General features: G+C 41.4%; 3 protein-coding genes and 1 pseudogene across 4 annotated transcripts in view; 2 read left to right on the forward strand and 2 right to left on the reverse strand.

Annotated features, from left to right (window-relative positions):
• Positions 1-13,772: 13,772 nt before the first annotated feature.
• On the reverse strand, positions 13,773-23,974 carry LOC140211438 (protein FAM200C-like; annotated as a pseudogene).
• On the forward strand, positions 23,661-220,508 carry dapk1 (death-associated protein kinase 1). 2 transcript variants are annotated; one of them, XM_072281626.1, is made up of 26 exons: positions 23,661-23,958; positions 24,766-24,940; positions 103,623-103,844; positions 113,312-113,450; positions 118,166-118,295; positions 125,156-125,204; positions 125,304-125,330; positions 126,344-126,496; positions 127,318-127,363; positions 133,922-134,011; positions 135,505-135,597; positions 136,512-136,631; positions 140,272-140,370; positions 140,662-140,760; positions 145,520-145,618; positions 148,307-148,504; positions 151,787-151,984; positions 158,549-158,647; positions 174,162-174,239; positions 180,172-180,394; positions 184,170-184,358; positions 184,722-184,919; positions 198,070-198,208; positions 199,588-199,708; positions 205,764-205,952; positions 218,373-220,508. In XM_072281626.1, the coding sequence occupies exons 2-26, from the start codon at positions 24,879-24,881 to the stop codon at positions 219,609-219,611; spliced, it is 4,299 nt and encodes a 1,432-aa protein (XP_072137727.1). In that variant the 5' UTR covers positions 23,661-23,958; positions 24,766-24,878; the 3' UTR covers positions 219,612-220,508. The 2 variants fall into 2 exon arrangements, with proteins under 2 accessions (XP_072137727.1, XP_072137728.1); XM_072281627.1 differs by lacking the exon at positions 23,661-23,958 and adding an exon at positions 24,018-24,134.
• A 31,661-nt stretch (positions 220,509-252,169) lies between these two features.
• Positions 252,170-266,851, forward strand: ctsla (cathepsin La). Its single transcript, XM_072281628.1, has 8 exons — positions 252,170-252,300; positions 252,920-253,043; positions 253,125-253,247; positions 253,637-253,792; positions 253,877-254,101; positions 259,453-259,621; positions 266,088-266,205; positions 266,307-266,851. Exons 1-8 carry the CDS (start codon positions 252,251-252,253, stop codon positions 266,404-266,406), a joined length of 1,065 nt encoding a protein of 354 aa, XP_072137729.1. The 5' UTR covers positions 252,170-252,250; the 3' UTR covers positions 266,407-266,851.
• Positions 266,852-280,176: 13,325 nt separating this feature from the next.
• The window catches only part of LOC140211648 (fructose-1,6-bisphosphatase isozyme 2-like), a 77,751-nt gene continuing 69,569 nt past the window's right edge, over positions 280,177-288,358 (reverse strand). The window contains exons 6-7 of the mRNA XM_072281629.1: positions 287,120-287,239; positions 280,177-280,454 (exon numbers count right to left, since the gene is read on the reverse strand). Coding sequence (XP_072137730.1) covers positions 280,260-280,454; positions 287,120-287,239 — 315 coding nt within the window. The 3' untranslated portion in view covers positions 280,177-280,259. The remainder of the gene's footprint in view (positions 280,455-287,119; positions 287,240-288,358) is intronic.

The following is a 288,358-nucleotide window of genomic DNA, read 5'->3' on the forward strand; positions in this document are numbered from 1 at the left end:
ACATCGAGCTGAAGGGAATGAAAATATTCAGGATATTATTTTAAATTAAATCACAAGGTCAGGCTTGAAATAACTGAAGATGAATGAAGATATCAGGAAACTGTTCTTCACAAAGTAGTCAGTGAATGAATAAATTAGAATACTTGACAGATGGAGAAATAAGTGAATGCTTCAACAGGAGCATTTAGGATTTTTCCAGATGGATGAACTTGGTTTGATCAAATGGCCTTCCTTGTCTACAACAATCTTCTCCCATTTTGTAACCTAAGGTAGGTCTCTGCCTCTTTATATTATTTGACATGCAAATAAGTAAAAAACCCTTCATTTAATCTGTCCACATTTGGAATAATTTATAGTGGGATTTGCATATATTCTGCAATTAAAAACTGTAAGTAACTATTGTCTATTTACTAAATTACAGGCACAGTGTATAAACCACAGGTCATGGTGGGTAAATAATTCCCATTCATAAAATACTTTGTCTGTTTATTAATTTTCCTGACTGAATGTAGAAACTAGTGCTAAAAAAAACACCTAAGTTTTGCAATTGAATTAACAAGTCTGACTCTAATACACTCTCATTTTTGTTCCAGCCTCCCTCAAAGAATTTCAATAATTTGGCACGATAGATGTTGGTTAGTGATTGAGTAACAGCAGAAGGAGACAGACTGGATTTGAATATAAAATACAACCTTCACAATTTAAAAGCCTCATTCTGAAAGGCCTCAATGGAAATATGAAGCAAAAAGTAGTTCCATGTCCATGGGGGCTGAATCTCCTTGAGGAGAATGATCTCCTGCTCTCTTGGAAGACTCTGCTCAATTCCCATCCCCATCCACACTCCTGCACTTTCATTTCAGTGCCAGGAAATTAGCTAAATCATCAGTACAAAGTGCACGATGATCACTTGGCATTTCAAATAAATATGCTAGTTTTTAAGCCACTATCTTTGGCAAAATTTTAATATTGTTTGGCCATGGCTTGACAATGCCAGTCAAGTATCTCCATTGTATCAAAGATTTTTCTGTTGATGAGTAACAAATATTGTATAAAATGAACCTATTATACTCGTGTAAGCTGTTAAAGTAGTGGGGAAAGGTTATTGGCTCTGGTGAAGCTGCGATTGTAAACCATGGACAAGATGCCTACCAGGAAATGAGTAAAAATGGAAATTTTAATTCAGTGTTGTTGGGATCTGGGGTGCTCAGTCTGAGAATGGGCATCAGGAAATTGATTTCACAAAGCTAAAAGAATAGCTATTTATTTGATGAAGGTCTTAAAGATTTCATTCAAAAAGCAATGACTTGTCTGAAGATTGTTGAATGTATTGGTTCAACTTAGAATAAAGTGAATAATCAAAAACTTCATTGAAGAACAGCTACAGGAACACAGAGGTTTGTATCATTTAATGAAAAGGAGAACTAACATATCTTCTATAGTTTGGGGATGGATTGCAAACATTCTTTACTCATGTAATGTTAATTCTAATGCCCACCTTGGCCTGTCTGATCCATGTTAATAATTACATTAGCAGTACAAAGTTTAAATCAAACCAACACAAGTGCAAAATTCATGAAAATATACACTTGCCATCTGAAGATAACTTAATGACAGGATCTCTCGGATATAAATCTACTTCGATATGGTCTCATCAATTAAAGTCACAAACATAAGGAAATCATTAATTAAAATATCTTTTAATTTTCCAAGTTCTTATTTATTCTTGACTGATCTACATTCCTTTATATTAACCTTTGTACCATGAAATGGAAAGTATTACAGTATACTTTGTCTATAAAAGAATGTAAAATGTTCCAGTTATGGAGATATTATAGTAAATTTCCCTGTTAACAGCTCCCCTAAGTTTAACTGACATATACATTAAGAAGCAGATACATTTGATTTTTCCTATCTTCCATAAACTGTGCTATGGTTTGCAGGAACTTCAGGCACAAGGAAAATTCAAGAAGGAGGCATGAATACAGGTGGTGCCCCTTGCAAAGGAGGACCTTGTCTCCAAGATCAACATGGCTTGGAGTGTGTAAGTAGTAGCTGATAGTAATAGCCCAAATTGTCTAGGAAGTTTCATAAAAGAAACTTCTGTTTGGACATTTCAAGTGAAGTATTAAACTGGTCCTCTGAAACTGTCACTGCTTCTCTATCCCTACAGAACTTCCAGTACTTTGGAGATCATTGGTATACATGTGTGGGAACACCCAATCGCAAAAAAATTACAGCATGGAATAAGGCCATTCAATCCTCTGAGCCCGTGCTGGCTCCATGCTGGAGAAATCCTTCTAGTTCATCCTCCCTACATTTCCACAGTGCCCTGCAACACTCCTTCTCTTTTGAATGTCATAACTGACTTTGCCCGCACTACTCAACCAACCATAGCAGAGTTGTGCAGACAGAGTCGTAACTACTCCAGACCTTAACCACGTACTGTGCAAAGAACCACTCTTTCAAATCAGTTTGGTTTCATTTACCAATCATTTTCATTGTTTTTTACTCATGACACTCTGACATCAGAACCAGTTTCCATCCACTCTGTCTGGACCATGATTTTAAATATAAGAATTTTACCTGCAAAACCTGGTCAATGAGAGGATTGTTCCTAAAAAGCCAGAAAGAGATTGATGAAGGGAAGACAAAAAACTATTGTATCTACTTCTTCCTTGTCAGTTGACCTGAGGACTGCCCACTTCACTTTGCCCACTGATCCTCTCACAACCAGCCTGTTTCATGGAAAACAATTTTAGCCTGTCACATAACTAAAATCTCTTTTCTGCACATTCAGTGGACAGGGCCATGTTCAAGGACTCATCAGAGGACCTGAATGAATACGCCACAGTTGTCGCGGCATTTATCAAGACACTAGTGGACAAGTGTGTTCCCACAAACCCTTTCAGAGACTTCTTCCTCAGCCAGAATCCCAAGATGAACTAAGATTTGAAATCTGCTGAGGGCTAGGTTGGTGGCGTTCAGGACTGGCAATCCATGGAAGTACAAGAGGTCAGGGTATGATCTCTGGGAGGCCATCCCAGATGCAAAGGGGCAATTCTGGACAGAAAAAAAATACTGAGAACATGAGTTGCAAAGCATCCCAGAAAGTAAGTCTGTGAATGCAATTATGTACAGTTGTCAAGCATCCTTTTACGATTCAAGTTCAGTCCAGAAATACAATAGAATTTACAAAAAAACTGTATAGTTTCTTTTGTAAATTCTATTGTATTTCTTTATTTTCCTGTAAATGCCTGCAAGAAAATGAATCTCAAGGTAGTATATGGTGATATATATAGTCCATAAGACCATAAGATACAGGAGCAGAAGTAGGCCATTCTGCCCATCAAGTCTGCTCCGCCATTCAATCATGGACTGATCCAATTTTTCCAATCATCCCCACTCCCTGCCTTCATCCCATACCCTTTGATACCCTGCATAATCAAGAACCTATCTATCTCTGCCTTAAATACACCCAATGACTTGGCCTCCACAGCCGCTCATGGCAACAAATTGCACAGATTTACCACCTTCTGACTAAAGTAATTTCTCCGCATCTCTGTTCTAAATGGACATCCTTCAATCCTGAAGTCATGCACTCTTGTTCTAGAATCCCCTACCATGGGAAATAACTTTGCCATTTAAATCTGTTCAGGTCTTTTAACATTCAGAATGTTTCTATGAGATCCCCCCTCATTCTCCTCAACTCCAGGGAATACAGCCCAAGAGCTACGTGACATTCCTCATATGGTAACCCCTTCATTCCTGGAATTACTCTTGTGAATCTTCTCTGAACCCTCTCCAATGTCAGTATATCATTTCTAAAATAAGGAGGACATCATAGGAGGGAGGAAATGCCACATGGAACAAACCTCTGCCCAACTTTTTCCAAATGTGGAGAAAAGAAATACCTTCCCACTGCCTATTTCCTTGTCTAACTGATGATAGTTAGTTTAGCAGTTAAAAAGAAGCTATCTGTTTGGCGATTAGTAATATGCTTGAATTCCATAAATTGTTGTGGTGGATGTAGCCTAACCTCAAGCATAACCCTATCCTAAGTTGTCAGCAAGTGTCTGAGAGGTTTCTACACTTAAACTATGAGTATTAATAAATTATAGACTGGTAACATTTGACCCTTCTCATCTACATGATGATTTTCCTCCTAGGTCATGTAATCAATTACTATCTCAGCTCATTCCCTTTATCCTTTCATACATACTTCTTGTTTCAATTTGCTTTTTCGATATTTATATGCTCCAATCTAATGATGGCATGTAACAAAGCCTTACATTTTAATCATCATCAGTATAATGACATCTTTCAGACCTCACAAACTATTTTTGTAATTATTTTATCTCCTGCTATCATCATTCTGCCATCCAATAAAAAACAATGCATCTCTCCTCACTGTTCTGTAACTACAGATGTTGATATAACTACCATCCAACATCCCCTTCAATCTTCTCAGTTATACCGAAAAACACCTGACTATATCAAACCTTTTCTCACAACAGTAATCCTATTAACCTGGACTATAGTTCAGTGAACCTGCCCTTCACTTTTTCCATGCCTTTCATATTACATCCTGCCATGAGGTGTTCAAAATTATGCATAGTATTCAAATGAAGCCAGAGTTACGTAGAGTTTGTACAATTTCAAAATTACCTCTTTGCCACCCAGCCTTGTTAAACCAAAAGTTAAGCACATAGATGTTTCAGTTTAGTCCCACTCCCAAAGTGCTTCTCAATCATCTACAGTGAGTTGAGTCTGTCCTACGTGCTGGTTTATCTCATGGCTTTCAAGTGTTAGAAACTCAGCTCCTGCCTAAGCAAGGGCCTGGACCTGCTGCAATTTGCCTGTCACCACATGGGTCTACAGTGGATTTATCTCACTGGTTCTCCACGCAGCCTTTGATCACCCGGACAATAGGCTGCTGCATATTGACGACAGCTCTGCGTTCAATACAATCATTCCCTCAGTGCTAATCAACCTGGGCCTCTGTAACTCCCTCTGCAACTGGATCCTGTGGTGTGGTGATTCAAAATAACATTCTCCTCACTGACAATCAACATTGATGCTCCTCAAGAAAGCATGCTTCGCTCACTGGTCCACTCTTTACCCATGAATGTGTGTCTGAGCACAGCTCAAATGCCGTCCATAAATTTGCTGATGGCGCAACTGTTGATGGCAGAATTTCAGATAGCGACAAGGAGCAAGATAGATCATCTAGTTGAGTGACGTCACAGCAACAACCTCGCACTCAACGTCAGTAAGACCGAGGAATTGATTGTGGACTTTAGGAAGGGAAAGATGAGGGAACACACAGCAGTCCTCATCGAGGGATCAGAAGCGGAAAGAGTGAGCAGTTTCAAGTTCCTGGGTGTCAACGTTTCTGTGGGTTTATCCTGGGCCCAACATATTGATGCAATTACGTCAAAGGCACGATAGCAGTTATATTTCATTAGGAGTCTGATGAGATTTGGTATGTCATAAAAGACACTTGCAAATTTCTACATATGTACTGAGAAGAGCATTCTAACTGGTTGCATCACCATCTAGTCTGGAGGGGCCACTGCACAGGATAGAAAAAGCTGCGAAAAGTTGTGAACTCAGCCAGCTCCATCATGGGCACCAGCCTCCCCAGCATCGAGGACATCATCAAAAGGCAATGCCTCAAAGAAGTAGCATCCATCATTACAGACCCCCATCACCCAGGACAGGCCCTCATCTCATTGCTACCATCAAAGAGGAGGTACAGGAGCCTGAAGACACACACCCAATATTTCAGGAACAGCTTCTTCCCTTCCTGCATCAGAATTCTGAATGGACAATGAACACTACCTCAGTTTTTTTCCATCTCTTTTTGCACTACACATTAATTTATATGTGTGTGTATATATATATATACACTTAGTGTAATTTATAGTTTTTATGATTATACATTGCAAAGTACTGCTGCTGCAAAACAACAAATTCCATGATATATTCCAGTGATATTAAACCCAATTCTGAATCTGAAATGAAAACAGAAAATGCTGAAAATACACAGCAGTTTTCTATTCCTGCTATTTGATGCCATAACCGTATTTCAGTTTAGATCTCTCAAGTCCTAAAGCTACAGGATGTATGCACAGAGTAAGGACTGCAACTTCAACACAAAGCAATGCAGAATACTATTCACCGTATCTTTCTAGTTCACAAACTTCCGTTTAGTCCAGTGATAATCCAGCCATCCTCTGTCCTCGTGACAATGTTGCCCCTTGGTTCTATGTGACACAGTCTCTGCCTCATGCTTCACACATCAAAGTTGCTGGTGAACGCAGCAGGCCAGGCAGCATCTGTAGGAAGAGGTGCAGTCGACGTTTCAGGCCGAGACCCTTCGTCGACTGCACCTCTTCCTACAGATGCTGCCTGGCCTGCTGCGTTCACCAGCAACTTTGATGTGTGTTGCTTGAATTTCCAGCATCTGCAGAATTCCTGTTGTTTGCCTTATGTTTGTTACTTTGTCAAATACTTCCTGAAAATTCATTGAATTACATCCATTACACTTACCATAAAATGGATTAAGTAAAAATTATGATTAGATTTATCGAAAGTAACATAATTGAAAATTGTTTGTCAAGCCACAGATTCATTTACTGCCGAGGTCTGAACATCACTGGCAAGGCCAACTTTTCTTGTCCATTTTCAATTGCCCACGAGGTGCTAACTGGAATTACTGGTGAAAGTACTCTCACAGTAATGTAGGAAGGGAGTGTCAGAATTTAAAACCAGCAATGATGAAGGACCAGCAATATTTGTCAAATTAGGGTGATGTGTGGCTTGGAGGGTGACCCGCAGATGGTGGTATTCCAGTGCTTACGCTGCCTTTTTCCTGTTTAGTGAGTTTGGACAGTGCTATCCAAGTAGTCTTAGTGAACAGAGTCATAGAGTACTACAGCAAGGAAAAGGGCCCTTCGGCCCATCTACTCCAAGCCAAACTATTACTCTGCCTAGTTCTATTGATCCCCACTGGACCATTGCCTTTCATACCCTCCCATCCATGTACTTAGCCAAGCTTCTCTGAAAAATTGCAGTCGAACCCACATCCTCCACTGCCACTGGCAGCTCATTCCACACTCTCACCTCCTTCTCAGTGAAGAGGTTCCCCTTAAATATTTCACCTTTCACCCTTAACCAATGACCTCTAGTCCTAGTTTCACCCAAGCTCAGTGGAATAAGCCTGCTTGCATTCACCCTATCTGTACTCCTGAGGAAACCGACACGAGGACTGGCGTGAAGATGTCATCTCACTCGATCCTAGTCTGCACTGACATTCTGTCTGTGGTGGTCTTATGAGCATTGCATAGCATCACGCATTGGACGTAGGATGGTATCAAAGTTCTGAGGAGTGCTGAATTAGAACACTTGAAAATTGTAAAATTGCTTTTATAATGCAAAGTAATGAATAATGCAGTATAACTCCTCCAGACCACGCTGTACTATAGTGTCCTTGAAATGGTCCTGCCCTGAGGTTTCATCCTTGGAAGAGTGAATTCACTGACTTGTTCTGTCTGTTAGATAGCCAAGAGCATGCTTGCTTATCAAATGTGCAGTGTAAGCAATAATCACTGTGCCATAATATGTTGTTTTAATTCCTTATCCATATTTCATTCCATTGTTCAGACAGGTTTTCCTGAAAGAAGCTTCAAAGACTGGATTACTGTTTCCACATGTATTTTGCTTCTGTGGTAGGGCAGACAAAATGCTGGAGGAACTCAACAGGTCTGACAGCATCTGTGGAAAGGAACAAACGGTTGAAGTTTCAGGCTGAGACCCTTCATCGGGACTCGACGGTTTATTCCTTTCCATAAATGCTGCCTGACCTGCTGAGTTCATCCAGCATTTTGTGTGCGTTGCCTTGAACTTCCAGAATCTGCAGATTTTCTCGTGTTGTTGTTACTTCTGTGGTGTTCTTTTAGCCTGTACAGGTACTGCACTAATGTAATGTAAGCCTCTGGATTTCTGTTGTTTCTGTGCCTTTGGTGCCTCAACCATGACTATTAGGATATGAGCCTGGAGCACTGTTCCCTCCAAGATGTGAAGGTGCACGTCTGCACAGCAGCTGAAATGCTTCCACACACATACCCTTCGTTGCCATGCAGCTGGAATCTTTTTTTATATAATGTGAATAGAAAGTGCCACACAGCTTTCAGTCTGCGTAAAAATTTCAAGCTCAGAGCAATGGTTGGTCTGCAGAGCTGTTAAAAAATTAGAGGGAATGTTGGCCTGGAGGCTACTGTGACATTAACATTTAAGTCAGTTCCTGGCAAGCCAAGTTTAGGAATACATTCAGAGGTTGAAAATACATAAATAATCCATCCCCACCCAGTTTATCTCTCCTTAGCATATAAGTATTATGAGAACGTGGTTTCACTGGAAACTGACAGGTTTGTTGCACCTTACCCAATCCATTGTCCTACCTATTTGAACTTTGGCAGTAATGTCATATTATTCCACCATGGAGGGAGAGATAGCAGACTATATTTTATCCTGCCTTCAGTCTTCAGTTAGCATCATTACATAGACACCTTCTGGCACAGATTAGTGAACTGAGAGTAAAAGTATGATGCATTCCTTCATTTTCCTGTGTCCTCCCACTCCCTGACATGGTCACATTTAGCACAGATGCTGTGAGAAACCACTCCAAATCCTCTTCTTCCTATCCCCTGCTGCTTCCCCGCTGTGTCAGCACAGGCTGAAGGTGCATGGTTTTCACAAGGGTTATTTAAAACTGGATTAATTAATATGGCATAACCAACTCTGGCATGACTAACTGAAGAGGAAACATGAGTCTGCTTTATGATTGCCTTTGCCGAAAGTTAATGCTTCCACAGCAACAGTATGTTCTTAGTGTTTACACTTGTCTTATGTAAATTTACTGAAGATTTTAATCCTCCTAAGTAGTGGCCTACCCAGGAATTATGAAGTTTGTCAGCAAATAGTGCCTGAAGTTTAGATTCTTCACTGGAGTTCAGAGCAGTAGCTACATGAGGCAGTTACTTACATGTTGAAGTAACAATTATTATCCTAGTTCCCTTTTATAAACTAAACTAAGTTGGATTTGATGAGGTGCCAACTCAGCAAAGCTGTAACACTGGGCATGTGCAAGCTATCATGCAGAACAGGTATGCCCGTTCATAAAAATCAGGCTGACCACGTAATCAGCACTCTCTCAGTCTTCAGCAACATTTTGGAAGTTGTCATCAACAGTAGTATTACTTACTGTTCATGAATGTCCAGTTTGCACTTTGCCAGGAACACCTTGCTGCACACTTCACCGCTGTTCTTGATTTCAAAAATAATGTAGACTTAATTCATTATTAAAAAAATACAAAAGAAGGAACAGTGCAAAATGTCGACAATTTCCAAGTTTGATCCATCCTCTGATGAGAAGAGGTTGCTAGTGCCTGTCCATTGCAATGCTCTTTTTCTTCCCATTACTTTTAGTCTCAGAAGCCCACTGTCTCCAGAATGGTGTCTTCTGAGTCTTCCTTTTCACCACTTGCCATTCCCCTTCTTGTCCATCTGCCATTCTCTCTTCTATTGATTCCTCCTTTTGGGGAAGGGCTTGGCACTTCAGAGCTCAAGATGATGGTCTTTCCTCAGTCCTGCTCTCAGACTCAGTTTCAGTCTCTGCTAGGGCCTCTCTAAGGGTTGGGGATGCGTCAGCATTTCTCCGAGCATTATTGTTGTCAGCGACCTCTGTTGCTGCCTAAGCGTAGGTACAGGCACATTTAGAGTAGGCCTTGTAGCAACTTTTGTTTTATCTCCAGTCCTTGGGCTGGTGACCTTCCTGCTTTCAATTCTTGCAGATGACTGTAATGTATTGGGCAGCCACGTATCCAGGTTTGTTGCAGTTACGACACAGTGTGGATTGTCCTGCACATACTCCGTCATATAACCACAGTTCCTTCCAGTGGCAAACACTGAGGGTGAGAGGATAATCCTCCACTGACATGCACTCTTAGCTTGATTTCACCAGGAACTTGTTGGTCTAGGTCCCAAAGAGGTCATTGATATCCACACAACCTCCTGCTCCCTCAATGTAATGGGACAGGAAGGGGAGGACATCCTCAGTGGGCACATATGGGCTGAATATGTGCATTGTTATTACATGCTCCTCCTGGGAGGGGAAGGTAAAGAGTGGATGCACCTTTAGAAGTGAGGAGGGACATCATACCCCTTCTCTCAAAAGTCCTGTAGCATCTTCTGTCATCCCATCAGGCAGTTGAAAGCATTGTCAAAGTACCCATCACCTGGGAAGTTCTGGAGGCAGTAGATGTTTTTCATCTCACCACAGCCTTTGTTGAAACGTGTCAACGAGGCACACTGCAGAGATGAGGTGAGAGTGACAGCTCTTCACATCAAGTCAGCATTTGACAGAGGGTGATATGAAGGATAAAACGGAAGAAAAAGAACATCAAAAGAAAAATACTGCAACGTCTGGAGTCACACTACTCACAAAGGAAAATGGATTTGGTTGTTGGAAATCATGGCAGTTCCAGAACATCAGGGCAAAAAATCCTGCGGGCAGTGTCCTTGGCCCAGTCATCTTTGGTTACTTCACCTATGATTTTTCTCCCATCATGAGGTCAGATATTTGCATAATGTTCAACTTCTCATCACATTTTTTTCACAGAAGTATCAGACAGAGGCCAACTATGATATCTACCTCTGATCTTCAAATAAATTGCCATTGCTGTGTCCCTTCCCTCAACATCCTGAGGTCACCGCTAACCAGAAATTCAACTTGATCAGCACATTAATACCCAGGCTACAAGAGCAGGTCAGCTGCTTGACTCTGTCTGCACGTGACTCCCCTCCACATACACCAAGGCTTTTCAGGGACCTAAAAGGTACATGCCAGGATGATAACAGAATACTCTCTCGATCAGTGGTTCCCAAACTTTATCGCGTTATCACCACCTTGGGTCCGAGACCACATCTCCATTTCCAGCCATTACATAAAAACTAAAAAAATATTGATTTACAATGCACAGTGAAAGAAAAATAGGAACTGCAAATTCAAAGTAGTGACAAATAATTGCAGAAATTATTCAAATCTATTTAAAGATACAAATAAAATTCCATCTTTAATTACAAAAGAACAATTTTAATCAATAATTTTAGAATGCACATTAGTAGTCCAACTACTCACTACTTCATAGTTTTTTCACTTTTCAATGAGATGGATGGGCTTGGTGCAATAATATCAGTTTCTCAACATCAGGCTGAATGTCACTTCCAAGCAGTCTCCGATCCCCATATTCAGTAATTTACAGCCTGTTTAAAATGCTTCGAAAGAAGTTGGGCGATTGCACTGAAACTCTACTCCACTAAATACGACGTTGGAAAGGAAATAGATAACATCTTGACCTTTTTCCAAAGTGCAGGATAGGGTTCAGAGATTTCTTTCTGCAACCAGAAGTCTTGATATGATTTTTTGAACCTTGGCTTCCGCTCAGTCATTTTGGAGCAAGATCAGTTCTTCCTCCATCCTTCCTGTTTCCTCATCACAAGCGTTCAGGAAAGGATTTATTACCCAATCTAGAATTCGGATTAGAGAAAATCCTGAAATTGCTCTGACGTGTTTTTATGCAGCTCACCAGGTGGGCACACTATACTTGAAGATCATTATCTAGTATTCTCTTCAAACTCAAAGAGGCTCAAAAATTGGAAAAGTCTGTAATAGCTAATTTTGCACTTAAATAGGGTTAATGGACAGAAATGTGAAGACAACTGACTTCACTTTGATAAGATTCACATCATTTCCTTCCAATTGAAGACTGATTTCATTAAACTTCGCAAATAATTCTGACAAATACAGTGCCTATAAAAAGTATTCACCACCCCGCCCCCCCCCCGGAAGTTTTCATGTTTCATTGCTTTACAACATTGAATCATAATGAATTTAATTTGGCTTTTTTGACACTGATCAACAGAAAAAGATTTTTTCATGTCAAAGTGAAAACAGATCTCTACAAAATAATCTAATTACAAATATAAAACACAGATTAATTGATTGCATAAGTATTCACTCCCTTCAAGTCGGTATTTAGTAGATGCACCTTTGGCAGCAATTACAGCCTTGAGTCTGTGTGGATAGGTCTCTATCAGTTTTGCACATCTGGACACTGCAATTTTTCCCCATTCTTCTTTACAAAACTGCTCAAACTCTGTCAGATTGCATGGGGAGTCTGAATAAGTAGCTCTTTTCAAGTCCAGCCACAAATTTTCAATTGGATTGAGGTCTGGATTCTGATTTGGCCACTCCAGGACATTAACTGTGTTGTTTTTAAGTCACTCCTGTGTGGTTTTGACGTTAGGTTTGTGGTCATTGTATTATTGGAAAACAAATCTTCTCCCAAGTCACAGTTCTCTTGCAGACTGCATCAGGTTTTTCTCCAGGATTTCCCTGTATTTGGCTCCATTCATTTTACCGTCTACCTTCATAAGCCCTCCAGAGCCTGCTGCAGTGAAGCATCCTCACAGCTTGATGCAGCCACCACCATGGTAGGGATGATGTGCTTTCAATAATGTGCGGTGTTCGGCTTGCGCCAAATATGGCATTTAGTCTGATGGCCAAAAAGCTGAATTTTGGTTTCTTCAGACCATAAAACCTTCTTCCAGATGACTCCCGAATGCCTTCTGGCAAACTCTAGCCAAGATTTCATGGGATTTTTTTTGCAACAGTGGCCTTCCCTTTGCTGCTCTCCCATAAATCTATGACTGGTGAAGCACAAGAGCAACAGTTGTATGCGCCACTCAGCCACTGGAGCTTGTAACTCCTCCAGAGTTCTCACAGCTCACTCAGTGGCTCCCTCACTAGTCCCCTTCTTGCACCGTCACTCTGTTTTTGAGGACAGTCTGCCCCAGCAGGTTTACAGCTGTGTTATGTTCTTTCCATTTCTTGGTGATTGATTTAACTGTACTCCAAGGAATATTCAGTAACTTAGAAATGTTCTTGTATCCCTTTCCTGACTTGCTTGTGCTTTTCAATAACCTTTTCACGGGGTTGCTTAGAGCGTTGTTTTGTCTTCACTGTGTCATTTTTGTCAGGATACTGACTCACCAGCAGTTGGACCTTCCAGATGTGGATGTATTTTTACTACAAACAGTTGAAAACACCTTGACTGCACATAGGTCTCCAAAAACAGATCTCCATTTAACTAATTACAGTATGTGACTTCTAAAACCAATTGGCTGCACCAGTGATGGTTTGGTTAGTCATATCAAAGAGGGTGAAAACAATCAATTATTTTGTATTTTATTTTTATAATTAATTTAGATCACTTTGCAGCGATTTGTTTTCACTTTGACACAGAAGTATCTTACTCTGCTGATCAGTGTCAAAAAAAGCTAAACTAAATCCATCCTGATTCAACATTGTAATACTATAAACATGAAAACTTCCGGTGGTGGGGGGGGGGGGGTTTAATACTTTTTATAGGCACTGTAAGCAACACCATGCCTGATATTCTTGAGCTGATTACTAAATGAAACATTTAAGTCATCAAAGAATTTTATCACAGTTTCAAAAAATGCATGGAAGTATTTCAGCCGTCTGACCTCTATGTGTAAGAGCTAGCATTCAAACTGTTCATCATTCTCGATGTAGAGCTCTCAAAATAGTTGAGAATTGAAAGCATGAGACTTGATCTTATTTACCACTATGATAACAGTAATGATTTGTGCAGCTGATCACCTAGGTTTTTTGTGACAAGATGTTTTCAGTGAATTACACAGTTAATATCAGATAAAGTCTTTTTCAAGGAAGTAAAAACCCCACTTTGGCATCCTGTCATTGGCGGTGCCCCATCTGTTGGACAAGCAGGAATGTTGGTGAGCAGAATATCTTTCTCTTTGGAAAATCACTCAACAACCTGAAACACTGACTCCCCCTTCGTATGTGCTTCTAGTCCCCTTGCAAATAACAACTCTTGAACTATGCTTTCATCTTTTATGAAGCAAACAGAACCAAGAAGTGAAGATTCATTGCTTGTCAAAGTTGACTCATCCAACTGCAGAACAAATTCTGTTGTCTTAATTATGTTGCACTAAGTGCCTTCCACATTCTCAGACATTTCATCTGTTCGTCTTTGAACAGAGCTGTCGCTGAGCAGAATGACATTAATTATTTGTTCTGGTGACTTATGCAAAACTGTACTCAGGACCTTCCTTACTGGTGGCGGAATCAGTTCTTCGGCGACTGTATGGGGCTTTCCAGATTTAGCAATGAGCAACAAAGTGGTATATGAAGCACGCAAACCATCACTGTTCTGTTGTGAAGTGCTGGCAAACATGTTTTAAGGTATTTTCCTTTTCTGAAAGTTGTCACAAATAAAGTTGTGACTAGAAATAAACCAAGATCTTATTTGCTTTATCAGAGTGTATTCTCTTCAAATGTTCAAGGTGCCTGGATGGTTTCATTGTCATATTTGAAAAAACTATAAGCACAACAGACACATTGGCAGCTGTTGGTTGCTTGTTACTGGTGTAAGTCATTTTATATACAGAGAGTCTTGTGCCTAGCATCAATTCATGGACGTACAGTCAATCTATGTATGTAGGCTATCTTACATATTTATACTTATTGTGTTTCGCTTTATTATTATTGTGTTCTTTACCTTGTGGTTTTTATGTTGCATCAGATCCAGAGTAACAATTATTTTGTTACCCTTTACACTTGTGTACTGCAAATGGCATTAAAGAATCTCTCTCTCTCTCTCTCTCTCTCTCGCTTGAATGATGGAACTGGCTGAGATTACAACCTTCTTCAGCTTATTCCGATCCTGTGCATTGCTGCCTCCACACCAGACGGTGAAACAATCAGTCAGAATGCTCCTGAGGGACAGTGACAAACTTCCGTTTGCACCCCTTCCAGACAGAACATTCCAGTAAGGAACTGTGTAATCCAAGGCAAGATCCTCTCAGGAATGTCCTGGGACCTGTACAAAACCATACTCAGAATCTCCCCTACTGCTGGCAGAATCAGTTCTCCTACAATTGCATGGGGCTTTCCAGGTTTAGCAAGGAGCAACAAAATTGTGTATGGCCTGTTTCTTCCATTTTTGTTGTTACTAAGCCACCCCCCCCCACTGCCCCCTTTATTTTTATCACTCCCTTAGAAGCTCTCACCACTCCCGGGGGGGGGGGGGGGGAAGAGGAGGAGGATGTTGCTCACTTTGGGAATCACTGCTTTAGATGCCTGTATTAGTGCAGCTTCGACAAATTTTGAGATGCTTGCAGCAGCTTAGTTAATACTTCATCCGTATCCTGAAATATTCATTCTCTCCGAAACAGTGGTGTCTGCATGCATAATCACCAAGATTTACTGTATTTATTCCCTGTAGCACAGGAGACTGGAGAATGAGAGGAGATTTGATAGAGGTACACAAAATTATGAGGTATAGATAGGGTAAATGCAAGAATCCATGGCTGCACCCTGGAAAAGATGGGTCACTTCCCAAATCTTAGCAGACAGCTCTCGCCAAAGGCAGATGCACTGGTAATATTCATCATACCTTCAACTGACTAAGGAGAAAGTGCGCAAAAATTCAGAACTTCAGACGAAAGCCAAAGTCGATTTTATTACCATATTCACGTGCACAGATGCAATGAGAGACTTACTTGTGGCAGTATCACAGGCACATGACATCAGAGACTGTACATTCACATGAAAAACAGCCTAAATATGAATTATACATAATTTTACAAGAAAGAACACAATTAGAACAAAAATGTTCACTGTAATGGAAAGTTGTCATAGTCTTGCTATACTAAAGTAGTGTTTAGGGTGGTGCAGGTTGGTCAAGAACTGATTGGTTGAAGGAAAGTAGCTGTTCTCGCATATGGTGGTGTGGGACATCTGACTTCAGTACATCCTACTCATTGGTAGCTGCAAGAAAATGGTATGGCCACGATGGTGGGGATCTTTGATAACAGACATTGCCTCCAGAGGCAATGCCTCATGTAGATACATCCAATGGTGAGGCGGGATGTGCCAGTGATTTATTGAACTAAGAACTCTACCCAATGCAGCTTCTTATGTTCAAGCACATTTAAATTACCAAGCCAGTAAAAGGCACATGGTCTACCAGGAAACAGTGATCCTCAGCTTCCTGTAGACTTAACAGTAATGAATGATCTTTGGAGGCAACTGAAGGCATTGAAGAAATAACATTAGTGCTGTTTCTGTAAAATTCTCTGCATTCATTGTTGGGAGAGACAAATCAAGATCAGCATCCTCTCCTCCCGGACTTTCCCAGCTTCAGGGTTTCGACGACAATCCAGTGGGCGGGCCATATTGTTTACATGCCTATCACCAGTTTTCCAAATGAAGCATTTTACTCTAAGCTCTGTCTTAACAAGAAATTCCCAGAAACTCAAGGAATATACTTCATGGATATTCACAAAACCTCCTTGAAAAGGTGTAACATCTCCACTAACTCATGATTATGATTAACAGGTTCATGATCACTCAAAAAGGAGAAGAACCATCTGAGGAGGTACTGAGCAAGTGCAGGTAATGAAAGGGGTGGACAAGATCACAAATGGCCTGCTCAACTGCTGCAAAAAACACCATCTTCTTCACCCTTAACCGAGTTTGCAGATCCCACTTTGGATTCTTCACAGAACAGAACTAGAGTGAATCAAGTCATCCCAAGAGACATCCCAGGAGAAACTCTCGAGTTTTTTTCACTACATGCTATGAAATATTGACTTTGTTTTTTTTTAAATTTTAATCATTGAAATAAATGCAACATTACATGCTGACAAATAAACAGAGATAAAGGCATATCCATCCAGATGGAATGCACTGTCAATAACTCACAAATCAAACCTGTGAATGTCAACAAAATTTTAACGGTTTATGACAGTGGAATATTCCTGTCTAGATCCTCTGCAGTGGCAGTCTGCCAGCATACAAATTACACATTCATATTATGGATGTGAGTCTAAGCTTATCCAGGTGAGAGAAATTAAACAAGATTCACCTCTCCAAACAAAAAGATCTAAAATACCCTAATGATCTTGTGGCTGGATTACTGGGTGCGGTGAGGGGCATATTTTAATGGCCTGAAATCACAGAATTCTAAAGACATGAACATTGACCTACAGTTCTATATTAATGATTCATAAAACAGATGTTTTAAGCTTCTCAGTGGAGGTGTCTCAAGAAAGCATCAAGGATACAAATGATTAGTTTGCAACTTCCACTAATAATTTCGTAATTGGAAGAAAGAGACCCAAAAAGGAGACATTATATTAGATACATAAAGTAGATATTTAAAACAAGCATGAATAAAGTCTACAGATGCTGGGAATTCAGAGCAACACACACAAAATGCTGGAGGAACTAAGCAGATCAGGCAGCAACTACAGAAAAGAGTTAATCAGTTCTCGGCCTGAAACGTTGACTGTTTACTCTTTTCCGTAAGTACTGCCTGGCCTGCTGAGTTCCACCAGCATTTTGTGTGTGTTATTTAAATCAAGCTTCTATTAATTTTTTTGATTATCGGAATGAAAATGTCTTCAATTTTTCTTCCTCCATGATGACAAAGCTTAGATGTTAACTTGCTCTTAACCTCCCATAAAAAGTTGTATTTTAAATGAATACTAACTTAGTTGATTGCTTGACTTCCTCGAACACTCTGCTTCAAATCTATAAAATAGAGAATTTAGAGCAACTGACATGAGCAATGGTTGCTCATATAGAATCCAAACACAGCCTTCATTCATTCATGATTATTCTCCCATTCTAAGATTTCAGTACACTGCCTTTAGAAGCAACACACATAAGTTTTCATGTCATGAAATCATTGACTGAGGCAGAAGTAAGAGAATAATTTCAACTATTTGTAAATGTGCCAGATCTTTGAAACAGCTATATAATTATCTTCATCCTCCTGTTCTTTAGGCATCAACCTAAAAGTTAATTATTTGATTCACTTTTTACATTTGGAATCTGCAGTCCTCTGGCACCAGTGTCCTATCTAAAAAGATAGGAATTATATAACCAAAACATCTAGAATTTCCACTGTTATGAATGAATACTTTCACTATCATATCAAGCAATGAATTCCCAGTCATAATAAATCACTTATGTAAAACAGATTTTCCTCATGTCTGGGTGCCTTATTTAAATTCTGGCATTATGAAAATTGCTGACCCCTTAAGTCACATCGTTACTGCAATGGACTTTAACATCTGAGCAGCTGACCCTGAACTTTAAAAACTCCCTGGTTATGCTGCTTATCTTCCAGTCACTGTTGCTGTCACTGGGCTCACTCTGGCTGTACATGAGGTTTATGGTTTTCTTTTCTGCTGAGTATTATAAATTACCACAAGTAAAAGAAACCAAATATTAATTTTCTGCACGCAAATTCTATCTCTTGTGTGCAAATTGGCAGCAATTTTTTGCCGTTCCTACAATTTAGGTTGATTCTTGCTCACGTTGCTTCATGATCTACTGTTAATTACCTTCAATCTATTTCCTTTCATTCCATGAGGATATTTATCCATATAACCCTTCATAACTTTACACAACTTTGCTGGGTTTTGTGGCTGTAAGGTGAAAAACCCTTCTATTCCAAGTCATAAAACTAGAATTTATTTTCTGATCTTGTAACAGAAGGTTTTTAATCATTGGTTAATTTCAATTAAACTATTTCTGCACTTTCCTAAGATGTGGATCATATCATGTGATATTGGAGAGCTGTGATATTTTGCAGCCAGTTCCCAAGATGACAATAAGCTTAAATCTGAATCCTTTATTGAAAAGTGTGTCTACTATAGGCCACAATATGCTAATTACTGGCTAAATAGTGTTTCATAAAGATTTAGAATACATGTAATTTTCTTGTAATCTACGTATAGCTCTATTTCTCTTATTTCTTTTTATTAGTCTTCTCAACCTCTCCAGCGACTTTCACAGACTGGAGAGCATATCATCCAACCTCAGAAGGCAGTAGAGGCCAATTCTCTGGATTCTTTCAAGAAAGAGTTCGATAGAGCTCTTAAAGATAACAGAGTGAAGGGATATGGGGAGAAGGCGGGAAAAGGGTACTGATTGTGGATGATCAGCCATGATCACAGTGAATGGTGGTGCTGGCTCGAAGGGCTGAATGGCCTATTCCTGCACCTATTGTCTATTGTCTCAACACTCCACTTATCAAATGAACTCCGCTTATCCTTGCACACTTTTAAACTATTCTAACAATGAATAAATATTGCCTCCTTTTGTTCTTTCTAAATAAAGAATTGCTACAAACATCCCTGTATTAAATTCAGATATCTGTGTGCCATCTATTATAACAGCAGGTCTTCTTCTGTTACCTCTCTCTGTCGTTCGTGTTGTTTAATTTTGAGTCTGTTTCAGGTTGTCTATAATCTTTGAAATTATGCTAATTCCAAGTCATTTATACTATATATATCAAAAAGGCTGACAGTTTCATTTCAGGGTCATGACTGCACACAACATGCTTCAGATGAAAACACAATTTATCAACATGACATATGGAGAAATGTATATTCACACCGTCAGTGTCCCTTTAATCTGCCTAGGAATTCTCTTATTTGGTGCTTTATCAAATGCTTTTTGAAACTGTGTGCACAACATCAATTACATAGCAATTACCTATCCTCTCCATCACTCTTCCAAAAACTTAATCAAATAAAGAAAGCATAATTAATTATCTTTAACAAACTCTTGTTGGCTTTCATTTAGTGACCCATTTTTTAAAATGCACTATTAATTAAGTTTTAGATTAATATCTCTAAAGAATCCCCAACTCCACTGTTGAACTAACAAGCTGGTTTTTCCCTCTGTCCTTTATGAACCGGTGCATAAACTTGCAAAATTCCAATCTTCTGATATCTTTACCATATCTAAACATGTAGGCAGAGCATCTATAATTTTCACTTTCATTCTCCTGGAAACCCAGGATGCATCACAATTATGCAAATTGAGCTTCGTTCTTTTCCCAGGTAGACACAAACCAAATTTCCTCTAAATATTTTCTTTACCTGTTGTGTCCTATTCCTATCATTATATCCTTTATCATATGGTATCTTTGTACCTCCACCTACATCCACAGCTCCCCTCAGTCACTTTATATTTCTCACCTACCAGCTGCTTTTAGGCAGCAATCAATAAATATAGCTTTGTTTTCAAACAGCCACTTAGTTGTATCTCACAACCATGTTTCTTGACTCATCACTATCTTACTCAAAGTGTTTGTCCATATCCAGTGTTAGATGAACAGATATTTTCTCCAGCTGTAAAGACTGAAACCATTGTCTTCAAAAACAACAGTGGCTCCATTCCCTGGTCAACATTATCCATCTTCCTGTGAATATTTGAAAATGAATCAGACTGTTTGTGACATTGATGTCATTGTTGAGACAAGATTTTTGAAGACTATGCGGTACCTCCCCACCATCCTGATTTAAAGTTGTAAGGGTTTAGGCAAACAAAAGATGGAATCATGACAACACCCATTGCTACATTGGGTGGTTTATAGGAGCCACAGTAATTCTAACTGTAGGATGGATGTGAAGCATGTAAAAGTCTCAAAAGGCCAAACAATCTCCTATAGCAATGGACATTTATGACATGCAATTAAATAAATGAAAGTGAGAGATAGAAAACATAATGTGGGATCTGCCAGTTACCCATTTTTGAAACCTGATTATAATTTGAAAGCACTACAGTCATTAAATTGTGGGCTATTGTATACAGAGGCAAACACGAAAGGCGGGCCATAAAGTTGAACATATTTCCTCACTACCGAGGTTCAAAAAAACACTGTGCATGACCAAGCTTACATTTTGTCAATAAGAGGTGTAAAATTTTGCGGCAAGGTCGTGGCAAGGATGGCAATTCCAAGAATCTTCCAAACTGCTATGTATGCCCATACCAGCTCCTGAAACAATTCTTTGAAACTGCACCTAGGACCAGCAAGTGCCCTCTATCCCTACCTTATCCAATGACAAACTTGTGTCCATCACCGTTCCACCTCAGCATTACAATGACAGACCTCATCACTGCCGTGTATATGTTACAGGGGGACAAAAGCACCAGTATTAAGCAATGACAAACGTATGGGCTAGGGTTGAACTTCAATATAGTAGTGCAAAACCTACATTACCATTATATCCCTCAGGTCTCAAGAGATTGCAGATGCTGGAATCTGGAGAAACAAATAATTTCTAAAGGAAGTCAGCAAGTTGAGCAGCTTCTGTCAAGTGGAAAAGAACTGACAACACTTTGGACTGAGGCCTTGCATCAAGGACTGAGAGTAGAGAGGGTAGATAACTAATATAAAAAGGAGAGAGGGAGGAATGAGGCAGAGTCTCAGCAGGTGATCGATGGAACATGATGGAAAGATAAACCAGGTGGGGGGGAGGGGGTGTCAAGGGGATTTCACAGTTGGGAGAGAAAGCCAGGTGGATAGCAAAGGGAAGCAGACCAAAACAAAATGGAGCCAGTTGAGGGGAGGAGTGGGGAGGGTAAAGGTGGGGACACAAAGAAATGTGATAAGTAAGGAAGATGATACTGGGAACCATCAGTGGGGAGATGAGGGGCAGAAGCAGCCGGACAGGGGAGGGGACCTGCTGAGTGAAATTTGTGGGTCGAAGGTGGATGGAACAAAGTCTGGGAGTGGAATAAAAATAGATGATAGGGGTTGGAGGGTCAAGGAGCATCAAAAAAAGGGAGAACTGGAGGTGGACGATAGGGAAGAGGAAACAGGAGGCAAGTGATACCTGAAATTAGAAAATTCACCGTTCATACAAGATCCACAGATAGAATGCAAAATATTTGTGCTGGGCTTCACCCTGGAAGTGCAGAAGGTGAATCTAGATAAGTCAGTGTGGAAATAGGAAGGGGAATTGAAGTGACATGCATCTGGGAGATCAGGATGACCATCACGGACAGAATACAGCAGGTCTCCAGATTGATCAGCCAGGATATATCTCTGAGTCTAGAGCTGGAATGGGACAGGCCCTGAAAATTAAAATGGAGTTAACATGGCTGTTTTTTGATTCCTGACCCATGCCTATTGTCTTCACAGACATCTTTCCATGTTGGCACTGGTGGGCCCATAGGCCATGGATGGACACTGAGTGAGTCATGAGAAGCCAGCTCAACCCTGAAATTAACACTGGATGGTTCCTGAATCCAGTGGGGCCTGAGGTCTAATAAATAGCAGAGAGAGAGCTGAATCCTGCCTCCAGTCTACAACATTCTTTCCTGTAACCATACTCACATTCTATGAAGTTATGACTCTAGCTTCTCTTTAAGTTAGGGCTTGCTTAGCATTCTGGAAAATTAAAATTCAGGGCTATGTGGGCCTTTGCCAACTTTATAGTTTCAGCAGCTCCACCATTTTCTCAGGGGCACAGATTGCCAGGAACACCAGCACTATCCACCCCTGCATCAGTCACTGTGATATTCCACCAATCTCCTACCAGGTCCTGTCTCATTATTCCACCTCTGCTTTGTTACTGGCTGCATCCTCTCTCCACCCTCTAACCTTTTCTTGTTTCTGGCCTGTTCCAACATATTTCTGACTGGCCCCTCTCACTCTACCCTGCATAGACATGAAATCATGCAAACCTCAGTTGCCCAAATGCTAACTTGTGTCATGATACAAATATCATCCAACAATCTGATCTGGTTATCTACACTACATGCTTCTGGTTAAGAATAATTTGCTTTCGCATTAAATTTCATATTTCTCAATGGTCTTTCCTTTGTTCCCTCCCCTGCAACTCCCTAAGGAATCTTCAGTCTCCAGATTCTAGTCTTCTAATCAAAGAATTTCATCAGTGGGCCACGACCAGAGGTGTATTCAGAACCAAAAGGGCTCTTCACTGCTTCCTGAGTAGATACCTTGTCTCTCGAGACTCCATCAAATGGAGTCGTGATGAAGGGTCTCAGCCTGAAACATCCATTATTATTCCCCTCCATAGATGCTGCCTAACTTGCCGAGTTCCTCCAGCACTTTGTGTGGGTCACACCATAAAACCTACCCCTTCACCTATTTTCCGTCACCTGCCCTAATAACTTCTTAGGTGTGTCGGCAATATCAAATTTTATTTATAGCACTCCAATTGAATCCTTGATACAACTTATTATGTTAAAGGAGCTGTCACGGAAAGCCAAAAGTCAGAAGATGGCTAATTTCTCTTTAACTGGGACTGCAAACATTTGCACATAACATGAAAGTCAAGAAGTGTACGTTCTGTAAATCTGAAATAACAACATAAATCGCTGAGAACACTCCATGGGCAGGCGATAGCTGTGGCAGAAGAAACGAAATTAATGTTTCTCTTGGACTGAAAACATTTAACTCTGTTTCTCTCTCCACCGATGTTACCTGACCTGCTAAGTGTCAACACGCTCTTAGTATATTTGCATATAATAGCAGTGTTAGTAACTTCATCCCTCAAGTTCTAAGATTTCAACTGCAGTAAACAGAATTCTACCTCCCAGTTGACGGGATTATTTCACATAAATTCCCCCCTCCCCTTCGGCGAGTGTATGACTTATGATGGATTTGATAATATACGCCGCAGACCAACTCAAAGATACACTCCTTGGCTGTGAAGCAAAGGCAGAAACTAAGGGAATAAACGATACCGAAAGATCCCATCTTGAGGAAGGAAACGTGTAGACGCCACAGCGATAGGGAAGTGGCGAGCTCTTTGCTGTAACTTCCATTCCGTCGCTGGCACCTAGGGAGAACACACCTTTTATTTTCCCACCGGTTGCAACCGTGAGTTGAAGGGAGAAGAGGCCGCCTGGTGAACGCGGAGTGGTTTTATGCACGAAAATAAACACAAAGCCGGGCGTGGGAGCTGGATATCTTCCCCCAGACGCCAACGAGCGAGCCGTGAGTGGCGAGCGGAGTGAGTATGCTGTCATTGGCTGGGCCGCCGTGCTGGGCTCCGGGAGTCGCGGCAGCTGACGCCCGGCCCGAACTGCCGGCGCTGGCTGGGGTACGAGCACAGCGGGGGACTGCTCGGGGGTGATGGGCGTGCTGCATTTCTCCGCTCCTGGTCCAGCAGCTTCTGCGAGTGGGCCGGTATTGCCTCCTTTAATCGCTTTTTATTTCGGGATGGGTTGCTTGGGCACAAGGCCGAGGCTGGCGCTGTGTGCACGGTGGTTACCGGCGACGAATCCGTCCAGCAGTCTGCCGAAAACCTCCGAAACTCACATCGGATGTGGAACTCCCGTGTTTTTAAAGGTTTTAATTGACCAAGTGCGAAATGCCGATAATTTAAAATGCGGCTCGATTTCGAGAGTGTTCGTACAAGAAACTGGAATGATTGGTGGTTAGAAAACAATTAATTTTCTTCTGTATTTTTGTGTTACTTGAACATTATGTACGCTGAGAGCTCTGGGTTTCTAGCCCCGTGTAGCTGAACTACAGTGAACCAGCTAACGCCATCCAGCCCTTTTCAAAGACTGGGTGTTGCTGGCTGTACGTTGGGGTTACGATAAGCGTTATATTTTAAATATTGTTTTTAACATAACACAATATATTCGTTGGGAACTATGAGCAAAGCTGACGTTTGCTTTATTTGTACGTAGCGCAGCTGAAACAACGAAATGCAATTTTTTTTACGTGCCGAGGAACGCCCATCGAGTTCATTGTTATTTTATAACGAATACAATTTAGCGCAGGAGTATCATTTTCAACTTCTTTTACACAGGCAGAATGCGCTTAAAACTGAGGATGCAAGTGAGGGAGTGTCGCCCTACTGGATGCTAAAATCGGTTACCTTTGTACGGTTGGTTGTACAGCGGGATGAAGTAACCAGTTACCATGAGCGTGTTTAAGCAAGAAAATGTGGAAGATTATTACCAAATCGGCGAAGAGCTGGGCAGGTGAGTGCTTAGAATTTCAGAAGCTGAGTGTACCGATACAGATTTCGTAAATGTGGAACAATGGATGACAAGCTTTTGACACCGTCTTCTTGACAGGTAAATTTTGGCAGGAGGGGTTGGACAGAAATTATGCCTGGTTCTAATTTCACCCACCCTCCACCGTTTCCCTTCATTGACAGCTATGCTCGTGAAAACCATATGCATAGTTTTCAATTTAGTTGTCAATAATCTGCCTGTCCAGAATTTAGTATATACAGTATTCCATTAAATGGAAGGTGTCAACAGTTTGAGAATGGGCCTATAAGGTGTGCTGTGTATGGTTTTTTTTTTGCTGTCTTCAATCCTCACTCAGTTCACTTATTGTTTATCACGATAATCCGGTGGAGATGATGTTTTACTATGGTCTAATTTAGTTGTTGTTAAGTTTTCCTGGGAAGGAGCTGGGGGGGGGGGGTGGTTTGGCAAAATTTAAGGTAAACTGTTGTGGAAGATTGCATTAATTTGAGAACTCTATTAGTGTTCGGAAGCTTTATTGCATTTGCCGATATCGTGGTTACCAAGGAAGTACAGTACTGATAAACTGAAAATTAGCACGCATGGATGTGCGATAGCGAGTAAATTGCACTTGTGAACACTGAAGCTGTACCACATGTTGTTAAATAGAAAACTGTCAAGGGATTCGCTGGTTTGAAATGGACAACAAAATGAAGCATTGTAACCTGTTGTAGACATCAGAAAATGGGTTGTAGCAGGCTGTGGCACAGGTTCGCTGGAACAGCACTCTATTTAAAATCATCTGTTTGTACACCTGGCAGCATTCTATTTAAATTAGATGTATGTGCACCGGATAAATTAAACAGAATGCTGGAGCTTGTCAACATATTAATTTAGTCCATTGCAATTTACTTGGACAGATATTCACATTACTCCTGATGCATTAGGTGTTTTGTACCGGTTTGACTTTGTAATGATGATTCTGTGTATTGTTCTGGTCATTTTAGCTAATAGAGAATGACTGCAATTAGAAAAATACCTTTGTAAAATGCAATAATCTCAGTCTTTTGAGGAATCAGCAAACATTGCATGTAATATATCTACCTTATTAAACAGCCATGCTTTTTTTTGCACTGTGCCCAATTACTTCAAATTGAAATCTGTTGAAATGATTGGGTCGTGAAACTACTGTGTTATGGGTTTTTTTTCTGTAAAAGGAACTTTAAGTGTTTTCAGACAAATTATTTTGTTCCTAATGGTTTGATTTCTAAAATGTTTGTGGCATAGGAGGCAACCGTTTGGCCTGCAAAGGCACTTCCACCTCTGTAGAGAAATCTAGACTGTTCCACTTCCCCTAACTAATTCCCTCCAGAATCCATGAAATTGTTTTGCCTTTTGACTGTCCAATTCCCTTTTGACAGTTCCCAATTGACAATGTGGACTGTGGCATCAAAAGTATAACCAAAATGTTGAAGGTTTCTCTGAAATGCCCGGGCATCTTTTTCCATCACTTGGAATGTGTCCCCTACTCCCTAAACTATCTGTAAAAGGGTGCAGTTTCTCTGTACTTACATCAAGAATCCTATCAAATATCTCTACACATTTGTGGCTTCCTCGCCTTCTCCAGTCTAATCTAGCAAGTGAGAGAGTTCCTCCAGCATTTAGTGTGTGTTGCATACATTTCCATGGAGTCACTTAGTGAAAGATTTACTGTGCTCTTGCTACCACCCTAACATTCTTTCTAAGAAGTGCAGATCAGAATTGGCTGCAGTAACATTCAACATTTTGGTTATTAGTTTCCCCTCCCCCTCCTGTCTTCTCCTATCATTTTGGATCTCCCCCTCCCACTTTCAAATCTCTTACTAGCTCTTCTTTCAGTTAGTCCTGATGAAGGGTCTTGGCCCGAAACGTCGACTGTACCTCTTCCTAGAGATGCTGCCTGGCCTGCTGCGTTCACCAGCAACTTTGATGTGTGTGGCTGCAGTACAGTTGTGTTCTTTTTTTAAAAAAAAAGTGTCACTGAACTTCACTAAATGTAGTATGAAATTGAATCTTTTCTGTAACCTGACGTTTTCTTTATTAGTTTTAAACCACCTGTGTGTATGTAGATGTGGTATTTATGATTGCCCTTGCAAAATTTTCCTTCCTGTTCTCTGTTCATAAAATGTAGAAAATTACAATGCAGACCCTTCAGATGATGATCTTGTGTCAACATTTAATCTACTCTGAAATCATAATCTAACCCTTCCTTCCCACATTGCTCTCCATTGCTGTCTGTTTTCACTGTACAGTATATGCAATCAAAGGTACAGTTATTTTATGAGAATAATTGGTTGCCAAAGCATTACATCTATAATCGCAAGTCAGATATTAATTGTCAACAAGTAAGCAGAAAAAATACATCTTTGGCTGGCTTTTTACACCTGTTTAGTTCACATTCATTTTGACAATACTTAGAGAAAAGGTTTTACACATGCTCACGTACTGCATAACAAATTTCCAGAGACTGAACTAGAAAGACCTGGTACAACAGTACAACATCATTAACATTAAGACAACATTAAGTTTAACACAATCTCCCTCCATGATTTCCTTGTCAATTTGCCCCTCCCCAGTACTCTCCCTCCTAGCACATAACCCTGTAAGCAACAGAAATGCTACACCTGCCCATTCACCTCCTCCCTCACCTCCATTCAGGGCCCAAGCAGTCCTTCCAGGTGAGGCAACACTTTACCTGCGAAACTGTTGGGATTGTCTACTGTATCTGGTGATCCTGATGCAGCTCCCTCTACACTGGTGAGATCCAATGTAAGTTGGGGGGCTTCTTTGTCAAGCACTTCTGCTCTGTCCACAAAAAGAAGGTCTTCCCGGTGGCCAACCATTTTAATGCCCATCCCCATACCAGTTCTGACATTTCGGTCTGTGGCCTCCTCTTCTGCCATGATGAGGTCACTCTCAGGATGGAGGAGCAACACCTCATATTTTGTCTAGGTAACCTCCAATCTGATGGCAGGAACATCAATTTCTGATTTTTAAAAATTTTTTTTTCTTTTCTCCTCACCCTCCCCTCTTCTTCTAATCCCCACTCAAAGGTTTCGAAGGTACATTTAATGTCAGAGAAATGTATACAATATACATCCTGAAATGCTTTTTCTTCGCAACTATCCACAAACAGAGGAGTGCCCCAAAGAGTGAATGACAGTTAAATGTTAGAACCCCAAAGACCCCCCCCCAGCTCCCCTCCTCCTACGTGTAAGCTGCAGTGAGCAATGATCCCCCCTCCCCCCACCGGCAAAAAAAAAGCATTGGCACCCACCACTGAGCACTCAAATGTGCAGAAAAGACACAGACTTGCAGTACTCCAAAGACTACACATTCACCTGGTATTTGTCATACCACAGGCTCTCTCTCCCTAATAAGGGAGAAAGAGATGTCTCTGTTTCACAGCAGGAGGGGAGACATAACAAACAACTTGCTGGCTTATGATGTTAAAAGTCCGTTGTGTTGCTTTTTCTGAGCTCTGTGCCCAAAGATCTCAGGTCTCTCGCCACACAGCCAAAGATCTTCCAGCTCCCATGACACACCGGTCCAGGACATCGACCTTCAATCTGCCCGTCCCCAGAGCCCTGAGATCCTAGGCCTCCAAAGGCAAGCCGAACTCTTAGGCCACACCCTTGGCATGTTGGATAACGGCCAGTCGTGACACCCCAAGGGCAGGTCCCATTCCCGCAAACAACTGAAGTCAGCATGCAACTCCAGGTCAGAGTCTTCAAAAGAACCCTGAAAGGGAAAAATAGGGATATTAAAGATGGAAATGGAACTGGTTCCAAAGACTCAAATAAAGGAGACACCGTTTAGCGCCATCTTGACTAAGCTCTGCCCCACTCTAGCCTTGTACCTCCTCTTCTCACCTGCTTATCACCTCCCCCTGTTGCACCTCCTCCTCTTTCTCCCATGGTGTACTCTTCCCGCCTATAAGATTCCTTCTTCAGCCCTTTGCCTTTCCCACCAATCACCTCCCAGCTTCTTGCTTCATCCTTCTCCCCCACCTACCTGGCTTAACCTATCACCTTCTAGATTATCCTCCTTTCCCTCCCCCACCCCCACCACTTCCCCCTTCATTTCCAGTCCTAATGAAGGGTCTCAGCCCGAAACGTCCACTGTTTATTAATATCCACAGATGCTACCTGACCTGCTGAGTTCCTCCAGCATTTTGTGTGTGTTGTTAATGCAACAAATCTGTTTCTTACAGTTTTCATAAATCCACAAACGATGACTTTAAAAGCAACATGCACAAAATGCCGGAGGAACTCAGCAGGCCAGGCAGCATCCATGGAAAAGAATATCGTCGATATTGCAGGCCGAGATCCTTCATCAGGACTGGGGGGAAAAAAGATGAGGAGTCAGAGTAAGAAAGTGGGGAGAGGGGAGGAAGAACCACAAGGAGATAGGTGAAACTGGGGGGAGGGGAGGGGTGAAGTAAGGAGCTGAGAAGTTGATTGGTGAAAGTTATTCCCCATTCCCATTTCCCTCTCTTGCCTCATCTCCTTATCTGCCTATCATCTCCCTCTGATGCTCCCCTTTTTTTCTTCCATGGCCTTCTGTCCTCTCCTATAGATTCCTCCTTCTCCTGCCCTGTATCTCTTTCGCCAAACAACTTCCCAGCTTTTTACTTCACTCCTCCCCCTCCCCCTCCCAGTTTCACCCATCACCTTGTGCTTCTTTCCCTCCCACCCCCCCCCCCCAACTCTGACTCCTCATCATTTTTCCTCCGGTCCTGATGAAGGGTCTCAGCCGAAACCACAACTGTACTCATTTCCCTAGATGCTGCCTGGTCTGCTGAGCTCCTCTAGCATTTTGTGTGTTACTTGGATTTCCAGCATCTGTAGATTTTCTCTTGTTTTGTGATGTGACTTTAAAAGTATCTTTTCAAAATATTACTGCGGACTTGAAAGGTCATTTTCAGGTTATGTGTGAGTTTGCAATAATTTGTCAGGTACTTTGCCATGATGTTAATTAAAAATTTGGTGCACTTTTCAAGTACCTCATTCCATCCATGTTCATGAATATTTTTCTAGAATGAAGGATCAGTCTTTCCTTTTAAGGAGGAAGAGTTGGGTGTGCTTTGGAATAGGTAATACAACAATTGAAACTTGGAAACCAGTTATCTCCTTCCCTTTGTCAGGGAAGATGCAGAAAAAGACGCAGAGCAAAACTGAAAAACGGATGTAAAGCAATGCAGATGCTGGAAGCCTCAAACAAGTGTCAGAAAAATCATCAACGTGTGTGAAAGAACAGAAACCAACAGAGATTGGGAGACAAATGAGGGCAAAATACAGGTCTCTGGTTATTATAAATAGGAGGGGTAGAGTCACCTGAAATTACCAAAAGAAAAAACATTGATTACTGGAAATTTGATTTTTAAAATGCTGATCATATAACATAAAGGTTTTCTCTCGGCTGCAAATGCCCAAGGTGGTTACAGCACATACATACAAGCAAATGTTTGAGAAACTCGTGGGATGGATTTGCCAGTTTCAGGCATCATCTGCTGTGTGGAAATTTGGTTTGTGGCAATATCATTGCATCTTGCAGAGAAATCTGGTTAAGTTTTATGCCTTCATTTAAGTGCACATTATCCTTGATTGACCTGTGTTTTTACTGAACTATTTTGATGGGTGGTCATGTTTCTGCCTTGCGAACTGTTCAGCTAACGAGCAGTTAATCACAACAGAACCCTACCATAACCTGCAGAGAATCTGTAGTGGAATGACACTAGGTTTGTAAGCTTGTTTTTGTTGAGGAAGAAGAGAAGTTGCTTTTCCATGAGCTTGTGATGAACTATTTGAAGGCCTTCTGTTCATTGAGGTCAACCATGGATGTTGTCTCCTAGGTGTCTATGTGATATGCCAGCCAGGGCAGTACGATATGGAGAGCAAGCTGTTGCCCAGGCAGCTGGCTCCCCCTCACCAAGCAGCTGATGAACCCAAAGGAATGGCAGAGACCGATGTAGTTTGGTATCAGTGACATCGCAGGGGTTGCCAGTCAGCGCTGAACTCAATGTAGGACTGCCTTAGAGACTCCCAACTCTGGAATTTTCATTGGTGTTTTCTCCTGAAGCCTTACCCAAGAGTAGGTATAGTGGCAAGGCAGCAGAGATTTGAGATCAGTTTTTCCTCTCCTAAGTGAGCTGCCAGTCACAGCTAATGAGTCCCATCTGTCCAACACGGCTGGTTTTAGTGCACCCGTAACCCGCCTTTGTCCCTTCTCCTGTCAGTTGAAATGGTTCTGATGGGCTTTGTAACTGAGCCACACGTGAAGACCAGGAGGTGGACTTGGTTGTAAGGGGCTATTTGAGGTGCATACTGTTGGGAACATTTCAAAGTATTTAAAGTACATTTATTATTAAAGAATGTACAAATTATACAAACTTGAGATTTGTTTGGTTACAGGCAGACGCAAAGCGGGGAACCCAAAACAACCCAATTTTTTAAAAAAGACCAGCCCCCAATGCACACAGAGAAGGAGGGAAGAAACAAATCATGCTAACAATAGTGGTGAGCAACAACAATAGCATTCTGAACCAAATTGAGTACTTAGACCCAAACCCCCAGAATAGGCCCAAAGCATCAGTATTCAGTTCATCATATAAGTGGAGCAAATCGCCACAAAATTGGTAGACACGAAGCATAGCAGTCAGGATTAATCTTACAGCCTTAGCATCGTGGAGAGAGGAGCTCTCAGTCTGTCTGAGCCAGCAATTAAATTGTTTGAATAGTGGATTGCACCTCGCACTAGGACCTAGCCCCAGGCCCACCACGACAAATTGTTCCGGGCTTGGATTTCACTGCCAAAGAAGCCCTTCTCGACTTCTCCAAACTAGCTTGGCACCCAGAGCAATCCAACCTCACCCGACTCTCGACACCTTGCCCTTCCGTTCTACATGGGCTGGCGCTTAGATTATTCAAACAGCGGATTGTACCTTGCATTAGGATCCAGGATCCGGGCTCCGCTGCGGCAAATTGCTGCAGGCCTAGAACATGCCCCCCAGCAATTCACTTAGAACTTAGATTTCCCATCTCCCATATCACATCCACCAGCTATAACAACCTTAAGGAATCTTTTGAAGTATACTAGAAATGATTGAGGCGGAATTCAGAATGAAAGTAGGAATGAGATGGAGAAGCAAAGTGACAGGTGGTGGAAACTTTAGAGTCTTCTCTGCAGACTGAATGGAGGTCCTCTACAAAGCTACTGTTTGATCTGTTTCCAACATTGGAGTGAATACACTATCCAAAATACAAGGAAACTGCAACTACTTCTGGAAGCTGCATTTGGGTCCTTGAGTAATGGGAGACAGAGCAGGTGTTGCACAGGAAGGTGCCATTAGAAGGATAGTGGTGATTGGTCAGAGTGGAGGCTAAACCAGAGCAACCTAAAGGAACCTGTTTTGTTCTTGGATGGCGGGAGTCATGTTGCAAAGAGAGGCATAAGGGGTAGTCAGAGTTGTCACTCAGCTTGTAAATATTGGAGTTGGCATGCAGTGTTAGAAAGGTAGAGACCAGTTTAGTGAACAGCTGTGCTCTCATTACTTTAAAAAATCAGAGAAGCATGTGTGGTTTATGCTGGTATTAGTGACCAATTTTGTGGCTTTTTTTTCTGTAGCAAAATTCTTGATTTCAGTTCCCCTGTAAAGAAAATTGATAGCAATGCAGATCTAGACACAACCTAATACAGAGAGTAATGTCTCTATTTCAGCATTTGTTCTGGGCCACATTGGAAAGCTATGCCTATTAATTCATGTCCTCATAAGTGGGACTCTTTCAGCAGATTAAAGCAGTAAAGATTAAGTTGACAGAGAGTAAAAAATGTTGCATTAAGTCTGAATAAATAGGTGCACAAAGTTGAATAAAAGCAGTAACCTTAAGTGGGTACCTTTAAAGAATGCTTTAGGTCAGACAATCTGATTCTTTTAAACTAATGAATGAATTGAGTTAATGCCTGATAATTACACTTCCTCCCAACTGATCAACTTCTATGGTTCACGTTTACTGTCTGCTAGAGATTATCCTTCCCAACTTTGATTATAAGGAAGGCTTTAATGAAAGATTTTAGCGAGAGATTGGTGTTGGATTTTGTTTGAGGCCATTTTAGTGAATTGGATGGGTGAAGTGTAGCTTGTAAGAAAACTTACAAAATATTCTTTTATTCTTTGCTGAAGAGTGAATATGCATTGTGGCCAGGCCTAAGACCCGAACGTTTTATACTTGGGTGCATTATGTTTGAATGCAATGTTTAAATATGTAGTTTGTTTACATCAGCCTCCTATTTTTACACATATAACAAGCTTTTAATTTCAAAGCTTAATTGAACTCTAGACAAGAACATACTGATGGAAATCCAAACTTTTGTTGCTTATTTTGATAGAACACATTGGAAATCAATATTTGCTTTAAAGGCCAGCTCATTCCAATTGTTTTTATCCTTTAATGAAAGTGAAATTATGGGCATACTTTGAAACTCATTAAGGATCTCAAATAACCATGCAGTGAAATCAGGTGGTGTAACATTGTTATGACCTTTTAACTTCTGACTTCTGCCTGTGATGTTGATGAGCAATAAAATAGTTATGAGCTTACAAATTATTTTTTGGTTTGTAATGCAAATGATTTCCTTGAACAGAATATTGCAGTTGCTTTCAGCCATGAAACATAACAATGTATTGGCATGAATCTGATTTTATTTATTATTTGATTCTTATTGAATATTAATCTGTCCAACATCCCTATATTTGCTTGCACCTTCAGTTTCCGGGCCACTATCCTGAGGCTCTGTCAGTCGTCTTGTATAGATATAAAATCTATGGTACTAATTGAAGAGGAATAGTTGAGGTCTCTGAACCTTGCTTCATATGTAATCCGTAAACATCACTGTAAAAGATTATCTGATCCTTTATTATTGATAGGTTGGCTGCTGTATTTCTCTGTGTCATAGCATTGACCACATTTCAAATTGGCTGTGATAAAAGTTTAAGCAACACACAAAAAAATGCTGGAGGAAGAACTCAGCAGGCCAGGCGGCATCTGTAGCAAAAAGTACAGTCGACATTTTGGGCCGGGACCCTTCGGCAGCAAACCAGGAGGGGGATGGATGAAATAAAGAGCTGGGAAGTTGATTGGTGAAAGGAATGCAGGGCTGGAGAATGGGGAGTCCAATAGGAGAGAACAGGAGGCCATGGAAGTAAGAAAAGGTGGGGGGAGGAGCACCAGAGGGAGGAGGTGAACAGGCGAGGAGATGAGGTGAGCGAGGGAAAAGGGGAATGGTGAAGTGGGGGGGGGCATTACCAGAAATTGATATTCAAGCCATCAGGTTGAGAGCTACCCCACGTGGAATACAAGATGTTGTTCCTCCAACCTGAGTGTGACCTCATCAAGACAGTAGAGATTAAGTTTTATCCTTTACAAATGTGAGTTTATTTATTTTTCACTACTTAACTGTGCATAGGCCGCATAATGTGTTTCCTGTATTCAAATTTTTTCAAAGCTCAAGAACCCAATAAGAAATGTTCTGCTTTTTCAGATTGTATAACTGAAAGACAGGAAGCTTCAGTGCAGGATTAACATCTCCAGCATACTTGGGTGTAAATTAGCTGGCTCGTTTCCTATATGAGTAAGCAGCACATTTGCTTTTTTGGCTATGAAGTTCTGTGGGATGAAACGTGAAAATTTGATGTCTTCTGCTGAGGCAATTGAGGACATGTTGTTTCCACTCCAGCTGGGAAGTGACCGAGGACATTGTGGGGAAACTCCACAGGTTTTTGCCATAGGAGGGTCAGCAAGTGTTTGGCCTGGTGAGCGTCTAGGTTATTTTGGAGGCAGTGTGCTCGTTCACTATTCTTTATGCACTTGTGTGCGATCCTGATACCTGGACTTAAGATTCCTGTTGCCATCCTAAATGCTCCCTTTCCACTTTGAGCAGTCAAGGGCCAGGAATTTCTTGTGGCTGATGGGGATATTGTATTTTTCAAAGACTTGCTCGAATCTTTTTCTTTCGCTGCCTGGTAATTTGTTCTCACAACCTAGTTTAGAATAGAGCCTGTGTTTCGGGAAGCTAGTATAAGGCATGGGACTGGCAGAGTTTGTTCACCCACCAGAGCTAACTTAATGGAAGTAGGGCCTTAGTGCTGGAGATGTTGGCCAAAAAAAAAACTGATGTTAGTGTGCTCATCTTGATCTTGCCTCGATCTTCAAGCATATTTTTGTTTTCCTTCAGACAATGTATTGTTGCACTTGAGAATGGGAATTCCATCGTGAGTGCCTGCCTACACTAAGAGTTGGCTGCCATCAATTGGGAAGTGGTCCATGTCTTGTGTGGATGTGTAATAGCAGAACGTGACGTTGTACAGTAGGGACAAGGTGGTTGAGGCATATTGGTTTATTTTGTGAATGTAGGACCCAGTCCCCTCGTATGCTTTGGTGAACAGGCTGATGGCTTGGAACTCAGCCTCCAAACATACATAAGCAGTAGCATTGATTGCATGTAGCCACTCAACCACTGAGGTTGAAGTGACCTTGGTTCTGATGTGCAGGTGATTCAAGCTGAAACTTTCCATTAGCATTATGGATTAGTTATACTCCACTGGGCAACATGTACAACGTAGCTGTAAGTAATTTTTAACCATTGAATTACAGTAACAGCTTCAAGGGACTTTTCTACGTGGGAGTGACTTTTCAAACATTATCACTTCTCTTTCTGCCATATTGATGGCAGTCAGGTAGTTTTTCTTGGACGGTAGGGGGAGGAAACGTGAGCAAGTTCAGATAGAGCTCCTTTGTTTTTTTTTAACTACCTCCTGCTCCTGCTATTCATCTTCAGCCAGATTATATAAGACCATTATTTTGGCTCTGTTTTCAGTCTGGTGTTTAAAGCAGCAGTGAACAGGAATTAAAATTGGAAAATGTGGAAATGCTCAACAGATCATGCAGCATCTGTGGAGACAGACGCAGTTGATGCTCCAGAATGTTCTCTGAGTTCCTGAGTATGTCCACCACTTTCACTTGTACTTCAGCTTTGTGGTTTCAGTGTGTTTTGTCTTTGGATTAAAACTGGGAAGTAGTGCACTGACTCACTATTGGATCACCTCACCCTCAATATGGTTCTTATAAGGAAAAGGTCACTATGGATGCATTGGCAGAGTTAAGAGAGAGAAGACAGCTGAAACGTCTCAACCCAAGCAAGGCTGCAGGACCGGATGGTGTCAGCACCAGGGTGCTCAAAGCCTGTGCCCCTCAGCTACGTGGAGTACTTCGCCATGTCTTTAACCTGAGCCTGAGGCTCCGGAGGGTTCCTGTGCTGTGGAAGATGTCCTGCCTCATCCCTGTGCCAAAGACGCTGCGCCCCAGCGGCCTCAATGACTACAGACCAGTGGCATTGACCTCCCACATCATGAAGACCCTGGAGAGACTTGTTCTGGAGCTGCTCCGGCCTATGGTCAGGCCACACTTAGATCCCCTCCAGTTCGCCTACCAGCCCCGACTAGGAGTTGAGGATGCCATCGTCTACCTGCTGAACCGTGTCTACGCCCACCTGGACAAGCCAGCGAGCACTGTGAGGGTCATGTTTTTTGACTTCTCCAGTGCGTTCAACACCATCCGCCCTGCTCTGCTGGGGAAGAAGCTGACAGCGATGGAGGTGGATGCTTTCCTGGTGTCATGGATTCTTGATTACCTGACTGGCAGACCACAGTACATGTGCTTGCAACACTGTGTGTCCGACAGAGTGATCAGCAGCACTGGGGCTCCACAGGGGACTGTCTTGTCTCCCTTTCTCTTCACCATTTACACCTCGGACTTCAACTACGGCACAGAGTCTTGTCATCTTCAGAAATTTTCTGATGACTCTGCCATAGTTGAATGCATCAGCAACGGAGATGAGGCTGAGTACGGGGCTACAGTAGGAAACTTGGTCACATGGTGTGAGCAGAATTATCTGCAGCTTAATGTGAAAAAGATTAATGAGCTGGTGGTAGACCTGAGGAGAGCTAAGGGTACCAGTGACCCCTGTTTCCATCCAGGGGGTCAGTGTGGACATGGTGGAGGATTACAAATACCTGGGGATACGAATTGACAATAAACTGGACTGGTCAAAGAACACTGAGGCTATCTACAAGAAGGGTCAGAGCCGTCTCTATTTCCTGAGGAGACTGAGGTCCTTTAACATCTGCCGGACGATGCTGAGGATGTTCTACGAGTCTGTGGTGGCCAGTGCTATCATGTTTGCTGTTGTGTGCTGGGGCAGCAGGCTGAGGGTAGCAGACACCAACAGAATCAACAAACTCATTCGTAAGGCTGGTGATGTTCTGGGGATGGAACTGGACTCTCTGACGGTGGTGTCTGAAAAGAGGATGCTGTCCAAGTTGCATGCCATCTTGGGCAATGTCTCCCATCCACTGCATAATGTACTGCTTGGGCACAGGAGTACATTCAGCCAGAGACTCATTCCACCGAGATGCAACACATAGGAAGTCATTCCTGCCTGTGGTCATCAAACTTTACAACTCCTTCCTTGGAGGGTCAGACACCCTGAGCCAATAGGCCGGTCCTGGACTTATTTCATAATTTACAGGCATAATTTACATATTACTATTTATGGTTTTATTACTATTTATTATTTATGGTGCAACTGTAACGAAAACCAATTTCCCCCAGGATCAATAAAGTATCACTTAATGGGATATGCAGCACAGAACTGAGGCACCTGCTTTCAGAAACTCCTCATACTTACTACCATCCTTTGTTTCCAGATCTATCAGAGTAGCTATTTTGCTTCTTCAGAAGATGTTTGTTCAGTTTTTGTTAAGTGTATTTATAGAATTCACTAAAAGCATTTCCTTTGGTATGGTGATTCTCTTGTATCAACAGCCTCTAGTTATATTCTTTCTGTTAGGTGGGAGCAGTTTCTCCATATACCCAACATCAATACAATCTTATAATTTCATGTATATACTATAGGTCACCTCTGGATAATCTTTTCTCAAGAGGAGTGATCTGTTGAAAGATATAAAATTCTTAAAATGCTAGTTAGGTAGCTTAAGGAAGGATATTTATACTGGCTGGTGTGCCTAAAACCAGTGATCTTAGATTCAAAATAAGTTGTTGGTTATTCAGGACTGAACTGACAGGAGATTTCTTCACCCAGAGGGCAGCAAATGTACATAATTCTTTGGCCAAGCAGGAGGTGGAGGCTCATTCTCTGACTATGTTCAAGGCAAGGATTAATAGATTTTTGACTTTGATTATTCACAGATACAGGATAAGTACAGGCAAGTTCAATTTTGCAGGAGCACCATTGAGTGTGTCCTGTCCAGATTGCTGAGAAGATCATCAGATCTTCCATCAATTAAAGATATTTAGCAGGAGTGCTGTGTACGCCTTGTCAGTTATCCCTCCCATCCAGCTAGCAACCTCTTTGACCCCCTACCATCAAGTAGGGAGTGCTGTAGCATTAGGACAAGAACAGAATGGGAAATAACTACTTCCCTGTTCTTGCCAGGCTGTGAGACTACTGAACTCCCTGCTACTACCCAGATCCCATCATGCATGAAGGCCCAGTAGCTTTATACTGTTTGCTTTTAACTTGTGCCGCAAAAGCACCTTATTATTTGTTAATTTACCAGTGGTAGTATTACTTTGTGTTGCATACATGTACTGTGTTGTGCATTTTGGTCTGGAGGAACATTATTTTGTTTGGCAGTATCGATGTGTACATTTGAGTGTAAACTTGCACTGGAAGTCACGCTGAGGCAAAGGGTGAGCAATGATGCTATTGAATGCCAGAGCGTGCTTGAGGAGCCAAGAACCAGAAATTTGTTTCTGCTCCTTATGTCCATGGTGTGACTGAGTCATTGTAAAAATAATCTAAATATGGGACATATTGATTGGAGGATGTTGTCTGCAAATGCTAATTACATTTCACATTGAGGTCTCCAATTTATAATTTAGCTTTTTCTCGTTTAAATAAAGTGCTGGTAGCATGTAGAATACCATTTGTGGAGAGAAAACACAAAATTATCCATTTCCTTAACCTAAAACATTAAACCTGTTTCTTTCTTCACACATGCTGTCTGATTTGTTGCATATTTTGTTATTTGTTTGTTGCATAGTTCCATCACTTTCTGCTTTTATTGCAAGCTTCCAGCAATGTTTTGCTTAGCTTAACTCTTTCAAGGATGCTATCTTTATTGAATAGAAGTTTTGCCGTCCAGATAAATATTTGGCTCAACATTCTCAATTCTGTAAAGCTAGGTCATGAAACACTAAATCCTGATTTCTATGAAAATTTATAATAAAAACTAGAGATAATTGAAATTTAAGAATTTTGAAATGTCTTATCTTGTATGCCTAAATTATTTTCAGTGCTGATGTTGAGAAAATATTTCTGTAAATCACCTAGTTATTTTAAAATACTAGTAATCTGAACTCATGTGAAGAGCCAAATAGGCAGAATTCCCAGTACAGTATAGTACAGAACCAGTCCTGGTCTACATCACATTAACTGATCAGTCCTCAGACGCCAACATTGGTTTCAGCATTTCTTAGTCAAAGAGGGGAAAACCCACAAATCTTTTAAGATATGATGCAGCTTATGTGCAGATTTAAGGTGAGATTTGGGGCTTGCTTGTCTATGATGTATCCTTTAACTGAGAAGCTTAGCTGAATATGCCTTTTGAGGAAAACTCAGTTAGTATCCTTCCATCTATTTACTTAATATTCATAAAAACAATTCATAAGGTGTTCATTGAGAAACATAGAGAGCAGAAGCTCTGCCAGTAGGTTGTTTTTTCAAGAATGTATGTTAAGTTCCTTCTGGATGGTTTGTTCAATCTAATTTAAATTACTTAGCTCTATCTTCAATACTGAAGACGAGGGCAATGTCATGTGGTTACATTTTCAGACTTCATCCTGAATTAAAGAACAGGAAATATGTTCACAGTCACCATGTAAACTGGACAACTTCAGTTTAGTTAACTTAGTGACTGTAATAAACATCTGGCATTATAACTGGTGACTAAACTATTAAATTATTATTGCAACTCATCTGGCTCATTCTAGGAAAGGGAATGTGTCATTGTTTGCTTTGGCATTGTGATGGCTCTTAGCTCAGGAATGATTAGACTTGAGATTTGATGTTGCAAGGAACCTGGTTGGGGAGATGATGGCACACCAGAACTTTGTCAAAAATAATTGGAAATGGGTGTGAAATGCTGGGCTTGTCATGAAAGTCCACATCCTGTGAAGGAATTTAAAAACTGCTTATGTTGCCAGAAACATAACATGAATAATCACTATTAAATATCTTCATTTCCCGTTTTTGTGACTGACTCAACTGAGCCATATTAGACACCTGTAACTGGGAGATATAGAAGCCTTTATTCATACAGCTGGTCTTCTGGAGGATCAGAATCAGGTTTATTATGACATGAAATTTGTGTGCAGCCATGAAGCAGTGGTACAGTGCAAAGACATAAAATCGCTATAAATAGTGCAAAACAAAAAGAAATAATGATGGACTGTTCAGAAATCTGATAGCAGAGGGGACAAAGCCATTCAAGAATCATTGAGTTTGGGTCTTCAGGCTCTTGTGTCTCTTCTCTGATAGTAGCAAATGGTGAGGGTCCTTCGTGAGGGATGCTGCCTTCATGAGTTACCACCTTTTGAATATTTCCTTGACAGTAGGGAGACTGAAACTGACAGAGTCAAGAACCTTCTGCAGCCTTTTGCAATGTTGTGCATTGGAGCCTCCAGTCAGAATGCCCTCCTCCTGTGCAACTATGGAATCTGCAAGAGTCTTTGGTGACATAGCAAATCTCTTCAAACTCCTAATGAATTAGGGGTGCTGTCACATCTTTCTTCATGATTAATTCAATGTGCTGGGGCCAAGATAGGTCCTCTCTGAGATGTTGACACCCAGAACCCTCAACTTTCCGCTGCTGAGGATTAGTGCCTGTTCCTCTCACTAACCCTTTCTGAACTCGGTTCCTGACATTGGGTTTTTGTTGCAACACCACTGTTCGTGTTGAGAGATGGCTTTCTGAATGTACAACTACCCTCAATATTGGTGACAAAACAGACCTGACCTGAAGTGTGGCAGGGATGTGCCTTACATGCCTTTAACAATATGCTCCCACAGGAGGTAGCCACTTCAAGCCTGCCTTCATCTCATTCTGAAGTTTTCAATGATCGTCCCTTAACAAGAACATTCATCTCAACACACACACAATGCTGGATGTGAATGTGTCAGGCAGCATCTATGGAGGAACATTTCTGGCTGAGATTCTTCTCAGGACTCATCTATTCATTCATCTGTTGCTTTCCCTTCGAGTTTCAATGAGACAGAATCTGAATGTTCCCCGTCACTCGCCTTTAAGGATCAGTTGAAGTTAAATTGTGAACAGGTTTTATTTCCTGAACACTGGTTCTCATTTTAATTAATCCATAATTATGCTATCCATAATTTCATTATTCCTAAATAATCCTTAATAACCCATAACCTAATATTTTATGATATATTTGACAAAAATGAATGAATTTACAGTTAATGCAGCCAATAAATTTGAAGGTTGCTAACTGAAGTTATTTAATCTAATAAAGCGGTTTTGTGTGAAGCAAATAGCAGTGCGTTAAGTGCCATTTAAGCTCTTGCAGTTGAGTAATAAATTGTTGGTTGAGATGCTTAGAGAGTTCCTAAGCTCAGTATCATATTAGAATCATTCATTTCCATCTGTACATGTAAACGGTCTGGATTTTTATCTGTAAGATAACTCCCAGACCAGGGGTTGAAAACCTTTTTGTGACTGTGAGCCCAAATTGGCGATTAAATTTCTAAAAAAAAATCTGTTGCATGCCATGGTAATTTTGAGCAGAGGTGACCATTGATTTATGAATTAGTAACAATAATTATGGACTTTTTAAAAGAAGAAAAACAAGTCCTGTTGCTTATCATTGTTATACTATTAATACAATCATAACAGAGGCAGGTTGAAATAAATGTAACATTTTACAAATGTGTTCAAAAATGATCAATTTTTTAAAAATTCCTAAATAGTAATTGTTATTGTACCACATACTATATAACATAAGAAATGTAAATGTAAAATTTGTAAGCTTTGGTCTATATTAATAAAAGATCAAAGAAATGAACATTTAAAAAAAATTACTCAGTGAGATTTTTGTTGCTGCACTAATGATGACAAATATTTTATATCCAAGCTAGTATTTTTTGGTTGATTTAAGAGCATTGCGCATAAACACTAGTTTCATCAGTATGTGTACTCGTATGATTAGTTAGACTTGACCAAGTTCGTTGCTTTGGAAATGATTGAACAAAAGTCACCATATAAAAACAGCCACTGTCTTTCTTTTACTGCTTGATTTTCATTTCTACAAGAAATAAGTGTTATTTTTAGAAGATAAGTATTTTTCCTGTACCTGTGCTTTTATTTTACTGGCTTCACCAGATACTTTTATAGAACTGGTGCATTCCTGACCAGTTAAATCCATTAATGTTGGGCAGTTGGTGCTGATTACTTGCCAGTTGCATCGGGGTCAGTTACAGCTCCACTTGACAGGTCCTTTGTCTCAGCTCGTCCATTCTTAGCAAGTTACCTAGTCCCATTTGCCTGTGCTTAGCTAATATCCCTCTAAACTTTTCCTTTCTATGTAACTGCCCAAATGCCTTTTAAGCATCATAATTGTATGCCTGTATTGCTACTTCAACCAATTCTTTCCATATACGACTACCCGTTGCTTGGGGGACAACCTGCCCCCCAGGTCCTTTTTAAATCTTTCGCCTCTCCCTTTAAATCTCTGCCCGCAAGTTTTGGATACCAGCTCCCAGGGAAATTACTTCTTTTGATTTACTCTATTCAAAGTATAAACTGATTTTACTTTATACTTTATTCAAAGTATAAGTGATTTACTTTATTTATGGCTTTATCAACCTCTAAAAGATCACCCCTCGACCTCCAGGGAATAAAGTCTTAGCTTATTCTAGCTTCTCGTTATAACCCAAGTCCTTGTAAATCTGTTTTGCAATGCCCCCACCCCCAGTTCAATGGAATCTTCCCTGTAGCAGGGTGTTCTGAACTGTATGCAGTACTCCAAACATGGTCTTGCCTCCATCATGTACCGCCACATGATGTCCCAACTCCTGCACTCAGTGCCCTTTCACTGTCTTGTCTACCAGTGTATTCGCTTTAGGGAACCAGGTATGTGTATCACAGGGTCTCTGTTCCACACATTCTCCAGGGCCTTACCATTAACCTTGCAAGTCCCGCCCCTTGCTAAAGTACAACACATTGCTCTTGTTAAATTCTATCTGCCATTGTTTCCCCCATTTCCAATTGACCTAGGTCCCATTTGTAATAGTCATAGTCATTCTTTATTGATCCCGGGGGAAATTGGTTTTCGTTACAGTTGCACCATAAATAATTAAATAGTAATAAAACCATAATAGTTAAATAGTAATATGTAAATCATGCCAGGAAATAAGTCCAGGACCAGCCTATTGGCTCAGGGTGTCTGACCCTCCAAGGGAGTAGTTGTAAAGTTTGATGGCCACAGGCAGGAATGACTTCCTATGACGCTCTGTGTTGCATCTCGGTAGAATGAGTCTCTGGCTGAATGTACTCCTGTGCCCAACCAGTACATTATGTAGTGGATGGGAGATATTGTCCAAGATGGCATGCAACTTGGACAGCATCCTGTTTTCAGACACCACCGTCAGAGAGTCCAGTTCCATCCCCACAACATCACTGGCCTTACGAATGAGTTTGTTGATTCTGTTGGTGTCTGCTACCCTCAGCCTGCTGCCCCAGCACACAACAGCAAACATGATAGCACTGGCCACCACAGACTTGGGTAATGTTAGGTAATGCACTCTCTCTCACCTATATCTTCAAACATTTTTTTAATTCTTTGTAATGATTGAATTAAAAGTTTGTGTTGATTGTTCTGCTGGCTGATTCAGGCAGTTGTTCACACCCCACTCAAACATAATTACTACAATAAAGAGATGGTAACTGCCAATGAGCTGAATTGTTAAATGAGCATTGCCTGGTTTTGAAAGACATCCATGTTGGTTATGTCTGTGCACCCAGCCCACCATTCCTTGACATTTTCGACGAGCTACATTATGATCCCGCCATCAGTTACATCTTCCCCTTCCCACCCCGCTCTGCTTTCTGCAGTCATCTCTCATGATTTCATCATCCCTCCTCCTCCCTTGCAACTGGAGTAGCTGTAACTGCTATCTCTCCCACCCTCATCATCATCGTCCCTAAACATCCCTTCCAGATGAGGAAAGTATTCACATGCACCTCTTCCAATCTTGTTTATTCAATTCCGGCGGGAGGAGAAGATGGCAGCGCGCCTGCGTGTGCACAGCTCTCCGGTGAAAAATGATGTCGTATCTGTTAAATAGGGGCCGTGGACGATTCTGATTTGATGGAGAATGGACATGAAATCACAGAGGAACATCTGGAGAAATTTCTGAAAGGCCCGTTTGCTGCTGTCGTTACTGTGCGGTCGGGAATCTTTCGGAGGGAAGGCCTCAAAATCCCCGGCCTTGCCTGCTTTTGGCGACCGAGAAGGAGGTTGAATCTTTCGGCAGAGATGCCGCTCAGTACTCGGTGTCGGAGAGCTGATCAGAGCTCGAAGTTTTCAGATGACTCCGAGTCGGATTGTGGTCGGCATGGCGGGGAGAGTTTTTCTTCCTTCTCCCGTCTGTGTGAGATGTGGGACATTTGAGAAACTTTGAACTTTACTGTGCTCACGGACTTTCTTCATCAAGTTATGGTACTGTGCACTGTTGTAACTATATGTATAATTATGTGGTTTTGTCAGTTTTGCAGTCTTGGTTTGTCCTGTGTTTTGTGATATCACACCAGAGGAAATGATGTATCATTTCTTAATGCATGCATTACTAAATGACAATAAAAGGGGAGTACATGTCTTCATAATCTAACGTGACCTCCTCTACACCGGTGGTCCCCAACCACCGGGCCGCGGACCGGTACTGGGCCGCAAAGCATGTGCGACCGGGCCGTGGGCTGCGAGGAAACAATATGATTTGGTGATATGAAACGATATGAGTCAGCTGCACCTTTCCTCATTCCCTGTCATGCACTGTTGAACTTTAATGCATGCGAGGTCGTCAGTGACCCAAGACGTGCAAAGGAGTGAGTCCGTGACCCGTTTGTGAACGTTTCCGGTGAATCATCCATGTCAGCGCGGGAAGAAGATCAACTCCTCGAGCTTGCAAATAACAGTGGGCTGAAAAGTATGTTTGACATAACATCTCTGCCGGCATTCTGGATCAAAGTCAAGGCTGAATATCCTGAGATAGCCACAAAAGCACTGAAAACATTGCTTCCATTTCCAACATCATATCTCTGTGAAGCGGAGTTTTCTACAATGAATGCAACGAAAACTCAATTGCGGAATAGACTGGACATAAGGAACCCCCTTCGACTATCGCTATCTCCCATCACCCCTCGATGGCACCGTCTTGTTCCAGGAAAACAAGCCCAGGGATCCCACTGATTCAGCGATATCAGTGTGTTGCAATGATTTTACATGTTCATACAAGGAAAATATGTGCTGTGTGTTTAATATCCAAATGTTACTTAAAATGTTATGATGCTATTGACTTATAAGTGACTTATAATTCAGTGGTCCCCAACCTCCGGGTTGCAAAGAATACAGCGGTAGTCGGAACACACCCAGCACATCTTTAAGAAAAAAGCCGAAATAAACAAGCTAATTAATTAGGTGCCGCCCGGCATGTAAATGTCGGCCCAGATCAGAGGCGATTGCCGATTGCGTCTCCTGTGATCTGGGCCGACATTTACGTGCCGGGTGGCACCTAATCAATTAGCTTGTTTATTTCAGCTTTTTTCCTTAAAGATGTGCTGAGTGTCTTCCGGCCACCACTGCATTCTTCACGAATCAGTATTGGTCTGTGGCCCGGAGGTTTGGAATCACTATTATAATTGACTTATCACTACATTCATGCGAGGAAAATGTGCGCTGTGTGTTTAATATTAAATTTGTTAGATAAACCCCTTTAGAAATGAAATTGAGTGTATTAGCCACTGATAAGTGACTTATAGTTGACTTATCACCTATATTCCAGTCGTGATTAACACCCCCTCTCCCCCCACCGGTCGGCCAGTCCGCGAGAATATCATCAATATTAAACCGGTCCATGGTGCCAAAAAGGTTGGGGACCCCTGCTCTATACCAGTGATGTCATGCACTGACTGGGTGACTTCTTTAGCAATGCACCCGAAATGCTGGAGGAGCTCAACAAATCAGGCAGCATCTATGAAGGGAATTAAACAGCCAACATTTCAGGCTGATCATTTTCGATTTTGTCTTTTCTTTAGAAGTCCCATGTTTTGGAATATCTAATTTGTGATCTTGGTGACTTTGCAACTTTGACATTTTAATGGTTATTTGGCTTTTCAATCTGCTTGAATTCACTGACACTGCAGAGGTTGGAAATCAAGAGCAATACACAAGGTGTGTAGGAGGAGCTCAGCAGGTCAGGCAGCATCTGTGGACGGGAATAAACAGTCGAGTCCTGTGTGCTTTAAGATGCAGCTCCTTCAGCTTCTAACTTCTGACTTTCCTGTATGACTTTGCAATCTGCCTTTGAAAGCTTGGCCTTGTTTAGCTGAGCATCTGTCGTGGTTTTCTGGATTCCCCAGCTCCTTGCCATTTTAATCCCCTTCCCCATTCTCACATCAAACTGTCTGTTAAACACAAAGCACCTTGTATTCCGGTTGGATAGTCAACAATCTGACAGCATGACTATCGAATTCTCCAATTTCACGTAACCTGCTCCCCATCTGTCCCTTTCTCTCTGCTCCTGATCCTCCTGCTAGGTCCTCCCATCAATCAGTTTGGTTGCCCTGTTCTACCTCCTCTATCTGTCCATCACCAACACTCATCCCACTGTTCTGCTCTGTCCATTCCATCTCCTTTATTTGCTTCCACGCGCCACCTTCCTTTCCTATCAATTCTGGGAACTGAAGCCCTGTGCTTCCACTTATCGCCTCACACCAATTGGCTCCTTCTACCGTTGTCACCCCACCTAACTCCATGTGCTTAACATCCCTGCTGTTGGATGCACCTAGTGCATGTCAGCTCCTGCCCCACCCGACTCCCTCACCTCTTATACTGATTATCTTGCCTCCTACTCTTTTAGTCCAGATGAAAGGCCTTGTTCCCAGATGTTGACTGTCCACTTCTTTCTACAGATCTGCCTGATCCATTGAGTTCCTTGTGATTTTGTTGTTTGCGTGTTGGCTACTCAGTTTTATCGTGCAGCTTGTACGATGGTTGTGTGAAAATGTAGTGACCTGACTGTACCAAAGATAGTGGTGGTGAAAGCTTGGCAGTCGTATTAGTTTTGGATTTTCAGAATTAGAATTCTCAAATGCCCTAAAAAAAGTAGAAAGCTAACAGAAAATTTTGGAGATAGTTAAAGCAAAGGACAGGAAGGAATCGAATTAATTATCAAAGACTTATTGAGTTTTAATCAGAATTCATGATGATTCAGGAAAGGCTTTCAATCTGAAATGCAGGTTGAGTAGCCCCCATCTGAAATGCTGGGGCTGGAAGCGTTTCGGATTTTGGAATATATAATGAGGTAGCTTGGGATCGCCATCGTTTTCAGCTCTGAATTTATGTGCTATCGTTTAGCAGTCTGTATCTTACACTTGTTCATCACATGTATGCACTAACATTACAAGTTATTACATAGCATTACTATAATGTGTGCAGGGTAACAAAAGCAGCACAACAGCATCAGGAGAGAATACCTGAATCAGCTGTTAATAACAACTGACAACGGCAGGCTTTCAGTCGCCACCTACAATGCCATGTTTTGATGAAAAGGTTACAGTGCACTGTATTTGTATTTTACTTTGATTTTATACCTTACATAAAACCTAAAAAAAAATCAGCCTTGTAGACTCATCAGCAGCAACCTTCACAAACTTGCCAATGAATTTCTCTGCTGCTTTGTGATCAGTGCATGCTTTCTTTAAAATCTTTTTAAAAGATTAGTACCATGTCTTTTCTTAAATTTCTGCAACCAGCCTGCTGAATATTCACAATTACTTTAAATTTTCAGTTCATCGTGATAGATCTTTGCTTGTTTCCTGATCAGCGTACCATTAGATTAGATTATTTTAGATTATGAGGACATGCAGTCCTCTTTTATTGTCATTTAGTAATGCATGCATTAAGAAATGATACAATGTTTTTCCAGAATGATATCACAGAAACACATGACAAACCGACTTAAAAGCTGACAAAAACCACATAATTATAACATATAGTTACAACAGTGCAAAGCAATATCGTAATTTGATAAGAATAGACCGTGGCACGGTAAAAAGTCTCAAAGTCTTTCAAAAGTCCCAACATCTCACGCAGACGGTGAACCTCCAGCACCGCAAACTTGCCGATGCAGCATCCTGGAAGCATCCGACCACAGTCCGACTCCGAGCCCATCCGAAAACTCCGAGCCTCCAACCAGCTCTCCGACACCGAGCACCAAGCACCATCTCTGCCGAGCGCTTCGACCCCGGCCCCGGCAACAGGCAGTAGGCAAAGCCGAGGATTTGGGGCCTTCCCCTCCAGAGATTCTCGATCACACAGTAGCAGCGGCAGCGAAGCAGGCATTTCAGAAGTTTCTCCAGGTGTTCCTCCGTGCTTCTCACGACTGACTCCATAAAATCCCGATTGTGCACGGCATCCTAGTTAACACATACGATATCATTTGGAACGGCCGCACGTGTTGCGTTGCGTCGCCATCTTCTCCTCCCTCCTCTCATATGTTAACTCCAACACTGAAAAATCTGTCGAGATCTTCATTTTTCACTTTATGCGGTATTTTCCTATTCTTCATTACGTTTGTGAGGTCGCTTCTCAGAACCGCCTGTGGCCTGCCGAGAACGGCACACCACCTGGGAACCTTCCCAGCGTCTGGTGAAATTTTCTATTTGTGATGTCGTGTCAGCGCTGAAAAAATTTTGGCTTTCGGAGATTTTCAGATTTCTGCAATTTGGGCTAAAGGGTATTCAAATTATTTGCTGAATTTCTCTTCCCACAAATTTTATTTAGTATTTTTTTAAGGGAGAGTGTGGAATAGACCCTTCCAGCTGTTCAAGCTATACCGCGCAGCAACCTCCAATTTAACCCTAGCCTAATCACGGAACAATTTACAATGACCAATTAACCCACTAACTGGTACATCTTTGGATTGTGGAAGGATACAGGAGCACCCAGAGAAAACTTATACATTGCACAGGTTGGACAAACAGACTGCTTACAGATGATGCTGGAATTGAACTTTGAACTCTGATGCCCCGAGCTGTAACTACTGCACTACTGTTGATTAATTAAGAATTTTTAGTATCGAGTCACAGAAAACTACAGTGGAGGAACGGCCTCTTCATCCCATCGAGTCCATGCCGAACCATTAATCTGTCTAGTCTCATCAACCTGCACCCAGACTATAGCCCTCCATACCTATCGAATCCAGATACCTGATCAACTTTCTGTTCAATGTTAAAATTTAACCCACATTCATCATTCTTCGAGTGAAGAAATTCCCCCTCATGTTTCCCTGTAATATTTCCCCTTTTACCTTTAACCGATGACCTTTAGGTCTGGTCTTACCCAACCTCAGTGGGAAAAGCCTGCTTGCAGTTACCCTATCTAAACCCCTCAATTTTTATACCCCTATCCAGATCTCCCCTCATTCTCCTGCACTCTAGGAAATAATGTCCTAACCCAGTCAACCTTTCCCTGTAACTCAGGTCTTCAAGTCCAGGTGACATCCTTGTAACTTTTCTCTGCATTCTTTCAATCTTATTTACATCTTTCCTGTAGGTAGGTGATGAGAACTGCTCACAATACTCCAAATTAGGCCTCACCAATACCTAGTACAACTTCAACATAACATCCCATCTCCTTGTACTCCTTGATTTATGAAGGGCAATGTGCGGAAAGACCCTATATACCTGTGACACTATTTTCAAGGGATTATGAATCTGTATTCCCTGATCCCTCTGTTGCATGCCTCAGTACACCACCACTCACTGTGCAAGTCCTACCTCGGTTGCTCCTCCCAAAGTTAAACACCTTACACTTGCCTGCATTAAATTCCATCCACCATTTATCAGCCCATTTTTCCAGCTGGTCGTGATTTCGCTGCAAGCTTTGATAGTCTCCCTTGCTGTCCTCTACACCCCCCATCTTAGTGTCATCTGCAAATTTGCTGATCCAGTTTACAATATTATCATCCAGACCATCGACATAGAGGACAAACAACAACAGACCCAGCACCAACCCACTGATCAGTATTGTTTCTGCCTCAGTGTTATAGCATCTGCAGAATTTTGTTGCATTGAACTTATTGATCTTTTTACATTTCACTTTTTTTGGGGGGACCTGGATGTCACTGATGAGGTCAGCATTTATAGTCCTTGGTTAATTTCCATTGTTCATTGAGTAGCTTCAAAAGTTCAAAGTACATTTATTATCAAAGTGTGTATATGTCATCACGTACAACCCTGAAATTCTTCTTCTTGCAGACATTCACAAATGAACAAAAAACACAATAGTCAATGAAAAATTACACACAAAGCCTGACAAACAACCAATGTGCAAAAGAAGACAAATACAAACAAAACAAATAATAATACTGAATAAATATGTAAATAAATACTGAGAACATAAATTGTAGAATCCTTCATAGTGAGTCCAGAGGTTTTGGAATCAGTTCAGTGTTGAGGGGAGTGAAGTTGTCCTCACCTGCTGTACTATTCTGTTTAAACAATCCATGCAATTCACCCATTGAAATAAGTCATAGATTATTCATGTGTGTCAAGTCTAAACTGCTGAAACAAATATACTCTTCACTTCTGTTTGTTGCATTTATATAAGCAGAGAAATTGGACCTTTGGCATACTGCATTGCTGATTATTTTGCCTCCCTACACTAATCCCATTTGCCTGTATTAAGCCAATTTTCTTCTGTTCCTTGTCTATTTAAGTGCCTGTACAAGTGCCTTTAAATATAGTAATTGTATCGTATTCTTCCACTGCCTCTGGTAGCCAGTATCAACCACCCTCTATGTAACAAAGAAACACTCCCTTCAAATCTCTCTTAAAATTCCATCTCATCTCAAAATTACGTTCCTTTGTTTCTGATACACTATCCTATCTATGCCTTTCAAAATCTTATATAGTTCTACAAGATAACTTCTCAGTCTCATTTGCTTGAGGAGAAACAAGCCCAGTCTATTGAATCATTACCCATGATTTAAATACTCCAATCCAGGAAACATCTTGGTAAAACTTGTCCACCTAAGAAGGAAGGGCAGATAGATATCTTGCTTGGTGATGAGTTGCTGGAGATAATGGGAGAATAATGGGAGGTGTGGTAGAAAGAATAATGATAATATGCTGAGTTGTTGATTGAAGAAAATAGGATTAAACTGCATTAACCAGGAAAGGCCCATAACCTCTTGGAAATGGGGTTTCATTTATTAAAGGTATTTCATAAGATGTGCAATAAGCAGCCAAGTTTTTAATTTAACCTATCTCAGATTTTTAATCTTATCTCCTTATCTGAAAAACTGTTTGAAATCTTACTGCCTAGGTACATAGGTTCAAATGTTAACTGTAAAAGGTTGCAATCACTTTTTCCATTTTTTACTGCATCTTTGTATTTGTAGACCTAATTCCATTGCAAATAAATAAACTAAATTGGAATCCTGGCTATTTTTGTTTTATAACATGGCATCTAAGCAGGTACGTTTTGGGATTTTAAGTTTTCAAATGGCAAATTGCTGAAATGATTGCTTTTTTGTAATCTAGAACTGATTAAACTGTCAAGCGCAGTCACGTGCTTTCTTAACTGATTAGATCAAAGGGCTGTGAAATTAAAAATTGAAAAGGAAAAATAATGCCTTACTAGTTCCATATTAACTGAAAAGCAGAAAAGGAAGAAAATTAGATTAAGAATGACAAAATATACATCATAAATTAAAATATTTTTGCTATCAGATATTTGAAAGAATATCTGGACTGAAATGGGCAAGGTTTATCTGTGTTAAGTTAATTTTCTAACTTATGTGACTTCCATATGTTTCAGTGGTGAGGCAGACATTGAGATACTAAGGACAGCAGCTTTAGAATATGTGAATTTTAATTGCTTACCTGAAGTTGTTATAGCATTTGTACAAGAATAATGAGACGCACAATTGGCCTTGTGATTATTTAAATGCAATACATTCAATGTAGACTTCAGGAGAGGGTAAACAGAGGTCTATGAGCCATTGGAGGATCAGTAACTTTAAATTCCTGGGTGTCACTATCTCAGAGAACCGGTCCTGAACCCATCATAAAAATGTCATTGTAAAAAAAGCACAATAACGCCTCTACTTCCTCAGGAGTCTGCAGGGGTTCAGCATCTTGTCGAAAATCTTATAGTTGCACTTCCAACAGTTTGTGGTCTTCTGTGCTCTTGCTCTTTCATTGATCCTGTTTACAGTTACTATTCGATAAATTTGCTGAGTATGCCAAGGTTGTATGTGGTGACATGTATGTACTCTGATAATAAATTTTACTTTGAAATTTGAATACATGGGTTCTGGTTAATTGGGACACATGAGGAGCTGTACATCTTGACCCAATTAAGCAGCTGCCCCAATTAGCCAAACTTTTGATAGAAATAGTTAAAGGGTATTTAATAAAAAGACTAAATTACCATTCAACTGAGTAACAATTTATGCACTTAAATGAAATACAAAACAAATTAGAGCACTACCAATACCTCTACAGTACCATAAAACTGTACTCGCTCTTAAAAGTTACTTTTGGAGGAATTCATCTGCCATGTTCTTTCGATTGACCATAATAAGCAAAATCAGCGCGGACATCTTGTGTAGATAATGCCTTTAGCTGACTGCATCCTCCAAATATTCATTTTCATTGTAGCATTCAAGATGATTGTCAATACCTTCATAATTCCTAACTTGTTGAAGTAGTGAAATCATTTTATTTTCCCTCCCGGTGTTTCTGGCATCTCATAGTCTTAATTCTTGAAACTACAATGAGCAAAACAGTGCTGAATTGTCTTGCAGCCTATTTTGTGCCAACTACCAGTGACAAAAAACAGCTGCTTTTTGAACATAAACACACACAACTGACAATATTTAAAAACTCACTCTAACAGTGATGTAGTGTCTTAACAACTGATCACTCTAAGAGCCATATAGTGTCTACCTGTCATGCAACTGCATGCAACTGTCGCTGGTTAGAAACTGTTTGGCAGCAGTCTTCTGCTGGGATTAATGTCCCAAATAAATAAAAAGAATCCCAGCTCTTTTCTCAGTTTAGTTTTGTTCTTTAAGAGTTGCCCCAAATAAACGGCTGCCTCAATTAACCGATGGTCCAATTAACCAGAATCTACTGTATTGGGAATGTACAGTGGGAAGCTGTACAGCTGGCATATAGAGATTTTTAAAAAAGGATTTGCATCCCTTATATTTAATGGGTGTATCAGGTTTTAAACAAGTTAAACTTTGATCTCCCATTAGCTAATATCAAACAGCACTCTATGTTCTTGATCACTGTTAGATTAAATGTGGGTGAAGTTTCCTGTTGGTGCATGTTTTTTTTAAAAAGGTGATCATTATCAGCGATTGATCAAACTGTCTCAAAATATCAAAATATCTGCAAGAAACACGGGCTTGTAACATGATCCATCTTTCTCTCTCTCTCTCCTTTTTCTCCCTCTGTCCCTCTGACTATACCCCTTGCCCATCCTCTGGGTCCCCCCCCCCGGTCTTTCTCCCCGGACCTCCTGTCCCATGATCCTCTCATATCCCCTTTGTCAATCACCTGTCCAGCTCTTGGCTCCATCCCTCCCCCTTCTGTCTTCTCCTATCATTTTGGATCTCCCCCTCCCCCTCCCACTTTCAAATCTCTTACTAGCTCTTCCTTCAGTTAGTCCTGACGAAGGGTCTCGGCCTGAAACGTCGACTATACCTCTTCCTAGAGATGCTGCCTGGCCTGCTGCGTTCACCAGCAACTTTGATGTGTGCTGCTTGAACTTCCAGTATCTGCAGAATTCCTGTTGTTTCCATTTTCAGAGTGGTTACTTTGGCAAATTCTGATCTAAAAGTAATTTAAAGAAACAAGCAATACACATCAAAGTTGCTGGTGAACACAGCAGGCCAGGCAGCATCTCTAGGAAGAGGTACAGTCGACGTTTCAGGCCGAGACCCTTCGTCAGGACTAACTGAAGGAAGAGCTAGTAAGAGATTTGAAAGTGGGAGGGGGAGGGGGAGATCCAAAATGATAGGAGAAGACAGGAGAGGGAGGGATGGAGCCAAGAGCTGGACAGGTGATTGGCAAAAGGGATATGAGAGGCGTTCCAAGAAAGGATATATGTCTGTGATAGCGAGCCTGAGTCAAAATGTGGTCGAAAAGTTGAAGAGCCAAAGAAATTACAGATGGGGAGCAGTGAGAGATGGTTTCACTGAACTCCCGTCGAAGAGAAGATTTAAACGTATTCAGTGTAGGCATCACCAGAAGAGGCTTCGCAGTAGTGAATTTAAAAACGCAAACACGAGGAATTCCCCCTCCTGTCTGCTCCTATCATTTTGGATCTCCCCCTTCCCCTCCCACTTTCAAATCTCTTACTAGCTCTTCCATTAGTTAGTCCTGACGAAGGGCCTCGGCCTGAAACGTCGACTGTACCTCTTCCTACAGATGCTGCCTGGCCTGCTGCGTTCACCAGCAACTTTGATGTGTGTGGCTTGAATTTCCAGCATCTGCAGAATTCCTCGTGTTTGCGTTTTTAAATTCACTACTGCGAAGCTTCTTCCGGTGATGCCTACACTGAAGAAGTTTAAATCTTCTCTTCGACGGGTGTTCAGTGAAACCATCTCTCACTGCTCCCCATCTGTAATTTCTTCGGCTCTTCAACTTTTCAACCACATTCTAACTCAGACTCGCTATCACAGCCATATATCCTTTCTTGGAACGCCTCTCATATCCCTTTTGCCAATCACCTGTCCAGCTCTTGGCTCCATCCCTCCCACTCCTGTCTTCTCCTATCATTTTGGATCTCCCCCTCCCCCTCCCACTTTCAAATCTCTTACTAGCTCTTCCTTCAGTTAGTCCTGACGAAGGGTCTCGGCCCGAAACGTCGACAGTACCTCTTCCTAGAGATGCTGCCTGGCCTGCTGAGCTCACCAGCAACTTTGATGTGTGTTGCTTGAATTTCCAGCATTTAAAGAAACAATACTTTTTAAGGGATTTGTAGATGAATTAAATCTATGTTGTCTAATTTTGCATTTGGTCTGAAGATTAATAAGTAAATTTTATCATGAATAAGATTAGCTTGAAGTATTTCCATGAGGCTAAAAGCTGATATACTTGGGCTTCAGATAGGTATAACTGAGAAGCAGTGCATTTGTCTTTACAGTTAATTGATCTCAGTTGTGCCAGCAGTAATTGTTCTGCATCTGTCTTCAGGGAGGGACGCAACAATCAATACTTGCGCTCTGATTGCCCAGTGAAATGGGATTGCATGGTTGTCTAGCTAGCACTGGTGTAAATCAGGCTGTGGCCCCATTACATGTGAATTGGTCAAATAACTTGTCAGCATCTCTGTTCAACCCGACCAGGAAAGGATGTCATTTAGATTCTGATTGAAAGGATAACCAGTAACCCATGTTACCATGTCTCAGCAGGATTCCATGCCTTCGGGGGAGGAGAATAGTATTCATCTGATTTGCTGTTAATTTATCTGTGATCTACACATGAATGGAAAGATGGTTACTTTGCGCTTCTTAATCTGTGTGAATTGCATGTTTTTATTGATTGAGCTGACAGATCACTGAGTTGCACGGTAATAATAAACTGCCTGGGTTCAGAAAGCTGCAACAGACTGGTTGATGTATGTCAGCATTTTTAAAAAAAACAAATTATACTCCTAAACTAAATTAGATCACCTTGCTGTAAAATTGGGAGGTTTTCCAAGTTCTTGGAACTTTGTTGCAATGAATCCTGGGACTTAAAACGTCTTGGCCTGGCAAGTGCTTGGGAAAATGCATTAAATGTACAGGTGCCAATTGGATTAAGCACACTGCTCAAAGATCTCACCTCTCATTTCACAGTTAGATTTTAAAAAAGTTTGCGTAACTGGGGAGGAAGGCAGTGCATAGCATAGGAGACTCGTGGGAGGGTTGAGGGAAAATCAAACTTCCTGGAGCCAGGCAGGCCTCATATCTGACCGTTAGTTGAGCATGTAGACATGAGTTAGGAATGTGGCGGTTTCAGCCAGTGATGAGATTTAGGGGAAGAGCTGTCTTGAATCTGTTTTTATACTTCTATCTGAAGCTGGCTTCCAGCACAGGACACTTCAGATTTGGTCCTACTTGGGAAGATCCTGCATTGAACCAGGCCTTGTATGACTACTCATCAATTAAATTTATTTGTACTCAGATATGTGCTGTGCATCGGAGTGCATATCTGAATACCTCTGTGAATTAGCAGTGTGTTTTTGTGGAAGAGAAGTGAGTTTTTAGCAGAACCTGCTGTAGTTGCCCGATTGGGCCTTGCACATGGGTTTCCCAAAGATATTTTGTTGTATTAGAATTTCTTGCAAATGCAAGTACCTATGTCAGAATGCTTTGTTGACTATAGCTCAGCATTTAACACCATCGTTCCTACAGTCCTAATCAGAAAGTTACAGAACCTGAGCCTCTGTACCTCCCTCTGCAAAATGGATCCACGACTTCCTACCCAGAAGACCACAACCTGTGCATATTGGAAATAACATCTCCACCTCTCTGACAGTCAGCACTTGCGCACCACGGGGGGGGGGGGTGTTTAGCCCACTGCTGTACTCTCTCTACACCCATGACTGTGTGGCTAGGCACAGCTCAATTGCCATCTATAAATTTGCTGATGATACACCATTGTTGGCAGAATTTCAGATGGTGTCAAAAGGGCATACAGGAGCAAGATATACCAGTTATTTGAGTGGTGCACTCAACATAAGCAAGACCAAAGAGCTGATTGTGGACTTCAGAAAGGCTAAGATGGGGGAACACAAACCAATCCTCATAGAGGCATCAGAAGTGGAGAGGGTGAGCAGTTTCAAGGTCCTGTGTGTCAATATCTCTGAGGACCAAACCCGGACGCCACGTATTAATAGGCATCCGTTAGTCTCGTGAGACCATGGATTTGCGCCTTGGAAGGTTTCCAGGGCAAGGTTGTATGGAAGACTGGCAGTTGCCCATGCTGCAAATCTCCCCTCTCTATGCCACCGATGTTGTTCAAGGGAAGGGCACTGGGGCCGATATAGCTTGGCACCGGTGTCGTTGCAAAGCAATGTGTGGTTAAGTGCCTTGCTCAAGGTCATAACACGTTGCCTCAGCTGAAGCTCGAACTAGCGACCTTCAGATCACTAGACCAACGCCTTAACCACTTGGCCACGCGCCGACATATTGATGCAACTATAAAGTAGGCAAAGCCCGCTGGTGGCATAGTGGCATCAGCGCTGGACTTCGGGGTGGAAGGTCCGGAGTTCGAATCCAGCTGGCTCCCGTACACACTTTCCATCCGTGCTGGGTTGAGCATTGAGCTAGCAACTCGACCTCATAAAAAAGAAATTGCCTGCTACAGAAACATCGACAGCAAAAAGTTGATGGCTTATGCTCTCTCGTGAGTTTAAAGGCAATTTCTCTTTCTCTCGCTCTCATAAAGAAGGCAAAATAGTGGCTATATTTCATTCAAAGATGATTTTTTTTGTCAACTAAAAAGCTCGAAAACTTCTACAAATGTACCCTGGAGAGCGTTACGGCTGGTTTCATCAGTCGTTTATATAAGTTGTACAAAGCATTGATCTCTCTGGTGCAGCATTCATTAGAATGGAAAATGACTCATACTGTACCTAATCTTTGTTCCTTCTACCCACACCAATATGTTACTTCCGATGCCATGAGCTTTTATTTGCTACCATATCTTTTGCAGCACTTTAACAGGATGCATACCATTTTCCCTCTTATTCACACCGCATGTTAAAGAGCTCAATTAAATTGGTGAAATGTGATTGCTGTTGATACAAATCCATGCTGACTTTACCTTTCCTCAAGGCTGTAGCTGGACTCATTGGACTCTAGCTTTCTGCATTAATTAAACTTCTTTTAAAAATAAGAGTTACATTTGCTATTTTCCAATCTAATGGGGCCCACCCACTAAATTGTAAAATAGTAAACTTGACTCCTAGGGAATTTGAAATATTTAAAAACCAACACATCAACTATTCTAATAGTCACTTTTTTTCAGACTCGAGTCATCAGCTGACTTGTTAGTCCTTTGCTGCTACAATCGGCCACTTCAAGGATAGTGAGATTTTCCCCAAGTTCCTCTATTCCTTTCATTTTCTGCATTGTAAATTCATGGCAGATACTTGTAATTCAGCTGCTACAGTGTTGTTTGCATTATTAATTTCCCAGGCTCACTTTAAACACTTCTTGAATTATCTACAAAGACTCTAGAGACATTTGAGGGGTGGCTGGAGTTGAAGGTACACCCAAGATCATAGACGTTATAGTCTTAGAAATGTTGTCAGAGATTTGGGCAGGTTACCTTCTGTGTGTGCACAGCAGTAGAGAGTTATGATGATGAATAGATAGCAATTATGCAGACTTAATTTGTCTTGGTGCTAATTGCCTTGAATACTGTTGCAGATGTGTCCGTCCAAACAATTGAGTATTTCAGTCCACCCATTACACATGGTGGAGTGTATTTGGACTTCTGGGAGATGCATTTTTAGCTGCTGAATAATCAGCTCCTGACTTTTGCGGCATTTATGGAGCTGTTCAGTTAATTTGCAGTCCACGTTATCCCAGTGTGTAGATAATATGGATTTGACATGACCAACGTGTATCAAAGGTAAATACTCACATCTTCTCGTGGTTAATACTCACATTTTCTCATGGCTAAGGTAGACATTGTGCGGCCCAAATATTGCTTTCCACTGATTAGCCCAAACCACCATGTTATGCTCTATGATGGCTTCGTGCCTGAAGAAAAGCAAATAGAATTTCGAGCAAGTATGTACAGCAGTCTTGATCCCTCAAAGCTATAATTACAGCCAGTCTTCTTTGTCTTTAAGCTTTTAATGAGATTACCAGTGGATAAGGTTTCTTCACTCAGCTTTCATTGTTTGGATAAGTCTTACAAAAGTGAAAACTACCAGCCCGTTTACTGTGATGTCTTAGGATGGAACAGCAGAAATTTATTTAGTTATTTTAATATTATTGCTGCTTCCAAATCCCTGAAACTTATGGGTTCTGGTACCTTTTCTGAAAGATTAATTTAAAGCACTTAGTGACAGAAGAACTGCTAAAATATATGATGGCTTGTGGCACTGTGTGCAAATTAGGTGCACTAATGATAGTGGATACACATTTTTTTCTGACACGGAGCTGATTTGTGGGGTTGCTCAGGAGTTTACTTTGGATAAATTATTTCTTTAAATTTTTGTTCAGAATTGTGTGTCACAGCAGAATTACTAAGTTTGTGAGTGATAGGAAATTTGGCAGCATTGTGATGACTACAGTTAACTACCTCCCGGCAGCATATTAACATTGGTAGGAACAAGTTAGATGGAGTTCTTTGTGGAGTAGTGCCAAATGGTGTACTTTGTGAGAGCTTCCATGGAACAGAAATTGGGTGACGGGGCCACAGATTGAACGCAGAGATGCAAGGCGCTGGAATTTGGAGCAACAAGCAACAAACGATCTGCTGGAGGAACCGGGGGTTTAATCTGAAGTGTCAGCAATTCTTTTCTTCCCACAAGTGCTTCTCGACTCGGTGGGTTCCTCCAGCAGGTTGGAAACGTTTGCCGGAAAATTAGAGAGGTGCTGAAAATACTTTACGTCTAGAGGTTGTCAGAGGTCTGGAACTTATTACCCCCAAGGGGCCTAAAAGTGGACGAAGCAGACATTTGAAGTGCATACTGTACTGAGTACGTGTGAAGCTCTGTGAGCAGCAGGGCCGTGGACCTAGTGTTGCAGATGCCTGGTCAGCTGCTTTTTGAAACTACCCAGTGAGGGTTGGCAGAATGGCCTCCTGTGTCATCAGGTTCGTTCGATTCTACAAAAAAATGTATGCATTTAAATGATAACATTTATAAGAAAATGTCAATATGCATGCAGATCCTTCAAATGTGATGAGTAAATTTATAAGACGTTTGGAAACAATTGCTTGGGTTATTAACAAAGAACGAAATAGAATGTCTCTTCCATCCCCATCTTCACTTGGTTTGTTCTGTGCAGCTCACAGATCACAAGGACTATGCCGTCATCTTTGAGAATTTTCTAGTCAAGCAATTGAAAATTTTGAGGCAAACAACAGGAATTCTGCAGATGCTGGAAATTCAAGCAACACACATAAAAGTTGCTGGTGAATGCAGCAGGCCAAGCAGCATCTGTAGGAAGAGGTGCAGTCGACGTTTCAGGCCGAGACCCTTCGTCAGGACTAACTGAAGGAAGAGTGAGTAAGAGATTTGAAAGTTGGAGGGGGAGGGGGAGAGGGAGATCCAAAATGATAGGAGAAGACAGGAGGGGGAGGGATAGAGCCAAGAGCTGGACAGGTGATAGGCAAAAAGGGATACGAGAGGATCATGGGACAGGAGGTCCGGGAAGAAAGATGGGGGGGGGGTACCCAGAGGATGGGCAAGAGGTATATTCAGAGGGACAGAGGGAGAAAAAGGAGAGTGAGAGAAAGAATGTGTGCATAAAAATGAGTAACAGATGGGGTACGAGGGGGAGGTGGGGCCTTAGCGGAAGTTAGAGAAGTCAATGTTCATGCCATCAGGTTGGAGGCTACCCAGACGGAATATAAGGGGTTGTTCCTCCAACCTGAGTGTGGCTTCATCTTTACAGTAGAGGAGGCCGTGGATAGACATGTCAGAATGGGAATGGGATGTGGAATTAAAATGTGTGGCCACTGGGAGATCCTGCTTTCTCTGGCGGACAGAGCATAGATGTTCAGCAAAGCAGTCTCCCAGTCTGCGTCGGGTCTCGTCAATATATAAAAGGCCACATCGGGAGCACCGGACGCAGTATATCACCCCAGTCGACTCATAGGTGAAGTGTTGCCTCACCTGGAAGGACTGTTTGGGGCCCTGAATGGTGGTAAGGGAGGAAGTGTAAGGGCATGTGTAGCACTTGTTCCGCTTACACGGTTGGAGGTGGCGGAAGTTACAGAGAATAATATGTTGGACCCAGCTTGACGGGAGAAGCGGCGAGAGGCAGAGTCAATAATATGTGAGCACCTGGGATCCTCAGAAGGTCCAAATTGAGAGGCTTGGAAACGAATCCTAAACGGGTCCAACATATTATTCTCCGTAACTTCCGCCACCTCCAACGGGATCCCACCACTAAGCACATCTTTCCCTCCCCGCCTCTCTCTGCATTCCGCAGGGATCGCTCCCTACACAACTCCCTTGTCCATTCGTCCCCCCCCCCCATCCCTCCCCACTAATCTCCCTCCTGGCTCTTATCCGTGTAAGTGGAACAAGTGCTACACATGCCCTTACACTTCCTCCCTTACCACCATTCAGGGCCCCAAACAGTCCTTCCAGGTGAGGCAACACTTCACCTATGAGTCGACTGGGGTGATATACTGCGTCCGGTGCTCCCGATGTGGCCTTTTATATATTGACGAGACCCGACGCAGACTGGGAGACTGCTTTGCTGAACATCTACGCTCTGTCCGCCAGAGAAAGCAGGATCTCCCAGTGGCCACACATTTTAATTCCACATCCCATTCCCATTCTGACATGTCTATCCACGGCCTCCTCTACTGTAAAGATGAAGCCACACTCAGGTTGGAGGAACAACACCTTATATTCCGTCTGGGTAGCCTCCAACCTGATGGCATGAACATCGACTTCTCTAACTTCCACTAAGGCCCCACCTCCCCCCTCGTACCCCATCTGTTACTCATTTTTATGCACACATTCTTTCTCTCACTCTCCTTTATCTCCCTCTGTCCCTCTGAATATACCTCTTGCCCATCCTCTGGGTCGCCCCCCCCCTTGTCTTTCTTCCCGGGCCTCCTGTCCCATGATCCTCTCGTATCCTCTTTTGCCTATCACCTGTCCAGCTCTTGGCTCTATCCCTCCCCCTCCTGTCTTCTCCTATCATTTTGGATCTCCCCCTCCTCCTCCCACTTTCAAATCTCTCACTAACTCTTCCTTCAGTTAGTCCTGACGAAGGGTCTCAGCCTGAAACGTCGACTGCACCTCTTCCTACAGATGCTGCCCGGCCTGCTGAGTTCACCAGCAACTTTGATGTGTGTTGCTTGAAAATTTTGAGCTTTATTTTGTTCTGTTTGCTCGATTTGTCTTGCACATTTTTTCTTCCACCTTCCAGTCCCACAGGGCTGTTACTGGTTTAACTTGTAAAATTAAATACTTATCCAGTGCAGTGGTAGCCTTTCCACTAAGGGGGACCGACTACCTATTTGGTCACCTGCAGCCATGTTGGAAGGTCAGGAAGAAATGTGAAATGATTAGCCAGCCCCGTCGCTCTTCAGGAACTTCAGGAGAGCCAGAAAGAGATCGAGGTTTAATACTGTAGAAAAGCTGATGCAATGATACCGATTTTAAAAAATTAGACCTTTCATATATATACAAAGATTCCAGTTTTTACAAGTATTTCTTTAAAGAACATACATTTGGGAGGAAGTTTTCTTTGCATAGTTGGATCTATGTCTTATTCCAATAGAATTTATCTTATGAATTTGTAATTAAACTTTTTAAATTGTTTTCATTATAAAAATCAATTGTGTGCCACTGCCTCCTTGCATTCTGCCTGCTAAAATTTCAGCTTTCAACTTTTGAAAACCTTACATGAGCCACCTTGCTGCCACTGCCTTTGTGTAGTCGATTTTAAAAAAGTCTTTCAAAAGTGCTTTTCACAGTAGCAGTACATGATATCCAAAAACACTTAGCAGCCAGCCAGAGAAGTACTTCGGAATAATTATCATTGTAATGTGGGAATTACCGTGGTCAATTTGTTTACAGCCAGTTCCAGTGAACTGCCATATGATATCTAAATAAGTTTTAGTTTTGTTAGTTGAAGGTTAAATGTTGGTGGGTCTTCAGTGATTTCTCTGCTGTGTTTCCTACTGAATTTATTACGTTCGCCAAGCAGTTCGAGGAAGAGTGATTTTGGTCTCTTCTGGAATAGGCAATCTCTGACAGCTGGTTCCCGTTACTGTTTTTATCTTCTGTTGAGTGATTTTTATTTTCTGTACTTTCCCTTTGTTCAGAACCACCTTAGCAGGAAAACTACAAGTGATAGTTTGTTGTTCAAAGTGATAAAATCATCGAGAGTAATTTTGGGGGCAGGGTCCAATTTTTCCATTGGACTTTGGTAGAAGGAATGGTCCTTGATGTGACATCCAAAAGACACACTATATATTTTTAAACTCATCCATAAATTCGAAGCCAAATTGTATATGATTAATTTCAGTGATCTGAAATGTCCTCTTGTAGGATGTACAGTGTATTGTAGGCTCTAGTACTAAATTATGTTGTGTAATGTTGAAAACGAATAATCGTATCCACTGAGAGAGAACAAAGGGAGAATCAGATTCTGTGGTTGGTTTCAGATTTATTTTGCAGAGTGAAACATATGAGAAAGTATACCAAAATCTGGCAGCAGAGTATCGATCTAATTGTTGACTTGTAACTGATCTGTTGGCTAAGGAGCAAGAAAAGAAGGTACTGGAGCTTGGTGCAGTCACCACAAACCATCTTCCCCACCCTGGGATGTGTGTGCGCGTTTTAAGTAACTTATCTTTCATCAGACACATTGCAACCTTCCAGACTCAATATCAAATTCTCCAACTCTAGGTAACTCACCTTTTCTTACTGATTGAGATCTTGCCATTTCTGCATTCACTTATCTGAGATTTTGACTCCGTTTCTTCCTCTCCATTAGGGAGGGTGGTGGGCAGGAAGCTGAGGCTGGGACAAGCAAGAGATCAACAGGCTGGATGGATGGAAGCAGTGAGTAAATCAGTAATGAAAGTTGAATGTAGAAGCAGAAGAAGTAGAAGCTTTGTTCTCTCTAGAAACGCTGCTGAGTGTTTCCAGAATCCTGATGAAGCGTCTCGGGCCAAACCATCGACTGCTTATTCCTGTCCATAGATGCTGTTTGATCTGTTAAGTTCCTCCAGCATTTTGGGTGTGTTACTCTGGACTTCCAGCATCTGCAGAATCTCTTGTGTTTATGCTTCCAGAATTTTCTGCTTTAACCAACATTGACTCAAATCCTTCATTACAATGGCCTAAAGAGCATTGTGTTGTCCTTAAGGTGGTGAGCAGGTATTTTTAGATAAAATAAGCTTAACACAATATCAGTAATTACTGCAATTAATACATAATTTTGAAATAGGGGAAAAAAACCCTCTTCAATCCCTTTTCCACCAGACTTAGTGGGAGGAATAGCATAATATTTATCTCAGCAGGCCAGACTCCAGGGTTTTTGTGTGTTCCTCCACACACTTGAGTTCCTCCAATGTTTTGTGTCTGTTGCTTGGATTTCCCAGCATCTTGCAGATTTTCTCTTGTTCAGTATTTATCTCTGGTGCTTGCCAGTTTATAGCATTAATGTTCAGTTTAGCTCTTGTTCTTTTCCTCTTTTTCTTTGCTGTTCAGTAGGTAAAACTTTTTTTTCTCTTTGCTGCTCCATTTCTCTTTGCTGTTCTGCAAACAAAGCTTCTGTGAACTACCTATTCCTGCCATTACTCTCCACTTCTTTCCATCCAGTCTTTCCCTATGCACAACCTCAATCAGTAACCCCCACAACTACCTTTTACAGATTCTACTATTCTGCTTCTGTTTAAAAGTTGTTCATCCTGTCTGACCAGTTAAGGGTTTATCAGTTTTTGTTTTTTTTTGTTTCCAGTTTCAGCATCCAAGGTATTTCTTTTATTTCTTTGGGTAATGAAACTGAGCAAAAGCTGCTTTCACTTTGTGATTTGAAATATTGTATATAGAGCTCTTAAAATTACAATTAAACTTATCAGATTTAATGCTGAGTACACAAAAACATGTTTTTCAGTGCAAGTGATGCAGTATTTTCCCTTTTTCCAAGTTTTGAATTTTCCTGAGGCTTTATCGTTTCTGTGTCCAATGAACATGCTGTCAACCTACTATCAGAGCAACATACGCAGAAAGCCAGAGGAACTCTGCAGGTCAGGCAGCATCGATGGCGAAGAATAGATGGTAGGTACTTCAGGCCAAGACCCTTCATCAGGACTGGAAAGGAACAGCAAAGAAGCCAGAATAAATAGGTGGAGGAGTGGAAGGAGTACACGTTGGCAGTCTTGTGATTGCTGCTTTAAGCTGATTGAAATCTTTGAAAATATCATCTTATGAGTTTTCTAAATTCAATTGTTTAGAATAAAATGATTTCTCCATAATATACTTGAATCTACATTTTAATAATTGCAACATGACTATAACTTAAATGTGGACATGAAAGCAGGTGTAATTAGTCATATGATCAATTATCACTGAGAATCCCTGACTCTGTTTAGGAATCAAGTATTGCAAAAAAAAATCAAGACTATTGCACCTTTCGTGAATAAATCTTGTGGGTTGACTTAGTGGAGCCTTAAAAGCACATGTCTATGAAGGAGATTGTATGTGACTGTGTATAATTGCATATAGTATGAAGTTTTCCAACGTTAAGTGTTGTTAAAGGAAAAGGGGCAATTGCGTAGATTTTTTTGGCCAGTTCCTCTGTTTTGTATTTAATTCGGATGCAAGCACGTGCATCATGCTGGCACTAAACCAGCTTGCATCGACAGTAGTAGACTCAGGTACAGAAATACCCCAACTTGTATCATTCGTAACTACCGCCAGTATCCAGAAGAGGTGCGTATTTAAAATAAAAGCTGACGACAAAAGTGAAAATGAAATTTTTGTTGATCCCTGGACTGAGTTCAAAGAATTTTAATTTTCTTTGTTTTAAGGTTTAAACCAAACTTAGCATGAAGCTTGTATTCAAGATAATAAGATAAGATCTGTGCTGTACTTTGGAAAATTTTGTTTGTAATATTCATGACTGACATGGGTTGAAAATACCTGATTTTATTACAGTTAACTTTCAAAGCTTTGGACCTGAATGACATTATTTTGCTATTTTGTCCTCAAGCCATTTTTTGTACAGCAATTGTAACATATTTACTTAAATAATCAGTACATTATTGAAATCTGTTGTTTTTAATATAATGTCATGGTTTCATATATATTTTCAACAGCATCTTTGAACAGCCAACATACAGTGTCACAGATTGGAGAAGCGCTACACTTTATTTGTGGAATTTTATGAACTTCAAAATCGCGGAAATAGTATTTCAGTTTTGCAAAAGGAATCCGAGTTAGCATTTCTCTGTGATGTATGCATGGAATGTTTTCACCTTCATTATCGGTTAGATGCTGGATTTAGTCTTGAATCTAACTCACCTCTGCAACACAGGTTATTGCCATTGCAAATATGCCATAAAGTGACTGGGAGCAGTGGCAAGGTTTTGGGATCTGACTGCACTCCAGTTGTAGTACTGTGGACGTGCTCCGGAACTAGCCGTGTCTCAAGCCAAACTGTTTCAGTAGAGCTACAATATTGGCATTTGCTTGACAATGTGGAAAACTGCCCAAACATGTTCTGCTTTTAAAAAGCGGAGCAAGCACAATTCAGCCAATTATCACTCCATCCGCGTGCCCTGAATTATTATCAATGTAATAGATGATGTCATTGACATTGCCAACAAGTAGCACTTGTGAGCAACCTGTTTGGATCCAGAATCAGAGTTATCACTGACTCAGATGAGGTGATATTTGTTTTGTGGCAGCATTGAAGAGCAAAGACATAAACTGACCGTAAATTAGAAAAATAATTAGTGCAAATGTTTTTTTTAAAAAGCAAGGCAGTGTTCATGGACTGTTTAGAAATATGATGGCAGAGTGGACGAAACGAGGAAAATCTGCAGATGCTGGAAGTCCAAGCAACACACACAAAATGCTGAAGGAACTCAGCAGGCCAGGCAGCATCTATGGAAAAGAGTAAACAGTTGATGTTTTGGGCCGAGATCCTTTGGCAGGTCCTGTACGTGGGCCTGACTCGTCGATTATACTCTTTTCCGTAGAAGCTGCCTGGCCTGCTGAGTTCTTCCAGCATTTTGTGTGTGTTGAGCAGAGCAAAAGAAGCTGCCTCTGAATCATTGAGTGTGGGTCTTCAGGCTCCTGTACCTCCTCGCCAATGGTAGTAACAAGAAGGCTTGTCCCAGATGGCAGGGGTTCTTAATGATGGGTGTCATCTTGAGGCACTCAATTCCTCAGTCTTGCCGACATGTCCCTTATTGATAGTCAATAAGGGTTCTGCTGAAATCACTTTGCACCCAATCTCATTGCCTTGACGTGAGTGTAAGGGTGAGTAGGCAATAAGGTGGCTCTGCAGCAGGGGTTCTCTCATTTTCCTCTGTGGTGATTGATGGGTTGCTTAGATGTTGCAAGTTACCACTTGTGTAGGCGGTGGGTGATGGGAGTTTACTAGGAAAATGGGATTGCTCCAAGACCTGGATTAGTTTTAAGCTGAATGGCCTCTTACTTTGTGATAAATGTGAACTATAAGTGGGAGAAAAAAAGAACAAAGCTGGCCTTTCAGATCCTTCAGAATAAGCATGATTAAGATCTATGTGTTTTTACATGGATGCAGCCTGACGTGAGTATTTCCAGCATTTTCTGCTCTTATTTGGATCTCAAGCATCAGAGGTCATTGGCTGTTTTGCAAATCTGTGGTCTCAGACCCTTGTTTAGTGTACCTTTGTCTTGGCACTGTCATGCTTCTCTGCATGTGGCCTTTTTTCTCTCAAGGTATTATTTGACTGGACCACAGCACTTTGTCATTCTTTTTGGCCTTATTGTTAACTGATAGAGGTGGATAACAGTCCAGAGCAGGGGTGCACAACCAGGGGCCCACGGACCTCTTGCTTAACGGTATTGGTCCATGGCATAAAAAGGATGGGAACCCCTGGTTTAGAGTGAGAATTGTCTTGAAGGAAATAATTACTGGGTCTTGTTCCATTACTGTTGCTTGCTGATCTCACCTGGAAGCAAAAGTATAGTTGACCTTTGCACTTCCTTTAATATTTTCACTGAATTAAAACCTCTTGGGTTTTTTTGCATCAGCTTAGTCCATTCCTATCCATTCTCTTTCTAAATGTTTGATTTCCTGATTTTTTTTTTCTATGTCCATCAATTTTCCTTTGTGTTTAAAATTATTCTGTAGTGGTTGTCTTTTTTTTCAATTATGTTGATTTAGTATTGTATAGATCATTGTCATTTGGCTTGTATCCAGGGATACAAGCACTGACCAGGCTTATTCTGTTTATCCCTGGCAATTGAGTTAGAGTGAATTCTATTCTATTTGTGCAATATGTTAAACAGAAAAGCTTAAAAGCCACTGTAGTTTTAGTATGGTGAATTATTTTCATTTTAGCCACCATTGAATGGCATAGTTCAATTTTTAATAGGTAACAGGCGAGAAGGGTTACCATCCCTGTAAGAAACCCTTTGTGATGGGGAGGGGTTGTGCATGGAGGGTCATACTGTAATAAGCTAATTTGGAGTTGATCAGGAAAAATACTATTTCTTGAAAGAAAATGATGATACATCCATCGCGACCTCAAACATATCGTTCTCCTTTTAGATGGTCCCTTGAGATCAAGGATGACATGCTTCCACACTTGTAACTGTTGAGGTTCCCACATCAGCCTCTTCATTTTGAATTCCAGAGATTCCTTAATTCCATGCAGGCTTTAAACATATCCTTGAATATTTTCCTCTGTCCACTCTTCCCCATTGACGAGCTCGTACTAATGGCAGTTTTCAGTTGCAGCTAGTCTAAATACTTGTCACTGAAGAAAGCATAGCCATGTGTTGTGTATAGTTACGGAGGCAATTTGTAAACTCTACACAGTAGTAGGCAGCCGTCGATCCCAGGGGATCATGGGTTTGCGCCTCTGGTGGACTGTATCCTCTCCAGGGCGCAAGCCTGGGCGGGAAGATCTGAAGAACCGGCTGTTGCCCCTGCAGTGGGTTCCCCCTCTCCACGTCACTGATGTCGTCTGAGGGAAGGGCAAGCGCCGATACAGCTTGGCACCAGTGTCGTCGCAGAGGTTGCCAGAGTGAAGTTGTAAACAACATCAAACTGCCTTAGGGACCCTGGCTGCAGATTACATCCTCGTGGTTTATTCCTGAAGCCTTTCCCGCGGGTGGGTATGGCCGCGTGGCAGCGGTGGTTAAAATCAGGGTTTTCCTTCTCCACAGACAGCTCCTGAATCCAGGATTAAACCTGGGTCCATTGAGCTGTGAGGCAGCAGCAACGATGCAGGGCACTGTGCCATTTGGAACTGTCTTCTGTAGAGAGTGATGGATACAGAGATAAGTAGATTCTTGATAAGTAAGCGAGTGAAAGATGGCTATGGTAGACAAGAATGCAGAGTTGAGGTTACAATCAAATCAGCTACAATCTTATCGAATGGGGAGCAAGCTTGAAGATCTAAGTGGCCTTTATTTGGTATTTGATAAATCCATTTTGTAACATGTAGTACATTTTTGGCCTGAGTATCACATGCTGATTCACAATGCTACAACAAGTGGATTCCTTCATGCCCAAGAGTTGGGTAGTTTGAGGTGGGCTTTGTCATTAAAATATAGACAGGCCCCCCACCATGTGCAGTTTCAAGTTGCATTGGTTTTGTGTAGACATGCATTGCATCATGTGACTAATTACATCTGGTGTAGTAGCTTCACATCTATGCTAGAATGAGGGCCTACTCTTGCCTCTGCTGCACTCTGCCACAAAGGAACCTGGGTGTTGGGGAATTGGCATAAATGTCTGCCCTCCTACTGGTGTACACAAGCCTAGCACAAACTCTTGACTCTCCACAGGCACTCTTGCAGCAATGTATCTCCCACCACCCCCTCACCCATGGTTCCATGCAGAAAAGCTGTCTGGGAGGGCTGGGATTTGCAGTGTGACCATTCGGCACTGAGGTATGGTTCCGCTTGGCAACTCTCGTCAGCTCTGCCTGTGCAACTCGCTGCCAATTGGGAGATTTCACTGTAGAATCAAAGTCAATAGCCAGCAACCAAAGTTGGGTATAAAGATTTTAATAGACTATTAATCCTGTTATTTTCTGCTTAAATACTCTTTTTTTTAAAAGAAATAAGAACATCAGATCTTGACACCAAATCCTTGGCCTTTTATTTTCTGTAGACTTGATGTCTCAAGTTACATGGTTTCAATTTACAGAGTGTTTCAAGAACATGTTCCCATGAGATTTGACCTAACTGAAATTTAAATAACTACACAAGCAGGAGAAAATCTGCAGATGCTGGAAATTCAAGCAACACACACAAAGTGCTGGTGGAATGCAGCAGGCCAGGTAGCATCTATAGGAAAAAGTACAGTTGATGTTTCAGGTCGTGACCCTTCGCCAGGACTAACGGAAAAATAACTACAGTCCAGTTCCAAAACCTTCATCTTTAGTTTTGATGGTATCTGTTTTGTTGCTTCGGAGACCTTAATGAAGGCAGGCTGGTTGTAATTACAGTATTTAATGCCCTAAAGAGAAGTCGATGGTGTGCTTTTCTTACATTAAGCTTTGTTTGATATTGTAATAAATTTCCCACTGTTGAGGAAACTGACCTGCAAAGTGGGAGTGAATTGATCTTTTTGGGTATTTAATACTGAATTATTTGATTATTAAAGCTCACTTGAAGCAATTGGTGACTTTGTTCCTCCTGGCAATCCATGCTTCCATAGATACATTTCATTTTCTTCTTAAACTTGAGCATTTCAATTGACAAAACCAAGAAAAAAAGTTTATTCATACTTGGGCAATTTGAAGAAGAAAACCAATCCTGATGGAGCTAGAAAAACCTGGCTTAATCCCATTTTGTCTCTAAGATCAAGAAAAAAAACAGTTTTTTCTCTAAGATCAAGAAAAAAAGAAGCCTCAGACTTCAGCTGGACTTGGCCTGTATGTGATGTCAGGTTTTCAACTCTCTACCCAAGTAGAGCTCCAAGCCACTGTGGTGGGATCAGTACACCTGCAGAACAGGTAGAAGTGCCGAGGTGATATTAGCCATGCCACAGGATTTCCAAATTGAAGTTCAGCAGCTTTAATCTTTTGTAAAAAGCAACTCTTCCACCAGCTGTGGTAGTCTTGCCAGCAGTTTGGAATTTAAGATAAAAACAGAAATGGCTAGAAATACTCAGTAGGTCAGGCCATGCCAATGAGAAGAAGCAGAGATTTGGGTTGAAGACCTTTGCCACTTTTGCCCCAACGTTTTCAGCAATCATCTACAGCTTTTCACAGCCTCATTGCTGCACCTGGCACACATATGGCAATTAAAGGCATTGCTGGCAGCAATCACTTTACCTTTAGTTCCTCCAAATGAGCTACAGAAAAGATCTTAAGCACGTCACAGTGGAATGAATACACTGAAGCCTATTGAGGGGTGGATTTGGAGTTAGCTGAACTTTACATTTTTACATCAGCTAGACAGAGTTGGCCCTGGTTTTTATCTCCTGCTAGATTCCCACAGGTCTGGGAACTGTCACTAATTGCACACGAGGCAGTCACACACTGGTTAGGCAACCTGGAGTTGTTTTTTGGTCAACTACAAGGGACTTCATTTCATCATTATGCAGCTAACATGCTACCACACGAGGTGGTTGTTTCTAGTGGGCTCAAGATTCCTTGGTGTTTGCTGGTATCACGATGCTTTCATACTGTGGCGCTCTAATAATTTTGAATATATTTGGTAGATCTAAGGGCCAACTGTCAGTGATGAGGCTGCCTTTTTCAAAACATCCTACAGTTCCGTAGCCGGTGCTCTGTGATCATCAGAACCCTCCTTAAAAATGGTGAGGATGCATTTCAGGTTCCCAGATAGGTTTTGAAGTGTTTGTCAGGAATCGCTGGCTACATTATCCAGAATGGTGGTTGTACAATGTGCAGTAGCAGGATAATGAGGAAGACAAAAGCACTTGTCCTCCCTTGAGTATAACAGTTCTACAGTCATACAGCATGGAAACAAGCCCCTCGGCCCTTGCTTGCCATGGTGCCCTTCAAGCTAGTCCCAATTGCTCATGTTTGGCCAATATCCCTCCTATCTACGGACTGATCCAAATGTCTTTTCAAAGTTGTAATTGTACCTGCCTCAACTGCTTCCCTTGGGAGGCAAATCTTCTGTTTAATGATGTCTTTCCCATTACAAGGTGACCAGAACTGTCATTGTCATCATCATCATCATCATCATCATCAGTTGCCATGCCCAGTATGAGCTTTGACTGCCATGGCCCACACACTCCTGTTCCAGGTCAAGTGGATCAATTCATTGGTATTCAATTCCAGTTCTCTGGCTGCTGTCTCCCTCATCACTTGTCTTTGCCTTCCTTTTGCTTTCTTCCCTTCAATCTTTCCCATAATTACCATGCATTCTAACTCCTCTTTCCTAATCACATGTCCAATGAGGTTACGTTACCTTTTCATGATCTCGTACATTATTTCTCTTTTTGTGCTTGCTCTGTTCATGACATCCTCGTTAGATATTCATTTCGTCCATGATATTCTTTGCATCCTCCTCTAAAACCACATCGCTGCTGCTACAATTCGACTCCTTATGTTACTAGATATTGTCCAACAGTCTGATCCATATAACGTAACTGGATAAACATAACATTTCAGTGCTCTGAGGCGGGTTGTCATGCCTAGTTTAGTGTTGGTCAGTATATTCTTCATTCTCGTAAAGGTGTCTTTTGCCATCCCTATTCTTCTTTTGATGTCCTTGTCACACCTGCCATCTGATGTCACCCAGCTTCCTAAGTAGCAAAAATTCTGTACTTGTTTTATGTCTTACCCATTTATTTTCAGCCTGCATATAGGATTCCCCTTCTTTTTGGATATCACCATACATTCTGTCTTTTTGCAATTGATAGACCCATTTTTGCACTTTATTCAACAATTATATCAATTAAGTTTTGTAGTTCTTCCTCCGTGCTTGCATTTAACACAGTGTCATCCGCATATCTGAAATTATTGATGTTTTCACTGCCAACTTTGATTCCCAAGATCTCTTATTTTTTTGTAATATTGTTTGTGAATATTTGTAAATTTGTAATACTGTACCAAAACTGTACAGGACTTTTTACACCTTGCATTGGTTCCAAATGTAGTGTTGACTTCTGGCTGACCATGAAATTGTACCACCTGCTGCTTAGAGCTTGCCCTCAGATTATTTTATACACACACGTTATTTATTTTATAGTGCCTGATGTTGCACAAGGTGTATTTTGCTTCTCAGTAGCCAACTTTCTCTTCAGTGTGCCCTCAGCAGCACGTATGATACTCTAATATACAGGGAAGAATAAAGTGGCCCCTATGCAATGATGACAAGTACATTAGTGAAGGGTTTTTTGGAAGTAAGTTTGACTGTCCTGAGCTATTCTTAATGGCTGTAGAAAGAAATTGTCAAATAGTTCTGGCTGCAATAGACATTTTGAAAAAAAAAGCAAGGTGAACATAGGTTTGTATAAGTTTGACCAGGATGGAATGCTTCCATTTTGTGTTCATTTAAAATGATGAAGTTGAATAAACACACGTTTGTAAATCAAAGTTCAAAGTAAATTTATTATCAAAGTATGTATACGTCACCATATAAAACCCTGAGATCCATTTTCTTGTGAACATTCTCAACAAGTCAAAAGAATGATGACCAGAACAGAATCAGTGAAAGACCTCCCAAGAAGGGTGTTCAACTAGAGTGCAGAAGACAACAGACTATGCAAATACAAAAAGAAGAAATAATAAATAAATGAATAAGCAATAAATATCGAGAATATGAGATGAAGAGTCCATGAAAATGAGTCCATTGGTCGGAACTTCAGTGATGGGGCAAATGAAGTTGTGTGAAATTATCCCCTTTGGTTCAGGAGCCTAATGGTTGAGGGGTAGTAACTTTACCTGAACCTGGTGGTGAGAGTCCTGAGGCTCCTGTACCTTCCTGGTGACCACAATGAGAAAGAGCATGTCCTGGGTGGTGGGGGTCCCTGATGATGGATGCTGCTTTCTTGTGACAGTGTTTCATGTAGATGTGCTCAGTGGTTGGGAGGGCTCTACAAGTGATGAACTGGGCCATATCCACTACTTTTTGTAGGATTTTCCATTGGTATGTTGCAGGCAAGTCTACAATTTGAGTGTTAAAATGAGCCTAACTTCTATGCTAACAATAAACTGCCTAGAATGAGAATTATAGATACAAGGTAAGTGATTAACTGCAAATAAGCAGCTGAAACAAGGAATTGGGGAATAAAAAAATATTACCTTTGGTATAGTTTATTTCTTGACCTCAGGACATCACAAACAAGAGCGGTCAGGATGAGAAACAATTTCTTCTCCATGCCATTAGACTTCTGAACTCCTGGCCGCATTGTTTGCGAAATGTCACTGACTAATCTGTTTTGTACCTTCCAATATTTGATATTGATACACTTTAGTTTGTTATTTATGTGTGATTCATCTGTAGATTTTATCCTTACCTTCATAAGTTATCATGTGTTATATGTACTACCGTGCTTTACACCCTGGTTCGAAGAAACAGTGTCTCGTTTCTATTTACATTATGTGACGAAAAACCAAGTTATCAGAATTGATGCTAATGAGAGAGAGATAAGGGAGACAATGGAGAAACATTCAAAATGCTAATAAGAGAGAAGAGAGAGATTAACGAGGAAGAAACACGATTCAGATATTGACAGACCGTTTCCTTTGAACCTGAACTGTTTGAAGTTTGATGGACAGGCGATACCCCAGCAGGGGGATAAAAAGAACAGGTTCGCTAAGGCACGACACACACCACGAGATCACGAGATAACAAGACCCCTGGAAAGAGCGGTGTGCCCCCACAAGTGGTGGGAGTTTGGAGGTCCGGTTCACGGGAACCGACCATAGGCTCACAGGGTGTAAAGGTCCGATCGGTGGGAATCTGGTGTGTGTGTCCGCCCTTGCCTGTCTGTCTCCCTCTCCCCTCTCCCCTCTCCCCTCTCCCCTCTCCCCTCTCCCCTCTCCCCTCTCCCCTCTCCCCTCTCCCCTCTCCCCTCTCCCCTCTCCCCCCTCCCCCCAACAGCACAACAGCAATTACTGCGAACTGTACTAAGCTGAACTGAACTCTGCGTCACTTGAGACTGATCATTTTACCCCTAGACTGCGATAGAGCTTGGTTGATTCCTATTACTCTAGTTCTGTGTACATGTGTGTTTTATCATTGCTAACCTGTTGCATTTATATCCTTATGATTAGAGTACTGTGTTACTTATTTCTTTAATAAAACTTTATTAGTTTCTAGTAAACCAGACTCCCAACTAGTGGTCCATTTCTGCTGGTTTGGCAACCCAGTTACAGGGTACATAACAATTGTATGATTATATACATTGTACACATGTATATAGTTAAATGACAATACTCTTGACTTGGAGGGAATCATGTAGAGAGCAACCCTTGTGGAGAGTGGGAGAAAGGGAAAGGTGCTTAGCGGGAAGATCCCATTGAAGATCAGGGAAGTTGGGGAGAAACCTTAGAAGCCATTTGTTGCAGCAAGCTTATAATGACCAGATCATCTTAAAAACTAAATAACACTCAAATCAACATTTCAGTAACATCATGCTTAACATTACTTCATGTTAACTTGTCCGTTATCATGGATTAACAATCTAAAAAGCAAATAATTCTAGTGGTTTTGATATAAGATGTTTACAGTGGCAGGAGAGACTAAAAGTATGATCCCTTTCAGTGGCTGCACCCAGCTTCAGCACGTTCCTCGGACACGAGATAATTTATTCCCTTCTAAATTTTGCAGGAAAAGACACATAAAATTTAGATTAAGCATGTCTGTATGCAGACATGATGCTGGATAAATGATTCACTGAAAGGATTTTACTTCATTAATCATTGGAGTGAGACTTGAAGAACTTACAATCTGAATTGAAAATTATTTAAATTGGAAGTGCAGTTAACTTAGAGCAATAATACATGTTACAAAATGTTTTTCTGTTAAGAAACTTACTGAGATGCTGAAGTTTAACAGATACAGTTCTTCCATCATGATAACACAGCCAATAATGGTAAAAAAAAATGATAACTAACCCAATTCTGTGGATAAAGATTTTCCTTGATGTGTTTTCAGTAGAGTTTCTCAAGGATCTGAGGATACACTGTCAGGCCACTTATTCCAGTCAGGCTGAAAAGAGATTCTTCTATTCCACATGTTTCAAACCAATGGAACAATTCTTCATTAGTTTGAAAGGATAAATCTAGGAACTTGGGAAAGCACTGTCTTGTTTCTCCTCTCCTTCTGTGGTTCAGACAATAATTCCCTGTCCTTGATGGCAAATTTTTCGTCAGGAAGCCAATTCTCTTCAAGAAATTCAAAAGAAAATATTTTGCACTTTTGGGCTATACTACATATTTGACCTACTTTCAGATTATTAAATGCAAGCTCGGCTTCTGGACTTTAATGTACACAAAATACATCCACGAAGTGTCTACTTTTAAATGAAAATTGTTACATGTCTCACTTTTAATGAGAAGACACTATGAATATGCTATTTGCTGCAGGAATTTGTCTTGGGTTCGTGCTGAGTAGGTCAATTTCAGCCAAGTCTGCTGTGAGGTCACTGCAGATATCTTCAGTATTCCTGAGGTAGAACATGAAAAATTAATCATGTTTACTTAGTGATTAAAGCTATGATCTTGGCTAGAGGGTGCAAATTGCAGAATGGTCAATCAGTAGTCCCTGGACTTTTTAATGAGAAGAATACTTATTTTATTAAGTTGGAAGATTACAGGCATCTTTTCAGTATTTTATTAAATTCTTGACCCCCACATTGGTGTACCAGAAATGCAGAGTCTTGTGTATTATCACACAGGCTGAAAGGAACTTGAATAGTGTGTTCACCCTAGGCTACATACGGTCATGTTTCTCATCAACCAATGAAGAATTGATTGATAACTTAATTTAGGTTCTAACGTTATGGACGTACAGCCAGAGCAGTTGCATGTTATTTAGATTATCTTGAGATCTCTTAAGGGTGAATAATATTCAAAGGCAGCATTGACATCCTACATTAAAGGAAATTGTTCTGCTTGGACAGTGGCAATACCCAAGTCAGGTTGTTGTTTATTGATTACAGCTCAATGTTCAATGCCAGCATCCCCTCAGTACTAATCAACAAGCTTCAGAACCTGGGTTTCTGTACCTCCCTCTGAAAAATGAGCAATATCTGGTTAATGGTGTATTGGATATAAAAACCTGCTTTCAATCTGGTCATTTGCTTGGTGTTATTACCAGTTTCATAAAATGTGGGGTTCATATAACTTATCTATCTTTACCCTGCAAGAATAAGTAATTTTTTTCTTAAATTGAAATAGAGTTTCCTCCTGTTGAACTCAGTGGCAAGTTTCAACTTGAGACTTAAAGGAACCAACATAAGACCATAAGACAGGAGCAGAAGTAGGGCATTCGGCCCATTGAGTCTGCTGTGCCATTCAATCATGGGCTGATTCAATTCTTCCAGTCATCCCCACCCCATTCCCCTGCCTTCTCCCCAAACCCTTTGGTGCCCCGAACATTCTGTATGTACGTGCACCCACTTTTCAGAAGTTCTATTGATCAAAATCAGAAATTGGTTCTGGCAATGGTGTTGAATCCTCCAGTCAGTTTAAGAGTAGGCTACAGAAAGAAATATCCCAATTTAGAACTCAAAACAATTCATTACATCATGTGCAATCTTTATAAACTATTATTGGTCTCGTAATAATTACTGACGTTTGTATAATTGATTGGCTGAACCATAAATTTGAATCTAATTGGAATCTGGCTTGATATCATTAACCTAAATATTGTTTCTTTCAACCTTTCATCCAGTAGTCAGTGCTAAATTCCAATACTGGTATTATAGAATAATGTTGGAGAATAATGGTTGATAAAAACTACATGCCTGTGCCTGACTGTGATTGACTACTATTTTTCAGAGTGATGTTAGCATAAACTACTGTTTTAAATTTTATTGGAAACAGAAATCAAATCCGGAGAATAGAACTAGAAACTGGAATTTAATTTTCCAGAAAAAAAAGTCCATGATACCAAACGTAAGCTCTCCTCTTTCAATATGGAAATAGGGTGGGACAATTGCATCTCTCAACCAACAATGAAAATGTTGACAGATGTATACCTTCCTTTTGACTTTCAGTGGATTAAACATGTCAAAAATAAAATCTAACTGTTTTCATAGTCTGCCTTCAAAATTTAGTTCATTAATTTTCTCATGCATAGAAGCTGTTTTAGTCAGGCAAGAGGCAAGGAGAGTTCAACTATGTTGACTGCTTGTCGTTACTTATCCGCCTATAACAGGGGTTAACTACAGTTCAATACAGCGCTGGGTGTTTTTTCTTTCCTCCTTTAGTAACAGCTGCAAACAATGTGCATATCAATTGACACTAACAGATAATGGCATTGCCGAGCCAAATTCAAGTACAATTCCCTTTTGATAAAAGTCAGTATCTTACATTGTAAACCGCTTTTTCGTGCTGTTCCATGGTTTTTATGCACAAGAGAAAATAGTAAATGTTATCATCACTTCCACTGATATAGACTATTCTGAATACATTTTGTAATATGATACAATGCAATAGTAAAAAGAGAGAGAGAAACACACCTCCAAAACTGGCTTATTTATTTGGGAATACAGTACACTGGACTTTGAAAGTTTGTAATTTTTTTTTGTCCCAGGGCAGGAAATAAATGTTAAGAGCTCAGATGAAGGTAAGTTTTCATTTCCGCCATCTCCAACAGGATCTCACCACCAGCCACGTTTCCATCCCCCGTTCCCCCCCCCCCACATTCTGCAGTAATCGCTCCCTACGCACCCCCCTTGTCCATTCATCTTCGCCACTGATCTCCCTCCTGGTATTTATCTTTGCAAGTGGAACAAGTGCCACACCTGTCCCTACACCTGCTCCCTCACTACCATTCAGGGCCCTGAACAGTCCTTCCAGGTGAGGCCTCGTTTCTCCTGTGAGTCTGTTGGTTTCGTCTACTATATCTGCTGCGCCTGGTGTGGCTTCCTGTGTATCAGTGAGACCCACCGTACAGTGGGAGACCGCTTCGCTGAGCACCTAAAAAGTGGGATCTCCCAGTGACCACCCATTTCAATTCTACTTCCCATTCCCATTCCATCATGACAGTTCATGGCCTTCTCTACGGATTCGATGAGACCACATTCATCTTGGATAAGCAATACCTTGTATTCCGTCGAGGTAGGCTCCAACCTGATGGCATGAATATCTATTTCTCAAACTTCTGGTAATGCCCTGAGCCCCCACTCAATCACCATTCCCCATTCCCATTTCCCTCTCCCACCTTATCTGCTTACTTGCCCATCACTTCCCTCTGGTGCTCCTCTCCTACCTTCTCCCATCAGATTTCCCCTTCTCCCATCAGATTCCCCCTTCTCCAACCCTTCACCTCTTTCACTAATCAACTTCCCAGCTCTTTTCTTCATCCTTCCCCCTCTCCCAGTTTCACCTATCACCTACCACCTTGTACTACTTTGTCTCTCTCCCTCACCACCCTCTTCTTCTGACTTGTCATCTTATTTTCCAGTCCTGATGAAGGGTCTTGGCTGAAAGTGTCAACTGCATACTCCTCCATAGATGCTGCCTGACCTGCTGAGTTCCTCCAGCATTTTGTGTGTGTTGCCTGGATTTCCAGCTTCTGCAGATTGTCTTGCGTTAGCTTTCATTTACTGTTCTTCATCATATTTGTAATAAGGAGAGTAGAGGTTCAATATATTGTGTAATATGAGTGTGTAAAATTGCTCGTGATGTGATTTTCACTGTTTCTGTGTACTTGCACATTTAACGTCATATGTATCCCCAAATTGGAATGAAATGCAGACATCCCACCTCTCCCGGAAGTTCCGGGAGTCTCCCATATTTTAATAGTGGCTCCCTGATATCCGTAAATTATATACAATATCGTGGAAATCAATCTTTTTGAGAGAGAGCCCGTGCAAGAGCAAGAAAGCAAGCGCGAGTGAGAGCAACCACGAGAGAGAGAGAGCGCAAGAGTGAGAAAGCAAGCGTGAGAGAGAGCGAGAGAGAGAGAGCGCGACCGAGAGAGAGAGTGCGAGAAAGGAGAGAGAGAGATAGATCCAAAAAAAGTCAGAGTGACAGATTGGAATGAAATGATTAACTTGCTGTATGAGAAGTGCTTGGCTCTGGTCTTGCACTCACTGGAGTTTAGAATAATGGGGGGTTGGGTGGAATCTCACTGAAGTCTGCATGCAGAATATATAGACAGAGTGAACTTGGAGAGAATACTTCCAATAGTTGGAGAGTCTTGGACTGAAGGGCACAGACTCAGAATAGACTGGTGTTCCCTGAGAACAGAGATGAAAAGGAATTTCTTCAGCTAGAGGGCGGTGAATCTGAGGAATCCATTGCCACAGACTGCTACTGGGTATATTTAAACTGGAAGTTGATAGGTTCTTGATTCATAAGTGGGTCAAAGGGAAAGGCAGGAAAACGGGGTTGAGGGAAAATAAATCAGCCATGATTGAATTGTGGAGCAGTCTCAATGGGCTGAACGACCAAATTCTGCTCCTATGTCTTATTGTCTCAAATCTTAGTCAAATTCTTCAAGCCTTTGCTCAAAAATAAAGCCAAAAGCAAAATGAATGTGCTGATTTCACAGATTGTTCCAATTCACTATCAATTGAGCTGGACAATTTGGGAAAGTTCCCTGCTTCAGCCATTACATTGGTGATGCCCTGTTAGCCTCAGAATTACCTCGGTGATTTCAGGAAAGGGAATAGAAGCTTTGTGCTCATCACTATCGCTTATCACTGCTCGATGTTAAGTGTGCATGGTATTGGGATGATTATTAAACTGATTTGAAAGCAGGCACTTACAAGGTCATTGTGAAAAGTGGAAGGGAGCCAGCAGTTATTCAACCATAGAAGCAGGGAGGTAAGTGGGGGCAAAATATGGGAACTGAAGTGCTTCTTTAAACGGCTTCACGTAGACTCATTGAAGTATTGTGTTATAGCCTCACGTATATTCTTTATATTTCAGCTTATAACAGCAACTAACATTCTACTTTTTGTACTATAGTAGCAGTCCTTAATTATTTCTACACATCTTAAATACTGTATTTCAAAAGAAAATTAAGGGCTTCTACTGTGGTAGAAAAAGTAGAGAGGTGGAGTAGTTTTAAAATGGTCAGAGTTTGAAAACCGTAGACATTCAGAGGAGCTATGTTTCCTTGTATGCAATTCATTCATAGTTAATATATAACACGTGGCCAAGTGGTTAAGGCATTGGACTAGCTACCTGAAGGTCGTGAGTTCAAGCCCCAGCCGAGGCAACGTGTTCTGTCCTTGAGCAAGGCACTTACTCACACATTGCTCTGCGACGACACTGGTGCCAAGCTGTATAGGTCCTAATGCCCTTCCCTTGGACAACATTGGTGTCATGGAGAGGGGAGACTTGCAGCATGGGCAACTGCTGGTCTTCCATACAACCTTGCCCAGGCCTGCGCCCTGGAGAATGAAGCCTTTCCAGGCGCAGATCCATGGTCTCACAAGACTAACGGATGCCTTTTTTTAAATATATAGGCACGGCAAAGATTTAAAAAGCAAGCTGGTATGTGTGTACAAAGGCACAGGCATTCAAATATATAGAGCCCTTGTGAGGCCACATCTTAAGTAAAGTTATACTTGCACTGGAGGGATTGCAGTGGAGATATACCATATTAGGTATATTAAGAGGAATAGATAGAGTGGACAGCCAGCGCCTCTTCCCCAGGGCACCACTGCTCAATACAAGAGGACATGGCTTTAAGGTAAGGGGTGGGAAGTTCAAGGGGGATATTAGAGGAAGGTTTTTTACTCAGAGAGTGGTTGGTGCGTGGCATGCACTGCCTGAGTCAGTGGTGGAGGCAGATACACTAGTGAAGTTTAAGAGACTACTAGACAGGTATATGGAGGAATTTAAGGTGTGGGGTTATATGGGAGGCAGGGTTTAAGGGTCAGCACAACATTGTGGGCCAAATGGCCTGTACTGTGCTGTACTATTCTATGTTTTATGTTCTATTAGGTCTTGAAATGGCAGGTTTGCAACACAAAGAGGTATTAAGCAGACTGGGCCTATATCTTCCTGAGTAGAGAAGAGCAAAAGGCACTCTTTTTTGAAACATACACACATCTTAGGGACATGACTAGAGTAATGTAGAATTGATACTTCATCTGACAGGTATGTCTAGATTCAATCTTAATGGTACCTTTCAGGACAGAAATGAGGAGAAATTTCCACACCCAAAGGATACTGAATCTTGGAAATTTTCTGCCAAAAAAGAACGTGGAGTCTCAGTCATCGAGTATATTTGAGTGGGAAACTGATTGATAGCACTTTAAATATTAAGGAGTACAGGAATGTGACCCAGTGATGTAAGATCAGCTGTAATCTTACTGAATGGCAAAGCAAGTACTAGGAGCCAAATTACCTTTTGTATTCTTCTGTTCCTTATGTTATTTATACAAGTGAACAAAAACTTCCATTCTTTATCTGTAAAATGAAAAGTATAATAATACATTTTTTAAGTTGCACATTGAAGAGATTATGAGCAAGTTCCCTTAACCATTTAACCCCATCTCCACCATTAATCCCTGTACAAAATAGGAAATCGGTTTCAATATTCTCCTATCTTCCTAACCTTTCCTTCTCTTCCTCTTTACCAGTTAACAATTCCAAAGGGACATAGAAAAGGGTTGCCCAGTGAAAGATTGCAACCATTAGAGGGACATGAACATTTTGAAATGGATATTCATTTAGTGCTCTCTGCCAACCACCATTTACAGATTATACTTCATAAAACTAGTGACAAGGAAAGCGACTGTGTAGAATTAACAACTAATGTAGATTAATCTTAGCCTAAAATAATTATGTACAATGAAGTGTTGCACATGAATTTGGAAACTAATTGAGTTGATAAAACTATATCCATTATAAATCAAAGGACAACCAAAGTTAAGCATAGTTTTGTTTTCAATCTCTTTTTTTTCTTCCTTCATCTGTATTTTAAGAGGCATACAGTTAGTGGAAAGGGAAAATATAGGAGGTTGTGGTCATTTGCCATGCTTAAGAAAGTGAAGCTTTTGTTTAAAGAGTCATTATGAGTAAAGGTGATTAATTTCACCTTCTGTTAACTTTTATTATAGCTGTGCTGGGGGATGGTAGGAACCATTCAGGTTTGGCTGTTATCTAATTTTATGGTGATTGTTGGATAACAGAACTGATGCTGGGTTTTTCTGACTGACTTCCCATGGTGAGGTGTAGAAATGCAGAGTGTTGCACTCACTCATTTGAGTCGGAGAGTTTAATCATTGGGGATTTAGAAAGTTACATCTGAAGAGCTTTGTTTTGTTCTCATGGATTTATTCAGTGTATTCGCTTTGCACAGCACTTCCTTCATTCCCACTTTCTCAAGAACTTTGATTCTCAGCTGGGTTACCTGCCCATCACAAACCAGTGCCTCATGCAGGTGCCTAGTTGTCAATCAACAATTTGCAGAGATCCAACTGAAATGAGGTAATTCAACAAAACCTTCCAGTCTTTGCCTAACTTATTTAGCAAAAGTCATTAAAGGGGGGAGAACCTCCTTCACCTCTGATCATTCATGTCCCCTACACAGATATGGAATGTGGCATGAGTTATTGATGAGAATAACTTTCATGTTATTCCCCAACACTAGAATTAAATTTGTATGATGGCTCTATGAAATCTATGTGAAGATAAATTACAATTTTGTCATCAGAAATGAAGATACAAGGTTTTATTTTGGGCTATATTTGAATAATATTCTGTACTTGCATCTAGTTTTTGGACATGGAGATTCTAAGCTGGTTGAAAGATGATGGAATATGGCTAACAGTGACTGGGAATAAGGCCTCTCTTAAGGTGGAACTAACAAGAAATAAGGAAAGAGACTTTGTTTACATGCAGATTGCATTCATGGAAAATGAATGTTTTAGTCCTCTGTACATAGAAGTTTAAGTGTTTCTGCTCTTGTATTTCATCTGAAGTTATTAATGTAACATCAATATTGGCAGAACAGCATCTTCCAGATTTATGCATGATTATTTTCAGCCAGCCATTGTTTTAACATGACTTTAGTGATTAATTAGTGGGTGTTATATTGAGCAAACTACAGAAAGATAGGTCACTCCTTAAAGAGCCTGGATATTAGTTACAATTTTTCAATGAACAGACCAGTTTTCTCTCCTTTCTATTAAAAGGGAGCGTGGAAATATGTTCAGCTATTTGTGAAATTTGAATAATGGATGCAGCTCCATGTGCAAAGACTTTCTGTTGTAGTATCAGTTATCTTTAACAATAATCTTGGATATGGGTTCAGAATTATAAACTTAATGTGTTTGCCAATTGTTTCATTGGTTGTAACATTTGTCAAATGCATTTTCCTTCTGCGCCAAAGAAGTACAGTGGATTCCGGCTAACTGGGACACATTAGGCCCATTATGTTTTGGTCCATTTAAAGCAGTTGCCCCAATTAGCTGAAGTTTCATGGTAATAATTTTTAAAAACAGACATACTACTATTTATCTGAGTAACAAATTACATAGTTAAATGAAGTACAGAACAAATTAGAGCACTGCCAACACTATTACAGTGCTATAGAACTGTGTGATTGTGGTAAACCATGTATATATGTTGTAACTCGGTTACCTGTCCGGACACACCCCTCTGCTGACTGCCCCTGTGGCTCCTCCCACAGAGTCCTGTATAAAGGTGTTCGCCTTGCCCCTCCCCCTCAGTCCAGGGGCAGACACTCACTGTGGAGGTCGTATTGTACAGCGAATAAAAGCCTTTCCGTATTTTACCAAAATTGAAGCACCTTCAATTACTCCAAAAGACTGAGGTTTGGTAAAATACTGAAAGGCTTTTATTCGCTGTACAATACGACCTCCACAGTGAGTGTCTGCCCCCGGACTGAGGGGGAGGGGCAAGGCGAACACCTTTATACAGGACTCTGTAGGAGGAGCCACAGGGGCAGTCAGCAGAGGGGTGTGTCCGGACAGGTAACCGAGTTACAACATATATACATGGTTTACCACAGTGATAATTCATAATATTTATTTATGGAGGAATTAGTCTAGTGTACACTGCCATGATCTCTTGATTGACTGTAAAGGAACAAAATCATTGCACATAATGGACTGCCCTCATTCAATGCTTTCAACGATTGCATCCGTCTAATCTTAATTGTCATTGCAAGGTGATTGACAATAACTTCAAGTTAGGTCCTAACTTGTTGAAGTGGTGAAATTGTTTTATTTTCACTCCTGGCTGGTTCTGGCATCTGCGAGCCTGTATAGTTGAAACTGCAATGAGCAAGGCAGCACTGCGTTGTCTTGCAGCTTATTTCTCACCAACTATCTGTGACAGAAATCGTCGCCTTTTGAACACAAACACACATAACTGATTTACAATTTACAATGGCCAATTAACCGACCCGCTGGTAGGGCTTTGGACTGTGGGAGGAAGCTGGAACACCAGGAGGAAACCCACATGGTCTTGGGAGAACATGCATACTCCGTACAGGAAATGAGCCTGGGTCACAGGTACTGTAAAGCGTTGTGCTAACCACTACGCTACCACACAGCCCCCATTAACTTTAGGCGATTGGATTAATTTGTGGGAAGAAAATGAGCAGTACAGGGTTTTGAGTCATTCTAATTGAATGAAGAATTGAAATTCACCATCATCACTGAATTCAGTAATAAATAAACCCCAACTTTGTTACCTAGCAATTTCCCCATAAGTAGTTACAGCAGGGTAGTTGAGTTATGCACAGGACTTCCTGAGATTTGACTATATATAAAATTATTTTACACTTTCGGTTTTTTTTCTGCTCCCAGTTTATCTAGATGGCATAGTCAATGACCTTTTTTTTCTTGAATGCTGAACTAGCTGCTTAAGAAACTAATGGCCTTCAACATCCAATTGATTTGCATACTGTTAACCCAAAGTATTTATTCAGAATACAATTTGACCTTGGAGAGGTAGCTTTGTAAGATACTGGAGAAATCATAATTGTTCTTTATATAATGCTATTTTAAGTTGAGGTGATGATATTGAACATTCAGAATAATTAGGAAAATCACTTGCACAAGCAGTGCAGTGTTCCTCTGATGCATACTCACTGGGTGGAAAATTTCTACTTGGAAGCTAGTTTGAACAGATATTGTCATAAAATGTACCCTGTGGTGTTCACTGATGCATGATTTAGGATAGTCTTCAACAAATTAAACTTGACTACAGTCAGCTAGATAAAAGCTAAACAATAGCAGAATTAAACATGTTGACTGGCTGCAATGCTTGATAAGCAGTCCTGTACATTTGTAACAAATCTGATAGATCTGCAAGCTCAAAAGAACATCTAAAAATCCCTGAAGCAGTTGTGCTACTTTCATTCCCCCCCTCCTCCAGTGTGATAGAGCACCAGGAGTTTTGTGATAATACACCAGATGTATTTATTCAGTTATGAATTATTTTAAACCAAATTAACAATGGTTTATACCCATTGGCATTAATTATTGTAGATTTTATTTTGCTGCAGAAAATGGAAGCTCCTTTGATCTCTCTGTAATCTCTGTTAAATCATCTGCAAACGTTTGTAGTTCCTGGAGTATAGTTGAATCTGATATACAATTCCAAGATAGCCTCAGCACCCAGGATTTAAGAAGGACAAAAAAAGACAGTATTAAGAACATTTTTTTTCTCTCTTGCCAATTGCTCCTGTTGACTGTTTGATTCCAACAATCCACAGCCATCTTGTACATTATATTGTGTATTCATGTTCTGAAATGTAAGTTATCAGCAGGCTGTTGAGCAATTGGGTGAAAGTGAACCACAATAAAATATATGATAAGCTTTAATGGTGCAGTATGTGTTCATTTTGTCCATCACGCCAATGTCGTGTGACAAAAAACTGAGGAATAATCCAGTCTTGGGCCTGTTGTCTTGCATATTCTATCAGATAATCCTCCAATTTTTTTTTTGGGTGATTTCTTAAGTTGATTACTTTGAGCTTCAGCCAAGCAGAGGAAACATTGGTAACAGTTTATCAAGATGCAACATTAACCTATTGATAGTTCAAGGCACTGCGTCTTTACTTTAATATTAGACATTTGCTCTTCTTTTCCAAGTAAACATTGCTACAAACCAAGCAACGCATGCTACCTGGCCTGCAGAGTTCCTCCAGCATTGTGTGGGTGTTGCTTGGATTTCCAGCATCTGTAGATTTTTTGGTCATTGTTATAAACCATACTATTTTGGAATCTATATTTTCAACAGAATTCGTTTTGCTTTTCTGATGTAGCCTAAAATTTTCAGATTATGAATTTGCCATATGAAACAGTGATGTAGTTTTGTCAGAATTAATGGGAAGTGAGTGGGACATCATACTTCATTTGATTCAAGGCTCCTTATTAAAATGATGTGAGTATTTTTGAGGGTTAATATTATCACAAGGGAATGATACTGCACTGGTAACACCTCCCTAGGCATTTTGTCCCATATTAATTTTAAAATGTATGACTTATTTTCCAAGATGTCTTGGGCCCAGTTCTTTCTGCTGCAGGCAGCAATGGATTTTTGAATGTTGCGACTCTCCTGACAAAGTAGGTTACTATAGGGCCTGAGGCAAGGCCTGCAGCTTGTTATCTCTCCTCCGTGCAGCTGCATTTTACAATTTTAATAACTGCATTTGTTAAAATTTCTTTCGGTTATGCTTAAGGATCAGTGTAAGCATACCTTCAATACTTATAATTTAATTTTTTTTCAGTCAGGTGTATTATCACTGATCTATGTGGTGAAATTTGTCATTTTGTGGCAGCGGTGCATAAAATAAGTTACAATAAAAAATATAAAAATAATAAATATGTAGTGCAGAAAGAGCAAAAAGGGAGGACAAGGTATTCATGGATTGCTCAGAAATCTGATGGCGGAGGGGAAGGAGCTGTTCCTAAAATTTTGAGTATGTGTCTTCAGGCTGCTGTATCTCCTCCCTGGTGGTAGCACTGAGAAGAGGACTTGACCTAGATTGTGAGGGTGCTTAATGATGCTGCATTCTTGAGGCATCGTCAATTGAAGGTGTTCTCGGCGGTGGGGAGGCTAGTGTCCATGATGGGGCTGGATATACTTTCAATGCTCTGCTTTGCCCGATCCTGTACATCGGAGCCTCCAACCAGTGAATGTTCTCCACAGGACTTCTGTAAAAAACTTGCTAGAGTCTTTGATGACAATCCAAATCTCTCAGACTCCTAAAGAAATACAGCCACTGCATGCCACCTTCATATGTTGGCACCCAGGAACTTGAAGCTGCTGCAGTTCCCACCACTGACTCCTCATTGAGAACTGGTGTGAGTTCCCTTGACTTCCCCTTCCTGAAGTCCACAGTCAATTCCTTGGTTTTACTGATGTTGAGTGCAAGATTGTTGTTGCGACATCACTCTATCAGATGATCTATCTCACTTCTCTAGGCCTCCTCTCACTATCTGAAATTCTACCACCAGCAGTTGTGTTGTCAGCAATATCATAGATGGCATTTGAGCTGTGCCTAGCCACACAGTCATGAGTGTAGAGACAGTGGAGCAGTAGGATAACTGTGCACCTGTGTTGTCAGTACAAGGGGAATTGAGTATAGGAGCAAAGAGGTCGTTTTGCAGCTGTACAGGGCCCTGGTGAGACCACACCTGGAGTATTGTGTGCGGTTTTGTTCTCCAAATTTGAGGAGGGACATACTTACTATTGAGGGAGTGCAGCGTAGGTTCACAAGGTTAATTCCCGGGATGGTGGGACTGTCATATGTTGAAAGATTGGAGCAACTGGGCTTGTATACACTGGAATTTAGAAGGATGAGAGGGGATCTGATTGAAACATATGAGATTATTAAGGGATTGGACATATTGGAGGCAGGAAGCATGTTCCCGCTGATGGGTGAGTCCAGAACCAGAGGCCATAGTTTAAGAATAAGGGGTAGGCCATTTAGAACAGAGTTGAGGAAAAACTTTTTCACCCAGAGAGTGGTGGATATGTGGAATGCTCTGCCCCAGAAGGCTGTGGAGGCCAAGTCTCTGGATGCTTTCAAGAAAGAGATGGATAGAGCTCTTAAAGATAGCGGAATCAAAGGTTATGAGGATGAGGCAGGAACTGGATACTGATTGTGGATGATCAGCCATGATCACAGTGAACGGCAGTGCTGGTTCAAAGGGCCGAATGGCCTACTCCTGCACCTATTGTCTATTGTCATTGAGGAGGAGATCTTATTCTGTATCCCAATGAGGAAGTCAACAATCCAGTTGCAGACGGAGGTACAGAGAACCAGGTTTTGAAGTGTGTTGATAAAGGTTGATGGTGGTGAATGCTGAGCTGTAATCAATAACAACAGCCTGTTGTCCAGCTGGTCCGAGACTGAGTGGAAAGCCACTAAAGTTTTGATTTGGCTGAAGGTGGTGACAAATCGATGTATAGGAGGGAGATTGAAAATCTGATTGAACGGTGTTGCAACAGCAACCTCTTGCTCAATGTCAGGAAAACCAAAGAGCTGATTATTGACCGTAGGAGGGGGGGAAATGGAGGGCCATGAGCTAGTCCTCATTGGATCAGGGGTGGAGAGGGTCAGTAACTTTAAATTCTTTGGCATTGTTGTTTTGGAGAATCTTTCCTGGGACCATCACATGTGCCATTACAGAGAAGGCACAGCAATGCCTCTACTTCCTTAAAAGTTTGCACATATTTGGCATGTCGTCTACACGTTTAACAAACTTCTTTAGATGCACAGTGGTTGACCAGTTGCATCGTGGTCTGGTATGGAAACACCAATGCACAGGCATGAGAAAGCCTACAAATAGTAATGGATACCACCCAGACTATCGTGGGAAATGCTCTCTCCACCATAAAGCACATCTACAAGGAGTGCTGCCGCTGGAATCAGAATCAGGTTTATTATCACCAGCATGTGTCGTGAAATTTGTTAACTCAGCAGCAGTAGCAGCAGTTCAATGCAATACATAATATCGAAGAGGAAAAAATAAATAAGTAAATCAATTATGGTATACATATATTGAATAGATTTAAAATCATGCAAAAAACAGAAATAATATATATTTAAAAAGTGAGGTTGTTCAAGGATTCAATGTCCATTTAGGAATCGGATGGCAGAGGGGAAGAAGCTATTCCTGAATCACTGAGCGTGTGCCTTCAGGCTTCTGTACCTCCTACCTGATGGTAACAGTGAGAAAAGGGCATGCCCTGGGTGCTGGAGGTCCTTAATAATGGACGCTGCCTTTCTGAGACACCACTCCTTGAAAATGTTCTGGGTACTTTGTAGGCTAGTACCCAAGATGGAGCCCACTAAATTTACAACCCTCTGCAGCTTCTTTCGGTCCTGTGCAGTAGCAGCACCGCCCCCCCATACCTGTCTGTGATGCAACCTGTCAGAATGCTCTCCATGGTACATCTATAGAAGTTTTTGAGTGTATTTGTTGACATACCAAATCTCTTCAAACTACTCATGAAATATAGTCGCTGTCTTGCCTTCTTTATAACTACATCAATGTGTTGGAACCAGGTTAGGTCCTCAGAGATCTTGACACCCAGGATCTTGAAACTGCTCACTCCTGTCCATCGTCACAGACCCCACCTTCAAAGCCATGCTGTCCTCCAGCTGCTGCCATTGGGATGAAGGTTCAGAAGCCTTGGGTCTACACCACCAGGTTCAGGAATCGTTGTTGCCCTTTAATCATTAGACTCCTGAACCAGTGTAGATAACTTGACTCGCCTCAACACTGAACTGATTCCACAATCCATGCACTCGTTTTCAAGGACTGTATAGCTCATATTCTCAGTATTATTGATTGATTCATAGATTTTGTATTTGCACAATTTGTCTTTTGCAAATTGGTTGTTTGTCAGTTTTTTTTTCCTTTTTTATTGATTGTACTATATTTCTTCTGTGAATGGCTGCAACAGGTGAATCTCACATACATTGTATATATGGCGACACACACGCACACTTTGATGATAAATTTACCTTGAATTTTAGATTGCTTCCACTGTAGACCTATTGAGGCAATCGACAAATTGCTGCAGGTCCTGGAATTTAATTATCTGTGGACAAATGTTACATTAAAACATAATTTATAAAATAAAATGCAATTAAGCTAAGTATTCAAACTCATTAATGATTTCCTGCTAATTGGAAACCAGTGACAGTTGCACAAGGATTATTTTTCAAAGTCAAAGTTGGGTGAAGTCAAGGTCCTTGTGTTTATTTTGTGGCCTTGTAAATTTGCATGTTTGCATATTTATTGATTTCCATGCAGCCACTTAACATTTGCATGTAAACAGTGCAAAGGTTGTCTATGCAATAAAACCATGAAAGCAAAATGGCAGTAAATTAATATTGTAAAGCAAAAAAAAATGCTGCAAGTATGAAGTATTTTAAGGTTTTTTTTTCCAGATTTCCAGCATGTCTTTTTAGGATTTTTTTTTTATTTTTGCTATTTATTTTTCAATTCCTGTCAGGCACAGATTTTTGGGAAATTATTGATGGAACATGTTTTTTGAAATACCGTTTTAAATTTAAAACAACAGGCCCAATGTCTGTAGGCATGTGCTGTGCTTGATTTACAATTAGTTCCTTTTCAGTAAAAAATCTGTTGATGTTCAGAGTATGCAGCATTGAGTATTCTTATGTGTGTCTATTGACCTTGAATCAGAGAACATGATGTTTCATCAAGGCATTTGCAGAAACAGCACTTGTAGTGTATGGTGGTGGTTGAGCTGCAACAAGGAACTTTCTAATGCCGCCAGCAGATATCCTTTTAACTCAAGGTTTCAAGATAATTTTGCTTGATACTTGCATCTTGCCAACTTTTTAAAGAAATGTGTATGTGGACACTGAGATAATTAACACTTCCTAGATCCTAGAAATATTAGTTTTCTGAATCAACTTGATCAAAACGTTCTTTGTATTTCATAGAACTGTGTAATGAATATTCTATTGTAAGCTCTTTTCAATTTAAGAATAAACATACTCCCACAGTAATAAAGCTTTCAGCCCACAGCAGCTTTTCAGTAGTTTCATGGCAGGCTCTTGTTATTTCAACTTCTCAGCCTGTCAGACCTTGATGTCTACGAGGCGGTAGCTGCACTACAAGCCTCCACTGCACTGAAGTGAAAATTCCTCGTTCCTGAGCTATGTGCACTGCTGGACAGAAGCATCTTGGGCTCGACTTTCATGACAGAGCCTTTGGCCAACAAACATTTTGGCATTCAACTATCTTGACTGCTCATCTATGTTCAAAACAGTGACTTGTATTTGTGCAGCATTTTTTCCACATCTTCTCTGTCATTTGTACTCCAGAATTAATCAGGTAATTTTTAGGTCCTCACGATAGATTTTTTTTGGTTTTATACTAAAAACTGAGAGAGCACATAAAAAAATTTTGAGAAAAGGCCAATCTAATTTAATTTGGTCGTACAAGTTCTTGAATCCAGTCTAATTTTATATAAACTGCACAGTTGATGGATACATTTCATTGTTTTTATTCCTTGTTCAATCACTAGCCCATATTCTGTAGTTTCTTTGTACTCTCTAAAGGCCTAATTCAAGGCAGCTTCCTTTCATTTTTTTAATGAAATCTGTTTTAGTCATAGTCATACTTTATTGATCCCGGGGGAAATTGGTTTTCATTACAGTTGCACCATAAATAATAAATAGTAATAGAACCATAAATAGTTAAATAGTAATATGTAAATTATGCCAGTAGATTATGAAATAAGTCCAGGACCAGCCTATTGGCTCAGGGTGTCTGACCCTCCAAGGGAGGAGTTGTAAAGTTTGATGGCCACAGGCAGGAATGACTTCCTATGACGCTCTGTGCTGCATCTCGGTGGAATGAGTCTCTGGCTGAATGTACTCCTGTGCCCACCCAGTACATTATGTAGTGGATGGGAAACATTGACCAAGATGGCATGTAAATTAGACAGCATCCTCTTTTCAGACACCACCGTGAGAGAGTCCAGTTCCATCCCCACAACATCACTGGCCTTACGAATGAGTTTGTTGACTCTGTTGGTGTCTGCTACCCTCAGCCTGCTGCCCCAGCACACAACAGCAAACATGATAGCACTGGCCACCACAGACTCGTAGAACATCCTCAGCATCGTCCGGCGGATGTTAAAGGACCTCAGTCTCCTTAGGAAATAGAGACGGCTCTGACCCTTTGTAGAGCCTCGGTGTTCTTTGACAGTCCAGTTTATTGTCAATTCTTATCCCCAGGTATTTGTAATCCTCCACCATGTCCACACTGACCCCCTGGATGGAAACAGGGGTCACCAGTACCTTAGCTGTCCTCAGGTCTACCACCAGAAATTGAGCAGAAATTGAGATATGCGAATGATAAATTCCATCTGGAGAGATCTTTATGACTGCAATCCTTAGTTCATTGCTACTTGCAGACACATAACTGCTGAACAACCCAGTTCATATTTGCAACATCCTTATTCGTTCTTCACCTTAAGACTGTGCATTTGGTCAGGTACATGAATACAGGACTCTGGTTTAATGTTAATCAGCACTTTGATTCTGAAATTAGTATAAGCTTCTGATTTCACCAAGCCCTAATCCCACTGCCCGCTCATACTATTAAATGTTAGGAGAATATTGGAGGTAATCCCTCCTGTCTGCTCCTATCTTGGGACCCTGCTCCTCTTGCCAACATCTGGATGTTGCTCACTTCCGCAAAAGAGATTAGGATCCAGCTGCTGCTTCATTGAGTAGCTGGAGGGAAATGCAGGACTTGAAGCTGTGAGATGAAAGATGCCTTGCAGCCAGGGATTGTCCTTGTAACATAGTGTGGTATGGACACCCATTGAATGCAGGTGGCCAACCAAAATTATTTAAGTGAAGAATTTTAAGCAACTTTTTGGTTTGATGCAGAGTGTATAGATATACTTTTGATGTGTAACTAATAGTCTAGTTTTACTACTTTGAAGCATTTGGGCTGTCTCCATTAATTTACTTTCAATTAGAACAATTGAATTGTAAAAATAGTTTAAAATAAGCAGCAGTGCAAAGTTTGAAATATTCATGTGAAAGCTAGGCCAAAAAGGCACCAGTCATCTGCAGTTGTGAATCAGTAGATATATTGAAAAAATATGAACTGGAACTTGCATGTTTTTTCACAAGAATAATCCAAAATCTAGTGTATGCTGTTGGAAATTACAAAAATAAAGCTGTAGTTTCAGATCTAGTCTTATTTGCTCATTGTAATATTGTCTCAAACTACAAAGTTCAGTTCATGTAACAGAATCAGAATCAGGTTTAATATCACTGGCATATGTTGTGAAATTTGTTAACAGCAGCAGCTGTACAATGCAATACATAATATAGAAAAAAATAAATGAATTACAGTAAGTATATATGTATATCAAATAGTTAAAATTAAAAAGAGTGCAAAAATATAAATAAGAAAAGAAAGTGAGGTAGTGTTCATGGGTTCAATGTCCGTTTAGGAATCATATGGCAGAGCGGAAGAAGCTGTTCCTGAATCACTGAGAATGTGCCTTCAGCCTTCCTGATGGTAACAATAAGAAGAGGGCATGTCCTGTGGGATGGGATCCTTAATACTAAAACATGCCTGACAATTTCCCCCACCTCTCCCTTCTGCCCCCCGCAATATTGGAGCAATTGGATTTTTGATTTTCTTTGTCTACACTGTTTTCCTTTTTATAATACGATGAATTGACAAGATGAATCTTTTATTAATCAGTCATGTGGATGAAAAACAAGTTCTCAGATTTCAGACTTTAGCAATGTAAAGAGACAGTACACTGTACACTGTTACCCCTAACAGTGTGGATGAGTAAAGGGATCTTGGGGTCCAAGTTCATAGCTCCCTGAAAGTGACTACACAGGCTGACAGGGTGGTTAAGAAGGCATATGGCATTCTTGCCTTTATTAGTCGAGGCATTGAGTTCAAAATTCAGGAAGTTATGTTTCAGTTTTATAAAATTCTAGCCGGCATCTGGAGTATTGCATACGATTCTGGTTGCCCCGGTGCAGGGTGTCGAGGCTTTGGAGAGGGTGCAGAAGAGGTTTACCATGATGCTGCATCGATTAGAGAGCATGCAAAGTCGGACAAACTTGGGTTGTTTTCTCCGGAGCAGTAGAGGCTGAGGGGAGATCTGATAGAGGTTGATAAGATTCTGAAAGGCGCAGATAGAGTACACAAACTGTGTTGCTCGTTGCACATTGGAAATGTCTAATATCAGAGGCATGCAGTTAAGATGCGAGGGGGTAATTTCAAAGGAGATGTGAGGGCTAAGTTTTGCATTACAGAGTGGTGGGTGACTGGAATGTGCTGCCTGGGGTGGTGGTGAAATAGATACATTAGAGACTTTGAAGAGACATTTGCATAGGCTAGTGAATGTAAGGAAAATGGAAGGATGTGACATTGTGTAGGCACTGTGTTGCTGCAGAACAACAAATATCACGACATATGTTGGTGATATTAAACCTGATTCTGATTCATAAGGAGTTAGTTTAGTTGGCTATTTGATTACTAATTTAATGATTTCAGGACAACTTTGTGGGTCAAAGGGCCTTTTCTTGTGTACTGTTCTATGTTTCTTTGAAGATATGGTTACAGGGTAACCTCTGAGCAAAGGATAATTTAATTGTATCAATCACATCATTCATAGGACCATACAACCTAGGCATAAATTGGGCTGTTCGGCCCAAAAATGGCCTGGTCTGCCATTAGATCATAGCTGCTTTATTTTCCCTTTCAACCCCTTTCTTCTCCCTGTAATCTTTGATGCCTAATGAAGACCCATCAATGACCATTTTAAGTATACTCATCAAATGGTCTCCACAGCCATCTGTAGCAATGAATTCCACAGATTCATCTTGAATAATTCATGGAAGTTTTTTTTGTGTAGGTTTCTTTTTCCATTTAAAACAATTACAGATCAAAAGGGATAATGTAATTTTCAAGAGGGAATGAAGAGTTTTTTTTCAATTAACTGTACAGGATGGATTAAGTTTCAGACAGCTGAGTTCTCAAAGGCATTTACCTTTGAGAGTGCCCACTGTTTTTAAATAACGTTGATGGTAGTTATTACTTTATTCGCTGTGAGACTCTGTGGAATAGCTGAGCTGTAAAAACTATCAATGATAAAATTTCAAATCATAGTTGTTGCTGAATTTGTTGAGTTCAGCTAGGACACCATGGCAACCAGCTTCCTTGAGTTCAGAGGCTGATATTTCAGCCAGGGCTGCCAGTGCTGACACACTTGCGTTTGATACATATGTACAGATGTCTTTTGAGGACTGTAGGCAGCAGAACGTACTAGCTATGGAAGTATAAGCCAGGAATTTTTTAAAAATTTATTCCAGTTTCAGAGTTTCTAGACCAGTTCAGAGGAGACAATGTAGTCAACGCAACCAGTTGATTCACACTGAGGCCAGTCTGAGTAAGCAGAACTTGTTTCAAATTTCTAAGTAAATTTATGGTCAAAGTACACATATGTCACCATATACAACCTGGAGATTCATTTTCTTTTGGGCATACTCAATAAATCTATAGAATAATAACTATAACAGAATCGATGAAAGACCGCACAACTAGGGTGTTCAACCAGAAGACAAAATCAGTGCAAATGCAAAAAGAGGTAATAATGATAAATAAATAAGCAATAAATATTGAGAACAAGAGATAAAGAGTCTTTGCAAGTAAAGTTATCCCCTTTGTTCAAGAGCCTGATGGTTGAGGGGTAATAACCGTTCCTGAATCAGGTGGTGTGAGTCCTGAGGCTCCTGTACTACCATCCTGATAGCAGCAGTGAGAAGAGAGCATGACTTGGGTGTGGGGGTCCCTGATGACGGATGCTGCTTTTCTGCAACAGTGTTGCACGTTGATGTGCTCAATGGTGGGGAGGGCTTTACCCGTGACAGACGGGGCTGTATCCATTACTTTTTGTAGGATTTTTCATGTAAGGGCATTTGTATTTCTACACCAGGCAGTGATGCAGCCAGTTAATATACTCTCCACTATAGTGTAGGGAGCCTCTGTACATCCTCCCCATGGAATGCATGGGTCTTCTCTGGGTGCTGCTGCTTCCTCCCACAGTCCAACGATGTTCCAGGTAGGTTCATTGGTCCTTGGAAGTTGCCCCACCATTAAATCAGGGTTAAATCACCATTAAATAGGGTTAAATCAGGGTTGTTGGGGCAGCATGGCTCAAAGGGCCAGAAGGGCCTGTTACGTGCTGTATCTCTAAATAAATAAATAAGAACATTAAGTTACTATAAAAGTGTAGCTTTGTAGCAAATAATGACCTAGTTTTTAAAATTAAAAATCGTTTCACTAGATTGAAGTATCACTGCAGCTTTAATTTACTGAGCATATCACCACCTTATACCCAGTCATGCTTTGAGCTATAAATTGTGTTGCCCTTTAGTCCTGTGCCCAGGAGATTTCAAATTCTCATAGCCTTTATTTTTGCCCAGTTAGCAGTACTCGTTACGCTGTTAGTGTGGCTAATTCCTTAATTAGCTGTCCTGGTGCAGAATCCCAACAATTTAGCTGGAAGATGCAAAAGGATTCTTTAAGTAGGTAAGGCACATTGAAAAGAAAGCTGGAGGAGTTATGAAAGGCCAGGAATTTGTTAGAATAGGAGAAGCGAGCAGTTGTAATGGCGTTTGTCTAGTTCAGACTCCATGAGACTGCAAGGCAAAATCATGTTCTTTTTACTGGTGCACTGAACTGCAGGCTGTCACAATTATTATATCAATGTCACTGTCGAGATGGGGAATAGCACTCTATGCTATAAAGTTATGGTGCTAGTTCATAGATATCACCAAATTCATTCTGAAAGGAGTGGGAGTAATGTTAGATTATCGCAATTGAGATTGTAAGCACAAAGCACAATCCAGTGGGGTCAGGTTATAGGAATTTTTATTGACTTTGTGTTTGAATTTAAAATAAAACAGAATTGGTTTTAAAAGTAAATAATTGCCACGAGTGGATGCTACTAAACCTATTGTAAATACTGAAATATTCCTCTTCGTTTCATGTTCTTGTTTGAAAATAGTAGGCCAGAATTAAAGACTTGTAGCATTTTTCAGAGGCTTGTGATACCTGAAAACACATAGTAGCCAGAGAGCTGCTTCCACATGGTGTTCATTTTTAGCTGGAAATACGGCGCAGAGAAACTTAAAGATCCTGCCGTTGCAGGGATGGTTTTGTGAAGTTAGGGGACAGGTTGGGATTTAAGGACAGGGATGAGGGTAAGTTGGAGATCAGGGGCAGTAAATAAGGAATCGGGGCAGGGCTGATGGTCAGAGTCTGGATTGGAGCACTCTGTGGTCAAAGACCAGTGATTGGCTGGGGTCGTGTTGGCAGGCACCGAGGATGAATTCCAGTGATCCCCAAGGTTGGCAGGCCCCAAGGATGAAGGGCTGGTGATCGCCTAGGTCAGAGAGTCCCAGTTTTGGAGATCCATGCAAGTCAAGACCTGGAGTTCAAAGTCCCTTGATTGGTGAGTCCCAGATTCGATACTGGAGGTCAAAGACCGAAGTTGGTGAGTTTGGAAGCTGTGGTCTTGTAAAGTTCTAGATCACCTGTCTTGAAAGCTGTAGATCTAGCCCTCAGTAAGCTGTTCGTCTATGGATTCTGGTTTGGGTATCTCTGGTATGTTCTTGAAGGCACATGCTCATCCATGCAGGTCTTACTGAAGTTGATGACAACTGTGACATACTCATTCAGATCTAACGATGAATCCCTGAATATGGTTCAGTTCAACAATTGAAAGCACTCCCCTGCCTTTCTTGACCATACCTTCAGATGGTCTATAATATCCATTTTCCCTCCCACCCCACCCCCAAATCCCACCAGGGTATGGCTTATGCCTTGCTTTCTAACGTTTTTTTTTACTGCCAATAAGATTTTTGGAGGCATTTATAATATTAAGAGGTTCTGTTTGAAGAGGTTCTAAAAAGGACCTTATCATTTCTTGTTCAGTAGACAGAATTGACCACCGGCAGTATATATTTGCATAGCAGCTGATGACTTTGATCTGATATTAAGTTATAGGGTACAATGTGCACTGCTTATCATAAATATATCAACTACGGTTTGTACTTCCCTTTTTTTGTTGAAGAAGTGTGAAAAGACCGGTTTCTTGGCTATAGTTTTGGTGTTTTTAAAAATGGGTGTCTTTTCACACAGAATGTTTCTGAAATGAGGAAATTGTCCAGACTACCAGAAAATCTGTGAATTTAATGTCTGAGATATAATTATGGTGCACGTATTGATCAAAGCCTTGCTGCTTCCAGTAGTAGGGATTTTTTTTTGTTCAAACTATACTCATAAGGGTCCCTCTGTATGTACCAAAAATTGAAGCTTATATGTTGGTCCCTTCATGAAATTATAATGTCTCCCTATAAAACATTTAAATGCTAATCTTAACCTGAATTTTTAAACCAATCACAAATAATTATGTGCAGGATTACAGGATGACTGTTCTGATTTCAGGATTTTGACAAGTGTTCTAAAATGGCATTCCATAATTCAGTCAGTTTTTCCTCTGAGAAAAGAAGCTCACTGGATAGATTTCCAGCCTGAACCTTTAATTTTACTCAATCGCTCGGGAGTTGCCTTCGTAGAAGGAAAGAATGAAAAGCATGAGCAATGCGTCTTATTTTAAGCATGCAAAAACGGATTCTGATATCTTTAGTCGTGTTAAAAAACACAGGCCATAGTTATCACTGCCTACCCTCCCACTACATGTTGAGTCCTCTTTTCCACCTTGCCAGATTTGTGCCCACTCAGTCAATTAAAATGACAGACTTGTACCTGCCAATGATGTGCCCCAGTGTTACTCAACACAGACTTGCAACCACTAGTATTAAACCCGTTTTATAGTGATAGACCATGCCAACCAGTTGAGGGCATCTGGGTAAAGCAATGATGTGAATTCGATCTTAATTAAAGTCAGAACATTTGACCAGGACGGATGTGACACCTACAGTAAGTGATCTGCCTCTTGGTCCTGAGCCCAAGATTGTGAAAGCCACGGGTACCCAAAGCTGCAACAGGGTGAGCTCCAACAACACTTGAGTACGGGCGGGGTGGGCATACCCAATTGTCCAAGTGTGGTCCAGAGTCTGTATGTTGTGCACAATGAAAGAGTTGGTTGTTGTTTCCGACTGCACACTAGAGAAGTAACACTCTGCTCTACTCTACTTTGAGAGCTTTCCGTGGATATTTCTGTGCCCAGCCATGATTTAAGAGCGGGTTTTCTGATTTTTTTTCTCATTATTTGTAATAGTACATCATTTTGACATCTGAATTAATTTTAATAGTTAAGCATCTCCCCTTAGACAATTTCTCAAATATTTGGTTTCATATCCTTTGTTTTTTTTAATTTTCTGAGTATTGAAACTTTATTTCCTCTTTCTCATTTCCCTTTTGTAGAATGTTTGGGGCCAAACTATCAGGTTGTTTGGGCCTTTTTCTAAACAGGGTCTGGTCAACCCTGCTGAGTGTCTCCAGGCCTCTGGTACGATGCAATTCCCAGCACCTGTTGCACTTTGCTTATGTTTCTTCATTGGATACCTGCAATCACACTGTGAAGACAATGCAGAAGAGATTTGATTACAAACAAGAGAAAATCTGCAGATGTTGGAAATCTGAGCAACACACACAAAATGCTGAAGGAACTCAGCAGGCCAGGCAGCATCTATGGGAAAAAGTACAGTCGAAGGATTTCAGCCCGAAACGTCGACTGCACTTTTTTTTCCATAGGTGCTGCCTGGCCTGCTGAGTTCCTCCAGCATTTTGTGTGTGTGTTGCAAAGATTTGATTACTCTCTGAACGGAGTTCAAATGTATTTTAGGCTTCACGGGTAAGGAATCCCTTCCCTGCGTGCTTTATTGACGAATTGTGGCATGTCATTTGAGGTAAAATAAGCACCCTGTTTTAACAAAATCATTTCAGCACAATCAGAGAAGAGGTGGAAGTAAAGTGAATTAAGTTTGTCCCTTTATGGAAGGGACAGAATAGATTTTTTAAAATTTTTCTTCCTTAATTATACGGTGAATTCTCAGAAGCTTGTTTAATTTGAGCCATTTTGAGATGAGTTGAATTGTTTTAAAAAAACACTTTTTGCACATTTTTATTTGAAGATAGAGCACAGCAACAGGTCCTTCTGGCCTCAAAAGCCCGTGCTGCCCAACTACACCTTTTGACCAATTAACCTACTAACCCTTCATCTTTGGAAGGTGAGGAAATTGGAGCACCTGGAGAAACCCACACAGGTGCGGGGAGAATGTACAGACCCTTGACAGACAGCAGTGAGGAATGAGCCCGGGTTGCTGGCTCTGTAAGAGCGTTACTCTTAACTGCTACACTACTGTGCATGTGATGGTTAAGATGCTACACTCAAATATTCCTGTAGCCTCACTGCTGTCATGTAGGATTTAGTTCAGTGCTCTTCGCTAATTGGGGAAATGTTGAGGTTCAGAAGTAAAATTTTGTAATTTGATGTTCTTTATTGCCACTTATCTTGTAAGATAGGTTTTCCAATCAATCTTTGACTTTAGTGTGTTCTCAATCCCTGGAAGGATGGGCTGGCAACAAACTGCCCTAGGACATCATGATTTGGGTAGAAACATGTTCTATTCACTTCACCACAGTTTGCTCATGACACTTGTACAGTGCAACTCTTGAAAAGGACTTGCTTGTCATCTATTCTACTCTTTTCAAAGATCTGCTTGACCTGATAATTTATAAAGATATTTTTAATTGCTTCAATTTAATTACACACATTTTATTTCAGCTGCTGCACACCACCAGCAATACAGCAATCTTTGCTGGACGATTGAATCAGTTGGATCAATGAGTACCCAGATTTATGCATGTCGCGCACAAGCAATTTAGCATTAATAATAATTTCTATTTTGAAATTGTGGCCAGCTAGAATTTGGACCATACACCATTCACCTTGATAAATCTGATTTTTTTTTTTCCTGACATTAGTCACCAGCACATACTTCCACCATTAACAGAAGAAATTGTAATTTTCTGGATGCAACCAACATCTTAAAACAATTGCACTAGAACTGAGAGTATTTCTGTCTTGCTTAAAGGGTTTGTGGCTTTTTGAAAGAATTTTGGTGTCCTTGTCCTCTACCTGTAGCCTCTCAAACCTCAGTAATATCATTAGTACATGTAGTTAATTGCTAGCTAACAATGTGGCTATAACGGATTGGTATACTGGAATTGGATGACACCCTTCTGGCAGTGTTGCCAGCAAAAAATTAGAATAATGCCAGATATTGTGTGGTCCAGTTCTAAATTGCACCAGATCCTACCTAATCATGATTTTTCAATGAAAACCATCAAATCTATGCTTCTAACATATATTGACTCAATTTTGTTCCATTTTGCAGTGGACCTATTGTGGTGTTAGCGTTAGATGCAAACCCCAAAAAGGACGTAATGTAACTGCTGGGGATTGGTGCTTTGTATTGCACTGCCACTCAAGTGCTGAGGAAAAGCTAAGTTTGTACTTGGCACTTGAGTCAGATTCTGAAGTTGACTGGCCCCTATGGGCATTCTACCCTGGCAGGTAAATACGTACAGGAAGGCAGAAAAGAAACCCTAAGACACAAGAAGAGAAGTGAGCCATTCAGCCCATCGAGTCTACTCCATCATTTGATCATGGCTGATTTATTGCCCCTCTCAACCCTATTCGCCCCATAATCTTTGACGCCCTTACTAATCAAGAACCTAGCAAACTCCGCTTTAAGTATACCCAAAGGCTTGCCCTCCACAGCTGTCTGTGGGAATGAATTGCACAGATTCACCACCCTCTGGTTAAAGAAGTTCCTCTTCATCTCTGTTCCAAAGGGGCATTGTTGTATTCAGAGGCTGTGCACTCTGTTTGTTGACTTTCCCACTATTGGAAGCACCCTCCCCAATTCCACTCCATCTAGGCCTTTCAATATTCTGTAGGTTTCAGTGTGATCCCCCTCATTCTTCTAAACTCCAGCAAGTGCATGCTCAGAACGAACAAACACTCCTCATATGCTAGCTCCTTCATGCCTAGAATCATTTTTCTGGACCCTCTCCAATGTCAGCAAATCCACCCAGAAATAGTGTTGTAAAAATTATTATAGCAATACTCGGTGCCCCATCATGTTTACAATGGCTAATACATTTTTAGTCGCACACATGAAATATTTATTTCGACATTATAGTTCTGCCTTTTGTCTTGCAGCGGGCAGTTTGCAATAGTGAAAAAATGCACAGAGAAAAGTTCTGGAATGGGGTATGCAGCCAAGTTTATCAAAAAGCGGCGCTCAAAGTCAAGCCGGCGGGGAGTGAGCCGTGAGGACATTGAACGAGAAGTCAACATCTTAAAGGACATACAGCACCCAAATATCATCACTCTGCATGATGTTTATGAGAGTAAAACTGATGTGATCCTTATTCTTGAACTGTAAGTAAATCTTTAAATTATTTTGCCTTCATCATATAGATGCGTAGAAAAATCATCTTTTATCTGAGGGGGTGATTTTGTTTTCTACACACTATTGAAAAGAGAAGAAAATGTAAAATTCAAAATTAAATTATTCTGTAATATATAATTTTTGATTTTGATTCCAAAGGCTGAATTCTTATTGTGAGGTTGTTAAACTATGATCTGATCTTTGTAGGATTCTACTTCCAAAACTGCTGCTAATCTGAAAAGCTGCCTTCATCCATTCACCCCTGTTTTCTCCTTTCTGTCCCTCAACTAGTAGCTTCTCATTGTGCAAGTTATCCCCTAACTCAGCATGCATTAACCTTATTCAACCAGACTATAGATAATTTCATTAAGGTACTTTGAACACCTTAAATCGACTACATCTATATGTCTTGTCACCCAAGCCCCCACCTCCCCCCCCCAAAGAAAACATGGTTGGTTAATTAAGGCTTTCCCTTTGAAATCCTCATTAATAATTTGTTATGTTATTGGATTCTATTTAGTTTTCCTTCTCCTTTAAAAGAGATTCTATTATCATTCATTGTTCATGCTGAACAGTTTGTATATTTGAAAAAGGTGAACTTTAGCCCAAATCTCTGCAACATCACAACGAACATCTACTTCCGTCTCTGTATTACCTGGCATGGCTGAACACACTCCTGGAGATCCTATTCATCCTTTGTATTTATGGAGTTGCTTTCTTTATTTGTGATGTTGATTAACTAGTTCAGTTTTAGTAGACTTTTCTTCTTTCTGCAGCCCCCTCAAATCTTGGTTTAAACAGAAAATGCTGCTTTTGTGTATGGAAATACCAATGCCTTCAAAAGGAAAATCCTACAAAAGATAATGGATTTATCTCAGTAAATCACAGTAAAGCCCTCCCAACCATTGAGCACACCTACATGAAACGCTGCTGTAGGAAAGCAACATCCATCATCAGAGATTCCCACCACCCAGGTCATGCACTCTTCTCGCTGCTGCCATGAGGTTGAAGGTACAGGAGTCTCAAGACTTGCACCAACAGGTTCAAATACAGTTACTATCCTCAACCATGGCCCTTGAATGAAAGGAGTAGCTACACACACTTGTGCCATCCTTGAAATGTTCCCACAACCAACGATCTCATTTTAAGGACTCTTTACCGCATTACCTCATGTTCTCATCATTTATTGCTATTTATTTATATTCGGATTTGCACAGTTTGCTGTCTTCTGTACTGTGGTCAATCTTTCATTGATCCTGTTATAATTACTATTCTATAGATTTGCTGAGTGTGTGACAAGAAAATGAGCCTCAGGTTGTATATGGTGGTATACATGTACATTGATAATAAACTTACTTTGAACTCTTCCAATGCATTAGGTTCCAGCAGGCCTACACTACTGACTACATTGATTTTCAATTATACAATGCTACTTTTTTATAGAAAGAAAATCTCCAACCTTATTTTCAAATTCTTTCATGGTTTTATATCTCCCTATTGCCTTTGGAGAAACCTGTGGTCCTCCCAATTCTGCACTGTTGATCATTCTCAAATCTAATTGCTCTACATGGAGAGCCATGTCTTCAAGAGGTGAAGGCCTAGAAGTGTGGATTTCTCTGGTTAAAGCGGTATTGCTTTCTGCTACCTTTCCTCCATTAAGATGTTCCTTAAATCCTATACCTTTGATCGGCTTTGGTCACTTGCACGAATATTTTCTTCCATGTCCTAGACCAGATGTTAACAGGAGCAGGAGTAGGCCATCTGGCCCAACGAGCCTGCTCCGCCATTCAATAATGTCCCGGGCCATCAGAGAGGCAAAGCATGCGCACGCCCAGCAAATCCACAGCCACTTCCAGGACAGCGGCGACATGCGGCGCATGTGGAAGGGCATTCAGGACATCACCAACAACAAGACAACACCACCTGCCTGTGCTGGTGACGCCTCCCTCCCAGATGTGTTGAACAACTTCTACACTCGTTTTGAGGCGGAAAATGACATGGCGGCGAGGAAGACCACCCCTCCTCCAAATGACCAGGTGCTGTGTCTTACCGTGGCCAATGTGAGGAGAACCCTGTGCAGGGTCAACCCATGGAAGGCTGCTGGACCAGACAATATTCCTGGCAGAGTGCTTAGAGGATGTGCAGACAGCTAGCAGAGATTTTCACTGATATCTTCAACATCTCCCTGAACAGTGTCGTCATTCCTACATGCTTCAAAGTTGCCACCATTGTCCCTGTGCCGAAGAAGTCTTTAGTGTCGAAGAAGTCTTTAGTGTCCTGCCTCAATGACTACGGTCCCGTTGCACTCACATCCACCATCATGAAGTGTTTCGAGAGGCTCATTATGAGGCACATCAAGACCCTGCTGCCCTCCTCACTGGACCCCCTGCAGTTTGCATATCGTCCCAACCGTTCAACAGACAATGCCATTGCCATCACCCTCCACCTGGCCGTAACCCACCTGGACAAAAAAAAACACGTACGTTCGAATGCTGTTCATAGACTTCAGTTCAGCATTCAACACAATCATTCCTCAGAAACTGATTGGAAAGCGGAGCCTATTGGGCCTGAACACCTCCCACTGCAACTGGATCCTAGACTTCCTGACTGGGAGACCTCAGTCAGTCCGGATTGGAAGCAGCATCTCCAACACCATCACACTGAGCACGGGGGCCCCCCAGGGCTGTGTGCTCAGTCCACTGCTGTTCACTCTGCTGACCCACGACTGTGCTGCAACACACAACTGGAACCATATCATCAAGTTCACCGATGACACGGCCGTGGTGGGTCGCATCAGCAAGAACGATGAGTCAGCATACAGAGAGGAGGTGCAGCGGCTAACAGACTGGTGCAGAGCCAACAACCTGTCTCTGAATGTGAACAAAACAAAAGAGATGATTGTTGACTTCAGGAGGACATGGAGCGACCACTCTCCGCTGAACATCAACGACTCCTCCACAGAGATCGTTAAGAGCACCAAATTTCTTGGTGTTCACCTGGTGGAGAATCTCACCTGGTCCCTCAACACCAGCTCCATAGCAAAGAAAGGCCAGCAGCGTCTCTACTTTCTGCGAAGGCTGAGAAAAGTCTATCTCCCACCCACCCCCGCCCCCATCCTCACTACATTCTACAGAGGTTGTATTGAGAGCATCCTGAGCAGCTGCATCATGGCCTGGTTTGGAAATTGCACCATCTCGGATCACAAGACCCTGCAGCGGATAGTGAGGTCAGCTGAGAAGATCATCAGGGTCTCTCTTCCCGCCATTACAGACATTTACACCACACACTGCATCCGTAAAGCAAACAGCATTATGAAGGACCCCACTCACTCCTCATACAGACTCTTCTCCCTCCTGCCATCTGGCAAAAGACACCGAAGCATTCGGGCTCTCACGACCAGACTATGTAACAGTGTTTTTTCCCCAAGCCATCAGACTCCTCAACGCCCAGAGCCTGGACTGACACCAACCTACTATACCCTCTACTGTGCCTACTGTCTTGTTTATTATTTGTTGTAATGCCTGCACTGTTTTGTGCACCTTATGCAGTCCTGGGTAGGTCTGTAGTCTAGTGTAGTTTTTGTGTTGTTTTACGTAGTTCAGTGTAGTTTTTGTATTGTTTCATGTAGCACCATGGTCCTGAAAAACGTTGTCTGGTTTTTACTGTGTACTGTACCAGCAGCTATGGTCAAAATGACAATAAAAAGTGACTTGACTTGAATAAGATTATGGCTGATCTGGCCATGGACTTATGTCCACCTACCTCCATTTTTCGCATAACCTTAATTCCCGTACTATGCAAAAATATTTTAATTCAGCTGTCCTTAAATATATTTACGTGAGCTTTCTCTTGTGGTGTGCCACATTTCAAACACTTGGTGAAGAAGTGAACTCCCCATTGGATTTAATAGTGGATGTTTTGAATATGCACGCTGAACTTTTGAACTTAGAATTGTGGTCAGCCCGTGGTGATATTTCAAATGGGGTGGTGCTTTTGAGCCATACTTAAATGATTTTATACGTTATCCATACATTTCCAGGTATATGGGTACCATAGTGTCAACTTTAAATGGAAGATTTATGTGTGGTCTCCTTAGGAAATCATTGTATATAAAATTACTTCTAAATCACAAAGGGAATGAACATTCTGCGCTGTGCTGTACCTCAAGTTGGAATCTGCTTGCACAGATACTTTTTCAACTTGTTATTTGTTCAACAGAAGTGGTAAAATATCCTTATACAGAACTTGATATTTTTGCATGCAAACACATCATAAGCAAGCACATTCAACAGTTCAAAATGCTGATTTGTCTATTAATCATTTCAAATTTAGCAGAATTCAAAATTATATTTGAATGATTAAGAAGGAAATGGACTTGCCATGACACATTGAAAATTCAGAAAGATTGGCAGTGAGTTAATCTGTTTTGTCTTCTAAGGTGTGTGTTCTGCTTGAAACCAGAAAGAAGTTATTGTCCAGTGTCATTAAGCAGTGTTATTTGTAACCTCATTTTTGCCATCCAGACAAGCACAAACATACTTCATATTACCATTTGAACCTTGAAAATTTTGATTAAATAATAAATAATTTTAAAAGCTAAATTGAATGAAACTATTAATTTAAATGATCTATTTTTTTTTAAAAAACTTAATACTTCAGGACAATTCTGGGCCATAATACAAAGGTTCTTATTTGGTTTGTCAGTTAATCGCAATGAATGCATAAAATCATGCATGATAATGAGTTTAAATAACCCCGTCTTTCGCAACAGCTTTGCAGACTGCTTAATGCAAATGGGCATCAGATAGCAACACTTTCATCCCTCCCTTCCTGCTGCCTCAGCAGCTCTGTCACCTTAAGAGATCTTTGTACCTGCACTCCAAAGTTCTTGTTGCCTGCATAGCTTAGTATCATTTATCACTGACTGCAACTGAATTAACACTGGCAAGTATCTGAGTACAATAAGTGATCACTCCAAACTTTTTAATTCGAGCTAATGTCACCATAATCCTTCCCGTTATTACTTGTGAGGCATCTGTCCTGTTTTAAAATACCTTTTCCTATCTCAGCATAGAACACTGTCATCATCAAATTTATATTAAACTAGTATAGGTTCTGTATTTCTCACCTCTGCCTACACGAAGGTAAGAAGAGTTCTTCTACAGAAGATAGTGTTAAATGCTGCCTTTTAGGCAAATATTAGCAAGCATTAAGGCTCGAAAATTCCAATTAAGACAAAAAATGCCTTGCTTTATATTGTGATAAGACTGATCTATTACAAACAATTCTTTTTCGACTTCCACATTTGAGTAAATGCAGTAGTTTACTGGCCACGTTATCAGATCAATATTCAAAGGTCAAGTCTAATGATCAAAAATTTCCATTCTACCTTTGTAGCCAGCGAATTAACGTTCAGTTAAGTAAAACTGGAAAAGAAAATTAATATCACCAATTGTGACTGTGAAACAATTGGCTCTGCGATTAAAACCTACGTAGTTCCTTTAGAGGAGAAATCTGCTCCTCTGGCAGCATCCCAAGCTCACAGCACTGTAGTTGACTCTGTAAACAGTCTTTTGAATTTGCCTAGCAAGCATCTCAGTTCAGAAGCAATTAGGAATGGGCAGCAAATGCTAGTCTTGCCAGAGCTATCTGTATCTACTGAGTGAGTAAACTTTCCACTTTTTCCCGAGCTCTCCGTGGCCCAATAAAACCATAATAACCTCTGATGCTTTGGAGTAATGCCAGGGGAAATCTTCCGAGGTATTTTATTTACAACAAAATCGCAATCTTGTCGTTTGGAAATGATGGTTTGACATCTGGCCCGCTGGATGGTGGTCCTTTTAAACTGGGACCTCCATTGTCTGCGATCCTTTTAAATGTATAGGCTCTGTTTCTGTAGTTTGGCTTAAAGTCACCGGGACCGGCTTCCTGCGTTTCCCTAAAGCTGATTGGGTCCGTGATGCCTCAGCTTGCTTGAAGCCATCCAGTGGTTCACTGCTATGCAACACACATCAAAGTTGCTGGTGAACGCAGCAAGCCAGGCAGCATCTGTAGGAAGAGGTGCAGTCGACGTTTCAGGCCTAGACCCTTCGTCAGGACTAACTGAAGGAAGAGTTAGTAAGAGATTTGAAAGTTGGAGAGGGAGGGGGAGATCCAAAATGATAGGAGAAGACAGGAGGGAGAGGGATAGAGCCAAGAGCTGGACAGGTGATAGACAAAAGAGATACGAGAGGATCATGGGACAGGAGGTCCAGGAAGAAAGACAAGGGGGGGGGGGACCCAGAGGATGGGCAAGAGGTATATTCAGAGGGACAGAGGGAGAAAAAGGAGAGTGAGAGAAAGATTGTGTGCATAAAAAAAAAGTAACAGATGGGGTACGAGGGGGAGGTGGGGCCTTAGCGGAAGTTAGAGAAGTCGTTGTTCATGCCATCAGGTTGGAGGCTACCCAGACGGAATATAAGGTGTTGTTCCTCCAACCTGAGTGTGGCTTCATCTTTACAGTAGAGGAGGCCGTGGGTGGACACGCCAGAATGGGAATGGGATGTGGAATTAAAATGTGTGGCCACTGGGAGATCCTGCTTTCTCTGGCGGACAGAGCGTAGATGTTCAGCAAAGCGGTCTCCCAGTCTGCGTCAGGTCTCGCCAATATATAAAAGGCCCCATCGGGAGCACACATTCTTTCTCTCACGCTCCTTTTTCTCCCTCTGTCCCTCTGAATATACCTCTTGCCCATCCTCTGGGTTTCCCCCCCCTTGTCTTTCTTCCCAGACCTCCTGTCCCATGATCCTCTTGTATCTCTTTTGCCAATCACCTGTCCAGCTCTTGGCTCTATCCTTCCCCATCCTGTCTTCTCCTATCATTTTGGATCGCCCCTTCCCCCTCCAACTTTCAAATCCCTTACTCACTCTTCCCTCAGTTAGTCCTGACGAAGGGTCTCTGCCTGAAACGTCGACTGCACCTCTTCCTACAGATGCTGCTTGGCCTGCTGCGTTCACCAGCAACTTTGATGTGTGTTGCTTGAATTTCCAACATCTGCAGAATTCCTGTTGTTCACTGCTATGCATGTTGGTTTAATAGCATTTTATTGAGTAGTGTTACACATGGTAAATCAGATTATGCATTTATTTTCTGAGAGTTTTACTGCTTCATTTTTAGGATGATAAGGAGCTTTCATTTGATCTCATTGCTCTCCTTGTTACCTACTAGTTTCTTTTCAAATTCCAGTAGTGTAATGTGGAATTAAGTTTGTCAAACTTTTTATAAATAATTAAGAGTATTTAAATTGTATAATTACAGAGATTAGAAATCTAAAGGGTTAAAATATTAAACTACAGGGAGAATGAACCTTATGAAGGAGCAAATTCAGATCTTAAAATTTGGCCATATTGTTGAGAGTAATGAGGAAAATGTCAGATTGTAGGAAGAATTGGAAGGCCTGGCTATTTGGACAGAAATTACCAAATGGAATTTAATCCAGAAAACTGAAGTAACGCATTTGGGAATTCCAGTGCCATAAAGGAATATACAATAAACAAATGGGAATTTGGAGTGTATGTGAATGAATGAATTGACTTTATTTCTTACATCCTTCACATAGGTTATGTCTCAGTCTAAATGGGCGATATGCAAATTATAGTAATTTGTAATAAGTAGTATGTACAGTCAGATATACAACAGGTCAGTCAATATAACATAGAAATACAATTGTGTCAGTGTGAATTAATCAGTCTGAGGGCCTGGGTGGAAGAAGCTGTCCCGGAGCCTGTTGGTCCAGACTTTAATGCTGCTGTACCGTTTCCCGGATGGCAGCAGCTGTCCACATATCTTTGAGGTGTCAGGACAGATCATTAAGATATTTAAAATGGGACGAGCGTAAGAACACGTGAATTGGATGACTTACCTTTAATTTGCTGAGGTATAGTATATGAGAGCAATTCAATTGAGGTATCTAAACTATGAGAGGTCTGGAAAGAGTAAGGATCCATTTCCTTTTGATCAAAAGCTAAGGGATATAGATTTAAAATTAGTGATATAAGCGTTACAGATGAGGAAGAAAATCCACTTAAAAGATTGTTAGGATCTGCACCTCAAACATCAAAGTCAGGTTTATTGTCATATGCACGAGTACATGTATGCACAGATGCAATTAAATGATTGCAGCAGCATCACTGCAATATAACATTCACAAGAGGACATATGAGCATAAATTATACGCAAAGATAGCAATTAGAACAGATAAAATAAAGTACTTTTTTGGTAGAGTATTTCTTTTGGTAGTCGATGATGAAACGATCATTATTTAAATAAAAAGAACTTGGGTCTGTGCTCATGCAATAAATCTATTAGGCCAGGTATGATGGCTGTAAATGCTTTCCTGTGTGCTGTAAAAGAAATGATTCTAAGTACAGGAAGGACATAAAACAAATTTGGTTTAGTAAGAGAATAAAAGCAGTAATGACAATTTGGTTTCTCTTATGTAAAAATTATACTTTCTGAAATTCAGTTTGTTGTCGTGTTAAGCTGAAGCGGCAGTGCGGAGAAGCCGATTATTGAGTAGGAAGCGGGGAGAGCAGAGATGAAGTCAGAATGCAGACCCACTTAAGTGTGGGAATATAGGTGCTGGGAATTACCAAGTGGGTCTATGAGATGGACTGGATAAAATGGAAAGATGTATAAAATTTGAATGAAACCTTAAGTAGATGTGAGTTTTTCTATGATGCTCTACTTGAAGAACTGGAACATTTAGACCCCTTAAATATTTGAATTAATTTACTGTATATATTAGTGTCGTTTGGTTTGAAAATATGTATTGGTTCGTCCTGAAGAACTCCAAGTACAGTCAGTGAGGCAAAATGTTTAACAGTATGATGCTTTTAATGTATAAATAGGACTTAAAAGCTAAATCTACCCCTCAGCTTTTTTTCTCCAGTCCTGCCGAAGGGTTTCAACCCAAAACATTGACTGTACTTTTTTTTCCATTGATGCGCCTGGCCTGCTGAGTTCCTGCAGCATTTTGTGTGTGTTGCTCAGATTTCCAGCATCTGCAGATTTTCTCTTGTTTTTAAAAGGGTTCTGTAGGTTTCAGTTAATTTTAATGTTGTACAGGTCAAGAAGTGTCAACTTTATAGTGTTCATTTTTCTCATATGTAAAAAGTGCATATTGCTTGGGTTAATCAGCTATTAACCTCTGTTGATACAATTCTTAAAAATGGGCTTGAATCTTCTAACCAGATCAAAGTAATCCCGTATCAAAGTTCTAAGGGCTAATAAGAGCTTGTTTTTGGAACAAGTTCCTTTAGCTATCAACCAATGGCATTATCACTTCCAAAATCACTCAGGGCAAGTAGCTGTAACTGTGCAGTCTTAAATGGGATATTTTATTTGGGGGGTTTTAAGACTGGTATGTTTGAGCAATGGAAACATACCTCTGATATTACTTTTCTTTGATTAATTTCAGTGTGTCTGGGGGAGAACTGTTCGATTTTCTGGCTGAGAAAGAGTCCTTGACAGAAGAGGAGGCAACAGAATTTCTGAAGCAGATTCTTAATGGTGTCCAATATCTCCATTCCAAGTGTATTGCACATTTTGACCTTAAGGTAAGTCCAGAGTGAGTTTTTCAGCTTTTTTTTAATGCATCAAGTGAAAAATACTCATATTTGATCATGCTTAAACCACAAAATAACTTTTATACGTTCTTGAACTTGAGATACATTAGCCATGGCATGGAAGAGTGAATGGTTAAATTGATACACTGAAAATTGTTATGCACTTCTCTTCCCAATAACTAAAAGCTGATGCTAATTATTTTCCTGTCCTTATTTACTCCCTCTCATTTTAAAAGTTAGGAAGGTAAATAGGTCATAATTTTACCTAGTTGGACTTTCCTCCTTGCAGCTCTCAAAGTAGGGAGCTGTGGTTTCTCATGACTTTAAGCTAATGTTACCATACTAGAGTGGTTGTAAAAGTCCTTGATTGATAAAGGGATTAAAGGCTGTGGCCAGAAGATAGGAGAATGGAGTTGGGTTAAAAAAAAGTGACAGAACACTTTTGAATGACCAAATGGCCTAATTCTAATCCTGTCCCTAGATCTTAAAGAGATCAGATCATTAAATATTGAATTATTTGAATGAAACCATAGTGAAATTTCTTTCGATACCTTTTCTCAAGTAATTTGTATTATTTTCTGAGCTGATGTTTCTGTTATAACTTTGAGGAAAAAGAGTGTTTCAATGTAAGCACAAAATAATTGTTTTATTTGTTGCAAGTGGATAAATATTAGATTTTTTTTCTTTTATAGTTTTCTTGATTTGGCCACAACATTAAGAGTTTAGTCCTATCCTTTACAATTTGTTGCCTCTTCCAGGCTCTACCTAATATCTGACTGGAAGTTGAGTGATTGGAAATGAAAATAGAATCGAGATCTTGGGTATGAATGCTGCATTCATTACATACTAATGGGATGGAATTTACAACTGTGGTTGTGAGCAACCCACTCAGGCTCTCCGTAGTGGTTTTGACAGTTTTTCTTGGATATACAGTAGATTCACCGTACAAATCTTTCCCCAAAAAAAAACCTCAGTAAAATTTTCAAAATAATCGTTGTCATAATATGAAATGATACTGTCGATGGCTCTGGCACCTAATTTTGCTAAATGGAGTTGGGAAGCAGATTAGCTCTGACCTAACTGAAGGGCCTAACAAACAAACGAATGATAGAATGGACAAATTCCTCATGAAATAGATGTTACATGTTCAGGCTTCCCAGACTATGTCCGACAAGGAATGGCATTAGCACTATGTGCTACTTCTGCATCGTATTTGTCGGTGTGTCTGGAGGTGTTGACCTTCTACACCTGTTCTCGTTGTTGATCACTTCGATTTTCAAATCCATTATTTGCTAAATTGATGAACTACCCTTCCCTCAACTTCAGTTTTGAACCAAATCTCACTCCTAAGAGGCATTTGCACTGAATCCATAATATTAGTAGTGACAGTTCAAAATCCATTCTACTTTCATACTGTTGATTCTATACATCCCACCCATAATAAAAAATGACAAATAATGATCATCTTTACTGCCAAGTGAAGCAGCAAATGATTTTTTTTTACAACCTGAGAATAGTGAGATGTTTTCACAGGAAACATCTCACAGTGGCTTCACACCAGCTCGATGATTGCAAGAACACACTGTGTTGGATGATGAGTTTTGAAATCCCTGCATACTCGATGTACTCATCAGTATTTGGATAGTAAATGGTTGCAATAACAATAGATTTTAGAAATGATGTTATTTTTCAATTGCCTGTTTAAAAGGATATTGTTACCATCAAGAAGGGGGTACAGAAACCTGAAGGCACACACTTAGTGATTCAGGAACAGCTTCCTCTCTCTCACCACCCCCGCCACCATCTGATTTCTGAATGGACATTGAATCCATGAACACTACCTCACTTTTTAAAATTATTTCTGTTTTGCACTATGATGTTTAATTTAACTATTCAATATACATACTTAACCATAATTCATTTATATGTTTTTCATGTATTGCATTGTACTGTTGCTGCTAAGTTAACAAGTTTCATGACATGTGCTCATGATAATAGATCTGATTCCAATTTCGTTCTACCTCTGTTCTACTTTTATTAATAGTAAAAAACAATAAATAAGCAGCAACACTCATCCTTTTATGTTAAGGGCCATTATTATAGGTACTAATTCATTATACCATGGCACACAATAGAATTTTTTAAGAAGATTATGGCCAATTTGGTTCACCACCCCTGTTCTAATGTATTTGTTCAGTCATTAGGTTGAGTCCAACTGTTTGTGATCTCATGGACCATAAGGCCCAAAAGTAGATTGCCAGGCCTTTCCTCCACGCAGATACTGCTGCTGCCCAGGTTGGGACCCGGCTGGGTTTGAACTCAGCACCATCTGCCTCGAAGTCCAGTTCTGATGCCACTACACCACTGGCCGGCCCAGTGTTCCAGGGTATAATAGCTGGAAAAGCACAGTGGTGTAGATGTGACCTGGCCTTGTACAAATCTTGGACAATTTAAGAAAGGTGCCCCTATGTAAGTTAAAATGTTCTATTTTTAAAAATAAATAAATACCTGCCCCACTATTCACAATATTCACTTTCATTCTGACTCTGGTTTATGGTTTTAGTTCCACCTGAACCTGTCACTGTAAGTTGGCCTGTGAAACCTATGGTCTGACAGCCTTTTCAACGTGTACAAGAAAGCTGCATAATGTTCTTTACATTTTATTTGATTTTTTTTTGTTTTGCAAATTGAATTGTACAGTAAGGACAGAATTGAAAAGTACAGCAATCTGACTTGTCTCATGTTTCAGGATATGTGTTAGCTGCTCACTTAGGTGGGAAATGTATATTTGGAATATCTGCCAGTTTGCAAAAATGTTGCTTATATGAGAAAAGCAATCTCAGAGAGAAAAATGTCACGAGTGCAGGAATATAATAGCAGTTGATTGAGCAATGCATATCATTGACTCTGTTTTCAGCTAGATTAATTAGGAATAATGTGCATGCATTGGAAGACTTATGTATGTAAAAGAAAACTGCACAGATTTGTTTGTGTATTCTGAACTGCAGCCAAATCTCATAAATCAATAGGGAACTATAGTGCTAGAAATGTTTGTTTCTCCAATAGTCAGTTGAGTCCGGACATTAAGTACCTAGGGATTGGAAACGGTGTGTTATAACTTCTGCTTTATTTGTACCATACAACTTGTTTCAAAGGAGAAGTGGTCAGTTTAACAGCTGACACCTCCCCTGAAATGTTGAGAAATCTTATGCAACCAATGCAGCAAAGCAATTATTAAGCACAAACATAGCTCCTACAAAATACTGATAACTTATTAATACTTTTTGCATTTACTTAAAATAAGCCTGTTCTGTGGTGGTAAATGGATCCTTGTTGCAGCTAGTTCCGTTTCTGAAGACCAGAAGCTGTATATGCAGTAACAATCAAAATGATTAATATGGGCAATTCAGTAGCATCTATGGGATATTCTTTATCAACGATGTGTAAACATGTATTTGATCTGTCAAATAAACGTATTCAATAGAAAATCTCAAACTTAAGTTCAATAAAGACTGAAAAGAAAGCAACACGGTGCTGAAAATAGGAAACAAAATACTCGATGATAGAGACGTGGTTACTGACAAGCAGCACAGATTTAACAGATGTTTCCTGTTCAGTGTTTGCCGTTGACTAGTCGAAAGGTTGAAGAGATAAAATAGGTTCATCAGGTTGTAATTTTTCCTCGGGTTGTTTAATCCTCCAGTGTTAAGTGAAAGTGAATTGTTGGGTCCTGGTTATTTATTTATTGAGATACAACATGGAACAGGCCCTTCTGGTCCTTTGAGCCTGGCCACCCAGCAACCCCCTGATTTAATCCTAGCCTAATCACGGGACAATTTATAATGACCAATTAACCTGCCAACTGGTACATGTTTGGACTGTGGGAGGAAGCTGGAGCACCCGAAGGAAACCCACGCAGTCACGGTGAAACCGTACAAGCTCCTTACAGACAGTGGCAGAAATTGAACCTGGGTCGCTGGTACTGTGGAACGTTGTGCTAATCACTACACTACTTGGCAGCCCTGTTGTACCAGAAGTCAACAATACTTGGGAGATTCGTATTGACTCTACATTTGGTTAGGTTTAAATCAGAGTTTGATTTGTCATTAGAGTTGAGAAGAATGTGGAAAGGCCAGAGTTTTTCTCCCTTAGTATACAGTGACCAGTACTGGGGTGTATGATGTAGATGCTGATTTAAAAACTCAATTGGACATTGCAAAGGCACAGTGAAATGGTGAGATGATAAACTTTAACAATTTGTTCACGAAAGGTTAATAGTTCAGATGAGGGAATATAGAGCTACCATTCACTGGAGCCTTATCTTTGCTGTAGTTATCATCTTCAGTGTAGGTGAAGCCAAAGGAAGTGTCGGTGAGGCAAAAGTGCTAAGCATGCTTTATATATGGTAATCACTCAGATTTTGTAACTGAACAAATATAGTAACAGCATTGAGAGATGTACAGATTCTACCTTGTACCTATAGACATCATCTTAGAACAACAGAGAAGTGTATTACAAAGCAATAACTAAAACTAAATCTTCCTGTTTATTTGAATGTACTGTTACTTTTTTGAAGTTGTTTTTATGCAAAATGACAAGTTTTCACAGTGAATTAATTTAAATCGTACATGCTGTTTTTGTTCTGCTTCATTAGAGGAAACAAACTGATACTTGAATTCCTTCCATGACCTTTTGCTTTTCTGCAGCCTGAAAACATTATGTTGCTAGATAAAAAATCGCCCAGCCCTCGGATTAAACTCATTGACTTTGGTTTGGCACATGAAATTGATTTTGGGCATGAATTTAAAAACATCTTTGGAACTCCAGAGTTTGTTGGTAAGTATCTTGAAAGATATCTCTGAAACCGGCATAGAAATCCCGATTTTTTTTTTTTTCCCTCTCTGTTCATGGGCTGATGAAATTTCGTTTTCTATTATTTGAGATGTAGGCGCTTTGTGAAGGTGTTATATAGTTGTGCCATGTTCTGTTTGTAACAAGTGGGAACTGGACAAGTGGGTCACAAGCTGCAGTGGAGTTGATGATATCACTATGTGCATGCTGAACACTACCCAATATGTTATGGCGTGAAACAATAACAGCCTGGGGGTCAATAAATTAAAATGTTAACAAAACTGACAGTTGTATAAGTAGACCAGTGGAGCAGTTATGGTTGTGTCTGTTTCACATTTGGTAATGAAAGTTGCACTAGACCTCAAGTTTTAAAGGTCTGGGCTCTGCATTTCCTCACTCCTAACTAGAATGCACATATAAAACTGGAGCCTTCAGTGTGGTTTATTCTGGCATGCAGTGGAATTTATCTACCAGTTCTGGAATGCACGGTTTCTCTATTTGTTATTCTGATTTTGTCCCCGCACACTCCGCTGAAAGGTTAATTGTAACAGACCACCTGACCACTTTTGCATCCTGTTTTCTGGTGACTCCTCCATGCTTATTACATTCTTATTCAGAAATAATGTGAGCTTTTAGTCATCCTATAGAAGATTAAAATTGCAAAATAATCTGCCCTTGGAGTTGGTTGCCTTGTATCATTGCTGACAGGGGCCGAAGAACCTCCTGCCATCATGCGTCCAATGTCATTGGCATTTGCAAGGAACCAACACAAAAAGATTATTGAGATTTTCAACAGTGGGAGAAAATAAGAAAGGGAGCAGTGAATTTTTAAGTGTCTCTTTTCCCAGTTATTTGATCTTAGGCTGTGATTAGTCCGAAGTTAGAGTAATGAAACAGCTGATGCACAAATTTAAAAACACCCACATTTAGAAACATAGAAACATGGAAAACCTACAGCACAATACAGGCCCTTCGGTCCACAGAGTTGTGCCGAACATGTCCCTACCTTAGAAATTACTAGGCTTACCTATAGCCCTCTATTTTACTAAGCTCCATGTACCTATCTAAAAGTCTCTTAAAAGACCCTATCATATCCGCCTCCACCACCGTTGCTGGCAGCCCATTCCACACACTCACCACTCTCTGAATAAAAAACTTACCCCTGACATCTCCTCTGTACCTACTCCCCAGCACCTTAAACCTGGGAAAAAGCCTCTGACTATCCACATGATCAGTGCCTCTTATCATCTTATTCACCTCTGTCAGGTCACTTCTCATCCTCCATTGCTCCAAGGAGAAAAGGCCGAGTTCACTCAACCTATTCTCATAAGGCATGCTCCCCAATCCAGGCAACATCCTTGTAAATCTCCTCTGCACCCTTTCTATGGCTTCCACATCCTTCCTGTAGTGAGGCGACCAGAACTGACCACAGTAGTTCAAGTGTGGTCTGACCAGGGTCCTATATAGCTGTAACATTACCTCTCGGCTCCTAAATTCAATTCCACGATTGATGAAGTCCAATGCACTGTATGCCTTCTTAACTGCAGTGTCAACCTGCGCAGCTGCTTTGAGCGTCCTATGGACTCGGACCCCAAGATCCCTCTGATCCTCCACACTGCCAAGAGCCTTACCATTAATACTATATTCTGCCATCATATTTGACCTACCAAAATGAGCCACTTCACACTTATCTGGGTTGAAATCCATCTGCCACTTCTCAGCCCAGTTTTGCATCCTATCAATGTCCCGCTGTAACCTCTGACAGCCCTCCACACTATCCACAACATCTCCAACCTTTGTATCAGCAGCAAATTTACTAACCCATCCTTCCACTTCCTCATCCAGGTCATTTATAAAAATCACAAAGAGTAAGGGTCCAAGAACAGATCCCTGAGGCACACCACTGGTCACAGACCTCCATGCAGAATATGACCTATCTACAACCACTCTTTGCCTTCTGTGGGCAAGCCAGTTCTGGATCCACAAAGCAATGTCCCCTTGGATCCCATGCCTCCTTACTTTCTCAGTAAGCCTTGCATGGCGTACCTTATCAAATGCCTTGCTGAAATCCATATACGCTACATCTACAGCTCTTCCTTCATCAATGTGTTTAGTCACATCCTCCGAAAATTCAATCAGACTCATAAGGCACGACCTGCCCTTGACAAAGCCATGCTGTCTACTCCTAGTCATATTATACCTCTACATGCTCAGGCTTTTCGGTCTGCTGCAAGTCATCACTACAATCACCAAGATCCTTTTCCATAGTGAATACTGAAGTAAAGTATTCATTAAGTACCTCTGCTATTTCCTCCGGTTCCATACACACTTTCCTATTGTCACACTTGATAGGTGCTATTCTTTCACGTCTTATCCTCTTGCTCTTCACATGCTTGTAGAATGCCTTGAGGTTTTCCTTATTCCTGCCAGCCAAGGCCTTCTCGTGACCCCTTCTGTCTCTCCTAATTTCCTTCTTAAGCTCCTTCCTTATAATCTTCTAGATCTCTAACATTACCTAGCTCTCTGAACCTTTTGTAAGCTTTTCTTTTCTTCTTGACTAGATTTATTATAGCCTTTGTACACCACGGTTCCTGTACCCTACCATAACTTCCCTGTCTCATTGGAACGTACCTATGCAGAACTCCACACAAATATACCCTGAATATTTGCCACATTTCTTCCGTACTTTTCCCTGAGAACATCCGTTTCCAATTTAAGCCTCCAATTTCCTGCCTGATAGCCTCATAATTCCCCTTACTCCAATTAAACGCTTTACCAACTTGTCTGTGCCTATCTCTCTCCAATGCTATGGTAAAGGAGATGGAATTGTGATCACTATCTCCAGAATGCTCTCCCGCTGAGAGATCTGACACCTGACCAGGTTCATTTCCCTATACCAAATCAAGTACAGTCTCTCCTCTTGTAGGCTTGTCTACATATTGTGTCAAGAAACCTTCCTGAACACACCTAACAAACTCCACCCCATCTAAAACCCTTGCTCTAGGGAGATGCCAGTCGATAGTGGGAAATTAAAATCTCCCATCACGACAACTCTGTTATTATTACACCTTTCCAGGATCTGTTTCGCTATCTGCTCCTTGATATCCCTCTTACTATTGGGCGGCCTTTAAAAAACACCCAGTAATGTTATTGACCCCTACCTGTTCCTTACCTCCCCCCACAGAGACTCCATAGACAATCTGTCCAAGGCGTCCACCTTTTCTGCAGGCGTGACACTATCTCTGATCAACAGTGCCACACCCCCACCTCTTTTGCCTCCCTCCCTGTCCTTTCTGAAACATCTAAAACCCAGCACTTGAAGTAACCATTCCTGTCCCTGAGCCATCCAAGTCTCTGTAATGGCCAGCACATCATATGTCCAAGTACTGATCCATGCTCTAAGCTCATCCGCTTTGTCCACAACTTGTGTTAAAATAGACACATCCCAAACCTTCGGTCTGAGTGCGTCCCTTCTTTATCACCTGCCTATCCTCTCTCTCGCACTGTCTATAAGCTTTTTCTATTTGTAAGCCAACCTCCTCTTCCCCAGTCTCTTCAGTTCAGTTCCCATCCCCCAACAATTCTAGTTTAAACTCTCCCAGTAGCCTTTGCAAACCTCCCCGCCAGGATACTGGTCCCCCGGGATTCAAGTGCAACCCATCCTTTTTGTACAGATCACACCTGTCCCAAAAGAGGTTCCAATGATCCAGAAATCTGAATCCCTGCCCACTGCTCCAATCCCTCAGCCACGCATTTATGCTCTACCTCATTCTATTCCTATATTCACTGCCGCGTGGCACAGGCAGTAATCCTGAGATTACTACCTTTGTGGTCCTGCTTCTCAACTTCCTTCCTAACTCCCTGTAGTCTTTTTTCAGGACCTCTTCCCCTTTCCTTCCTATGTCATTGGCACCAATATGTACCACGACCTCTGGCGGTTCTCCCTTCCACTGCAGGATATCGTGGACGCGATCTGAAACATCACGGACCCTGGCACTTGGGAGGCAAACTACCATCCGACTTTCTTTCCTGCATCCACAGAATCGCTTGTCTGACCCCCTAACTATAGAGTCCCCTATCACTGCTGCCATCCTCTTCCTTTCCCTACCCTTCTGAGCCACAGGGCCAGAATCTGTGCCAGAGGCACGGCCACTGTTGCTTCCCCTAGGTAAGCTGCCCCCCCCCCACAACAGTACTCAAACAGGAGTACTTATTGTCAAGGGGTACAGCCACAGGGATACTCTCTAGTACCTGACTCTTCCCCATCCCCCTCCTGACTGTGACCTACTTGTCTGTCTCCTGTGGCCCTGGTGTGACCACCTGCCTATAACTCCTTTCTATCACCTCCTCGCTCTCCCTGACCAGACGAAGGTCATCGAGCTGCATCTCCATTTACCTAACTCGGTCCCTTAGGAGCTGCAGCTCGACACACTGGGTGCAAATATGGCCATTCGGGAGGCTGGGAGATTCCAGGACCTCCCACATCTGACACCGAGCACAGAAAACTCGCCTCACACAGATACTACTACTTTTCCGCAAATAACACTGGTAAACCTACCTCACCTCGTCCCATTACCGCCTAAGCCCGTTGAGCCAAAACCCTCTCACTGCACTGGATATGGTGGTATTCTTTTTAAACCTTTCGCGCTCTACTGGCTCACGTCACGCGCCTGCGCAGTCTCGCCTCTCTTTTACCCTGAGCTGGAATGTTTGTAAAGTCTTACATCTTCAAGAGTTTAACTTTTAATATTTCCACTTGTCATGCTTTTCATAACAATATATTTGAAATAAGGAGTATTCATGTTTCAAACTGTTGACCTTCTCTAATTGTGTGGTTGAAAAATTTAATGCACAATGTAGAAGTGGTTTAGGAGAATCCCGATTTTGTCCTTGACAGGGGTGCAGTGCTAGCTGGAGCACACCGGAGCGCATCCGGCACATCTTTAAGAAAAAAGCCGAGATAAACAAGCTAATTAATTAGGTGCCGCCGCCGAGTGGATTTAACAAGATGATTTTGCTCACAGAACAGCCACTCGCCAGATTTTTTTTTTGTTTTTGGCACCATTCTTTGTAAACTCCAGAGTCTGTTGTGCGTAGAAATCGCAGGAGACCAGCAGTTTCTGAAGTACTCAAATCACCCTGGGCGGCACCTAATTAATTAGCTTGTTTATTTCGGCTTTTTTCTTAAAGATGTGCCGGACGCGCTCCGGCTAGCACTGCACCCCTGGTCCTTGACATGTGTCATGTTAACTAATCATACAAACAATTGTGCAGGTGGTATTGCATTTGCCCTCCATGTGCTTGACCTAGGACAGACCAAAGGGCAAAAAAAAACAAAAAATGAGGGCAAGAATTTTCCATAGTCGATCATCTTTCTAAAACTTGCGATGTAGATCTTATCCATGGACAACCGATCAGCAAGAAGTTTCTTAACCATAGTCTCTTAATGCAACATATCAAAGAGTACATTTTGGCAGAGAATTAAGGAACCGTTTGTTCCATCGAAGTGTTTAAACAGACTGGGGAGAAGTGTTAATTATAGATATCACCAAACGAAAATGCCACAGGTAAAGCAGCAATGAAAAAAGCCAGCTAAGTTTGAGTTAATACTTGAGGAGGAAATTAAAATTAGAGAAGTTGTATCAAACTTTGTTCTAAGTCCACAATTTGAAACACTTCAAACAGTTTTGATCTATATATTATGGAATGATAGAGGGGCACTGGAAAAGGTGCAGAGAAATGTCAGCTTCAATGATACCAGAACTGAGGGAGCTAGCAGGAAATATTCCTCTAGAAAATACAACAGTAAGGAAAGACCTAATGCAAGTTTTAAGATTGAGAAATGGTTGATAGAACCAATTGTAAGTGTGACTAGAGTTATGTTCTGGAAATATCACATTCACTATCATAGACATTGGGGATTCTAGAGCCCAGTAGTTGAGCTACATTTCTGGGGAAACCAGATAAACAGGAAGAATTGAGTAGAAGAATATGTAAATATGGTTAAATGTAGATGAGTGAAAGGAAGCTCAAAAAAACTTCATTTTCTTTTTTTACATTAGATTTCCATGGGTCCTTTCAGGAATGATGTTTTTGATACAGAGCTGCAGATGCTGGAAATCTGATTTAAAAACAAAAATGCATGAAGCACTTAAGCACCTTCCACGTAAAGTGAAATGAAGCCAGGCTCTAGGTCCTAGGCCTGATACCAAAACTGGGCAAGGATTCTCCTGAGCTCTGACCCAGTTTTAATGAAGGGTGTTATATCTGGAGCATTTACCCTACTTCTTTTAACCACAGATGCTGCCAGATCTGTTGATAGTTTCCGCATTCTCTGTTTTGATTGATATATGTAGATTATGTACACTTTTCTAAATGTGCAAAATCAAACGGTTTAAATGACCCAGATCCAAATGAAAAATTATAGAGGCTTTATAGGCTGGTTTCATTTCTTCCTGTATGTTTAGAACACCAGATGTAGGTGGTTATTTAATTTGAACAAAATTTGTTTTGTGCAAACTGAACTCCAAAATGAAAAGCTGCTGAACTTAACAAAAGGAAATCAGTAAGCAAGATGTAAGAAGGGATGGTAGAACAATCGCAGCACCTGCTCTGAAATAACACTTTTTAAAGGTGCTGAATTTGAAGCAGATCTGAAAAGTGCTGTTTCAGTAGTTCTTGAATTAGGACAGTTATGAAGAGAAGTCACTGATGGAATTAGGACCATCACCACCAGAGGAACAAATGGGTTTGCAAAAATATTTTAAATGGGGAAGAAAAGTCAATTCCTTTGGCTGTAACTGGTTGGAATCTTGTGAGACTAATTACAGATTTTTATTTTGTAGCTCCTGAAATCGTAAACTATGAACCTCTTGGCCTGGAGGCTGATATGTGGTGAGTGAAAAATAAACTACACAATAAACTGAAACTTTCAGTGGGTTATTCACACAGTCATTTGCAGAAATATAACAAAACTGCTATCTCATATTTCAGGAGTATTGGAGTAATAACGTACATTCTGTAAGTATTGAATTTTTACAATTATTACCTTTCTCACAGTCTAAATATGTTGTTGTGAAATTTTTGCCAGATTCTTGTCATGTTAGCATTCACGTGTGGGAATAGTAACTCGTTTAAAGTTATCGCAACATTAGCACCTAGTGTGTCTGAAATGACACTCCTATTATTTTGTTGAGGACCAGTTTACTGAAATGAATATGGAACAAAATTGGAATGTCGTTGTCACCTGGATTGTGCTGTGTTTGTATTATTACAAAAGTTGGGAAGTATAACATAATGAGTTTTGAGCAGGAATTGACAAAATATGTTTTCAATAACATAAGTCTAAAATTAATCTCTTTATGAAATAGAAAACATAGAAAATAGGTGCAGGAGTAGGCCATTCGGCCCTTTGAGCCTGCACTGCCATTCAGTATGATCATGGCTGATCATCCAACTCCGAACCCTGTACCAGCCTTCCCTCCATACCCCCTGATCCCTTTAGCCACAAGGGCCATATCTAACTCCCTCTTAAATATAGCCAATGAACTGGCCTCAACTGTTTCCTGTGGCAGAGAATTCCACAGATTCACCACTCTCTGTGTGAAGAAGTTTTTCCTAATCTCGGTCCTAAAAGGCTTCCTCTTTATCCTCAAACTGTGACCCCTCGTTCTGGACTTCCCCAACATCGGCAACAATCTTCTTCCATCGAGCCTGTCCAATCCCTTTAGGATTTTATATGTTTCAATAAGATCCTCCCTCAATCTTCTAAATTCCAACGAGTATCAGCCTAGATAAGAGGTTAACTATTTGCCATAATGCTATCTTACATCAATGTAGTTGTTTCCATTAAGCTATGCTTGTACTTAGTCAAACTTGTGTAGAGGTACTGAAATTCCTCTTTGTAGTTTTGTCAGGATAATCCTATGCAGTATTTGAAATATGAAAGGTTAGATAACCATAGAGTGTAATATTTTTAACAGCTTATCACATACATGACATTGTTTTGAAATTTGCCATTCTCTTTTAATTAGCTTAAGTGGTGCATCACCTTTCTTGGGTGACAGCAAACAAGAAACATTGGCCAATGTTTCAGCTGTGAACTATGAATTCGATGTGGAATTTTTCAAGAATACTAGTGGTTTGGCGAAAGATTTTATCCAGAAACTACTTGTGAAAGATCCCAAGTATGTCTTCAATACTCTTTTCTGAAATGTTACTTTGGTGTACTTTAATATTATAAGCACATTAATGCTGTACAAACATAAAAAATATTAATTGCTTTATATGTGATGGTTCTGTCGTTTTGGGCACAAGAGGTCTGAGAGTTGGTATCTGCCAAAGTAGCAGTCAATTGGGAAAATTCTTCTTCTTGCCTCTGAATTTCATGAGGAAATATCTGTCTTGGTTTTGCCTTCTGATTGCAGTTCATTGTGTGGTTTAGTGAGAAACCTAGGGGTAGTTGTAATAATCCTTTTGTCAGCAGACATACTGATACCCAAGTCCATTTGTCATTTAAAAAAAAACGAAGCTAGTTCATCTTCCAGTTTTCCAGTTATTACTCAATGAAATCAATGAGAATAATTGTGAAATATTTGCCTACTTTTTGTGTCAGTGATTATATGATGGGTATTAAATAGACATCATAGATTAAAATTCTTTTGCCAAAAAAATTCAGATGAACGCTCAGCACTCATTTCAGATCTGGCTGAGAGATTTAAGATAATGGTATCCTCACTACCCTACCAACTACAGAAAGAAAGAACTTAAAAGTGGGTGGAGAGTAGAATAAAAAAATGTTTCCATACTTAAACGCCATCTACAGCACAGTTTTTTTTATTTAGTGCTCCTTTTAGGAATCATCTTTATGTACAATGACATACAAGCAGAAAACAAAAATATTCTACAGCAACCTGGAAAACCGTTGGGTTGAAAGTTTTGTTTGCGTGTTATGATTCTGTATTGTGGTATTTTCAACAGTTTTTCATTGTACCTTTGTCTTCAACAGGAAAAGAATGACAATTCAAGACAGCTTTCAGCACCCATGGATCAAGGTGTGCTTCCTATAAGTATTTTAGACTTTGGCTTAACATGAGAGAATGCATAACCCATCTTAAATATATTTACTTCAACTTAAGAGCAAGGCTCAAGACTTGATAAGGTCTAGTGTGCTATGTTATGTGACCTGTTGTGTGAGTTTTTTTTATTATTAGAACTCCCTTGGCATTACTTAAAAATCAAAATTTAGAAAGTTTTGTGCATGTTTTCTACCTACTCAGTGATTAACCTGTCAAAGTTCTTTATCCTATCACACTGAAGTGAGTAAGCTGGGTAGGTAACTAACCAGATTTGGTAGTTCATTTCTAATAAATGTTTCAGCATCTTTATTTTTGAGAAATAAATGTTAGGATGTGATCGTGCCTTCTGCTGCACTAGAAACAATATCCATCTAAAATAATATCTGCACAGCAGCTCATGGACAAGAGGTAGTGCACGTGCTGGAAATCTTAAGCAATGCACACAAAATACTGGAAGAACTCAGCAAGTCAGGCACATCTATCAAGGGGAATAAGCTAACAACAATTCAGATCTGATGAGGAGCCTTGGCCCAAATCCCTTCCACAGATGCTGCCTGACTTGCTGAGTTCCTCCAGCATTTTGTGCGTGTTTCTCTGCACAGATCCTGTTTCATATTTATACTTTTTCACAACCAGATCAAAATGTCAGTAGAAAAGTTTAATGTATATGTAGAACATAGAATGGTACTGTCCCACAATGTTGTGTTGAACTAAATAACTAACTAACCCCCTCTACCTACACTGTACCATATCCTTCCATTTTCCTCACATTCATGTGCCTCTGTAAATGTCTATTAGAAGTCTCTAATGTCTCTACACCACCCCGGACAATGCATTTCAGGCACCCACTTCTTCCTGTGTTTTTTAAAAAAAAATAAAAAACTTGCCCCTCATATTCCCTTTGAACTCAGTCCCTCGCCCCTTAAATGAATGCCTCTGGTTTTAGGCATCTGAACCCTGGGAAAAAGATACTGTCTCTTATCTATGCCTCTCATAATCTTATAAACCTCTATCCGATCTCCCGTCAGCCTCCGCCACTCCAGAGAAAACAACCCCAGTTTGTCCAGCCTCCTGTTACAGCACATGCCCTCTAATCCAGGCAACATCCTGGTAAACCTCTTCTGCACCCTCTCCAAAGCCTCGACATCTTTCCTGTAGTGGAGTGACAAGAACTGTAAGCAGTGCTCCAGCCGTGACCTAACAAAAGCTTTATAATGCTGTAACATAACTTCCTGAGTTTTCTCAGTGCCTCAATGAACAAAGGCAAGCATGCCATGTGCCTTTTAACCACCCTGTCAACTTGTGTTCAAATCACAAACAAGAGAAAATCTGTTGATGCTGGAAATCCGAGCAACACACACAACATGCTGAAGGAACTGAGGCCAGGCAGTATCTATGGAGAAAAGCATGGTCGATATTTCGAGGCGAACCCCTTCGGCAGGACATGGACTTCTGTAGTCACTTTCAGGGAGCTATGAGCTTGAACCTCAAGATCCCCCCACTCATTTTCCCCTGTTAAGTGTTGTGCCATTAACAGTGCACTGATTCTTTACATTTCACCTACCAAGGTTCAACACTTCACATTTGGCCTGGTTAAATTCCATCTGTCATTGCTCTGTCCACATCTGCAACTGATCTATATCCCACAGCTTTTGTCAGTCATGTAACCAATCTCCGTATCATCTGCAAGCATACTAACCCACCCATTCAGGTCACTTATAGTATATACATCACAAGCAGTCGAGGTTCCAGTTTCATTCCAGCTTCCTAAGCTTTACATAATCTTCCTTTTTCTTCTTGACTAAATTCGTTATCTCCCTCAACTTCCAAGGTTCTCTTACCTTGCCATTTTTGTCCTTGCTTCTGACTGGAATATACCTGTCCTGTACTCTGTGCAGTTAGTCCTCAAACACTCTCCACGTGTCAGATGTGGACTTGCCCAAAAACGGCTGTTTCCAATTAACTCTCCCTCATTCCTGCGGAAATGCTCTAGTAATTTTCCCTGCTCCAATTTAATACTCTCCCACAAGAAGGCAAATGGGATGTTGGCCTCCATTACTGGAGTGATTGTATTTAAGAGAAAGGAGGTTACACTGCAACTGTACAGGGTACTGGTGAGGCCACACCTGGAGTACTGTGTGCAGTTCTGGTCTCCTTACTCGAGGAAGGATATACTGGCTTTGGAGGCAGTGAAGAGGAGGTTCACCAGGTTGATTCCAGAGATGAGGAGGGTAGACTATGAGGAGAGATTGAGTTGCCTGGGACTATACTCGCTGGAATTTGGAAGTATGAGAGGAGATCGTATAGAAACATAGAAAAATATGAAAGGGTTAGATAAGATAGAAGCAGGAAAGTTGTTTCCACTAGTAGGTGAGACTAGAACTAGGGGACATAGCCTCAAGATTCGTGGGAGTAAATTTAGGATGAAGGTGAGAAGGAACTACTTTTTCCGGAGAGTGGTAAATCTGTGGAATTCTCTGTCCAATGAAACAGTGGAGGCTACCTCAGTAAATATATTTAAGACAAGGTTGGATAGATTTTTGCATAGTAGGGGAATTAAAGGTTATAGGGAAAAGGCAGGTAGGTGGACATGAGTCCATGGTCAGATCAGCCATGATCTTATTGAATGGCAGAGCAGGCTTGATGGGCCAGATGGCCTACTCCTGCTCCTAATGGTTATGTTTCTTATGCATACTTATCTATAGCTACATTAAAACTTAAGGAGTTATGGCCACTGTTCTCTAACTGCTCACCTAGTGAAAGGGTGGTCACCTGGCCAGGCTTATAACCCAACAGCAGATCCAGTACAGCCCCTCCTCTTGCTGGACTATCTAACTACTGACTTCAGAAACACTGCTGGATGCACCTAACAAATTCTGTCTCATCTAAACCGGTTCGAAGGTCCAATTTAATGTCAGAGAAATGTATACAATATCCCTCCTGAAATGCTTTTTCTTCACAAACATCCACGAAAACAGAGAAGTGTCCAAAGAATGAACGACAGTTAAATGTGAGAACCCCAATGTCCCCCTAACTCCCCTCCCTCCCGCGCGTAAGCGGCAGTGAGCAACAATCCCCCCTCCCCCCATCGGCAAAAAAATCCGTGCATCAGCACTGTCACCGAGCACAAGCGTGAGCTAAGCAATAGCAAAGACACAGACTTGCAGTTACCCCAAAGACTTTGCATTTCTTCTGGCATTCGACAAACCACAGGTTCTCTCTCTCTCCCTAATAAGGGAGAGGGAGGTGTCCCCCATTTTCACAACGAGCAGGGGACATAACAACGACCCGCTGGTTTATGATGTTAAAAGTCCATTTCGTTGCTTTTTATGAGCTCTGTGCCCGAAGATCGCAAAGATCTCGGGTCTTCGGGCCCACAGCGAAAGATTTTTCGTCCTCCCCGACGGCTCACAAGTCTCCTACCATGACACTGACCCTCGATCCACCCATTTCCACAGCCCTGAGATCTTAGGCTTCCAAGTACAGGCGAGACTCTCAGGCCGAACCCTTGGCACGTCGGATAACGACCAGTTCTGAAACCTCGAGAACGAGTCCCATTCCCACAAAGAACCGAAGGCAGCGTGTAACTCCAGGTCAGGGTCTTCAAATGAACCCGGAAAGGGAAAAATAAAGATATTAAAGATGGAAATAGAGCTGTTTCCGAAGATGCAAGCAAAGGAGTTGCCGTTTAGCACCATCTTAAGTCCGCCTCCACCTCCACCTGCACTAAGAAGGTCTCAGTTAGTCTTCCATGACAACAACCCTATTGCTTTTGCACCTTTCCTTAATCTGCCTGGATATCTGTTCCTCGCTGTCCCGCTGGCTGTTTAGGTGGAGGGTGTCTGTAGCACAATTCTATTAGAGTGATTGCACACATCCTAATTTTGAGATCTACTCACCCAGACCCCCCCACTCCTGTCCTTCCCTCAACTGTCTCTGCAATGGCCACAACATCGTTGTTCTATGTACTGATCCATGCTCTCAGTTCATGACCCTTATCCGTAATACACCGAGCATTAAGATATATACATTAAATTCAAACTATCCATCCCATGGTATCTATTACTTTGCTCCTGCCTGTTCTTACTGGCCCTGACAAATACTTTCCCTCCATCCCTCCACTTTCTGACCTGGTGCTCTGGTTCCCAACCCCTGCCAAGCTAGATTAAATCCTCCCGAGTAGCACTAGTAACCTCCCGGCCAGAATATTGATTCCTTCTGGTTTAAGTACAACCCGCCTCTCTTGTTCAGGTCAGCCCTGCCACACGAGAGATTCCAATGATCCAAGAACCTGAAATCCTGTCCCCTACACCAGTTCCTCAGCCATTCATTCATCTGCACTATCCTGACCAGCATGTGGCACAGGGAGTAATCCAGAGATTACCTTGGATGTCCTGTACTTCAGCCTGTTTCCTGACTTCCTGTACTCTCTGTACAGGACCTCTTCCCCCTTTCTACCTACATCTCGGTGCCAATGTGCCCCAGCTGCCCTTAATAATATTCTGCAGACATTCTTGACATCGTTAGCCCTAGCACCTGGAAGGCAACGTACTGCTTCGGCATCGCTTTCGCAACCACAAAATCTTCTGTCCGTCCCCCTAACTATAGAGACTCCTATCACTATCGCTCTGCCTGTCTTCACCTTCCCTACTGAGCCTCAGAGCCAGCCACAAGGCCACACTGCTGCTGCTATGTCCTGATACGTTATTCCCCCAGCAGTATCCAAAGGGGTACACTTGTTGCTGAGGGGATGGGCCACAGGAGAACCCTACACTGACTGCTTACTCCCCTTGGTTCTCCTGGTGGTCACCCATCCACTATCTGACGCCCACACTCTGGGTGTGACCAGCTCAGTAAAACTTTCCTCTATGAGATCTTCAGACTTGCGGAGGGTCCTGAGTGCATCCAGCTCCAGCTCCAGTTCCTTGACCGTGTCCATCAGGAGCTGAAGCTGGCGGCACTTCTTGCAGATGTAGTCATCAGACTGTTCGGTACCCTGAAATCCCACATTTCACAGGAGGAGCATTCCATCACTCTATCTGTGTTGCCTACACTGAACTCAAGACTCAGGATTTTCAGACAGTGGGGAGAAAAGCTTACCTGTGCCTTATCTATGAAATCTTTGAGCTTCACACTCACCTAGGTCATTTACTCAGCCTCTTCTCACCGAGCTTGTTATATCTTTGGCTCCAACTTCTCAAACCCAAATTCCACAATCAGAAACAAACAATAACAAATGACTCAGTACCCTATGCCTCCACCTGTTCTCACCGAAGCCTGACCACTCTAACAGCAGCCCACTTCAACAATGTCTACTCTGCTTACAACTTGCTTCTTTTTATTGGCTTAAAAATACTCATTCTCGATGAGACTCACTGTTTTCAAATGGATTCTGCCCTGCAAAGATGTCACACTCTCCCTCGCTACTTCAAAGAATACCCCGTGTGTATGCAGTTAAAGTATAAAGAAGCAATTATATTGGGCTGGGATTTCCAAAAAGTCAAATTGAATGTTGATATTTCTAGCCACATTCTGTTCAGGTGCATGCATGCTGCAGTAAGTTTCTGGGTAACTGAAGTACAGCACATTCACTTCCATTTGGTCTTGAACCTTCCTAGTAAGTTTGGATAAGAGGAAGGAAAATGTGTGTTTCTTCCTGTGCCTTGCAATCAGTCCAGGAAGAATGGCACTGATGAATTTGCAGGTTGATTCTGTGTTGAGGAAGGCAAACACAATGTTAGCATTCAGTTCAAGAGGACAAGAATATAAAAGCAAGGATGTAATGTTGAGACTTTATAAAGCTCTGGTGAGGCCTCACTTAGAGTATTGTGAGCAGTTTTGGGCCCCTTATCTTAGAGAGGAAGTGCTGAAACTGGAGAGGGTGCAAAGGAGGTTTTCACAAAAATGATTCCAGGATTGAATGGCTTGTCATATGAAGAGTGTTTGATAGCTCTGAGCCTGTATTCACTGGAATTCAGAATGAGGGTTGACCTCATTTAAACCTATTGAATGGTGAGGTCTTTATAGAGTGGATGTGGAGAGTCTTGAGACCTGAGGATACAGCCTCAGTATAGAGGGGCGTCCCTTTAGAACAGAGATGAGGAGGAATTTTTTTTTTAGCCAGAGGGTGGTGAATCTGTGGAATTCTTTGCCACAGACGACTGTGGAGGCCATGTCTTTATGTATATTTAAGGCAGAGATTGGTAGATTCATGATTGGTCAGGGCATGAAAGGATACTGGGAGAAGGTAGGAGATTGGGGCTGAGAGGAAAATTGGATCAACCATGATGAAATGGTGGTTTAGACTCGATGGGCCAAATGGCCTAACTCTGCTCCTATGTCTTATATGGTCTATGGTTTATCAAGGGTCTTGTCAAATTTGTTTTATTGTCAGGGGTGAGGGGAGTAAGCTGCTTTAGTTACTACCCAGGCCTATGATACTATAGTGCAGGAGTTACATTACTTACATGTGTGTTTATTTTCAAGTCATAATAGCTAGGTAAATACTTAACTTTTATTTCTATGATATTCCAGCCAAAAGACAGTCAGCAGGCTCTCAGCAGAAAAGCATCTGCTGTAAATATGGAGAAGTTCAAAAAGTTTGCAGCTCGCAGGAAGTGGAAGGTATGTGGATTTTTAACTGTACAATATTTACATAGGCATTCTAGGTCACTCCATTTGGAATTGGAAGTGAACTGACAAAGAAATCTTTATCAGGACACTGTGCCCATTATTCTTGGGTCATGCAGAGAAGAGTACAAGGAGTGGTCTGGCCAATGAGGTCTTTTGATGAAGAACAGGAATAGTTGCTTCATCTTTTAAGGATCAGACAATATTCAATATTCTTAATAAGACAAACAAATACAATAATTATAGAGCTTTTTTGGTGTTCTCTGGATATCTCCAAGTCTAAGATCATTCCATTTGTTAAGTGTAATTTTGGACTAAGCATTTGTATTTCTGCTGCCTTGAAAGCAGAAGGCATAATTTGGTTGGAAGACTTAACCTTACACAGCACTTTGAGAATATACCAAGTTCAAAAACAAGATCATTGTTTGAAATTAAGATTTGCTTTTGCTGATTAACTACTTGGGGGAGGGGACTTTTTCAACAAGAGATTAATTAACATGAAGTGGACTGCCATTCTGAATAGTACAGCAAATGCTGTGGAATTTAAATGGGAAAGAATGTGTTGGTTAATGAGATTAATATATAACAGTGCAGTGGGGTGTTATTGTAAACATTGATGAAAAATTTAACTACTGCTGTCTGAGAATTATTGTAGTTTGTGAAGTTGGAATATTAACTTGTGGGAAATTATTTTCTTTTCGTTTTAATCACTTGCTCTGTTGTGCACGTCTGGGTGTTACAAAATGCATGTTATACCTTGCACCTACTAATTCAGTGTATGAATCTGCTAAATGGAAGGTAACTGTAAACAGTGCTAAATGAAAACTGGCACACGTAATGGTCAACATAAATCAGTTTGAGTATACACATATATTTCATATCCATTCAATCTATTGCAAAATTTTTAAAAGTTTATCGCCCTTTCAATTTCAGATTTCAAATTAATTTCAATTTCACTTAGTCCCCAATTTTCTTGAACATTTTTAAATATATTTAATTTCACCAAAGAAAAATGTTAATCAGTTCCTTTACTGAAGATCAAATACCTATCATTTTTTTCCCAAAGCCTTTCAGTTTGAATTAGTGGTGTATAAAAATACATGATGGTGAACACAGTTTTAAGTAATTACTGATTTTTTATTTCTTGTGATTTTGTTTTTATGAAGTTAGAGCTCAAATGACATGATTTTATATGCAAACACATTTATATTTCAAGAATGTCATGGAACAGTGTCCCACTTTTAGTGACAATTAAATCCTTAGTATTATTATGTAATTTTCCTTACTCAGATGCTTTTAATCCCCATGACCAAAGTAAAGCTTGTAAGTTTAAAGCTGCCTGTAACATTTCCAGCTATTTGGAATTCATTTCATGTTCTATTATTTGTGATTGCAAGTTCACAATTATTCTTGTAAAGTGAGAGTTCTCAATGTGTTCAGTTGAAGCTTTGCCACCAAGTTATTTGGTTAAATTGTTGTTTCTTTAGCAATCAGTGAGGCTAATATCACTGTGCCAACGGCTATCAAGATCATTTCTTTCTCGGAGCAACATGAGTGTTGCTAGGAGTGAAGACACTTTGGTAAGTACCTGAGCAAAAATCCATTCAGCAGCTGAGGGCTTTGTATCTTCTTGTTTGAGAATTGTGTGTATTTGTTTGCTGGCTATAGTCCAGGTCAGCTTCCTATTTCATTCTGCCTCAGTTTAACATAAAGCCCAAGTCTTTAACCTCCAGTGAAAGGAGATGGAAACAATCTTTGAACAAAAAGTTTTTAATTTGCTGTTCCTCTACATTTTGCTTTCCCTTCCTTGAGAAAGCCTCCTCATTCCAATATTGACCCCTCAATGCTGCTCATCTTCCGTTATTCAGGAGGATGATTTCCTGACATTTAAGGTATATCTGCACCCAAAGATCTCATCCAAATTACAAGCTAGTAACTGACTAATGTGAAGAAGTGTTGCATAGTATTCCAGTTCTGAATATGCTCTACTTTGACTCAAACTCTTCTGTTCATTGCTAGTTTCTTCTGTTTAAACTCCAATGAAGCTGTTCGTGTCTTTGACCATTGTTAAGCTCAGGTTTGTGTCCAAACCAGTTTGGCTTTGAACTGCTACTCTGCATTCTGTTTGTTAGTACAGAACAGATCACATTCAGCCTATAATCTTTGAAGGCTATACAGTTTAAACCTGCACTGTTTAACTGCTCAGTGGATTAACCTGCTGATCAAGCTGTGGAGGTCATGAATTTTGACTTAATCGGGCTCTGAACAATTAAAGCTGGATGCAGTTCAGCTATCCTCACTTAAACTATGCTGTTTTCAAAGTGTAATTACACAGTGGATGTTCATGATTCAGAATTATTGGCAGAGGACTTTATCAGTGTATAAATTATACTATTTTTGAAAATAGCATAAATATTCTTGCACTTTCCCCCATATGTTCAGCAGACTGCTTGACATCCAAGAGTGACAAGTTTATTTCTCGATTTCTGATCAGGATGAAGAGGATTCTTTTGTGATGAAAGCTATTATCCACGCCATTAATGATGATAATGTTCCTGGTCTGCAACATCTCCTTGGATCACTTGCCAATTATGACATAAACCAGGCAAACAAGGTAAAACTTTGTGCACCCTTTCATATATTTAGCTAATGCTTCAAGAAGTCCTTCCCATTTTCAGAACAAACATGAGTTTTGTATTAGTCACATCATTTAACATCTTTAAAAGTAGTATTATATTTAATAAAACACTTGTAGAGCTGAGGTTTGCAACTTAAAATATATAAGATAATACAAAACAATTTTTGCTACATGATATATCCTTGTATAATGAATACTTTGTTTCTGCAACATAACAGGTTACATGAGGTGAAGTCCATTCATCTTCATTAATGATTTTCCTTTCCATAGCAAGAAGTAGGAAGTTCACTGGTGTTCAATTCCATTTGCAAATCCTAGGCAATTGACTTTCCATTTGCCTGGATGACAACTCCAGGGCATAGCAGTCTATTTAATTGATGATCCCTTTGCTATTCCAAGCTCCACCGGTGTATGGTGGCTTCAGACCCTACCAAAAAGGCACAGCTGTTACTCCTGTAGGCTCCTCTGACACCACTTCCTAAACTTGAGACCTCTACTGCCAAGATGGACAAGATCTTCAGCTGCATGTAAATGCCACTGTCTACAAGTTCCCTTCCAAATCATGCTACATCGTAACCTGAAAATATTTCACTGGACCTTCATTGTCACCGGAGTTAAACATTCCAGACAGTGTTCAGCGTGGGTCTTCGGTACATGGCCAGGTACCCCATCTGGACTAGATGCTTTCCGTGGCTTCAGCCCCCTGAAGGATGCTTACTTGTCAGCCGCAGAGACTGAAATCACAGGGTCATCGGGGGCTGTGGGAGATTGTGATGGTTCCTCCATGTCTTGATGGTCAAAGCAAGCATAGAAGGCACTGAGCTCATCCGGAAGTGAATCCCTGTTGTCACCTATGTTTCTTGATCTTACTTTATAAGAGGGATAGCATTCAAGCCCTGCTACAACTGTCGAGCATCCTTCATTGATCAAGTTTAGTCCGGAGTTGCCACTCCACCCATCAGACTGCTTTCTGGAGATCCCTGGACCTCACTTAACTTGGTCACCAGACTTGAACGCCTCTAATCTGGCCCTCAGCAGATTATGGATCTCATGTTTCATCCAGGGCTTCCGGTTGGGGGCACACTCTGAGTGATTTTGTGGATCGATGATGCAGCCTGCTTTAAAGCTCACTTCCACCACAGGCACACTGCTGCCACTTTCTTTCCTTGGCACAAATATCCCAGGAACTGAATGCTTCAATAGTGATGTGCACAGGAGCTTAAACATGTAGGCTTAACACTGTCAGTGAAAGCACATGTCCATAATCTTGCATTTCATTCCTTTATCGGAAGACCCTTCCTCACATTCAGATATTTCCTCAAGCTCCAGGGCCATTCCGTCTCACTTAGTCGAGAGCTGTTTCAATAAAGTCCATTACAACCATGGTGTACTTCTTCAGGTCCACAGATGAGTCCTTGAACGTGGCCCAGTCCATCAGCTTGAAGCAATCCCATACCTGCTCCTCTGCCTCCTGCGACCACCTCTTTGCTGTCCTAATCTCTGGAGCCAAAGAACAAAGTCATCCATTGTCTTTAAATAAATGATGATACTAATCAAAATGAAGTAATAATTTCAACGTAATCTAAATTCTTCAGTGAAAAATTAATATGGTAATCTAGAGGTTATATTATTAAACAACTATACAACATTTATAAACAAAATTGTTACCTAATGTCCTTCTAAGAAAATATTCTCTCTGACCAAAGCAGAACTATTGCAGATTTCCCAGCAAGCCTGCTGAATGTAGATAGTTTAACTTTTTACACTAGTGTAAATTATTGCCTAATTCCCACTATTACCATAGAACCATAGAGCACTACAGCACAGAAAACAGGCCATTCGACCCTCCTAGTCTGTGCCGGAACTTTATTCCGCAAGTCCCATTGACCTGCTCGCAGTCCATAACCCTCCAGACCTCTCCCATCCATGTATCTATCCAATTTATTCTTAAAACTTAAGAGTGAGCCTGCATTTACCACATCAGATGGCAGCTCGTTCCACACTCCCACCAATCTCTTGAGTGATGAAGTTCCCCTAAACCTTTCCACTTTCGCCCTAAAGCCATGTCCTCTCGTATTTATCTCTCCTAATCTAAGTGGGAAGAACCTACTTGCATTTATTCTGTCTATACCCCTGATAATTTTGTAAACCTCTATCAAATCCCCCCTCATTCTTCTACAGGGAATGAAGTCCTAACCTATTCAATCTTTCCCTGTAGCTCAACTCCTGAAGACCCGGCAACATCCTTCTAGTATTATTGTGACATTTTTGTCAATAAACAATTTAGTGCATGGGAAAGAAAATTTGGTTGCAGAGGATCCAACTTCAGATAAAAATATATTAGTACAAATATAGCCATCTTGGCAGCTCTCAGAATGAAAGGTATTCATTTGTATACGCTGATGCACTTAGTCACAAGCAAGCTGCTGGGTAAGAGGATGCAATTCTTTACCTTTTGTTGCCTTTTCTGATAGCTTTGCAGAAAGAAGTTTCAAAGGTTGTGTAGATATACCCTATGATTTCTCAGACCTGTCATGACTTAATTACTGTTTTTTCACCCGTATGTTCTGCTAGTATTTGCCATGTCAGTGAGACGGAATGGCCCTGGAGCTTGGGGAAATATCTGAACGTGAGGAAGGGCCTTCCGATAAAGGAATGAAATGCAAGATTATGGACATGTGCTTTCACTGACAGTGTTAAGCCTACATGTTTCAGCTCCTGTGCACATCACTATTGAAGCATTCAGCCCCTGGCATATTTGTGCCAAGGAAGGAAAGTGGCAGCAGTGTGCCTGTGGTGGAAGTGAGCTTAAAAGCAGGCTGCATCATGCAGCGTGCTCCATGCGCTTTCCTTGCAGAGTATATTTTGTGCAGTGTCTGCTCCTGTGACAACAAGTAGTAGGAGTGTCTCTGTCTGCATATTTACCAGTGGCTGAGTGTGGCTAAAAGCAAGAAGACTGCACAATTCCCATGAGGAAACTGCTGTGGATCGTTTGAAGGAGAAGAAATAAAGCTTGGCACATTTGGAAACTGCACCTGCAGCTTATTTATTTATTTTATTTTGTAATATGGAAAGAATCAAAGTTCAATTTCATTAAAATGGTACTTCTGGGAAGGTTTACTTACTACATACTTTTTCCTTTGCTTATGCTCAGGTTGGCCAACTCAATTGCAACACCCTTCTAATTTATATTGTGCTTGGTTCACATATAGAATTTGTCTGTTTATCTGTGAATGCACTGACATCAGGATAGCTGGAAAATGGCTGAAATAGCCTTTTCTGTCCTCAATCAAACATAACTTAAAATTTCAGCCTAATGTGCTGGCTCATGTTGGGGAAACCCTTCAGATGAAGAAGTTCTGCAGCAGTTAGATGCTGGGATAAGCTTGCAAGATAATTTCAAGAATTCAGAAAATAGTGAATTGCAGGAGAGTTGTGGAAAATGTAATTGCAAATGTTGTAGCAAGTTGTAATGAGTAGATGTAGTCCAAGTGATGCAACTAGCCTTGGAGCTACAAGATGGCCAGTCTTTACAGGACAATTAGTTTCTACGAAAGGGGAAAACTGAACATTTACCTTTCCAGTCCATGTTGTTACTTGTTTAATCTTTCTGCAGCATGGAACACCCCCACTGTTGGTCGCGGCTGGTTGTGGAAATATCCAGATTCTTAACTTGCTCATCCAAAAAGGAGCAAAGATTGATGTCCAGGACAAGGTTTGTAATGGAATTTGTCAGAATATTCTCTTCATTTTGTCTGAAAAAACTATTGCTGCTTGTCACTTTAATTACCCTATGTCTGAATGCTATTGGTATGTCTCATTTGGCATTACAGTTTGCAGGTTAAGTAAATTTACTTTAATGTATAATAGACCAGGCATTCAGATGTTTCTGGGACTAATAAAATTCATGGAAATGGGAGTAATAAAATTCATGGAAAATAAATTGACATATTTGAGTATGAAGTATCTTTAATTATTTTCCAAAAAAAATCTGAATTTCTCCTAGTCTGGGTCCACCGCACTATACTGGGCTGCAAGACATGGCCATACTGAAACATTGAGGTTCTTACACCAACAAGAATGTCCTTTGAATGTTCAAGATAAGGTAAGAAAATGAACATCAGTGTCACCCTTGTAAAAGACAAATGTGCTTAAATTTAAATTTAAATTCTTTTTAAAGAAAGTAATTTATTTTTCTGGTAGAATTTGTTATGAATTAATTAATAGAAAGATATATATTGGTGCAATCTGCCTTGTAGATGCAATAATGCTTCCTAATGTTTTTAGAAAATAACTAAAATTTACAAAGGTGCAAGATGGAATTTCAAGCAAATAATCAACATTAGCAATAATAATCACAAAATATTTGGCAAAAGAATACATTTTTGCAGAGTTGTAATGTACCAACATTTTTGCCAACACTAATTCATTGTGCATATTAACAGACGTTCAATACTGTTTGTACCCCACTCTAAAGTGGGATATGTTCAATAATGTTTCCTTTTCCCCATCTCTATGCCAGCAGCCTTGAGGTTTCTCAAGAACCAACTCATGATACACTCATCTCTATGTACATAATTGATGATATCTAAACACATAAGGGTATAGTTTCAAATCCAAATGCCATCCAGCTTTCTAAATCATCTCCTCTTATTCAACAGTTTCTCCAGTTCTGCCGATGGGTTTTGTCCCGAAATGATGACTATACTCTTTTCCTTGATGCTGCCTGGCCTGCCAAGTCCCTCCAGCATTTTGTGTGTGTGTCATCCAGCTTTACCTGCCCAATTTGTTTCTTAAACATTCCATGTTGTGAAGAAGAATTTTAACTAACCTTTACAAAGATTTATTTATTGAGATACAGCGTGAAGTAAGCCCTTTAAGTCGCACCACCCGGAAATCCCCCAATTTAGTCTGAGCCTAATCACGGGGCAATGTACAATGATCAATAAACCTGCCGACTGGTACATCTTTGGACTGTGGGAGGAAACCAGAGCACCCAAAGGAAACCCACACGGTCACAGGGAGAACATATAATCTCCTTACAGACAGCGGCGGGAGTGAAACCTGCTACTGTAAAGCGTTGTGCTAAACACTACGTCACAGTGCTGCCCCTATTGTCCACCCACACGGTTTGTTCCTTTGCTCCTGACTGCCACCTTAACCTCAGGTGCAGAATGAACCAGGCTCTTTGCAGCTTCAGCACCCTTTTTACATTTGCTCATTTTTCCCGAGTTTGGATTCAGCAGCAGTGAAGGAACAGTGACTCATTCACAAACCAGGGTACTGTATGACTGAGAGGGGGGCCTGGAAGTGGTACTGTGCCCACGTACTTGGCCTGGAACTTATCCTGTTCAACTCCACACTGCTCTCTCCCTTGTAGCCTCTCAGTTAGGAAGCTGTTTCACTTCCGTGGTAATTACTGAACCTCGTCCCTACCAGAACTCCATTCAATGCGGTTTATATTTAGGATAGTGTCACCCACCAGATTTAGTTATTCCACCACACCCTCCCAACAAAACATGTATTTTCCAGCATAAAGTGCTGTTATTCCAAAACTCATGCTTTAACTTATCATTCCTGCCCTTGATTCTTAATATTGGTTTCCTTATTGCGAACAATCAGAATTAGAATCCTCCTGCTTTATTTCTTTATTGGTTTATTATTGTCACGTGTCTTGAGAAACTGATTTGCACCAGTTGTGCATGCCTTCCAGACAGATTAAGACATACATAATTACACTGAGGTAGTAAAAAGAAAACAGAATACACCATATGGTTTTGTAGCTACAGAGGAAGTGCTGTGCATGTACACTTGTGCAAGGTTCATGACAATGTAGAAGGGGAGATCAAGTGTTCAAGGGTTTAAACACCCTGAAGTGTCACCTGGCTGACAACCTACAACTGCAATATTCCTATCCCTCCTCGAGTCGTACTGTTCCTCTGAGTGCTTGTATATTTCTCCTCCCTACTACATTCAGATTCCAAGCTCAGAATCAGAATCAGGTCTATTATCGCAGACATATGTAATTTGTTATTTTGAGGTAGCAGTACAGAGTAATACATAAAATATGCTATAAATCATCATGAGAAATATATCGTCAATCATCTTGACTTATCTTATATTGTCTAGAGTTTTCTTTGCAATCCCTCTAAATTTCCTCTGACCTTGACATTTTTTTTTAGTGTGTTGATTGGAATTCTGCAGCTGAGTCTCAACACGGGTTAATTAAAGTTTAGCTTAGTATACAAAAGTAATGAACCGATGTCACTTCCTAAGGAATCCCTTATTAATTGTCCTATCAATTTGTCCTAGCACATGCAAAAATACATGAACATGCATGTCTTTGATCCTACATTGAAATAAATTACCTTTCCTCCTTTACGGTCCATGAAGATAGTAGACAAAAAAATATAGAAAGGTGTAAGGAATACTTCCTTTTTTTGGCTGAGTGAATTTCTGGAATTTCTAACACTCTATATAGGGCACACTGTGCACTGTTACTATTATCATATTAATGAAGAGTGTGACGAGGGTGCAAAGGAGAATGATGGAATTGCTTGGGTGGTGAATTTTTGTTACGAGGAAGGATTGAACAGACTGAAGCTAATTTCTGTGACACATTAGAGATTGGGACACTACTTTAATTAAGAGCTATAAACTTATATGAAACTGAATAGGAAGAACCTGGTTTCCCTTGGCAGTGAGTTCTATATCGAGGCATGAAAACTGGTACAGAGACAAAAATTCACTCAAAAGATGGAACTCTTAGGATCAGAGGTATGTCTGGAGCTCTGCCTGAAACAATATTGGAAAACGAAATTCTCATCAAATTTCTAAACCTATTTGAATAAGCACTTGTCTCATATAGACACATCAAGAGCTGGGAAGTATGATTTTTCTGGGTAGCTTTCTATAGCAGCATGGGAAACTTGATATGTTAAATGATCTCCTTCCCTGCCATGGGTTTCTGTGATTCTGTTCTTACATAAGTAAGTCATTTCACAGTTTGCTGTGCGAAATGTCATCTGTTGCATATCTGCCCATGTTACTTGTTTGCCTGCCTTTTTTTTGGAATCCGTTAACATTTTCCTCGCTCTTCATTATAATTTTGATTTTCATGACAAACTCAGATTTAGAAAGGTGGTTCTAATACCGGTTGCTAGGAAACACAGCTGTGTATTTCCCTCCAGTCTGAAAAGTGGAGTTGGCACATCTCGCTGATGTCGTGTTCATGTAGCCAATTAATCCCTTAAGTTTGCTTTACTAACAAGACATTATTAGGGAAGTTGCTGAATAGCAAATGAGTGAGGGAACACTGTCTGATATTCCATTTCTTAAAATCCTTCCTTGAACAATCTTGTTCAACTGCTGTGAAGCATATTGGAATGAAGTGAATGTTGGTCTTGGGCCATCTGTTGTTACACAACTGCTGTTCTGCATAGACCGGATGTCAGCTGAGGACTTAGCTGGACTGCACTGCACTGCTCTACTTTGTTTGTTTGTTTGCTTGTTTATTTGGAGATAATGCGGAATAGCCCCTTGTGCCAGCAAACCCTGATTTAATCCTAGCCTAATCATGGGACAATTTACAACGACCAATTCACCTACTAATTGGTACGTCTTTGGACTGTGGGAGAAAACTGGGGCACCCAGAGAAAAACAAGGATGTAACGAGTACAGACTCCTTACAGAGGACACTGGGATTGTACTCCGAACTCAGACGCCCTGAGCTGCAATAGCACTGTACTAACTGCACGCTACCACGGTGCCCCACAGGGTTATGATACTTTTATGGATATTCTGATGAAAAACTTGTCTCTGGTGTCACTTAATTACTGTTAACATCTGCAGAGGAAATCATATTTCATGAAAATCAGTTATATAAAAAAAAAAGCAGGTGCTGAAAATCTGAAATAAAATTAGAAAAACTGAAAAAGCTCAGCGGGTCTGGCAGTATCTGTGGAAAGAGAAAGACATTTTAAGTCGTAGCTTTTTCCAGCAATTTTTTTTTGTTTGTTTCTGATTTTCTTTATTGTTCTTTGGGTTAACTAATTTAATTCCAAAACTGCCAAGCAGTTGATCTTTTTGCTTTATAGTGTGTAGGACTGTAATTATTGGGATCAAAGTATAGGATAACTTGTTATGATTGGATGTGTAAAGTGGTACTGGGTGGCACTAATCTGGAATGTATTTGAGAATGATGGGGGGACAGAAACCAAAATCCCTGTGATTAGTTAGAGTAAAGGGTGCACTGGAGCTGATCGTCAGAAGATGTGTTACACTCCTAACATAACCATTTTTCTATATTTAAGGTTGCCATTGTAGGTTCAGCGTATACACAAGAAGCAGAACAGCCCTTCATTATACTCCTGGAGTGCCTGTGTTACAACAATGAGTTCTCCTTAAAACCCAGGTTACAGGGATCCCCGTTTATTACACCATTGTGCTTGTTTAACTGTTCTTGACAAGAGGGTGACCTAATTACAGTCATATTGACTAATCTTGTTATTAGCTCTGTAGAACCTGCAAATCTTTTGCTCTTTACTTCCTTCATCTTCCCACTGTATTCCACCTACTCTCTCCATCAAATTTTGTTTCCTGGTCCTTATTTTGATTTCCCGCAGATATCCTTGCATAAGAGTACTGGTTTGTAATTATTACTTGCCCTTCTCTGTAGCTTATCAAAAATTTTGTGTGAGGCAGCCAAGCACTGGTGCATTTTCAAGTGCATTGTATTCAGAAGTCCCAGAGCCAACATCGCTATGAAATGAGTCTTTATAAATGAAGCTTAAGCACTGTGGTGGATTTCAGTGTAGAGTTTAGTCAGATTTTTAACTTCTGTATTTGTTTATATTTTACTGTAGTCTGGTGAAACTGCCCTCCATGTAGCAGCTCGATATGGTAATGTTGAAGTTGTACAATACCTCTGCAAAATCGGTGTTAATCCAGATCTTCAAGACAGGGTAAGAGCATGTAAAATAGATCACCCATATGAAAAATTAAGTTCCAATTCAACTTGACTGTCTTATTTTATTCATGTTAGGATGTGAAGATAATCTGATGATTAATGATTATGTAATGAATGTAGAAGGGAACTGGAATAAAGAATTCTACCTAAGAATATAATACCATACTGTCTTTCATTCTACTCATTTTCCTAACTAGAAAATTGTAAAGAAATTAGATTTGATGGCTTGTCTTGACATTGAAAATTGCTCCTATATTCAACATAAACCTGTAACGGTGAAGAGATCCATGAACAGTTCTAGTGCCAGAGCTGATTAAACTGTTATTCTTTGAAGCAGTAAACACGTTTAGGTAACTTATTCATTCATTGCATTCACCTCACTTCTACATGCTGGAAAGGGACTTAATAAATATTTCCTTACACTTTTGGCATAGTTTAGTCTTATGTTTCAAAATCGTGTTCTACACATCTTTTACAGTGCCATAGAATGACTACAACAGGAATGGGGAGCATTCCTGTTGTAATCTTCTGTGTCAGGTGAAGATTAGTCATAATGTGGTATTCTCATTTTTGCACGAAAAGCAATTTTGTGCCGAATCTTCAAAGGGTGTTTCAACCCTTAACCACTACACTCTCCTGTTATGTGTACTGTATATACAGATATATGCTGTTGTAACTATATGTGCTGTGACCATATGTACATTGTTTTGTGCCTTGGCCCCAGAGGAATATTGATTCATTTAGCTGTATATGGTTGACTGGCAATTAAACTTGAATTTGAAACATATTTAATTGAAAGCTAGAATACTTGCTGTTTAATCTGCTTGCAGTCAGCGATTTATACATTTCTTAACTTTATCAAGCAGTTCTATTAAAGCCTGGCTATCGAGCATTTATGACTCCTAAAAATGATATGTCATTTCTAGTTTCTCTCCGTTCTGATTCCAGGTTGAAGCAACACAGATTTATTGCACTAATGATTTAACACAGGGGCAATAAAGAAACATAAATGTTAGCAAGGATTTGATGTTTATGGACTATGCACAGAATATAAAGCTGTGTACTTTGCATTTCCCGATTTAGAGTTCGCAGTTATGCTATTCATAAATTTTTGTTCATGGTTTTTAAAGGCAAGGTTACTACTTCAAAAGGTTTTTTAGCAAAATATCATGCAGTGACTATGACGGAATGTTCTCGTTGGCTGCTTTTTACCTTTTATGTTTTGCGGCTCGTGTTGGAAGTGTGATTCTGACAAGAGTGTGTAATTTGAGTGGAACTCCTTGACAGCATTCAGCAAGTTTTTGATCTTCAATCACAAGAGAGCACGGCACAATTCTGTCATACCACATTATTCGATTTGCACATTAGTAAGAGCTGCCAGATGTCTCTCCTTCTGAAATCTTAAGAGATAATAGATTTGGTCTAACAAAAATTTGGGATGTGCTTGACAGTAGCACCCACATCCTGAATAATGAATAAGTAACAAGATTTAATCAGCTCTAATTGGGGAGAGATTGCTGTGCTCTGAAATGTAAGGAGATATTGGTGCCCAGTGCATGATTGGCAATAGATAGTATTGAGGTACTGGAAGTAAGGGGAAAAACTTACAGAATATTTAGTTTATTGCTGTGATAATTGAATGCAAATCTAGGGAGGTTCTGGTTGAGATATGTATAGCATTGATCAGACTACAGTTAGTGTACTAGTGCGATGTTCAAAGGTTCATTTATTATAAAGCATGTATCCATATACATCTCTGAAATTTGTCTTCTCCAGATAGCCACGAAACAAAAAACATGAAAGTCATCCAGAGAAGGCACATCAAACCCAGCCCCCCTCCCCGGCACAAAAAAGAACAGCATCCCAAGCATCAACCCCCAAAACCCCTGCTCCAGCACAAAAAATGGAACAAGAACATTGACCCCCTCCCCCAGAAAACAACCACTGCCCCACACAAAACGGAACATTAACGTCGAGAAACAGCACCTCCCCGCACAAAAAAAACAGAACATCAGTCCCCCCCCAAACATTCTCCCCTCGCACATCAAAACAGAAAAGGAACAGGCGATTCAAAAACATAGAATATAAAAAACATACATGAATACCGCCAATGGAAGCAGCATTATTCTGGGGCCAAGGTACAAAACACATTACCAACTGTCATACACCGCGCAAGACACATATAGCACATATAAGTTAGCATATAACATATAAAGTACAGTCACACACAAAAAAAAGTCCAGGTCCCTGAATTTATGAATATTGTAGCACTCGGCAGTCAAACACAATACAACCTTTTTTCAGCTGAATGAACACTGGGGGAGGGGGCAGCATCGACCCCAGCACGGACCCTGCACCACACCCACTCCAACGGAACACCCAACTCCGACACCTCCCCCTGGGTGGCTGCAAACAGGCAACCCCACGGCTTGAGGCCTAGTCCTTACTACGATCAAGGCCACACAGCTTCCCTGCAGTCCTGCCCCACCGCTCACCAATAAACCGATGGATTCTACTTACAACATTCCACACCACCAATGTCCAACAAGGTCTTGCGATCACAGGAAAAGCAACGAATTCGATCACTTGCTGTTCCACCTTTTAATACTTGCTTGCAGTTGTACCTAATTTATTCACTAATACTAAAATTTAATATTAATTCCCCTTTTTTTTTTTGTGCCAGGAACAAGAAACTCCATTGCACTGTGCAGCATGGCATGGTTACTTTGCAGTGGCCAAAGCACTCTGTGAAGCTGACTGTGATGTTCACATTAAAAACAAAGAAGGAGAGACACCCCTCTTGACTGCGTCTGCAAGAGGCTATGTGGATATTGTGGAATGTCTACTGGAACATTGTGCAGACATGGATGAAATTGACACGGTCAGTTTTGAGCACATGACTTGATTATTGTATGGTTATGTTACTTCAAAATGTTACCAGTTCTTAGAAGATGATTGGTTTTACCTTCCACACTGTGGTTAGTGTGTTTTCCTCTGAGCTAGCTATGGGGTAACTTGATTAGAATCATAGTTGCATGTTATTATTTTAGCAGTACACCATGTGAAGGTAACAGTGCAATATTTTTGCTACTGTCCAATGTCACAATCCTTGTATGTTCTTGCAACAACATTTTTTTTTACAGTAATGCTCGTGCTGTTCCCACGTAGAGCACATGTTTATCAATGATTCACTTCTCCTTATTGAAAACCATTTTGTGGCAACAGACCCTTCCTTCCCAGATTGCTCTAATCATGTGATGAGCAATCGGAATGCTTCTTTCAGTGATGTTGCTGTAAAGACGAGCACTTCCTCTTGGGACGTTCACTGAGTTGTGCTCATTGGAGACCAATGACTGTGCACCAGCATCTCGTGATAATGTGACTGAATCTGCTTCTCATCCTGGCAGCAGATACCTAAGTATACAAATTCAGTTATGCTGGGAAAGGGCAGGTTTCCGAGTAGCACATGAATGTTAAGTTCACACAATCCAGAGTAAGTTAATGCTATTGTAAGAGCATATTTTAATTAAGGTTTTTGCCGATACCACCAAACGTATACTACAAATACCTGTGTACGTACCTGTAACGAAACCCAATTTCCCTCGGGATCAATAAAGTATATCTATCGATCTAATGAATGAAAGTGAGCATGTTTTGTTGAAGTACAACAATGGAAGTGAAGTCTTTATGGAAGTAGGATATCTTCTGTTGTTGGCTGACCCCACGTTCAATATTTCTGCAACTTTTAACTTCTGCGCACACAGGTGCAGACCAACAATTCTACTTTGCATAGTGGCTAACAATTTGCACGATTTGATAAATCATCTTTATCAAATTGACACATTGCAGCTGTCAAATCTTCACTATCAAACCACTCAGAAACAAGAAGATTTAAATCTTCAAATGGAGAAAATAATATCATCTTTACCTCATTTCTAGTTGTTGCAGTGAATAGTCAGGCACAGAAGCACGCCCTTTGACCCAACTTATCCATGCCAACCAAGAAGCCTGCTGGAGCTGGTCCCATTTGCCTCCAATATCCTCCTAAATATTTCCTATCCATTTATCTGTCCAAACAACTTTTTTTGAGATATAGTGTGGAACAGGCCCTTCTGACCCATCGAGCTGCACCATCCAACAACCCACTGATTTAACCCTTGCCTAATCACAGGGCGACTTGACCAGCTGACCCACTAACTGGTACGACTTTGGACTGTGGGAGGAAACCAGAGCACCCGGAGGAAACCCATGCACCCACAGGAAGGAACATACAAACTTGCTTACAGGGGACACCAGAATTGAGCTCCAAGCTCTGATGCCCCGAGCTGTAATAGCATCGCGATAACTGCTATGCTGCCATGGCACCCTAAATGTTTAAAATCTTTCAATTGTACCCACCTTCACAAATTCCTCTGGCACTACGTTCCTTATAGCTACCACTCTGTCTGAACCATGTAGACTGGGAAAATGTTAGTTGTAGTCCTGGGAAAGATTACTTGAAAATGTAATTTTAGGAACTCAGCAGGTCAGGCAACATCTATGGAAATGAATAAACAGTCAACATTTCCAAGGTGAGACCTTTCATCATTTATGCAAATAAATCATTACTTTCGAATTGGATATGTAAGTTTAAGTAGTTAATGACACCAAGATTCGCACATCCTACCACGTGGGGAATAGCAAATGGTCACAGAATATCTAGCACTCTGGTGCAAAATCATCAGGGATTCCTTCTCCTGATAGCAGGATTTGCACCAGATAACCAGAGATTGACTTGTGTTTGAGGAATCTTGGCCATGGTTTAATACAGGGTTTCCAAGCTGGGGTCCATGAACCCTTTGCTTAATGGTATCAGTCCATGGCATAAAAGAGGTTGGGAGCCCCTGGCTTAATAACAAAGAACTTTTAAGTAGCGATAGGACAAAGAACTAGTTGGATAGAAACAAAAAATTAAGCTAATTGGGAAGGGAAACTGATGTACGTTTCCTCCCACAGTCCAAGCAATTGTGTCCTGCAGTTACTCTAGAAGGCTGAAATGGAATTTCTTGTACTCAAAATGGAGACAAATAGGACAGAATTCAACAGATAGTTAAGTTATGCTGCTAATTTTGTAAACTTTCAATGTTACATGAAGCATGTTTGCAAAGATCACCTTACTTCTGCAAATAACTGGGGTACAGTATATAATATGTCCAGATCTTTAGGAAATGACCATCAGTTAAATTATTTGCCTATTTAATACTTATTGGGAAGTTCCTGTTGCACCTTGCATTTGCAACTGCAATGGTCTTAGTATTCTTGGGACCATGAGATGGTCAAAGTTCTGGTGTGGTAATAACAATTGCTTGACAGTTGGAGTTGGTGATTTCAGAGTCGGGTAGTACAATGTTGCATTTTTTAATTTAATCTAATCCCCCTCTCCTTTTTAAAAAAAAAAAAGAACAAGAAGAAATGCATTTCTAGGTCTGATATGTTACTTTTTATATTAAGTTTATGTCATATAGTGTGGGCATGTGGCCAAGTGGTTAAGGCATTGGACTAGCTACCTGAAGGTCGTGAGTTCAAGCCCCAGCTGAGGCAACATGTTGTGTCCTTGAGCAAGGCACTTACTCACACGTTGCTCTGCGACGACACTGGTGCCAAGCTGTATGGGTCCTAATGCCCTTCCCTTGGATAACATTGGTATCGTGGAGAGGGGGAGACTTGCAGCATGGACAACTGCTGGTCTTCCATAAACCTTGCCCAGGCCTGCGCCCTGGAGAGTGAAGACTTTCCAGGCACAGATCCATGACTCGCAAGACTAATGGATGTTACATATTAGGCAGAAGCTAGTCTGACACTGTTTTGTGGACAGACTTGGAGCATGCACACTACAGGCATATTCTCTTTAGTCAAGAGGGTCATCATTTGAGGGTTAAATTAAATTTCTCACCTTATGACTAGGAATTGCAAAGGGTTCTAAGTGAAACAGCCTGTCTGCTACTCTACGCAAGAAGTGAAGAATTTGTCATTATGTGTCCTTAACGACTGAGAGGCTCATACCACGTAGATTAAAGGGCTCTAGTGCCTGTTTTGATTCGCTCCAAGAAAATCGAACAGCAGTTTCTAACTTTTGTGTTTTGTGGCTGAAATTTTAAAAGGCTTATTTTTTTTTAATTTTCAGGATGGTCACACAGCACTGCACCTTGCAGTACGAAGATGCCAGATAGAGGTGGTGAAGTACCTACTAAATCAAGGGTGTTATGTAGATGTACAAGATCTGCATGGCAATTCAGCTTTGCACATAGCCTGCAAAGATGGCAACATAGCTATTGTTATGGCTCTTTGTGACGCAAATTGCAACCTTGATATAACTAATAAGGTAATCTCATTATCAGTAAGTTTATTTGTTTCATTTAAGTTTTTAACTTTATATTACAATAGTAATTAAATGTGTAGCAAAGTACCATAAGTTTTCACTATTAGTCAGTGAAATATTAATTGGATGAAAATTATGATGTAATTGGGTTAATCTGAACAACACTGTTGTTTCCTCTGGTATCTGTCAAGGATCATTATTGCTGCCTTCCTTCCCACTCCCTTTACAAATTAAGATTAAAGTCTGTCATGAGCCTTGTGGCCCATCAGGCAGTGCTTATGCTGGTTTCCGTGGCGTGAAGCGACTGAGAGTACGAGACTCCCCCACCCCCCAGATAGGACACCAGTCTATCGCAAGGTTAACCCCCAGCACTTTTGTCGGTACCCATTCTCAGCTGGGTAGACTGGAGCATTGTGTGGTCAAGTGCTTCGCTCAAGGCTTGAACCCACGACCTTCAGATCGCAAATCCAACACCCTAATCACTTGGCCATGCGCCACACACTCCCTTTGCAATATCATCCAGAAAAAGAATAGGTTCTGTATGGATGGAACCCATTCTAAGCTCTAGCTTGTCACCAGTGTCTCTCTTCCTGGTCTGTGATCTATCATACAATACTCGATGAGCAGAAACGTTCTCCAAATTAAGACATTGTCTTCAATCCCTTTCTATGAATTCCATTCACACTACGCCAACTATATCCTTTTGTCTAATTATTTAGATTTGATCATACTTATGAGCAGATTTGGTCATATTTAAATATGATCTAAGAATGTATCTCACACTCTTAGCATTATCTAACTCCATCACTTCCACAGCTCATCAGCTGTTGAAATCTTCCTTCTTGTTTATGGTTAGCCCTTCGCATAATTACATCACTGTTCTAACTATTCTTCCATTTTTCACTCTTCATAAACTGAATTTTGCTGCGTGTATATTAATACAAAGTCCTCTATATCCATCGGGTTACTGAGGATTTGTATATTGATTTTTCTTTTTTTAAATACTCCTCTTCCTCGTCATCTGTAACTCAGTCTAGTCATGCAGCCCTGGACATCTCAGGCATTCCTCAGTTTTGCCTTCTGGTGTATCACAGCTCCAGTACTATATTTAAGTTTGCTGACAACACCACTGTTGTGGGCTGAAACAAAGGTGGTTATGAATTAGCATATAGGAGGGAGATTGGAAATCTAGCTGAATGGTGCCACAACAACTTCTCACCCAATGTCAGCAGCACCAAAGAGCTGACTATTGACTATAGGAGAAGGAATCTGGAGGTCCATGAGACGGTCCTCATCAGGGGACCAGTGATGGACAGTCAGCAACTTTAAATCCCTCAGTGTTATCATTTCAGAAAACCTGTCCTGCATCCAGCACGTAAGTGCCATTACAAAGAAGATATAAGCAGTGCCGCTACTTTCTTAGAGGTTTGCACACATTCGGCAAGTCATCTAAAACTTTGACAAACTTCTAGAGATGTGGGGTGGAGAGTATGCTGACTGGTTGCATCATAGCCTGATATGGGAACACCAATGCCCTTGAATGAAAAATCCTACAAACAGTAGTGGGTGCAGCCCAGTTCCACAAAGTTAAATCCCTCTCCTCCACTGAGCAGATCCACAAGGAATAGGAAGGGAGCATCATCATCAAGGACACCCAGGACCTCTTCTCCCTGCAGCCATCAGTAAGGAGGTACAGGAACCGCAAGTCCCACACCATCCGGATCAGGAACAGTTATTATTCCTCAACCATTGGAGTCTTGAACCAAAGGGGTTAACTTCACTCACCCCAACACTGAACTGAATCCACAATCCATAGACTCACTTTTAAGGACTCTACAACTTGCATTCTCGATGTTTATTGCTTATTTATTATTATTTATTTGCATGTTTTCTTCCCTATTTACACAGTTTGTTGTCTTTTGTACATTGGTTGTCTACCCGTATCTGCCGTATGCGTTTTTTTTTCATTGATTCTATTGTGCTGCTTTCCATTTAGGAACAGAATTAGGCCATTCGGCCCAGCAACTGTGCTCCACCATTCCATTATGACTAATTTATTCTTCTTCTCAACCCCATTCTCCTGCCTTCTCCCCATAACCCTTAACACCCTGACTAATCAAGAATCTATCAACCTCTGCTTTAAATATACTCAATGACTTGGCCTCCACAGCCTCCTGTAGCAATGAGTTCCACAGATTCACTACCTTCTGGCTAAAGAATCTCTCCTCATCTCGATTCTAAATGGACGTCCCTCTATTTTGAAGCTGTGCCCTCTGGTCCTAGACTCACCCACTATAAGCAGATCTTTCAAATATGTTCAGTAGGTTTCAATAAGATTCCCCCCTCCCCCTCATTATTCTAAACTCCAACGTAGACAGGCCCAGAGCCATCAAATACTCTTCAGAGATTGGCCTTTTCATTCCTGGGATCATTCTCGTAAATTTCCTCTGGACCATCTCCAATGCCAGCAAATCTTTTCATCAATGAGGGGCCCAAAACTGCTCATAATACTCCTTGCAGTCTGACCTATGCCCTATAAAGCCTCAACATTACATCTTTTGTATTTTAGTCCTCTCGAAATTAATACTAACATTGCATTTGTCTTCCTTGCCACCGACTCGACTTGCAAGCTAACCTTTAGGGAATCCTGCACAAGGATTCTTGCACCTCTGGGTTTTGAATTTTCTCCCCATTTAGGAAACAGTTTTATGCCTTTTTTCCTTTTACCACAGTGTATGACCGTACACTTCCCTATACTATATTCTGTCTGCCACTTTGCCCATTTGCCCATCTGTCCAAATCGTTCTGCAGGTTCCCTGCTTCTTCAACACTACTTGCCCCTCCATATATCTTCATGTTGTCTTCATGTTGTCAGCAAACTTGGCCACAAAGCCATCAATCATATATAACTTGAGAAGAAGTGGCCCCAACATGGACCCCTGTGGAACACCATTAGTCACCAGCAGCCAACCAGAAAGGTCCTCTGTATTCCCACTCTTTTCCTCCTGCCAGTCAGCCGATTGTCTTTTCATGCTAGTATCTTTCCTGTAATATCATTGATCTGATCTTGTTAAGCAGCCTCATATGTGGCACTTTGTCAACTGACTTATGAAAATCCAAGTAAACAATATCTACTGACTCTCCTTCATCAATCCTGCCTGTTATTTCCTTAAAGAATTCCAGTAGGTTTGTCAGGTTTCCCTTAAGAAAACCGCACTGTCTATGGCCTATTTTACCATGAGCCTCCAAGTACCCTGAAACCTCATCTTTACTAAGGGATTCCAACATCTTCCCAACAACTAAAGTCAGGTTAACTGGCCTATAATTTCCTTTCTTCTGCCTCCCTCCCTTCTTTAAAAAGAGTGACATCTACAATTTTCCCGTCCTCCAGAACCATTCCAGAATAAAGTAATTCTTGAAAGATTATTACTGATGCCTCCACAATCTCTTCAGTTGCCTCTTCCAGCAAACTGAGGTATAGTTCATCTGGTCCAGGTGACTTAACTACCTTAAAACCTTTCAGTTTCCCAAGCATCTTCTCCTAAGTAATAGCAACTACACTCACTTCTGCCCCCCTTGACACTCTCAAATTTTGATGTACTGCTAGTGTCTTCCACAGTGAAGACTGACACAAAATACAAACGTTTGTACTTATTAAGTGCCTTTGCCATTTCTACGTCCCCCATGGTACCTCTCCAGCATCATTTTCCAGTGGTCTGATATCCACCCTCACCTTTTATTTTTAACTTGTTACGTATCTGAAGTAATGTTTGGTATCCTCTTTTATTGGCTACCTTATCTTCATATTTATTGTTTTTTTTTCTCCTTGTGGCTTTTTAGTTGCCTTCTATTGTTTTTTAAAAGCTTCCCAATCCTCTAACTTTCCACTAATTTTTGCTATATTCTATGCCTTCTCTTTTCCTTTCATGCCATCTTTGACTTCCCTTGTCAGTTACGGTTGCCTCATTCTCCGTTTAGAATACCTCTTCATCTTTGGGTTGTATCTATCCTGTGCCTTCTGAATTGTCCCCAGAAACTCCAGCCATTATCGTTCTGCCATCATCCTTGCTAGTGTCCCCTTCCAATCCAACTTGGCCAGCTCCTCTCCCATTTCTCTGTAATTCCAGTTACTCCTCTGTAATACTGATACATCTCACTTTATCTTTTATTTCTCACTGCACAGTGAATGATCTTATATATTGATCACTGCTTCCTTTGGTTTCCTTTACCTTCAGCTCCTTAATCAAAATTGGTTCATTACACAACACAGAATCCAGAATTACCTTTCCCCTGGTGGGCTCAAGCACAAGCTGTTTTAAAAAGCCATTTCGTAGGCACTTTACAAATTCCCTTTCTTGGGATCCAGCACCAATTTTCCCAATCTACCTGCATATTGAAATCCCCCATGACTATTGCAACATTACCCTTTTAACATTAATTTTTCTAATAACTGTTGTAATTTATATCCCACATTCTGGTTACATAATTTGAAAGATTGCATACAATTCCCGTCAGGGTCTTTTTACCCTTGCAATTTCTTAATTCTACCCACAAGAATAATACAATTTCCAATCCTATGTCACCTCTTTCTAATGACTTAATTTCACTTTTTACCAGCAGAGCCACGCCACTCCCTCTGCCTACCTGCCTGTCCTTTTGGTACAAGGTGTATCCTTGCATGTTAAGTTATCAACTATGATCTTCTGTTGGCCATGACTCAGTGATGCCCACAACATCATACCTCCCAATCTCTCATTACGTTACAAGATCATCTACCTTATTCTGTATACTGTGTGTATTCAAATATAACACTTTCAGTCCTGTATTCGTCACCCTTTTGTCCCATGTTCAACTCATCCTACTGAGTGCAATTTTTCCCTATCATCTGCCTCTCCTTCCTCACAGTCTTACTACACTCTGCATCTGCTTGTATACCTACTGTCTATCCTCAGCCCCATCACTTCAGTTCTCATACCCTGCTAAATTAGTTTATTTAAACCCTCCGCAACAGCTCGAGCAAACCTGCCCACAAGGATATTGATCCCCCTTGGGATCAGTTGTAAATTTTGTTCGGTCATACCTTCCCCAGAAGAGATCTCAATGACCCCGAAATTTGAAATCGTGAATGCCTGCAAGACAATACATTTCAGTACTTTGATAATAAATTCACTTTGAACTTCAAACTTGCACTGCCACTGGTGTTCCCCTTTTTCCTCTTTTTCTTAAAAGCACCAATCTTTTTGACCATCTCCCCCAATATCTAATATGTCATATCTTGATGCCAATCTTTAGACATTTTCCTTTTAAGGTTTGTGGGGAAAAGAAATCATAATTAATCAAAAAAAAACTATTTCATCCTCCAGGAATTTTACAGAAATAATGCACTTGCATTTGGAAGTTAAATGTGCTTTAGTGCAGCACCCATTATGAGATAGCGAAATTCCAACGGACCAGGTTTAGTTCTCATCGGTGTGAAATAAGGATTTTAAACCCTGATCAGATTTAGCTATCCAGCAATGCAGCAGCCTTAAAGCTTGGTGCATAAGCTTTGAAGTGTTCAGTTGTTTTAGATCTCAAATCCTGAGGATATACTGTACACAAATCTGTGTTTTTCCTCTATTATATGAGCTTCATTCATGAGTGTATGACTGGAGTCGGGGAGATCACCTAAGCCAACTTCTCCATGTGAATTTTGAGCTTTGTAGAAGAGTCAGGAGAGGAAAGTGGAAAGATAAAAATCAGCCCTCCTTCCTGCCTGAGGAATGGAGATCAACTGCAGCCAATCTTTTCTGATCTTTGGGACAAGAGGTGTGTCAGCCATATGAGTGTTTCCCTTTTCAGGACAAATCCAAGTCAAAGTAGTGAAGTAAAAATTCATTATCAGAGTGCCTACGTACAACCCTGAGATTCTTTTTCCTGCTGGCATACTCGGCGATCTACAGAACAAGATCAATGAAAGAGCAAGAGTATAGAAAACAACAAACTATGCAAATGAAAATATAAATAAATAGCAATAAATAATGAGAGCATCAAATAATCCCAAGGTAAAGAGTCCTTCAAGTGAGATTATTTGTTATGGGAATATCTCAATAAAGGAGTGTAGTTAACCTTTGTTCAAAGCCTGATAGTTGAGGAATAGAAACTGTTCTTTAACCTGATGGTGCGAGTTCTGAGGCACTTGTACCTTCTACCTGGTGGCAGCAGGGAGAAAAGAGCATGGTCTGGGTGGTGAGGATCTTTGATGGATGCTGCTTTTCTACAACAGCGTTTTGTGTAGATGTGCTCAATGGTTGGCAGGGCTTTACCCATGATGTACTGGGCCAAGTTTGTAGGATTTTCTGCTCAAAGGCATTGGTGTTCCCATACCAGGCCGTAATGCAGCCAGTCAAGACACTTTCCACTACACACCTATAGAGGTTTGTCAGGATTTTTGATGATATGCAGAATCTCCGCAGACTCCTAAGAAAGTAGAGGTGCTCTTAAGTAGTTACATTGTAGAAATTGTTTTTCATTCTTTTTCAATATCTCCGGCTTTCCTGCATTAATTGTGTTTGCTTCTCCACACAGTATGGAAGAACACCTTTGCACCTAGCTGCTAACGCAGGGAGTCTTGAAGTCGTCCGCCACCTCTGTCTTGCTGGTGTTAATGTGGAGGCTGTGAGTTTGGTAAGCTGCTCAAAGGATCATTTCTTTTTCTTGAAGCTCTGATGACTCTAGTTCATTCTATTAGCTTTCAACGGTCTCACCTCAAAGAAATTATCTTAAAATTGGTGAGATGGCAATGATATTGGAATTATAGTCAATGTTTCCTAAGAATTTTCAGAATTTACTCCAATAACTGATGAAGGAAACTAAGATACTAATTTAGTTTACTTTTAGACTGATAGGGCAAGCTGACTTGAACTTCTTTCTATTTGGTGGGAAAAATTTGCAAACAAAGCTAGTGAGTGCATTGTCCCAATCTATTTGATGCAACACCTAAATAGATGTAAATCATAACCATCCTGATAGTTTTAAGCGTGCAGTAGGGCCATCTAAACTTTTCTGTCTCTAAATAGAGAAATAATGTAAAGCTTCACTATTTTGGTTTGTTTTTTTTCCCCCAGTATAATTAAGAGTGTTGCAAATTGGGTCTTTCCTGGTAGATCAAATAATTCAACACAGGTTAGAGATTTAGAACAATGTTTAACCAGTGAATCATTATCGATTTAACTTATTTATTGTCACCTTCATTGTTTGTATATCAGTTAGAGTGGAATCATCTTGCATGGTCCACACAGCCCTCTGTATATGCTCCATAGATGTTGACCTGTGTTCTGCTATGTGCAAAACAAAAAAATTCTTGGGAGTACCGTGTCCAGTTCTGGTCGCCTCACTATAGGAAGGATGTGGAAGCATTAGAAAGGGTACAGAGGAGATTTACCAGGATGCTGCCTGGTTTGGAGAGTATGCATTATGATCAGAGATTAGGGGAGCTAGGGCTTTACTCTTTGGAGAGAAGGAGGATGAGAGGAGACATGATAGAGGTGTACAAGATAATAAAAGGAATAGATAGAGTGGACAGCCAGTGCCTCTTCCCCAGGGCACCACTGCTCAATACAAGAGGACATGGCTTTAAGGTAAGAGGTGGGAAGTTCAAGGGGGATATTAGAGGAAGATTTTTTACTCAGAGAGTGGTTGGTGCATGGAATGCACTGCCTGAGTCAGTGGTGGAAGCAGATACACTAGTGAAATTTAAGTGACAACTGGACAGGTATATGGAGGAATTTAAGGTGGGGGGTTATATGGGAGGCAGGGTTTGAGGGTCGGCACAACAATGTGGGCCGAAGGACCTGTACTGTGCTGTACTATTCTATGTTCTTGCTGGTTTACCAAATTATAAATCTTTTGATGTACTTAAGTGTTAATTAGTTTAATTTTTGCATTTTAATATATGCTGTATTTCAAAATCCATTATATGCACTCCTGTCACAATGCAAGTCCTTGTCTCCTCTGAAAGCAAATAATATTGGAATTGGTTTATTATTGTCACATGTACCAAGATACCAATCTTCTCTTGCATAGAATTGTGTAAGTTGATAGAGTGGTCGAGAAGGCCTATAGTGCAGTGGTCCCCAACCACCGGGCCGCGGACCAGTACTGGGCTGCAGAGCATGCGCTACCGGGCCACGAGGAAGCGATATGATTTGGCGATAGGAGTCGGCTGCACCTTTCCTCATTCCCTGTCACGGCCACTGATCAGCCATTACGCATGTGAGGTCATGACCCGCACGTCATCCGTGTCAGGGCGGGAAGGCGATCAACTCCTCAAGCTTGCAAATGATGACGGGCTGAAAAGTATGTTTAACATAATATCTCTGTCGGCATTTTGGATCAAAGTCAAGGCTAAATATCCTGAGATAGCCATGAAAGCACTGAAAACATTGCTTCCATTTCCAACATTTTTCTGCGAGGCAGGATTTTCTGCAATGAATGCAACGAAAACTAAACTGCGGAACAGCCTGGACAGGACGGTGTTGTTGCAGGGAAACAAGCCCAGGGCTCCCACTGATTCAGCGATATTGGTGTGTTGCAATGATTTTATACGTTCATACGGGGAAAATATGTGCTGTGCGTTTAATATCCAAATATTACTTAAAATGTTATGATGCTATTGACTTATAAGTGACCTATTTAACCATATAACAATTACAGCACGGAAACAGGCCATCTCTCCCCTTCTAGTCCGTGCCGAACGCTACTCTCACCTAGTCCCACCAACCTGCACTCAGCCTATAACCCTCCATTCCTTTCCTGTCCATATACCTATCCAATTTTTCTTTAAATGATCATATCGAACCTGCTTCTGCCACTTCTACTGGAAGTTCGTTCAACACTTCAAGCTGCCCTGATAATTGACTTATCATTATATCCATGCGAGGAAAATATGCGCTCTGTGTTTAATATTAAATTTGTTAGATAAACCTTTTTAGAAACAAAATTGAGTGTATTACCCACTTATCACCTATATTCCGGTAGTGATTAACACCCACCCCCACGAACAGAATCGCCAAAAAGGGGTGGCAGGTCACGACGTGCATGCGCATTGGTGCCCGTGCAATGCTTCATGGTCATTGTAGTCTTTTGGGTAAACAACACATTTGACTGCTACTCTTGTTCGTTGGCAACCCTACCCCCCGCCCCCGGTTGGCCGGTCCGCAAGAATATTGTCAATATTAAACTGGTCCACAGTGCAAAAAAGGTTGGGGACCCCTGCTATAGTATATTGACCTTCATTCTTCAGGGGATTGAATTCAAGAGCCATAAGGTAATGTTGCAGCTGTATAAAACTGATTAGACTCCCTCTCCAATGCTTCACATCCTTCCTAGAATCAGGTGATCAGTCTTGATCACCTCTTTATAGGAAGGATATAGAAGCATTATAGAGAGTGCGGAGGAGATTGATCAGGATGCTGCCTGGATTAGAGAACACGACTTATGAGGAAAGGTTGAACAAGGCTAAGCTTTTCTCTTTTCAGTAAAGGAGAATGGGAGGTGAGTTGGTAGATGTGTATAAGATTATAACAGGCATAGAGTGGACAGCCAGTACATTTTTCCCCCAGGATAGCAGCGCCTAAAACCCGAAGATATCATTTTAATGTGAGTGGGGGAAAGTTTAGAGGAGATGTCAGAGGTAGGCTTTTTACACGGAGCATGGCAGGTGCCTGGAATGCATAGCCAGGGGTTGGTGGTGGAGGCCGGAACAATAGGGATATTTAAGAGACTCTCAGGCACGTGGATGGAACAAAAAAGGGAGAGTTACGGGGTGTGTAGGAGGGAAGGGTTAGAATGATCATGGTTTATATCAGTTGACACAACAATTGTGTTTGGGCAAGACCACTGTTGACATGTGGGTGTTTAAAGACAAACTGTACACAGTAGTGAACAGGTAGATTCCAGTAATAAGGAAGGAGGAGGATGACAAGGTAAGCGATCCTTGAACATCGAGAGGTGATGAATTCAGTCAAGAAGAAAAAGAAAACCTATGCAAGGTTTAGGAAGTTCAAATCAAACTGCGCTTGGGAATTATAAAGAAGACAAGGGGGAAAATCCTAAGAAGGGAAATAGAAAGGACCATGAAAAGTCCTTGGCCAGTAAGATTAAAGAGAATTCCAAGGCATTCTACACATATAAAGAGCAAGATGATAACTAGTAAACCTGTAGGACCTCTGAAGGATAAAGGAGGGAAGATGTGCTTAGAGGCAGAGGAGGCCAATGAGGATCTAAGTGAGTACTTTGCATCAGTATTTACCAAGCAGAAAGACCTGGAGGATAGGGAGGTCAGTGTGGAGCATGCTAATTTGTTAGGACATTTTCAGATAAAGGAGAAGGTACTGTAGGGTCTGTTAAAGAACATTAAGATGGATTAGTGTCTGGGGCCTGATGGGATATACCCAGGTTGAGATAGGCAAGTGAACAGATTGCTGGAGATTTGACTAATGTCATCATGTCCCCTGCAGCTAAAGGCAAGTGGACTGGCAAATAGTTTATGTTAATATCGTTAACGCTCTATTATTTAAGAAGGCAAATGGGGATAATCCTGGAAACTATCGCCTGGTGAATTTCACATCATTGGTAGGGAAGTTACTGGAGAGGATTCTTAGGGAGCGAATTTATGAGCATTTGGAAAACCATAGCTTAATTAGGGGCAATCAGCATGGCATTGTATTGTGCAAGTTGCATCCTAGATTGAGTTTTTCGAGAAGATGACAAAGGTAATTAATGAAGGGAGAGCTATGGATGTTGTTTACATGGATTTAAGATGTTTGACAACGTTCCTCAAGGGAGCTCATCCAGAAAGATGCATAGGGTCCACTATGATTTGGCTGTTTGGATTCAGAATTGCCTTTCCCATAGAAGACAGAGGGTAGTGGTTAATGTGCTTATGCTGGCTGGATATCTGAGACTAGTGGTGTTCTGCAAAAATTCTGTTTGTTAATGCTATGGATGAAAAAAGTGGGTGGCAGGGTTGGTAAGTTCACAAATGATACAAAAATTGGTGGTGTGAATAGACTACAAAACTGTCAAAGAATGCAGCAAGATAGTTGTAGATATGGGTAGAGATGTTTCAGATGGAGGTTTAACCTGGCCAAATGGGAAATGTTAAACTTTGGGAGCTCAAATGTAAAGGGACATTACAGTGTTAATGGCAAGACTGTTAATGATGTTGATGTGCAGAGTGACCTTGGGGCTCCTGAAGGTAACGCTACAGGTTAGTAGGTTGGTAAAGAAAGCACATGGCATACTTGCTTTTATAGTCGAGAAGAACTGGGTTTAAGAGACTGTAAGTTAATGTTGCAGCTTTATAAAAATCTAGTTAGACTGCTTCTGGAGTATTGCATTCAATTTGAGTCACCCCATTATAGAAAGGGCATTGATACCTGAGGGTGCAGGAGAGGTTTGCTAGCTTGCTGCCTGGATTACAGGGCAAGTGCTGTAAAGAGAGGTTAGACACACTTGGGTTGTTACCTCTGAAGGAGCCCGAGGGGAGATATGATAGAGGTTTATAAGATTATGAGAGAGGCAGATAAAGTAGACAGTCAGGATATTTTTCCCAGGGTTAACATTTCTAATACCAGAGGACATTGAAAGTTCGAGAGGGGAAGTGCGGGACAGATTGTTTATTTACATAGAGTGGTGGGTGCCTGGTATGGTGGTGGAGGCAGATATGATAGGGGTGTTCAAGAAGTGCTTAGATAGGCACATGACTGTGCAGGAAGTAGAAGGGTATGGGAATTGTGTAGGCAGAAGAGGTTAGTTTATTTAGTAATCTGAGTTCAGCATAACATCATGAACCAAAGGGCCTGCCTGTGTTGTAGTTCTGTGCTCTAGGCATTGGCATTTCTGGTGTGTAAACAAGAGAAAATCTGCAGATTCTGGAGCAACACAGACAAAATGCTGGATTAACTCAGCAGGCCAGGCAGCATCTATGGGGAAAAAAAGGTACAGTCGACATTTCAGGCCGAAACCCGTCAGCAGGACTAAAGAAAAAAAACAGAGGAGTAGATTTGAAAGATGGAGGGAGGGGAGAGAGAAAAATGCCCGGCGATAGGTGAAACTTGGAGGGGGAGGAATGAAGCAAAGAGCTGGGAAGTTAATTAGTGAAAGAGACGGAAGGCCATGGAAGAAAGAAGAAAGTGTGGCAGGGGAGAGCACCAGAGGGAGGTGATGGGCAGGCAAGGAGATAACATGAGAGGGGGCCAAGGGGATGGGAAAGGGGAATGGGGGGACAGACATTACTGGAAGTTTGAGACTTCGATGTTCATGCCATCAGGTTGGAGGCTACCCAAATGGAATACAATGTGTTTTTCCTCCAACCTAAGTGTGGCTTTATCACGACAGTGGAGGCGGCCATGAATGGACATCGCAAAATGGGAATAGGAAGTGGAATTAAAATGGGTGGCACTGGGAGATCCCGCTTGTTCTGGCGGATGGAGTGTAGATGCTCGGCGAAATGGTCTCCCAATCTACATCGGGTCTCACTGATATACAAGAGGCCACATCGGGAGCCATTTTGTGACCCATTTTGAGAACTGGATAAAGTTTAGAAAGACCTAGAATGACCAAATAAGACAGGAAGCAGAATGCAAAATGATTAAATTACTTTCAAGTTACTGATGCATATGTGGCTTGGGCAATTCTAATTTGAGCAGGAAGGAGTGTTTCAGATTCCTGGAGCAATTGGAACTGGTTCTGGGGGAGGTGGGACCAATTATAAACCGGATGGTCTACATGTGGGCAGGGCCTGGATCAATGTCCTAGGGAGATCATTTGCTAATGCTAATATAGCAGGGGAATGGAAATCTGGGCAGAAAGGCAAAGGGAAACAATTCAGGGCAAAAGCAAAAGTTAGAAAAGAAAGAGTGGAGTATAGAAAAGTCATCTGCAAAAGACATAACCGGATGCCTTCTATGAAATTCTGCTCAAGAGTTCTCGGAGCAAAAAGGCAGAGAGTGTAAGGGCACTGAAGAAACATGGTTGCAGGTTGGACATGATTGGGAATTAAATATCCAAGGGTATCAGGTGATATGGAAAGATAGGTAGGAAGGCAAGGGGGGGGGAGGGTAGCACTCCCTAATTATGAGTTCAGGGCGATAGTGAGAGATGATATATGATCTAAGCAGCAGAATGTTGACTCCATCTGAGTGGAGATTAGGAATAGTAAAGCGGAAAAAATCACTGGTGGGAGTTGTCTATAGGCCATCGAAATATTAACAATAAACCAAAAAATATTTGATGTGTGTAAGAGTGGAACAGCAGTTGTCATGGAGGGCTTTAACTTGTACATAGATTGGGTGAACCAATTTGGTCCTAGCAGTCTTGAGGAGAACTTGATGGAATCCATCCATGACAGCTTTTTTAAACAGCATATGAGTAAACCTGCAAGGAAAAAATGCTATCTTAGATCTGGCCCTGTGCAATGAGATGGGTAAAGTTAATGATCTTGCAGTTACGGGTCCATTTATAAAGAGTGATCACAGTATGATGGAAGTTCTCATACGAATGGTGCATTAGATCAATCTAAAACCGATGTATTATGCCTAAACAAGAGAGACGACAACAGAATGGAGGAGGAGCTGGCTAGCATAGACTGGGAACATAGGCTATATGGTGGGGCAGTTGAGGAACAGTGGAAGACTTTCAAAGAGTGCTCAAAATAAAGTATATTCCAGTTAAAAGAAAAGGAAGTAAGGGTGGAGAGTGCCAGCCTTCGATAACTAAGTCACCAAGGGTAGTGAGAAGCTGAAAGATTGAGAAGACTATAAAGGGCAACAAAGAACCACTAAGTAAGGAATAAGGAAGGGGAGATAGATTGTGAAAGTAAATTAGCCCAGAATATGAAAAAGTTAGTAAAATAATTGTATAAAGTGGAAAAGGATAGCTAAAGTGAATCTGGGGCTCTCTGGAGATATGAAGGGGGAATTAATACTGAGTAATGTGGAAATGGTCTGCAGTAACTATTTTGTGTCTGTCTTCACAGTGGAAGACATGTCTAACATGCGGAAGAGAGATGTTAAATTTGCAATGAGAAGTGAGGAACTTGATATAATCATTGTCACTAAAGAGATGGTGATGAGCAAACTAGCAGGCTAAAAGGTAGAGAAGTCCCCTGGTCCTGATGGGGATGCATCCTAGGGTACTGATAGAAATGGCAGAGGTTTTGCTTGTGATAATGTACCGAAATTGTCTGGACGTTTTGGCAGTTGGATTGTTTTGGCCTATTAGCATGGATGCCCTATTGGTTAACCAAGAGAAGGCAGAAAGTTGGAATAAATAGGTATTTCTGGTTGGCAGTCAGTGATGAGCAGTTGCTGCAGGTGTCGGTGCCGGACCACAATTGTTCACAGTATACATTAAATGTTTTGTAAAAGTGTTCAAGGGTAGTGTATTAAAGTTTGCTGATGACACTAAGTTGAGCGGAGAGGCAAATAATGCAGTCAAAGTTGTGGAGAGTCTGCAGAGAGGTATAGAGTAGATCAGTTAAGTGAGTGGGCCAAGGGTCTGGCACATGAGGTGTAATATTGATAAATATGAGCTCATCCTCTTTGGAAGGGAAAATAGAAGATCAGATTATTATTTAACTGGTGAAAGATTACATCATGCTGTTGTGCAGAGGGACTTGGGAGTGCTTGTGCATGAATTGCAAAAAGTTGGTTTGCAGGTGCAACAGGCAGCTGTGCAGGATACTGTTGTGTCCACTTCTGGAGTACTGCATGCATTTCTGTGCTCCTTACTTGAGGAAAGATGCACTAGCTTTGAGGGCTATGTAGAGGAGATTCACCAAGTTGATTCTGGAGATGAACAGATTAGCCAATGAGGAGAGATTGAATCACCTGGGACTATACTCACTGGAATTCAGAATGAAAGGGGATCTTATAGGAACAAAATGATGAAAGAGATAGTTAAGATAGAGGCAGAAAAGTTGTTTGTACTAGTAAGTGAGACAAAAACTGGGGGCCATTGCCTCAAGATTCAAGGAAATAGAGTTAGAATGGATATGAGGAGAAAATGCATTTCCCAGAGATTAGTGAATCTGTGGAATTCTCTGCCCAGGGAAGCAGTGGACACTACCTCATTAAATAAATTTAAGACATAGATTTTTGCATAACAAGGGAATTAAATATTATGGGGGAAAGGCAGGAAGGTAGGTTCAAAGATCAAATGCTTTTTTTAAAATCGAAGTATACGTATGTCACCGTATACAATCCTGAGATTCATTTTCTTGCAGGCATTCACAGTAAATACAAGGAACATAGTAGAATCAAGAAAAGATTGTGCTCAACAGGGCAGACAAACAACCAATGTGAAAAAGATGACAATGTGCAAATACAAAAAGAAAGAGTAAAAAGAATAATAAATAAATAAATGAATATCAAGAACATGAGATGAGGAGTCCTTGAAAGTGAGTACATAGTTTGTGAACACAAACACGAGGAGATCTGCAGATGCTGGAATTTCAAGCAACACACATCAAAGTTGCTGGTGAACGCAGCAGGCCAGGCAGCATCTCTAGGAAGAGGGTACAGTCGACGTTTCGGGCCGAGACCCTTCATCAGGACTAACTGAAGGAAGAGTTAGTAAGAGATTTGAAAGTGGGACGGGGAGGGGGAAGATCCGAAATCATAGGAGAAGACAGGAGGGGTAGGGATGGAGCCAAGAGCTGGACAGGTGATTGGCAAAAGGGATATGAGAGGATCATGGGACGGGAGGCCCAGGGAGAAAGAAAGGGGGGGGTGGAGACTGTACCTCTTCCTAGAGATGCTGCCTGGCCTGCTGCATTCACCAGCAACTTTTATGTGTGTTACATAGTTTGTGAGAACAATTCAGTGATGGGGCAAGTGAAGTTACCCTGTCTGGTTCAAGAGCCTGATGATTGAGGAGGTAATAACTGTTCCTGACCCTGGTGGTGTGGGTCCTGAGGCTTCTGTACCACCTTCCTGATGGCAGCAGTGAGAAGCGAGCATGCCCTGGGTTGGGCTTGGGGTTCCTGCTGATGGGCGTTGCTTTCCTGCGACAACACTTTGTGTAGATGTGCTCAGTGGTGGGGAGGGCTTTACTCGTGATGGACTGGGCCGGATCCACTACTTTTCTATTCAGGGACATTGGTGTTTCCATACCAGGCTGTGATGTGACCAATCAATATACTCTCCACCACACATCTAGGGAAGTTTGCTGAAGTTTTACCTGAGGTGCTGAATCATCGCTAACTTCAAAGAAAGCAGAGGTGCTGCCGTGCCTTCTTCGTAATGGCACTTACACGCTGGACCCAGAAGCAATCCTCTGAAATGATAACACTGACACTCTCCACCTCTGATCCCCCGATGAGGACTAGCTCTTGGACCAATGGTTTCTTCCTCCTGAAGTCAATAATCGGCTCCTTGGTCTTGCTGACATTGAGGGTGACGTTGGAGTTATACTTGGCCTCACAGTCAGAAATGTAAAGTGAGTAGATCGGGGGCTAAGCACACAGCCTTGTGGTGCACGAGTAGTAAGGGAGATCATGGAGCAGATGTTGTTACCAATCTACTGGGTCTGCACATGAGGAAATAGAGGATCCAGTTACACAAGGAGGTATTGAGGCTAAAGTCTTGAGGATTACTTATTAGTCTTGAGGAGGTCTTCCAATCTGCGCCTTGTAAGGCATGAAAATGCCCGACGCAGGTTCTCATGGTCTGAGTCGACGTTCCCCTCCCCTGGAGGAGGTGACGGTACTGAATGCAGAGCTGTAGTCAACGAAGAGCAAGCTGAAGTTTGCATCTTTGCTTCCCAGGTGTTCCAAGTGCTACGTACCCCGTAACTGGGTTGCCAAACCAGCAGAAATGGACCACTTAGTTGGAGTCTGGATTACTGGAACTAAGAAATTTTTATTAAAGAAATAAGTAACACAGTACTCTAATAGTAAGGATATAAATGCAACAGGTTAGCAATGGTAAAACACACATGTACACAGAACTAGGATAATAGGATTAATCAAGCTCTATCGCAGTCTAGGGGTAAAATGATCAGTCTCAAGTGACGCAGAGTTCAGTTCAGCTTAGTACAGTTCGCAGTAATCACTGTTGTGCCATTGGAGAGAGAGCGAATATGAAAATTTCCTGATTCAAAACAGACCTTTGATGTTCCTCGCAGTTAGCTTTCGGGCGAGCCCTTTTACTGTCTTCTGAGGTCACCGACTGTGACCCCTCCGTTCCGGATACGATCGTCCTTCCGCGGTGAACCCGGCACCCAGGCAAGGGCGGACACACGCACCAGGTTCCCGCCGATCGTACCTTTTCACCCTGTGCGTCTATAGTCGGTCCCACTATCAGACCTCCAAAACTCCCACCAACTTGTGGGGGCACACCGCATTTCCAGGGTCTCGTTCTCTCGTGATCTCATGCTGTCTCTTGCCTTAGCGAACCTGTTCCTTTTATCCCCCTGCTGGGGTATCGCCTGTCCATCAAACTTCAAACAGTTCAGGTTCAAAGCAACCGATCTGACAATACTCGGAACCGTGTCTCTTTTCGTTAATCTCTCTTGTCTCTCATTAACATTTCCGAATGCTGCTCCATTGTCTCACTTATCTCTCTCATTAGCATCAATCTTCTGATAACTTGCTCTTTCGTCACACAAGGTTGACCTGTTGTGATAGAAACATAGAAAATCTGCAGCACAATACAGGCCCTTCAGCCCACAAAGCTGTGCCAAACATGTCCCTACCTTAGAGCTACCTAGGCTTTACCCATAGCCCTCTATTTTTCTAAGCTCCATGAAGCCATCCAGGAGTCTCTTAAAAGACCCTATCGTTTCCGCCTCCACCACCGCCGCCAGCAGCCCATTCCACGCACTCACCACTCTCTGCGTAAAAAAAAAAACTTACCCCTGACATCTCCTCTGTACCTACTTCCAAGCACCTTAAAACTGTGCCCTCTCATGCTAGCCATTTCAGCCCTGGGGGAAAACCTCTTGACTATCCTCACAATCAATGCCTCTCATTATTTTGAACACCCCTATCAGGTCACCTCTCATCCTCCGTCGCTCCAAGGAGAAAAGGCCAAGTTCACTCTACCTATTCTCATAAGGCATGCTCCCCAATCTAGGCAACACACTGGCATCAGTACTGCCCTCTCATGTTCAAGCTGGATTGTGTTTATCTGCAGGCTTGTTCTTGCCAGTAACTTTCATGAACTTAAGTACTTGGGCTATATATATTATTTTGTGTGACTGTACGTTTGCTGCTGTCTTATATGTGCCTTGTGCTGTGTATGACTGTGGATACTGTGTTTTGCACCTTAACTGTTTCTTTTGGCTGTATCATAGGTATTCATGATCGAATGACAATTAAACTTAAGAACAATCTGTTTATTCTCTCTTCATACACCAAACCCACTATCCCAGCAATCAATCAGTCAGCTGAATCTTCATTGCATTCTCTCTTTTGTGAATATACCTTCCTTGTGTTATTCCAGATGCAGTGTCACAAGTGCTGAATATAATTTGAGTAAGGCATCCCTACTCTAGAATTGAAATTGTTCTGCAGCAAAGATCAGCATACTGTTTGCTTTCCTTGTTGTCAACTTGCCACACTGAATACGGTTTATATTTATCAAATAGAAAATCATCCAGTTGCATTTACCATTAATTTGTGGATGTGGGTGACGGCCAAGTCTCCTACTGTGTGAAGATGGCACTGGCAAGACTTGGTGATGCTTTGCAGGCAGCAAAGCTACTAACAATTGTATGAAATATACTTTTTCGGGACTATGATCTCTGCAATCTGCAGCTTATAGTTTCCCACTGGGCGGTGTGCTTTTGATCCGTCCGCAGGATCTGGCGTTCTTGTGGTATTCTGAAATATTTGGCGAACTGGACTCTGGAGAATACAGATTTGGCCGCGGGCGGCCACTGATGGAGCAGACTTGGGGCTGGACTGAAGTGACAGGGCCCGGGCCCGAGAGCTGATAATGAACTGGTGCTTGGCCAATTTAAGCGCCGAGCCAGATTAAAAAGATTCAGGAATCGAGGCCGGGTGGAGGATGAGCTGGTGTTCATCTCACTACTGCAGGAAGCTCTACTAACCTCAGTACTGAACTGACAGTGTAGCTGTGGCCTGCAGCCATTGGTATCCTGCAGCGCTGTGAATTTACTTTCTGTGGTTCGTATTCTGTGGATTGTTTGCTTTTTTTTAAAATCCTTTGCGTGATTTGTTCTTTTTCACACACTGGATGTATGACTGTGCCGAGAAGTTTTTCATGAATTCTGTTGCTTTTCTTTGTTTTGTGGCTGTCTGCAAGAAGATGAACCTCAAAGTTACATATGTAATACGTATTCATAAGTGTACTTTGAACTTAGAAAAGACAGCTGCATACCCAGTTCAGAATATATCCTTTCAGATATCAGAAGTTTGTTTATATATAACATTAAGAGCAAATATTAGTCTGGGTAGTTTTTGAAGTTAAAACCTTAATTTCATCTTTTTAAATTTTTCACAGCCAAAAGCCAGTGAACAGCAAAAGCACTGAAGTTCAATGAAAAGTTCTATGAACAAGATGTAGAGAGAGGGGTATACGTTTTACATTTCTAGCACTGCTCCCTCTAGGCTGTGCAGCCACACAGGAACCGAAATATCCCCACGCACAGTTTTCAGGCCGGTAAAAACGTCTTGCTCAGAACAATGGTTGGCCCGCGCAGCTGGCAGCCTCCAGCCTGATGGCACGAATATCAATTTTTCCTACTGGTTTAAAAACTTCCCTCTCCCTCCCTTCTTCTATTCCTCACTCTGGCCTCTCACCTCTTCTCATCTGCCTCTCACCTCATCCTGTGTCCCCTCCTCCTTTCCTTTCCCCTCTGGTCCACGCTCATCTCCTACCAAATTCCTTCCTCTCCAGCCCCTTACCTTTCCCACCACCTGGCCCCACCTATCCCTTCTAGCTGTTCTCCTTCCCCTCTCTCCCCACCCCAACATTTTTATTGTGCAGTCTCCCCCCTCCCTTTCTAGTTCTGAAGAAGAGTTTAGGCCCAAAATGTTGGCTATTTATTTCCATAGATCTGAGTTCCTCCAGCATTTTGTGTGTGTTACTGCAGGTGCAGTAGCCTGACTTGCATTCAAGATTAAAGATTAGATGAGATTGTTTAATGTCATTTCCAGTACACAAGTGTAAAGATAAACAAAATAGTTGTTACTCTGGATCAGATCAGTAGGAGAAAAAAAAGGCAGAATAAGATGAAGAGCAGAATAAAATTACTTAAGATAATTTATATACAACATACTTAAGCATATCACCCCTAATGGGGCATAGGCTGCCAACAGCAGCTTGCCAAAGTCTTCTGTGCTGAGCCAGTATTTTAAGTTAGTCCCAGGTGTAACCCATCTTCGAAGATCCTTCCTCTCCAAGGAAGGAGAAAGTTGGAGCTTCTGTTGGCATTTCTGTAACTCGGGGTTTTTAACGGGATGGGATTGCTAGTCCCATGCCAACCCCCCTCCTTCCTCAGCCGGGCTTGGGACCATCCAGGATACAAAGATTCATTGTATGTTTATAAACTGACGCTAGGCACAGGAGTGTCTGTACATAAGGTGACTGACAGGAAATGAGTAAGTTGTGGGGTGGGGCGGGGCGGGTTAGTGGGTGGAGGTGTTGATCGGTCTTACTGCTTGGGGAAAGTAACTGATTTTGAGTCTAGTGGCCCTGGCATGGATGCTACACAGCCTGCTCCCTGATGGGAGTGGGACAACAGCCCGTGAGCAGGGTGGGTAGAGTTTTTCATGACGCAACTAGCCCTTTTCCAGCACCTTTCTGTATCTACGTCTTTGATGTGGTAGGCCGCTGCCGCTGATGCATTGGGCAGTTTTGACTATCTATTGTAGAGCCTTCCTGTCTGCCCCAATGCAGTTTCCGTACCATGCAGTGATGCAGCATGCTAGGATCCTTTCTACTGCGCATATGTGGAATGGTGCAAGAATAGACGTGCATAGTCCAGATCTCTTCAGCCTCTTCAGAAAGTAGAGGCATTGGTGAGCTTTCCTGATTCTGTGGAATGTGTTCTAGGACTCTTAGAGTTTGTGAGTGATGTGCAGTCCCAGTAGTTTGAAACTGCTCAGAGTTTCCACTGCTGTGCCGCTGACGTAAAGAGGGGTGTGAGTTCTCCTGAAGTCCACGACCATCTCCTTTGTCTTGTTGACATTGAGGAGGAGGCTGTTTCCCTGACAGCAGGCCTCGAGCTCTTCCACCTCCTCGTTGTAGACAGTCTCATCGTTGTTGGCGCTGAGCCCCACAGATGTGGTGTCATCGGCAAACTTGACAATGGGATTGCTCAGGTGTTTGGCCGTGCAGCTGTGTGTGAGCAGAGTGTACAGCAGTGGGCTCAGCACACAGCCCTGGGGCAGTGGGGGGCACCCGTGTTGAGGATGACGAGGAGGGAGGAGTTGTGCATCCTGACTATCTGAGGTCTGTTGGTTAGCAAGTCCAACACCCGGCTGCACAGTCATGTATTTAGACCGAAGAGTAGGAGTTTGTTCAAGGTCTTTGGGACAATGGTGCTGAATGCTGAGTTGAAATCCAGAAATAGCATTCTGAGATAAGTGTCCTTGTCTTTGAGGTGTGTCAGGGCCAGATGCATGCTATGGTATCTGTCATATTGTGAGATTTGGGAGAGGTTTGTGTGTGGGTGGTGGAGGAAGAAAATTTCTTTTAATAAAAGGTGTTGGGCATGGTTATATATGAACTGTACTAACTGACATGACTAGCAAACCTTAAAAAAAATCTTTTATCTAGCATCACCAGTATTCCGGATAAAAACACTAATATCCATGTTAATTACTAATGTAACATAGGGTGATATTTTGTGAAGGTTTTATCTTTCTCTGTTTTCAACAGGCGTTCATTTACATTATGCATTCTCGCTTAAATGCTATGTTTAAGTATGGTGATAGGATCTAATTACTGTGCAGTCAGTGCTGTAAATCTGGTTCATTTCAAAATCTTTGCAAATGAATTGCTAAGCAGCTCTTGGCTCTGTGTCTAGATGCACAGTTTGGTATATTTAATATTCTAACCCAAGAGTGTGAAAATAAATTCACAGGTTGCAGAGAGCCCTCTCACGGGTTAGATATGAAATTAAGTGGGATTCAGTCTAATTGGATTGATTGTTGATTGCTTAATAGGATGGAAGAACTGCTGAAGATCTTGCTAGAGCTGAACAACATGAACAGGTTGCCAACTTGCTTGCCAGGCTTAAAAAGGTAATGCACGTATACGAGTCCAGGATCTTGACAATGGGCATATGTTAACATACGGTTCGAGGACCACTTGGCGGCTTGTATTACACTCTCCCACATGAACGGATTCCTGTGAAATGGTCAGGCAATTAAATTAAGATTCCAGTTTGGAAGCAGTGTGTCTTCCTGGCTTTTTATTGGGGGGGGGAGGAATATAATGTTCATAAGAGAAAACCTTCACATATGACCATCAGCAGAAATAGTGAAGTCCTGAGCTGAGCAGAATTGTAACTAGCTCCGTTTATAGTGCCAGCTGTGAGTACAAGTAGGTTACTTTAGCTATTCAGGCCTGTTTTATCATTCATTTAGATTACCTGTTACCTCAATTAAATTTACGCACCGCGGTGTCACATTCCTTACGCAAGAAAAGCCATTTAGCTACAACAGTCTAAAATAGGAGGATTAAATTTTGCTGAATGGTGATTCAGCTTCTCGTGTTCATTAGCAATTTACTACCATAACCACATACAAGAGTGGAGTCAAATTATCTGAACTAATCACAACGTTGTCCCTAGCAGGCTTTCCAATTCTGCCCTTATTTAGCCAGAACAGGTTTCATTAATTAAGTACTAGTCTCACATGATTATTAATAACATTAACACTATTTACCATTGCATTAACTTTTTAATAATCCGACCAAAGTGTCAAACCTAACCGACAGTATGGTACTTACTGAATGAAATTGCAGGATTACAGTTACAAGTGGTTTTGCAATTGAAGTGTTACATAACATGAATCATCTTGCCTCTCATTAGGCAATGTGCTGTAGACTACCTTAATTGCCATTAGCTGCCTACTGTGAATTCGCCAGATTAGTTTATCTGGTGATAAATGTTGCTGATCAAGTGACCACCAAGAAAACCACACACAGATTTTATTTGGGACTGCACGGCTATTTACAAGGAGAGTTTTCCGACCGTTGATTGAAATTCAGAGGCTTGAAACTTCCATTCCCAACTATCCTGCTGGTACTAAAATTGAAGACCTCAAGAGCAAGATTGCTATACCAGAGGGGCATCAGGGACTGCTTTGTACTTTGCTTCATGGAAACGTGGTTCACACCAGCCTTTTGGATGTGGTGCTGCAGCTCAATGGCTTCACCATTCTCCTCAAAGACAGGACAGCTCAGTCTTGTAAACGCAGTGGAGGGTGGAGTATGCCTGATGTTTAACTCATCGCAGTGCACAAACATGGTGGTAAGATCTCAGTCCTGCTCACCCAACCTGGAACATCTAGCAGTCAAATACTGTCCATTTTATTTGTCGAAGGAGTTTTCAGCCATCATCCTGGTAGTGGTGTACATCCCACCTCTGGCCGATGTCAAGCAGGCTCTGGAGGAGCTGAGCAGCATAATCAGCAGGCACGAAACTCCATACCCTGATGCCTACCCCATCACTGTGGGCGATTTCAACCAGGCCAGCTTGAAGAAGTCTCTGAACAACTAACAGCAGCATATCACTGTGCCATCTCATGCCCACGCTTTGGAAGGTCCGATCAGCTGGCTGTACTTCTACTCCGGGCAGAGACTAAAGATGCAGCACCAATGACAAGGACCAAGAAGGTACGGTCAAGGGAGGTGGAAGAGTGTTTACGGGACTGCTTTGAGTCAGATGACTGGGCAGTATTCAGAGATTCATCTTCGAGTGTGAGTGAATACACCACAGTTGTTACTGACTTCATCAAGACCTGTGTGGGTGAGTGTGTGCCTTAGAGAGCATACCAAATATACCCAAATCAAAAGCTGGGGATGAACCAGGAGATTCATAGTCTGTGGCATTTAAGCCGGGCAATCTAGAGCTACACAAGAAGTCCAGGTATGACCTACAGAAGGCTATCAGGAGCAAAGCATAACTGCGATTGAGGTTAGAAACGGAATTGGATGTACATCAGCTCTAGTGAGGTTCACAGACCAGTACTTCCTACAAGGTGAAACATGGTGAACAGCTGTGACACTTCCCCTCCCAGACGAGCTCAGCACTTTGTATACACGCTTTGAAAGGGAGAATAAAGCTACATCTTTCTGAATACTAGCAGTATCTGGTGATCACAAGGAAATCTGCAGATGCTGGAAATTCAAGCGAAACACACAAAATGCTGGTGGAACGCAGCAGGCCAGGCAACATCTGTAGGAAGAAGTACAATCGACATTTCGGGCCGGGACGTCAACTGTACTTCTTCCTATAGATGCTGCCTGGCCTGCTGCGTCCCACCGGTATCTGATGATCCTGTGATCTCTGTCATGGAGACCGATGTCGAAACATCTTTCCAGAGCGTGACAACCCTCCTCCCCCCCCCCCCCCCGCAAGGAGTCTGGTCCTGATGGCATACGTGGTAGGGCTCTGAAAATCTGTGCCAACTAATTGGTAGGAGTCTTCAATAACATCTTCAAAATCTCACTGCTGTAGTCAGAGATTCCCACCTGTTTCAAAAGGATGACAATCGTACCGCGTCCATGAAGAACCGTGTGAGTTACTTCAATAACCATCACCCAGTGACACTCACATACTGTAATCAAGTGCTTTGAGAGGTTGGTCATGGCTGGACTCAACTCCTGCCGAAGCAACGACCTGGACCCACTGCAATTTGTCTGTCATCACAATAGGTCTACAGCAGGTGCGATCTCACTGGCTCTCCACTTAGCCTTAGATCACCTGGACAATAGTAATATTTACGTCAAGCTGCTGTTTATTGACTACAGGTCAGCATTCAATGCAATCATAACCTCAGTACTAATCAAGAAGCTCTCAAAGCCTGGGCACGTATACCTCCCTCAGCAACTGGATCCTTGACTTCTCACTGGGAGGCCTCACCTCTGCAGATCAAAAATAGCATCTCCTCCTCGCTGACAATCAACTCTGGCGCACCTCAAGGAAGCGTGCTTAGCCCACTGCTCTACTCTGTCTACACCCACGACCGTGTGGCACAAACACCATCTATAAATTTGCCGATGACAGAACTATTGGCGGCAGATGTTCAGATAGTGATGAGGAGGTGTGCAGTGGTAAGATAGATCATCTGGTAGAGTGATATCGCAGCAACAACCTTTGCAGTAAACGTCAGTAAGACCAAGGAATTGACTAGGTCTTCAGAAAGGGGGAATTGAGGGAACACACAGCAGTCCTCATTGAGGGATCAGCTGTGGCTGAGCAGTCTCAAGTTCCTGGGTGTCGACATCTCTGAAGATCTATCCAGGGCCCAACATATTGATGCAATTACTGAGAAAGTGGGGAGCAACTATATTTTATTAGGGGTTCGAGGTGAATTGGTATATCATTAAAGACACTTGCAAATTTCTACAGATGTGCTGTGAAGACCATTATAACTGATTGCTTCACCATCTGGTGTGGAGGGGCCACTGTACAGGATCAGGGGAAAAAAAAGCTGCAGAAGGTTGTAAACTTATCCAGCTCCATCAAGGGCACTAGCCTCCCCAGTGTCAAGGATATCTTCAAAATTCTATGCCTCAAGAAGGTAGCATCCATCAACAAAGGACCCCTGTCACTCAAGACATGCCCTCTTCTCATTGCCACCATCAAGGAGGTGGCACTGAAGAGACAGACTCAATGCTTCAGGAGCAGCTTCTTGGCGTCCGTCATCAGATTTCTGACTGGGCCATAAATCCATGAACACTACCTCATCATTTTTTCTCTTACTTTGCCCTACTTGTTTAATTTATTTTTATATATACTTTTTACTGTATTTTATAGTTTTTATTACTATGTGTTGCAATGTACTGAAAAATAGCAGATTTCACGACATATGCCAGTGCTATTAAACCGGATTCTGAGTCCTTTATAAATCGTTCAATTACTTATTTTGTCTAAAATGTGAGATTGATGCTGTGTCCACTGGATAATTCTTTCTCCCTCTTTCTCACAGTGGAGTTTGTTCTGCTGTGAAGAAGCAATTAAAGTGGAAAGATTCAGCTGCAGTATCTGTAACCATAACCACTGTAACTAAAACAAATATGTGAAAGCCACAAAATAAAACTTTATTAGGATAGGATCACAATAGGATTTTTTATTAGAATTAAACTCAAATTTCAAGTATTCTAAAGACACCTTTCCCAAGAAAGAGGGCAGTAGACACCGCTGAGCATCTGTCATTTTGTTAGCACCCTTCTTGAGGGTCATGCCAGCACAGTGGCAAGCTGCATTTCACACCATGAAGTGGTCTACTACTCTTATTTGTGCTGTATTGATGGCTGCAGGTGGGGTTTGGTGCACTAGAGAATTGAAAAGCTTTTCAAATGGGCCTGTAGTACACAGTAAATCAGAATCATTCAGCTTTAGTGGTGAAGAGGATGGGATAAAGGTGGATGAGTGAGTGAGGGGGGAGACGGAGCCAGTAATAAACTGGTCTAACATACCAGTACGAAAATGGGCAACACTTGGTTTGTGTCAGAGCTGTCCCCAGTAAGAAATTTGCGGAAGGGTGGCCATAATATTTTAAAATTGCTGGTTAAAGTGTACTGAGAGGGTGGTTAAGTAAAGAGCTGGAAGCTCTGAAGTGAGAGACTGAAGGAAGATTAGGATTTGGATTGGGAGTTGATGGTTTGCCATGAGTGTTCAAGATTAACTATGAGCAACATGCATGTGTGACACGTGTAGGCATGTGTATGCACACACATGGTAAGTCTGTGCAACTGAGCATGATCTTCTTGGGCCAGGCCTCACTCTGGTAGCTGGTGTGCAGCAGCCATCCTATATCAAAAGGTTTCTTGCACAGGCGGTTTCCTCTCAGAAACTGAGCAGGTCATCCCCGATCCCGAGGACAGGCAGGCGGGTCATCTCCAAACTGGAAGAACTACCAAAGTTAATGGTAACCACACAATAACTGCACACACTGACTGAATTATTAGTCACTCAAAAACAAAATAAGGATTTCAGGCTTCCTAGTCCATAATTACTGAGTTTCTTTCAAACTAATTTGGTAGTATGAAAATTCAAAACGTTACTTTTAATTTTTTAGTGACTTTTTTAAAAAAGCAATGTGTATCACACATTATATAAAATATTAGACTGAAAACTTTTAGGAAGCATCTTATTTTTCATTGTGTCCTCAGCACACAATGCAATTGAATCTTAACCATCTTAATTTGAATTCCAGAATATCAAAAGAATGTCCTTGGCGTGAGTAATGTTTTTTATAGCTGTAGCACCTCCCAAAGCAATTCACCACCAAATGCCTTTGAGCTGTTCCGTAGTGCAGGCAATTATACGAGCAGTGTTGTCCCACAAATAGCTATGAGGAAAAAATGGCCAATGAATCTGTTTTACGGTATGAAGGTTGACCAAAGCACTGGCAATTCATTAACGTGTGTGCTGTGGGATATTTTCATTTGTGTGTACAGGTGCAACTTTGATTTAACATTCTCTGCAAACCACACTTAAAGTAAAACATTAAACAGTTTTCTTTTTGGAGCTGCTAATTCACATCTTTTGTGAGAACCTCTTTCAGCAAAATGTTACTGACTGGAAAATTCTCAGGCTTTTGCAATCTGCCCGTGTGTGATCAGAAGAGAGATTTCACTCCCTCTACTGGTGACATTTATATTGCTGGCTGGTGTGCGCTTGCATCAGGGAAGACCGCTGTTTTATATACACGCAATCACGCTCTTGAAAGGATTAGTATTTCAGAAAGTGTTTTTAGCTTATTGAGGTCTATATCTATATTTTGGAATTTCTGCATTCACTCATTTTGATGTTCTCATCGCCTCATTTTTGCTATTTCAATAATGATGTTGACTTAAGTGAAGCATGCAAGACTCTAAAATGAACAGTTTAACCAGTCACTAAAAATAGCACCTTCACTGTAGTCTCTGATCTCCCCTCCACTCCTGTGAAGGTTATCAATCAATGGATTTCTTCTAATTGTGTTCTTTGCCTCACTTCAGGATACCCACAGAGGGATTTTCGTTCAACAGCTCAGGCCTTCTCAGAATTCCCAAGTCCGAATAAAGCTCAAGCTATTTGGGCATTCAGGTTCAGGAAAGACAGCACTTGTAGAATCTCTGAAGTGTGGACTCCTACGAAGTTTCTTCAGGAGACGCAGACCAAGGCTATCATCGACCAACTCAACTCGGTATCCCCCTTCCCCATCATCATCAAAACCAACAGGTATCATAAATCTAAACCCAAAATCTGAAAGTCTGCTATGATAGAAGTGATTCTTCTTAGAGTAAAAGCACAATCTGCCTTATTTCTGCATTCTCATTCTGAAATAACCATCAGTTAAAACAGCTATTTTGCAAATCATTATGTGATTGGTCAAATTTGAATATTGTCTTACTTCACATTTTAAAATTGCACCAATAATCTAGGCAAGGTTGCCGTCAGATGATGTGTTCTTGATTTTGACCGAGTATTAAAGCTTCAGCTTTCCAAATAGATTTATCCATTCAGTTAGCTTGTGATGCTCTCGGTCCTCTCCATTTGTACGCGTGGTTTTATCCATATTGTGCATTCTATTCAATATCACGGAAACAAGAGGAGCAGATACAGTCTAAGCAGAACTCCATTCAATATTCAATGATGTACCTTAAACGCTAATGAAATGCTACACTGTAAGACTTTGTCAAGATCAGCCGAACTACCTTAATGTATCTGCTATTTGTGGACATTTTATGTGAATGTTGGAGGAAAAAAAAATAGGATTCAAGTCTGGCTGTCTGTGGATAATGTTTGCTTATAAGTGCGCAGAAGTACTGTTGCATTCACAGTTTGACACAGTGGGAAATGTATCACTTTCTGCATTGGCTGAGATGCTGTGTGGTATTCACAGCTCGGTATCAGTTATTAATTGTCTTGAAGAATGGGATAAGAATAGTTAACACAAATTAAATTCAGTAATCAGAATAGTGCCTTGAAGTTGTGCTTTGAGCATTTTTTTAGTACAGCTGGTATTCTGTGGAGTTTCACAAAAATAAGTGAGAGAAAGTTATAGGAGAATTTTTTAAAAACTAGAAGTATGTTTACCTTTCAGCCGTAAGCTCTTTTGAAGTGATTTTTTAATTGCACCTTGATGCTTACTTCTACTGACATAAGAATTCCGAAAGGAATGTCCTTGTGCTGGCTGATAAAGTAGTTGTTTGTGTATTTATGTGTAGTTACCTACACTCCTATTTTAAGAGAAACAGGAGAGCAGTTGGGATGGGAATTTCGCTTACTGATTACAATCTCAAATAGAATTGAGTTTATTATCACTGTCTTATCATGTGCAATTTGTGGTTTCATGATAACAGTACAGTGTCAAGAAATAAAGTTACCATAAATTTTTAAAAAGATGAATATTGCCAGGAAAAAAAGTAAGTGGTAGTGTTCATGGACCATTCAGAAATCTGTTGGCAGAAGGAGAAAGCCATTTTTGAACTGTTTCTGATACTGGGCTAAAAGATTAGTCTTTTACATTTGTGTTTTTATTTTGTCTTTTTTTTCTGATTTTAGAAGAAAATTCCCCACCTTTTGGGGAATGGTTCCATGGGCACTGGGTTCCTCACCCCAAACGGTCACTTTCTGCACACAATGCTTCTTGGTCAGTGTTTGTAACTGTTTAGTTTCCAGCAGGCTTCACAAACAGGATCCGAACCTGTCCAGTTGCAATCACAAATGATGTATACTTTCAACGAGTTCCTGGAAAGGAAAAAAACCGTTGACTCAGTTTGTCTCCTCGTAACCTCGAATCCATGTGTCACACTATAGCACCACCTTCGTTGGTTTAGATCAAACTAACATGGCATGAAACATGGGACTAGGATTTTTTTTCTGGTCCAAGAGATGCACGTGCTCTCAATGCCATCAGGAGTGAGGGGGAAATCTTAGCAGAAACTGCAAAGGCTCTTTAGCAACTGTATTTCATTTAATTTTCAGAAATCAGAGCGAGGAGGAAGAACTAATTGATGCAAATGCTCAGTACAGGTGGTTTATCTGCTGATAGACAACAGCAAGTAAAGCTGGCCAGGCAATTTTTTTTTAATATACTGTTTAACTGCAAATGTGGCACACTGGTATCCATGAGTCAGGTTCTCACTGTTATGGTTGTGTAGACTGACTCTCTCATCCCAACTAAAGATTTGTAAATCCATCAATAGAGACAATAAGATAATCAGCAAACCACCAGTCTACAGTGCGTTGCTAAATGTAGTCAATCAAAAAAACAAATTATGATTACATTTTTGAGTTAGTTTGTTTTGCAGGAAGATTTCTCACAATATCTCATTCTCAAGTTAATTTTACAGTGTTTCTCAAGTGTATTCTTGACTTCCTTAAGTATGCTGTTTTTGAGTTGCATTTACAGTGACACCATTTTAATTTGGATTCTGCGATCTAACTTCTGATCTTGCTGCCAATTCATTCTTCCTTCTCCTGGCAGTAAATTCACAGAAACAGCTTTAAAAGTTTGTCACTGGCATAACACTATCAAATCTACCATTGGAAATGCCAGAAATCATCTTGTGTTGCAAATATAATTTTTGGAACTGTGGAGTTTGCCGTCTTTGCTGTGGCCAGATCAGCCCTGCAAACTGTCACAGTCGATGCCTGCTTTCTCATGTCAGAGACTCTTATGTAAGATGGTATAAATAGATGAGATTTATCTAAGTGAGGTGGCACCTCATCCTGTCCTTTGCCATCATTTGTTGATATCCTGATCTTGCGAACATACTCTTGCACCCGTCCTGTGTGCTTAAATTTAAAATCCTTGCCCTTAATCATAAGTCACACACTTCCTTTTCTGTGCACTACCTTTAAGATCTTCCTCCACCTAATCTTCCCTCCCACCCTGAACAGTCATTTGATTCCAACTTGTTCATCCTACCTTCTCTCTCTCACACACCGTGACTATGCCAGCTGTAGTGGTCCCACGGACTGAAACTGTGAAAACCTCTACCTCCATCTCTAATTTTAGTATTTAAAATGGCTGGAAGGTCAGGGTTAATGGCATGTGTGGAGGGTTATGTCGGAGGGAAGGGTGAGATTGATCTTAGTGCAGGTTAAATTGTGGCATGACGTTATGATCATTACTGTGCAGCTGACCAGGTAACTACAGTCAAGTTATTTTACACTATTGTGACTAATTTCAAGGAAGCTTGCAGACCAAACTGATAGTGTCATTCAGCACATCGAATGTAATCTCAGGTATATTTTTCTCTATCAGTAGTCAAACTACTTGTCTCCTCAGAGAGTCAGCCCTCACAACTTAAATTTGGGTGTTGCGGTTCTCTATCCTGAGAAGCTTTTCAGGCCATCCTTGTGAATTACTTTGTCCCAGCAAAGGTATTTTACACTTTCAGAGGTGTCTCTCATTATCGCTATGTAATCCAGTGGAATCATTGTCCTGTTCAACATATTGAAGTAAATCCTGGCATTGTACCTATTGAAATTGTATTCAATCATCTGCTGTTGCCTTTGATATTAAGAGTATAAAAATCTGTTGTACATTGAGTTCGGGAGACTTGACCGAATGGCGCCTTGTAGGTACAATAACCTGCTGAAAAATAAAACAGGGTGAATGAATAACATGAGTTTTTTAAAAAATCAGAATGTGGAAAGAACTGAAAGATATTCACAGAAGCAATTTCTTTGATATGTATTGTCCTAGGCAGAAATTCAAGATGATTGCCTGAGATTCTGTAGATTAGGTCTGAAATTAAAACTGGAAAAGCTGACACGATAGTATCTGGCCCACACCAGGCACTAAAACAAATTATTAGGATAGCTCCAACTGCCTATTGAGGACTGTGTTCTCTTCTGAGCCAAGTATGACTAGGGACTCGTCCCCACTTTATTAACTTCATAACATGTTGAAAGTTTACACCTTTTATTAGATACTGATTTTGAGAATACTTGCCAGTTAAATTGATAAGCCACATTATTTGATTGAACTGTCTCTTTTAAGTTTCAGTGAGTATTTCCAATCTATACCCTGGCTGTGAAAATGTCAGTGTAAGGAGCAGGAGTATGATGTTTGAACCCAGCCTAACCAAAGGTGTGCTCCAAGCTTTCGTTTCACCCACGCACAATCTTCACTATGCAACCGATGACCAGAGCACTAAAGCAATTGACATACAACATGCTAATATTAATGGTAAGAAGTGTCTGCGGTGAAAACTTTCAACTCCGGAGCTTTTAGCTGGCTGCTTGCTTACAATTTTGTGTTTATTAAACATAAAAATGCCTTTCTAATATAGTTATTTGGCAATGATATTGGAGGGCTGGCAAACTCTTCTTGGTAGGAGTCGGGTTCCATCAACTGTGTCAACTTAAGAAATAATACTTAGTTCATTTTTATTTTCTGTATTCGGCTGCCATTTGAGCTTCTCTGGCACTTTCATAGCAGTGTAACAATTCTTGCTTAAATTTTTGTGACTAATTTTTAAGTAGAGTATATGCAACTGTTAACTTTAGATGTTTGTAAAATGTGATTGAAGTATTCACCCCTCTTTTTTAGGTGTTGGTGATTTTAATGTCTGGGAGTTCTCTGGCAATCCAGCCTACTATTGCTGTTATGATTATTTTGCAACAAACGATCCGACTGCTATCCACTTGGTGCTTTTCAGTCTCGAGGAGCCATATGAAATGCAGTTGAATCAGGTGACGTTTTGGCTCAATTTCCTCAAAGCTCTTATTCCAGTGGAAGAGCCTATAGGTAAGATATAAACCATGTGCTATTTAGAGATACGGCACATCTGCCAATCAGGATTATTATTTGAATTTGAGAAGTGTGCGGGTACAATGACTGATCCTCAGCTGGCAGCGCTTCAGCCTGTGAGTGGGAATCCTAATCTTCTAATCCAAGGGAATCTGCTGGCTTTTAAGAGGAAGATCTAGACTTTCCTTTTTCCTCTGATTTCTGATAAAAGCTTAAGTAGCTTCTTTTCTTCTCCCTGTGTAACACTTAATATGCAGAGGGAAATTTAATCATCGGAGATATTGAAAAGATTTTAAATATTTATCAAAATGCTGGGGAGTGCAGATAAGAGATATTGGGGTGGAAAGATGTACAGAAAAGCCACCAAAGATAATGGTGAAGATGTACGAATGTGGAAAGTATGCCACTGAATACAAAGGTTTAAAAATGTTGTGGGCCTAGTCCTATGATAAACTCTGTTAGTCTGTCAGCAATATAATGGGAACTGTTATGGGTTGGAGATGGAGAAAACTACAGGCTTTCAGAAGATCTCTATTGGACTTCTGCATTCAGGACTTCTATGAATCTGTGTTATACAGTGACATTAGATAAGAAGCCAAAAGAAACAGTAACATGCTACAGAATTAAACAGTGATCAATGCATAAATCTTGATTCCACTTCAACCACATTAATTATCTTAAATCAATTATTAAACTCAAATTTAGAATGAAGATAAAACAGGCAATGCCTCAATTTTAATGTTAAGCAAGTCAGGTAATGAGCGCCGCTTGTAAACAAAATTTAAAATTGCCATTTGTGAAGTACTGTGCTTTAAATAAAGCAGAGATATCTGCTGGACCAGAATTTGCTACCAGCAGTGAGCCATTCCCCATCCATAGACTACTTGGCTCATTGAGTCTATTCTCCCATTCCCTCATGGCTGGCTTATTATCCCTCTCAACCCCATTCTCCTGCCTTCTCCCCGTAACCTTTGACACCCTGACTAACCAAGAACCTATCAAACTCTGCATTAAATATACTCAAATACTTGGCCTCCACAGCCATCCATGGCAATGACTCCCACAAATTCACCTCTTTCCGGCTAATTAAATTTCTTCTCTGTTCTAAATGTCTCTATCCTACTTTTCTGAGATTGTGCCTCTGGTCCGAGACTCGCCCACTATAGGAAACTTCATCTCCACGTCCACTCTGTCTAGGCCTTTAAATATTTGATAAGTTTCAATGAGATTCCTCCCCCCCCCCCCACCTTTTTATTCCTCTAAACTCCACCAAGTACAGGCCCAGGGCCAATTCCCTGCATCAGTCCTGTGAATCTCCTCTGGACCCTCTCAAATTCCAACACACCTTTTCTTAGATAAGGGACCCAAAACTGCTCATAATAGTCCTCGTGCAGTCTGACCGTTGCCTTGTAAAGCCTCAGCATCACATCCTTGCTCTTATATTCTAGTCCTCTTGAAATGAATGCTAACATTGCGTTTGCCGTCCTTACTATCGACTTAACCTACAAATTAATCCCTGCACAAGCTACTCCCAAGTGCCTTTGCACTTCTGATTTTTGAATTTTCTCCCCTTTTTGAAAGTAGTCTACAGCTTTATTCCTTCTACTAAAGTGCTTGACCATACACTTCCGACACTACATTCCATTTGCCACCATTTTGCCCATTGTCCCAATCTGCCCAAGTTTCTGCAGACTCCCTGCTTCCTCAACACTACCTGGCCCTCCACCTAGCTTTGTATCATCTGCAGACTTGGCCACAATAACATCAATTCCATCATCCAAAGCATTGACATATAACGAGAAAAGAAGTTGTCCCAGCACCAACCCCTGCAGAATACCTCTTGTCACTGGCAGCCAACCAGAATAATCCCACTTTATTCCAACTCCTTGTCTCCTGCTAATCAGCCAATCTTCTATCCATGTTAGTATCTTTCCTGTCATAGTATGGGCTATTATCTTGTTAAGCAGCCTTGTGTGTGGTACCTTCTCAAAGGCCTTCTGAAAATCCAAATAAACAACATCCACCAATTCCCCTTTGTATATCCTGCCCATTATTTCCGCAAAGAATTCCAACAGATTTTTCAGGCAAGATTTCCCCTTAAGGGAACCATGCTGACTTTGGACTATTTTATCATGCGCCTCCAAGTACCCCGAGATCTCATCCTTAACAATGGATTTCAACATCTCCCAACCACTGAAGTCAGGCTAACTGGCCTATAATTTCCTTTCTTTGGCTCCATCTCATTTATAGTTTTCCAGTCCTCCAGAACTATTCCAGAATCTAGTGATTCTTGAAAGATTATTACTAATGCCTGCACAATCTCTTCAGCTACCTCTTTCAGAAACCTGGGGTATAGTCTGTCTGGTCCAGGTAACTTATCTACCTTCGGACATTTCAGCTTCTCCTTGGTAATAGGAACTACACTCACTTCCACCCCCTGACACTGTTGAATTTCTGGCATTTTGCTATCATCGTCCACAGTAAAGACTGACGCAAGATACTTACTAACCTCCTCTGCCATTTCTATGTCCTCCATGTCTACCTCTCCAGTGTCATTTTCCAGTGGTCCAATATCCACTCTCATCTCTCTTTTACTCTTTATATATCTGAAAAACCTTTTGGTATCCTCTTTGATATTTTTGGCTAACTTACCTTCATGTTTCATTTTGTTTTCTCCTTATGGTTTTTTTAATTGCCCCCTGGTTTTTAAAAGCTTCCCAATTCTCACAACTTCCCATTAATGTTTGCTATATTACAAAAGGCCGAAACACCCAGTGATGTTGAGGTACACAACTGAAGATGTGTCGTAATGGTAGTAACATCATCTAGTGGTCATCTTTAAGAACTACTTCCACTCAAGTCAAGAGCAGTGCAGAAACTTTAGGGATTGTAACATCCTGTCCTATTAATCAAGCAATGGTGCTGGAAAGTTTGTGAACCCTGTAGAATTTTTTATATTTCTGCATAAGTATGAGCTAAAATGTGATCAAATCTTCATGTAAATCCTAAAACTAGATAAAGAGAACCCAATTAAATAAATAATATAAAAAAACTTTATACAGTTATTGAGAAAAATGATCCAATATTACATGTATTTGTTGGAAAAAGTATGCGAACCTCTGGAGTATTGCCTTCTACAAAAGCTATTTGGAGTCAGGTGTTCCAATCAATGAGATGGGATTGGAGGTGTGGGTTGGAGAGGTGCCCTGCCCTATTATATCAAAGTCCTGTTACTGACAGAGTCTGCTCCTCTCAAAAAAGTTCTGTTTACGTGCACCCTGCCTCGATCTAAACAACTTTTAAAGGACCTTATAAGAAGAATTGTAGAGATGCATGAAGCTAGAAAAGGCTACAAAAGCATTTCTAAAGACCTGGGTGTTCATCAGTCCACAGTAAGAGAAATTGTGGACAAACGGAGGAAACTCAGTACTGTTGCTACTCTCCCTAGGAGTGGGCATCTGCAAAGATGCCACCGAGAGCACAACGTGCAATGCTGAAGGAGGTGAAAAAGGAGCCAAGGGTGACAGCAAAAGTCCTGCAGAAATCTGAAAACCTGCTAAAGTCATTGTTCATCTGTCTACTATGAGAAAAGCACTGAACAGGAATGGTGTTCATGGAGGGACACCACAGAGGAAACCATTGCTGCACGTCTCAAATTTGCAAAAGGCAGATGTTGAACCCTTTGGCATAAATACACATTGCTGTGTTTGGAGGGGAAAAGGGCGCTGCACACCAACACCAAAACCTCATCCTATCTGTGAAGCATGGTGAAAGGAGCATCATGGTTTGGGGCTCAGGGCCTGGACAATTTGCAATCATTGAGGGAACAATGAATTCAAAATTGTATCGAGACATTTTACAGGAGAATGTCTGGGTAGCTGTCTGTCACTTGAACCTGATAATACAACAAGACACTGATCCAAAAGACAAGAGTAAATCAACAACAGAATGGCTTAAAAAGAAAAAAAAATTGTGTTTTGGAATGGCCGCGTCAAAGTCCTGACCTTAATCCTATAGAAATGTTGTGGAAGGACCTGAAGCAAGCAGTTCCTGCAAGGAAGCCCACCAACATCCCAGAGTTGAAGCAGTTTTGTAAGGGAGAATGGCCTAAAATTCTTCCAAACCGATGTGCAGGACTGATCAACGGTTTCCGGAAACTTTTGGTTGAAGTTTTTGCTATACAAGGGGTCACACCAGTTACTGAAAGCAAAGGTTGACATTCTTTTTCCAACAAATACATGTAATATTGGATCATTTTTCCTCAATAAATAAATGAACAAGTATAATTTTTTGTGTTATTTATTCTGTTTGTCTAGTTTTAGGACATGCATGAAGATTTGATCACATTTTACGTCATATTTAAGTAAAAATAAAGAAAATTCGACAGGGTTCACAAACCTTCTAGCGCCACCGTATGCCATCTCTTTTGCGTTTATGCTGTCATTGACTTCCCTTGTCACCCACAGTTACTACATCCTCCCTTTAGAATCCTCCTTCATCTTTGGGATGTACAGTACTGTGCAAAAGTCTTAGGCATCCTAGATTTTTTTTATATACAATTTCAGATGGTATGGCCTCCGCAGAGCCCTAATCTCAACATCACTGAGCCTGTCTGGGATTACCAGGGAGAGAGAGAAGCAAGCGATACAGCCAAAGTCTGCAGAAGAGCTGTGGCAAGTTCTGCAAGATACCAGCCAATTTTCTTATAAAACTGCATGACAGTGTATATAAGATAATTGATGCAATTTTAAAGGCAAAAAGGGAGGTCACACTAAATATTGATTTGATTTAGTTTTTTTTTACTGTTTCCTGCTTTTTATAGTGAAATTTTTGATATTTAAAAACTTTTCATTTCATTATTTTTGAAAGCATCTTCACTTTCCAGAATTGTTTTTTACATGTGCCTAAGACTTTTGCACAGTACTGTATCTATCCTGTGCCTTTTGAATTGCCCCCAGAAACTCCAGGCGTTGCTGTTCTCCCATCATTCCTGCTGGTGTCCCCTTCCTTTCAACTTTGACCAGCTCCTCTCTCGTTAATTCTCTTTATTCCACTGTAATACTGATACGTCTGAATTTATCTTTTCCCCCTCAAACTGTGGTGTGAATTCTATCATATTATGATCATTGTTACCTAAGAGTTCCTTCACCTTAAGCTCCCTAATCAAATCTGGTTCCTTACAGAACACCCAATCCAGAATAGCCTTTCCCCAATTAGGCTCAACCACAAACTGCTTTAAAAATCTTATAGACATTCTACAAGTTCTCTGTCTTATTGTCCAGTATCAACCTGATTTTCCCAATCTACCAGCATATTGAACTACCCCATGACTATCATAACATTGCCTTTATAACATACCATTTCTATTTCCAATTCAAATTTATATCCCACATCCTGACTGCTGTTTGGGGAGTTGTCAGGGTCTTTTCACCCTTACAGTTTCTTAATTCTATTGAAACACTAATAAAATCATGATTTTTACAAAAAATGTTTAAAAGCTATTCTTCTGAAGTTGCACATTGACATTTCTTAAGTTTTAAAAGCAAACTTTAAACAGTGCTTGAAGTGTAAAGCTGTCTACTTCGCTTTGCTATTTAGTTTTGCTTCAAATTACGATTTTGAAGCTCCTTGTAAAGTATAAAGAAATGTTACTGCTGGCCATATTGTCTTTGATGTGAAAGTGAAATGGCCTTTGAGTAATAGGACAGTATAGCATGATAGGAGATCATTCTGCCCATCACGTCTGTGCTCGTTCTTTCATGGAGCATCCACTTAATCCCACTCTCCTCTTTTCCCATATATCTGTAAAATATTAAAGTGTTTTAGCAATTGTGTTTCAAATCTGTATCCACCTTCCTCATTTGGCAGCAAACTAGAAATCCCAGACACTTTGCGTCACGCTTTTTCCTCATGTTCTTTTGTCAATCACTTTGAACCTGCATCTTCTGGTAAACATCCTAAAGGCTCTAGAAGCAACGTCCTTTTGTTTAATCAATCTAAGTCATTTATAATTTATCCACCGGTATCAATTCTCCTCGTACCAGCCTTTGCTCCAAAATAAACATATTTTGTGCATCTAAATGCAATCCTAGAAAATCTCTTTGTTCTGTACCCTCTCCAATTAAATCATAATATTCCTACTGTCATGCAAAGAATAAAGACAATAGTCCAGATGGGACTCTGTGCCTGACGTGCATCGATATGCCTGTATTAAACTCACTAATATTATTCACTTTGCATGATTCCTTTTTGATCCAGGCACTTTTCATTATTCCTTAAAAAAATAACTCATTATGCATCTAATTATTTACCCAAGTATTTTAAAGCAATTAATGTGTAGTAGGTGTAGTTATTTTTTTATTTATGCATCCTTTGTTTCCATTCACACTGTTTGCCTTGGAGTTCAAAAGTGTTCTAAAACTTTAAAGCTGCCTATTTGTGTGTGTGTTTTTAGATTGTGTATTTGTGGATGGACGTTTGGCTTGTGGATATTGCTAAGATATTCAGTACATCAAGGCAGGAAACTGGTGTGATTTGAATACTGATGTGAACTGGGCTAAATTAATGTGAAACCTGAGGGTGCCAGTGCCCTGGTAACGTGGTTAGCGCGACATTGTTACAGCTCGGAACACTGGAGTTCAGGGTTCGACTCCAATGCGGTTTGTACGTCTCTCCTGTGAGTGCTTGAGATACCTCCTGGTGTTCCGGTTTCCTCCCGTATTCCAAAGATGTACCGTTTCATAGGTTAATTGGCCATTGTAAATTATCCTGTGATTAGGCTAGTGTTGCTGGGCGTTACGGCTCATTAGGCTGGAAGGGCCTGTTTCACGCTGTATCAGTCAATAAATAAAATTAGGAACTCCTCATAAACAGTTCGAAATATAACCATCTGGATATAAAGGTTGAATAAAATTTAACTTCTTGTGAAACAGATACTAAAATAATTTCACAAACACGAGAAAATCTGCAGTTGCTGGAAATCCAGAGCAACACACAAAATCCTAGAGGAACTCAGCAGGAGAGGCAGCGTCTACGGAAAAGAGTAAACAGTCGACGTTTCAGGCCAGGGTCGTCTTGATTCTAAAATAATTTAAGGCACTTTTCCGACCTCACGTGGAAGTTATTTGAAGGTTTTTTCCTGTCAGGTAGTGATTCTGCCATTCAATAATTCATATGGACCATGAAGTTATTGCCTTGTCATCAAGTCAGAGAGTTATACAACACAGGAACAGGCCCTACATCCCACCAGGTCCATTAGCCAAACCTTTCTGCCTATTTACAGTAATGAATATGCCCACATTAGGTCTGTGACTTTCTATACCATGTCACGTACCTGTTTTAAATGTCTCTCAAGCACAGTAATTGTATCTGATTCCATCACATGCTCTGGCAGTGACTTTGGCCTCTAGTTTTTGATTCTCCTTCCAGGGCAAAAGGATATCTGACTACCTTGTCTATGCTTCTAATTTTTAAGGTCACCCCTAAGCTACAATTAGACCCCTGCAATTATAAGTTCACACCTAAACCAGGAAAGATAAGCCCAGTTTCTTCAATTTCTCTCCGTAACTGAAGTCCCCTTACCCAGACAACATCCTCGTGAATCTCCTCTACTCTCTCTCTGGCAGAATCACATTCTGAACTGCGCCCAATGCAGTCCAGTCAGAGCTTTGTAAGGTTGTAATATACAGTATGTCCCAATCCTTATAAGCGCTCTGACCAATAAATACCTACATGTCATGTGACTTCTTCACCATCCTATCTACCTACATTGCCACTTTCAGGAAACTGTGAACTTGAACCCTAAGGCCACTCTGTTCGTCAACATTCCCCGGCACCCCACAGCCCTCGCTATGTCCTACCCTTACCTAACGTCACAAAGTGCATCAGTTTGCATTTGTTGGAATTCATTTAGCGATACAGAGCAGAATAGACTCTTTCGGCTCTTCAAACTGCACAATCCAGCAACCCCCCAACAGCCCCTGATTTAACCCCAACCTAATCACGGGACAATTAACCTTCTAACCTATACATCTTTAGACTGTAGGAAGAAAGTGGAGGACCCAGAGAAAACCCATGCATTCCATGGGAGGGACATAAAGATGATGTTGGAATTGAACTTTGAACTCCAACCCCCAAGCTGCGCTAACCGCTACCGCAGCGCCAATTCTATCTGCCTTCACTGCACACAACTACAAAGAAGCTACTGCAACAACGTGTTTACGTGACCCTTTGTTGCTGCCATCATCATGCAGGAAATGATGGACTTGGGGAGTTGATTAGATGGTTAACTGGTAATTGAAAGCAGTGAAGGTAGGCCAGATTTGAGGGAGAATGGATCTTGCAATATAACAAGATCTTGTTTGTGATAAGGTCGCGAATGAAATTTATGTTAGTTAGGTTTTGTAAGGAATGCTTTGGAAGAGACATGCTGGGAGAATATGGATTTCACCAGGATTGGTGAAGGCAGCATCGGAACAGATAATCTTGCAAAGGTGGAAGTATGTTTTTTTTTGTAATGGAGGTGAAAGTGTCACAGGTTATACATTGTTGGAATGGACGTGTTGAGAATTCACTATATTTTACAGTTTGATGTCAATGTGAATTCTAGTAAGTTCTAACTCACACAGGAGAGGAAGTCTGACTGAGGAAATCATTCCTATAGGTATTTCCATGAAGAGAAAATTGATTGGAGAGCAAGAAAAGCTTCTAAATATCTAAAACGTAAGCAGCCAAATTGATGAGCACCTTTGGGTTGCTCCACAGAAATTTGCTTCAGGCAGCCATCTCCTGCAGGTGGCAGCAAAGAGCCGTCAGTAAATCAGTAGCACACGCAAAATGCTGGAGGAACTCAGCAGGTCTGGCAGCATCCATGGTAGGGTCCCCAACTAGTTTTCCACAAGGGCCAAATTCGCGCTCTATGGGGGCGTAGGTCAAGGGTACAGTGTGGGATGAAATAAATTGGAGCAGTACGCGCTTTATTTACATGTTATGACAGGTGTGTTCACGTAAGTGCCAATGGATCGGCGCAGTCCAGACGTTTGGTTCTCGCGGTCCGGACCTGGCCCGCGGTCCGCCTATTGGGGTTGTCTGATCTAAGGAAATGATGGATTTCTCGTGTTTATGAATGAATTAGTGTTATAGAGCTGTTTGCCTCCATGGAGCTTGCTCGAATTATCCTATCATGTCAAATGTGGTTACTAATGGTTCATATAGGATTTAAGTATGATGAGACATAAGCAGTGAGAACTGCCTTTTCTGAATCTGCACAAGGTCATAGAACTGTGTAGAATAAACTCATGTGTAAGGAAAGTTGGATACCACAGTAGTGTCATGATTAGTGGGACATTATTACAGCTTGGAGTGGGGGGGGTTCAATTCTGGCATCCTCTGTAAGCCACTTTGTACATCCCTTCCTGCGTGCCGATGGGTTTCCTTCAGCAATCCTGGTTTCCTCCCAACGTCCAAAGACCTGCTGGTTGGTAGGTTAATTGGTGACTGTAAATTGGCCTGCGGTTAGGCTAGGGTTAAATGGGTGTGTCGCTGGGCAGTGCCAGAAGTGCCCATTCCACGCTGTACCTCTATAAATAAAGAACTAGTTAGGATTGCTTTTTTAATTATTTTGTGTTATTAAGTGTGTATGGCAAAACCAGCATTGTTGCCCAGCCGGGGCTTCAGGAATGCTACCACTCCACCACAGTAACTATTCTAGTAATGTTGTCAATTGGTAATAAAGTTTTTGATTAACAAAAGTGAAAATATAATAGTGTATTTTACCTATCCCTGACCCGTCTATCCTTTTTTTGGTAAAGGCATTTATGTTAATTTGCTGTTAACATCCAGACATTTAAGAAAATGAGACACTGCTGGTTTTAAGCATTTGGCCATTCTTTAATTTTCGCATTTAAATAGATGAAAGATATTTCAGTGCTGATTCCTGTTTACTATATTTAAACCCCTATAAATGGTAAAAGGCAGTCACCAAACTGCATTTACTGTTGATCCAAGTCTGGTAACAAGTGCAAGAAGCTTATGACTTATTTGTCACTGAAATTGTTATCGTTGGTCAGGTGCTGCTCCAAAAATCACTCAGTGATAGAACTTCTGCTTCGGTGTCTATGCTGATGTCATCTAACTTGACTTCGCATGAGACCTCTGCTGTCTCTAAGGCTACGTCCACACTACGCCGCATAATTTTGAAAAGGAGCTTTTTCTCTTCGTTTTGACCCTCCGTCCACACTAAAGCAGCGTTTTCATCCCCCGAAAACAGAGATTTTCAGAAACGGTCTCCAGAGTGAATAAATCTGAAAACGCCTAATATCTGGTGTAGTGTGTAGGGGGTAAACAGAGAGATTTAAAAATGCTGTCATGACAACACCACAACAACAATGCTTTTTCTGCTTGGTACTGCGCAAGCACTGCCGGACAGCTGTTATAACGCGCAGTCAGTGTGAACGGCGTGAGAGTGAAATTGTAAAGTGAGCTTTTTTGACTATTTAAAAATGCTGTCATGACGTGCCGGAACAGATGGCCGCAGCGCGGCATTTCGTTGTTTTCTTGAACGCAACCCCCCACATAACCTAACAATTTCAGAACAGACAGCAACGAGACTGAAGCCAGAAGAGTTAGAAATGTACTCACCAAAGACTTTGACCCATAGCTTACTGAATAAATAAGTATACTCACTTGGCCCTGTTTTCTGTCCTTGCTTGTATGAAGGTGGTTTACCTATTTATGCAAGTACTTCTCTGACAATAGATGTGTAACAGCCTAATGTAACGTATGAAAATACAAGATAACACTGATGCAGACATGTTTTCATACATTTAACAAGGTACTTTATTAATGCAATAGAGTTAGTCAGTTTTTCAAAGTTCGTCATCAGCCGGGTCATACTGTCCATGAACTCCCTGTCGGTTGCCTCCATACACTCCAGTATTTGTTTTTTTTTAGTTTTAAGTCCTCCTGCGTGAGAGCCAAGAGCAATTCCTTTTAACTTTTTCTACTCCGTAACTGGACAAACGCGCACCAAGTATATTGTTTCCTCTTCGCTTGTTTTCTGTGTGTCCTGCGGATGCCCAGTAGAAGGAGATTTGCCCAAATATCCGTCTAGTGTGGACGGAGATATTTTGAAAAACTCTTGGTGTGGACGCCTGTCGTTTTTACTCGAAACCGGTGTTTTCAAAATTATCCAGCGTAGTGTGGACAGTGTTACCAACCTGTCCTAACTCTCCCAGAACGTAAATCCAGTTCAGGGGACACAAAGGTGAAGAGTGTTTTACTTGACCAGAATGGCTCTTAAATGGAATCACTGATGGCATTCTCTGTGATTATGACAAATATTTTATCCCTCCTTATCTGTTTCAACATGTCTGCAGGTTTTAATGCGTCATTGATATCAATCCAGGCATAGGCAGAAATGGTCCAGCACCCACATTATTATCTGGTGACTCTGGATCTATTCTGACCATCCTTTGCTTCTCAGCCGTAAGCTTCTTCTCAACATCATCTTCATAACGGTCAGCACTACATGGCACTCTTCATCCTTTTACTCTCTCTAAATTTCCTGCATATCCAGCCTCTCCTCTCATGGGCAGACAGGGATTTCCTCCAGTTAAATTTTGTGGGGTCTGAATTCACTGGTTCTTAACTCTAACCACGCTCTATTTCCTCCATCCTTAACTATACTTGACTCTAGATTACGTAATGCCTAAGTTTTAAGATTTTCATCCTTGTTTTCAAATCCCTCTTAGGCCTTGCTTTGTTTTCTCTGTCCTTGTATCCTCTCCTTGCCTATAGTGCTTTAAGATAACTTCCAAATCTAGTTCTCCAATCGTCCCTGAATTTAATTGCTTCATAATTTACAGCTGTGCTCTTGGCTGCGAAGAGTTTTCTTGCCCACATCTTGGCAGTCCTAGTCTGTTTTCTCCTTCAGTCAGTGCTTGACTGCTCAGAATCTACAAGAGCAGCGTGGTTGAGGGGGCCAGATATGATCTTGCAGAGTTTATTGTTGACATCAGTCTACCGTGAATGTGAATAATGATGAGACATTGAGACCTCGAGGATATAGAAAAGCTGACTGAGCAGCCAGCCATCTGGCAGATGATAATGTGGAAAATGTGAGGCTATCCACCAGAAGAGAAAAGAGAAATATTAAGTGTTTGTTAAGTGGTGAGTGATTGGGAAGTATTGAGGTTCCAAGGAGTAGAGATCATTAAAAGCTGACTTTCATGGGCAATAGGCACTTAGGAATGCAAAATGATCTGATGGCCTTCACTGGTCGTGTGTTTGAATACAAGAGTAATGATATTTTCCTGCTAATATAAAGATTCTTGGAGAATTGTGTACAATATTGACCTCCTTATTCAAAAACGGAGAAAGGTGGTCTAGAGTGATTCACCAAATTTGTTCCTGAGATGGTAGGTCCATTATACAGGAGACATTGAGAAGGTACACCTCCATTTCAATACCTGTGTTCACAGGAAATAGAGGGCCATTATTCACCACCTTGCACCTATTCTGCCATCCGGTAAGAGCATAGGTTGATTTTTTTTTAATCTCAGCTCCATTTTCTGCATTGTTCCTATAACCCTTGATTCCTCAGTATCGGCACAATTATTTCAAATTTAGAAGGATAAAAAAAATCTTAGTGAAACAAGCAAAATTATTAGAAGCCTAACCAGGTGAGGGGGGAAGATTTAGGCAGAATGTTTCTCCTACTCGGGAGTCAACAAGGAGTAGTTGTGTCTCAAAATAAAAACTGAAGTAAGATTTAGGGCTTAACTAAAGAGATTTTTTCCAATCAGAGAGGAGTGAATTCTCCATTCCAGAGGCTGCAGATGCTCAGTGCTGTAAATATTGAGGGAATCAAGCGAATGGGATTAATACAGAAAATGAATCTGAGGTAAAAAAAAAAATTGCCATGCTCTTATTGGATGGTAGAATCGGTGCAAGGTGGTTATAATGTCCTGCTTCTACTTCCTGTGAGCACAGGTATTGAAAATTGGTTCATTCTACAGTTTAAATTTTATTTCTAGTTGGGACTCCGACACTAGCTGAAGAGGTTAACAAATGGATGGAGTTTCCACTGGTACAAGAATAATGATCAGTCTTTGTGTTTATAGTGAAAGTGAATATATTTTCTTTACAGCTTTTGGTGGGAAGCTGAAAAATCCTTTGCAGGTTGTTCTTGTTGCCACACATGCAGATATTGTAAACTGTCCCCGTTCATTTGGAGGGGAATTTGGTTATGACAAAGGTCTGTCACTTCTAAAGGAAATGAAGAGCAGGTAAGTTGTCAAAATGTTTTTTTAAAGATTCTTTATTCTTCGTCACCTCCTTCATCTGATCCCTTGGCACTGTTTGAAAAGACATTCACAAAGAATTCTGCTGATGGGTTGGTCCTGATGAATCACTGTAAGGGGAAAATAATTTGTTAGTTCACCTTGTTGCTGATTGTGAAATCTTTTTTGCTCAAACACCTATTACCTTTGCTTCCGTGAAAACAACTTTAACAGACATTTTTATACTATATTCACCTGCAACTGGTGCTTCCAAAGAGAAGGTCCTGCATATTGCAACACAGTAGCTGGAGGCGAGCAGGAGGTGTGGTGTTGACAAATCCAACATCCCAGCCCATCATTGAACTCAACACCGAGGCTAGGAACAGAGTTTAAATAGAGTCATAGAGCATTACAGCACAGAAACAGGCCCTTCAGCCTGAACTGAACTGTTATTCTGCCTAGTCCCATCGACCTGCACATGGACCATAGTTCTCCATACTCCTCTCATCCATGTACTTATCCAAATTTCTCTTACAATCAAATCAAATCAGCATTAACCAGTTCCAGTTGGCAGTTCATTCTACACTCACCACCCTCTGAGGGAAGAAGGTCCCCCGTCAGGTTCTCCTTAAATATTTCACCTTTCACCCTTAACCTATGACCTTGAGTTCTAGTCTTGCTCAATCTCAGTGGAAAAAGCCTGTTTGCATTTACCCTATCTATACCCCCCATAATTTTGTATACCTCTATCAAATCTCCCCACATTTTCCTACACTTGGTTCAACCCTTTTCCTGTAACTCAGCTCCTCGGGTCTCAGCAACATCCTTTTGCATTCTCTCTGTACTCTTTTCAATTTTATTTATATTGATATCTAGTGTATTAATTCAAATGATCATTATTCTGCAAAGTGTATTCACATTAATTCATCATTCGCAATATGTACTGGGAATGGAAGACGTAGCAATTTACAGGGAAAAGATGTGTCGCAACTGAAAATTCTGGAGTATGAAACTCGCATGAAGATTTTCCCATCAGTTACTGCAACTCCCAAGAAAGAAAACTGTCAGTTCTTGTTTGCTTGCCTCAATATTCAATACTGAGATGACAAAATATTTCATACTTTGAAGAATAGTGGAGAAATGGGCATCTGGGGCCCATTGAGATCAAAGAAGTTCTTAATAGCATGAAGCTGATTATTAGCAGCTTTTTCATACTTAATAACCAACAGAATTCAAGTATCACCATCCAGATTCTGATGTTAATTTTTTTCTCTCAGGATTTGAAGAAGGCTAATATATTTTCTTACAGCAGTATGTTTCTAAAGTAATTGGTAAATTATATTCTACAAAGATTTTTTTAATCATAATCACTGTTTATATTGTAGATTTGGAAATGATATGCAGATATCTGATCGACTATTTGTTCTCGATGCTGGTGCATCTGGATCTAAAGACATGAAGTTGCTGCGAAATCAACTACTGGAATTGCGAAATAGGATTCTTTCTGTAAGTATCCTTTACCACATGTTATAATTAAATTGATCAACAAAAAGAAAGTAACATTACACTAACCAAGGATGAAGTTTAGTGCCATAACATGCATTGGGCAGTTTGGTTTCCTGATTTCCAGTACATCTTTGAATCTTTTTGAACTCCATCTTATGGAAGGCAAATGAAGACATGTTGGTTAACTCATACTTCCCTCTTTGGATGCAGTGTCTCATTTAAGTCCTAATACTGATTCCTGCTTGATTCAATTTTCACCAGTGCTGTCCATCGACATTATTATTATCGTGTGGTAGGGTTGGAGCCCATAAGTTCCATTTCCTACTCCCATATCAGACTGTGAAAGATGGATAAATGAGATTCTGAATCAGGATCCTGAAGTTTCATGAAAATGTTCTACAGAGTTATACTATGAGGAGATTACAAGTAGGATAGATAAAGGGGGTGCAGTGGATGCTGTACATTTGGACTTTCAAAAGGCCTTTGACAAGGTGCCGCACATGAGGCTGCTTACCAGGTTAAGAGCCCATGGTATTACAGGAAAGTTACTAACATGGTTAGAGCATTGGCTGATTGGTAGGAGGCAGTGAGTGGGAATAAAAGGATCCGTTCCTGGTTGGCTGCCAGTGACTAGTGGTGTTCCGCAGGTGTCGGTGTTACGACCATTCCTTATGCTGTATGTAAATGATTTAGATGATGGAATAGATGGCTTTGTTGCCAAGATTACAGATGATATGAGGATTGGTGGAGGGGCAGGTAGTGTTGAGAAAACAGGTAGGATGCAGAAGGACTTAGACAGATTAGGAGAATGAGCAAGAAAGGGGCAAGTGAAATACAATGTTGGAAAATGCATGGTCATGTACTTTGGTAGCAGAAATAAATGTGCAGACTATTTTCCAAATGGAGAGAAAATCCAAAAATCTGAGATGAAAGGGACTTCGAGATTCCTTGTACAGAACACCCTGAAGGTTAACTTGCAGGTTGAGTCGGTGGTGAGGAAGGCAAATGCCATGGTAGCATTCATTTCAACAGGTCCAGAATATAAGAGCAAGGATGTGATGCTGAGGCCTCACCTTGAGTATTGTGAACAGTTTTAGGCCCCTCATCTTAGAAAATTTGTGCTGGTATAGGATAGGGTCCAGAGGAGGTTCCTCAGCTCCTCAATGCTTCTCATCATCTTATACACCTCTATCAGGTCACCTCTCATCCTCCATCACTCCAAGGAGAAAAGGCCGAGTTCACTCAACCTGTTTTCATAAGGCATGCTCCCCAATCCAGGCAACATCCTTGTAAATCTCCTCTGCATCCTTTCTATGGCTTCCACATCCTTCCTGTATTGAGGCGACCAGAACTGAGCACAGTACGCCAGGTGGAGTCAGACCAGGGTCCTATATAGCTGCAACATTACGTCTCGGCTCCTAAATTCAGTTCCACGATTGATGAAGGCTAATACACCGTATGCCTTCTTAACCACAGAGTCAACCCGCGCAGCTGCTTTGACCGTCCTATGGACTCGGACCCCAAGATCCCTCTGATTCTCCACACTGCCAATAGTCTTACCATTAATACTATATTCTGCCATCATATTTGACCTACCAAAATGAACCACTTCACACTTATCTGGGTTGAACTCTTATCTGCCACTTCTCAGCCCAGTTTTGCATCCTGTCAATGTCCTGCTGTAACCTCTGACAGCCCTCCACACTATCCACAACACCTTCAACCTTTGTGTCGTCAGCAAACTTACTAACCCATCCCTCCACTTCCTTATCCACATCAGGGTCATATCTTTCCATGCCTTACCTATTGAAGTCCCTATCTAAATACCTCCTGAACACAGTAATTGTATTTGATTCCACCACCTACTCCAGATATCAAACACACTTTGCAAACGAAAAGATTCCATCAGTTCCCTTTAAAACTTCTCTTAACGTAAACCTGTACCTTCCTCTTTTTGATAATCCTGCCAAGGGATAAAAGATAAAGCCATAGAGCACTATAGCACAGAAGGAGGCTCTTCAGCCCATCTAGTTCACGCCAAATCTGCCCCGACCCATCGACAGCAACGTGGATCGTAGCCTTCCAAACTTCTCCTATCCATGTACATATCCAAATATCTCTTAAATGTTGAAATCAATCTCGCATCCGCCACTTGCCTTGGTAAATAGTTCCACCTTCTCACCATCCCATCAGTGAAGAAGTTCCCCTCATGTTCCCCTTTCAACATTTCACCTTTTTTAACCCATGACCCCTAGTTGTCTCATCCAACCTCATTAGAAAAAGCCTGCTTGCAGTTACCCTATCTATACTCCTCAAAATTTTGTAAACCTCTAACAATTCTCCCCTCAATCTTCTACATTTTAGGGAATAAAGTGCTATCTTATCAAACCTTTCCCTATAACACAGGTCCTCGCGTTCTGGCAACATCCTTGTAAATTTTCTCTGCACTCTTTCAATCTTATTTACATCTTTCCTGTAGGTGGGTCTTATACAACTTCAACAAAACATTCCATCTCCTCTCCCCAATACATTGATTTATAAAGGTCAATGTACCAAAAGATTTCCTTACAACTCTCTCTACCTGTGAAACCACTTTCAAGGAGTTATGGATCTGTATTCCCAGATCCCTCTGTCTACGGTGCTTTAGCACTCACAGTATAGTCCTACCCTGGTTGGTCCTCCCGAGGTGCAACACTTCACACTTGTTTGCATTAAATTCCACCTGCCATTTTTCAGCCCATTTTTCCAGCTGGACCAGATCCAGCTGCAAGCTTTGGCCTTCCTTGCTGTCTGCTGCACTCCTAATCTTGGTATCATCTGCAAATCTGCTAATCCAGTTTACCACATTATCGTCCAGATCATTGGTTTAGATGACAAACCACAACAGACCCAGCACTATCCTCTGTGGGACACCACCAGTCACAGGCCTCCAGTCAGATAGTGGTTGTAGATATTTAAATCTAATTTACTACCTCAGCTTGAATGCCAGGTGACTGAACCACCTTGACCAATCTCAGATGCAGGATCTTGTCAAAGGTCTTGCTAAAGTCCATGTAGACAACATCCACTGCCTTGCCTTCTTCAACTTTCCAAGTAACTTCCTTGAAAATCTCTATAAGGTTGGTTAGACACAACTTACCACGCACAAAGCCATGCTGACTATCAGTCCCTGTCTATCCAAATACTCATATATCCAGTCACTTAGAATACCTTCCAATAACTTTCCCACCACTGATGTCAGACTCACTGGTCTATAATTTCCTGGCTTATTCTTAGAGCCTTTCTTAAACAACAGAACAACGTTAACTATTCTCCAATCATCCCATAGCTAAGAATATTTTAAATACTGTATCCGAGTAAATGCAAATGCAAAAACTTAATTTAAGAGCTCTTTTGGCTCCACACATAGATTACCATTCTGATCTTCCAGAGGGTCAATTTTGTCCTTTGCTATCCTGTTGCTCTTAATATATCTGTAAAAGCCCTTAGGATTCTCCTTCATCTTGTCTGCTAGGGCAACCTCGTGTCTTATTTTAGCCCTCCTGATTTCCTCAAGTGTTCCCTTGCATTTCATTTGCTCCTGCCTGCCTGTACCTGTTATACACTTTTTTTTAACCAGGGCCTCAATATCGCTTGAAAACCAAGGTTTTCTATATGCGTTATCCTTGCCTTTTATTCTGACAGGTACATAAAACTCTGAAGACCTCCCACTTACCAAGTACACCTTTTGCCAGAAAACAATCTGTTCAAATCCACACTGCAACTATCAGAATTGGCCTTTTTCCAATTTAGAATCTCAACCTGAGGAACAGACCTATCCTTTTCCGTAGTTACCTTGAAGCTAATGAATGGCATTATGATCGCTAGTTGCAAAGTATTCTGCAACACAAACTTCTGTCACCTATCCTGTCTCATCCCTAATAGTGATCTAGTACTTCACTCTCTCTAGCTGAGAGGTCTCTGTACTGATTAAGGAAACTTTCCTTCTTGAACACATTTGACAAACACTTACCCATCCAGTCCTTTTACCCTATGGGAGTTCTAGTTAATATCTGGAAATTTAAAATCCCTACTATCACAGCCTTATGTTTTTTGCAACAGTCTGCGAGGTCTCTACAAATTTGCTTCTTTAAATCCTGCAGGCTGTTGGGTGATCCATTAACAACAGACAACAGTAACATATAGACCGCTGTTGAGCTTCTCGTACTCTCTACTTTTATTACACAGATAGTGGGTAGCACAGCAGTGTAATGTTATTACAGCACCAGCAACTGGGATTCAGTTTCCGTCACTGTCTGTAAGGTGTTTGTGCACTCTTCCCATCAGCACATGGGTTTTCTCTGGGAGCTCCAATTTCAAAGGTCCAATTTAATGTCAGAGAAATGTATACAATATACATCCTGAAATGCTTTTTTCTTTGCGAAAGCAAGCAAGTACAGCAGGCAGTGAAGAAAGCTAACGGCATGCTGGCCTTCATAACAAGGGGAATTGACTTTAGGAGCAAAGAGGTCCTTCTGCAGCTGTACAGGGCCCTGCTGAGACCACACCTGGAGTACTGTGTGCAGTTTTGGTCTCCAAATTTGAGGAGGGACATTCTTGCTATTGAGGGAGTGCAGCGTAGGTTCACAAGGTTAATTCCCGGGATGGCGGGACTGTCATAAGTCGAAAGATTGGAGCACTAGGCTTGTATACTCTGGAATTTAGAAGGCTGAGAGGGGATCTTATTGTAACATATAAGATTATTAAGGGATTGGACACGCTGGAGGCAGGCAGCATGTTCCCGCTGATGGATGAGTCCAGAACCAGAGGCCACAGTTTAAGAATAAGAGGTAGGCCATTTAGAACGGAGTTGAGGAAAAACTTTTTCACCCAGAGAGTGGTGGATATATGGAATGCTCTGCCCCAGAAGGCTGTGGAGGCCAAGTCTCTGGATGCTTTCAAGAAAGAGATGGATAGAGCTCTTAAAGATAGCGGAATCAAAGGTTATGGGGATAAGGCAGGAACTGGATACTGATTGTGGATGATCAGCCATGATCACAGTGAATGGCGGTGCTGGCTTGAAGGGCCGAATGGCCTACTCCTGCACCTATTGTCTATTGTCAAAAACAGAGAGGTGCCCCAAAGAATGAATGGGAGTTGAACGTGAGAACCCCAAAGTCCTCTTCAGCTCCCCCCCTCCCCACGCGTAAGCGGCGGCAAGCAACGATCCTCCCACTTTCCGAAGATATACGGGCTAGTAGGATCATCGGTCATGTATGTGTAGTTGGGCAACGCGCACTTGCTGGGATGGAAGTGCCTGTTACCGTTGCCATCTCTCTAAATACAGATGTTGAAAGCATTCTCATGATTTCTTGGACGTAACTAGTATGACTCAGCCACTTCCTAGTAGTGCATCCAACAGTATTCTGATGAAGAGCCATTTATTTTTAGTTTGCTGTTCAAAAAGAAACTCGGTGCTTACATGTGGTAGTCGTCATGTGGTTTATCGTAAAACTGCCTTTAAAACTAAAATATCCCTACTTTATGGGGAGGGAAGGACCTCAAGAAAAGTGATCTTTTCCCATCGCAGGACCCCTCAACAAAGGACTGCCAATGCACTCGCTTGTGTGAATGCTTCTCTTCCTAAGGTCCTAAGCTGTAGAAATCAGAAAGAAAAACAGAATTAAGGATGTAGGTTAAAAACAAAGTTTCCGGCTTCTGAATGTCTTTTGCTGATTGATTTGAGAAAACCTGATGCAGCAACATGGGATTGCCAGACGGGACACAGCTTCAATACCCAAGCAGTGGGTGAAATGTGAGAGAAGTTCGCTACCTATGTTCTCAAATATAAGGGAGTGACATTCCAGAACTGTCCAGATGTTGCTGATGAAAATTATCACCTCGAGGAAAATGGTGGAATTAGAATTTTAAAAAACAATATGATTTACATTGATGTGTTTCAATTAGTTGAGTCAGTGTATGGATAGACTAAAATATCTGTTTCAAAATCTGCTTGCAATATTCTAAAATTCTAATAAGCATTAACACGGTACTGTGCTTTGAAACTTTGTTTTAGGATTGCCTGCCCCAGACATTCCTTTGTGAGAAAATCATTTCTACCTTGCCTTCCTGGAGGAAGCAAAATGGGCCAAACCAATTTATGTCATGGCAACAGTTTGTGTACGATATTCAGGAGCAAATTAACCCATTAGCGAGTGAGGAGGATCTGAGGGAGATGGCTCAGCAGCTGCACAGTTTGGGAGAAGTAAGTATGTCTTGGTTGTAGTTGAATCAAGTCCAGAAACAGTGAACTTTATGGCTAATTCATGGTTTGAAAACTGATCGAGATTTTCTACCGACCTACTTTCCCATTATTGAGAACCTAATTGATGCATATACTCAGTGGCCACATTATTAGGTACAGCTCGTTAAAGCAAATATATAATCAACCATTAACGTAGCAGGATCTCAGTTCCTAAAAACATACATATATATGGTCGAGAGGTTCAGTTGTTGCTCAGACCAAACATCAGAATGGGGAAGAAATGTGATCTAAGTGACTTTGATCGTGGAATGATTGTTGTTGCCAGATGGGCTGGTTTCAGTATCGCAGAAACTGCTGATCTTCAGGGATTTTCATGCGCAACAGGTCTCTAGGGTTTACAGAGAATAGTGTGAGAAACAAGAATCATCCAGTGAGCAGTAGTTCTGTGGGCGAAAAAGCCTTGTTAATGAGAGAGTTGAGAGAAAAATGGCCAGACTGGTTCAGGCTGACAGGAAGGCGACAGTAACTCAAATAACCATGCATTACGATAGTGGTATGCAGAAGAGCATCTCTGAATGCACATCATTTCAAACCTTGAAGTGGATGAGGCACAGCAGCAAAAGACTCACAAACGTACACTCAGTGGCCACTTAATCAGGTACAGGAGATACCTAATTAAAGTGGCCACTGAGTGTAGTGTAGAGATTTATTGTATGTAAACAGCTGATAAGATTAAGTTGCAAAAGTGATTTATGTTGCTATTTTAAATGTCAAAGAGTCGGAGCAGTACAGTACTTTTAAAGGCCCTTCAGCCCAACAAGTCTCTACTAGCCACAGCTAGTCTCAAATTCCTGCATTTGGCCCTTATCCCTCGAACCCCCACCCCTCCATGTACTTATCCAACTGCTTCTTAAATGCTACTATTGTCCCTACCACAACCATTTCTTGTGGTGGCTTATTCTGTGTATTCTCCACCCTCTGTGGAAAGCATTGTCCCTCATGTTCCTTTTAAATCTTCTCTTTCTCACCCTATATCAATGCCTCCTAGTTTTGGACTTGCTGACCCTGGGGAGAAGTTGGTTACCATCCACCATGCCTCTCATAATTTTTAGTATTTCTACAATGTGCCCCTGATTTAGGAATAAAGCCCTCGGCAGGCCAATCTTTCCCTGTAACTCAGGCCTTTTAGTCCTGGCATTGTCCACTCTTCCCAGTTTAACTATGTCTTTCCTATAACAAGGTAACCAAAATTGTACACAGTACTTTTAACTATGATTCACTTAGACAACTGCAATGTAATTTCCGAACTCCTATACTCAGTGACCCTGCCAGTTTAGTTTAAACCCTCGTGCATAGCACTGGCAAATTTTCCTGCCAGGTTATTGGTCTCTCTCTGGTTCAAGTGCAATCTGTCCCTCTTACATGGGTCACCAGAAGCGATTGCAGTGGTCCCAAGAACCTGAATCCCTGTCCCCTGCTCCAGCTCCTCAGCCACAAATTCATCTGGCATTTCTATCCTTGCCACCACATGGCACTGGGAGTAATCTGATAACTACATTCAAGGTCCAGCTTCTTCAAAGTTCAAAGACAATTTATTATCAAACCCTGAGATTAATTTTCTTGCAGGTACCGATTCAAAGCAATCCTGTAGCCACTCCTCTGCCTGCTGCGGCCACCATTTTGTTACCCTTAACCTCTGGAGTCTGGCTCTTTAGCCTCTGCCTATATGCAGGCAGAAGGAGAGCCAGATGGTCACATTTCCCAAAATGCAGTCTATGGAGGGAGAAGAGGCATTTTTAATCGTACTGTAACAGTGGTCAAGTGTCCTGGGGCCTCTTGTACTGCAGGTGATATATTGATGATAATTGGGCGGAGATTTCTTCAAACAACCTCAATTGAAGTCCCTGACGATGATTTGAAAGGCATCTGGGTAGGCTGTTTCTCATTTGCTAATTGCTACACGTAATGCACGTAATACCCCGAGTGCTCCCTTAACTGTATGTAAACTGTGGTCAGGATCGCGGAGGGGAATTTTCTCGGTAAGAAGAATGGTCGGCACTCAATCGTGAGATGTTTCAGGTCGGGAGAACAAGAGTTTGACAAGACCACTATGTCCGAACACCACGAGGAAACATGAAACACAGACCCCCACCTTTTACCTTCTTAGCCCTTTTAATTTTGTACCTGACTCCCTACACTGATTCCGCAGGACTTCATCCTTCATTTTTCCTATACCTGTCAGAATTAAGTTTAATACAATATGTCATGAAATTTGTTGTTTTGCAGCAGCATTACAGTGCAATACATAAAAATGCTATAATCTACAATGAGAAATATATAAATATTAAGTAAGTAGTGCAGGGCCGGCTGGTGGCGCAATGACATCGGCGCCGGACCCAGGAGCGGAGGTTCCCGGGTTCGAAACCGGTCGGGTCTGCTCCCAAGTACACTTTCCATCCGTGTTGGGTTGAGTGTCGAGATCGCAACTCGACCTCGTAAAACAAAGGGAAAAAAACTGCAAAAATGTCGGTATGAGGAGTGGTGTGCCACGCAGTCTCTTGCTCTCGCTCGCGCTTTGTAAAAGCCATGAAAAAGACATCGTCATGGACGCATGCATGCAAACGCACACGCACAGACTCGCATGCACGCAGGCACACGCCAAAAATAAGTAAATAGATAAATAGTGCAAAAAGAGAACAAGAAGTAGTGAGGCTATGTTCATGGGTTGGTTCCTTGTCCATTCAGATATCTGATTGTGGAGGGTTAGAAGCCATCCTTAAAGCATTGAGTGTGTGTCTTCTGGCTCCTGTACCTCCTCTCTGGTTGTAACAAGAAAGGAGCACATCCTGGGTGTGGGGGTACGTCATACTGGATGTTGCCTTTTTGAGGCTTGGTCTGTTGAGGATGTCCTCGATACTGTGGAGGCTCGTGCCCATGATGAGCTAGCTGAGTTTGCCAACCTCTGCAACGTTTCCAGTGCTGTGCAGTTCCCTCCCCCCCCCCACCCATACCAGACAGTGATGCAACCAGTTAGACTGCTTTCCATGGTACATCTGTGGAGTCTTTGATGGTCTCCTCATAGTTCTTATGAAACATAGCTGCTAGCATACCTTCCCCATAATTGCGTCAACATATTGGGCCCAGGATAGAGCATCAGAGAGGTTGCTGACACCCAGAAGACTTGAAGCCGGTCCCCCTTTCCTCTGCTCACTCCTCTGTGAGGAATGGTGTGTGTTCCCTCAACTTCCCCTTCCTGAAGTCCACAATTAGTTCCTTAGTCTTAAGGCATTGAGTGCAAGGCTGCTGTTGCGACAACACTCAACCAGCTGTTCTCTGTCACCCCTGTATGCCTCCTCTTCCCCTCTGAAATTCTGACGAAAACAGATGTATCATCAGCAAATTTACGGATGGGATGTGAGCTGTCCCTAGCCACATAGTCATGGGTGCAGAGAGGGTAGAGCAGCAGACTATACTTGTACATGTGAGGTCTGCTGGTGTTGATTGTCAGCAAAGAGAAGATGTTATTTCCAGTCAACGCTGCCTGTGATCTCCTGATGAGGAAGTTAAGAATCCAGTACAAAGGGTTATACAGATGCCCAGGGTTAGAAGCTTGTTGATTAGTACTGAGGTGATGATGGTGTTCTATATTGAGCTGTGTGTAGTGAATACACAGCCGCCTGACATAGGTACTGCCGTTGTCCTAGTGGCCCAAGGCCAAGTAGAGGGCCAGTGAGATTGCATCTGCAAGTAGACCTATTGTGGCAGAAGGGCAAATGGCAGTGAGTCCAGGTCCTTAGGCAGGAATTAATTCTAGCCATAACCAACTTCTCAAAGTACTTCGCAGTAGATGTGAGTGCAATTGGGCAATAGCCATCGAGACAGCTCACGCTGCTCTTCTTGGGCACTAGTGTGATTAATGCCCTTTTGAAGCAGGAGAGAACCTCCTCCTGCCGCAGTGGGAGGTTGAAGATGTCCTCGAACACGTCCAGTTGGTTGGTACAGGTTGGAACCATCCCTAGCCATTTATGATGTTGGGTTCACCTTGTAGGAAGTAACGACCTGCAAACCCTGCCAGAGCTGACGTGCTTCCGATTCCTAGCCCCTGAAAGAACATCTACACCTTACTAACAGGTATCCTCCCAACCAAGGGGGTAAACCTGTTAGTAAGGGGAACGGCCACAGAAGAACCTGCACTGTCTACTCCCCTTGACGTTACTGTGGTCACACATCTATCTGAAGTATGTCCTTGGGTGTGGCCACTTCAGTAAAGGTCTCCTCTATGATATTCTCAGCCTCCCATTGGGCCCCTGAGTATCCTTAAGAAAAGGCTCTCAAGTCCTTTTCCTAATTTAAACTTTATTTATTTATATATGCAGCATTTCTACCATAATACTATAAATTGATCATTTTGCACTGCTTTTGACTTTAAAAACTCACAAGATATAGAGGGTGTATAGAAAAAGTTGAATAGATTAGAACTTTATTCCCTAGAACATAGAAGGTTGAGGGGTGATTTGATAGAGGTACAGTATACAATATTATGAGAGACATAGATAGGATAAATGCTACCAGCCTTTTTCCACTGAACTTGAGTGAGACTGCAACTAGAGGTCATGGGTTAAGGGTGAAATGTTTAAGGGGAACTTCTTGACGGTACTGAGTGTGTGGAAGGAGCTGCCAGTGCAAGTGGTGAATGCGGGGTCAATTTCAACATTAAAGGGAGGTTTGGATAGAGAGCTATGGTCTGGGTGCAGGTCGATTGGAGTTAATGATTCATCATGGACTAGATGGGCTGAAGGGCTTGTTTCTGTGCTGTAGTCTTCTATGGCTCTATGATCCAAAATCAAAACACTCAAAACTGTAATTAACTTCTTAAAGCAATCAAATACATGCTTTGAGTACCAAATATATTTGATGGGCTGAATGGCCGCTTCGTAGGTGTGAGTAATGTTTTCCTCTTGCCCATTAAACCTCTGTTAGATGGACACAAGCAAAAAAACCTCCCGGTTTATAAACACTGGAGAAAACAATATATAAATGTATGTTCATAGCTAAAAAGTAAACAATATTATTCACTTCAACTTAGACTGAGTTATCAACGCAATTCTTGCTATAACTAAGCTAAAACAACTTTTAAATTTTGGTTATAGACACCATAACTGAATTTTCACCTCAAGGCCAGATTTTATCTGATATTCTGTACAGAGTTTTAAAAACTCCTTTGGTTAAAAGAAAACATACTGATGTTTGCAGTTGAAGGTTTAACCCTTTGTATTTTGTTCAAAATCCCTTCTAACATTAGGTTTCTTGTCACCTTTAACAACGTCTGGGGCTGAGAGCCCACAGAACGTCCATATCTTTCAAATCAATTGGAAACCAGAAACATGATACACAGATCCAAAAGATAAGACATCCTTGTACAGAAATTAATATTTTATGCAACAGACAAAGGATCAGTAGAAGTAACTGACACTGAGCTGAGTTGCAGATGCTTTAAAGACATCTCTCACACAAGAAGCTGATCAAAGAATATTCAAGTTCACTTGCGCATGAAGTGAATTTTGTCATTTTCTAAACCAGTTGTGAAGTGCTCTCACTCATCCACATGCCCACACTAGCGCATCACAGGTGCATGTTTGCAGGTGGCATTTAAAAGATAAACTTGCCCTAGCAGTACGTCAAATCTGCCACATATCCACACAGTGTGAAGATTTTGATGACTATGCCAATATGTTTTGTAATGCATGTATATGATAACCGACTTCAATGACGCAGTTCAAAAGGAGGCATACTTATAAATATTTCAACTGCAAGAAAGAAAGGAGCCTAGACACCTTATAGATATGATGCATGCACTCTTCACTTGTACAGAGCATGGCATTTTTATACAGACTTTGGAGCTAAGGTACAGTTCTTCCCTTGCCTGGAGGCTCAGTAGTCATCTCTGAATCGATCTGACCAAGGAAGTGTGCTATTTGGCCTCCAATCCATATCCAGCCCTTTGATACCAGGATGAGCTCTCTACGCCATCTCTACTCATCAAGCCTGTTAGACCTTGCCACACTGCATCTAGTGGCTGACTGTGTCGCCTTACTCTGTATTGAAAGCTTTAGGGACAATCCTGACTGGACTTTGATTTATGTCCATAAAGGAGTTATAGTGAGAAAAATCCATTATTCTTTAAAGCACCTTCTGTCTTGGGAACAGCTCTTTACCCAAAGCTTGTGTGTTCTGAGTATAACATTTGTATTATTGACTCCAATTGTGGTAATTAAGTTTCCCTGCATGTCCTAGTGATTCCCATGGAGTTGGTACAACCCTGTGACATCCTCCCTCTGCAGAGAGATTGTCTTGAGAACAATCCAGAAGACTCTTTATTCTGCATTTGACTAGCTTTGCCTGGCACTCATTGTTGCAAAGCTGGAATAGTGCAAACTCTGGAGGAACTACCTGAACACTTCACTCCTGCTGTGCCATAAAGCTTTTGCACACACCACTGCGTCAAAACCTGCTGGGAGCTACGCCCTACCAGAAAGCAATAATATTTCTGATTTTGATGCATTCCACTTTTGCTTGTAGAAGGAATCATAGTCAAACAACAAGTGCTATCGCTTCCCATTTTGAAAGCACTCAAACCATTAAACATGAAGCAGTCTGAGCAGGAAATGCGGTCTCTGAAGTATCTTGAATATTCAGATTCGAGATTCAGTCCAAATGAAGCAGACTGGGTTGTTTTCCTCCTCACTCAGACTGAGGATTCCTGGTTAGTGTCAGATTAAGTTAGTTCATGGCTGTTAAAGTGAAATTAGGATGTGAGAAATTAATTAACAAGGTCATAGGGAATAATAGGGAAATGAAACAAATGGATTGATAGATCAGACTTAGCATGAACTTAAGTGAACCAAGTGACCTCCTATTTCTTAATATCCTCAATCAGGCCAGAATTCTTACATCACATTGTTTGCATACTTGATACAATACTCCTGAAGGGAACTATCTATTCCCACAGTACAGTCCTGGGAAGTTACCAGGGAGATAGAGGAAAAGTGTAACACACAAAATGTTGGAGGAACTCAGCAGGCCAGGCAACATCTATGGAAAGGAATAAAGAGCTGATGCTTTGGACTGAAATCCTTCATTGGAGGAAGAGAGCCAAGGATATGGTCAAAGCTTTCATGAACAAGTACAACATCCCCTTTTACTCCTGGGAGCCTTTGGCCCATGACTGAGAGTTTATCAAATGTGTTCAGGAAAGTTTCCTTCATCAATACATAGAGGTCTCAACGAGAATGAGCGCAAGACTGCATTTCCTTTTAAGGAACGAGACAGCAGCTGAAAGAAATGTGTGCATCTAGTGATCACAAGTCCATTAGTTTTCAGATAGTTATGGGGAAGGATGTGTCTTGTCTCTGGAGAAAGTCCAACTTTGATGGTATCAGAAAATATTTGAACAAATGTGGATTAGGACAGGTTGTTTTCTGGCAAAGGCATGCTTAATAGCGGGAGACCTTCAAAAGTGAAATTTTGAGTGTTCCTTTCAGAATAAAAGGCAAGGCTAGCAGGTTTAAGGAACCTTGGTTTTCGAGAGATATTGAGACCCTGATTAAGAAGAAGGAAGTGCATAGCAGGTATAGGCAGCAAGGAGCAAATGAGATTGTTGAACAGTATGGAAATACAAGACAACTCTTAAGAATGAAACCAGGAGGGCTAAAAGAAGGCATGAGGTTGCTCTAGCTGGCAATGTGATAGAGAATCACAAGGCTTTCTAAAGAGATACTAAGAGCAAAAGAATAGCAAGGGACAAAATTGGTCCTCTTGAAGATCAGCATGGTCATCTATGCATGAAGCCAAAAGAGATGGGGGAAATCCTAAATGGATTTTTTTTGCATCTGTGTTTATTCAGGACACAGACACAGTCTACAGAACTGAGGCAAAGCAGCAGTTAGGTCAGGAACCAAATCTGGATTACAGAAGAGGAGGTGCTTGCTGTCTTGAGGGAAATTAGGGTAGATAAATTCCCAGGACTTTAAGAGGTGTTCCCTCGGACCTTGTGAAGGCTAGAGCAAAAATTGCAGGATCCCCAGCAGGGTCATTCCAAAAGTCGTTGACCATGGGTGAGTTTCAGGAAGATTGGAGCATAGCTGATGTTGTTCCAGTGTTTACAAAAAGGCTCTCGGGTAAGCTTGGAAGTTATAGGCAGTAATGGGCAAGTTTTTGGAAAATATTCTAAGGGAGCAGTGTATATTTAGGTAGACAGGGACTGATTAGGGGCAGTCAATATGACTTTGTGCATGGTAGGTCATGTCTAATCAATCTTGGAGTTTCTCGAGGTGGTTACCAGGAAAGTTGATGAAAGAAAGATGTTGTCTAATGAACAAAGTCCCTCATAGGAGGTTGGCCAAGAAGCTTCATTCGCTTGGCATTTAGACATTCATGGGAGAAGCCAGAGAGTGGTAGTAGATGGTTGTCTCTCTGACTAGAGGCCTTTGACTGGTGGTGTGCCGCAGGGTACTGCATCTTTTGTTATTTGTGATCTGTATCAATAATCTGGATGATAATATGCAGTAAACTGTATCAGAAAGTTTATGGATGACATCAAGGTTGAGGGCGTAGTGGACAGCAAGGAAGGCTATCAAAACTCGGCAGCGAGTTGTGGACCAACTGCAAAAGTGGGCTAAGAAATGGTGAGTGTGTGGAACAAGCTGCCAGCAGAAATGGTGAATGTGATGTCGACTTCAACATTTAAGAGAAGTTTGACTAAGTGCATGGAAGGGAGGGCTGTACTCCAGGTGCATGTCGATGGGACGAGGCAAACTAATAGTTCAGTACAGAGCAGATAGGGTGAAAGACTTGTTCCTGTGTTGTAGTTAACTGTGACTGTTCAAAATGGAAAATGAGCATCTGGATAGGCATTGAGGAACCTTGAGACCATGGATCGAGAGCACAGAGTCCCTCTGTAAGAGGCAAAAGGAATGTGTAACTGCCTGCCGGTTATTACCAGCTGCCCCAGCTGCTATTCTCATGTTGTCTTCGTCAGCCACCTCAGAACCAACAAAGCCAGAGTGAAAGCAAGTCATCCTTGATCCCAGGGACTGCCAACAAAGGAAAATAATTGGGCAGCAAAAGTAGAGCGCATCTTTGCCAATTACAAATTTTCTATTTAGAAGTAGTTATATGGGAGAACATCAGTGTTCTAGTCTATTAAATATGCAGGTCACAGTTATAGGGAGAAACGAAACAATTATAGAGTGTGACTTTTATTTCACAAGCCTTGACAGTCAGCAGCAGACAGTGTAAATGTTGCGTGTAATCCCGTTTAAAGGAAAGTTATGTTATTGAAGAAATTCTGCAGTTAAATAATTCATCCTTATTCAGTCTCTGCCAAACAGCACCTGACAATCATGTGCTGTGACTATTGTAAATCGAAAAAGCAAAGTGATGACAAACTCTTGTGATCTGAGAGCAGAATAAGCAAACAAGATAAGAATGGCTTATGCAAGATGTAAACACCAATACATTGACCCATTGTAAAGTTGATACATTATCACCTATGTACAGTGTTTCTGTTGAAAATTAAATCTATAGTTATCCTTTTTCAGAAAACTAGTTTTACAGAAAAATATTTGATAAGTGTTTTATCAAACGGATGTTTAATAATTATTGTGTCACTTCTGAAAGTGTGAAACATTTTTGAATCAGCATGACTTGCTCCATTGTCAGTGGTTCTTTTCAACTGAACTTGGATACTCGTACTATAAACTACTACAGGTGTCCCCCGCTTTTTGAACGTTCGCTTTACGAAACCTCACTGTTACGAAAGACCTACATTAGTTCCCTGTTTTCGCTAACAGAATGTGTTTTCAGTGTTACGAAGGAAGGCAGCGCGTAAAAAAAAACTAGGTGGTGCCCCAAGCAGCCGCTCTCCCCCAGATTCGGAACTGCATTCTCACCGGCATTGCTTAAACACGTGCCTGAGCAGCCGTTTGCAAGATGAGTTCTAAGGTATCGGAAAAGCCTGAAAGAGCTCGTAAGGGTGTTACACTTAGCGTAAAACTAGACATAATTAAGCGTTTCGATCATGGTGAACAAAGTAAGGACTACGTGAGTTTGGCTTGTGGAAGCTGATGAAGATGATGTTGAAGAGGTTTTAGCATCCCATGATCAAGAACTGATAGATGAAGAGCTGATGCAATTGGAAGAGGAAAGGATAACAATGGAAACCGAATGAGTAATGATAAAGTATGACTTTAGTTTTGAAAGAGTACGTAGCTTTAGGGCATATTTGCAAGATGGTTTGAGTGCTTACAAAGAACTGTATGATAGAAAAATGTGCGAGGCTCAGCAGTCAAGCAAGCCTTCCACATCAGTCACAGCAGACGACGAACCTCGACCTTCGACATCGAGGCAGGCAGAGATAGGAGAAGATGAGCTGCCTGCCCTGATCGATGATGAGATGACACCCCAGTGTCCCACCACTCCAACCCCCAGGCCGCGGACAGATACCGATTCGCGGAGAATGCAGCGGTAGCCGGGAGGCACACAGCACATCTTTAAGAAAAAAGCTGAAATAAACATGCTAATTAATTAGGTGCTGCCTGGCACATAATTGTCGGCCCAGATCAGAGGCGATGTCTCATTCTGCCCTGCAGAGCTGATGTATGGTTAGAATGACAATAAAGTTTTTTTTGAATCTTTGAATACTAAATCAAAGATTTGTGCATGGCCTTGGTGCTTTCTGTACATTGTAACAGAGATTACATTTGAAGAATACTTTATTGGCCATAAAAAGAATTGGTTTATCTTGCCATTGTGCAAGATGCCATACGACTACATTCTTTTCCTTCCTTGCTTCAACTGCAGGGCCTTCTGCCTCCCATTAATGTATTGTGTTAAGAAATTGCTAAACTGGCAACAGAATGCAACATGAGCCAAAACTTTGTCTGCGTCTTCATGTCAAACATCGTAACAATTATTCAACAAAATACCTCTGAGCCTAATGAATCAGTAAACAAAAATAGATCTATTTCTGTGAGCTTTTGTAATGAACCCATGAAAGATGAATAACTACCTCATTATTCATCTTTTCCACTATTTTGTAACTAATAGCAATAATAAAGTTCATCCATTCATTTAGTAATCTGCAAACACAAAAACAGCAGTTGTGCAGTGTTCTACAGTTCTACAGCAAAAGATTCTTAGTTATGTATCCCTTTTCATGTGATGTGCTGGTCTATGAAACAATAGAGTTGAATTTTGCACTTGGCAAGTGTGACAAATAATAAACCGCAGTATCCTGAAACTTAATGAATTGACTTTGATAAACTACAGCTGTCTAGGTTTGCAGGTGTACCACATGACATTTAACTTGTAGTGACTCCGCTTCTGGAGGTATTGAAAAAACAAAGTTGTCCTATTAGTTGCAAGCATTTAGTAAAATCATTTTGTCTAAATGGCGGGATATTGCAGTAGGATCTAGTGTATGATTTGCAAGAGGGCTACAAGCAGGTAATTCAGATAAATGAGAAATCTCGACAGAATGCTATAGTTTGCTATGAGGAGAATTCAAATGCAGAAGTAGTGAGGCTAAACATCAGTTATACAGGGTGCTGATGAGACCATATCTTAAATACAGTGTTGATCTCCTTCCTTAAGGAAAGATAGGAATATCCTGAATGTAGTTCAGAGAAAATTTATGAGATTTAATATTTGGAATGGACAAGGAAGCTTATGAGGAAAAGATGTAGAGTCTTGGTTTGCTTCCACAAGGATTTAGAAGAATAAAAGGTGACTTGATTGAAACATGAGATTATGAGAGGACATGCTGGAGTGGAGAATCTAGAACTATAATCCCCTGTACATCATCTTCATTAACAGGGCAAAGGAAGTGCCATGGAATTTTGGAAATACTGAGATTTTCAAAATCACGTACTTGTGTGAGATTCCTGTATTTCCTGACTGTTAAATGACAAAATGGTAATAGGATTTTCCAGGAAATTCCATGCCAAACTCTCATCATTATCTAATTACTGCATATGGAAGTTTTGCTGGGTGCTAACTGTTTTCTATGTTATAATAGTGACTGCACTTCAGATGTTTAATCCACTGCCATGCGCTTCAGGTTTTTCCAAACGAAATCTGAAAGGTGCCACAGTTTAAATAACTGGTGGCCACAAATTGCTTTGAAGTGCAATTAACATTGCATATACAAAGTTGTGTAAAGTCTGAATGTTGAATCATCCAATTCAATGTGTGTTATGCATATTGCTAGTTCATCTATTTAGCTAAGATTTGTATATTTTGGATGATGAATTTGTACTGGATGTAACTTTGAGATCCAAATACTTATGATTAATTCTTTATCCAATTTGATAATTTCAAATCCATTAATGGCCTTCCTTTAATTTTCTCTGCCTCTGCCAGATTAACATTTTTCAAAGTGAAACTATCCAAGATGTAGTGCTTTTGGATCCCCGATGGTTGTGTACCAGCGTACTTGGAAAACTCTTGTCCAATGAAAATCAAAAGGCTTTGCACCACTACAGAGGCCGTTACACAATAGAAGACATACTACACTTGGTATCAGAGCATGATGTAGAGGAGTTGCTGCAAATTCTTGATGCCATGGACATTTGTGCACGGGACTTGACCAGTGGATCAATGGTGGATATTCCAGCATTGATTAAGGTGGAAAATCTACATAGATCCTGGACTGATGAAGAGGATGAGTTGCTGGTTTATGGAGGAGTCCGCTTTGTGCCTGTTGAACATGTCACCCCGTTTCCATGTGGAATTTTCCACAAAGTACAAGTGAACCTGTGTCGATGGGTACATCAGCAAAACTCGGAAGGAGAGCTGGATTTAAGGTTATGGACCAGCGGATCAAAAATATCCAACAAAGGGACTGAAGTCATGGTCCTTTTGGTCAACCATGGACAAGGTTTGGAAGTACAAGTAAGGGGACCAGAAACAGAAAAAATAAGGTGTTGTTTATTTCTTGATTCTATTTGTAGTATCATTGATAACCTAATAGTGACTACTTTACCTGGACTCCTGACCGTCAAGCATTATTTGAGTCCCCAGCAGCTCAGGGAGCACAGTGAACCTGTAATGGTCTACCAGCCTAGAGACTTCTTCCGAGCTCAAGCTCAGAAGGAGACTTCACTCACCAATACCATGGGTGGCTATAAAGAGAATTTCAGCAGCATTCTGTGCTTTGGTTGCCTTGATGTTTATTCCCAAGGGAACCTAGGAATGGATATCCCTGTGTCAGAACTAAATCTACTTACGAGACGTAAACTTAGTCGCCTGCTGGACCCTCCTGATCCCATGGGAAAAGATTGGTGCCTCTTGGCTACAAACTTGGGGCTTGTTGATCTTGTTGCAAAGCTTAACACTCAGAATGGAATTTCGACAAATGGGATGTTTCCAACTAGTCCAACCAGTGCTGTATTGACCGAGTGGGCTGCTTCGCCAGAGAATACCGTGGGGCTTTTAATATCAAAACTAAGAGGATTGGGTCGTCGGGATGCTGCAGACTTTCTTTTAAAGGCCTCTATTGTTTTTAAAGTTAATTTAGATACCAATGGACCTGAGAACTACATATCCAATTGCAATGGCGGGACCTCTTATAATTCAATCAGTTCAGTGGTTTCAAGATAAGAATGTTCTGCAAAACTAGTGAGGTGCAATTTTAACTGAATTCTCACTTTATGAAATGTATCCTTTGTGTACAGATATTGTCCAGAATAGTTGTGGTAACTTGCTTCCTTTAATAAGGAAACAGCAGTGAAATTCACTGAACTTGTTTACTACCAGATGATAAACCACAGTTCTTCAGCTCTAATCTTTCTTAAAATGCAAGATGGTTTTTAACCTTAAAAAAAATAAGTAAATAGACTGGAAATATATTTGTCATTTATGCATTAGCAAATTGCAATGTGTAAGATGTATGATTTGTAAGGACTATCTTTATTGTGCCGTTCACAAAAGTGAGTTTAGCAGAAACCCTCCACAGGAATGTGAATTTTATTGCAGGTTTTTCATCATCTCAATGAACATGGGGTAAAGGTGAATGTTTGCTATTGACAATATTAAATTTGTTATGTAAGTCGACAACCAAATGTGAGTGCCTTTTTCAGGGTTTCCTGACATAAGTAGACCAATAATTGTTAAAGCTTTTAAATAGGAATTTTCTACCTCCCCATTACTCTTCACGAAGGAGCATGCAGATCAGTTACTATGAATGGCTTTTGTGTTTTCCTATTGTATACTAACTTCATTTTGGGCCAACTTCTGTTCATATTGATGTGGTTTATCCATTGTTTAAAAGGGAACAAGGTCTGTGGTAGTTTCATGTGCATTGATAATAAAAATTTAGTGATGTACAGCAAAATTTAATAGTGAGAAATCTTTACGATTTTTTGATCTATTTATATGCAGTTATAGGGGAGCATGCTATTTTAATGCTACATCTTTACAGTTGCATTCTTATTAGCTTTTTAGTATAGTATTATGACCTGAAGTATTTTTAATAAACAATTTCATTATGAAAAATGGACTTTAAAAAGCAATTTGTGTTTTTAAGATACTGTTGGTTTTCATGTTAAGGAAGTCTTTGGGCTTTTGCTTCAACGGTGCTCTGCTTCAATTTTGGGCACTTAAACAGTGAGACTTTCAATGTTACAGGTGAGACACGTTGTTTATCGCTTGCTGAAAGTGAATCATCCAGCACTGAAAACTCACCTAAAGGGAAATGGGTGAGGGAGGGAATGCGTAGAACAAGGGAAATATCTTTGTTCAGGTTAGACCAAATGAGTTTGCTGGGTTGGGGGCAACGAGAATAGCACGAGGGGCAATTATTTCTACACAGAGGGTAGTTTTTGGAATGAGTTGCCAAAGGTGGTAATGGAGGTAGATACCATCGTAACATTTAAAAGCCATCTGGTCAGGTACTTGGAGGGTTTGGACAAACAACATTTCTGTAGATAGTTACCTTGATCAGCATAGACAAGTTGGGCTGAAGGGCCTGTTTCTGTGTTGTATATCTACAACTCTAAAGCAGGTTTTAGATTGCTTGCAGTCACAAGTAGGCCCTAACAACTGTTCAAAATCTGCAATGTACTATGAGACTGTCGTCTTCCTTTTCTCGATCGTTACAGCCTCTCCCAGGATCAACCCGAAGGTTCCTGCAGGCAATCTGCTCTTGAAGTTGAAAACTACAGTCAGCTCTACAGGTTCTGGTAAAAGCAGCTGACGGCCAATTCTCAGTACAGGGATCATTCCCCTACACCTGGTTCAAACCGCTAACTTCTAGATCTATGTATTCATGAATAATTATGTATAAACATAAAATTGATAAAAACCGCATTGGAAATGTGCTGTAGGTATATCAACTGGAAAACAATGGATGAAAGACCAGTGAGTCTTGCATCAATGGCTGGAAAACTAATGGAGAGGGTTTATAGGGACAGGATTTTAAATCATTTGGAACAGCCTTATTAGGGATAATCAGCACAGCTTTGTGAGGGGCAGGTCATGCTTTACAAGACTGATTGAATTCTTTAGGGGAAGTGTATGGTAACTTACCTCCATAGCTATCATCCAGTATCACTTATATTCACTGTTTAAAAACTGTTTTGAGAGTTTGTCATGAAGCGTATCAACTCCTGCCTGAGGAGTGACTTGGATCCGCTCCAATTTGCCTCTGTCATACACGTCTACAGCAGATGACATTTCACTCAGCTCTGGAACATCTGGACAATGAAGGTTCATACATCAGGTTGCTTTTCATTGACTACAGCTCAGCATTCAACATTATCATCCCCTCAAACTATGATCCAAGCCCTAGGCCTGGATACTTCCCTGCCCAACAGGATCCTCTATTTCCTCATTTGCAGACCCCAACAACGAATAAGCAACAACATCTCCTCCACAATCGCCATCAGTACAGGTGCACCGCAAGGCTGTGTGCTTAGGCCCCTGCTCTACTTGCTTTTATACTTATAACTGAGAGATTAAGTACAACTCCAATGCCATATTTAAGTTTGCTGAGAACACCACTCTTGTTGGCTGAATCCAATTGGCATACTGGAGAGATATTGAAAACCTGGTTGAGTGGTTTCACCACAACAACCTTTTGCTCAAAGTCAACGAAAGCAAAGAGCTGATTATTGACTACATAAGGAAGAAATCAGGGATCCACGAGCCAGTTCTCATCAGGAGATCGGAGGTGGAGAGGATCAGTACCTTTAAGTTCCAGATGACAGCATCACAGCAGATGACGTGCTGAATCTAGGCAAACTTCTATGAAAGTAAGGGTACTGTTGTATGCTCTTTGTAAAGGCACTTGCATGCTGGTCCAGGATAGATCCTTTGATATATCCTGGGACCAGCGCATAAGTGCCAATACAAAGAGGGAACAGTACTTTTACTTTCATAGAATTTGCCTAGATTCAGCATGTCATCTAAAACTTTGACAAACTTCTATAGATGCATTCTGGAGAGTATCTTGACTGGTTGCATCTCGGGCTGGTATGGAAACACCGATTTCCTTAAATGAAGAAACCTAAATAAAGTGGTGGATTCAGCCCAGTCCATCAAAGGTAAAGCCTTCCCCACCACTAAGCACATTTTCCAACGAACAAGGAAGTATCAAGGACGCCTCTCATCATCCAGGCCATGCTATTTTCTCACCACTAGGTAGAGCAGTGGATGTGGTGTGTATGAATTTTAGTAAGGCATTTGCTAAGGTTTCCCGTGGTAGGCTCATTCAGAAAGCCAGGAGGCCTGGGATCCAGGTAAATCTTGGCTGTGTGACTTCGGAAACTGCTTGCCCACAGAAGACAGAGGATGGTACTAGAAGTCTATTCTGCCTGGAGGATGGTGACCAGTGGTGTTCCACAGGGATCTGTTCTGGGATTTCTGCTCTTTATAATTGACTTGGATGAAGAAGTATGAGGCTGAGTTGGTATGTTTGCAGATGACATGAAGGTTGGTTGTGTTGTGGATTATGCAGAAGGATGTCATAGGTTACTGCCGGATATAGACAGGATGCAGAGCTGGGCTAAGAAGTAGCAGATGAAGTTCAAAAAGTGTGAAGTGATACACTTTGGAAGGTCAATCTTGAAAGCAGAGTACAAGGCTAATGGCAGGAATCCATTGGTGACATACAGAAATTTAAAGGATCGGAGGGCTCCTAACTGTATTTCCAGGTAAAGCAACACTTCACTTGCGAATCTGCTGGGGTCATCTATTGTATCCGGTGCTCCTGATCTGACCTCCTCTACATTGGTGAGACCCAACGTAGATTGGGGGGCCATTCTGTCAAGCATCTTTGCTCCATTTACAAAATGCAGGATATCCCAGCAGCCAACAACTTTAATCCCAATCCCCATTCTCATTCCAACATGTAGCTCTGTGGCCTCCTCTTCTGCCATGATGAGGCCACTTTCAGGTTGAAGGAGCAACACCTCATCTTCTGTCATGGTGGCTTCCAACCTGAGGGCAAGAACATTAATTTCTTCAACTTCTGGTAAGTTTTCCCTCTCCTCTTCCCTTTCTTCCAATTCCCCTCTCGAAACTACCCTTTACTCTCCTCCTCACCTGCCTATCACGTCCCCCTGGTGCCCCTCCTTCCTTTTCTCCCATGGTCTACTCTCCACTCCTATGAGATCCCTTCTTCTCCAAACCTTTATATTTTCCACCTATCATCTTCCAGCTTCTTTCTTCATTTCTCCCCTCCTCCACCCATCTGGCTTCACTTACCACCTTCAAGCTTGTCCTCCTCCCACTTCCCCACCTTCTTATTCTGGCTTCTTCCCTTTCATTTCTAGTCCTAATAGAGGGTCTCAGTTTTACAGAGCTTTCAGAGCTTTCAAGTGGGCTGCATCAGCACAAGAGGTCATCCATTGGTGAAGCAGCGCGAGATTTTAAAAGAGCTCAGATGCTTTCAAGACCTTTCGGTGAGCTGCAATCATAATGATCTATTGGGCACTTGGCAGCAGCCACTAAAAAGAAGTGTGAGATAAGTAGAGAGGCCGTTGTGTGATTGGACAGTGTTAGAGTGGTCAGGCTTTTGCTCAACGGGTTTGGGCAAGCACAAGCAGAGGTTCTAAGTAAGTTTCTAGTAAGTTTTTTTTTCCTGTTAGTATGTAGTACTGAGAATGGGTTAAAGTTAGTGGTATGTACCTTTGTGAGATGTAGGAACTTTGGGAGACCCTGATAACTACATCTGCACAAACTATACTGAGCTGCAGCTCCTTCGTGTTAAGGAACTGGAGCTACAGCTGGATGACCTTTGGCTAACACGGGAAAGTGAGGAGGTGATTAGATACGGTAGGCTTATTCAGTAAGTCAGAAGGCATGGGATCCAGGGAAGTTTGGCCAGGTGGATTGAGAATTGGCTTGGCTGCAGAAGGCAGAGGGTCGTGGTGGAGGGAGTACATTCAGATTTGAGGGCTGTGACTAGTGGTGTCCCACAAGGATCTGTTCTGGGACCTCTACTTTTCATGATTTTTATTAATGACCTGGATGTGGGGGTAGAAGGGTGGGTTGGCAAGTTTGCAGACGACACAAAGGTTGGTGGTGTTGTAGATAGTGTAGAGGATTGTTGAAGATCGCAGAGAGACATTGATAGGATGCAGAAGTGGGTTGAGAAGTGGCAGATGGAGTTCAACCTGGAGAAGTGTGAGGTGGTACACTTTGGAAGGACAAACTCCAAGGCAGAGTACAAAGTAAGTGGCAGGATACTTGGTAGTGTGGAGGAGCAGAGGGATCTGGGGATACATGTCCACAGATCCCTGAAAGTTGCCTCGCAGGTGGATAGGGTAGTTAAGAAAGCTTATGGGGTGTTAGCTTTCATAAGTCGAGGGACAGAGTTTAAGAGTCGCGAGGTAATGATGCAGCTCTATAAAACTCTGGTTAGGCCACACTTGGAGTACTGTGTCCAGTTCTGGTCACCTCACTATAGGAAGGATGTGGAAGCATTGGAAAGGGTGCAGAGGGGATTTACCAGGATGCGGTCTGGTTTAGAGAGTATGGATTATGATCAGAGATTAAGGCAGATAGGGCTTTACTCTTTGGAGAGAGGGAGGATGAGAGGAGACATGATAGAGGTGTACAAGATATTAAGAGGAATAGATAGAGTGGACAGCCAGCACCTCTTTCCCAGGGCACCACTGCTCAATAAAAGAGGATATGACTTTAAGGTAAGGGATGGGAAGTTCAAGGGGTATATTAGAGGAAGGTTTTTTACTCAGAGAGTGATTGGTGCGTGGAATGCACTGCCTGAGTCTGTGGTGGAGGCAGATACACTAGTGAAGTTTAACTGACTACTAGATGGGTATATGGAGGAATTTAAGGTGGGGGGTTATATGGGAGGCAGGGTTTAAGGGTTGGCACAACATTGTGGGCCGAAGGGCCTGTACTGTGCTGTACTATTCTATGTTCTATGATAGAGTAGGGGCCACAGAGAGGTATCCACCCCTAAGTTGCAGGTGGCAGGTGATTGTCAGTGCAGAGCACTCTTGGTCATTCCCCTCAATAATAAGTGTATTGCTTTGGATACTGTTGGGTGATGACCTGCCGAGGGGGAGCTGCAGCAACCTAATCTCTGGCACTGAGACTGAATCTGTCTCTGTGGTTCAGAAGGGAAGGAGGGACAAGAGGGGTACAGTAGTGATAGGGGATTCCATAATTAGAGAAGCAGACAGCATATTCCTTGGACATGAAAGAGACACTTGGATGGTGTGTTGCCTCATGGGTGCCAGGGTCAGGGATGTCTCGAATCAGGCGGTCAGCATTCTTAAAGGGGTGGGTGAACAGTGGAAGTTGTGGTACATATTGGCAACAATGATATAGTTAGGAAAAGGGAAGAAGTTCTGAAGAGAATATAGGGAGTTGGGTGAAAAGCTATTTCTGCCAGTGGGGTAAGAATAGGATGATTTGGAAGATGAATGCGTGGCTGAAGAATTGGTGCAGGAGGCAGAGTTTAAGATTTCTGGATCATTGGAATCTCGTCTGGGGAAGGTATGACTTGTAGAAAAAGGATGGGTTACACCTGAACCCAAGGCGGACCACTATCCTTGTGGGCAGGCGTGCTGGAGCTGTTGAGGGTTTAAACTAGTTTTGCAGGGGTATGGGAACGAGAGTGTAGAGCTGATGGTGCAGCAGTTGATATACAACCAGATGCAGTGTGTAGTGAGACTGTGAGGAAGGACAGGCAGATGACAGGGCAAAATTACAGTCAGTGGGATGAGTTAAAAGTGCAACAAGGCATCAAGATCAAAAAGGGTGATAAATATCTGTTATCTGTCAAGTAGGGGACCGTGCACAATTCTGATTTGATGGAGACAGAATGAGACCACGGAGGAACATCTGGAAAACTTCTGAAGTGCCCTTTTCGCTGCCACTGCTACTGTGTGGTAACCGGAATCTCCAGAGCTGAAGGCCCCGAAATCCTCAGCTTTGCGTGTTTCAGCGGGCTGAGGAGAGGTCGATGGCACTCGGGAGGCTGTACCGGAGAGGCTGATCGGAAGCTCAAGGATTTTGGACGGATGAACTCAGTGTCAGCTGTGGTCGGCTGCTTCCAAGGTATTGGCAAGTTGACGGTGCCTGGAGGTTTATGGCAGGGAGTTTCTCCCTTTTGCCGCCTGCTATCGGGGACTCAGGAGTGGATCGACTTGGGACTTTGAGACTTTTTTTTACTGTGCCCATGGCCTGTTCTTCATCAAATTATGGTATTGCTTTGTACTGCTGTAACTATATGTTATAATTATGTGGTTCTGTCAGTGTTAGTCTTCAGTTTGTCCTGTTTTCTGTGATATCACTCCGGAGAAACATTGTATCATTTCTTAATGCATGTATGCATTTCTAAATGACAATAAAAGAGGACTGAGTGTTCTCATAATCTAAAAAAAATACAGGACTGAAGGTGTTATATTTGAATGCAAGCTGTATGCGGAATTTGGTAAATGATCTGGTGCTGTTGTTTAGATATGGTGTGGGTATCACGGAGTCACGGCTGAAAGAAGATCATTGTTGGGAGCTTAACATACAAGGATACACATTGTATTGAAAGGACAGGCAGGTAGGCAGAGGGGGAGGACATGGCTCTATTGGTTAAAAAAAAATGAAATCAAATCCTTAGAAAGATGACATGGGATCGGAAGATGTAGAATCCTTGTGGGTGGAGTTAAGAAAATGCAAGGGTAAAAAGACCCTGATGGGAGTTATATATTGACCTCTGAATATTACCCAGGATGTGGGCTACAAAATACAATGGGAGATAGAAAATGCATGTAGAAAGGGCAGCTTTGCAATAGTCATGGTGCATTTCAATATGCAGTTTGATTAGGAAAATCTGATTGGTGCCGGCTCCCAAGAGAGGGAATTTGTAGATTGCCTATGAGATGGTTTTTTAGAGAAGCTTGTGGTTAACACCACCAGGGGAACAAAATTCTTGATGTAGTGACCCAGATTTGATTAGTGAGTTTAAGGTAAGGGAATTCTTAGGAGGCTGTGATCATAATATGATAGAATTCACTCTGCAGTTTGAGAAGAAGCTAAGGTCTGAGATATCAGTGTTACAATGGGGTAAAGCGAATTACAGAAGCACGAAAGAGAAGCTGGCCAAAGTTAATTGGAAGGAGACACTAGCACAGATGACAGCAGAACAGCAGTGGTTGGAGTTTCTGGCAGCTATTCAGGAGATAGAGAAAAGATACATCCCAAAGATGAAGTAGCATTCTAGAGGAAGCATGAGGCAACCATGGCTGACAAGAAGAAGTCAAAGTCAGCATCAAAGCAAAAGAGAAGGCATATAATATAGCAGAAAATCATGGGAAGGTGGAGAATTGGGAGGCTTTTTAAAAACTAACAGAAGGCAATTTTAAAAGTCAAAAAGAGAGATGGAAGATGATATATAAATGTAATCTGGCCAATAATATAAAAGAGGATACAAAACATTTTCTCTGATATATATAAAGAGTAAAAGACAGACAAGAGTGGATATCAGACTGCTGGAAAGTGATGCTGAAGAGGTAGTGATGGGGGACAAATATGTGGTGGATGAACTTAAGTACTTTGCGTCAGTCTTTGATGTGGAATACACCAGCAGTATGCCGGAAGTTCACGAGACTGAGGGGGCAGAAGTGAGTGTTGTTACGATTTCTAAGAAGAAAGTGCTTGGGAAGCTGAACAGTCTGAAGTTAGATCAGTCACCTGGACCAGATGAACTACACCCCAGGGCTTGGAACAAGGTAGCTGAAGAGATTGTGGAGACATTAATAATAATCTTTCAAGAATCACTGGAGTCTAGAATGGTTCCACAGGACTACAACATTGCAAGTGCCACCCTGCTCTTTAACGGAGGGAGGGAGGCAGCAGAAAGCAAATTATAGACCAGTTAGGCTGTCTTCAGTGGTTGGAAAGATATTAGAGTCTATTATTCAAGATGAGGTCTCAGAGTACGTGGAGACACATGACAAAATAGGCCAAAGTCAGCATAGTTTCCTTCAGGGGAAATCTTGCCTGACAAGTATGTTGGAATTCTTTGAGGACGTAACAGGCAGAATAGAAAAAGGACAATTAGTGGATGCTGTATATTTGGATTTTCAGAAGGCCTTTGATAAGGTACCGCACATGAGGCCGCTTAACAAGATAGTTGCCCATGGAAAGAGACTAGCGTGGATAGAAGATTGGTTGGCAGGAGGCAAAGAGTGGGAATGAAGGGTTCTTTTTCTGGTTGGCTGCTGGTGATTAGTGGTGTGCCACAGGTATTATGATTCTAATATTTCAGTAATATTTGAATAATATTGTAAATATACTGTTTGATTATGCATTCATTGTTGTTTACGTAATTCATTATGTGTAAGTACATGAACAGCATGCGTCACTTCGCCACCATGTCATATGACCAGACCTTACTAAAGTAAAGAATAAAACTAAAACACGCATCCCTCCGCAACCCATGTTTTTCTTTCAATTTGTTTTTGGTTTGGAGTTACAAAACATAACAGTGGTGACAAGGAAGTTTTGAACAAACTTGAGAAGGTTATCTACCAGTTTGAAGCACAGCGAGACGTTCATGTTTTTAAAAAGTTCTGAGACGTTCAAGTTTTAAAAAATTGCAGCATGTGTTCTTCAGAAGGGAAGAGATGGATGAGTTTAAAAAAGGGCAGAAAATGGGTGAAATTCACAGGTTCCTAAACAGTGAGTACCAGCTGAGAATAACAGTTTAAAAAAATAGAAATGTCTGGCTATATTGGAAAGATAGTTGCATTCAATTGCACAAGAGATGACTGGATATTGTATACTAAACAGTATTTTGAAGCAAATGAAATTGCCAATGAAATGCGAGTGCCAGTTATACTGAAAGCAATGGGTGGAAAAGCATACAGTTTGCTTAGAAGTTTGACTGCTCTAAACAAAGCAGTTGAAATGAGTGCTGCTGATATCATGAAAATAATTTTGGAACATTTAGAACCCAAATCATTGTTGATTGAAGAACGCTTTAGGTTTCATAAGTGAAATCAAAAGGCAGAGAAGTCCATTTCAGTGTTTGTTGCTAAATTGAGAGATTGAGCATTGTCAGTTCAGTGATGATGGGCTTAATGATGCACTGAAAGATTTATTTTCCAGAATCTTACAAGACAGCATTCCAAAAACTATTCCTAACTGAAGCACAACTTGCATTTAAAAGAGCAGTTGAAATCACTGTATCAATGGAAACAGTAGCCAGAGACGCAATTGAATTACAGTCAGGAGTGAAAATGAGCGAGAACAAAATTGCAGCATCTAGACAAATGGCTGCTGGCCAAACAATTATGGCAGGGTCTCAAATACACCAGACCGATGCAGATTTAAAGGCATAACTTGCAGAAAATGCAACAGTTAGGACACATACAAAGAGTATGTCAGGCATTCAAAAATAACTGGACTGCAAAGGGAAGAGAAAAAGATTAAAAAGTCGAGTTGCAGTTTCAAAAAGAGCATTAATCATGTTATTGATGGAAAAATCTGATACTGATGGGAGTGACACAGGGCTGCGTAGCCTTGAGGTTTGCAATGTGAAAACTAATGAGAGCCAGATAATATGGTTTACACCAGAATTGAACAGTAAATTAATTAAAATTATATTGGATACTGGATCAGCTGTTTCAGTCATTCCACAAAATAAGTTTGAGTGGCATTTTAAAGATACTTATCCGAAGCCTGCAGCTATCCAACTAAGAACGTATGCTGGAGAAAACGTAACTCCTATGGGAATGACATCCATAACAGTGAAATACGATAACCAGTAAGTCATAATGGGCTTGTAAGTGGTAAAAACAGAAGCACCACCATTGTGAGGCCATGATTGACTGAGACAACTACAACTTGATTGGAGATCCATCCACTATCTGCATGCCACAACGCCTACAATAGAGTCTACTGAAAGCGAATTAAGAGAGTTACTGGATTATGCCACCGCAGTGTTCCAGAATGGCATTGGAAAACTCAAGTATATCAAGGATAAAATAGTGTTAAATGAAAATGCCCCACCCAAGTTTTACAAAGACAATCTGTAATCCTAATATCATCTGTGATAAAATAGCCAGTGAGTTAGATTGCATGGAGGTTGAAGGAATTTTTTTCAAAGGTTGAGGGAGCCCATGGAAAATGTCAATGGTCCTAGAAGCCAAGAAGAATGGATCTGTCAGGAGCTGTGGTGCTTTTAAGGTCACCATCAACCCAGACTGAAAGTAGATTAACCCCCATTGCCCAGAATAGAGGATATCTTTGCAAATCTGTGCACTAATCTGAGGCCTACCTACAGATGGAAATTGAAAAAGAGTCAGAAGTGTTTCTTACCATGAACACTCATAAAGGATTTTATTGCTATAAAGGGCTTATTTTTTAAGTAGCATCTGCACCTGCACTTCGGCAGAAAGCTATGGACCATGAAAGCTATTTTGCAAGGCTGCTCAGACACTCGGTGTTACTAAGATGACATCATTGTTGCTGGTAAGGATGACAAGGAACATCTCCAAAGTCTCAAGACAGTTGTAATAGCTTCTTTGTAATGTTTCACTGCTAAGGTTAACGTAATGTCTTCTCTGTAATGTGCACTACTGAGGTAACGGTTTTTCTGTAGCAGCAATGTTTGGGTTATGGCTGGAGATAACAGGATTGTAGTATGCATGTTAGCCAATCGGAGATTGTTGCTTTGTCTTGTGTATCTGGAAGGATGTTTTTTTCCATGGTCTTTTGTCGAGGAGAGATGAAGAGGGAAGACGTGTATGGAGAGAGCTGGTAGACCGCCGGATGGAGTGGACTGCGATCTGAGGGTCCGAAGGTCGGCGACACTCGGAGGAGACTGGTGGAAGAATGACTACTGAGTGAGCTCCAACGTAAACTTTTGACTTGAATTGGGCCCCTTTTTATTTTCATTACTAACCCTATATTCAGATTAAGAGTCATAAAATTCAATTATTTAATTGCACATGGTGTACTCTCTGATATTTTACGTTGTGGGTTTGTAACTGGAGGTACATTACACAGCATCCACACAAATGTGATTACCCAGTTTGGCGGGGCCGAAGGCTGATTCCCCTAGACGAACATGAGCGGGGCGAGCCTGAGGCTTACACAGTCTTTAAAAATATTAGAAGATTATGGACTCAGAGCATGACACGACATATGTGAATTCTTTAAACCAAGCATCACTTGTTGTGGTCACACCATAAATGCGCAAGGATTACACAAGTGTACTGAGAAAATTCAAGCAGTGGTGGATGCCACAAGGCCGAAGGATGTGTTACAGGCACTGTCCCTTTTTGGATTTGTCAATTACAGTAACAGGTTGCTGCCAAACCAGGCTGCTGTGCTCCACCTCTTGAACTCATTACTACAGATCGGGAAGAAATGACAATGGACAAAGCAGTGTGAGGTGGCTTTCCAAAAGGCAAAGGAAATGGTGACCACTGAAACTGTACTCACCCATGTTATGAGTGATGGAATTGAGCATTCCAAAGCCTTTGCTCTTACTGCTGCAGAGAAAAATTACTCACAGATTGAGCGAGGGTGGTTGAGGCTGGGTTGGGATGTAAAATTTTTCAACTAGTACTTGTATGGGAGAGAGTTTACCCCTTTACAGATCATCAACCACTAATATCCATTTTCAATCCACACAATGGTATTCAACAAACAACAGCAGCACAAATGCAGAAATGGGCTCTTTCTTGGAGGACACAACTACGAGGTAGAATTCAACAGAGTAACTAATTATGAAAATGCTGATAGATTGTTCCATTTAGCCTTGCAAAAGGAAATACCTGAAATAATTACAAAGCAGGACACTTTCTTGATGTATTCTTCCTAATGCAAATCAGAAGTCTCCCTTTAACAGCACAGATGATCCAAAGGGAAACCAAAAAAGACCCCACACTGTCTCAGATCTACATGGCAACCCAAAATAGCTGGAATGTGCAGCAGAAATCCAGAACCACCTTTTGCCAGCGCTGGGATGAAATTGCGCTTAACAGAGGTTGCCTTGTGTGGGGATTGAGAGTGGTTGTACTATCCAAGCTGAGAGCTAAAGTGTTTGAGGAGCTACGTGCCAGTCATCTAGGCACGGTCAAGATGAAAATGTTGGGTCAATGCTTTGTCCAGTGGCCTGGGATAGATCGGCAGATCGAGCGGGAATGCCAGCGCGTACAGAAGAAAGATACCTAGAGCTGTCAGAAGCACTTGCTGCAGTCCCAGAGATAATTCTTACACCATCACGGAGGAGGCCCCAAGACCTGAGAATACTTCATAGCCGCAAGGACACCTGCCAAGCAGAGTGGCTTCCCTTCCACCCTCCATCAGGAAAGACGTTATCCCACAAGAAAATAAGAAGTCTTCCACAACAATAAAACCTTTAGACCTAAATGGGACTACCTAAAATTTACTGTACTGTGGATATCTATATAGTAGCTGTATTATATAGTATACTGTGTGTAATGAAGTACACTTCATTATAGGTTATAGGTAAAGTATGTGAAAGTCATATGATATATCATTATGCCACCTCATTATATATGCTAAAAAGTAAAAACAAAACTAACCCTTGTTTTCCTTTTGAAGTTACAAAACATAACAGCAGGGGTCGGTGTTGGGACCGCCTCTTTTCACGATATACTGTATATCAATGGTAGATGAAGGGTTTGATGGTTTTGTGGCAAATTTTGTGGAAGATGTGAAGACAGATGGAGGGGCAGGTAGTGTTGAGGAAACAGCGTGTCTGCGAAAGTGTAGGGAAGGTGCATGGTCATGCATTTTGGTAGAAGGAACAAAGGTGTAGAATATTTTCTAAGTGGGGAGAAAATTCAAAAATCAGAGGTGGAAAGGAACTTGGGAGTCCTCATGCAAGATTTTCTACAGGTTAACTTGTAAGTTGAGTCAATGGTAAAGAAGGCAAACGCAATGTTAACATTCATTTTGAGTGGACTAGAATACAAAAGCAAAGATGTAATGCTGAGGCTTTTTAAAGCATTGGTCACACCCCACTAGAAGTATTGTGAGCAGTTTTTGTGCCGTTATCTTAGAAAAGATGTGTTGCCATTGAAGAGGGGCCAGAGGAGATTCATGGGAATGATCCCAGGAATGACGGGTTATGATATGAGGACATTTGATGGCTCTGGGCCTGTACTCACTGGTGTTTAGAAGAACGAGGTGGGATCTTATTGATAGCTATCAAATATTGAAAGGCCTAGATAGAGTAGATGTGGAGAAGATATTCCTATAGTGCAGAAGTCTAGGACCAGAGAGCAGTGTCTCGGAATAGAGGGCCATCCATTTGGAACAGATGAGGAAAAATTCCTTTAGCCATAAGATGGTGAATCTATGGAATTCATTGCCACAGGTGGTTGTGCAGGCAAAGCCATTGAGTACATTTAAGGTGGAAGTTGATAGGTTCTTGATTAATCAGGGCATCAAAAGTTACAGGGAGAAGGCAGAAGAATGGAGTTGAGAGGTATAATGGAATGGCGGAGTAAACTCGGTGCCGAATGGCCTAATTCTGTCTTAAGGTCTCAGCCTGAAACATCAACTGTTTATGCATTTCCATAGATGCTGTCTGACTTACTGAGTTCCTCCAGCATTTAGTACATGTTGCTCAGAATTTTCAACAGAAAAATAATTTAGAGATTCAATGAGCTAGCGCCACCCAATTACACCCATGTGACCAATTAGCCTACTAACCCATTGGTCCTCGGAAAGTGGGAGAAAACAGAGCACTTAGAGGAGACCCATGTGGTCATGGGCGAACATACAAACTGCATACAGACAACAGCAGAATTGAACATGGATTGCTGGTGCTGTAACAGCATTACAGGGGATCTTGGGGTCCACATCTATAGATCTCGCAAAAGCTGTCACGTACGTTGACGGTGATTAAAAAGGCATATGGAGTGCTAGCAGTCGTAAATCAGTGGATTAAATTCAAGAGCTGTGAAGTAATGGTGCAGTTCTGTAAAACTGATTAGAACACACTCGGAGTATTGTGTTCAGATTCAGTCCTCTCGGTTTAGAAAGGAGATTGACCAGGATGCTGTGCTGATTAGAGAAAATGTCTTGTAAGGAAAGGCTGAGTGAGCTAAAGCTTTTCTCTTTTGAGTGACGGAGGATGAGAGGTGAATTGATAGTGGTATATAAGGTTATGAGAGGCATAGAGTAGACAGACAGCACCTTTTTCCCAGAACACACTGGAGGAACTCAGCAGGTCGGGCAGCATCAGTGGAAACGATGAGTCGACGTTTCGGGCCGGAACCCTTTGTCAGGACTGAAGAGGGAAGGGGCAGAGGCCCTATAAAGAAGGTGGGGGAGGGTTGGAAAGAGAAGGTAATTACTGGTTTTTCAACTGAACCTACCAGCCTTCTCCTTCCAACTCTCCCCCACCTTCTTTATAGGGCCCCTGCCCCTTCCCTCTTCAGTCCTGACGAAGGTTCCGGCCCGAAACGTTGACTGATCGTTTCCACGGATGCTGCCCGACCTGCTGAGTTCCTTCAGCATGTTGTGAGTGTTACTTTGATCCCAGCATCTGCAGATTATTTTGTGTTTCCTTTCTCCCAGGACAGAAATGGCTAATATGAGATGACATAAATTTAAGGTGACTGAAGAAAAATATATACACGATGTCAGAGGTAGATTTGTTTTACATTAAGAGTGGTAGGTACACGGAATGCATTGCTGGGGTGTTGATGGATCCGATACAATAAGGATATTCAAGAGACTCTTAGACATGCAAATGAATGTAATAAAAATGGAAGGTTATGGGCTGTGTTCGAGGGAAGGGTTTGACTGATCGTAGAGTAGTTTTGTATAAGTCAGCACGATATCATGGGTGAACAGACCTGTACTGTGCTGTAATGTTTTTATGGTCTATGCTCTATGTTGAACCAGTGTTAAGAAAGTTCATTCAGCAGCTTGTGTGCTTAGCCCAGCCTGGGCTCTCATTCTGAAATCAATCACTTCCAGTTGTCACTCATCCAAAAAAAGGTCTCGGCCTGAAACTTCGACTGTACCTCTTCCTAGAGATGCTGCCTGGCCTGCTGCGTGATGTGTGTTGCATTAAAAAAAATCATCTTACCTTATCAGGAAAGTTCAGGAATATTTTAATTATAAATACTTCTCATACTCATACTTTTCACAACAAGTAATCCCTTCACGGGATGCCCATTCCCAGATACCTTTATCTTGTTCGTACTGCTTTTTGTGGCAAAATCCCATAGTTGGAATACCGGCTCAGCAGTGCTCTTTCCAGGTGTCAATCATGTGACCTTCCTTCACTGGACTTTGTTCCGTGGTTCCCAGCATATCTTGCTCCCTCTCGCTAGCTAGCTTTGTCAGCATACTTGACATCTTGTCTCCAGCTACACAACCATGGAATAATAGCAGCTATTTCCCTATTCTCAGAGTTCCTTCTCTGCTAAATCCCCCTTCATAAGATGCACCTCAAAATAATTTTTCACCAAGTTGTGTTAATTATTCTTATATATTTTCTGGAAACAGTCTCTTGATTCAATGGATGTTCAGTATCTAAAGTGAATTTTTATAACACCAAATAAGTAAATAAGATAAATAATAGAAATGTATCCAGGTCTGTACGTCAGGACAGTACAGGGCTCTTTAGGAATGTTTCTCAGTCAATACATACTGGAAGCTCACAGTAAAAGCTCACTTAAATTGTCGAAGTGTCCATTACTCACGACAGAGAAATTGAAGCAACACACACAAAATGCTGAAATTGGGTATGTGTATTAACAAGGAGTCATTGTGCTTAGGTAAATTGGGAAGGGAAGCATCTCAGAAAGCCTAACTGCTGACTAATGGGAACTGTCAAGTGCCAATAGTCCTTAGCACCTCCAAAGAAACTGCCGAGGAAATTTCTAAAGAAAACCTGAAAATACTAGAAATATGAAACAAAAACAAAATACTAGAACCACACAGCAGGTCAGGTAAGATCCATGGAAAAAGAGTTGGGGTAAGACAGAAGAGTGAACGAGACAATTGCCAATTGAACAGTCCATTTGAAATGCTGAAAAGTGAGGGCTGATGAGGGAATGGGAGATGTTATTGTAGAACATTGTGGCAGTAATTGCAAAGGATGCTCTATTGAAATTGAAGGCCAATGTAGTGGAATTTGAGAATTGGCGATTTAATCCTTGTCCAAGAGGAGATGATGTCAGAGCAGAATTTCAAAAAACAGGTGTAGTTAATGGCTCTGTCCACTATGATATTAGAGGTTGGGAACCTTGGTTAAGGAAGAAGAGGAATACTTCACAGGCACGTGTATAGAAAGACTCATCATTGGCATAAATACAACAGAGATGGATCTCCTTGGTACACTCCTCCACCCCCACCAACCAGTTCGATACCCACTGCACTTTCTTATAAAACCACAGAAGATGCAACATCCATTCCTTCACCTCTTCCCTTCCCACCATGTAAAGACACCAAGCTGTCCTTGTAGATGCAATAGTGATTTACTGCATTTGAAATTCTTAATGGGGTTCCACTTTATTGGAAAAAACAGACATAGATTGGGTGACCCCTTCATGAAGCACGTGTTCAGTTTGTAGAGGCAACCCTGATCTTCCTATTGCCTGTGATTTTAATTTTCCATCCCACTCCTTCCCTAACCTTTCAGACTGTGGCCCCTGCACCATTACAATGTAGGTTTCAGGAACAAGATCTGATCTTCTACTTGTAGATATCACAGCCTTCCACAACTTCTGGTAACCTGCTTTCTCTGTCTGTGTCGGGACTCTGATATTGGCTTCGTTTTGCTCTCCATTAACATAGCCTGACTTGCTGGCGTGTCCAACAGCCCTGCACTTTGCATTTCCTTTTCTACATTATCGCAGTCTCACTGCTGCTATTAACCACTTGGATACTGCTCCCCACACCAATGGGGAGCAGTCTATCAAGGATGTTCTCATTGTCCGATCTGTCCTTTCCTACTCACAGTACTACATAAAACCAATATTTTTTTTTCTTGCTCCGAGCTCCAAAGTATTTTTTACCTGAAGTATTAATTCTATTTCTGTTTGCACAGGTGCTGTCCAATCTGCTGCACATTTCCAGTTTTTGCTGTGGCTAATGCAAGATATCTCAGTCCAGAAACTTTTATCAATTCTCCGGGAAAAGCAGTTCCACAAAAATTAAAGATGAAGCCTATAGAAAACCTTGTCACCTGGCAAAGATTATGGAACTAATGAAGAAATCCAGTCTCAGTAATAACCTTTGTGTCGATTCTTCAGGACTGCCAAGACCAGCTACAGTCCTAACACCCATTCGGCTGAGAAGGAATAATGCAAGAGATTCATTGAGATGAAGGCAGTGCCTGCTGGAATGGGCACTTTGAAGACTCTCCTTGGTACAAACCTTCTTCCAAACCATGGCAAGCCATTCGATCCAACCTTACTGCCAGCTCAGACTGACAGAGAAGATGAGAAGACTTAGAGGACAACAGGAAAACAACAAAGTCTTTGGAGCAAATGATATGCTGTTGGAATTCTAATACTTGCTGGTGAGTAACTTCTGATACAAATACACAGCCCTATCTCCCATACCTTCCAGATGCAAGAGGAGGAGAGACTTAGAATTGTTGTACTTTGTAACTATCTTCAGGAAAAGAAACTGAGTTGAATGCTATAACTACTAAGAGGTCCCCTGCTATATTAGCAAGGGAAATCATTGCCAGGGACCTTCTCTCCTGCACCCTTCCCAGTGTACAAAAGTTGCTTCCTAAAGCACAGGATGGATTTAATTTCCTACACCATGGACATGATATTCTCTGCATGACGACTCCAAGAAGAAAACAAAGGACAGTCGTTTGAGGGGAAAAATAGTGTTTGAAGATCAAGATCTCTACTCCAGCAGAAAGCTGTCTATTGAGCAGCACTGAAGAGCTACAATTAAAACTCTCCACAAAGTCCTCCATATCCACTGATGATGTCAGTGTCCTCTCCCAGGCCAAAATCCTTGGCACTGGGGTAGCAACTTAAATTTAGCCAAATCCAGTGGGCAGGCTATGGCTTTCTGTGAGCAAGCTCATTACTCTAAGCTCAGCCATAGCAAAATATTACCAGGTTGGTGGAGGAAAGAAATTCAAGGATGCTCTCACAGCATCCTTGGGTGAAAAACGTTCTGCTGCAGTGTGTGGGTCTCCCTGGCCCGCTATCAAGCACACAAGTTAATGGAAAAGATGTATTTAGGTTAGTCTTCTGAATGAACCTCAAACCCCTTGTGGGGCACACAGGTGAGCACTGAAAACGATAGCTGAACCACATGATCATCGTGCACCCTCTTGCACATCCAGCTTCACCTGTACCAGAACTTTAGGTCCCATATTAGTCTATCATTTCTTAATCAATGCTGCAATTTCTAACAAAAAAAATGTTTTCAGATGAACAACTGAGGCAATAATGGAGAGAAAAATAGTGGATAACAATATAAAGTTCTCCACATTAACATTTTACTTTTCTGAACAGAATGCACTGTCCCCATGAACAAGGAATTTGCAATGTCAGACATCCCACCTCTCCCGGAAGTTCCAGGAGTCTCCCGCATATTAATAGTGGCTCCATGATGCCCGCAAATTATATACAATATCACAGAAATCAATTTTTTGAGAGCGAGACAGTGAGAGTGACCATGAGAGAGAGAGAGAGAGAGAGAGAGAGAGAGAGAGAGAAAGAGCGCGCCATGGCAGAGTGTTCCAAAAAAAGAAAATATAAAACGTATGTCACCCCAGACTACCCTAAAGTGTACCCCTGCCAAATACGGGTCAAAAATAATCACAGTGTTGCTCACTGCACTATTTGCAACAGTGACTTTTCTATTGCCCATGGTGGGTTAAGACTGTAAAAGACATGTTGAGGTGAGTTTAACAGGTGTCATTCGTTCATTAGCATAGCCAACGTTATTTAAACTAGCTGGCTGGCTGCTAAGGAGCTGCTCTATTGCAGACATCCCACCTCTCCCGGAAGTTCCGGGAGTCTCCCGCAAATTGATGGTGCTACCTCCCTGAAATGAGTTTTTGCAGGGTGGGATGTCTGCAATGTATATCCTTGTTTTGGACAAATGAACCCAGTAACAAAACAACTATTTTGTATCTCGTGTAAAAGCAGTGATCCTTTACCAGATTTTATTAAAAGTTCAAATCCCAGAGTGCAATCAGAAAATTGTTTCAAATCTACAGAATTTAACAAGATCTTACAAAATGTACTAAGAACCAGTTTCCAGAGCTTGAAAACACTACCAAAGTAATAGAGATGAGGTGGGAGAGATCTTTCTAGATGTGTCATTTAACATGTTTAAACATATCTTTTTAACAAAAACAACAAGCAACTAAATTAGTTTCATCTAATTGCATTATTACATTGCTTGGCTCTGATAAAAAAGTAAGAAAAATAATTTACAAACAACATTTCATACCCCTTTAACAGGAGCTGACTTTTGTCAAAGGGACTATTTGCATATGTGCATGTCAATACCTCCAGTCTTCTGTGTTAATGGGTGACTAAGTACACTTCAAAAGAGTAGGCAATGGTTTTAGATAATACATTTTATTCAGTGCATAATTCAATCAAGTGGAGTACAGGGGAAGAAGGACAAAAGGAAAGAATGTTAACAGTCAGTGGAATCAGGCAGTACAGAACCTGTTGCTTCATGTTACATTTCCATCATGAAGCAAAAACTGAGGCCACAGAAAACTTCACAATTTTCCCTGTACTTCCTTATTTTTCCTTTATTTCCAGGATACAGGTGCACCTGTTGAGGGAAGCAGTAAAGATTAACAATTTGCTTTACTAATCACTTGTACATCAAGATATCGAAATGTACAGCCAAAACGTGTCGGTCACTCTGCTGAAAAGCGCGCAGAGGAGATTTACAAAGATGTTGCACAGACTTAAGGGTCTGAGCCATGGAGAGAGGCTGGCAAACTGGGAGTGTTGGAGATGAGAGGAGTGAAAGAGATCAGAGTCAGGTTTAATATCATTAGCATATGTCATGAAATTTGTTGTTTTGTGGCATCAGTACATTGCAATACATAATAAATTACTTTAAAATAACAATAAGAAATATATATAGAAAATAAAATAAGTAGAGCAAAAAATCCAAAAGATAGTGAGGTAGTGTACGTGTTCATTGTCCGCTCAGAAACCTGGTGGCGGAGGGGAAGAAGCTGTTCGTGAAACATCGAGGGCGTCTTCAGGTTCCTGTACTACTTCCTTGGTGATAGCATTGAGAAGAGGGCATGTTCTGGGTTAGCAAGTGGACCCAATTAACCATTGTGGTGGGAAGGGGGTTGGGATTCTTTGAGATGACAAAATTGTGGAAAAATAACCCTCAGACTGGCATGGAGATTCTTGTTTGTTATTGGATCTGCACACATCCAGGCAAATAGAGTACCTCATGGAAGAAAATGATGGCTACAAGGACACATTGGGTATTCTGCAGTGTATAATCCACCCCCTTATAATCTAAGGTGCAGGCTATAAAGTACAAATCTGGAACATAATGAAATACTCTATTTGCCTGGGTGTGTGCAGGTCCAATAACAAACAAGAATCTCCATACAAGTCTGCATGACAGGTATGTCATCATTACACTACCATTACCATTGTGTTGTGGCTACCGTATTGTAAATTCTACAAAATGAGAGGTCAGCTCTGGAAGGTATGAGTATCTCTTAAGTTCTGGGTCCATGAACCAATTGAAACGACTTCATTATTCCTTTTTTTTTGCATTTTCTATACTGCCGCTGCAAAACAACAAATTTCAAGTGGGATCGTAATGATAAACCTAATACTGGAAATGCACTGTGGTTACTTGCCAAAGTTAACCTGAAATGTTCTCTCAGGCTCACAATCGCTCCAAAAGCAGATGCATGGGATCACCACCACCTGCCGACTTCCCCCCAGGCCTTACACCATCCTGATTTGCAAAGTATCATTGTGCCTTCATTGTTGCAGGGTATCAATCCCCAAAACCACCTTGGCCTGGGGATTTGTACCTTGTCTGGAAGGTCTGAAGCAGCTTAACAACGGCCTCATGACCACTTTCTTCAAGGGCAGCACGGTAGTGTAACAGTTAGCATAACGTTTTACACCCAGTGCGTCCTTGAACTAAGCGCTTTCAGCAGAGTGACCAAAGCTGAAGAAAACACTCCAAATTAATTTGTTAAAAAATGGATAATGATGGATCATGGGCAGGCAGAAGATATTTAGTTTAAACTGGCATTATGTTCAGCAAGATGTGGGCAGAAGGGCCTGTGTAGTTTCATGTTCCATGTGCCATGTTCTATGTTTTGCTTCCATCATTCTCCTCCTAATTACCATGATAGGCATCTTCTACACTCAATACTTCCCACACTGAAAACAAGCTCATATTCAATCTTAGCCATTTCTGCCAATTATGTGTTGACAAAATATTTCCTTTCCAACAGTTAGTGGAACATGGACTTACCAAAATATTGGCTCTTCAATCACCCCATTGCCTTCTTCCCTTCCCCTCTCATCTTCCCTCCTAAGCACAGAACATACCACATCTTCCCTTTAACCTCTAATTGGTTCTACTAACCAAGTCTCCAGGCACTTCCAGGTAAAACAGCAACTTGCTTGTACTTCAAGCCATGTTGAAGTTTCCTTTATTCGATGGCTTCCTTTATTCGCTTTGCAGGCACCTCAGTTTCCCCTGCATGCTTTACCCAGAATTTTTGGTTGCCTTTCAGTTTCATTGTCTAGTCTACCCCATTCTCATTCTCTGGTTTGAATGTGCACTGCTCGAATGAGGTTTGACTAAAGCTCAAGGATAAACACCAAATCTTTCAATTGTATACATTTAAAAAATGCTGGTGAACGCAGCAGGCCAGGCAGCATCTATAGGAAGAGGTATAGTTAACGTCTCGGCCCGAAACGTCAACTGCACCTCTTCCTATAGATGCTGCCTGGTCTGCTGCGTTCACCAGCTTTTTTTAAGTGTGTTGCTTGAAATTCCAGCATCTGCAGATTTCCTCATGTTTGCGTATTGTTTACATTAGAGCCTTCCAGACAAAACAGTGAGTTCAGCCATTTTAGAAAATGAGTTCCATTTACACTTCTAGACTTGGGATTCCCAACATACTTTTTATGCTATGGATCAATACCATTAAGCAAGGGATCCCGAGACCTCAGGTTAGGAACCCCTGCTCTAGACCCATTTTACATTTCTATGATTACCCTGTTTTGCCTTGCACCAACATTCTGTTCTGTCCCATCTTCCATGATATTTCAATCCTCCCCAAACATACCCTACTTTAAAATTCAGATTTCAGAGTAAATATATTATCAAAGTACAAATATGTCACCATAGGTTCATTTTCTTGCAGGAATTCACAGTAAATACAAAGAAACATGATTGAATTAATGAAAAGGCTCACACAAGACAAACACCGATGTACAAAAGAGATCAAACTGTGCAATACAATAAGAAAAGAGAAAAACAAAATAATAATAATAATAAATAATTAAAAATATCAGATGGGTCCTTGAAAGTGAGTCCATAGGTTGTGGGAACAGTTCAGTGATGGGACAAGTGAAGTTATCTCTTCTGGTTCAAGAGGGGGTAATAACTGTTCCTGAAGTTGGTGGTGTGTGTTCTGAGGCTACGTCCTCACTAGACCAGATAAATCTGTAACTGAAGCTTTTTCTCTTTGATTTGACCCTCCGTCCACACTGAAATGGCGTTTTCCTCCCCCGAAAACAGAGCTTTTCTAAAATGCTGTCCAGAGTTTAAATCTAAAAACGCCAGTTGGGCGTTGTAGTGTGTACGGGGTAACCGGAGGTTTAAAAAAACCTGTCGTCCCTTTCATCAGTGAAGAGACTATGGCTGTAGGAAATGTTTCCAGGGAGACCCCTCTGTGGGAGTGGGGAAGATGTTGGTGGAGCCACCTGCAGGTCTGTGTGTCCGTATGTGGAGCTATTGTAGTGGCTGTGAGGTTAGTTTTGTGGCGGTGAAAAGTACTGGGGGGGTGGGGGAGCCATCATATTCCTCATCATTGCAAATCCCTCTGCAGCAGAGTTAGTCAGTTTTTCAATGTTCGTCGTCAGCCAAGTCATACTGTCCGTGAGCTCCCTGTTGGTCGCCTCCATACGCTCCAGTATATGTTTTTTTCAGTTTTTAGTCCTGCTGCACGACAGCTGTCCATTGTTTGGCAATTTCCTTTTAAGTTTTTCTAGTCTGTAACCGGACAAACGCGCACCAAGTATACCGTTTCCTCTTCGCTTGTTTTCCGTAGATGTGTCCTGCACATGCCCAGTAGGAGGAGATTCGCCCAAATACCCGTTTTAATGTGGACGGAGGTATTTTCAAAAACGCCTGATGTGGACGCCTATCGTTTTTATGTGAAACCGACGTTTTCAAAATTATCCAGTCTAGTGTGGACGTAGCCTGAATATCCCGTTTCTCCTTCCTGGTGGCAGCAGAGCATGACCTGGGTGGTGGGGATCCCTGATGGTGGATACTGTTTCCTGCAACAGTGCTCTTTGTAAATGTGCTCAATGGTGGGGAGGGCTTTACTCATGATGGACTGGGCTGTCTCCACAACTTTTTGTAGGCTTTTCTGTTCAAAGGCATTGATGTTTCCATACCAAACCATGATGCAATCAGTCAGTATACTCTCCAGTGTAGATCTATAGAGGTTTGCCAAAGTTGTAGATGACGTGCTGAATCCTCACAATCTTCGAGGAAAGTACAAGTTCTGCCCTGCCTTCTTTGTAATAGCACTTACATGCTGGACCCAGGATAGATCCTCTGAAATTATAAATTCAGTGATGATATTTCTATATATAATTTTAATTTCTTAATGTATTATCTATATAATTATTTTCATTTCTGAAATTAAAATCATTATATACAAAAAACTTTTTTCTTCAATCTATCAAGCTGAACTGTTTCTCTTTTCACAGACAGAGATTGCTTTGAGAACTTCTAACATTATCTATATTTTATGTTTCCTCAATCTGCTATTTTTGTCTAAGTTACCAGACTGCTATCAATATCAACAGCAAGTGGCTACTGAGTCAGAAGCAAGAATTTTTTTTTAAAAGGGATTGGGAAAATCAGGCTGGTAATGGATCTCAAGAGAGTGAATTTGTTGAATGCCTATGAGATGGCATTTTAGAGCAGCTTGTCGTTGAGTCTCCTGGGGGATCAGCTATTGATTGGGTGTTATGTAACTCCTAGTAAATTTTATACCTTGCCATGCACCACTGCCAAAAATCAACAAATTTCACGACATACATCAGTGATAATAAACCTGATACTGAATCTTATCTCATTCCTTAAATGGCTTATTCTCAAAATTTGCCCAAAGGTCGAGATTTCTCAGCCAGGGAGAAACATTCTCCCTGTGTCTAGTATTTCAAACCCTTTAAGAAGTTTGTAACTTTTGATGTCATTTGCTCTCATTCTTCTAAATGCTAGGGAATACAGTTTCAAACTACTCAATTTTGTTCTCACAGTACACAGCCATCACTGGAACCAATATAGTGAATCTTTGCTACACTTCATCTATGGCAAATGCAATATTTCTTGGGGAGGAGGTCACAAGCTAAACATTAGATTCCAGATGCGGTCTTTCTAAGGCCCTATACAATTTCAGTAAGACATCCATACTCCTGTATTTGAAGTCCCTCCTCATAAGAGTTAATGTATCATTTGCCCTATTGAACTGCACCTGACATTAGCCTTTAACTCCTTGTGTGTGATCATACCTAGGTCACGCTGAATATTAACAGAGCTTAATCTCTCACCATTTAGGTTCCACTTTTCTGAAGCATGCATCAAAAGAGGATAATCTCATATTCCACGCAGGTTCTAACTCATCTTTGAACGTAATATTTACATGATAAGAGAAACAACTTAAGCAGTTAAGCCTGATGCAGTGAAACAAGAACAGAGTCTTCACCTCACCAACCCAATCACCATTCATACACTTAACCAATCAGAATCAGAAAAAAAAAATCAGGTTTATTATCACCGGCATGTGATGTGAAATTTGTTAACTTAGCAGCAGCAGTTCAATGCAATACATAATCTAGCAGAGAAAAATAATAATAATAAATAAACAAGTACATCAATTGCGTATATTGAATAGATTTTAAAAATGTGTAAAAACAGAAATACTGTATATTTTTAAAAAAGTGAGGTAGTGTCCAAAGATTCAATGCCCATTTAGGAATCAGATGGCAGAGGGGAAGAAGCTGTTCCTGAATCGCTGAGTGTGTGCCTTCAGGCTTCTGTACCTCCATCCTGATGGTAACAGTGAGAAAAGGGCATGTCCTGGGTGCTGGAGGTCTTTAATAATGGACGCTGCCTTTCTGAGACACCGCTCCCTAAAGATGTGTGATCCAATTTCATTGTAATATTCTCATCAAATCCCCCACATTCTACCTCTTCCCTAGATACCTAGACAGCTCAGATGGCAAAATAGCTTACTAACACACATGTTTTTAGAATAGAGAGGGAAAGCGGAGCACTCGTAGGAAGTCTACATTGTCACAGGAATATCATGCAAACTCAGTAGAGAGAGAATGTAGGTCACTGGAGCTTTGGCTACTTATTTGCACCCTTGGAGGGCCACTGTTGGATATCATCCAATCCCATTTTGGCATCTTAGAGTTCTGCATGAGTGTGGTGAAAGACAGGTATCAAGGCCTATTGGACAGCAGATTCCTGCACCCACTTCATCGCCAGATTCACCACTGCTGAAGAGAGTTATAGGTCATGTCCAGTCCTCAACTCTTTACCATGGAAGGCTGGCAAAGGAATTTATTTTACTTCATTTGCATTATTATTAATATTTTCATAAATTTGAATGTATTTTTAACTCCATCAGAAACATCCTAAAATTTTTTGTCGTAGCAAGGTGCTAAAAACTATGGGGGTGTACTGCATTAGTGGTTCAGGCATATGTTATACATTAGGTTGCTGTGCATTGACTACGTCTAATATAATCATATCCTCCAAAGTTATCACCAAGCTCCAAGATCTGGGCCTCTGTACCTCTCCTGGGAACAGAATCCTTCACTTCCTCATTGGCAGACCACAATTAGTACAGATTGGTAACAACATCTCCTCACTGACCATCGATCTAGGTGTACCTCAAGGCTGCATGCTTAGTCCCCTGTTTCAGTCCCTTGGTGGCCACTACCGTGTACTAAGCATTTTCATCTCGGATGCCCTGTCTTGTGCTCAGATGCAATCACTAACAAGCTCCTCTGCTTTCTTCCAACCTTAAGGAGATCCGGCTTGACGTGTCATCAAATACCCTAATAAACTTCCACACATGCACTATTGAAAGTATCTGGACACAAAATAATTTGCAGATGCTGGGGTCAAAGCAACACGCACAACACACTGGAGGAACTCAGCAGGTCGGGCAGCATCCGTGGAAAAGATCGGTCCAGAACGTCGACCGATCTTTTCCACGGATGCTGCCCGACCTGCTGAGTTCCTCCAGCATGTTGTGAAAGTATCTGGACTGGTTGCATCATGGCCTGGTATGGTAATTCCAATGCACAGGAAGGAGAAAAGCAAAGCCTCTGTACAAAGCATTGAAGATTACAGGTGGTCAGTCCAGGCTGTGGCTATGTCCAAGACAATCTGCTCTATGAGGAACAATGAATTGCAGAATCTTTTAAAATGGTTTGTGTTTATTGTGGGGACAAGTGCATGCGGGGGCAGGAACAATGAAAAACTTATTTGCAACAGCATTCACAAGGAAAACTAATTATACACAATTTTTGCAAGGGAAAATACACAACTAGAACATAAAGCACAAACATGAGGAAACCTGCAGGTGCTGGAGATCCAAAGCAACACACACAAGACACTGGAGGAACTCAGCAGGCCAAGCTGCATCTATGGAAAAGAGAAAACAGTTGACATTTCAGGCCAAGACCCTTCTTCAGGACTGGGAAGGAATGGAACATAAAACACAAAGTCCATTTTAGTGCAAAGTGATCAGAATAGTCATAGTTTTGCTAAAGTGTAGCGGTAATTAGGGTTTTGCCACTGGTTCAAAATCTGAAGGGAAGTAGCTATTCTTCAACCTAATTGTATAGAACATTGAGCTTCTGTACCTCCTGCATGATTGTAGCTGTGAAAAGATGGCATGGTTCAGACAGTGGGGATCTCTGTTGAATGATGTTTCCGTCTTAAGGCAGCACCTCCTGTAGATGCTACCAGTGGTAGAGAAGGATGTGCCTGTAATACATTGGGCAAACTCCGCTACTCTCTGCAGCTTCTTAACATCAAGTGCATTTGAATTTCCATAGCAGACCATGATACAACCAGTCGGGATACATTCAGCTGTACGTCTGTAGAAGTTTGTTAGTATTTGGAAATAAGCCAAACTTTCCTAACCTCCAAAGAAAGTGAAGACATTGGCTACACCAGGTCTGTTAGTGAAAAGTGACTCCAGGTGGGAGTAGGAAATAAAACAAAAGTGAAACAAATTGAAACTTTGAAGGTTTAACTAAATTTTATTTTAAATACTGTAACTTTTAGAACAGTAAAAAAAAATCAAAAATAGATTCTTTTTTTCACCATGTTTAGAAAAAGGAAAGGAAATATCTGACATATTCATAGATAAATTCTTTGTTCACAGAATAAAAGTATTTTTTAGACAATTTTTAGGATGGGGGGAGATGCTTAATATCAGTATGTTGCTTCATGTTCAGGTCGCAGCTGTTTACCTACATTCAGAAACATGAACAATTTCAGTCACTTACTCAAGAAGCATGTGACATATCAGCAGCAGGTCCAAGAAATCTTCTATTACTCTTGCTGAGTAATTTCCATGTCTGTTGTTCAACTTCAATTTCACAACTTTAACTACATCAGATACAACCTCAATAATACAATCAATGCACTTTAATAGAATTTCTCGAGCATAATGCTATTTTTCAGCAGAGCAAGGGATTTGGTTTGATACCATAAAAACAGAAGGTAACTCTGGAAACTGAACCTTGAAATGACCCTTGAATGAGCATACCTTTTCATTTTTATTCATTGATGAAAGAGGGCATAGGCAACAAGGCCAACATTGACCATCCAACCCAATTTTACTTGAAAAGGGGATAGTGTGATACCGCTCATTTACCATAAGATTTGTCACACTATACCTTTATGATACCATGGTAAAGGCATTTCCACAAAGCAGAAGGGCAGGGCTTTTAATATAATTAACCCAACGACAGTGAAGAAGGAACAGTGATGTATTTTTCAAAGCAGAATTTTAAGGGCTAGCATTGACTCAATGGGCCAAATGGCCTCCTAAACCATAGAAAAATACAGAATGACCTTTTCTGTGCTGGGTGAACTCAGTTTTTTTTTAGATCATACAAGATAAATCTAATTGGTTGAAGACTGGTTTCTTTGACAGTGGACCTTCAGGAGAGGCCAATGAGAGAAGATCCATCAGGCACTTCTGGCAGAAGATGGTTGAAAACATTTTGCCCCATCTTGTGCTGTTCACCTTATCGCTGAAAATGCAGATGTTAGGGAGTCTCCTATCACCATTCATAACTGGATGTGTCAAGACTGAAAAATGTTGTCTTCATCTATTGATTGTGGTTCCCTTTACTACTGTGTGCCAATTTTGCTGTTCCGTATGAAGCTAGGATGAGGACATTTGAAGATGATTTACTGACTGGGTACTTCATTTGCTGCCTGATGCCCAGTGTACTGTTCTCACACCTTGTCAAAGTCAGATTGGTCTCATGATTTAATATTAATAGTAGAGTAAAGGAAGGTGTCAGGTTGTAAATTGAAGCAGCGAACTTTGTCGCATGCTGATGGTTGCTTTGATTTCGTTATTCAAAGTTTATCTTATCTGGCATGATGATAATGGCACATATCACGATGGAGGCTGCTTTCTGTGGGAAGGTGTGACTTTGGTTAGAAATCTATGTGTAATGATTTTCCAGCATTAGCAATCTTATCGCTTTGAAATGCTCTAAAACGGGGGTTCCCCTCCTTTCTTATGTCATGGGTTTCCTCTGGGTGCTCTAGTTTCCTCCCACAGTCCAAAGACCCACTGGTTGGTAGGTTAATTGGTCATGATTAGGCTGGCATTAAATCAGGGTGGCACAGTTTGAAGGGCTGGAAGAACCTACTCCGCACTGTATATCAATAAACAAATAAATCAGTAAATGTCCATTTAGAAATCGGATAGCTGAGTGTGTACCTTCAAGCATCTGTACCTCCTTCCCTACGGTAACAATGAGGAGGGGCCATATCATGGGTAGTGGGGGTCCTTAACGATGGACGTCATCTTCCTAAGGCATTGCTCCTTGAAGATGTCTTGGATACGATGGAGGCCAGTACCCACGATTGAGCTGACTTACCTTACAAGTTTCTGCTACTTTGATCTTGTGCAGTAGCCCCCCCCCCACCTACATACCAGACAATAAAGCAGCCAATCAGAATGCTCTCCACAGTATATTTGTAGAGGTTTTCAAGTACGTCATTTAGTTGACAAACCAAATCTCCTCAAATTCCTAATGAAATATAGCTGCTGTCTTGCCTCCTTTACAGCTGTATCAGTATGTTGCGTCCAGGTTAGATCCTCAGAGATATTTAATACCCAGGAACTTGAAATTGCTCACTCTCTCCACTTCTGATCCCTCTGTGAGGATTTTCTTGTGTTCCGTTGTCTTACTCTTTCAAGTCCACAATCAGCTCTTCAGTCTTGCTGATGTCGAGTGCAAGGTTATTGCTGCGACACCACTCAACTAACTGGTATATCTCACTTCCTGTACACCCTTTCAACACCATCTGAAATTCTGCCAACAATGGTTGTATCATCAGCAAATTTATAGATGGCATTTGAGCTCTGCCTAGCCACACAGCCATGGGTATAGAGAGAGAAGAGCAGTGGGCCAAGCCCACCGCCCTGTCGTTCACCGGTGTTGATTGCCAGCGAGGTGGAGATGTAATTTCCAATCCACACAGATTATGGTCTTCTGGTTAGGAATTTGTGATCCAGTTGCAGAGGGGAGGTACAGACGCCAAGGTTCTGCAGCTTTTCGATCAGGACTGTAGGAATGATGGCGTTAAGTGTTGAGCTACAGTTGATAAACAGCATCCTGACATGGGTACAGTATTTGAATGGTCCAGGTTATCCAAGGCTGTGTCTGCTGTAGACCTATTGTGGCAATAGGCAAATTGCAGTGGGTCCAAGTCCTTCCTGAGATAGATTCTAGCCTTGACCAACCTCTCAAAGCATTTCATCACTATAGATGTGAGCGCTACTGGACAATAGTCATCAAGGCAACTCACGCTGCTCTTCTTGGGTACTAGTATAATCGGTGCCCTTTTGAAGCAGCTGGGAAGTCCACTGTAGCAATGAGAGATTAAAAATGTCTCTGAATACCCCCACCAGTTGGTTGGTTCAGAGCCTTAAAAGGTACCCCATCTTGCGAGGGTTTTCCCTCTTGAAAGACAGCCCGATGTTGGTCCCTGAGACAGAGATCATAGGGTCACTGGACGCTGCAGGAATCCTCATAGCTGTAATTTTATTCTCCCTTTCAAAGCGAGCATAAGAAGCAGTGAGCTGGTCTGGTAGAGAAGCATCGCAGCCATTCATTATGTTAGGTTTTGCTTTGTAGGAAGTAATGGCCTGCAAACCCTGCCAGAGTTGATGTGCATCCGATGTCACCTCCAACACCTCTCGGAATTTTTCCTTGGTTCTTAAAATAGCCCACCGCAATTCATACCTGGTTTTCTTATATGTGGTTTCATGGTTTGAAAAGGATGAAAGTTGAATTGCCATTGTAGATAAATTACTAGAAAAAAATCTGGGAAATAGTATTAACATAGAAACATAGAAAATAGGTGCAGGAGTAGGCCATTCGGCCCTTCGAGCTTGCACCGCCATTCAGTGTGATCATGGCTGATCATCCAACTCAGAACCCTGTACCTGCCTTCTCTCCATACCTCCTGATCCCTTTAGCCACAAGGGCCATATCTAACTCCCTCTTAAATATAGCCAATGAACTGGCCTCAACTGTTTCCTGTGGCAGAGAATTCCACAGATTCACCACTCTCTGTGTGAAGAAGTTTTTCCTAATCTCGGTCCTAAAAGGCTTCCCCTTTATCCTCAAACTATTGAGTACATAATTTAGAAAGGTGGTTTATATAAATGAGCAATAAAAACCATGATGAAATTCTCAGGTCAGGTAATATCCGGGAAAAGTGAGAAATGTTTCAGATTGATGCTGTATGACCCGCTGTGTTTCCCCACTTTGTCTTCATTTAAGACGTCGAGCATTTGCAGTTTTATTAATTTAAATTGCAAATTTCTATTTTTCATTACATTTCATTCCTCCTTACGGTTGTATTTGCATTGAACTGTTTTACAGCTCTACCTATTCTAGCCACTGATCTGAGATAGCTCCTGGAGTAATTGTTTTCGCATTGTAGTCGTGAGGGTGAAAGAAAAATAATTTTCATTTTGCACTTAGATACGGTAAACGTCACATTTCATCACTCGACTCTAACTCTGGAATAGACCCCTCCTGCGTCTTCAGCTCAGCATCATGTGAACAGACAGCCCAGCCCGAGCTCGTGACGGGTCCGGCGTCACGTACTCCGGTGCCTGCACCAATCAGCGCTGAGCCTGCTTCAGGGCTGCGACGACGCCGCCAATAAAAGCGAGCCGTGCCCGTAAGCTGCATTGGGTCCGCGTCGGCCGCTGAGTGTTACTTCGCGCCTTGGCTGGCTGCATGCCCTGGTGTTTACAGTTTCTTCTCCCTGAAGTAGTTAATCGAAAGAGGTGAGCCGATGCTGCTTTGCTGTTCTGTATTGCACTTACCGCTGTTTGTTCGATGTTTTAACCGGGTGTGGGTGCTGGAATTGAAGCTTCGGGAAAAGGCTGGAATTCCGAGGTGTTTTGATCTAAAGGTGGCTTTAGGGGAGTGTTTCACATTTGATGCAGGCCAGGTTTGCTTTAAAAATTAATTTTAATCCCTTTTTGGTTTGTCGCCCCATTGAATGATGCAGTGATGACTGGGTCTCGGGCGGATTTCCAAAAAAAATCTCTGGAAATGCTTCCCCCTAACGTTTCCAGGCGTACTTGCCATATGTCAGTAATTGCTTTGAGTCTTGTGATCCGACTCTGAAGCAATCTGACGGGAAAATAGTCTTAGTTGCGTTAACAGGTTATCACTAACTTTGTTACACGTAAGTAAGTGGACCTGGGCGATTTTCCATAAACTTTTGTAAACCAATTTAAAATAATTTGATCAGAATTTTTGTGCTCCTCCGGAGGCAATGTGTTGTTATAGTGGCCTGCATTGTTTGAAGTTTTAATCGAATATTTTACATAAGAGGATAGGAAAATATTTTGTCAGAATTTGCATGCATGTAAGCAATTGTTCTTTCCAATTTCCCAGGATGAAGATTTACTGTATACTCTCTTTATGCCTGACGGGGATCTTTGCAGCCCCAAGCTGGGATCCTGAACTGGACGAACCCTGGCAACAGTGGAAAAGTTGGCATCACAAGACCTATGAACGAGTAATGTGGTTAATTTGTATATGAAGTGTTTCAAGGTGAAATGCACAGATTTTTGAGGAAGTTTTTTTTTTCCCCCTTCAGAAAGAAGAAGGCTGGAGGCGATTGGTATGGGAAAAGAACCTTAAAAAAATTGAACTTCACAACTTGGAACATTCTGTTGGAAAACATTCATTCAGGCTAGCAATGAACCACTTTGGAGACATGGTGAGTGGATAAATCTATTGTTAATAGAATTGTAATAACTTGTGAAGAAACCCTGCTGTATTCAATCAAAAGGATCAGGGACATGTTTCTGCAAAAAGTAAGATTTAAGTATATCAATTGTCAGTGAAATGCTCTTTTTGTTTAAAATTAACTAATTGCTTGAAAATGGCAAAGGCAGCATCTCTTGCCAGATTTCAGAGTATCTGTATATGTACCTAATGGGGTAAGGGTCAAGTTATGAAGTTGATTAGGTTGGGTTAGTTGTTCATCTAGCATTGGTGCAGTTAGCTAAAAGGTGTTCTGTATCAAAAATTTTCTATGAACCTAGTTGGTGCTCTGGGTCCTAAAACAAAATATTTATGTTTTACTAAATATGTTTTCCCTTGCAGACAAATGAAGAATTTAGACAGATAATGAATGGATACAGGCATACAAAACAGAATGTTAAGACTCGAGGATCCCTCTTTCTGGAGCCCAGTTTTCTAGAATTGCCCAAACAGGTAGATTGGCGTGAGTACGGATATGTCACTTCAGTTAAAGACCAGGTATGTGTTTTATCAATATCACAATATAAGTACTACCAATGCAGCTTAAAGTAGTTAAATAATGTCTGCCAATTTCCACCACAGGGACAATGTGGCTCATGTTGGGCTTTTAGTACCACTGGAGCTCTTGAAGGTCAACACTTCAGAAAAACTGGCAATCTTGTCTCTCTCAGTGAACAGAATCTTGTGGACTGCTCTACACCTGAGGGAAATGAAGGCTGTAATGGGGGACTGATGGATCAGGCTTTCAAGTATGTTCAAGATAATGGTGGAATTGACTCAGAAGAATCTTACCCTTATACTGCCAAGGTAAGGTGACAATGCCCAGTTCATTGTCTTGTTCTGAAGCTTGAGCTCTTATGCTGACTTGATCTTTTGTCTCAAGAGTACTAGTTAGGGACATCTAGTTATAGAAGTTTGCCCAGAGAGAACTTGGAAAACACTAACCAATAATTTTAAGATGGTAAATAAAATTTCACTGCCTTAACTGGGAGATGGTGGGGAAGGAAAAGTAAAGATGCTTTTTGCAAACTTGCTTCTTGGCACATACTGGGTGACATTATTATTTAATGGAACTTCATGATGCAACTTCCCATCCCCACTTTTTTCCCTTTTTCCTGCACCCCACCCATTACATAAGTTGCCTGAAATAGTTTGCCTCAGTTACAATGCACCTTAAAAGTATAACTCCCAAATATGTTTGAACTGTAAACCTGGAGAGATTAACTATAATATCTTAAGTTAATAAATTCAGAGACAACTTCATTTACAGAAGGATATCCAGTTTATACACTGGCCTAATTTTTGTCACTTCAAAGTTGGTGACTCTGTCACATGAGTGCTCATGTTTTACTTTCCATCATTGGGTCTTGCCCCTTACAAGTGTAGTTTGCTTTGTAGTAGTGGGAATTTTTAAGCTGGTGTCTGCACGTGACTTCATAGTATTTGTAAGTATGGTGACTTTTTTAATAGCCATATAACAATTACAGCACGGAAACAGGCCATCTCGGCCCTTCTAGTCCGTGCCGAACTCCTACTCTCACCAAGTCCCACTGACCTGTCTTCGGTCCATTACCCTCCATTCCCTTTCTATCCATATATCTATCCAAATTAACTTTAAACAACAACATCAAACCTGCCTCAACCACTTCTGCTGGAAGCTCGCTCCACACAGCTACCACTCTGAGTAAAGTTCCCCCTCATGTTACCCCTAAACTTTTGCCCTTTAACTCTCAACTCATGTCCTCTTGTTTGAATCTCCCCCACTCTCAATGGAAAAAGCCTATCCACGTCAACTCTTTACAATCCCCCTCATAATTTTAAAGGCCTCTATCAAGTCCCCTCTCAACCTTCTACGCTCCAAAGAATAAAGACCTAAGTTGTTCAACCTTTCTCTGTAACTTAGGACATGAAACCCAGGCAACATTTTAGTAAACCACCTCTGTACTCTCTCAATTTTGTTGACATCTTTCCTATAATTTGGTGACCAGAACTGTACTCAATACTCCAAATTTGGCCTTGCCAATGCCTTGTACAATTTCAACATTACATCCCAACTCCTATAGTCAATACTCTGATTTATAAAGGCCAGCATACCAAAAGCTTTCTTCACCACCCTATCCACATGAGATTCCACCTTCAGGGAACTACACACCATTATTCCTAGATCCTTCTGTTCTACAGCATTCTTCAATGCCCTACCATTTACCATGTATGTCCTATTTTGATTAGTCCTACCAAAATGTAGCACCTCACATTTTTCAGCATTAAACTCTCATCTGCCATCTTTCAGCCCACTCTCCTAACTGGCCTAAATCTCTCTGCAAGCTTTGAAAACCTACTTCATTATCCACAATGCCACCTATCTTAGTATCATCTGCATACTTACTAATGCAATTTACCACCCCATCATCCAGATCATTAATATATATGACAAACAACATTGGACCCAGTGCAGATCCCTGAGGCACACCACTACACACCGTCCTCCAATCTGACACACAGTTATCCACCACTACTCTCTGGCGTCTCCCATCCAGCCAGTGCTGAATCTATTTTACTACTTCCATATTAATGCCTAACGATTGAACCTTCCTAACTAACCTTCTGTGTGGAACCTTGTCAAAGGCCTTACTGAAGTCCATATAGACAACATCCACTGCTTTACCCTTGTCAATTTTCCTAGTAACCTCATCAAAAAATTCAATAAGATTTGTCAAACATGACCTTCCACGCACAAATCCATGTTGACTGTTGCTAATCAGACCCTGTCTATCCAGATAATTATATATACCATCTCTAAGAATACTTTCCATCAATTTACCCAAAACTGACATCAAACTCACAGGCTGATAATTGCTAGGTTTATTCTTAGAACCCTTTTTAAACAATGTAACAACATGAGTAATATGCCAATCCTCCGGCACCATCCCCGTTTCTAATGACACTTGAAATATATCTGTCAGAGCCCCTGCTATTTTCACACTAACTTCCCTCAAGGTCCTAGGGAATATCTTGTCCGGACCCGGAGACTTAGCCACTTTTATATTCCTTAAAAGTGCCAGTACTTCCTCTTTAATCGTCATACTTTCCATAACTGCCCTTCTTGTTTCCTTTACCTTACACAATTCAATATCCTTCTCCTTAGTGAATACCGAAGAAAAGAAATTGTTCAAAATCTCCCCCATCTCTTTTGGCTGCACACATAGCTGTCTACTCTGATTCTCTAAGGGACCAATTTTATCCCTCACTATCCTTTTGCTATTTATACAACTGTGGAAACCCTTTGGATTTATTTTCACCTTACTTGCTTAAAGCAGCCTCGTATCTTTTAGCTTTTCTTAATTTCTTAAGATTCTTTTTACATTTTTTATATTCCTCGAGCACCTCTAACTCCAAGCTGCCTATATTTATTGTAAATCCCTCTCTTTTTCCGAACCAAGTTTCCTATATCGCTTGAAAACCATGGCTCTCTCAAACTTTTAACCTTTCCTTTCAACCTAACAGGAACATAAAGATTCTATACCCTCAAAATTTCACCTTTAAATGACCTCCATTTCTCTATTACATCCTTCCCATAAAACAAATTGTCCCAATCCACTCCTCCTAAATCCTCTCGCATCTCCTCAAAGTTGGCCTTTCTCCAATCAAAAATCTCAACCCTGGGTCCAGTCCTATCCTTCTCCATAATTATATTGAAACTAATGGTATTGTGATCACTGGACCTGAAGTTCTCCCCAACACATACCTCTGTCACCTGCCCTATCGCATTCCCTAACAGGAGATCCAACACTGCCCCTTCTCTAGTTGGTACCTCTGTGTATTGCTGCAAAAAACTATCTTGCACACATTTGACAAACTCCAAACCATCCAGCCCTTTTACAGAATGAGCTTCCCAGTCTGTGTGGAAAATAAAATCTCCCTCAATCACAACCTTGTGCTTACTACAAATATCTGCTATCTCTTTACAAATTTGCTGCTCCAGTTCTCGGTCCCCATTAGGTGGTCTATAATACACCCCTATAAGCGTCGCTACACCTTTCCTATTCCTCAATTCCACCCAAATAGCCTCCCTGGATGCGTCCACTAATCTATCCTGCCAGAGGACTGCTGTTATATTTTCTCTGACAAGCAAAGCAAGACCTGCCCCCCTTGCCCCTCCTATTCTACCACACCTGAAGCAACGAAATCCTGGAATATTTAGTTGCCAGTCACACCCCTCCTGCAACCACGTTTCACTAATAGCTACAACATCATATTTCCAGGTATCAATCCATGCTCTAAGCTCATCCACCTTTCTTACAATGCACGTAGCATTAAAATGGATGCATTTAAGAAACTCTCCACCTCTTACCCTCTTTTTGTCCTTGATAGAGCAAACAACTTTATCTTCTTCCTTCCTTGTCCCGTAAATCTTTGGACTGAGTGCCCCTGATCTCTGTCGCCTGCCTATCCTCCCTCACACACTGTCTACTAGCTTTCTCTATTTGCGAACTAACCTCCTGTCTCCTAGTCTTTTTAATTTGATTCCCACCCCCCAACCATTCTAGTTTAAAGTCACCTAAGTAGCCCTTGCAAATCTCCCCACCAGGATATTGGTCCCCCTAGGATTCAAGTGTAATCGGTCTTTTTTGTACAGGTCACACCTGTGCCAAAAGGGGTCCCAATGATCCAAAAACTTGAATCCCTGCCCCCTGCTCCAATCCCTCAGCCACGCATTTATCCTCCACCTCATTGCATTCCTACTTTCACTGTCACGTAGCACAGGCATTAATCCCGAGATTACTACCTTTGCGGTCCTTTTTCTCAACTCCCTTCCTAACTCCCTATATTCTTCTTTCAGGATCTCCCCCATTTCCTACCTATGTCATTGGTACCTATATGTACCACGATCTCTGGCTCCTCTCCCTCCCTCCCACTTCCGGATATCTTGGACGAGATCAGAAACATCCTGGTCAAACTACCATCCGGGTCTCCGGACTGCGTCCACAGAATCACCTATCTGACTCCCTTACTATCAAGTCCCCTATTACTACTGCCCTCCTCTTCCTTTCCCTACCCTTCTGAGCCACAGGGCCAGACTCTGTACCAGAGGCACGGCCACTGTTGCTTCCCCCAGGTAAGCTGTCCGCCCCCCCCCCCCCCCCCAACAGTACTCAAACAGGAGTACCTATTGTCAAGGGGCACAGCCACTGGGGTACTCTATCACCTGACTCTCCTTCTTCCCCCTCCTAGCCGTGACCCACTTGTCTGCCTCCCATGGCCCCGGTGTAACCACCTGCCTGTAACTCCTCTCTATCAACTCCTCACTCTCCCTGACCAGACAAAGGTCATCGAGCTGCAGCTCCAGTTCCCTAACACTGTCTCTTAGGAGCTGCATCTTGGTGCAGATGTGGATGTCCGGGAGGCCTGGAGACTCCAGGACCTCCCACATCCGGCACCGAGAACAACAAGCTGCCCTCACTCATACTTCCCCTCTCCTCAAATAACAACAAAAAATGAATACCAAACCCTCTTGGCCTCGCCAGTTTCCACCTAGGCCCGTTGAGCCAAAGCCCTTAAGCCTTCACTCTGCTCCCGGTTCAGTATGCTGCCTGCTGTATAAGGCTCTGTTCCTTTTAAATCTTCTGCGCTTCACTCCCCGACGTCACACGCCTGCACAGTCCCGCCTCTCTGAAGGCTGATTCGGGAGGGGGGGAATAAAAACGAAAAATTCAAAAATGGCTTCCTCCGCACTCCCGCTCCGATTCTCAAACTTCCTTCTCCGAATTACCATTTGTACCATGGATTTTTTTTTTTTTTTTTTTTTTTTTCTCTCTGCATTCAGTGGACAAACTGTGACCCAGGAAGTGGCTGTAGGGCCCATTGGGTCTGTACTAACCATGAGAAGTAATCCCATTAGTTCTCTTACTCCTGCAAATTTATTCTTTTGTGTCCATCAGCTCCTTTTAATTTTTGTCACTGACTGACACTAAGGGGTAGTTGACTGCAGCTAATTAACGTACCATTTTTGAGAATTTTTGTTTTCTTAATTAACCTGCCAGTTTTTACTTTGCTTCAACAGGTGTATTGAAGTTCAAGTCATGTGGGCACAATAAGCTTATGTCTCTTTAATGGCAAATTGTGACAATATTTCCTAACTTAGGTTTTTCATTTGTCAGGATGATGGGCCCTGTCGTTATGACCCAGCTTACAATTCTGCAAATGATACTGGTTTTGTGGATATTCCAAGTGGTAAAGAAAGAGCCCTGATGCATGCTGTTGCTTCTGTTGGACCAGTTTCGGTAGCTATTGATGCTGGCCATAGTTCATTCCAGTTCTATAGTTCTGGTAAGAATGTTTTGATCTTCTCAAAGCTGATACTATTAAAAGAAGTCATAAATTTAATGGGCAGATGCTTGGGCATGTCTGACTGGTGATACTAGCTTTCCATTTAGGCTTTCTGTTGTGTTGCATGCTGGTTAGTATAGATAGATGGATGGATATACTTTATTGATCCCGAGGGAAATTAGGTTTCGTTACAGCCATACCAACCAAGAATAGAGCATAAATATAGCTATCCAAAACCACAAACAATCAAACAACAAAATGCAAACTATGCCAGATGGAAAATAAGTCCAGGACCAGCCTATTGGCTCAGGGTGTCTGACCCTCCACGGGAGGAGTTGCAAAGTTCGATGGCCACAGGCAGGAACAACCTCCCGTGCCGCCCAGTGTTGTATCTCGGTGGAATATGGCCGGAGGCCAACAGCAAAAAGTTCAATATCCGGTCTACAAACACATTCCTCGATCGTAATATGACCTGGATTGCAACATCCGTTGTTAACCAGAACAGCAAGCCCCCAACTCTTTTACGCTTACCGCTCTTAGTGCACTTCCGTTCAGCCCAAACAGTCTGGCAGCCGTCCATGGAGAAGTTTTGATCGGGTATGTCCTCGTGCAGCCCCGTTCCAGTGTAACACATAACAATGCACTCCTGAAATGTGGATTCAATATATATTCAAGAAATATCTGTGGATTCAAGAAGGCATGGTTTTAGTGCCAAAGGATAGTGGGTCAGGCTGGAGCAGAAAATGTAGATTTTGAAACACAGCAAATTGAGTGGATTTTTTTTTTTAACATTGCTTTTTGCTATATAAAACTAATGTTTAATGGACTTCATTTGAATACATGTAGTATTTGCAGGGTGGTTGACTGCACTAGTAAGTTTACGTTCCCATTGATAATGGAAATAAGGTTACGGGGTGCTTAATTTGCAGGTTGTATGTTCTTCTAAGAATCATGAAACTTGGAATGTTAAGCACTCACTTGGGTGGAATTGTTGACTAAAGGGAATAAAGTAACCTAGCATTTAAAGTAGAGGCACTTTTGAGTTGTGATCATGAATTTGGGGGTAGGGGAGAGACATGGTGGAAGAGTTGATTGCCACCTAAAGTGTGGCATCTGAACAGGATGGAGAATAACTTTGAAGGGAACTGTCATTATCATGGGAGGTTTTCATCCATGCCTTAATTACATGAACAAAACTGGTAGAGTATTAAACATAGAAACATAGAAAATAGGTGCAGGAGTAGGCCATTCGGTCCTTCGAGCCTGCACCGCCATTTATTATGATCATGGCTGATCATCCAACTCAGAACACCGCCCCAGCCTTCCCTCCATACCCCCTGACCCCCGTAGCCACAAGGGCCATGTCTAACTTCCTCTCAAATATAGCCAATGAACTGGCCTCAACTGTTTCCTGTGGCAGAGAATTCCACAGATTCACCACTCTCTGTGTGAAGAAGTTTTTCCTAATCTCGGTCCTAAAAGGCTTCCCCTCTATCCTCAAACTGTGACCCCTCGTTCTGGACTTCCCCAACATCGGGAACGATCTTCCTGCATCTAGCCTGTCCAATCCCTTTAGGATCTTATACGTTTCAATCAGATCCCCCCCCCTCAATCTTCTAAATTCCAACGAGTACAAGCCCAGTTCATCCATTCTTTCTTCATATGAAAGTCCTGCCATCCCAGGAATCAATCTGGTGAACCTTCTTTGTACTCCCTCTATGGCAAGGATGTCTTTCCTCAGATTAGGGGACCAAAACTGCACACAATACTCCAGGTGCGGTCTCACCGAGGCCTTGTACAACTGCAGTAGTACCTCCCTGCTCCTGTACTCAAATCCTCTCGCTATAAATGCCAGCATACCATTCGCCTTTTTCACCACCTGCTGTACCTGCATGCCCACTTTCAATGACTGGTGTATAATGACACCCAGGTCACGTTGCACCTCCCCTTTTCCTAATCGGCCACCATTCAGATAATAATCTGTTTTCCTATTTTTGCCACCAAAGTGGGTAACTTCACATTTATCCACATTAAATTGCATCTGCCATGAATTTGCCCACTCACCCAACCTATCCAAGTCACCCTGCATCCTCTTAGCATCCTCCTCACAGCTAACACTGCCACCCAACTTCGTGTCATCCGCAAACTTGGAGATGCTGCATTTAATTCCCTCATCCAAGTCATTAATGTATATTGTAAACAACTGGGGTCCCAGCACTGAGCCTTGCGGTACCCCACTAGTCACCGCCTGCCATCCTGAAAAGGTCCCGTTTATTCCCACTCTTTGCTTCCTGTCTGCTAACCAACTCTCCACCCACACCAATACCGTGTGCTTTAAGTTTGCACACTAATCTCCTGTGTGGGACCTTGTCAAAAGCCTTCTGAAAATCCAAATATACCACATCCACTGGTTCTCCCCTATCCACTCTACTAGTTACATCCTCAAAAAATTCTATGAGATTCGTCAGACATGATTTTCCTTTCACAAATCCATGCTGACTTTGTCCGATCATTTCACCACTTTCCAAATGTGCTGTTATCACATCCTTGATAACTGACTCCAGCAGTTTCCCCACCACTGACGTTAGGCTAACCGGTCTATAATTCCCCGGTTTCTCTTTCCCTCCTTTTTTTAAAAAGTGGAGTTACATTAGCCACCCTCCAATCCTCAGGAACTAGTCCAGAACCTAATGAGTTTTGAAAAATTATCACTAATGCATCCACTATTTCTTGGGCTACTTCCTTAAGCACCCTGGGATGCAGACCATCTGGCCCTGGGGATTTATCTACCTTCAATCTCTTCAATTTACCTAACACCACTTCCCTACTAACATGTATTTCGCTCAGTTCCTCCATCTCACTGGACCCTCTGTCCCCTACTATTTCTGGAAGATTATTTATGTCCTCCTTAGTGAAGACAGAACCAAAGTAATTATTCAATTGATCTGCCATGTCCTTGCTCCCCATAATCAACTCACCTGTTTCTGCCTGCAGGGGACCTACATTTGTCTTTACCAGTCTTTTCCTTTTTACATATCTATAAAAGCTTTTACAGTCTGTTTTTATGTTCCCTACCAGTTTTCTCTCATAATCTTTTTTCCCCTTCCTAATTAAGCCCTTTGTCCTCCTCTGCTGAACTCTGAATTTCTCCCAGTCCTCAGGTGAGCCACTTTCTCTGGCTAATTTGTATGCTGCTTCTTTGGAATTGATACTATCCCTAATTTCTCTTGTCAGCCATGGGTGCACTACCTTCCTTGATTTATTCTTTTACCAAACTGGGATGAACATTTGTTGCAGTTCATCCATGCAACCTTTAAATGCTTGCCATTGCATATCCACCGTCAATCCTTTAAGTGTCATTTGCCAGTCTATCTTAGCTAATTCACGTCTCATACCTTCAAAGTTACCCTTCTTTAAGTTCAGAACCTTTGTTTCTAAATTAACTATGTCACTCTCCATCTTAATGAAGAATTCCACCATATTATGGTCACTCTTACCCAAGGGGCCTCTCACGACCAGATTGCTAATTAACCCTTCCTCATTGCTCAAAACCCAGTCCAGAATAGCCTGCTCTCTAGTTGGTTCCTCGACATGTTGGTTCAAAAAAACCATCCTGCATACATTCCAAGAAATCCTCTTCCTCAGCACCTTTACCAATTTGGTTCACCCAATCTACATGTAGATTGAAGTCACCCATTATAACTGGTGTTCCTTTATTGCACACATTTCTAATTTCCTGTTTAATACCACCTCCGACCTCACTACTACTGTTAGGTGGCCTGTACACGGCTCCCACCAGCGTCTTCTGCCCCTTAGTGTTACGCAGCTCTACCCATATCGATTCCACATCTTCCCGGCTTATGTCCTTCCTTTCTATTGCGTTAATCTCTTCTTTAACCAGCAACGCCACCCCACCTCCCCTTCTTTCATGTCTATCCCTCCTGAATATTGAATATCCCTGAACGTTGAGCTCCCATCCCTGGTCACCCTGGAGCCATGTCTCTGTGATCCCAACTATATCATAAACATTAATAACAATCTGCACTTTCAATTCATCCACCTTATTACGAATGCTCCTTGCATTGACACACAAAGCCTTCAGGCGCTCTTTTACAACTCTCTTAGCCCTTATACAATTATGCTGAAAAGTGGCCCTTTTTAATGCTTGCCCTGGATTTGTCGGCCTGCCACTTTTACTTTTCTCCATAGTACTTTTTGTTTCTACCCTCACTTTACACCCTTCTGCCTCTCTGCACTGGTTCCCATCCCCCTGTAGTGAACTAACCTCCTCACGCCTGGCCTCTTTAATTTGATTCCCACCCCCCAACCATTCTAGTTTAAAGTCACCTCAGTAGCCCCTGCTAATCTCCCTGCCAGGATATTGGTCCCCCTAGGATTCAAGTGCAACCCGTCCTTTTTGTACAGGTCATGCCTGCGCCAAAAGAGGTCCCAATGATCCAAAAACTTGAATCCCTGCCCCCTGCTCCAATCCCTCAGCCACGCATTTATCCTCCACCTCATCGCATTCCTACTCTCACTGTCGCGTGGCACAGGCAGTAATCCCGAGATTACTACCTTTGCGGTCCTTTTTCTCAACTCCCTTCCTAGCTCCCTATATTCTCCTTTCAGGACCTCATCCCTTTTCCTACCTATGTCATTGGTACCTATATGTACCACGACCTCTGGCTCCTCACCCTCCCACTTCAGGATATCTTGGACACGATCAGAAATATCCTGGACCCTGGCACCAGGGAGGCAAACTACCATCCGGGTCTCTGGACTGCGTCCACAGAATCGCCTATCTGACCCCCTTACTATCGAGTCCCCTATCACAACTGCCCTCCTCTTCCTTGCCCTACCCTTCTGAGCTACAGGGCTGGACTCTGTGCCAGAGGCACCGCCACTGTCGCTTCTCCCAGGTAAGCTGTTCCCCCCCAACAGTACTCAAACAGGAGTACCTGTTGTTAAGGGGCACAGCCACCGGGGTACTCCCTATTACCTGACCTTTCCCCTTCCCCCTCCTAACCGTGACCCACTTGTCTGCCTCCCGTGGCCCCGGCGTGACCACCTGCCTGCAGCTCCTCTCTATCACCTCCTCACTCTCCCTGACCAGACGAAGGTCATCGAGCTGCAGCTCCAGTTCCGTAACACGGTCCCTAAGGAGCTGCATCTCGATGCACTTGGCGCAGATGTAGACGTCCGGGAGGCTTGTAGACTCCAGGGCCTCCCACATCCGACACCGAGAACAGCAAACTGCCCTCACACTCATACTGCCCCTCTCCTCAAATAACAACAGAAAATGAATGCCAAACCTCGCTCGCCTCGCCTGTTTCCACCTAAGCCCGTTGAGCCGAAGCCCTTAAGTCTTCACTCTGCTCCCGGCTCACTCCGCAGCCCGCAAACTCCGCTGCCCGCTCTATGAGGCTCTGTTCCTTTTAAATCTGCTGCGCTGCACAGCCCGACGTCACACGCCTGCGCAGTCCCGCCTCTCAACGCCATTGGAGAAAAAAAATAACGAAAATTTCAAAAATGTCTTTCTCGGCGCTCCCACTCAGACTCTCAGACTCCTTCTTCGAATCAAACCCGAAGCAGGATGTCTGCCCTTTTAAATCTGCCGCGCTGCACTGCCCGACGTCACACGCCTGCGCAGTCCCGCCTCTCAGAACGCCGTTGGAGAAAAAAGAGGCAGAAACTTGCCAAGATTGCTTCTTATAACACTGTTGTCAAACCTATCCGGGTACAGGGCATTTAAGATTTGCCCATGGATAATGAAGCAGTAATGGGTTAAACTTGTGGTTGAAGATGCACCTAGAATATAGTCACCAGAATATGACAGAATTCAAGATGCTGTTTGAGGGTAAATGCTGGGCCAGTTATTATTTCTTCAACTTGAATGAGAGCAATCATAATGGAATGAAGGTGGACTTGGAAAACTAACTGAAACAGAAGCAATGGTTAATTATTTAGGAAAGTGAATAATAAAATCTAATCAACACCATTTTATGAAAGGTAAATTGTGCTTGATAGTATATTTAGATTTCCAAAAGGTGTTTGACAAAGTGCTACTTGAGATGGTTGCAAGAATATTAAGAGCCCATGGTAAGGGGGGGTGATTTAGGAGTTTGTGCAGGTATGTAAGCTGGTTTTAAAAACTGGCTGCTGCCTAGAAAACAAAAATTGGAGTAATTCTCTCCAATCCAAGAGGGATTATTTATTATCTAAATAGTAAGGATCCAGGTGGTAAGTACCGGAAAAACGAAGTTAATAAGCAGACCCAAATAGCACTATAAGGCATGTTGGCATTTAAAACAAGGCAGCTGGAGCATTAGGTAATAACTACACTACCAGGACTGTATCTACTGTAAAGCATTTAGTATACAAAATAATCCAAAGAATTTAGAGCTTTGAGTCTAGCTCTTAATGTGCACATGCACAAGTTTAAGTTTGCATTTTGTTTTGTTGAAAGGTATTTACTATGAAGAAGACTGCAGCTCCACAGAACTGAACCATGGTGTATTAGTAGTAGGATATGGCTTTGAGAAAGAAGATGCTCATGGAAAGAAATACTGGATTGTTAAAAACAGGTATGCAACATTTCTGAATTCTTTTCAAATCTAATTGGTTAAATCTGTTATGAGCCTTTTCTGATTGATTTTTTTTTTTTTTTTTTTTTGTTTGTTTTTAGCTGGAGTGACCATTGGGGTGACAAAGGTTACATAAAGATGTCCAAAGACAGGGACAACAACTGTGGAATAGCCACTTCTGCCAGCTACCCTCTAGTATAAATTGTACTACTGTTCAGATAACTTGAATATGTACAAAAATTAGCAGCAATGATCTACACTGCTTTATCAGTAAGCAGACTGCCTCAGTGATATGGTCTGGAGCTTTCCCGATGAGCAGACCTTTTTTATTTTCCCAGAAGGTGCTTTGATTTTTTTTTTGGATAGGCTAGCAACAGTACATCTTGCCACTGGGTTAAGTGACCAAGAAATTGAAGTTCCTCAGATATGTTAATCTATTTGTATAACTGATATTTTAAAGTAATCATAGTTCCAATAAGCTATTTTTAATGAGGAAATTGATGCCAATTGATTTCCAAATATTAAGAATTTGTACCACTTATTGTGCACTGCTTGATTGGTTCTAACTGTGTAATTGCTGTGCAATGCACAATGTTCATAATTCAATTTTTATTTGTAATCACAAATAAAGTTTTTCTTGCTCCAAGACCTGCATCTTCTGCATGTAGTTCTTAACAGTTGGTTGATCAAATGAGCAGCTCCTTGAACGTGAGCTGGATCTGGAAGCTGTTCTGTCCTTTTGAGAACATTGCTATCCTTTAAAGATGGCCCCTTAACTGAGTTTATGTAATTCTTGATGTCTCAAGATTTTTGTTTACCTGGTTTGTAGGGTAGAAGGCAAACACAACAAATGTTGAACTCTTATGATTATATACCCATATTAAGAATAATTTGGACCAGTAAAATCAGGGCACTTGCTCCATCACGTCTGCTTTGTCATTCAGTCAGGGCTGATTTTTTTCCCTTTCACACCTCTGCCCCCCACCCAGCCTTTACCCTGTAATCTTTGACACAGTGGCCAATCAAGAACCTATCGATCTCCACCTTAAATACACTGAATGACATGACTTCCACAGCTGCCTGTGGTAACAAATTTGCTACCCTCTGGCTAAAGAAATTTCTCTGCATATGTTTTCAATGAATGCCCTCTTGTCCTAGGTTCCCCCACCATGGGAAACATCATTTTCACATCTCTATCTATGCTTTTCAACATCCAAAAGGTTTTAATGAGATTCCCTCCCCCATCCTGAATTCCAGTGAGTACAGGCCCAGAGTCATCATAAGATAACTGTTTCATTCATGAAATCATCCTTGTGAACCTTCTCTGAACCCTCTCCAATGCCAGCATAAATTTTCTTGGATAAGGAGTCCAAAACTGTTCACAATACGCAAGGTGAGGTCCTCACCCCTGCTTAATAAAGCCTCTGCATCTCATCCCTGCTCTTGTATGCTAGATCTCATGACATGAATGCTAACATTGCATTGGCCTTCCTCACTACTGACTTAAGTTGACCTTCAGCATGTTCTGCACGACTCCCAAGTACCGTTGCATCTCAAGACTTTTGGATTTTAAAGTCTGCATGTTAAAGTCTTCCATGACTATCATAACATTGCTCTTTTGATACGTCTTTTCTATTTCCCATTGCAAACTGTTGTCCACATCCCAACTACTGTTTAGAGGCCTGTATATAACTGCCATCAGGGTCCTTTTACCCTTGTAGTTTCTTAACTCAACCTACAAGGATTCAACATCTTCTGATCCTATGTCTCATCTTTCTAATGATGATGTCACTCTTTACCTGCAGAGCTAGCCATCCCCTCTGCCTACTTAACAATCCCTCTGATAAAATGTGTAACCTTGGACATTCAGCTCCCAACTAAAACCATCCCTTAGCCACGATTCAGTGATGGCCACAATATCATACCTGACAATCTGTAAAAGTGCAACAAGATCATACACTTTACGAGGGATGATTGATAAGTTAGCGGCCTAAGGTAGAAGGAGTCAATTTTAGAAAACCTAGCACGTTTATTTTTCCTACATTTACATGCTTAGTCCAGCGGTCGTGGAGCCTTCTTTGTAGAGGCCGGTGTCTTGGACCTCCAGAAGTGGTCCACAGCATAGGGTGGTTGATATGTTCGTGGCCTAAGGTAGAAGGAGATGAGTTATTAACTTCAAACCTTCTGCATAATCACTTGAGTTGAACTGCAGGTGCATGTAACAAGAGCTGTGTAACTCATCTGTTACACAGATGAGTTCCCATCCCCCTGCCAAAGTTGTCTTGTAATAAAGACATTAATAAGCATGTAATGCTGTGGCCCAGGGTATCCAAACCATGTACTGACTTTTGCCAAATATATAAGATGCTATTTCCTCCTTTTCTCAGTCCTGTATTTTCCCTTCAGCCATTTTATGCTCAATTTGATTCTTCCATACTACTTAAGGTGTGAATTGTGTAGTTTGACTTTAATTCACAAGGTCATTTCACACTTAATTGTACTATACAGTGAAATGTCAGCCTGCAAGTTTTACACTTCATTTTATTTCTACATCTCTCACCCTAACTCCAATGCAGAAAAATATATTAATGTAGTATAATGTAATGGCACATTAAATTAAAATTTTGATGTACCATTATGTAAGTAATGCACCAAATTCATCCTATTGGTACTGAGTTTTGCATCTAAGTAGTATTGATTGCCTTGGTGTGGGCCTAATTTGTATAGGTAACACTAGCTAAACTGTGGATGTGTTTTAAAGCAAGTCCTTCAGTGAAAAGTTATGTTGTGCCTTCAAATGCTGCTGTTATCTGTCAGCCAGGTATAACTAGGCTTGTATATATACATTACAGGCATATTTATCAGAAAATAATCCAACAACTTGCAAATAGAAGCTAGATGTGTCAGTGCTGAGAACCTTGATACATTGTCATAAGAGATGTTGCAATTTGTACAATTAATGATTTTTAAATCCTCTCGTGCCACTCTGCTCCACATTCCTGTCAATTATCTAATAAACTTATTAGTTTCTACTTACCATTCAACTTCACTAATCAAGCATTTGTTTGAATCCTTAAGCTGTAGATTTTCCCATGTTACAAGCCAGTCAGCCAGAATAGGCATTTCAGCTATCATTTGCACAGCAGCTGTGTACACTTTTGTCACCCTTCACGGGACAAGCAGGTGCAGTAAGCTTGACTAGCAAGGTACTGGTTATGGCTGTTGATGCAGTGCTTGCTTATCAGCACTAATATATTTAGTAAGGTCGTCAGTACTGGATCTCTGGGTTGTGTCTACAGGTATACTGAGATGGTTCTGACTAAATGTGTAAATGAGGTGCTCTAAATAAGGAATTTTAAAGTAGATTTCATCCATCTGACTACTGTGTCTCTTCCCTGTTCATTTGTCTCAGATTGAACTGAAGTGTTTGCACATCAGTATTCTAATTAACGAGCACAGTACCTACATTCATATCCACTGCACTGGTTAATGTTTCGTTTGTTGAACACAGGTGTGTAACAAAGCTATGTCATTTCCCCAACATTTCTCAATATTTTCTTGACTCAAGTGGGAAGTCTCATTTCCAAGGGAATTAATCTTCCTAACTAATGGGAAATGTTCAAACTGACCTTAGAACTAAGGTTAACACAAAACCTGAATCACACATGTTTGGGATCTATGCTCAAATATGTCAATTTGTTAACAGAAGCATATAAGAAGGTGGGCCACATATTGAAAATCTGCAAAATCTTAAGTCCTGTATGAATTTGTCTGACAGTACAAAGTTAAATTTATTATAAGAGTACATACAATGGCATGCAAAAGTTTGGGCACCCCTGGTCAAAATATCTGTTACTGTGAATGGTTAAGTGAGTAGAAGATGAATTGATCTCCGGAAGTCATAAAGTTAAAGATGAAACAATCTTTTCAACATTTTAAGCAAGATTAGTGTATTATTTTTGTTTTGTACAATTTTAGAGTGGGGAAAAAAAGGAAAGGAGCACCATGCAAAAGTTTGGGCATTCCAAGAGATTTGAGCTCTCAGATGACTTTTACCAAGGTCTGACACTTTAATTAGCTTGTTAGGACTATGGGCTTGTTCATAGTCATTGTTAGGAAAAGCCAGGTGATGCAAATTTCAAAGCTTTAAAAATACTCTGACTCCTCAAACCTTGTCCCAACAATCAGCAGCCATGGGCTCCTCTAAGCAGCTGCCTAGCACTCTGAAAATTAAATGATGTCCACAAAGCAGGAGAAGGCTATAAGAAGATAGCAAAGCGTTTTCAGGTAGCTGTTTCCTCAGTTCGTAATTAAATTAAGAAATGGCAGTTAACAGGAATGGTGGAGGTCAAGTTGAGGTCTGGAAGACCAAGAAAACTTTCTGAGAGAACTGCTGGTAGGATTGCTAGAAAGGCAAATCAAAACCCCTGTTTGACTGCAAAAGACCTTCAGGAAGATTTAGCAGACTCTGGAGTGGTGGTGCACTGTTCTACTGCGCAGCAACACCTGCACAAATATGACCTTCATGGAAGAGTCATCAGAAGAAACCCTTTCCTGCATCCTCACCACAAAATTCAGCATCAGAAGTTTGCAAAGGAACATCTAAACAAGCCTGATGCATCTTGGAAACAAGTCCTGCGGACTGATGAAGTTAAAATAGAATGTTTTGGCCGCAATGAGCAAAGGTACAATATGTTTGGAGAAAAAAGGGTGCAGAATTTCATGAAAAGAACACCTCTCCAACTGTTAAGCACAGGGGTGGATCGATCATGCTTTGGGCTTGTGTTGCAGCCAGTGGCACGGGGAACATCTCACTGGTAGAGGGAAGAATGAATTCAATTAAATACCAGCAAATTCTGAAAGCAAACATCACACCATCTGTTTTAAAAAAAAGCTAAAGATGAAAAGAGGATGGCTTCTACAACAGGATAATGATTCTAAACACACCTCAAAATTCACAATGGACTACCTCAAGAGGCACAAGCTGAGGGTTTTGCCATGGCCCTCACAGTCCCCTGACCTAAACATCATTGAAAATCTGTGGATAGACCTCAAAAGAGCAGTACATGCAAGACAGCCCAAGAATCTCACAGAACTAGAAGCCCTTTGCAAGAAAGAATGGGTAAAAATCGCCCAAACAAGAATTGAAGTACTCTTAGCTGGCTACAGAAAGGATTTACAAGCTGTGATACTTGCCAAAGGGGGTGTTACTAAGTACTGACTATGCAGGGTGCCCAAACTTTTGCTTCAGGCCCTTTTCCTTTTTTGTTATTTTGAAACTGTAAAAGATGGAAATAAAGTAATATTGCTTAAAATATTAAAGAAATGTGTCATCTTTAACTTTATGCCTTTTGGAAATCAGGTCATCTTTTACTCACTTAGCTATTCACAGTAACAGAAATTTTGACCGGGGTGCCCAAACTTTTGAATGCCACTGTACATGTCACCACATACAACCCTGAGATTTTTTTTTCTGTGAGCACTCTTAGCAAATTTATAGAACAGTAACTAAACATGATCAATAAACAAGCTGCAAGTGCAAATACTACCACACTGACCTCAACAACAAAGGCACAAAGCCACAGAAAATGTAAATGATTTCCATGTCTTAGGAACCACCTCTCTTCAATGTACATCATTGCCTTTAATGTGCTGGTTGTAGCTTTTGGCCAATTGAGAAAAGGGTATTTTTATAAGATCAAAAGCTGAAGATGTGACACAAAATCTTACAATCTACAGAGCAGCAGTGTTGCCTGCCTTCGAGCTTCTGAGACGTGAACTGAGCTAACAACGGGTATCACCTGAGATGAGGGGTAAAACACCAATGCTGTTAGAATCAGAATTTGATTCATTATCATTGCCACTTGTAAAACTTGTTTTGTGGTAGCATTGCAGTGCAAGACAGAAAAAATGCAGTAAGTTGCGTAAAATAAATAATGCATAAGAGGAATAATGAGAGTGTTCGTGGTTCATGGACTGTTCAGAAATCTGATGGTGGAGGTGAAGAAACTTCCTAAAATGGTGACCGTGGGTCTTCAGGTTCCTGTACCACCTCCCTGGTGTGAGTAAAGAGAAGTGGCTGTGTTCCAGGTGGTGAGGTTGATCATGGATATTAAACCTTCTTGAGGCACAGTCTTTTGAGAATATCCTCGGTGGGGAGATTTATGCCTGTGATGGAGCTGGATGAGTCTAACCCTTTGCAGCCTGTCTTTATCCTGCACGTTGGACCCTCCATACCATGCAACCAGTCTGACTGCTCTCCACTATACATCTATAGAAATTTGCTAGCCTTTGGTAATGTATCAGATTTCTTGAAACTAATGAAGTGGAGCCACTAGCGTGTCTTCTTTGATATGTTGTGTCCAGGAAAGGTAGTCTGAGATGTTGATGCTCAAGAATTTGAAGCTGCTCAGCTTCACTCCTCAGTAAGGACTACTGTGTGTTCTCTGGACTTCCCCTTCATGACATCCACAACCAATTTCTTGGTTTTGTTGACACTGAATGCAAGGTTGTTGTGACACCATGTGACCAGCTGATCTATCTCAGTCCTGTATATCTCCTCATCACCATCTGAGATTTTGCTAACAGCAGTGGGGTCATTGGCAAATTAATAGATGGCATTTGATCAGTCCCTACACACACACAGTCATGACTATGGAGAGAGCAAGGATTAGAGAGAGTTGGCTAAGCATTCATCCTTGAGGTATGCTTGTGTTGTCAGCAAGGAGGAGATATTATTACTGGCTGTGCTCTCCCGATGAGGAAGTTACTGCAAAGCCCTACAAAGTCACAGAAAGGAAGAGCAAGCTGATGTTGGCATCCTCTGCCAGGCCAACATACCCAGCATTGAGGTCCTGGTTACTCTCAGTTGACAAAGTTGGTGAGCTCACACCAAAGGCATCCCCAAGCACAGGCTCCTGATACAAATTCTCTAATCTGATCTCTGATGTAAAATAGATTACAGGGCAGGCGGAGGAAAAGGTTCAGGAAGAAATGCAACATCCCTAATGACATTGGAAAATCCGGTTTATGACTGCTCAAAGTGGTGATTCAGCATTTAGGGGTAATACTAAGTATCACTAGACCAAGCACTGAGGACACCAGAAGTCCTACCTGAGCAGTGGGTGGAGCTAACTAGTTCACAAACTACTCATCCACCAGCCCTGTCAGCCACCTCCTGTCCCATCTGTGGAAAAGCTTGCAGTTCCCACATTAGCCACATCATATCAGATTCCAAAAGACTGAGGTGGCAAAAAGTTACCTCTGATCCCAAGGGTCTTCAAAAATGCAAAAGGTGGCCAGCGAGTCAGAGCAGCTTCTTCGTGCTGTCAACATCATCTTCAATCACTTTGCTGATGAGAATAGACTGAGTGATAATTGTGAAAAGGTCGTAACTCGCCAGTTGTCTGGTCAGAAAGACATTAAATGTAACAATAACTACTGGAATACCTGGGAGCACAGGTCTTCAGTATTACTGCTGAAATTTTAAGTCTTCACCCAACACATTCATGAAAGGACATGATTAAATAATGACCCCAGTGGCAAATCTTAAACAAAGCTGAATTTTAAAATCAATTCAATGGTGGGAAGCTTGGGACTGAAATTGGGTGCCCTTAGCTCAAATAAGATCCATGACAATGGTATGAGGGAGGAGTTGGTCACAGTGGGCTGGGAAAATAGATAAAGGGTAAAATAATAAATCAACAGTGGCATGATTTTTCATAAATCTTCCCGTCTGAAAGAGAGGCTTTATGAGCAAGATGACTCATCCACGGCTAAGCAAAAAAGTTAACAAAGAACAGAAAGAAAAGCCAAAGAGCTGCAAGTATTAATAGTAAGGCAGAGTTTGGAAAACTTTGGAAACCAGCAAGGAGTAACTGAAATTAACATCCAGAGGAGACAGAGCATGAGCAGATGTAAATGGCTGAATGTCAGAGCTCCTACAGGAAGAGGGACACCAAAGCAAACTTTGGTCCCTTGGATGATACTGGAGAATTAATAAAAGGAAATGGAAAATTGCTGAATTTGTAAAGGATGAAGGAACATAAAGCAATCTCAATCAATAAAGAAAATATACAAGGCAAGTTAACAAGATTAACTGCCAAGTAGGCCCACTGGCCTGCATCCAAAAATCCTTAAAGGAAACAGCTGCAGAGATTGCAGCCTTTTTGTAATTTACCAAAATGTTTGGTCCTAGAAGTGTTAAAAATCAGAAAACTGCATACATTATGCATTATTCAACAAAGAAGAGAGAGCAGGAATCGATAGGCCACCTTTCCTATCATTTGTCTCTAATTGTCTTATGATTTCTGAATGCCTACATTAATAGATTACGACATTTTCCCAGGTACAGATGATCGTGGTTAAGCTTAGAAGGCTGAAATGTGATCTTATTAAGAATCTCAGCTGATTTAACTTGGGAAGAGAAATACTTCCTCCAGTGAAGAATCTAACTGGAGAACATAGTTTCAGAATAAGAAGTTACTTGTTGAAGGTGGAAATGAGGAATTTCTCTTCATGGAGGCTGTTAACCCATTGGGCTTCTCTCCCTGAGGGTGTGGGGATGGAGGTTGACAGCTATATGAAGTAAAAGATCAAGGGAGAGCCAGTGGATGTAGTGTACCTGGACTTTCAGAAAGCCTTTGATAAAGTCCCACATAGGAGATTAGTGGGCAAAATTAGGGCACATGGTATTGGGGGCAGAGTACTGACATGGATTGAAAATTGGCTGGCTGACAGAAAACAAAGAGTAGCGATTAACGGGTCCCTTTCGGAATGGCAGGCAGTGACCAGTGGGGTACTGCAGGGTTCAGTGCTGGGACTGCAGCTGTTTACAATATATATTAATGATTTAGATGAGGGAATTAAAAGTAACATTAGCAAATTTACCGATGACACAAAGCTGGGTGGCAGTGTGAAATGTGAGGAGGATATTATGAGAATGCAGGTGACTTGGACAGGCTGGGTGAGTGGGCAGATGCATGGCAGATGCAGTTTAATGTGGATAAATATGAGGTTATCCACTTTGGTGGTAAGAACAGGAAGGCAGATTATTATCTAAATGGAGTCAAGTTAGGAAAAGGGGAAGCACAACGAGATCTAGGTGTTCTTGTACATCAGTCATTGAAAGCAAGCATGCAAGTACAGCAGGCAGTGCAGAAAGCTAATGGCATGCTTGCCTTCATAACAAGGGGAATTGAGTATAAGAGCAAAGAGGTCCTTCTGCAGCTGTGCAGGGCCCTGGTGAGACCACACCTGGAGTACTGTGTGCAGTTTTGGTCTCCAAATTTGAGGAAGGACATTCTTGCTATTGAGGGAGTGCAGCGTAGGTTCACAAGGTTAATTCCCGGGATGGCGGAACTGTCATATGTTGAAAGATTGGAGCGACTGGGCTTGTGTGGTGGATATATGGAATGCTCTGCCCCAGAAGGCTGTGGAGGCCAAGTCTCTGGATGCTTTCAAGAAAGAGATGGATAGAGCTCTTAAAGATAGCGGAATCAGAGGTTATGGGGATAAGGCAGGAACTGGATACTGATTGTGGATGATCAGCCATGATCACAGTGAATGGCGGTGCTGGCTCGAAGGGCTGAATGGCCTACTCCTGCACCTATTGTCTATTGTCAATGGATATGGGAAGCAGTGTTGAGGTCCAGATAGGAGCAACCATGATCTTATTGCGTGACAAAGAAGATGGAGGTGTGACAGGCCAAATCCTACTGTTGTTTTGCATGTTCTTTACATTGGTGAAACAATCTCTTCCTGCGCTGTAACTTTCCATGACTGCATGAAATAATTTTGAACGTTAACACCTGGCAGTTGTTTCATTTTAATTGTCTCTAGGTTTTGGCATATTTAGTCATTTCAGGAAACATTTAGAAAACGGACTTGGTGCAACACGGACAGTATGCTGGTGGATCTCAGCAGGCCTCGCAGCAATGTTTTACAGCAAGAGCCACCTTCGAGACTGGAAAGAAAGAGGGTAGAAGCCAGAATAAAAGGATGAGAGGAGGGGTAGGAACATGAACTGGCAGGTGATAAGCAAATCAGCTAAAAGGAGGAAGGCAGGAGGGTGGGAGGGGGGGAGGACGTGATGTGAGAATCTGAGAAGTGATAGTTAGAAGAGGTAAAGGGTTGAAGAGAAGGAATCTGATAGGAGAGGACAGTGGACCATAGAATGAGGGAAGGAGATGGGGAACCAGAAGGAGAAGGATGTGGGTGATAGGCAGGTCATGAAGTTTGAGGAGGGGAAAGTGAAGAGGTTTTGGCACTTCCTCCAGTAAAGACAGAGCTGAGATGCAATATCTTTTGAGGCCATTGTTGTAATGTGAGCATTATTAGAAGTTAGTTAATACTAATTAGGATAATGGGGGTTTTTACTTCTGTTCTTTTTACTTCCAGTGGGCTTTTGTATGTAGTGTGCCTGCCATGCTGTACGGGTTGTGAAAGCCTCTGTATATACATAATGGTTTTGGAGTTTGAGATGAAGTTGTTTCTTGGGCATGAAGTTGTCAAGTGTGCCTTTTTCAAAGTAGAAGTTACTACAGCCATGGCTCAAACTTGTAGTTTTTAGTGTCATAGCCATGATTTTGGAAAAAAAATGGGAGGTTAGGGGTCAGATTAGGCTTTAGGCCAGAGACCAGGTCAGAGGGCTCCATGGTCTATGGCCAGTGATCCCTGTGGATGAGTCCCAGGTCAGGACGCACTGTGGATGAAGACCAGCAAGGATGAGCGGGTCGGCAGGTACCAGGATCTGAAGTCCATGTGGGCAGGATGCATAATGTCAGCGAGTCCGGAGATCAAGGCCTGGAGTTTTGGGGCCCCATCATCAGCGAGTCCTGGAGTTGATACTGGAGATTGAAGCCAAAAGTTTGAAGTCTAAAGCTGGTGAATCCAGAGGCTGAACCACTGGGCCTGCTAGTCCACCGGGGAAGTCAGAAGCCCAGTGGCTGCAATTCCGCTGCAGGCCGAGAAGCCACCTATACTGGGGCTGGAGGCCTGTGCATGTGAGTGAGTGGTGGGAAGGAGGAAATGGTTTATTATGCTACCGTTGCTTCATTGCTGTTATGTTGTCATTGAAGTTGTTTGTGTTATTCTGCCAGGCATTGCGGGCATGCACACTAGCGCTGGAATGAGGTGCGTAGGTCATTCCAACGCGTCAACAGCCGCACGTCTGTGGGGCTAGACAGCATCCCAGGGCGAGTACTCAAAGTGTATTTACAGGTACTTACAGGCATTTTTAATCTCTCCCTCTCCCAGTGTGTAGTGCCCTCCTGCTTCAAAACATCCACCATTGTCCTTGTACCGAAGAAAATCAAGGTAACATGTCTGAACAATTGGCATCCTGTTGTATTCGCCTCAATCATAAGGAAATACTTTGAGGGGCTGGTCAAGCATGCCACCACACTGGAGCCTTTACAATTTGTCTACCGACACAACTGATCAACAGACACAGCACTACACACCGTTCTCATTCATCTGGAGAAGCAAGATGCTTCTGTAAGAATGCTGTTCTTGGACTACAGTTCAGCATTCAACAGCATAACTCCCCCCGGGGTTAACAAGACTCCCTCCTCTACTCCATACACACCCATGACTGTGTTGCCATGCACAGCTGCAATCTGCTGACCAAATTTGCAGATGACACGACATTGATACGCCTTATTTCCAACAATGATGAGACAGCCTACAGAGGAGAAGTCAACACCCTGACACAGTGGTGCCAAGAAAACAACCTCTTCCTCAATGTCGAATAAACGAAGGTGTTGATCATGGATTACAGGAGGAATGGAGACAGACTAGCCCCTATTGAAATCAATAAGACTGTAACACACATAAAAGTTGCTGGTGAACGCAGCAGGCCAGGCAGCATCTCTAGGAAGAGGTACAGTCGACGTTTCGGGCCAAGACCCTTCGCCAGGACCAACTGAAAGAAGAGCTAGTAAGAGATTTGAAAGTGGGAGGGGGAGATCCGAAATGATAGGAGAAGACAGGAGGGGGAAGGATGGAGCCAAGAGCTGGACAGGTGATTGGCAAAAGGGATATGAGAAGACGGGAGGCCTAGGAGAAAGAAAGGGGGAGGGGAGAAGCCCAGAGGATGGGCAAGGAGTATAGTGAGAGGGACAGAGGGAGAAAAAGGAGAGAGAGAAAAGGAATATATATATATATATATATATATATAATAATTAAATAAATCACAGATGGGGTACGAGGGGGAGGTCGGGCATTAATGGAAGGTAGAGAAGTCAATGTTCATGCCATCAGGTTGGAGACGGAATATAAGGTGTTGTTCCTCCAACCTGAGTGTGGCTTCATCTTTACAGTAGAGGAGGCTGTGGATAGACATGTCAGAATGGGAATGGGACGTGGAATTAAAATGCGTGGCCACTGGGAGATCCTGCTTTCTCTGGCAGACAGGGCGTAGGTGTTCGGCGAAACGGTCTCCCAGTCTACGTCGGGTCTCGCCAATATATAGAAGGCCGCATTAGCAGCACCGGACGCAGTATATCGCCCCAGCCAACTCTCAGCTGAAGTGTCACCTCACCTGGAAGGACTGTCTGGGGCCCTGAATGGTAGTAAGGGAGGAAGTGTAAGGGCACTTGTTCCGATTACAAGGGTAAGTGCCAGGAGGGAGATACTTTCATGTGTGTTGCCTGAAATTCCAGCATCTGCAGGTTTCCTCGTGTTTGCAATAAGACTGTAGTTGAGAGGGTGAATAATTTCAAGTTCCTCGGTATACACATCACCAAGGATCTCATCCGGACTGTACATACCGGCTGTGTGGTGAGAAAAAGGACAACAGTGCCTCATTCACCACAGACAACTGAAGAAGTTCAGCATGAGTTCCCAAATCCTCAGGACTTTCTACAGGGGCACCATTGAGAGCATACTGACTGGCTGTGTCATCGCCTGGTACAGGAACTGTACGACCCTCAATCGTAGGGCACTGCAGAGAGTGGTGCAGACCGCCCAGGACATCTGTGGATGTGAACTTACCTCTGTTCAGGACATGCACAGACTGGTGGGTAAAAAGGGCCCAAAGGATCATTAGGGACCCGAGTCACCCCAACTGCAAACTGTTCCAGTTGCTACCATCTGGCAAATGGTACCACAGCATTAAGGCCAGGACCAACACAGCCAGGACAGCTTCTTTCACCAGGCCTTCAGATTTATCAGTACACATTGATCTGATTGCATGTCTGACTGTACGTACATGTGTACAAAACAATTATGTATACTATCTTAGTGTTTTGGGCAATATCCTTCCACATTTCCCCACTTTATTGCTTGTTCATTTCAATGGGGATGCAACGTAAAGATTTTTCCTCCCTTGGATGTAAGAATATGTAAATAAAAAATGTGAGTCAACACTTGCAGGCTACCCCCAGCACGTCCTTAGGTTGTTGGTTGTGAACACAAAGGCATGTTTCGCTGTATACTCTGATATACACATTATAAATAAATGAATCTGATCTGATTCTGATATTGGGACCAGAGGGTTAAGAAAAAACAAGATGTGGAGAAGGGTGTTGAGGGAATAACACGGGGAAGCGGTTATTGGAAGCTAGGGAATTTGATGTTGATGCTCTCAGATTGGAGACTACCAGGATATGTTGCTCCTCCAATCTGCGTTTACCCTTAACATGGCAGTAGAAGAGGCCGTGGACAAACATGTCAGTGTGGGAATGGGAAGTGGAATTAAAATGGCTGATCACCGGGGGATCTGGCTGCTACAAAAGATGTAGTGAAGGTGTCTAACGGAGTGATTGCCCAATCTGTGTTGAACCTCAGTGATGTAGAGGCCACACTGCGAAAAGTGGATGAAATTAAATGACACCGGTGGATTCACTTGTGAAGTGCTGCCTCTCCTGGAAGGACTGGTTGGGAAACAACATCCCAAACCTGATAACAGGAAATCAATATTTTGTAATAAGAACTCTTCTTCATTAAACAAGTCATTTTCTTATGCCGATATTGAATACAATTCCCTTTAATTAAACAGCATCCAGCTCTTTTTGACAGATTTATAAGATGCATAACTGATAAGATTTGACAGTTCATGCAGAAGTTTGGTGTTTCTTTACAAAGGAGAGAAATTCCTCAACATCATCAGGTGATCCCATAATGAGTGGAACTCGTTGATGAATAGATTCTGGCTTCACGTCAAGCACTGGCTGGGTTCCGGTAGTGGCTATGCCACCAGCTTGTTCCATGATAAAGGCCATTGGGTTGCACTCATACAGAAGGCGAAGCTGTGATTAAAAAAAAACTAATTTCAAACGTAGAACATAGAACAGTATAAAACAGAAAGGTTCCTGGAAGTTCACATCACGGTGACCTCACCTGGTCCCTTAACATTACCTCCCTGAACAAGAGTGACATGGAGGATAAATGCGTGGCTGAAAGATTAGAGCAGGGGGCAGGGATTCAGATTTTTGGATCACTGGGACCTCTTCTGGGACAGGTGTGACCTGTACAAAAAGGACAGGTTGCACTTGAATCCGAGGGGGACCAATATCCTAGCAGAGAGGTTTGCTTATGCTGTTGGGGAGGGTTTAAACTAGATTTGCAGGGGGGTGGGAACCAAAGTGAAGAGGCAGAGGATGGGGAGGTTGGAGCACAAGTAGAGAGTTTGTGAGGAAGGATAGGCAGATGTTAGAGCAAAGACGCACTCAGCCTGATGGTGTGAGATGTGTCTATTTTGATGCAAGGAGTATCATAAGCAAGGCACATGAACTTAAGAGTGTGGATCATTACAGAGACTTGGATGTCTCAGGAGCAGGAATGGCTGCTGAGTGTGCCAGGCTTTAGATTTTTCAAAAAGAGCAGAGAGGGAGGCAAAAGAAGTGGGGATGTGGCATTGCTAATTATGGATAGTGTCACGGCTTCAGAAAAGGGGGAAGTCATGGAGGGATGGTCTACTGTCAGTGTGGGTGGAAGTCGGAAACAGGAAAGGGGCAATAATTCTACTGGGTGTTTTTTTTATAGACTCCCCCCAATAGTAACAGGGATATCGAGGAGCAGATAGGGAGGCAGATTCTGGTACGGTGCAATAATAATAGGGTTGTTGTGATGGAAGTTTTTAATTTTCCGAATATTGATTGGCATCTCCTTAGTGTAAGGGGTTTAGATGGGGTGGAGTTTGTTAGGTGTGCTCAGGAAGGTTTCCTGACGCAATATGTAGACAAGCCAACTAGAGGAGGGGCTGTACTTGATCTGGTATTGGGAAATGAACCTGATCAGGTGTCAGATCGCTCTGTGGGAGAGCATTTTGGAGGTAGTGAGCACAACTCTTTTTGCTTCACCATAGCGCTAGAGAAGGATAGGAGCAGACAATTTGGGAAAGCATTTAACTGGGGTAGGGGAGAAAATGATGCTATTAAGCAGGAACTTGGGAGCAGATGTTCTCAGGGAAATGCACAGCAGAAACGTGGCAAATGTTCAGGGAACATTTGCATGGAGTTCTACATAGGTATGTTCCATTTAGACAGGGAAAGAATAAAGAACCATGGTGTACAAAATATGTAGAAAATCTAGTTAAGAAGAAAATAAAAGCTTACGAAAGGTTCAACATTTGCCAACATCCAATCTTCTGCTATGATTCATGTGGCTAGTGAGGATGCAAAGATAATCTTCAATGCCCCAGCAATCTCTTCCCCCACTTCCTGTAATAATCTGTGGTGTAGCCCTTTTGGATCTGGAGACTTACAGTATCTACAAATCGTTTTTCTAAAACTCCAACCCCACCTCTTTCTTAACTTCAACATGCCCCACCTAGTACATTGGTTTGTTCTATGCTGACTTCACATTCTTCAAGATCCCTCTCACTGGTGAACACTGAAGCAAAGTATTCATTAAGGATATCCCCTACCTCCTTCAACTCCAGGCACAGGAATTCCTCCAGGAATCCAGAAATTCCTTCTCTATCCCTGAGTGATCCTAGCTTCACCTTAGTCATCCTCCTGTTCTTCATGCATGTGTAGAATGCCTTGGGGACTTACTTAATCCTACTCCCCAAAGCCTTCTCATGCATCTTTGTCCAAAGTCTCTTAAGATCCTTGCTGGCTACAATAGCCATAGGATTGACTTCAATGGCACAAAACTATTATGCTGTGCTAGTAGCTTTTGGGATCATCTGGTGAAGGAAGCCATTGAGATAAGTCTAGAGAATAAGAATTTTAACAAAGATGAAGGTCTCGCTCTAAGAAAGGAACTGTAAACAAGGTGGGACAACAGAAACCTGATTGGTGAGAACCAGCCAATCAGGAGGGATGGACGACAGGGGTCTATATGCCACCAGACTAGACATGCCTAGACATCATCCCTGATGAAGATGCCAGAGATTGTCATTGAAACATTGATTAAAATCAGTATTTGTACCCGGCTGGATGTCTATGAAGAGTTTACTCGTCAGACGTGCCGGGAAAGCACTAGATCCTTTTTCCTTCTGTACCCTCTCTACTTCCTCAGAAATACCTGCCCCTCCACCTACCCTTGTATTGTCTGCAAACTTTGCAACAAAGCCATCGATACCATCATCCAAATCATTGGCATATAATGTAAGAAGATTTGGTCTCAACACAGACCCTCATGGAAGACCACTAGTCACTGGTAGCCAACCAAAAAAGGCTCCCTTTCTTCCCATTCTCTGCTTCTTGCCAATCAACCAATGTTTTATCCATGCAGGAATCTTTCCTGTAATACCATGTAGCTTGTTAAGTAGCCTCATGTGTGGCACCTTGTCAAAGGCCTTCTGAAAATCTAAGTACACAACATTAACTGATTCTCCTGTATCTAGCCTAATTGTTATTTCTTCAAAGATTTCCAACAGATTTGTCAGGCAAGATTTTTCTTGAGGAAACCATGCTGACTACAGCCTATTTTATCAAGTGCCTCCAAGTATTCTGAGACCTCATCCTTAACAATCGACTCCAACATCTTCCCAACCATTGATGTCAGACTAGCTGATCTATAATTTCCTTCTTCTGCCTTTCTCCCTTCTTGGGGTGACATTTGCAATTTTCCAGTTGTCCAGAACCATTCCAGAATCTAGTGATTCTTTAAAGATCATTACTAATGCCTCCACAATATCTTCAGCCACCCCTTTCAGAACCCCAGGGCGTAGTCCATCTGGTCTAGCTGACTTTTCAGTTTCCCAAGAACCTTCTCCCTGGTAACGGTAACTTCACATACTTCATGACACTTGACACATGGAGCTTTCCCCATACTGCTAGTGTCTTCCACAATGAACACTGATGCAAAAGTACTTATTCCTTGTCCCCCATTACTACCTCTCCGGCATTGTTTTCCAGCGGTCTGATATCCACTCTCGCCTCTTTTTTATACTTTATGTATCGAAGAAACTTTTGATATCCTTTTTAATATTATTGACTAGCTTACTTTTGCATTCCATCTTTACCTTCTTAATGACTTTTTTAGTTGCCTTCTGTAGGTTTTCAAAAGCTTCTCAATCCTCTAACTTCCTACTAATTTTTTGTTCTATTATATGCCCTCTCTTTGGCTTTATGTTGGCTTTGACTTCTCTTGTTAGCACGGTTGTGTCATGTTACCTTGAGAATACTTCTTCCTCTTTGCGATGTATTTATCCTGTGCTTTCCAGATTGCTTCCAGAAGTACCAGCCATTGCTGCTCTGCCATCATCCCTGCCAGTGTTCTTTTCCAATCAATTCTGGCCATCTACTCTCTCATGCCTCCATAATTCCCTTTTGCTCCACTGTAATGCTCATACATCTGACTTTAGATTCTCCTTTTCTGATTTTGAGGTGAATTCGATTATATGATGATCACTTGCCCCTAAGAGTCTTTTTTACCTGAAGCTCTCTAATCAACTCCAGTTCATTGCACAACACCTAATTCAGAATAGCTAGTGTGTTCAACCATGAGCTGCTCTAAAAAAAAAACCCTCTCATAGGCATTCTAGAAATTCCCCACTCTTGGAATCCAGCGCAAACCTGATTTTCCCAATCTACCTGCATATTGAAATCCCCCACGACTATTATAACATTGTCTTTTTGGCATGCATTTTCTATCTCCTGTAGTATTTGTAGAAGTAAGGTTGTGGTCTACAAATACCACAACCTTACTACTGTTTGGAGGTCTGTATACAACTCCCAATAGGGTCTTTATATCCTTTCAGTTCCTGAGCTCTACCTGCAATAATCCAACACCTTCCGGCTCCATGTCACCTCTTTCTAATGATTTGATTTCACTTTTTACCAACAGAGCCATGCCACCCCCTCTGCCTTCCTGCCTGTTCTTTCGATACAATGTGTATCCTTAGGCATTAAACTTTCAGCTATAATCTTCTTTCCGCCATGATTCAGTGATGCCTACATCATACATACCAATCTGTAACTGTGCTACACAATTATCTACCTTATTCCGTATACTACACGCATTCTGTTCCATATTCACCCTTTTCAATTTTGTCCACCTTTTATGTTGCAACTCATCCTGTTGACTACAAATTCATCCTATCATCAGGCTGTCCTTACTAAACATTGCCTCTGTTTGTAAACCAACTACTTCATCTTCAGCCCTATCACTCCAGCTCCCATCCCCCATCCTCCAGTTCATCAGCCACGCATTCACCTGCCAAATCATTCAATTCCTACCCACAGTGGCATGTAGCACAGGCAGCAATCCAGAGATTACTACCTTGGAAGTCCTATTTCTCAGCTTTCTAACTAGCTCCCTAATATCTCTCATCAGGACCTCCTCACCTTGTCTACCTATGTCATTGGTGCCAATATGTACCAAGATTTCTGGCTGCTCACCCTTACCCTTGAGCATGCCATTGATCCAATCGAGTCGTCCTTGATCCTGGCACTAGGGAGTCAACATACCATCTGGTGTCTTTATCACATCCACAAAACCTCATCTCTGTTCCTCTTCCTATGGAATCTCCTATCACCACTGTTGACCTCTTCACCTCTCTGCTCTTCTGAGCCACAGCACCAGACTCAGTGCCAGAGACCCGGTCACTGTGGTTCCTGCAAGGCAGATCATCCCCCTCAATGTTACCTAAATCCCTTAATCGCAGGACTCTGCAGAGAGTAGTGCGGACAGCCCAGCACATCTGCAATTGTGAATCTCCCATGATTCAGGACATTTACAAAGACAGGTGTGTAAAAAGGGCCCAAAGGATCACTGGGGACCCAAGTCACCCCAACCACAATCTATTCCAGCTGCTACCATCCTGGAAACGGTACCGCAGCATAAAAGCCAGGACCAACAGGCTCCGGGACAGCTTCTTCCACCAGGCCATCAAACTGATTTACTCACGCTGATTTGGGTGTATCTCTGTGTTACATTGACTGTTCTATTTATCATAAATTACTATGATTGCACATTGCACATTTAATGTGACGTAACGTAAAGATTTTTACTCCTCATGTTTGTGAAGGATGTAAGAAATAAAGTCAGTTCATTTCAATGAAGTTGTGTAATGATTGAGGGGAGCAGCCACAGTTGTACATTGCACTGGCTGTGCCCTTCTCCTTCTCCTAACATTCACGCCGTGGCAAGTCTCCAGGTACGAGAAGCGTTTGATGGCTCTTGGCCTGTACTCAGCGGAGTTTAGAAAAATGAGGGGGGGGATCCCTTTGGATCTTATCAGGGATGTTTCCTGGATTGTGTGGGTCTAGGCCCAGAAGGCACAATCTCAGAATACAAGGATGTCCCTTTAGAGCAGAGATGAGTAAGAACTTATTTAGCCAGAGGGTGGTGAATCTGTGGAATTCACTGCCGCAGACTGCTGTTGAGGCCAGGTCATTGAGTATATTTAAAACGCAGGTTGATAGGTTCCTGATTAGTCAGGGTGTCAAAGGTTAGGGGAGAAGGCAGGAGAATGAGATTGATGTTGGAATGGCAGAGCAGACTTGATGGGCTGAATGGCCTAATTCTGCTCCTATGTCTTATGGTCTTAATAGTCAAATCTAAGAAAGCCCAGCTAGATTTATAGCCAGTACTCGGTCAATAACAGCAGTTTTATGTTGGATAGCAAAAAATATTATCTATTGTGATTGGCATCTTAAGGTGTGTTTTCCTGTAGAAGCTGATGAAAAAAAGATTCTGTCTGGCTTATTTGGTTGCAAACTGACAATGGTAGGGTTAGATCATTTATGTTAAAAATACTTTGTCAAAACTGAAACTACTACTGGAGCAAGGTAGAGTAAAACCAACCATACCTAACTGCTGCAGCATCACGACATTCAGAAATAGTTCACTGGGACACAAACACAGCTGGACAACTCAGAGTTGCCACTGGCAGATACAGTAAGTGACAGTCCAGCCAGGCATCCAAAATATGACAATAAGTTTTAATTGCCTCCATGATTCTCTGGGTGAATAAACAGTACATCATAAAATGCAAACTATCACACTGGGTGGAAATTATGAAGGTTCCTGTTGTGATCCAAGTAGGCAGATTTCAGACTAGTGGAGGCCCCAGAGCTTTAGCTAAACAGGGAATTGCCAGCCAGATTCTGACAGCCCTCTGGAGAGTAATGATGCCTTGTCTCGGATCATCTACTTGACACGGAGCAAAAATTGATAATCATTTTCTTTCCTTGGAAATCATTTGTCAATTGAGCTACAGGAAGCTGCAAATATTCTGTTTTATTACATAAACCTGCACTTTGTTTTTGCTCTACTTATTTATTTTAATTATATATATATAATATATATGTATCTTATTGTAATTTATAGTTTTTTTATTATTCTGTATTGCAACATAGTGCTGCATGCAAAACAACAAATTTCATGACATATGCCAGTGATGTTAAACCCAATTCTGAATATGATTAAAAGACAGACTTCTGTTTATTTGTGCTGTGTTTATATTTTTAGTACACTGGACACCCAGGATTACACACTTTGAATGAGTGAAACCTACCTTTCCTTTTGGAGTTTTCTTACTGGCAGGATACATGAAGATTCCTCCATACTTCAAGGTACGATGGACATCTGCCACCATAGATCCAACATACCTTGCACTGTATGGAGCGGAGCCATCCTGCATAAAAATACAGTTATATTATAGATTTAATTCTATGAAATGGTGAACTACAAACTCCACTCCATTTATTTATGTAACTATTCCATAAATAAAGTTTAAATATATCTATTTTTTACTCAAAGGCAATAGTTTGCCACTGGAACCCCTCTCCCACCTTTTTCCTTTAGGAGACAATTCTAAAGAAGTTAGCATGCCAACCTTGCGTTAGTGGGACGTGGGACTTGAGCCCTTTCAGCAGTTCAGATTTGGTGTTAACTCAAAACATCTGCATAATTTCTTAAATGCATTGCAGCCTGTGTAGAACATTAGTGGGTGGGTGAGGGGGACGCACAATCTGGCTGGTAACAGATGCTTGACGTTTTCATTTCCCTTTCAATACTTTCGAGTTATTTGTCTGCATGTCTGAGCAATGTTTTAATTGCACTGAGGCAGAATTACCTGTACCAACAAGGAAGCAGGGGATGTCAATTAATCAGTGGAACAAAGCACACTGTGACGTGTGATCTTTGTTGAAGCTTTGGTGACCTGAATCATCATGGAAGACTTTGAAGGAGGGACAAAGAGACTGCTGGTGTGATAGCCACCAAACTTCCCAGAATGACCACTCATGCGCAATTGTGAATGACTGCCAGTTCCCTCACCACAGAACTCCAACACAGCATTGTTCTCAGCAGGGCAGGTATAAAATGGCGATAATGTGATACGAGGTCATAATGTGTTCATAATGCCTCTGTGACAGTTGATCTTTGTTAAAGGTGGAAACAGAAAATTCTGGAAGTGCTCAGCAGGTGAGACAGCATCTATAGAAAGTGAAACAGAGCAAAAGTTTCAGGTCTGACAGCATCTGTCATAACACTGGGGGCAGGCAGACAGAAGGTCTGAAACACTAACGTTTGGCTCTGTTTTCTTTCTACAGGTGCTGCCCGATCTACCAAATGTTCCAGCATTTCCTGCTTTTATTTCAGATTTCCAGCACCTGCAGTATTTTCTTTTATACTTCATGTAAGTTTTTCATTCTTGTTCATCCTGGCATCAAGCACAGACCCCATCCTCTTGCACCAACACATGCCCAATACAGTTTAGTTTTATCACAAGTTAACTAGTTATTTACAGTTT

The sequence above is a fragment of the Mobula birostris genome, chromosome 17 (genome assembly GCF_030028105.1).
Source record: "Mobula birostris isolate sMobBir1 chromosome 17, sMobBir1.hap1, whole genome shotgun sequence".
NCBI classification, from domain to species: Eukaryota; Metazoa; Chordata; class Chondrichthyes; order Myliobatiformes; family Myliobatidae; genus Mobula; species Mobula birostris.

Excerpts from the sequence above, each read along its gene's own strand:
- dapk1 (XM_072281626.1), top strand. The coding sequence starts at position 24,879 with ATGAGCGTGTTTAAGCAAGAAAATGTGGAAGATTATTACCAAATCGGC. Across the intron at positions 24,941-103,622 it reads ATCGGCGAAGAGCTGGGCAG|CGGGCAGTTTGCAATAGTGA; the intron begins GTGAGTGCTTAG and ends TTTGTCTTGCAG. Across the intron at positions 151,985-158,548 it reads ACCTTGATATAACTAATAAG|TATGGAAGAACACCTTTGCA; the intron begins GTAATCTCATTA and ends TTCTCCACACAG.
- ctsla (XM_072281628.1), top strand. The coding sequence starts at position 252,251 with ATGCCCTGGTGTTTACAGTTTCTTCTCCCTGAAGTAGTTAATCGAAAG. Across the intron at positions 252,301-252,919 it reads GAAGTAGTTAATCGAAAGAG|GATGAAGATTTACTGTATAC; the intron begins GTGAGCCGATGC and ends CCAATTTCCCAG. Across the intron at positions 259,622-266,087 it reads ATTCCAGTTCTATAGTTCTG|GTATTTACTATGAAGAAGAC; the intron begins GTAAGAATGTTT and ends TTTTGTTGAAAG.